The 288,358-nt window shown below is 32.1% G+C and overlaps 2 protein-coding genes and 2 long non-coding RNA genes across 9 annotated transcripts; 3 read left to right on the forward strand and 1 right to left on the reverse strand.

Moving 5' to 3' along the window:
* Positions 1-49,228: 49,228 nt before the first annotated feature.
* On the reverse strand, positions 49,229-66,454 carry LOC146998564 (uncharacterized). Its single transcript, XM_085811089.1, has 2 exons — positions 51,595-66,454; positions 49,229-49,680 (listed from the first exon to the last, which is right to left on the reverse strand). Exons 1-2 carry the CDS (start codon positions 51,693-51,695, stop codon positions 49,281-49,283), a joined length of 501 nt encoding a protein of 166 aa, XP_085667215.1. The 5' UTR covers positions 51,696-66,454; the 3' UTR covers positions 49,229-49,280.
* Positions 66,455-88,380: 21,926 nt separating this feature from the next.
* On the forward strand, positions 88,381-93,463 carry LOC146998565 (uncharacterized). 3 transcript variants are annotated; one of them, XM_085811090.1, is made up of 7 exons: positions 88,381-89,380; positions 90,161-90,337; positions 91,046-91,108; positions 91,385-91,450; positions 91,949-92,017; positions 92,143-92,211; positions 93,326-93,463. In XM_085811090.1, the coding sequence occupies exons 5-7, from the start codon at positions 91,991-91,993 to the stop codon at positions 93,431-93,433; spliced, it is 204 nt and encodes a 67-aa protein (XP_085667216.1). In that variant the 5' UTR covers positions 88,381-89,380; positions 90,161-90,337; positions 91,046-91,108; positions 91,385-91,450; positions 91,949-91,990; the 3' UTR covers positions 93,434-93,463. The 3 variants fall into 3 exon arrangements, 2 of the variants coding, with proteins under 2 accessions (XP_085667216.1, XP_085667217.1); XR_015039543.1 differs by lacking the exons at positions 91,949-92,017; positions 92,143-92,211; positions 93,326-93,463 and having other exon boundaries at positions 91,385-91,864; XM_085811091.1 differs by lacking the exons at positions 88,381-89,380; positions 90,161-90,337; positions 91,046-91,108 and having other exon boundaries at positions 91,149-91,450.
* A 19,807-nt stretch (positions 93,464-113,270) lies between these two features.
* Positions 113,271-185,860, forward strand: LOC118202436 (uncharacterized). Of its 3 annotated transcripts, none has more exons than XR_015039544.1 (5): positions 113,271-113,382; positions 135,797-137,093; positions 159,864-159,943; positions 171,830-176,155; positions 184,360-185,860. It is a non-coding gene; the product is annotated as an uncharacterized LOC118202436 (long non-coding RNA). The 3 variants fall into 3 exon arrangements; XR_015039545.1 differs by having other exon boundaries at positions 113,368-113,426; XR_015039546.1 differs by lacking the exon at positions 159,864-159,943.
* A 10,002-nt stretch (positions 185,861-195,862) lies between these two features.
* LOC118202438 (uncharacterized) lies at positions 195,863-239,524 on the forward strand. Of its 2 annotated transcripts, XR_015039548.1 has the most exons (7): positions 195,863-196,119; positions 202,716-204,290; positions 210,320-210,402; positions 216,113-220,495; positions 222,897-226,505; positions 226,595-226,847; positions 237,629-239,514. It is a non-coding gene; the product is annotated as an uncharacterized LOC118202438 (long non-coding RNA). The 2 variants fall into 2 exon arrangements; XR_015039547.1 differs by lacking the exons at positions 195,863-196,119; positions 202,716-204,290 and having other exon boundaries at positions 209,082-220,495; positions 238,261-239,524.
* Positions 239,525-288,358: the final 48,834 nt, after the last annotated feature.

Below are 288,358 nucleotides of genomic sequence, written 5' to 3' on the forward strand. Positions count from 1 at the left end.
CTTTTCCGCACTTTGTAATTAACCTACAACTGTGTGTTTGCATCTTATGACCTCATTCACCAAGCTTTATTGTTTTACTTTGTATAGCTTTTAACAGCATTCTTTTATGAGCAGAAATGAAACAGCAACATCATGATATTTACATAATGCTGTTTATCCTGAATTTACTGGCACTTTAATGTATGGCAGTATGATTTAGCAGATTAAATTTAAATTAGAAGTATTGAGAATAAACTACTATTAAATTGTAATTGCAACTTTTTAATGATTTCCAAAAATATAATTCTCTTTATCCCTTTCCATAGAAAAATGCTTCTTGCAGCTCGAAATGGATTTTCTTCTTTATGCAACAAATTCTGGAAATATTCATCTGCATTGGACTTAAAACCCATTCTGGCAGATATTAATGTAGTTCAAGTGAGAACTAACATAAGAAAGCCTTTCTTCCGCCCAAGTGAAAGATTGCGTATTTCAAAGCATGGTTATGAGAAAAGATTGAAGACTCCTGGAGGTCGAGCAATATTAATGCGAAGAATTCTTAAAGGAAGATTTGTATTGAGTCATTAGATCTAATGCATCTACTTATTTTAAGTTTGTTTTTTATTTTCAGATTATATCTTGTAAAATATTCTATTCATGAATTTTACCAATAAAGTACTCCTTCAAGTTCTGAAATTATGCTTGCAAATCCATGTATGAGTGATTGAACTATTTTGTTTTTTTAGAAACTTTCATTGCTATTTGCTTATTGTTCATGTAACATAATTGGTACCTATTTAATTTTTTAATACCTGATATTTCTATTTTTATTATATAAGAAAAATATCAAGATAATTAATTTTAATAATAATGGATTTTAATTGGCAGTAGTTCCCTTTTATTATTCTTTTTAATTTGGGTATTTCCCCATTATGTCCTAAAAATAGTAACTATGCATAATATTTCAGTCTAAACTGTCTCACTTCAAATTAATCCATATTGTAGGGTCTTACATATTGCTGCAATGTAGGTAGTTTTATCCAATCAGTGAATAATATTTCAACTGAAATCAAAACCTTTTTGGGGGGAACGAAAACCTTGACACCCTGCCAGGCTTCCTTCTGTATGCGTTTCACTTTCCCATTTGCTTGCTTCCAGGCTCACTTTTCTATGTCATCCATTCCATAGTTTTGGAAGTTAAAATGTAAACTTGCAAAAATGTGAGGTTTATATAGCACTTATGATGATATGTGAATCAGAATATGCATCTCAAGGATTATTTTGTCCAGAAATAAATTATGTCCTGTTTGCAACTATGCTTATCTCCATGTAAGATAAAAATATCTAAAGCAAACACCTGATTTTAATTGGCAATAGCCTCTTTTATTCTTCATTTTAATTTGAATATTTTCTCTTTCTGTTCTAAAAATAGTGACTATTTATAATGTATCAAATTATTTTAAGATAATCTTAATGCTCTTCAAAATTCTAGGGCAATATTATGATGCCATCAAAATAATTAAAAGCAAACTGAATTTGATATGTATGCAAAATTTTTTTAAGGGCTTTTTTTTTTTTTTTTTTTTTTTTTTTTAATAGCTGGGGAATTTTCCCAACCAAAAGTAATCTGTTAAATTCATAAAGACCAAAATTGGTTGTAAATGTTAATTTTTCTGTATTATCTTCATTTAGCTTTATATGCCAGTAACCAGATGCGAGTTCTAATGTAGAACACTTTTGAGTTTAATTAAGAAGTCAAACAACAATCAGCGTTACATTTACAAATTTTCACAGGACTAGTTTCAATCATTTTACAGGAACATCATCCTCAGCTGCCAAACTGCAAATGAACGAGGTTTGCATTTGTTAATAGGTATGGGTTCAAAATCTGTTTTAGTATCTTAAGTTTCCTGTAGTCAATACATAATCTAGTTTTAGCATTTTCATCTCTTTTATAGGCTGAAGTTACGGGGTTAGCATAGGGGCTAAATGATTAGTTTTATGATACCTGCATGTAATAATTCTTCTGCTTCTGTCTTAATTTCATTATTATCCTTAGGGGATGATTTATATGATGTATAAACTATAAGAAGTTCTGAAGTTAATATTATTTTTGGAGATTCAATATTAATACAATGCATATCATAATTGCTTTTTGTAAATATATGGCTATTATTATTTAATAATTTTTTTCACGTGGTCATTTATGCAAGAATTTTCACATTCATTCATTTCTTCAACGTTATTAAAACAGTTCTTTTTTTGTTTTCAGTATTTTCACTTAAATGTAAGAATTTGCTCGTAAAAGAATTACTTATATGCACAGATTTACTTATAATTGTCTTAAATTTATATTCCTCATAATTAGTAAATTCAAATGCAATTTAAGCTAAAAAACACAAACTGAAGACAAAAATAAATAATTTAAATGAAAATGTCTAATATAAAACATTACATCTTTACTTAATCTTCCGATTTGTAAACAGGAAGACTACCAGATACAGGCAATAATTTTAGTGAAGTTTCATTTTCGAGAAATTCAAAATTATCATTCCAATTTAAATTATCTTCAGAAATTACATTACCTAAATATAATATTTTCTATTTAATTTAAATAATGTCATGTTTTAGGTGAAGTTTGATTTTGACAGGCTGGGGGGGGAATTAAAATTTAGTGCTGGATATTCCTCCCGTGTCGTGAACACCAGGGTGCCTGCGCGCTGCCCCTTCTAAAACTAATTTTAACTTTAATAATTAAATTATTGGACTAACTTAAAAAGAGCTGCTATTTTTTCATAACTAATTAAAAAGTACTAATTCAGAAGTCAAACAACAAAAATCAGCGTTAGTCGAAACTAGTCCTGTGAAAATTTTGTAAATATAACGCTGATTTTTGTTGTTTGACTTCTGAATTAGTATATATTCGGCGTGTCATTGTGTCTTAATTATTAATTAAAAAGTATTAATTAATATTTTAAGATAAAGAATAGTGTGAAGTCAAGCAAAAATTAATCAAAAAGCCGTCCAAGCGAGTGACATAATAGTGCAAGTTACATAGATCTGAAGCTGGTGACAGAGGTATAATACATATAAAAATTCACAGTGTAATTAATATAGAATATAACAGTTACAATGGCTATTTTTCACAAATAATTCTCTTCCTAAGGATAGACAGGTCGATTTTTATTTGTAGCATTATTATAGTCATAATTATAATTGTAAATATTAATGGCAGGATTCAAGATACTGCGTTGTTTAGTATGAAAATTCTTAGAGGGGTGATAAAAATAAGTTCTTACTTCACAAATTTATAATACATCATGAATTTTACTATTTCGCACCTACCACGATGCATTCATGATTTGACGTAAGGTACAATTCTGTGCAGTTTTTTCCTGCTGGTCTTAAATGAATAAACCCAGACCGGGTAAGCATAAGAGAGCATGGAACGCATATTGTAAATTTGGATATCTCATTGATGGTGGTTGAACATTTTTTCAACCCAAAGTTAGAGGTAAATAAAATCTAGCGTAGTATGATCTAGGAGTATTTTATCTTAGATAATTATAATATGGACCAGGATTCTACCGAGAAACGGTAAATCTGGGTACATTACTAGTACTTCTTGTTGTTGAGGTGAGCTTGCTGAAATAACTTAAGTGCTAGGGAAATCCAGTTTTTGAAGCAAACTTATATTTTGAACAGACAATAGTATACGAAATATTGTATAGCAATCTTTTTATTAAAGACTCAATAAGAATTTTATCATTTAAATGTAATGTAGAAAATAGTTTTAATTTTTGATGGAAATATGTGTCAATATCTTTGATGATCATGTATGTAACCCAGGGATGGGCAAACTACGTCCCCCCGGAAGGTTCTATTCGGCCCTAGGATAGAATTTTAATTTGCCAGTGCGAGGCAAATTAAAAGAAATATGTATTATATATCCATCTGCTTTTCTAAATTAATATTAAATATTTTTTAATATTATTAAAATAAATATTCTTTTCAAAGGACTGATAATCTTTTTACTTTCTCTATTTTTGTTCTAAAAAACTTAAATCGACAGAAATAGCAAGCACAAACAGCTCTCAATCCGTTAAATGTTAAAAGCCGAAATTCTTTTTTAGTTATAGCTGGAGATTGGCTTCAACAAGCGTTATCTCTTTCTCGGGGAGTAAACGTATAGGAACCCAATATATTAGGTTGTCCAGAAAGTAATGCAGGTTTTAAACCTATATCTTTAAAGTATCATAACTCAAAAACAATTTATTAATCAAAATAAGCACCAGCCGAATAAATGCATTTTTGCCAACGAGATATAAGTTTATTTATGCCGGTAGAATCAAATTCTGGAGTTCTGACGGGATAAAGTTGTCAAAGGCGTTTTTGACCTCGTATTGGTTTCTGAAGCATTTCTTCTGCAGAATGTTATTCAGATGTTTGAAAAGGGTAATCGGTCGGCGAGAGGTCAAGCGAATACGGGGGAAGAGGGTGTCTCGTATCCCAATTCGTCCAATTTCTGTAGGGTCAGTTGCACGATGTGCGGCTGAGCATCGTCATGGAGAAGAACTGGCTGCTTTCTGTTGAAAAATGCCGAGCACATGAGTTGCAATTTTTGGTGCATTTTGTTGATTTGCTGACAGTACTTATCTGCCGTAATCGTTTCGTCTAGATTTAGGAAGCTGTAGTGGATGAGACCGGTCTCACACCAAACAGTCACCATAATTTTCCTTTGATGCAAATTTGGCTTTGGAAAGTGTTGTGGTGTCTGACCGCGGTCCAACCACTGAGTTGAATGTCGCCAGTTGTAGGAGAGAATCCACTTTTCATCGCACGTAACAATTCGATCAAGAAAAAAGTCGTTTTTGTTGTGGAGAAAAAAAGCAGACTGCACTTCAAAAAGACTTTTTTTTTTAATTATTTTTTATTTATTTATTATTTTTTTAATTTTTCTCTCAATTCGTGAGGCACCCACTTATCGAGCTTCTTTGACTTTCCTATACGATGCAAGTGATCAGAAATCGATGTTTTGCCTTACGCCAAGCTCTGGAACAGTTATGCATGGGTTTGTTTCAACTAAAGTCTTCAAATCATCGTCATCAACAGCTGAAGAGCGTTCATGATTCTCTTGATCATCCAGGTCAAATTCTCCACGACGAAACTTTTAGTATCACCGTTGAACTGTAGATTCATTAACATTTTTTTCACCCCATACTTCATTGACATTTCGAGCCGTTTGTGATGCTCTGCGGCCTAGCTTGTACCCATAAAAGTAAATTTGCAGAAAATCCCGTTTTGACATCTAAACAAAAACACCTAGTAAATATTTTTGAAAATAGCTTTGGGACAAAATGATTATCGTAGAAATATAGAGCGAAAATAGAGGTTCAAAATGATATATAAACCAATGTAATTCAAAATAGTTTTGTTGCTAAAAATGTACAGGAAAGATATACAATTGCAAAAACTTGCATTATTTTCCGGACAATCTGATAGGTGAGTTAGACCTCACATGTGGCAGACTGTGCATTTTAAGCTCCAGCCAACGCCTTTTTCTTTTGGTGCGAGTTCTAATGTTATTGATTGCGTATGGAAAGATTACGGACATATAGCATCATTGTGAATAGTGGAGAAATTATTAAAAGTATAGCGTAGCTAGTGCTTGTTTGTGTTATTCGTAAAATATTTCAACTCCAAAATGGCTACTAAAAAACGTAATGTGATTCAGAGTGCCGTGCTTTTAATGATGAATTGGACCTGGAAATAATTTTTTACAGTTGTAAAAGATAAACCAGTGTGTCTCGTCTTCAATGAAGCTACAGCAGTCTTCAAAGAATATAACATTTCTTGTCATTTCCCATCTAAGCAGAAGAATTCCAATTCCGAATATGAAAGAAAACAAAATGCAGAAAGTCTTTGTGAAAAAATAGCAGGCCGACAAAATTTGTTCAAGAAAGTAAACAGTATCCAAGAAGCAGCTACACATGCAAGTTACATTGTAGCATACAATGTTACTAAAAATAATAAAGCTCTCAGTGATGGGGAGTTCGTTTAACAATGCAGGCTTCAAGTTTGTGATGTTTTATGAACAGACAAGAAAAAGTAATTTTGAAACTGTAAGCTTATCTCAAAAAACGTTGACTTCTAGAATCGAAGACATCGATAAAAATTTGACATCACAATTAGAGTCAAAGATTGGTCAGTTCAAATTTTGCTCCATAGCCCTATGGATAAAAGCACTGATGTAAATGATACTGCTTATTTAGTATTATTTATGAGGGATATTGATGAGAACTTTGAAATTACCGAGGAACTCGCGTGCATGCGTGTTTTAAAGGGAAGTACAACGGGATGTGATATTTTTCGTGAATTGATGTGATATTTTTCGTGGAAGAGCTTTTTTGAAAGTGCCTGTAACAAATATATGTAATATTACGACCGATGAAGCACCAAATATGACAGGGGAAAAAATCTGGATTTCTTGGACTCTTTAATTAAAACTATTGCGGGAACAATGTTGTTTTTCTACATTGTGTGCACATCAAGATGCTCTGTATAAATCTGTATCGAATATGAAACCCATGCTTGATACAGTTGTGAGGCTTGTAAATATTATTTGATCTCGTGGGCTTATTTTGAGATTTTCTTCAGTCCGTGAAATCTGAATACTCTTATGTACTAATAGACAAAAGTACGTTAGCTTAGTTCAGGATGTGTTTCCGAGCGAGTTTGGCAGCTGAAAGACGATATCGTGTCATTCTTCCATGAGAAACAGTGTTTTGCGGAGTGCGAAATGTTAGAAGGTACGGAATGGCTTTCGGACTTAGCATTTTTCACAGATCTTCTTTGTCATACGAGCAACTTGAATGTCAAGATGCAAGGGAAAAATCAATTTATCGACTCTATCTGGGCCCATCTTAAAACTTTTATGCTAAAACTTAATCTGTTTGCTGGGCAGCTAGCTAGAACGACTTGTCTCATTTCCCGAGGTTAAATTCAATATCCTCAGTAAATGAAGAGAAGGTAAAGAATTATGAAGATGGCTTGAAAAAACTGAATTTTGAGCTCGAACGCAGATTTCGAGATTTGCAGTGCCGTTCAAACAGAATTGGATACTTTTAACATACCTTTCAACATAAATTGAGAAGCAGTGAGATCATATTTGCAGCTTGAATTAATTGAGTTGCAATCTAACAATCATCTCAAGCAGTTATTTTTAAATATGCCAAAGTTAGAGTTTCACAAATCATTATCGAAAGTAAGTTTCCCAAATTTAATATCTCACGCCCAGAAAATCAGTGCTATGTTTGCTTCATCTTATATATATGAACAAGTGTTTTCAACTATGAACCTTAGAAAGAATTATTTCAGGTGTACACTGATAGATGAGCATTTAGCCTCGTTCCTTAAAATCAGTACATCTCACTTCGAACCTCAATATAAGGAACTTTTAAAAATGAAATCGCAAGTTCATTCAACTCATTAACATATTTAAATTAAAATACTTGTATATTGTTTTCAGAATTTTAGAAAAATTTATTTTGGCCTACCAAAGGTTTCTTTTTTTCGATTTTTGGCCTGCGAACGAAAACGTTTGCTCATCCCTGATGATGTAACCGAAGAAAAATTTCCAAATGAAATATTTTCTGAACAAGAAGTTTTTCTTTTAAAAATTCCAATTCTCAATTTCGATACATTTGCGGATAGAAAATGACAAGTCCTCGCCGTGTAAAAACCTGGGAATTTACTTAATTTATCTTTTCCAGAAATATTTTTTGCAATGCGCAGTAAAAAAAAAAAAAAAAAAAAAAAAAAACATAAGCCTTTTATCAATAAGTGCAGAGTGTCTATAAGTCTATGATTAAAGCACCCTATTTCAAAACTGCCTACAAGTGAAACCACTGATTAGAAAACTGTGAAATTTTGTGGTGGACTTAATGAATAGATGAGAATGTCTTTCAGCGAAAAAAGAATTAGTTGCAAATAGCGTCATCGCAAGGCATTATATTAATAAATTATACATTTAGTCATACCTTTACAATAGTTTTACAAATTTTTTGACAAAAAAAAAAAAAAAAAAAAATACGTTTCACATGATGGTAATCATTTTCAGCTACCATCTGAAGTTGTAAGGTGGCATGTTCCTCAGTTGACCGAAGTGTGTACTGGGAAATGTTCGGCACGTGACGTGAAAAGCTGTTTTTAAGATCAGGTAAAGTCTTGGATTGTCACTATCTACCAAATGTTTCAAATGTCCTCAAAACCAAAATCGCATGGATTGAGCTCTGGGGATTAGCAGCCCACACATTACGAAAGTGCCGGCTGTTTTGGAAAAACAGTTTACCAACAAAGCGCGACCTCGTAAATTTATCGTCATCGTGAACAACAAGCACATTGAAAACAAAGTCTCCGCGAATGTGTCTAGGTTTTATAACAACTGATGCATGACGTCGACAGTGATTTACATTTTTATTACAGGTTTTCAAAGTAAAACGCCCTCTGGTGATGATATTTGTATTTGAACTAATTTTTTTTTTTTTCCCTCAAAAACGCATTCTCATTCCTTCATCAAGTACGCCACAAAATTTCACAGTTTACTGACCACTGGTTTCACTTATAGGCAGCTTTGAAATAGGGTTCTTTAATTATGGACATCCTGTATATGCTTAGTATATAGTAGGATCAAAAACAAGACATGTAAATTTTTCCTTATCTAAGGAAAAAATGTTGGACTTTTTTTTAGGCTTTAGACCTTCTAAGCATTTATATATTTAATAAAAATTTAATTAATTTCCTTCATGATGAAAACAAAAATGATTTAATTAAATATATATTACTTAAGGTAAAAACAACGTTAAATATATTTTAAAAAATGCTAATTCAAAGTTACTTTAATTATTTTTGGTTTTTGAACAATAAACTGTTTCTTCAATTTAGCAAAATTAGGAAATAACTTTAGCATATATATATTATTCTCTATTATATATGTGGGATGAGGTTAGGATTAAAATAGAGGAAGTCAGTGGCATTTTAAGGGTATTTAATAATGAAAGAATAAACATGATTATGGTATGTACAGAGTGAGAGGAAGTAAGATAAAAAGTTCTATTCATCATGAAACGGAATTACATCATCAAGCAATGTTTTCGACCGGCATAGTTCAGCTCCATCCATCGCCACGTCATAACGTCATCGGAATGGAAGTCTGTCCATTTCCTCACGCAGCTTGAAGAAGTAGCTGTTGCCAGCTGAAGTCCGTTACAATTATGCGACTACAAACGCTGACGGTTTACGGAAGTTAGCGGGTCTCACGTGACTGGTGGCAACAATACGTCACAAACTATTTGTCTGGGTTACTATAATTGGCTGTTTTCCACTTTTTTATGTGAATTTCGAGAAGTTTAGTTTATAGAAAATCCTTAATATCATGATGTAAACAAACACCGATGGCAAAAAATTATTTGGTAACTACATCCATTACGTATTGATAAATGTTTCGACATGATTACATATAACTGCATTAATAACCAAATAAAACAAACTTAGATTACAAATGCGTTATGTAATGGAGCATGTAACTAAAACTTCAGAATTGTAGAATCCGGAAGATTTTTTTTTTCCGAGTTAGAAGTATAACAAAATACGAGCAGTGTTCTAATAATTTTTAAATCTTCATATTCTTTAATATTACTGCTGTTTTTGATAACATGATCATAACATAACTGATGATCATAACATCATTTAAAATGAAAGCACGAGAATATTTTAATGGGATTATTAAAGTATCTGTAATAAAGAAAAAAAAAAAAAAAAAGTAGGTTAGGAATAAACAGTAAGTAGAAGGAAGATTACTAATAATATATATTAACTATTGTATATATGTGTAATTTTGTGAATTGTGAAATAATGATATTTGTTCATTTTATAATTTAATAAATAAAAATTGTGAAAAAATTATATTTGTTCATTTTGTAATTTAATAAATATTATGAAAAAGCTACGTACTTTTTAAAAAATCATTTGCACTTGTTTTTCATTATTGTATTTAAGTTTTATTCATTATTTGAATCAATATATATAAGAATATAAGAGAATCGTATACATTTTACGAGTAAAATATTATACGCAGTATGAATGGAGATATGTTACTGTAAGATCCTAAAGTCTGGTAAAACCTAGCTTTTACCAAAGTAGCTTGTTAAAAGCTCGAAGTATGCTTTAATATGATTCCACTTCAGCCTTTGAGGTAAAACCGAGGAGTTACCAATGCCTTCTGGTAAAATCCTGAAACGAGGGATTTAAATCAACCTTGAATAAGCCTCCGCACACAAATTCCGTCATGACACTTTTCTGTTCCTGCCTCTCCTTATTTGCACCATTCGCAGTCTAACTTGGACATAATTTAAACAAGTGTAAGCAGCTACGATCTAAAAAAGAAGAAGTTTGGGCGCAAGTGCAGAATCGCCCACTTATCGATGTTCACATGGACAAAGTCAAGGGAGTGCGTAGTGCCGAGTTTGTGTAATTCTCTGATGTTATTTTAAGCAAAAATAGGTCGTTGTGTACATGGACACTGAGTTTGTGCAATTCTTAGACTTGTTATTTTCAAGTTGGCGATTTTGAGAAATGCACTAAACAGGGGTGATTCTGCACTTTCCCTGAAGTTTGTTTCCATTTTTACATACTTTGCTTTTTTTATTTTGCTGATGGGAAATGAGTGATGTTATGCGGAAAAAGATTATGACATTTTGTCTGAATTTGTAAAAAATAAGCCTGATAACTGCTTTTATTTAACAAGTGAGAAATATGTGATGGAGAAACAAACAGTTCATTACAGAAGGTTGAAACGTTGTCGTATTCTAATTGGAGGAAAGGACAAACTTATAATATCACTATTTGCAAAAATCCTATATTATGTTACAACTGATGAAGTATTCAACACAGCACTCATATTGCAATTGGCCATGGTGAAAGAACTTGCATGATTAAAGAACTGAATCGTAAGTACAAGAATGTAACAGTAGAACCTATTTTCACATATTTAAGACTATGCGAACCATGTCAGAAGAAACAAAAAACTGTGAAAGATGGGATTGTAATTAAATCAGTTGTGCATAGTGAAATGAATTCTCGATGCCAAGTCAACCTAATAGATATGCAGTCCAATACTGATCATGATATGAAATTCATTTGAGTGCATCAAGATCATCTTGCACAATTTGTCCTACTCCGATGTTTACACAGTAAAAGAATTGTTGAAGTAGCATATCACTTTCTGGATATTTTCATAGCTTTTGGAGCCCTGAGCATTCTTCACTCTGATAATAGGAGGGAATTTTGCAACCAAATCAAATCATAAACAGTTTATGTGAAATGTGGAGTGATATAAAAATAGCTCACTGAAAACCGAGACACAGTCAGTCACAAAGTTCTGTCGAACGGGTGAACCAAGATGTTGAGAACATGTTGGAAACAAATAAGATAGGAAATTGGTCAGAAGGATTAAAATTTGTTCAAAAATAAAAAACAAAGCATATCAGGAAGGATTCAAATGTTCATCTTAATGAAGCTATCCTGTGATGTCCTGCAAAGTTGTCTTATGAAGCTAGGACTTGCTAACTCAGTTTTGCCACATAATTTGATTAGTAACATGACCACTGAACAGGATTTAGAAAAAAGTTATAAGTATGTATTACTAATGAATGTGTGATTAATACAGAAAATGGGAAAACTAATCTCGAATCAACAGTTGATTTAGAATTGCAAGATAATAATAATGCATATGAAAAATAATCAGACATAACAATGGAAGCAGATACTAAAGTTTGAATTGAAATGAAAGAACCAGATATATGCTCTGACACAACGGGTGCAATTATCAAGAAAACTCAAAATGTGAAAGTGTTTCGAGAGACAGTTAAGGAAGGACTTCAGAAGCAGGCAAAGAAGATGAAGACTGTGTCTACTAAAAACTTTCCGAAACCTACATTTGGACAAATACTTTTGGAAAAATGTTAAAATAAAAGTACCTGATATTGATAGATCAAAAATGGATCCAAAATCAATAATAGCCGTTATTAGAGATATTTAAGATGATGAGTTTTTATGTTTTTGATAGTAAGTTCGGTAAATTAAAATCGTTGTAAACAGGAAAGCAGTTTATTTTTTGTAAAGAAAAATTTTTTGAACATTGAAGAAGTTGGTATAGAAGAAGTAAGTGTATGTGAAATAGTAAAAAAAAAAAAAATTCTTTAGTTGGGGTACAAGGACTTAGAAAATGCAGCTGTTAAAAAAAGTGTACTACGAACATCTGTTTGTGCAAATCAGCTGATCTACTTTGTAAATCCAAATGCCATAACAATCAAACTTGTTGTAACAGGTAATAAAATGTATTAAAGTAGTAGTACTAAAGAAAAACATGCTACAGTTTTCTTATTTTTTTAGTTACGTGCTTATTTAACTCTCCCTTATATGTTGTGGTATTTCAATTCCTAGGTTTTTAATCTTTTTTTTTTTTTTTTCCCTCGTTTTCAATCTTAGAACTTTGTATTTATCAAGTAATAAAACAGAAGCTGCTTACAGTATCATCTGTATTCAGGCTTACAGTACTGGATATTAAGATCCTTCAAGATTCAGTGTTATTCAAGTTTGACATGTTTGATAGTGAATACAAGTAAAATATGTTACGAATAAGAAATATTTGAATTTCAGTTATTATACTTGATACTCAAGTCATAAAAATGTTATTTATTCCTTGTTAGTTGAAATCATATTTTAGGATATTATGAGTTAAATTTCGTAAACTATATACTTGAAAAGGAAAACCTTTGAAAATTTGTCCTTAGGTGATAAAACAATATTAAAATATAGCATATAAGCATAAAATTAGAATTCAATAGCCAAGCCAGAATTTAAATTACTAAAGTTTAAAATGCTAAATTTAAATTACTAAAGTTTAAAATAGTGTGAAAAAAGTCTCATGTTATTTCGAGCTTCCCAATTACGTTTAAGTAGAGAATTCTTTATTAGAGCAGGACAAAGAAGGAAGTGATCACTATCCATAAAGCCAGAATGCAGAGATAATCAAGACTATTAAAAATTCCAGTCTTACTCATGTGGACAGCCCAGCAATGATATTCCACTGCTAATCAAAACACAACTATTGTATCTTCACAAGGGCACCAGTCTAGTAAATCATCAAAATCCTTGAGTTTTTCCCTCAATGTAAATTAAACAAAACCCTGCTGAATTTCAAGCTTTGTGGCTCAAAGTTTATCCGAGACATCTATGAAAGTCTAAGAATGTTGTTGAAACTTGAGTTGGAAATTTGTATCTCATGAGACATGCACAGTTGTCCAGTTAAGTATAAAAGTAACTCTTAGGGTTGTTTTTTTCAATGCCAGTCAAGGTGAAGAATCTGATTTTGCATTTGTTCCAATTTGTTCTTCAAATCCTCAAAGGCAGTTATTAATTGAGTGCTGGAATATTTCATAACAGGTAAGTAGGTTTGTAAGTTGTAAATAAAGTGGAAGTCGCATATCCCCACCTTACTCCTGTTGTTTAATTACATTGAAAAAATTATTTATCTTTAACGTTAGTTCCTCCACCCATTAATTCCAAGACCAATTCCTATTTAAGACAATTACCATGTAGTTAAAAGTTTAGAAACAATTATTTCAATGATAATTCCTCCAATCCATTAATTCCAAGACAAATTTCTATTTAAGACAATTCCCATTTAGTTAAAAGTTTAGTATTGAGGCACATGGATATTATTATATAAAACTCCAAGTCAAAAGGCTTGTGACACAATACAAAAGTTATACAGGCAGGCTTTTCTGTTTCTATGCATGTTATTTAATTGGCACCAAGTACTCAAGTCTTCATGACATCATTTAATTAACTATTTCTGTGTACCTTTTTTTAGGATGGAAGACCATGTCACCAAATTTTCAGCATACATCAATACATTTACATCCCTATCTTCTAACATAAATATAAGGTTGTTGACATGTATATTACAAAGAAACATCTGAACATAGTATCCTAGAGAAGACGGGACTGAAGTTGCTTGTGATAAGATATGAGTAAAGTGTAATGCAATATGTTGTGTTATTCATAACACAGTGCATTTATTATAAGACAGATCATTTAAAAAAATCATTATTTGAGTTTTGCATTTCTATTTTTTATTTTATTTTCTATTACTTGATTCTCCCTTTAAAACAACTGTAATAATAGAGATACAAGACTGAAATAATGATTTTGTTTCTTATCTGCTTTAAAATGAACACACTGTATGTCAGTGTTAGACTAATATCAAATTATATGGAACTAGAAGCATATCTTCTGTCCTTCATTTCTTTCCAAATTCATTACCAAGCATCATTTCATCATGTGGTGGAATATGCAAATTAAACTGTTGGTAATACAGGTATAATTCCACTACGTTAATGCTGCAGCCATCCAAATTTTGATAGAGAACACCCCTGGGGATACATCTTCTTCTTGTTGGAAAGAAGGAACGGAAGGGTCTTCCGTTCCTTCTTTCCAACAAGCTACTCTAATAATTTTGTGGTTCAAATGTTCGTTAAGTTCGTAAAAACGTTATTGATGCTTCTTCTAGCTTTTCCACCAAAATTTGCATTAGTGTTATCTTCACAATAGGCAATGATTTTATAGTTTAAATTATTATTTTTTTAAATAGTACTTATTGAATCAAAAATTATTTCTGAAGTTTCACCCGGCAGTGAAATAAAATCTAATATTCTAATTTTAATTTCTGTTTCTAGATCAAAAAGTTTAACAATTGTGGAAAATAATTTAAAATTTTTGTGGTTGGAAGCATCATAATATATGGATATAAATGTGCATTTAAAATCTAATTGTTTCTGCAATTGTGAAAACGAATATTGTGAAAAAAACATTACAAATAATTGCTTCAGTTTTTGTCGTTGCTTCTGCAAATTTTTTGTCGTACAATGTTTTGATCATTTACGATGTACAATCAATTGATCTGAAACTTTGATTTGGTTTATAGTGTAGAAAGCAAATAGCCCTTGAGCTAATGCTAGCTGTTCCTCCATTAACAATAGATATTCCTTGACGAGACGTAACGACAATGATCGAACACCACCGAGTAAATCTAACTCATTACATCGCCTATTTTAGTGTACTCTGCATACATTTTATGTGTTTTTTTTTATTTATGTATTTTTATTTCTTTATATTTACTATAATAATTAATAAATAATAGGTAATATATTTTAACAGTACATTTAAAATAAGAAATGCAGATGTTTTCTAAAAAAGCGGGACATTTTTAAAAATCTGTGGGGCACGGGATAGTCCTCCAAAAAGCAGGACTGTCCCACCAAAATCAGGACGTGTTATCCTAGTAATTTTGACATTAGTAATAATGAGAGCAATAATTGCATTGCTTTAGCATTTTTCTCTTCATAAAAGAAATTGAGTAATGTACTTCAACATTGATGTGATAAGATAGAATCCTTCTGTAAGTGATGCCAAAGAACTGAAAGATCTGCTAGAGAAAGGGGATAATTATTTTATTTTAGAAAATATTCACCAAATCATTGCATCAGGGACTTGAACAATGGAGATCATAATTAATTAATCATAGTGAAGAAAAAGACCATGCACTTTGCTTCTGTTTTAGCTGTTTTTCAGTAATAAAAAATCACTCTCTTATGATGCATATAAGGACTTGGAGCATTTACATCTGCCTCTGAAAGGAAATAAAAGATGTCTATAAACCACCTGAAACCTCATGAGAGCTGGCACTAGAATCTGTGCGGTCACACCAGATGACATTATTTAGAAATAGGGGCCCACCAGCGGCCGAGCGGTAAAGTCTCTGAACACTGGTAGTTCGGTCCAAGGTTCGAATCCCGCAAATGGGTTGGCTGCATGGCCGTTTTCGTGGTTTTACCCATGTGTAACGTGTATACGAGCCAGTTTCCCTTAGAAAGTCCTCCACAAAGGCATCCGTCCCCTTAGGCAGATAGCCCTCAAGGCTTTGCCATAGTTAAATAACCTAACCTAACATTTAGAAATAGTTGAGATTACAACAAGTGGAAAAAAAAATCTAGTGTTGAAAAGGCCTAATCGTGAATCCCATAAGAAATGATTCACTTGTAATCTAAAATAAGAGACAGTAGATTCGATGCAATAAAATTATTAAATGTAGGCTTTAGTGTACAAAAGCATAGCAAAACATGTAATGGCCACTTCCCAAAGTTCAGCTGAACTTTTATATCCAAATTGTTACTGAAAATATCTAAAAGACTACTTTAAATTATTTCAGAAAAAAACATTAAAGTAAGTTGGTTTATTTTATTTCTGGGACTAAATAAAAGAAAATAATTTATGCAGAAAAGCATTAAAATATAATTATTTATTTTGTTTCTGAGAAGATAAAACAGAAGAAAAGTTATGCAGTCAGGAATGCTAAGTAATGCGACATATTTTTAGATAATAGTCATTAAATGATATAAGCAAAATACATTATAAGGTTTCTTAATGTGGATGAAGGTATGTTCCATGTATAAAAATTTCTGAAAATTTCACATATGAAAATATATTCTGAAAATTCAATTTAAACTGAATATTTATATTAACAAACATTTATCAGATGCAAATATTCTTGTCCCAAACATGTGTGCTCAAAGTCATGACAATAGATACCACATGAAAAGAATACATTTAGGAGTTCCATAAATAATGCATTAGGGATATGAAGCACAGAGCTGATTTTTATATTATCTCTTTACGTTCTCTGAATCATAAGAACTGATTGAATTGGAAATAATGCCTCAACGTTTTCTGGTGAAAGGTCTAGAAATTATGTGTTTTTATAATTATAAATATCAATACATATTTTTGAGGTTACACTGAGGAATTTTTAAAACATATATTGCAATGCTGACTCTAACTAAGTAGAGCATTACATAGATATTTTTTTGCCTTAAGCAGAGGCATACCCCTATGTTTATTGAAATTAATGATATTTATACGCTTTCATATTCATTGAAGATAAATATTTCAAATCACAACATTCTATTACTTATAATATGTTCAATCATAGCTTTATATATTCACAAAAATTATGTTACAATTAATGATCTATATTTATAAACTGAGAAATGTTTAAAAAATAGCAAATATCAAAGAAACAGAATAGATAGCAATGTAAAAAATGCTGTACTAATTATGTAATTTTATATACAGTCAAAAGTCGTTAATTCGGACACCCATAATCCGGAATGATATATAATCCGGACCTCAAATCTACAAAATTTCTGCGCATGCGTCAAAGCGACGCATGCGCATAAGATCTTTACAGCTGCGAATATGCGTGTGCGCATGCGCATAATACGTTTACGCAAGCGGGTTTAATGTATAACGGACGGTATAAGCTAAGCTGAAATTATCTAATTCAGGTAATGTTGCAGATTGCGTTGTTCCTTAATCTTCGAATTGGATCCGGCTTATTATTTTTTGCAGACTGTTACAGCAATTTTATAAAAGTAAGCTTGAACTTTCGATTATGTCAAAAAGAATTTCCGATATATATTTACTAATATGTAAAGGATCTACAAAGCGAAAGTATGTTTCGAAGTCCATTAAACCAAAAGTGGAATTGCTGCAAAAAATGGATAAAGGCATATCCTTTGATTATCTAATCATTCCGAAATATGTTTATCAATTTCACGCTGCTCTGCGGGGGAAGGGAACGACACGGCGCGCAATGAATTGGAAGTTGATCTGTCAGCACTATCCTTATCTTCAGGGCAGATGTTTTTATTTTATTTGTCTTATAATTCCTTACTAAATGCAGTATTTTATCTCCATGTACTCCGTCTTTGATATGATTTAAATCAAATTCCTCCTCATTATAATTCGCTTCCGATAGTGAAGAAAGTGACACAGAGGTTATTGAAAACGGAAAAATTTCGATTGACAAATTAGTCGGTATTCTCGACACAGCAATTATAGGACTTGACCAGCAGAACTTTGTAACTGAAGAAGAAATTATGTCTGTTTATAGAATTAAAGAGAAAGTATTATCACATAAAACAAAGCAACTTAAACAACTTACATTGAAAGAAATGTTTAATAAAAAAAACATATAAATATTAAGCTTTTTTTTTTTTTTTTTTTTTTTTTGTCAATTTTGATATCCTTTAGATCATAATTGTTCTTTATTTCATAAATTACGGTTTCATATTTTTAATTTTATAACTTCTGCGTGCCATCTTACCAGATTTAAACTGATGATCTATAATCTGGAAAAATCGATAATTCGGAATCGCTGAAGTCCCGACGAGTCCGGATTAAAGACTTTTGACTGTATATAATTTAATTCTCCTTACCTTTATAGAACAAAATCATCAATATTTTTTCCAGAAGAAATTTGATAGCTTAATTCATATTCTATACAGAGAATAGATGAAGATGTTTCATAATTTTTTCTTATTTTAAGATTATAGAAGCTTCTCTTACCATCAGCAACAGTAACTGGGAATATTAGCCTTGTTTCAGCTTCAAATTTCATTATGATTGAACTAGGCTGTATTTAGAGAATTATCTTCAAAATATTTAAAGCAGTCTTACTGTTCAAATAACTGGTTTTTAAAGCTAGAAAGTTGTGATGAAATTTTTATTTGTATATCATTTAGGTATTTAAATGCTAAATTATAAGCTTCTTCATTTGGATAGCTTAAATTTTATTAATGTTAATTTTTCACTTATTAGAAAATGAAAGTCAAAAGATAACTCGTTAAATTTACATATCTCAGTTTTTTTTTTTTTGTTGTTTGTTTGTTTGTTTGTTGTTGTAAGATTAAAACGTATATTACTTCTTTCATTTCTACTACGAGAATTCCCCCCCCCTACAAAATTAGTTCTTTTATCAATTTATTACATTTTCACCTTCTCTTCAGATTAGGTTACTTATTTAAAGCTAATTATCAAATTTCTAAAAAATGTTTTCAGAAATAATTTTATGTCTTCATTCTAATCAATGACAATCCCTCTTTTTTATATTTATATAAATAATTCAATTCAGTTGTAGATTGTCAGGATTTCTTTGATATGGGAGATGTGAAAAATTAGCAATGCCTTCGCCGGGACTCGAACCTAGACCTCTCGAATACGCACCGAGTGTACTACCATTACACCTCGAAAGCATGCAGAAAGGAGGGGGGAAAATACCTTAGGCTGCTATCACACGTCGGTTTGTTTCGAAAGAACAACTGTTTGGAACAATTTTTCTGCTTTGTCACTACAGCCAATCACCACAGCTCGCTTTGGGGTTAACACAGGGAAAACTGGTTCTCCATTGCAAACAAGATAGCAGCGTTCGGCGCTGATAGCTGATTGGTTGAAAACGAATAACTTGCAACTTTTTTCGAAAGGAAGGAAAAAGTCGCACGTCTTTCTTTCAATAGTAAAACAGGCATAAAAATTGTCCGAAACAGTTGTTCATGTGAAACAAACGCCGTGTGATATGGGCTTTAGGGAACCCAATCGCCAAATCCTGATCGAAGAATCATCATCCACCATCTTTTAGGTCGGGGCCACTGTAGAGTCATTAGGTTATTTTCGAGCAAGAGGATATGGAAAATGAGAAATACCCTCGTCCTTTCGAATACGAAACGAGTGTGCTAACCGTTACATCACGAAGGCATGCTGAAAGGAGGGAGAATAACAAAGCAAAATAAAGGAAATTTTCTCCTGGGAAATTCGAAATGAAATTTAGAATGCAAAAGTGGGCTATTGTGGTAATAATTGGCAATTAAGAAAGCATTTTTAGATTTGAATATAAGCTACCAGATTATAAATAAAGGTACAGCAGTGTAAATAAAAACTGAATAATAGAGTAAAGCAGAAGAATTATTGCTGATTCCATGGACAGATCCCGACTTTTTAAGGGGAATCAATAACATACATCAATATTGGGTTTTAACAAAACTTTCCCGCCACCGCAAATAACGTTTTCGCAAACATAATACGCTGGCGTGTTTAATCATATTTTGTCAAATGATTTTTGGCATTTGAAAGAAAGAGATTTGTTTTAGAACACTCATAGAGATATTAGGTATTTTTTGGAAGCAGAACAAGGGAAAAATTAGCAAACACCTTGGCCGGGAATCGAACCACAGACCTCTAGAATACTCGCCGAGTGTGCTGACCACTACACTACAAAGGCAGGAGAAATTCTTTATATACTCTCCCTTTTAAAGGGCGTCTGGGGTTTTAGGGGACCCAATCGCCAAATCCTGGGTGTGGAGAATCATCATCAACCACCATTTTAGTTCAGGCGCCACTGTAGAGATATTACGTATGTTTTGGGAGCAGGAGAAGTTAAAAATGAGCAACACCTTCCCCGGTAATCGAACCACGGACCTATGGAATACGCGCCCAGCGTGCTGACCACTAAACTGCGAATGCATGCTAATAAGGCTGGAGAACTAGCTTATACACTGTGTTGTGAAATTTGTAAAAAATTATCGTTACTATTAAGTACAAGGTGTCTGAAATAGAACTATCACGCTACCAGATTAGAACCATCATTTACTTCCAATTCTGTTTCAAAAAATCAGCTACAAAATGTCACCAAATCATGTGCTACAGCTTTAGGTACTAATGTCGTAACATATGACACTAAAAAGATTTGGAACCGAAAGTTCAAAAACAAGGACTGGGCTCAAAAGCACAGCGCTCTGGCAGGCCTACTGACGTTGATGAGGCCTGCTTGCGAGAACTTGTAGAAGAAAATCAGTATAGAACTCATCGAGAACTTGCTAAGGAGTTAGACGTTAGTCCCATATCCATTAGTCGCGCTATACGTCGCATAAACTTGACGTATAAGTTCAATCGCTGGGTGCCACATGAACTGTCTAAAAAAGATAAGGATATACGTGTTCGGGCCTGCATTAATCTGCTCGAATATCAACGCAAGGACAAAATTCTGGACCGGATCGTCACTTGTGATGAAAAGTGGATTTACTTCAATAACACAGGCCGAAAAGAGGGTTGTTCTGTGGCCTGTGAGCCCGTTGGCAGCGTCGCAAAGCGCAATTTGACTAACAAAAAGATACCTTCCAGAATACGTTGGCTCATGCGAGCAGTGTGTGGTCGGGCGTTGTACTGCTGATAGAGGGCATTGGCCCTGAAGGTACAGAAGTGTCAGCAACCGCAGCACATGATCCACGTATCATTGGGCCGTCATAGTGCTTTGAATACGAACTAGAGGTGACCTGGAATCGTAAGCAGTTGGCCTCCAAACCATGATGTCGCGCAGTGGAGCGTTCCACAATTGCTGCCGGGATTGAACCTGTCTCCACATCGACGCCACACTCGTACGCGGAGACTATCATTGGAGAAACAGAAGCTTGTGTCATCCTGAGAACACGACCTTTGTGCCATTCCGTCGTCCACATCGCTCGAGCACGGCACCATTGCAGACGTTGGAGTGTATGATGTAGGGTCAATTGCAGTTTCTTAGCGGACGCCACGAATGCAGGCCACTAGCCACCAATCGACGGCAAATAGCTCTGGTCGATATTGGAGCATGCAGGTTGTCTTGAACATGCTGCAGAATGGAGGTAGAAGTGACTTGCGAGTGCACCACCTCCTGTCGTCGAATGCGTCGGTCCATACGTGCTGACGTCATTCTGGCTGCACCGGCACCCGTCGAACTTGGCACATTTCCTTGTTCCAACCATCGTTGCCACAGCTGGTACTGTGGACGCATCAAGGTGTGTGTCAGCTGAGATTTGCCGTATGGACCAACCTGCCTTTCTCAGTCCGATCACCATGCCCCTCTTAAATTCTGCTGTAACTGCCTCCGTTGACGGCCTGGCATTCTCTGCTATTAGACACGTCCTCTAAGATAAGAACAGATTTTGTACGATGATTTCCCTAGCAGAAATAACGGCACTAAAGTTGAACATTCTGCAGGTTCCTTCCCTTATATCTTTTTCAACGTGCGTTGGAGAGCTGCACATCTCACATCATTCGCATAATTCGGTGAGGTGCGTCTACCCTGAAATTTGCGTAATTTTTAGGCCTGTCCTGCTTGGTGCTGCATTTTCCAATGTTGGGTAATGTATTTTCTCTCATATCCATGTTTTAAACAGTGCAGAATTTCGATTTTTGTACCGTTAGATAGGACGAAAAATAATATTCCAAATCAAAAGTTTTTGGAACTTCTAAAGTAATTTACCAAATTTGTACTTTTTAAAAAAAAAATCATTCAGTTTTTTTTTATTATGGCGTTATTCTTGATTGTGACGAATTTATGATTCGAAATATTTGATCCTTCGTTTTTAGCAACGTACAGTTTCAAGTGATGGGCATTTAATTTGCACACACATGTAGATTTCAGCAGGTAAATTAGGTACTAATTATGTTAACAGATGCGGGCTTGGAAGAGTTTGCTGCGTTTTAAAATATTTTGAATTTTTGGAGAGAGATTATGTTGCAATAGGACATTTTGAATCATCAAAGCGTTCCCTCAAAGCTATCGGCAAATAATTTTTACTTCTTAAATTTTATTTGAAATAAAACAGAGCCTGGTGTATAACGCAATTCAAAAAGGAAGAATTTCCATATTAAAAATTAAAGGGCCTGAAATAAAAATAGAATTTTTATCTTATACAAACATACACATATACAAAGTGATTAAAAAATATCAGCCAAAAATGAAAGGCAGATAGAGGGGATGAAATAAAGAGATTTTGTAATGGAATATGTGTGCTTTGAGGGGATACAGGCCGTTGTTGAGCAGTAAGTAAAAGCGTTTAGCTGGCGAAAATCATCGTTACTCTTGGAGATTTGGAGCGGCATGCATCCCTAAAAAAACACGAAATTCAGCGGTAAAGCTCAGAACTAAGGATACTGCCTTGCGGGATACTGGATCTTATAGGTCTTGGAGTTGATTTTTCATTTCCTTGTGCAACGAAGAATGTTCAGTTTTGCAAAAAGGAGAAGATCAGAAGAATAAGTTCTCTAGGAAGTCCTAGTTTGATAAGCTTGAAGATGAGCCTCTCATGGCAGAGGCGGTCAAATGCTTTTGCCACGTCCAGCATAAGGAGCGCAACACTTATTGTGAAATGCAGATCCGGCGAATTCAACAATTCTCACGAGTTGGCAAGTCATGCTAAGATTTTTTCTGAAGCCTTATTGATCGTTAGGTAAAAGATGAAAATATGGCTCGATTCTTGTAAATATAATTCGTTCCTAAATTTTTCCTAGGCTGGATAACAGACTGATAGGTCGATATCCGTCAGGTTTGGGGAGAAGAAAGGTCTTTGCTTGATAACAGAGATCAGGAAAGTAATTTAGTGTGAAACAGGCGTTAGGTATGCTGGCAAATTTACTGATAATATTTCTGGGCAAGTTACGAAGCATTTTGTTGGTATCCTATAATGTCGTGAAAGAAAGGAGTGGCACTTAAAAACAAAGGCCATAAATTATTGATGGGTAATTTCTTTTCATCCCCCAAACTTTTTTTAAAATTTATTAAATGAAAATAAAACAAATGCATATTGAACTATTATTCTGTATAGGAAGCATATCCAAAATAATATAAGGGAAAAAATATCTGAATAGAGAAGAAACGAACAGTGCGTTTCACAAATGGGATGACAACTCTACGCTGGAAAAATAAGCTTGACATTTTCATGTTGATTCATATGCATAATCTAGTGGTTATACACTGACTACCAATAAGTATTTGGACACCTATGCAAATGATGATATCTGCGGTCCTAAGGTACGTCACGGACTCCGCAGGTATATATCGTGTAGGAAACAGCATCGGCTTTAGTCGCGTGCAAGATGCCTCGCAGTTCGGAGCTCTCTGATTTCGAGAAAGGTATAATTATCGGGTATCACAAATGTGGCCGATCCTTAAGGGACATATCTAATGATCTGAAGTACATCGACAGTGGCCTATGTGATTAAGAAGTGCAAGGTGTGCAATGATTGTCGGAATGTGCCCCGAGTCGGCAGACCAACGAAACTGGAAGATAGAGACCGACGAGTGCTGTCCAGAGAAATTCGGAAGAACCACACCCAACCAATGTCCCTCATCCGCGAGGAGTTTCTACAGGCATCCGGGAGTATTGTTTCAATGAATACCATCCGTAAGGAAGCACATTTGCTTGGTTTTAATGGTCGTGATGCTGCCCGTGAGCCTTTGATCACAAAGTCCAACTGCGCTGTTCGGTTAATGTGGTGCAAAGCACATCGAAATTGGACCGTAGATCAGTGGAAACGGGTTCTTTGGAGTGACGAATCAAGGTTCACCCTTTACCGTTCGGATGGCAGGGTCTGGCGTATACCTGGAGAACGTCTCCTGCCAGAATGCATTGTGCCAACAGTCAAGTTCGGCGGAGGTGGAATTATGGTCTGGGGGTGTTTCTCCTGGTATGGGCTGGGACCCTTGGTCCCCATTCATGGTAAGCTCAACTCCGATGCCTACTGCACTATTTTGGATGATAATGTGCTTCCTACGTTGTGGCAGTTTTACGGGTTGGACCCCTGTTACTTTCAGGACGACAATGCCAGTTGTCATGTTTCGACGTTAACCAAGGCTTGGTATAGTGCCAATGGAGTTCATCGAATGGACTGGCCTGCCAAGAGTCCAGACCTGAACCCTATCGAAAACCTCTGGGACGAGTTGCATCGCCGAATTCAGGGGTGCAATACCCGTGCAAAATTGGCGAAGAAACTTCTATGTCTTCTCCAAGCCGAGTGGAAGAATATACCACTAGCTGTCATACAATGACTTGTGAAAAGTATGCCCTGGAGGGTCCACGCTGTAATTACCTCTCGTGGAGGCTCTACCAATTATTGATTTTGAATAAAATTATTTTTTCTTTTCTATCACAGGTGTCCAAATACTTATTGGTAGTCAGTGTAGCTGCTGGGAAGTCAAAACTCGAAATTGCAGCTTGTTGCTTTTCCCTCGTGTCTAACGTGATTTATAAGCCGCTTTCTCTCGAAGTCTTCGACGAACTTAAAAGTTAAATTAATTAATTAAAGAAATTCGAGAACTATCTGTGTGGGAAGAGATGCCATCGTAGAAGACTTCCTAAGGAAAGCAGGCACACATTCACGTTTTATATGAGGAAAGCCATGAAACCTTTCATGTTCGCCTGAATTTTAACCCCGGTTGACCTACCAGTGTTCAGCGATCTTACCACTCTTTCGCTGGTGGGTTCCTCCACAAAAGTATCCATATTTTAGGCAACTAGCAATGAACTTCTGAAAACTAATGAGCAGATTTTAACGAAATTTGCTATGAATATACATTTATAACAGAGAAAGAGATGTACTATTCAAAAATCATATCATATACGCGCGATTGTCAATAAAGTTCACGATGCAAGGATGTCGAAAATCCACGTTGTGATATCGAACTAAAAATAAGTGTAATATGGGCTATGTGTCCCTCTCACAGCCAGACAGGTCGCGCAAGGTGACGCCATACTGGACATGAGGCAGTTAAGGAATCCTTGTGTCAGGCGATCCCACTTCTACAGCAAGGCAGTTTTCAACTTCGCTTTAGTTCTTGGAGGGGGAAATGGCGAGATTAAACTGGACTACCAAAAGCGTCGTCGAAGACATGTTTTATAGGATTAAGGTGAGGACATCTAGCTGGCCAGTCTATGTTGACAAATATACTTACTTTACTTTACAAGTAATGGTTGACTAGCTGAGCCCTTTATAGACGACCGTTATCGTTTATTAACAGGAACCCACCACCAACTGCGCTCCTGGAAAGTCGAAAAGAGAGCTCTAAGGTCTCTCTGTACCTTGTAATAGTCTGGAAGCATTTGTCAAACACATGCAGGGTGTGTGGCTATTCAACATAATGCCTGTTCAAACCATTACACTTCCACAACCATAATGATCTTTTTTCTGATGAAGAGGGGGTGGTATTTTGTTGCATACTCTCTCCAGATAAAGATACGCTAAGAATCAGTGCCCCAGGATGAATCGCGGCTCACCTGTGAAAAAGCACGCTGCTCCGCTGAAATCTGGCTCAAGGCACGTGTCATCTATACTATGCTAAACATGCTCTCTTCCGTGCTGCAGTGAGCAGAACGCAACCAGAGATTTTCCTGGCATACAGCCCTATCTCACGAAGCTTTGAGGCAACTGTAGACCGTAAACCTCGAGTTACATTGACGGCACACATCTCACGTAACAGCTGTAGCGGTCCTGTGTCGCCACCCTGAATGTGCTAAATTATGATTCTTTCATCGTTTTAAATGTTTGTGGACCTTGTCCAGGTCTTCTTGATATAGATCCATTGTGTACTTCTCGGAAGTGCATATAAAATAGGAACGATATAGATCCATTGTACTGAAACTACTTCCGGAAATTGCAAATGACACTGGACTTTACATTGCAGCCATCTGCGCTTTTGACTGTCCTATCTCCAATCTACTGATAATCCCCCCCCTTATTCCATCATCTATACATTTTTGGCTACTAATTTTACCTGATGCGTCATAAAATTTACCCCCACTCTTGCGAGAAACACAGCAAATGTTGTGAAGAAGTACAAGTACACAAATCGCCGAAAACCCTTCGTGCGGCCTAGATACCCTCCGCAGATATGCGTACGCTTTATATTCGACATGTTTCATCATAATTCAGAGCCATAATTAGTATCTTTGGTTCAATACTTTTTGTAAAAATAGACATAATTTGCAAATTTTCTTAATTTTGCACTTCAGTGTAGTTATGCCAAGGCCGTCTTAACGCATGTGTTCTAACGCATGTGTCCGCTGAGGAACACATGCGTAACCTCAAGTGCATACGCCCTATAGCCCCAAGTGCGTACGGGCCCTATGCTTATGCGTTTATATTTCACTTACATTTCATTTTTCTGAGCAGTGGCTAGCTACATATCTCTTCAGATGTCAAACTGATGTTACGAAATTTTAGAATGTTTTTCATTCTGTAAATTTTACTACTTTCATGGGGAGGGCACAAATAACCACTATAATGGTTTGGTTTATTAGATTACGGCAAAGCACTCGAGGGCTATCTGCCTTAAGGGAGGGATGCCTTCATGGAGGACTTTTTATGGGAAACTAGCTCGTATACATGGGGAAAACCACGAAAACGCCCATGCAGCCAGCCCGTTCGCGGGATTAGAACCTCGGACCGAACTACTAGTGTTCAGCGGCGTTAGCGCTCGGCCGCTGGTGGGCCCCTATAATGACTCTTCTCATTAGGGAACAGTAATAAAGGAGGGCAGAAAAGTGATTTAGATCGTGCCTTTCTAAAGGGCTTTACAACCTTTTTTTCGCTGTTCTAAAGGATGTTTTCCACGAAAAAGCGCGAATTAGGGAACTCAACAACATGTTTCAGCTGTTTTTAGAATGATGTCTGTTTGTGTGTGAAAACTTTTTCATCAACAATAACGCTTGCTGGAACTTCCAATAAAGCATATTTTTATTACCCATTTATTAATTTTTAATTAAATCATTAATTGTAATCCATTTAATTAGATTAGCTTAAAATATCTCTCTATATAAAATTGAATAAATAAAAGTCTTATAAATTATATGCATATTTTATTAGAAATTTTCCTTTTATTAAAGCAGAAATATCAAAATTTACTAAAACATTATTGATGCAAATATTTTAAATCAAAAATAATCATAGAGAAAATTAGAATCCATAAATCATATATATTTAGGTTTCTGAATTCTGATTTCTACAGAAAAATAAAATTAAAAAAAAAATTGAATTTTAGATACAGAAGAATAGTACATATAATGATCATAAAATTACTTATAATTTCTTTACAAATAATGAATATAAATATTTATAGGTAGCATGCTTAGTAAGATTAAGCTCTAAATTATGGAATTTTTTAAATAAAGTTTCTTTTCCCATTATATTTAACCTTTTAACTTTCATGCCCGAGATTCACTGGTGTTCGAAAATGTCATGCCCGAGTATTTCTCAGGGTAATTTTTTTTTTTTTTTTTTGAGTGCATCGTATTGTCATACCCGAATATATATCGGGAGATGTTTATTTCGGATGCATTTGGTTTTTCCAATAAAAAAATTTGACAATTTGTGTACCCAAATCATCAAAATAACTTGACAGTTAAAGGGTTAACTTTTCAATTAGAACTGCTTCAAGAGTTTTATGCCTAAATATGGTTAAAATCCGGTCTTATCTTTTTTTTCTTTTAATGGAAAAAAATTCTTTTGCAAGCTGTATTGGAACTTAGTATAAAAAAAGATATAAATTAAAAAAAAAAGATATGAATGGGTGCATTAAATACAAAGTAATGCTTTTTGCTTTAATAATAAGCAAAAACCACTACTTTGTATTTAATGCACCCATTCATATCTTTTTTAATTTTACAGTTTTTCTCCATACTATATCAAATCTGCATCTTCTTACTTTCCAGTTTTGGCATTTAAGACTTTTATATCAATGGGAACAACTAGATTTTTCTTAATATTAATACACTGGAAGTGATACTTTTAACACTTGGAACAAACTTTTGTAAAAAGACAAGAGAAACTTCTGAAATTTGGTATTTAAAATAGGTACGTGATTGAGAACAACATATTATATTTATAAGCATTAAATGTATTTTGGAATTGTGCTAAAAGCTATGAGAATAAATTTATTATGAAGCAATTAAATGTATTAGCCTTAGTCCATAATTTCATATTTATTTCATTTTTCCAATAAAAATGCTTCCACCAAATGTTACTGTTATGTGTTATTTTTAAGGATACAATTTAGCAACTACACAAAGAAATGGACTGACATAGTTGACACTATATTGAGAATTCTAAAGATTTAAAAAAATATATGATTATGAAATATATGATTGATTTGTGAATCCGAAACCATATATGACCACAGGATGACTTCATGTATCATTATTATTATTATTTTTTTTTTATATTTGATGGGAGGAATGAATACTAAAAAATAACTAGTGTTTATAATTAAGACTGAGCCATAAAGTTAACAAATTAATTAGATTTCATTTATAAATGATCAACTAGATACTGATAGTTCACTTAAAGCTCGTTATTATTCTGTCACTTCCACGTCTCAAAATGGTTAGAGATGTGCTGGCCACATTTCTTAAATCTGAGGAATATTTATAGTTGCAATATTTGAAAATAACAGAAATCTGGAATAAAAACAAGTGAAACATATCATCCATCTTCTGTGAAATATACCATCTGCTTTTTTAACAATAAACAAGAATTCAAATGTTACCAGATGTTCTTTAAATTCTATATGGGGAACATATTTTTATATGTCCTAAAAGCAATTATTTTCTGAAAGCTTTACAAACATATTGCACAGTCAATCACAAAAACAATTGCCATTGGGACTTAATCTCTTCTTATACTGGCATGGCATCCATCCATATAAGAGATCATTCAGCTACCAAGCAACTAGAAAAAAAATTATTTCAACAAAAAAGTGTTTTAAAGCATAAAAAAATATGTTACATAAAGACAATAAAACTTAAATTTATAATTTCACTTTTAATGTTACACAAAATTTAAATCCTTAATAACAGCACAATCAAGATTAAATATCCTGTTACATTAAAAATTTCATTAATATCTAATTCATCAATCATCTGTATATTTTGTATGTAATCAGCCTTTATGAAACCAGTCATACAAGAAGAAATTCCCAATAAGTTACCGAAAAATAGAAATCTGGTTTTCATATAAAAAGCAGGAAATTATGCTTAATTCTTTTCAGTCATTTCCTAAAATATATTTGAAAATTCCAGAACAAGTTAAAATAGGTTCCCGGATAAAAGACCACTGGACAAATCCCATTGTGATACTTGCCCGTGCAACAAATACCTATGTGGATAGCAGCCAGTGACACACTTATGAATATAATTTACTTAAATAATTATTAAATACAGCAGTATTATATATCCATAACATTTAAATGTTAAAATACAGTAAAAGCTGGACTATCAACTGGAAAATTTTTAATTTCAGAAAATTTAAGTGACATATAAAGCACGGACAGGCCTCCAGAAACCCTGCTGATAACTTCTAAATTGTGAACAGATTTACATTTACACACCTTTCTTACATTCCCTCTTCCCCACTGTTATATCCATCATACTGTTCTAAGAATTCCTCCAGAGAATAGGCCTCACCCAAGGCTAACAGTAACTATAATAGTCCTTATTGTTAGCTCTGATTCTTCTCACCAGTTGTGGGAAGTTACATAGTTCAGTTCCCATTAGAAGTCCTTTGTTACTACAGTCAAAAGTCGTTAATTCGGACACCCATAATCCGGACCTCAAAGCTAAAAACTTTCTGCGCACGCGCCGCGTTGGCACATGTGCACAGGCATTTCACGCGTGCGCGTAAGACCTTGACTACTGCGCATATGCTCGTGCGCTAGTGCAGAATATGTTTTCGCCTGCGCGTTTAATGTATAACGGATGGTGTAAGCTAAAATTATCTAATTATCTATTTCAGTTAATGTTAATGATTGTGTTGTTCCTTAATCTTCGAATTGGATCCCGCTTATTATTTTTTGCAGACTGTAAGATCAATTTTATAAAAGTAAACTTGAACTTTCAATTATGTCAAATAGAATTTCCGATGCTGGAACTTCCAAAGGATCTACAAAACGAAAGTATGTTTTGATGTCCAACAGACAAAAAGTGGAATTGCTGCAAAAAATGGATAAAGACATGAAGAACGTGACAGAGAGGTTAGTGAAAACGAAAAAATTTCGATTGACAAGTTAGTCGGTATTCTCGGCACAGCAATTAACAGGACTTGAACAGCGGAACTTTGTAACTGAACAAGAAATTATGTCTGTTTATAGAATTAAAGGGAAAGTATTATCACATAAAACGAAGCAACTTAAACAACTTACATTGAAAGAAATGTTTAATAAAGTAAACAAATAAATATTAAGCTTTTTTTTTTTTTTTTTTTGTAAATTTTGATATCCTTTAGATCATAATTGTTCTTTATTTCATAAATTATGATTTCATATTTTTAATTTTAGAATTTCTTCATGCCATCTTACGAGATTTAAACTGATGATCTATAATCCGGAATCGCCGAAGTCCCGACGAGTCCGGATTAACGACTTTTGACTGTACTAGAGGGGAACATAGATTTCTTGTGGTGAGCAAAAAGGACCAAGGTCACTGCATAGAGTGGAATTTGGAAGTGCACTTGAACACAGGTGTTCTATCAGAAATTGTTTTCACCTGTTTTACTAACAGATTTTTCATTAAATTGGTCCTCAAGTTGAATAGGCTATAGGTAACAATTTTAAACATCTTTTAGTGTGACAGGAATAATATTGTATCTATTTTGATTAATTATCCATCTACTGACTGAAAATCTGCCAGAACTTGACTACAAAAATGGAAGATTCTTCAACATATAAAAAACAAAATAATTAAGTTTTGAAAAAGGTGAAAACAAGCAAAATTTAATGAAAGACTTTAGCATCGGATTAATTATAATTTATGACATTAAACTGGGAAAAAATGAATGAACAATGGTGATATAAAGTGCAAAATTATCATACAAAATTTAAGTTTTTGATATGCTATATCCTTAACTTGAATCATGATATTAAATAAAAATTGGCCATTTTCTTTAAGCTCCCACTGGAATGAATGGTGCAAATTTGGCAACATCTCCTTTAATTTTCACGATGACATTTAATAAGAAGATATTTTAATTTCATATGCCAAAAGCATAGCAAATACATACAAATTTATGTGTGAAGTTTTTTTTAAATGTTACATAATTAATTGTAGGCTTTTGATTAGAAGCTGATAACAAATAAGAAGACAGTTTTTATAGTATTAGACCTGAAATTTCTTTCTCCATTAACAGGACTTTTTGCCAATTGCATTTTATATATTATTATCTGGAAATTTTATTTATCAAGAATTTGCATATCCCAAGCATTTCATAGTCCATCTCTTACTGTGTAATATATACGAGAGTCAAAATATGTATTATTATAGTAGTAAATGTGCTAATGAAATAGCAATAAAATCATAAACTTAATTACTGCAGTTAAACCGATTTTTACCATTTCATTGAAATTTTATCATCATTTTCACATATTCCTTTAGTTAGGGATAGATAAAAGAGAAATCTTAAAAATTGCATCCCTGACGCTTACTGAATATACAAATTTTTAGTAAATGTGCAAATAAAATAGCAATAAAATCATACAAACTTAATTACTGCAGTTAAACCAAATTTTACCATTTCATTGAAATTTAATTATTTTCACATATTTCTTTAGTTAGGGATAGATTTTTTTTTGTTGCCTATATAAAAGAGAAAGCTTAAAAATTACATCCCTGATGCTTACTGAATATACAAATTTTATTTCATTCATGTACTGAATTTTTTTATATTTCAATCTTCACTTAAGTTACATGCTCAGATTTATTTTGAAAGGAAGAATGCCTGGAAGTAAATAATTTTACATTTTATTCAAGTTGGCTCAATCTTGAAGGAAATAATTCTTAATATTTCTTCTTTATTACCTATTGCTATGTAACACTTCAAGAAGCGTTTGTGATTCTTATTTTAAAGTTATTTGGGAAAATGCTTTCAGTTTACTTACACAGAGCATATTTCTTCATACCCTATGTATACATGAACTGATTTATTAGCTTAAAAACTGATCCAATATACATTCGTCCACTTATGGAATTTTTCAAAATAAGATGAAGACTGACTCCAAGACATTGAGGATTTTGATTAAAAAAATAACTTTTTCTATAGCTCCCAGAGAGGAAAATCTCCAATCAGCAAAATATGCACTGATCTGTTAAAAAAAATTCTATCTATGTTCGAACTTTGCAAAAGTTAATGTTTAACTGATTAACAGAACAGGGCATTGTAACGGCTTAAGCTATTGTATCGACCACCACAACATTCTGAGAAAAAGAATGGCGGCTTTGAAAGTTCCCATGGACAAAGCATTTCTTAACGAATTCTCAGAAAGAAAGTGACCAGCAGCCACAAAACAAACTCAAGTTTTTGTTCCTCTTATAGTTGTCCGAAGGGAGACATTGTTCTGTTCCCTTTCATCAGTTTATAGGTGCGTTGTCTCAGACCACCTGGTTTGAGTCCCCAGGCTGTCTTCATTATATCCGGTTTTTAATCAAGGTTCTCTTGCCAGTCAAGAGGCACTTTTAAAATTACGAACAAATGAGGATCCTCAATATTTTTTCAACATGCCCAGGACAAATGGAACAAAATCACGGAATACAGTTTTAGAGAAGGAGTGAGAGTGAGTTACAATAAGTGAAGAGAGAAACATTATCTTGGTTTTTCCAGCTTGGCCATGCGCAAATTTTATTTCGCTCTGCGTAGAGTGACATTAGTATCTCTGCCAAGAGTTTACAGTGAGGTAGCCGGGCTCACGTTACCTTACCAGACAGCATCCAACTCAGTCCGGGAACCACTGACTTGGAGAGACGATTAATTCTAAACAGCCTCGTCTTGAATTATTTTGAAACAGGAGCTTTTATCTACAATCAGTGCTAAATGGAAACTTTATTCACAATACTGGTTGTTATAGTTCTCCCCCCCCTCACCCTACAGTGAGTTTATTTATTTTTGCATATAGCCTAGAAAGAACCCCAATAAATTTATTTACACTACCTCTTGCCTTCTGAATTCGTCACAGCATGGAGGACTTCATAAAGACTGGCTCATATTTACATACACAGTATGAGCAAAGCTATAAAAGCAGTGTGAAACTAGCCTCTTTGCCAGCATTCAAACCTTTGTTAAGTGATAAAAGTTTAGAGCTGTTTTATTCACTTAGCCACAGGTAAAACTGATAGGGTCAACTACCCTCAGGATGTTTGTGACAGCAGTCGTATGCTTTTTTTTAATCAATTAACTGAATATTAAGAAGTTTTTATTGTGAAAATAGTACTTATTACAAACTAAGAGTCATCCTTTTTGAAAGTCGAATTCCTTGAACTAAAATTTTTGGTAAGCTGGCCCTTTCTTGAATTGCTTTATAACTGTTTTCTTACCTTCCTTTCTTGCTAAGTCAAAATCAGACAATATCCTTTTGCATTAGAGGTCATATAATGTCCTTTGTGAAATTTTGAAATACGAAATAGTTTATCTTGTGATCTTTTAAGAGAAGCTGCATGCCTTCTTGTGGCAATTAAAAAATGTATTAAAAGGTAGTTTTATAAATACAATCTACATTTCCTCCATTTGGAACACCATGAAAATTAACTATTTTAAATCTGCATTTTTATCCTAAGCTCTAAAACATTAATGCCCTAATTGCCAAATTTTTTATCTTGATGATAATCCCCAACTCTATGCAAATACGAATACCTTATTGTATTTTATTAAAATTAAAACATTTAAAAGTTGTGTTTTAGCTTCACACTGCTGGCAGTTACTGTTTCACTCTACAGATAGCTACTGATAAACATATATTCGATTACCTGTTGAGTTTAAATGGTTCATTAAAAAAAAAAAAAAAAAAAAAAAAAAAAAAAAAAATTGAAACTAGTATATGCACTTCTGATATATAGCTATAAATAATAGATTTGATTAACAACTTGTCTTAATTTAAAAATGTCAACGAAATAACATCTGCTAATGAGTAAAGAAAGTATATCTGACAAGTGAAAAATTAAGACTACTCAGTCAGTTTAGGACCACCGCTGACTCTCCCAATATTAGTAATAATAAAAATTAAATTGAGATATTACGAATTTTCTCAGGGGGATTATTGAATACATTTTCTTCTTTGAAAAATAAAAATAGAATTCTATTAAAAGGAATGAATTTACTCATTAACATATTTAAAATGGAATTAAAAGTGAAGTGCAATCAACAAACCAAGTAATTATTGTCCTGACCAGAAATTAGTTGACTTTTATAATTAATAGATGCGAAAGAGTTTCGTCTTTTTCTCCAGTAAAAATCAAGATTTAAAAAGCTGTTTAGTAAAATTATTCAAATTGCTCATAAAAAAACAGAAACTGGTCATTCTATCAAACTTGAAATGCAATCTTCAAATCGGAATATATAATTCTTATAAGAGCAAGTTTTATTTTCTTACCTGAAAAAATTGCTTTATGACACTTCTGCCTTTGATTATTTAAAAACAATGCAAACTTTGTAAAAACAAGTGTACAAAAACATATTCTCATAAGACAAAAATGAAAATTTAACATTAAGAATGTATGAAAAAGAATTTTTACATGTACATTAAATATATTTATATAAATAAAATTAAAAAAGTAAATTCTTCTAGCTATTGCCTATGAGCTAAAGTGATACTTTGGTTCCTTTGCTAAGTAGTATAAACACAAAGTAAAGATTCAATTGTAATTCAAAAAGTAAAAACATAAAATATATGAAATAATAGTTAAGAAAATTAGAAAGCTTAACTTGATTTAAACTTAAAAGTTAATATGTAGAATAAAGTTTAAGCTATCTCAAAACACATTAGAAAAAATACTACCCTCCCAAAAAAACTACAGCTAAGCAGCGTCGCCTTGCATTTTCCCATTTACCGCTGCTTAGTAGTAGTTTTTGTTTTTTAACATTTTTTGTAGTATTTTTTCTAATATGTTTTGAGATAGCTTAAACTTTATTCTACATACATATAAACTTTTAACTTTGAATCAAGTTAAGCTTTCACCATTTTCTAATTTTCTTAATTAGTATTTCATATATTTTGAGTTTTTACTTTTTGAATTACAATTGGATTTTACTTTGTATTTATACTACTTTGCAAAGGAACCGAAGTATCACTTTAGATCATAGGCAACAGCTAGAAGAATTTACTTTTGCGCATAGGCAATAACCACAGTGGGTTAATTTTTGGTGCTTTTATCCTCCTGTCACTGTTAAAAGGTTATAGTACTAGAAAAGCATAAAAACAGTATTTTAACACATAACACTTTGTGAAAATCTAACTTAAGCATTAACTATAAAGAATACTTAAATTTTTTTTTTTTTTTTTCAAATCCATTGAGACAATATAAAAATACACAGGTTTTCATGCCACCCAAGAGGTACTGTGCAAGCTCGTTACCATGCTGGTTCCCCTAAACTAACATTTTTACATAGCTGCTCTTTTGGTAACGTCAATTCTGAACATTCAAAAAAATTATATCAGCTAGTTGAAAGAAAAATGATAATTTAAGGCCTATATAAAAACTATGTTACAAGGCTTTAAACAGCCAATTTTGAAGCTAAGTACCATCAAGTGTTACTAAAAATAACAAGACAAGACCAATTTAATATGGGAAATACATTTCGGAATTAAATTTTACAAACACTCAATTCAAGGTTTAAAGCAAGAAAAAAGAAAATTCATACTAAATGCAGTCTTTGAATTTACAAGTTACGACAGTAAAATATATAAAAAAGCTTAGGGCACAGGAAACACAAGATAAAATACTATCTACGTGAGTTTAATGCTATATCAATAGGTCAGAAAACAAAAATTAAATAATATTTAAAACAAATGAATTATATATTTAACATCTATATTTTCACAATCTCTCCACCTAATTGTGTAAAAATAAACTTCCTAAATTTATATGAATTGAAAGCCTGTTTAACATCTAAATTTCTGCTAATCTGATAGGCATAATAACAAATGAATACTCCACAACTCATGCCATCATTCTGAATAGCGTGATTGGGAAACAAACAATACCAATTATCACATATATCTAAAACATTATTAAGGATACTTTGCCACAAATGAATTAATGAATACACAGAATTTTGAACAGCATTAAAACCAAGTGGATCATAAAACTGAAACATTCTATCTCTAATCTTTGCAACAAGTAAAACCCAATGATTATTATTGATAAGAGCTGGAATAAAAAAGAAATCAACAGATGCAAAATCAGCTTTTTTCCATACATTTTGAGTTTTATTACCTGACTGAAAAAATGGTGTATGGTAACATTTGGCAGCTATGGAAGAAGTATTATGAAGAATAGTAAAAAAAAAAAAAAAAAAAAAAAAAAAAAAAGCATCAATAATATTGTCACTAAGCCAGCCAAGCTAAAAATTATTATTTACAGTCTTCAGGGCTAAAATTTCTTCATTTGAAATATAAGGATCAAGAGATTTTATATCGAGAAATGTTAGAAGTGTTTCCACAGCTCACAGAACACATTTTGAAATATCAGATACAAGCTCAGAGGTAACAGAATTATATTTAAGTAAATTGCTACCCTTAACCTTAATTGTGGTATCCTGTGATAATTTATGATCATTCAAATTAATATTATTTGATAACCCTAACAAACCTTCCTTGACATTTTTTTTTTATTATAAGTATCGGGATAATATAGAATTTTACGTTTTATACCTTTTGACGTGATAATTTTAAATTTGGAGCAACCTGAGTAAATGGCATTTTATCAAAAAAATCTTTCAAATGGTTTGATTTTATTGTACCTCTACAATTAGAAACTATATCTTTTAAATTCTTTGTTATACTAGGTATTAATATCTTTTGGATTGTCGGATGCAGCAACATAACTAATAATTCAGACATTAAAGTCTTACAAGTGTTAATTTTAGGTTCAGTGTTACACACAACAGTATCTGAAATAGCATTAGATTTTTTAATCAATTCTAGAGGGGAGGAGTTTTCTTCTTTAAAGATATCTGTTGCAATTACAGAAGGACTTGGTTGCCTGCATGTAATTGAGTGTATTTTATGTACGTGTTTACATAGTGTGCTGAAGTCTGGACAATTACAATTATATAAATGATGACACAGATTTAGACAGGAGAGGTTAATACACTTTGAATAACAATGATCTGTTTCTGAACATAGTTCATGCAACCGCTTAACTGTATATTGAATATTTTTACGTGTCTGTAATTTTATAGACCACAAACAAGGATGTGTTTCTGTTACATCACTATCAGGTATTTTCATTCCAGATTCATGTCATTTATTATAAGTTGGCGGGTAGATGCTCTCTTTACAGTTAATTTCAACTTTATACTTATAAGTCATGTAAATATCTTCTTCAATTTTTAAAAGCACATTAATTAAATTATCGAGGCGTCTGTTAAATTTACGTTTTAAGTATAGTTTTCAATTTATTGTGAAATGACTCGCAATACATGTTAGTATCTATGAATGCATGAGGGAAGTTTCTGCATGCCATTGACCACAGATAATAATACTCCTCAAAATAATTTACGAACAATGGTGCAACAGCTCGAAACTTTTGAAGGAAATTATCCATCATAGAAATAAATAAAGAATTAGTTTCTTCAAGCAATATAACTAAATTAAAATAAATTTCATCCCTAAGTTTTTGACTTGAAACCATTCGAAATAAACTACGTTGCCATGCACGATGTACATGCCATTTACATAGTATATGTTTAATACCTGGACCAAATGGTTTTTCAAATGCAGGATGTGTAGTTTTATCATCATCTGTCATTAACAATTAATATTAAGCTCAGGTATTACACATTTGATACAAAGAAATAAATTGTACATCGTATCCTGATCCAACTGATTTGAAATAAAATGTGCTACGGGGTAACCACTACCAAATTCATCTGGGACAATTAAATTCAGCAAATAAAAACCATACTGATTTGTTTTGTGAGTAGAATCTATACATAAAATCCTGCTACAACCTTCAATCATCATTTCTTTTTGCTCCTTTGTCTGCAATCCTAGTGCAAAAGACAGTGTGTGAAGGCCTTTCGGACCATACAATGTTGGTTTTCCTTGAGGTTTGTAAATAAGAATAGGGTCATACGATTCCTAAGTTTCTCAACTATGGCAGCAACAGAAAGTGAATCATCACTAAGAGAAGAAATCATTACACGCTTTACATAGTAATTTATAGTCCTACATGTTACAAAATTATCTTTAATACTTAAGCTCTCTCTATTATCATGTGATCCACTTCCATCTCGGATAAATTCTTGAATTTGATCGGTAGAAACACCTAACTGAGCATAAGTTTTGATTTGATCACAACAATTCTGACTAAGCTGTTGAAATTTGGTATTTTCAAACGACAGCTCATGATTGTGACCTGAATAAAAAATAGCTGTCGCAAGATCTTGTTCCTCAGAAACTAAAATTCTGGATGGACATCTGAAGCCTAATGGTAAAGAAACTAAGATTTTTTCTACTTGAAATTGACACTGGTTTTTTTTTTTTTTTTTTTTTTGTGTTACAGTGAAGTGACAACAATAATAATGGTATGCTTTATTAACTTTATGTTTACTTCCAGAACACTTCTTAAAAGAACTGAATGTTTCCTTAGAATGACATTCTAACCACAGCTGAAACTCCACCATTGATGAAAATGTAAGCTCCTTCACATCCATCTCAGAATTGTGAAATTCAGCCAAATGTTTATTATGATCACTAATAAACTGGAAGGATGCCTTGCAATCAGGAAAAACACACGGTTTACGAATATTTAAATTATTTTTAGAACAGCAAAATTTCTTATGATGAAAAAGGTTACTGTGGGTTATACAGTCTATTTCACAGTTGTCACAAATATATGATTTTGAATCAATTTCAGAAGACACAGATTTACACCTTTTTTTTATGATTAAAAAATGACTGTCTTGAAGCATATGACTTCATGCATACCTCGCACGTTCTTGGATATTTATTTTCTATTTCATCATTCTTTATGGTAGTACATAAATTATCCTTATTTAAAATTTTACAGTTACGTTTGTGTCTTGATAAAGTTTCTTTACAAATCTTTCTTATAACATGGACAAATTACAGTCTTTATATTTGGGTTAACAGAAGTAATAACTTTGCAGTTTTCTTCAACATACCCATTTTCAGATTTCTGTACATTACTTTCACCCTGATTAGAATCATTTGCATCCCCAAACTTAATGTTAGAACATTCTGAATAATTTTTAAGAATAGAAAACTTGTTAAAATGAAAATATGGATGGTAAGAATTAAAATTTGCACAAGAACCAACAACTGATGGGCAAGTATTGGAATTGGTGACAAGCTGAGTAGATGAAACAGAGCCTCAAAAGCCAGTAGGCTGAGAAGTGACTAACGACATAAAAGAAAATTTAGATACAGATATAGTAGCCTTCTGCAAATCTGAATCAGAGCAAACAAATGAACCCTTAAAAACTGGAAAATTCGCCATGGAAGTACAAGAATTGAAACTGATACCAAGATGAGATGATGATGAATTGGAATCCGAAGAGCCTGCAGGTTGAGAATTAGACACTGAATTTCCAGGAAGTTCAGAAATAGCTGCAGTATCAGGACGTTGAGATCCAGTAGAATTTAAAACACCTGATGTAGTGTGGACAGTACATTCGAGAGTTGGAAAATCCAATACATCCAAAACACTGGAACTGCTATCCAAAATCATACTAGAAAATCCATGTTTTAAAACATCTGAGTAAAGTGGCTTAGGAGGTGGATCCAAAAAATTTACACTAGTGCCAAGTGAATATTCAAGAAGTGGAAAATCTGATAAACTCGGAATACTGGGATTAGTATTCAAAACAGAGTTAGTAAAACAATCATGCTTTAAAACATCTGAATAAAGCGGTTTAGAAGAAGAAACAGGGGACAAAAAATTTCTAGAATTACAAACCCGAACACTGGAAACTAAAGAACGTTTCACAACATCTGAAAAGAGTGGTTTGGAAACAGAAGCACCAACATTACTACCCAAATGAGTACTCAGAACAGAAGGAATACTGGTTAATGCTGGGAAACTGCTAAGGGATGTAGAACAAAATGGTGCGCTTACCTCTGCAACAGTCAAACTTATCCTGATATCTTTTACAAAAATTTTCCCCAGCTGCTGATTACCTCTCCGATTTAGGTGTAAACCGTCTCTGGATAAACAAGTACTCCAAGAATAGTCAAAAGAGCTGCAAAAGAAAAACCCATCTTTACCTTCGTATGTTGCGAGAAATCTTGAATTTATGTTTAGTATCTTCCTATTAAGTTCTTGTAGGTGATACGTGTTACAATCTCGATATAAATCCGGGCATCGTGGGAGAACACCTGAAAACAGAATGACCTTCGGGTTTAATCGTTCAATTCCCTTATATAGACAACCATATTTACGATGAATTTCATCTAAATCGTCATTTGAATTATTGGTACCAACGTGGACAAAAACTAAATGAAAATGGTTGTTCATAAAGGCAATCTCACGTGTCAACCTTTCAATCCTAGCTCCTGAAAAGCAACGAAAATCAACTTCGTAATCAGGTAAATTCGCAGACAAATATTCTTGTAAATGTTTAATCATAGAATCCCCGATTATGAGTATTTTCATCTTTTCAGATTGCTTAGACAAACACATAACTAAAATAAGATAATTAAAACACAAAATATCAGCGCTAATACTACGTACCTTGCTTCCCCCACAACAGCACGTGCAAGCAAAATGGCGAAAACGTGTATTGCTTACTTCGAAAAATTACATTTGGCTTCATTTTTCAATTTTGGCGCAAATTACGGTAACCTCTTAGTGTTGCCATCGGTCACGTGAGACCCGCTAACTTCCGTAAACTCTCAGCGTTTGTCGTCGCATATATCTGCAAACCTCAGTTTAAAACGATTACTTAACTTATCCCTTACTTACGATACTGAGAATTTTTTTTTGCTTTTACTGTATGTTTTAAGCGTTTTTAAGTATTTCTAGATTTATAAAAATAGTTTATGTATTTATAAAAGAGTAGGTTTCTTGATTGATTTTATGATAGATATTTCTTTTAGTTTTAAAGCATGTGATTTTATGATAGATATTTCTTTTAGTTTTAAAGCATGAAACTATTTTGTAAAGCTGATTTCTGCAAATCGTATATTTGAAAACATTAAGTAGTTGTATTTAATGTAATTTAAGCAATTTCGTTTATTATTTCTTAAACTTTTGCCCAGCAAAAAAATATTATATATTTTTTTTATAATCGCATATTTGAAAATATTAAGCAGTTGTATTTAATGTAATTTAAGCAATTTCGTTTATTATTTCTTAAACTTTTGCCCAGCAAAAAAATATTATATATATATACTTTATAATTTGCAGTTCTGCTAAGCAGTTGTATTTGATGTAATTTAAACAATTTCATTTAATATTTCTTAAACTTGTGCTCAGCAAAAAAATATATTTTGTTTTTCTTATTATTTGCAGGTATCCTGATAGATATCTGAAGGAACAGCGATGAGTACCCTTCAGGATGGCATCATAAATTCGGTAAGTTCGTTTTTTCTTGTTTTTTCCATGTTTGGTAGGTCAGAGTTGTTTTCCCTTTCCGATTTCCCTCGGACAGGGAAAACAATTTTGGCCGCCATCTTGGATTTCAAAAACGCGCCTCTATCACTTATTATTTATTTCCTCTTTGGAAACATATTCATATTTGGCAAATAATTATCTCCGCTGAAAATTTTTTGATCGTTTAAAAACTATACTTGTCAATAATGTAATAAAAACTCACTAATGTAGTGCTTCATAGATCAATATGACAACGAATTCAATATGTTTTAAAAACCATTCTGTAATCTTTATTTTGTAGTAGATGCAACTAATGTCACGGAGAAAAAATATTTCAATAAAAAAGTTTTCCATTTTAATTCAATAGCAAAATTATTTCTATTTCAGTGAGAAATCCACTTTCGATGCTTAAATAACAGATAAATGTAAAATAAGCATTTTAGAAGTTTTAAATATAAGCTAAAGGTTTACTGTACAATTTTATGTAAGAAACGTAATAATTTACTTTCATTCCTTTTAAATCGGCATATTAATTTCCAATCAACTAAAATTTTTGGCAATTTAGAGACTTAACACACAGTATTGCGTCACTTAAAATATCAATGAGATACATTCCGCAAGAGAAGAAGAGGAAAAAAGTGGTCCCGTGATCTAGTGACAACAATCTCCGCACGTGCGCTGTTTACGATGGAGTCTATAGCAGATGTACCACTAAAATTAATTGATTTTTCTAATTTAGAAATTTACAGCTATTGTGAAAAATTAAAAAGTACTCTTGGAAGTGATTTCTCTTTTCTTAATGTCAATAAAAAGGGCCTTCTCTTTTTCAAGGAAAAGCATGTGAATAACATTTGTTTTCAAGTAATGTCCGATAGTAGGGTATTTATAGTAAGCTGTGTTCAGGCAGAAATGAAGAAAACAGTTAATTATAAAACGTCTGTGCAAATTTCTGCAGAAAATGAGGTAAGATTCATAAATTTTCTTTTATGCATAATACCTACCAATATTCATGTTTTACTTTCCTAGGAATATTAAGTGTATATCAATAGTTGAAAAATATTCTCGAGACCTTGAATAATGTTTTCCAAACTTTAAAATGCAAACATAATCATGTAAATATTTGTTAATAGTTTATGCATAGTTGTTCTAAATTATTGAAATAGTTGAATTCACGCAAGATCTGCTTATTTGCAAAAACATAAACACCAAGCTAATTTTCTCTTATTAATTGAGTGCCATAGAGAACATATTATACCACTGAATTTTTATTAATTTCGTTACGTTGTGTTTTAATAATGTGGCTGTTAGAATCTAGTTTTAATCAATACGCATAAATGTAGTATTTTTTATCGCTTTCTACTATAAAATAAAGAAATATCTATGATAAAAAAATTATTAATTTCACAGCTAGAATTACAGCGAACTCAGTTGTGCAAATCAATACAATTTTCTTTTTGACATTTTTACTGTAATATAAAAAATAAATGTTAATCTGAAGTTCATGCTATCTATAGATTTAGAATCAGTTATGAACAATTAAATTTCAAGGGGTACAGAATTAAGTATTAATTTTGAACTGTGTATCATATTAGTATCACTACCGTGACGTAATTTCAGGGCAACTGTATTTATAATGTTCCAGACATTTTAGTCTAACATTTTTGAAAACCATCTTGTGCTTGTCAGGCTGATAAAATTGTGACTTAAAATTATAATAGTAATTACATTATTATTGTAGAACAACATACATGAGCATTATTTTATGTATTTCCTCTTGCAGTATACAGAATTATTATTGCAAATGATTCATAAGATTTCAAAAAAGTACTGAAAATAATTTTAAAAATTATAATTATTAAAAAAAACTATTAATTTAATTAATACTATTTGAAATCAAGTAGAAATATTTCATATTTTACTGATAAAACTATAAATGTTCGATGTGTGTTGTTCTGGTTTTATGATGTACATAGAAATGAGTATCCCAATCTTTCCAACATGTATTGTAACTTTTCGATACTGTTTCTTTATAAATGCTTGGCCATCTAAAATTGTTGCCTTTACATAGGCAAGTATTATTCTTAAATACCATCTAATATTCTGGTGGCTTTTTGGAATATACAGTTGCATTGTGGTGCTTTGAAATAATTTTGCATAGTAACAAAAATATAAATGTTGTATATTTCCAAAACACAAAATACTTCAACATTTTCATAAATGGTCACTTATTGGCTGCATGAGATGAACACAAGAATGCCTCTATATGTAAACTTAAATATTTAACATATTTAAGTTTACATATATGAATGTGTGTGATTTATAACTTAAAAATTATTGGACTTTGAAACCCACTGAATAAATTGTAACAACCTTGCATAGTTGGTCCCAGAATTTCATTAATGTTCATATTTTTTATTATAGATTCAGACTGCTATTTGTGAGTGCCCTGGTGGATCTAATCCTGCAAGTTGCAAGCATGTTTTTGCATTGCTTTATGCATTGGTTGATTATAGTCAAAAAAATTATATGAAGCCCCAACTGAACAGCTACAAAAATGGCATCAACCAAGGCCAAAACTCTTATCACCAAAAAAGAGTTCAGATATATTTAAGCCACATACTTCCAATTATTCAACCACGAATTCTGTTAACTTTTCAGCACTTTTTGGAGAAAACTGTAATTTCCCAATATTCTCTGTACTGGAATGTACAGACCATCTATTTCAAGTCGGAACAATTCCCCTACCTGCATTGGTATGTACCAGGATAAATATTGAAATGCCCAACTTCTTAAATATAGAAGAGGTGCTTTACTTTCATCAAAACATAAAATGTAGCCTAGAAGAAGCATGGGAGATAGAGCTTAAAACTACAGAACAGAGTGAGAGCAATTTGTGGAAGAACCACCGTCAGATAAGACTAACAGCTTCTGCCTTTCATAGTATTGCTCACAGGATGGCGGACTTTGATACACTGGCAGCAAATATATACAGAAATCATGAAAAAGACCTCAGCAAATTGCCAGCAGTCTCATTTGGTTCCAGACATGAAAGTGTTATTAGAAATTTTATCAGGAGCCAAAATGAATCTTATATTTTGAGAAAAGTTGGGGTTGTTACCAACCCACGTATTCCATTTTTGTGTGCATCACCTGATGGCTTACTTTTCAACAAAGAAAATGTTCGGCTTGTCGAAATAAAATGCTGTTACAATCCTGAAAATGTTGAGCTGAATCAGCTTGCCAAAAGACCAAATTTTTGTTTATACAATGTAGATGGAATTTGGAAGCTTAAAACAATTCATGCATACTTTTATCAGATTCAAGGGCAATTAGCGATAAGTAATTTAACAGAATGCCAGTTTACTTTTTATTACAAATATCCAAATTATATTCATACACAGATTATACATTTTGATCCTGTATTTTGGAATAATTTGAAACAACAACTTAAAAATTTTTATTTTAATCATTACATTAAATTCTGTTTAAGATGTTAAATTTTATCTTGGCAGTATATCTGAAATCTCATATATACATTGTGAGCAATATACTATTATTGACATGTTCTAGCTGTAAAAAGAATTATATAAATATGTAACTTGCCTTTATGTATAAAAGCAGGCAACAATGAGCTGTTGGTAACAGTGATACCCCCACAGTATAGTGGATAATAGAGAATTTGTTCTCGGGGACCTGCATACCATTTTACGTTAAGGCTGTAATTGCTTTAAATAATCATCGATAATTGATCATTCTTTCATCAAGCCTTTGGTGGACTTAACTCATTTAAGGTATAATTATGTATTGGGATCAGTATGAAATCAATATTTCCTTAGCATGTTTGATGTGACTGAAAACTAGCTAAATTTCTTACAACTTTAGCTCTTTGATTTAAATCATTGGAAAAAGGAATTCGACCATTTCTTAAAATCTGATGTGATACTTAACAAATCTTACTAATAAAATAATTCAGTTAAAATGGATCTATAAGGTGCACAGACTGATATTGTTTTCTATATGAAAGAGTTTAAAATAAATCAAATTACAAGCTGTAACACAATGGCCAATACAGTACAAAGTCCGAAATCTGGACTCGTCGGGACCTTGGCGATTCTGGATTTGGGATTTTTCCGGATATCAGATCATCAATTTAAATCTGGCGAGATGGCATGCAGAAATTATACAATTAAAAATATGAATTCGTAATTTATGAAATAAAGAACAATTATACGAGGGCCATCCAGGAAGTAGATTACGTTTCCGTCTGTGTCCGCTAGGGGCGGGGCTAGCGCGGCCATCTTGGGGTCAGAGCGTTGCGCAGCTCAGTCTGCATCTAGCCGTGCTAGTGAGAGGTTCGTGCTGTGCTCCGTTCAGATACTGTGACGGTTTGAAATGTCTGCGTTAATTGAAAATCCCGCGAGCTGCGAGGTGCGCTCAGTAATAAGGTTTCTGACTGCAAAAAACTGTAAACCGATAGAAATCTATCGGCAGCTTCGTGAAGTGTATGGGGACAACATTATCACTGAAGGTGGAGTGCGTCAGTGGGTCATAAGATTTCAAAATGGCCGAAACAATGTTCACGACGAAGATCGAAGTGGGAGACCCAGCATAGTGACCGCCGAACTTCTCGAAAAAGTCGATGCTAAAGTCCGTGAAAATCGAAATTTCACAATAACGGAACTTTCTTTGAGTTTTCCACAAATTTCGCGAAGTTTGTTGCACGAAATCATCAGCGAAAAGCTTGGTTACCACAAGTTTTGTGCAAGATGGATTCCAAAACTCTTGACAGAGGACCACAAAAATCAGCGAATGGCTGCAGCATTGAACTTTTTGGACGCTTACCATAAGGATGGTGACTCTTTACTCGATCGCATCGTTACTGGTGACGAAACATGTGAATTGTGAAACGAAATTGCAATCAATGCAGTGGGGGCACACAAGTTCTCCCTAAAAACCCAAGAAATGCATGCAAACAATGTCGGCAAGGAAGATGATGGCGACTGTTTTTTGGGACAGAAAAGGTGTAATTTTGGTGGACTTCCTGGAAAGAGGCACTACAATAAACTCTCAAAGGTATTGCCAAACTCTCCAAAAACTCAGAAGAGCAATTCAAAACAAGCGCAGAGGAATGTTGAGCTCTAAGATCTTGTTGATTCACGACAACGCCCGGCCCCACACGGCAAATGTCACTCGTAAAGTTCTTGAATCTTTTAAGTGGGAGTTGTTTCCTCATCCGCCGTACAGTCCCGACCTGGCACCGAGCGACTTCCACCTATTCCCAGCAATGAAGAAGTGGCTGGCTATGCAGCGTTTTGATGACGACGCACAGCTGCAAGAAGAGGTAACGAAGTGGTTGAAGGCGCAGGCGGCCGAATTTTTCGACGAAGGAATTTCCAAGCTCGTACATCGCTACGATAAATGCCTTAATTTGTATGGTGACTATGTAGAAAAGTAGTATTTGAGTGTGGCTTTCATCTGTATATAATAAAATTTGTTTCCTATACTTTGTTTATTTTTTTATTCCAAAACGTAATCTACTTTCTGGATAGCCCTCGTAGTTAAACAAAAGGGTATCAAAATTTACAAAAAAAAAAAAAAAGATTAATATTTATTTGTTTACTCTATTAAGGCTTTATCTAGGGGCGGCGCTAGATACCGCCTGGTGCAGTCTGCTCCGTCTTTGATATGATTTAAAACAAGTTCCTCGTCATTATAATTCGCTTCCGATAGCGAAGAAAAGTGACAGAGATTATTGAAAATGAAAAAATTTCGATTGACAAATTAGTCGGTGTTCTGGACACAGCAATTATAGGACTTGAACAGCGGAACTTTGTAACTGAACAAGAAATTATGTCTGTTTAATAGAATTAAAGAGAAAGTATTATCACATGAAACGAAGCAAAACTTAAACAACTTACATTGAAAGAAATGTTTAATAAAGTAAACAAATAAATATTAAGCTTTTTCTTTTTGCAAATTTTAATACCCTTTAGATCATAATTGTTCTTTATTTCATAAATTACGGTTTCATATTTTTAATTTTAGAATTTCTGCATGCCATCTAACGAGATTTAAACTGATGATCTATAATCCGGAAAAATCGATAATCCGGAATCGCCGAAGTCCCGACGAGTCCAGATTAACGACTTTTGACTGTATAACAAAAGAATATGAAACTACTTTTTAAAATTAATCATTTTATATAAGATTTTAAAAAGTACACAGATTTATAAAAAAAAAAAAAATTTCCATTAACAAATGGTATGAAGTAAAATATATGTACACATATTTGGGAATACATTAACCATCTAACTATTTTTTTTTTCAGAATTTAATGGTAAAACATTTATCAGAGGTTTATTAAAATTCGTTAAAAATGCAACAATAAAAAACACCTCATTTAAATTATGTAGGCTATTATATGGAATAGCTCCCTCAAAATAGCGGAATATTTTTATTCTTCCTATTGCCCGTTCAATATGCACTCTTTTATTGGAAATAGCTTTATTTTCACTTCTTTGTTCAAGAGTGAACTGAATGTTTCCTTTCAAAAAGTGCGGTATTTTTAAATGACACCCTTTCTTAGATAATTCTGAATTAATTGTAAATCCTTTATCAGCTAATACTAAATCTCCTTCCTCGAGCAAATCAAGTAACTGACTTTTTAAAAAGAGAGCTTTATCTGATATTGCACCACACCACAAATCTGAAATAAAGGTGACTGCTCCAGAAGGAGAGATGCCAACTAGTGCTTTCAGCGTATTGGCATTTTTGTAGTAGCTGAAAGTTAGTTGCTGTTCTGTAGGATTGCATGGCCTCTGTATTTCGAGCTCTGTGCAATCAATGATTACTCGGCAATTTGGATATTGATGTAAGAATTGCAGAGGCATGGAACTCTTTAACTTGGGCCTTTTTTGGTATATATTCACACATTTAAGCTTAGTTAGAAACAATTCTCATTACACAATTGAAAATCTTTGAAACTGTAGAAGAAGCTATCTTAAAAATTATTCCTAGGAATTCATTTGTGGTTCCAGTTCGAATTTTCACTAGAAACATGAAAAATTGATCAATAGGTGGCATTCTGTCTTTCTTTAACAAATCTTCCGATAAATTAAAAAAGTTGAATATTGTCATAAACGTCTCATGAGAGAAACCTGTTACGCATTTCATGTTTACTTTTATCCTCTCATTAGCTGAAGAAAACACATTCAATAAAACATCATTTTGTGCAGCATCCAATTGGTCTCTCATTTGACAAAATTCGTTTAAAATTAACAAAAAAGACTCGTCAGTTTGTGATGATACTGTCTTCCTTATGCAAACAGGAATATTTGCTCTGAAAAGAAAAGAAAATATGTACTGTAATAAATAGTTTGACAGTATAAATAAAACAAAAGTTCTAATATTAAAATAAATACTTTTCTTCAATAGTAATGTCCAAAATTTAAAGCATGAATTGCAGCTCCTACACCACAGAATAGTTATGGTTGATTTCCACCATAACTATTCTGTGGTTATGGAATTGGTGAATAGGAATTTTCCTAATCAGCAATTAGTCAAGCAATATGCTTTTTTTTTTTTTTTTTTTTCATTTTCTTTTTTTAATGTTGTGATAGACAGGCAAACAACATCCATAGTCATATTATTGCTATTTTTTTAATATATTTACAATTTCTAGATATTATACATGAAAATTTCAAGACGGTATATATGTAACTAAGGATGGGTTATATTCAATATTATAAAAAAATATATTGTAGACGACAAGCTCCAAGACCAAAATAAATGCATAAGTGTCCTTTTAATAATTTGAAAAATAAAGATAATAATGAAAAAAAGAAATAATAAAAGCAAACAGTGCTTTTAATAATTTGGGAATAAATATATGTATAAAATACAGGTACTCAACTGGGTATAAAGTATATATGTTATGAATAACAATCCCCTTCCCCCATTTTGGTGACACTACACCATGCTACACGTTGCAAACATCTAATTTATCACTTGCATCTAGCTAAAGTACCAAAATAACTGATAAATTTAAAATATCTGACTACAAGTATAAATAACATTTTATTATGAAAAGACATATCTAAAATATCTATTCTGATTACAGTACAACAACTTAATAAAAAAAATGCATTCTCTTAGCTAGAAAGGTATCAATGTAACTGATTTAGGTACTTTTCCATTATGCACTTGCCATGCATTTTGATGTGTATGTGTGAATAACAGAAAAATGAGGTATGTGTGTACACATATACCATTTCGCACACACACATACCAAAATTTGCATGGCAGATATATAAAGGAAAAGTTCTCTCATTTATTTGGCATTCTTTTGTTGAACTATTTAAATACTTTTGTAATATATAGAATTCTTTATTAAAGCGGTTCCCAAGACTGAATCACTAATCAACTGAAACATCTCATTGAAATCTTTCCACATATTTCTCCTACCTCATTACATGTTACATCTTGGTTGATTAGTAATTAAATTTGGGGGACATTTTACTAAATTTTCAATTTTTTTGTGAAACTTTTACATGCAAATAAACATAAGGCATACAAAATAGAGGACGAACTAACAATAAAAATTATTTTTAAATCAGCAATACTGAAGCATTTAGAAGCTTAAAATTTCTATGTAGTAAGCTATTTGGAAGGATAAACTTAAGGCTAGCGTCTAATATAATACCTTACAATGTGATGCTAGTAATCAGAATCTGGTGAAGTAAATAATAACAACCCAGAAATCAAATTCAATGAATTTATTAATAAGTATTATCAGCAGTGGTAAAAAATGAAGTAAGAAACACCAAAGAAACAAGCATAGAAAGTGTCATATTATAGAAATAAGTATTAAAATTAGGTGGAAACCTCACTAACTGCTTCATCAGTGAAGTGTCTACCAAAGTTGTAAGAATTGAAGTAAGAAACATGATAAAAGAATAAAACAACAAGTCCTTAACATATAAGCAATAAAAACCCTGTCGAATACAAAATAATATGTATCATGCCATAGACAGCAATTAAGTTGCGATCAAGGCAATTTTCATTTCGAAAACTATCAGCTGCAAAAAACATTGAAACAGGAAGAAAGTAATTAAATTTCATAGCACACCAATTATGATTTTATCTTTTTCTAAAACCAAAAGTGTAGAAAATTAAAAAAAAAAAAAAAAATACAATCTTTAGTTTTTATATACAAATGCTCTATGTATTTCTGATAAAACTAGTAGATAAATACCTCTTTTCTCTTGAACTTTCCTGTGATGGTTCACCAAATACATAACTAGTTCGCTTACGAGTAATTCCTTTAGTCGAAATAAAAATAAATTTCGTTGGCATAGCATCTGCCTTTAATGACCTCCTGTTCGTGAATGGCTGGTATGTGAAACATTCTTCTTCAAAATGTTCAGAGCAAATTCTGGTAGGGGGGGTTGGATTGAAGTTTTCCCTTTTTATTCTTACTATCCACTCTTTACGCAGATTTTTATCCTTAGGAAACAGATGGAAGGAAATCTTATTTTCTTTACATCTGTCTCATATTGTTATTTGAACAACCGTATGCACAACATGTAGTAGGCATTGTCAACCCTCAAAAACTGGAAATGTAAACAGGAATTTAGAAATCAAACAAAAGATTAAAACTATAATGGGAAAATGATAAATGAATTATCATATCAAGGAAAGAATTCATAAATAAATATTAACAATCAGAACATGGTAAAGCAGCGAACAAGAGAGTATCATGAAGATAACAATAACATATAAGAGTGGCAAAAATTATACTAACCAAATGAATGAACAGTTAATTAACGTTTGAAATAATACTTAAAACTAAAATGCAAATTTCATAACTAATTAAAAATAAACAAAGTTTCCGATTTTTCAACACAGATACAACAGCACAAGCTTGTTTGTTTACATTAGCAGTCCTTACATCACGTGACCTCCGACGTCACCGGAATGTATCTCATTAATTGTTCTTTTTCATTTAGAGATACATTGGAATTGAAAATACCAAAGGCAAAATGGGTCACAGATCCAACCTAATTCCTTATTTGGAAATTTTTCAAAAAACTTTCTGTCAATTTTATCATATGTTGTTTTAAACAAGAAATCTGTATTATTTTCTTTAGTAAATTGTAAAAAGCATGTTTCTGTTTTTTTTTGGGTTTAATTCTCCTTGCCAAAGAATTGGCTTAGTTTTAAAAGCTTACATTAATACAAACTGCGACACAGTGTGTCTAGGTAACATTGTTTCAAAATGTCTGTTAATAATTTCAAATATTTTCTCTCCAGTTGATTTTCCTTCCCAAATATTACAACATAAAATATATTCTACTGTATCGTTTTCAAAAACATATCTCACCTAAACGATAAATTGAAACATTTTAGTAATGTCGGTAGTTTCAAGTTTTATAGTAAAGACTGGATTTTGTATTCTATAGTGTCTGATATGACAAAAATTTGGTGAGAAATGGTATCTTTTTTAATGCTATTGTTTTTAAATCGTTACTATATTTTTCTGCATGCATAAATGATGTCATTTTAATTGCTGAAGGAAGAATGAGCGATTCTCCAATTGTATGAGGTGTTAAATTTTTTTGCAATTAAATACGAAACTTAAATACTGCAATTAAATAATAAGTGATAAAAAGAAAATTCAGTCAGAACATTCACATCTCTAACAAAGTAATTTGCTTTGATTTAATCTTTAATATATTTTAAAATGATAAGGCAAAATCCAATGTGAAAGGTTATGCGAAGATTGTAAATCCTTCTCAGGAACTGTTGTATATTTTTTCAAAAACACATTTTAATTTTTCATGCTCTCAGCTCATTCCTTAAAAAAATTCTTCAGATTTATTTATTTAATCTTTATGTTTAGTTTCTGAGGTACTTTTCAGTTTCATTGGCGCAAATCTCGCCAAGCAGACTTTGTTGACAACAACATACAATATACACATAAAAAATTTTAATAACTGTTAGTTCTAAGAATTTTTTATTTTGAAGGCACAAACATTTTAATATCTTTTAAAATTTTGTAAAAAGCCAATAAATAAAGATAATAAATTTGTAAAAAGACATTAAGAATTTACTATGTTTCCATGGTTCAACATCCTGATTTCCCGGTTCGAATCATGTAACACCACGTGATCTCATCTCACGTAAACTACGCTACAAAAATCTAATTCTCTCAGTAATTAACTACATTAATTTCAAGTTAAATCTTAATTTGGAATACAAGTTTAAATGCAAGAAATATTTCAATTCGTACAAATAACTTCAGTAGCCTTCAGGATGGCACCATAAATTCGGTAAGTTCGTTTTTTCTTGTTTTTTCCATGTTTGGTAGGTCAAAGTTGTTTTCCCTTTCCGATTTCCCTCGGACAGGGAAAACAATTTTGGCCGCCATCTTGGATTTCAAAAACACGCCTCTATCACTTATTATTTATTTCCTCTTTGGAAACATATTCATATTTGGCAAATAATTATCTCCGCTGAAAATTTTTTGATCGTTTAAAAACTATACTTCAGAAATTATGTAAAACCGCAGTGCTTTACTTCACTACTGCATTCTCATTAGAATTGATGAATTTAACCCTTCATTTTGCCTTCGGGTGAGTGGTGTGATTGCAGTCTAATTGTCTTAATTACCGTGAATGTTCTTGGGGCATAAATTTTAATTATCTTGTAAAAATTCTATGTAGTTGTATGCCAGTATTGAAAGAAACAATCTGATAAGAAATGGCTGCGACTTGTTTCGAAAATGAGGCGGAAAACGTTGGCAGTGAAGATATTCCGTTTGGCATCAGTAGTACCGTTGTTGGCGACTTTATTTTTTGCGGCGGCAAAATGGGAAAAGTACCGTTTCTAAATGTATTTTTAATTTCGCAGGTTTCATGCTTTCCATTTGCCAAGTTTTCACTGCATTTAACACACAATGATATTCTTTTTCCATTGATAATGCAACATGTAAAACAGTAAAAAATAAACTCTTGATGTTTACTCAATTTTTTTTTAGAAGTAGAAAGAGAGCCAATGGTTAAATTTTTGTTTGCATTTTCATTAATAGTTTTTCTCGAAGTTAATTTGATGTTGGTGCATCCATCCCATTTCTCTTACAAGAGATTTTGGGCCATTTAACCATCATGAACAAAATTGCAATGAAAACAAAATTGTGTTTATTATCCTTTGAGACACTACTGAATTTTCCAATGCTTAGGAAACGTTATGTGCTTACTTGACAACAAATTTGATTAGAAATAAGAAACATAGTTTATAAATGATGCGTATTACAATTACAAATTGCATGCAAGACACTACTAAGATAGCCGAAAAAACTAAATCTTAGCTGCGCATATGCAGTTGCTTTGAAATTTGATTCGAGTTGTTTGGAAATCATCAAACATAACACATAAATCAAGTGAAAGCAATAAAATCAGAATTAAAATATGGAAATGTTTAATTTAAAATTCCTGGCAAATGTTAAAAAATATCCAAAATTCTCTTCAAATTCCGTATATCTTTTATTGTCAAATAAATTTCTTTGAATTTGGTGACACCCCACAAATTTGTTCATGACTCCCAGGTTAAAATTTTGTAAAAAAACAAGTTATCAATTGCATTTTGAAAAAAAAAAAAAAAAAAAAAAATTATTTCAGGCTTGTCTTCAACAGAACAGCATACAATAGAGTATTTTCAAATTTACAGGAAAGTACGACTTATGTGAAAATTTATAAACATTGGCTGTCTAATATGAAAAGTGAATTACGGTTAAATACGTTATGTTCATAGTTTGTGTATTTTGATTATCTAACTAAATACAGAATGATCCGTTCTTGCAAACTTCTGCTGGAATAATTGCTAGAATATATATCCCATTTCAGATGAACAGAAAGCAAGTGTTGTATTCTTATTCAACAATTACAATACTCTTGCATAATACTTACAAGGAATAAAATTGGTTATTTAACTAAAGTGCAGTCAATTTTATTTCTTATTTACATGAAGGATGTATCACACAATGCTGTGTAGGCTGGTGACCTAGCGATGATCACTCAAAATGCATCTTTGCATTCAGGCATACACTCCTTATAAGAATATAACCATGCACTGGAGTCCTAGCTTCAGCAGGTACATTTTGTTATGCTATTCAATCTCTGTGGGTCCTAAATTCTAAAAACTTTTCCACTCCTAAATTCCAAAAATTTTGCTACTTGATATTTCTGTAAATTCCAAAATTTGCACACCTGCCATAACTGCACTGGCTCTAGCCTCAGTTATCCAATGTTCCAACAAAATCAAATATTGTAACGTTATTTTAGACCAGACTTTCTTAAACTGTAGATCGCAACCCCCATCTACAGCAGGGGGGTCGCAAAAAATTTTAGTAGTTTTGGTATTTCTTAAATTTAATATAATAATTTTACAATTACCCAATACTTTTACACAATGTATCTGAAAATAGATAAAGATAAGACAATACAGACAAAGAGAAAAACAAAAATCTTTCAACGCATTCTGTTTATAATATAAATGTTCATTTTATTTGCTTTGCACGTGACGCTGTCATTTTGTCTGTTACTTGATTAAAATTTTCACATTGTTCTATGTCTTAAAATGAGAAATTAAAGATAATGACCTAAAACTGCAATACTATCTCACAATACAAGTGGGAAAATTGACAGTTTCACTCGCGCGTGTCAGATTTTTGCAATGCTTATGGGGTCTCACAAAATTTTCAGAAATATTTTGGGGTCGTGGAAAAAATCTATGATAAAAAAGGGTCACGACTGAAAAGAAGGCCCATTTTAGACCAATCAGTTTCCTGACGCCAACCCATTTTTTTGCCTGTTTTGTTTCTCAGCCGAATAATGTTTCTGTGGGAATTTTTCTATATTTTTACTGTTTCAGCTGAATGGAAAAGCATGCTAAAATGTTTCAAATGACTATTAGGGGAAGAGAATCAAATATCCCACATTATTATTATCTCTATTTATCTCCTGTTTTGTTTCTGAGTTATGTTTTTTGATAGAATTTTTCCATATTACATATTTCAGATCAACAAAAAATCAACTTTAAAATATTGAGGAAAAGCATGTACTAAAATGTTTCAAAATGAAAATTTGGGATAAATAAATATATAAATTAGTTTTTTCTAGGAGAGTAGTTCTTATATATAGTATATAAAGAAATTTAGAAACAACTTTTCACAAAGACTAAAAAATTAAAGTTCAAATGATCTTCATAAAATCCTATAAATTTAGAACAAGAATACTTTAAAATGTAAAAATTAACACGTTGACTGCCGCGTGCATTTTACGTGATTCGCATGACGCCAACTTGAAATTTTTATTATGCGATATATATTATGTCGAAATATTATCTACAGAAAATAATGTTATACAATTGTGCTTCATGCTGGGGGTCACCAGGGACCTCCAAACATCTGTAAACCATTTTTGTGATTTATAATTTAAATTTTTACGATTTAGTATTCTTCAAACCATTATAGTAACAATGGTACTATTTAAAAATTTATCAGTATCAATATTTATTTTAATTATGTATTTTACTATTGGTCGCGTTGCCAGTGGCACCCACGGTGCTGTAGCCGAGTGCAGGTTACTGGTGACCTCCACGGCAGTCAACATGTTAAAATAAACCATCACAAGAAAAACCAAAAAGTAGTATAAAAGAACAAGAAAGGTGAGGAATCCAACCAACTTTAACATAATATCGTCAAGAGGAGGTATGTCGAATTTAATTACATTTCCCCTTCTAAAACAAAATCCTTGCTTTTCTGTATCCAGAATCAGCTGATGAACCATCTCAATATATTTTTTATCTTAATAGTTCACCAAAAAATTCTAGTCCTCCTCAAAGCGAAGGAAAATCATTGAAAATATCTTCCGATTTAAAAATATTTTTCTAGTCTAAAAAGAATCGAAAAAGAAAGAAAGAAAGAAAACATGCCCTTAAAAATGTAGAAAAAAATTTAAAATCCTGCAGTGGAAAATCTTTGAAAGTTCAAAATAATTTTAACACAAAACTTCACTAGAACCTCTTATCAAACAGCAGTAGGAAAGGAAAATGGGGGGGGGGAGTAAAATCATTAAAAATATCTTCCAATTTAAAAAGATTTTACTAGTCTAAACAGGATTTTATCAAGTTAATTTGAATTTTAATTTTTATTCCTGAAAAATTGGTTCTAAATTTCTTTCTTTATATATTTACTGATCAATTTTTAGCAGCATAATGCAAAAAAATTGTTGGAAGGATTATAAATTTTCCTTTTAAAAAATTATTTGTATATGCATAGTCCAATGTATATACATAGTCCAAACACATCTGTATACAGTGGAATACGCTTAAGGCGAAATATCGGTTAACACGAAATAATGCAACGGTCCCAACAAACTATTATGTATTTTCATGCAATTTCTTTCTCTTAACACGAAACAAAAATCGCTTAACATGAAAAGATATTCTTTCTGGAAATGAACAAAATACAGAAAACACTGGCATCACTGGCGAGATTTAAGCGGCGTGTGAAATGAAAGAGAGGTGGTTTCACATGTTTCGTAGAAAAGAGGCTAATTTGGTTTTGAAATACCCTCGGAATAGCCTGTGACACGAGCCAGTTTTGTTTATCTACGGTACTTTCGCCTTCCACGTCTACAAACGCCACACAAACATCTCATCTCTCATCAGTTAGCTTTGGAATTCAGTGATGAATACATGGCAGTGTGAGTAAAAATTAGTGAGTTTGGCTCATATGTTGCACTGCATAGAATTCAGCGACCCTAAGGATGAATGAAAATTATTTTCATTACACACAATTCTCAAAAGTATCAGATTCTTCGGTGCCGAAAGAAATGGAAAAGTAGGATATTGAAACTGAGCTGACACTTAATGAAATGTTTGAGAAAGTTTATTAATGAACTGTCTACTGTACTATCGGAAGAATTCGTTGCAGTAATTTATGATAATGTGTGTACAGCCTCAATTATGGCAGACAAAGTTATTTTGGAGTTTGTTCAAAGCTAAAAAATTATCATTGATGCAGATTTTGATGACGAAAATAAAATGAATAATGCAGTTCCTGTTCCCACCTCATCCGAAATGAGGAACATCATAAAAAGTATGGACAGTTATTCAGACGCACATTCCAATGGTGAAATGAATAACAAAATGTTTGACATTGAACAATTTGATGCTAAAAAAGACAATGCAAAGAAAAATATCACATTATTTTCCCAAAACTCAATAAATGTTTTGTTTTTCAAAAACTTGAAAATTTTGTATTAAATTCCATTAAGTTCTTGTGGATGTTTTAGTTTCATTGGTTTTTATTAAATACACGCATATATACATATCTATGTAAATAAAATGTACTCTAATAAGCTTAATTTTGTTGAAAATATGCTTTTTTTTTTTTTTTTTTTTCCCCTTTCTTTTCAATATTCTTTAACACGAAAAAATATTTCAGTCCCCTCAGTTTTATGCTAAATGATTTTCACTGTATATCTGTTGCACATAAATCCCTTTCTTACATAAAATATAAATGTATGTATAGAATAACTAAATAAATTGTAAAGGAAGTTTAATTAGCAACTATGAAATCTTAAAAAAGTACATAGTATGAAATTTATAATGGCAAACATTAAAAACAGATGACAGTAAATAAAATTTAAATTATAAAATGTACTTTATAAAATTAATAAAAGTGGTTAAAAATATATTTTTTAATTACTTAAAACATGGAAGTTATTTGGCAGAGATTGTTGGATATAAAATTACTACTTCAAATTTTCAGATTACTATTGTTCATATTTAAAGTCTCAACTTGCAGTCTTAATCCACATAACAACCATTGTAAAAATCACCCGTTATCATATTCCAAAGATCAGCAGCATACATTTTTTTCAAAATCGTGCATAATATTAAATACTGGCTTTTGATAATCAAGTTGATACAAATAAGATGAACTGTTTTTATGATTTTAGACTAGTAGTTTATTCTTCCATTCACTTATTACAATATTTCACTTTTTATATGCTCAGCTATCCAAAATTTCAAGAGCTTTCTGGATATTTTTTTGTTGAGTTTTTACTATACATACATTTCAGCATTTACATCGTCAAAATTACACAGACACATACTTGAAGTGAATTTACTTTTACAGCTAAACACAGGAACTGGAAAACAAAAAAGTACTTATTCGGAGATTGTATTTCTTTTTCGTTCATGAAAATCAAAGTTCATTACACAAACATGCATTCACACTGCACAAGCATGTATGGAAATTCTTAATACATTTAATAATCCTGATGATTGATTACACATTTAGTAAATAAATGAGAAAATATTTTAATGTATAACAAATGAATAAAGTAGTTAAACTTTTATAAAACAGAGCATAATACCACAGTTACGAAGATATTTAATGTTATAAAGTTAGGTAATTTAGTAAATTTCAATTGTTCACCAAAGCAATGAATTATGAAGTTCCTTGTATATCTTTATAAATGAACTTTATTGCTGTATTAAGCAATTAAACAACTGTTCAAGTTATTTTAATAATTTTGAAATATATACACTAAAAGAAATAATAAAATGTATTAATCTATTTGTCAACCTTGATTTTGGCACGAAAGTCTGCAGTATGCTTCGCAGTTTTTAAGCACATAGAGTCACTGCAATTCTTATTCCTTGATCTGTTTTCTGCATTTTTTTTTTTTTTTTTTAATTTAAATTGCTGTATTGGCACACATACAATTTTTGTATAGTGGCTTCAGATGTGGATAAGTTTTTCGAAAACTTTCGTTTGTTTTACTGGCGTCGCTGAATTTTGCCATGAAATGCAGCACATTTATTGCCGAGTATCACCTTCCAAATTTTTCATACTGTTAACGTATACATCAGCAGTGAATTATTCTCCTCTTTCCTCAAATACACTACGGCGATAAACAATAACTATTCACTAAAGATTTTGCGTAAATTCCCACTCATAATAATTTAAATTGCGAAAATCTCACAATTAGCACCTAAACACACTATTCAGCAGCACAATTCTTTCGAAAGCGCGCCGTAGTAGTCAAAAGTGGGGTAGGCATCTTGCCAGGTGAAACTAGTCGATATTTCCGTGACGTCAAAAATTCGAAAAGTGGGGTAGGGTTTGGAAATACGCGACAACGCCAGTATACAGATTCTAGTTCAGATAATTTTAAGAAGTTTTTCGATGCTGTTAAGGAATTTTATTTGACTGAAGACATGGAAATTTCTAAATAAGGTAAGTGGATATTTCTTTTGTTTAGTGCTAAGATGAATATCCTTTTTTATGTTATTTCATTATATGATTTAAAATGTAGTTTATTGAGATTTTATATTTTTTGTTGACTCCGCCTTTGACTTTTTAAGGGAAAATAAATCGATGTGTACATGGACAAAGCCAAGGGAGTGTGCAATTCTCTGATGTTTTTTTAAGTGAAACTAAATCGATGTGTACATAAATACCAAATTTGTGCAATTCTTTGACAAAAAGCCGCACAAACTCGGTATCCACGTAAAGCGAAAAATCACCAAGGAGCAGCCGTAAATATATTTTTACTTTTATTTTAAAATAGAAATGTGATAATATTAAAATTTCCTATCACTTACACATTTCTTATCAATAATTTTTTTTAATTAAATTGAATTTTTTGGTTAATCTTTGGATTATGGTAACTTGGCGATTTTTTGGTGAAAATTTGCAACCAACCCTGCTAGTTTTTGTTTGAACACCATTTTATTTTCACAAAGTAAAGGCATGTTTTTTTTTTTTTTTTTTTTTTACTCAACAATTTTTTCCAACAATCTGCTAGCCGAATTACGCTCATGCTAGAACTTTTATGGGGTTTTCTTCCGCAAAGGATCCGTTGGCGCTTCCGCAGCGGATCTGTTGCCGCCGATGCGTATTTATCCGCCAAGCTCACGAACGGCTAATCGGCCATGATTTTAACGGTGTATAGTCAAAGAATATGTATTGTTACACATTCTTTGGTATAGTTAAGTTGCAAGATATTTATCATACGGAAGACATGATTTTAGCGGTGTACAAGTCAAGTTATAAGATATTTAGCATGTAGAAGTAAAATAAATAGGTTGATAATGACATTTAGCAGTGTATAGTTAACCCGGGAGGAAGCACGATGTTTTATTTAACACGAGAACACGCGTCGTAATTAAATGACGTACAAATGAAACATATTATTACAATTCGGTAAAATAATGCATTCTGTATTAATTGCAACATTTATTATATAAAACAACTTAAAAATAATGTTAATTTTAAAATTAATAACAAATAAAAGTACTTACATTTTCTTCAGATGACTAGGAATCATTGATTTCTAAGAGAAATTTGTGTTTTTTTTTAATTTTTGAATGCAAGCATAATGCAAATTATGCAGAATTATTACATGGATAATTAGTTATATAATTAATTTTCAAATCAATTAGGCTCAAAAAGAATTAGATATTTTGTAGTTTATACATGAAGCTTCTATTTCATAGTGTTCGTGACATATTTTTTTTTACACTTCACACACAGTTTTTGATTTCCTGTCTTTTTTTCTTGTACACATGTAACATCTCCTGTTAACATAATTTTCTTTTCTTTCTTTGTGAATCTTAGAATCTTCCGTTGTATTCCTACTGTTTCTGTTATGATTTCAAATGAGGATCTAAAAGTGCAAAGGCCAAATCAGAAGTGCCTTCTATTCCTGAACTTCTCAGGTGGAGTTTTAGTAGATAAAAGCAACATCCTTGATTTCATGCCGGCAATATTTAATAGCGAAAATAATATGCCCATCAGTTTGATATTCTGGCCACAGAATAAGTGCCACCCATTTCGTCGACTATATCAACTGCTCCTTTTGTCATGTTATAAAACGTAATTACTTCCTCAAATCTCCCATGATTTCATCAATATGGTCATCATTGTGCATAGTTGACAAAAGGTTAACACATTTGTTCTTTTCAGCCATATAAGAAAGTAGCATTATATCCTTTTGAAACCCCAACAGAGTTGAATGCTGTTCTCTATTCTTATTCGACACAAATTCAGGTGGGATAATCTTATCCTTGCATATTTTTCCCATGTTCAAAGTATAGAAGGTTCTAAAATCAACCACAGTAAATATCTTTATACCATATCTTGCAGGTTTCTTAGACATATACTGCCGAAAGAGCATCATCCTCGAAAAGGTTCTAGCTTTTCATCCCAAGTCATGTATTCCCCTACATGATATAATTTCTGACAATTCTCGACAAAAAACAAATCTCTTATTGGAGCTAATTTATCACTCTTCTGTCATCCCATGTTCCAACATTATCGAATCATAAGGCACGAAGAATGAAAAGAAAATATACATTTGTTTTATAAAAAATATCCAATCTTGTTCCATCAGTCGCCCATAATTCTCTAACATTTACAAGGGAGGATTCGTGCAATCCACCTATGTATGAGTCCTAAAAAAGCAAGAAACTCTTCTTTCTTCATAGGGTTTGTGTCTCTTTTAAAATTTCCCGAAATACTATTTTTTACATAAATATTAGAGCATCTCACAATCATTTCAATCATTGTATCATCAATATTAGCTTCCATGCATCAATGGGTGAAGCCACATCTTTAGATATATGTGTATTGCCAGGCAATTTTGTTATGATATTATGGGAATCTTTGAATTCGAAAGTGTTCTTTCTTCCATTTTGTTGTTTTATCTTTTCCTACAAAATAGTCAGTCTGATCACAAGAAATGTCTTCTGTAAAGTCGCACTCTTTTTGTGATTCAGACTGATGATTACTAAATATATTGTAAAGTATTTTGCAGTAATTGACAAAATAACAGATGATCTTCTTAATAAAACATAAATTTTAGTTTTAGTTTAGGGAGATAGATAATTTGAATAAAATTCTTTAGTGGCAAAATTTTCATACAACTACTAGCTGGTAAAACTTCAGAATTCTCATTTTAAACAATTTCTTATGTTGCTGATCAATGGTTACATCATACAACTATGGCATTGCCACTTCAATAATAAATATATATTTATTTGTTAAATAACAAAATATTACAATATCTTCATTATCTGAATCTTGTAAGAAAGTCCTCTGAAAAGATGTTTGGAAACTTATAAGAAATGATGTTCCGCAAATTTACTTAAAATGGACCTAATTCAATGCTATATACATTAGAGCAATTTAGATTATCCAAAGTGAGAATGGAAAAAGCAATATTCTCATTACAATTTATGAAATAACCAATGCTGTTGACAAATTAATACGTACCCTAGGATAATTCCAGTTCCAAGATATCATTGAAATTATTTCTCCTTCTAACAGATGTGGGAAAAACCCTGATAAAATTAAACATGACAATATCATTTTCTTCTGAATGATGCAGCCATATGTATGAAAAAGGCAGATGAAACACTTCTCAAAATGTTGTATCTGAAATGAGTCGTAAATGCTTTGTGTGAAAAATTCATGAATTGTTGCCAGACGTTGACAAACCTATTTTTATTCTAAGAAAGATATTTTTAAATCTCTGTTATAGTGCGAGTCTTTGGAGAGACTGCAGCTGATATATTAGTTTTGACAAAGTGGGTAGCATGGTCAAGTGACACTGTTATTATGCCAAGCAGTAATAACTTTAGGAGGCATGACAGTGTGATGGCCCAAGATACTGAATACTGAAGACTCAAACGTGGATCAAACTACCAGTATTCAGCAATTGTATTGCTCAACTGCTTGTGAACTTGAACAAAAGTATGAATATCTTGTTAGTGAAACCCATGACGTAAGAAAATTTATAAAGTTTTCAAGATTAAAACATGGTCGATTTTGTTGTGAATTCCATGATTCTGACATGTTTTAAATACACTCCTGCTACACGGATAGAGGCGGAAAGATCAATGTCCTGCTTACAACAGATATATCATGTCAATGTAGAATCTAAAGGAAAGTTCAGTTTATTCGAATATGGCAAAGAATACCGGCTATGGACTTGAAGAAAGATGCCGTTTTAAACAACTTTCTAAGGGAAACTGGCTTGTATTTGCATTACATATGAGTAAAACTAGAAAAATCAACCATGCAACCAGCCCTTTAACCATGATATGAAACCAAATCAAACTACCAGTATTCAATATCAATTTTAGGAAAAATCTGAAGAAAATGCTTGCAATATCATGTAATCAGAAATTAACTATGTGTTGCATAGCAGGATTACTTTTGCAAGTTTCAAGGTAGAGAATACTACTTTTTTTTTTTTTTTTTTGTTTTGTTTGTTTGTTTCTTTTTCTTTATATAGGTATTTGGCCATGGTATTCATTATATATATTCTCTGTCATTCATACAGAATACTAATATTTTTAGTAAAAAGGGTTTTTTTCATTAAGTGCTTTGCTTGTCGATATTCTCAAAATTATGTTTAATAATTAGTGCTACTGTACATTTAATAGATTAATGGATTCATTACTAAATAATGCATTTAAAACATTCACTTTACACAAGCAATTTTTCAAAGTTGTTTTTTGAATTTACTTGCTGATAGCTTAAAATATTTTATTTTGAAACAACTGTCTTTTTCATTATAAATTTGACAATGCCAAGTATCTTCAATAATATTCAAATCCTTTAAAGTTGCATTGTAAATAAAACTAGAATAAACATTATGCATCTTGTTATCTTTCAAGATCCATTCAAACTTTGATTAATTACTCAAAGCAGTGGTTTACCAACTTTGATGACCCTGGGAATACATAAAAGTATTTTGTCATCTCAGAGAACCAATAATTTTTTTTTTTTCATTCTAATCATCTATTGTATATAAACGCCTAGCATCCTCTGAAAAGTAATTTTTAAAAATGCATTAAAAATATATCAAATTTTTAAGCATGAAAACTGATTTAATTCTTATTATTTTAAGTAAAAATAACAGTAATAAAAATAAAAACTTAATTATTTAAAACATACATTATTGCGGCCCACGTTAATCATAATATTTTAGGAGCTCTGTGGTTCTGCGTGTTTAAAGACTTAAAAATTACGTAAGAACACAGGCATACTATTCTAAAAAGCCGTGTTATATTCAAACCACCCGCCGATTTTCACCACCTCAACCAGTAGTGACGCACCACTGCTAGCCAGCGGCAAAACGGAGCCCCGAACAGACGAGAAATATTCTCTAAGAGCAAAACAGGTTGCTACATCCGACAAACCATTCACCAGGTTACCAGCTTTGAACTTTTATCGCCATTTTTGGCGATGTTTACATTTAACGGATCCTTTGCGGAAGTGCTTCCCTTTTATGGAACAAAAGTGCTTAATCAAGACTAAGATTAGGTGCAAAATTGGGAGAAAGTGCAGAATCGCAAACTGCTTGCCGCGTTTTTAAGAACTGCACATACACGGTATCCATGTACACGTCAACCTATTTTCACTTAAAAAAACAGGTTGATCTTTAGATTATGGTAACTTGGCGATTTTTTGGTGAAAATTTGGCGACCAACTCTGCTACAGCAACCCTCTATTTTTTTTTCCCTGCCGCCATTTTGTCTTCACGAAGTAAAGACATGTTTCTTTTCTTTTTATTTACTGAACACTTTTTCCAACAATCTACTAGCCGAATTACACTTATGCTAGAAATTTTATGGAACAAAACTGCTTAATCATGACAAATATTAACTGCAAAATTGGGAAAAAGTGCAGAATAGCAAACTCCTTGCGCGTTTTTAAGAATAACACATACACATAAACCATGTACACGTCGACTTATTTTTACTTAAAAAAACATCCCAGAATTGCACAAAAATGGCATTGCGCACACTCTTCACTATATCCATGTACACTGCTTTTTTTCTCATAAATTAGAAAAATTTCACGAAAATACAATTTTTTAAATCTTTAAACCCGGTAAAAAGAACATATATGAAATTACCTGATCCCGAAAAAGTATATACCCTTTCCAAATATTCCACGTATAAAATAAATAAAATATCCCAAAACTTTTACCTCTAAATTATCTATTATATTATAACGTCGAAAACGAATTCATACCGCAAACATTTCAAATACTTAGTGTCAAATATTTAAATTATTTCCATCCATGTTTACTTCAACTAAAACGTATACCAAATTCCTACAAACATAAAATTTACAAAATAACTATCATTTAATTAAAATATCACTAAACCATGTACACGTTGACTTATTTTTAATTAAAAAAACATCCCAGAATTGCACAAAATGGCATTGTGCACACTATATGTACACTATATGCACTATATGTACACTGCTTTTTTCTCATAAATTAGAAAAATTTCACGAAAATGCATGACAATTTTCTGAATCTTTAAACCCGGTAAAAAGAACATATATGAAATTACCTGATTGCGAAAACGTATATACCCTTTCCAAATATGAACATTTCCACCTATAAAATAAATAAAATATCCAAAAACTTTTACCTCTAAATTATCTATTATATTATAAACGTCACCAACGAATTCATACCGCAAACATTACAAATACTTAGTGTCAAATATTTAAATTATTTCCATGCACGTTTACTTCAACTTAAACGTATACCAAATTCCTACAAACACAAAATAACTATTATTTAATTAAAATATCACTAAACCATGTACACGTCGACTTATTTTTACTTAAAAAAACATCCCAGAATTGCACAAAAATGGCATTGCACACACGCTTCACTATATCCATGTACACTGCTTTTTTCTCATAAATTAGAAAAATTTCCCGAAAATGCATAACAATTTTCTGAATCTTTAAACCCGGTAAAAAGAACATATATGAAATTACCTGATCGCGAAAAAGTATATACCCTTTCCAAATATGAACATTTCCCCGTATAAAATAAATAAAATATCCAAAAACTTTTACCTCTACATTATCTATTATATTACAAACGTCACCAACTAATTCATACCGCAAACATTACAAATGGTCACAAATACTTAGTGTCAAATATTTAAATTATTTCCATCACGTTTACTTTCACTCTAACATATACAAAATTACTAAAAACATACAATTCACAAAAATAACTATCATTTAATTAAAATATAATTAAATTCAAAAAGTCTACTTAAAATATAAAAATCATTGCTAATAACAATTTTCCAATAATACCATAGTATTTTATTTACTTCTTACATTTAGAACAATGCATAAAAATAATATCCTCAAATAATTAAAAATACTAACTTACCTAATCTTCTTCAGAATCTTGATTACGTGTCCGATAAACTTTCTTATTTCCTCTGCTAAATAAAAAGCGTATGTGTGCCTGTTTCAGGATCTTTAAAATCATACTTATTGTTCACAGCAAGGTACCAGGTAAAATAAATAACTTAATAAAACATCTTTACTTCTATCTCGCACAACCTTAAAAAAACACTTATTACTACCCCTTTCAATCCCACTAAATACCCATTTCGAATTCACTTTAGTTAGGGCCATGGGATCCAAAAATTAATGAACACTGTTTCACACAACACAGAATAAAGCTAAATACAAAATTTCCAGATTTTTTCCCGATTTCCCCCCTTTTCCGATTAAAGAACCGTAATTCGTCCATTAATATCACATGACATACTAATTCAGAAGTCAAACAACAAAAATCAGCGTTATATTTACAAAATTTTCACAGGACTAGTTTCGCTGGTTTTACCGAACCACCATCTTCAGCTGCAAAACTGCAAATGAACCAGATAGGAAATAATGATTAGATAAGAAAGCCTGGACAAGAATAAGCAAGTGGCGCCATCTGTTGGTGAAACCAGAACTAAAACATAATTTCTTTAAAGGCCGAAGGCAAATTTGGATTGAAATTAGGATCATTAACTAGAACAGAAAGATTTTTATGAATGTGAAATGCCTCTAGAAAATCCAGTTCTCCAATGGAAGATGTTTTTTGAATAATTTTGGCAGCAGAAAAACTGAAAGTGTGGTTTTCGGACCAACAATGTTGAGCAACAGAAGACTTCTGTGTTTCCTTTTTTCTAACATATGCCTCATGTTCCTTGACGCAAAATTTTAAGGCTCTCTTAGTTTGGCCAATGTAAATTAAACCACACTGGCAAGGAATCCTATAAATACCCCAGGAATTCATATCCGGAATGGGGTCCTTGAGTATGGAACTCGGAATTTTATTGATGGGAGAATAAACAACCGGAAATTTAAATTTCTGCAAAATATGTGCAACTTTATAGCTAATTGATGGAAAGAAGGGAATGACAACAGAATTTTTATAATCTCCTAAAACAAGAGTTTGCCTTTTAGTGTGTTGATATGAGAATTTTTTAACTGCTTGATTAATAATGTTGGGTGGAAAGCCCCTGTCAATAGCTATTGCTTTTAAATAATTTAGTTCTTCATCAAGGGCTAGTTTGGAGGAGAAAACTTGAAGAGCACGGAAAACATAGGAATAAAATGAAGCTAACTTTTGTTTAGTCGGATGACATGATTTAAAGTGTGGTGGAAGGCAAACCGATGAAGGTTTACGGTAAACCGTAGTACTGAAGTTGGATGTGTTACGTGTGACCAGAATGTCGAGAAACGGAAGAGAATTGCAAGTCTCAAGTTCAAAACTGAACTGAATAGCAGGATCAATAGAATTCATTGTTGAAAGAACTTTATTTAAATCATCTTTATTACCTTCAAACAGAGTAAAAGTATCGTCTACGTAGCGGAACCATGCCGGGAAGTTTAAAGTTTCAAACAATTTTGATTCATAATAATGCATGTAGATATCAGCCAGGATGGGACTGAGGGGGCTTCCCATGGCTAATCCCTCAGTTTGCTTGTAATATTTATTTTGGAAAACAAAATGGGTTTGTTTCAAACAGAGTTGAGTGAGAGAAATTAGCTCATCAATTTCGATGCAAGAGAAATGAAATTCGCGAAGTCTGGTTTCTAGACATCTTAATGCACCCTCCACTGGGACATTGGGGAATAATGATTTTACATCAAAAGAAACCATGAGTAAATTACTAGGAGAAATGTTTTTAACTTTTTTTACAAACTCTATTGAATTTTTTATGGTGTAAATGTTATTGTCTAATAGAGTTGAAAATCTAGAAACTAAATATTTAGCTAATGGATACTTTACTGAACTTGAGTTTCAGATTCACAAAAAGAAACGATTAGGCATCTTATCGCTCATAATGTGAAATTCAATAATAAACCTTTGAAACCAAATCTAACTGCGAGAGAAAGAGCTACATTGCGTGAAATTCATTCTAACCCGGATATTATTATTTCATAGGCTGACAAAGGTGGCCAGATAGTCGTCATGGATAGGAACACTTACATCGATGGTGTCACTAAACTCTTAAATGAAGGACCATATAATCTGATCCCTAAAGATCCTTCACCTTGGGACTTGTCAAAAATAAAAACTGCGATCAAATCTTCGCAAATCATTTCAGGCAACTTAAAACATTCACTTATCCCATCTGTTGTGAATTGTGCCAGATTATATGCTCTTCCCAAAATTCATAAAAGTGGTATTCCTTTCCATCCTATTGTATCAAATTTAGGTACTGCCTCGTATCCATTAGCTAAATATTTAGTTTCTAGATTTTCAACTCTATTAGACAATAACATTTACACCATAAAAAATTCAATAGAGTTTGTAAAAAAAGTTAAAAACATTTCTCCTAGTAATTTACTCATGGTTTCTTTTGATGTAAAATCATTATTCCCCAATGTCCCAGTGGAGGGTGCATTAAGATGTCTAGAAACCAGACTTCGCGAATTTCATTTCTCTTGCATCGAAATTGATGAGCTAATTTCTCTCACTCAACTCTGTTTGAAACAAACCCATTTTGTTTTCCAAAATAAATATTACAAGCAAACTGAGGGATTAGCCATGGGAAGCCCCCTCAGTCCCATCCTGGCTGATATCTACATGCATTATTATGAATCAAAATTGTTTGAAACTTTAAACTTCCCGGCATGGTTCCGCTACGTAGACGATACTTTTACTCTGTTTGAAGGTAATAAAGATGATTTAAATAAAGTTCTTTCAACAATGAATTCTATTGATCCTGCTATTCAGTTCAGTTTTGAACTTGAGACTTGCAATTCTCTTCCGTTTCTCGACATTCTGGTCACACGTAACACATCCAACTTCAGTACTACGGTTTAGCGTAAACCTTCATCGGTTTGCCTTCCACCACACTTTAAATCATGTCATCCGACTAAACAAAAGTTAGCTTCATTTTATTCCTATGTTTTCCGTGCTCTTCAAGTTTTCTCCTCCAAACTAGCCCTTGATGAAGAACTAAATTATTTAAAAGCAATAGCTATTGACAGGGGCTTTCCACCAACATTATTAATCAAGCAGTTAAAAAATTCTCATCTCAACACACTAAAAGGCACACTCTTGTTTTAGGAGATTATAAAATTTCTGTTGTCATTCCCTTCTTTCCATCAATTAGCTATAAAGTTGCACATATTTTGCAGAAATTTAACTTTCGGGTTGTTTATTCTCCCATCAATAAAATTCCGAGTTCCATACTCAAGGACCCCATTCCGGATATGAATTCCTGGGGTATCTATAGGATTCCTTGCCAGTGTGGTATAATTTACATTGGCCAAACTAAGAGAGCCTTAAAATTTCGCGTCATGGAACATGAGGCATATGTTAGAAAAAAGGAAACACAGAAGTCTTCTGTTGCTCAACATTGTTGGTCCGAAAACCACACTTTCAGTTTTTCTTCTGCCAAAATTATTCAAAAAACATCTTCCATTGGAGAACTGGATTTTCTAGAGGCATTTCACATTCATAAAAATCTTTCTGTTCTAGTTAATGATCCTAATTCCAATCCAAATTTGCCTTCGGCCTTTAAAGAAATTATGTTTTAGTTCTGGTTTCACCAACAGATGGCGCCACTTGCTTATTCTTGTCCAGGCTTTCTTATCTTATCTAATCATTATTTCCTATCTGGTTCATTTGCGGTTTTGCAGCTGAAGATGGTGGTTCGGTAAAACCAGCGAAACTAGTCCTGTAAAAATTTTGTAAATATAACGCTGATTTTTGTTGTTTGACTTCTGAATTAGTATTTATTCGGCATGTTATTGTGTCTTAATTATCACATGGACATATCCCATGATCTCTCATTTCCCTCACACAAAATAATGCGTAATCGGAACTGAGTACTGCTCACATTATTACCAAAGTCCCAGGTAGTAACCTTTATCGCCTCCAAAATGTCGCCAAACTACCAGTTACCATATTCTAAATATCAGCCAAAAACATCCCAGATTGCACAAAAATGGCATTGCACACACTCTTGAATTTATCCATGTACACTGCTAAAGTCCTAGCTAGTAACCTTTATCACCTTACCAAAATGTCACCAAACTACCTGCTACCATACTCCAAAGATTAGCCGAATTTTTTTATTAAAAACAATTTATTTCCATTAAATTCATTCTTCATTCAGTGTTAATTTTTCATTCACTAAGCCATTCATTTACAACTCTTCCTTAGCAAACATCAGAAATTAAAGTAAAAAAAAAATATCTGATAACTGAATAATAAAATTAAATTTTGGTTCTTTTCCATTGCATTTTAGCAGTAATATTGCAATAATATGTGTGTGCATTTAATTATTCTTGTTTACATATATACACATATTCACACAGTTTCCAAATGAGGATGCACTTCCGCACAGAACCGTGGCCTTCGAGATAACATGGCCTGGTTAGCTACGAGTGACGTCACGAAAAGCGTCTGATCCTTCCGTGACTTTCTTTGCTTCAGATTTGAATACGAGCGTTTCGTTCGATGTTTAGAGTGTTTGTTTTTAATAATGCATAATAATTAAATTTCCAGAGACTTGACTGGAAAACGTATATAAAAGGTCGTATATTCATTTGCAGTTAAGATTAATAACTTAATAAATATTATTTTTTAAGAAATATTAACGAAATTTTCTATGCCATGTTTTAGGTTATCTTGTGCATTTTTTTTACACTGTATTGTAATAATTTGTTAGGATACACTCAAAAAAGAAAGTTTTGAAATAAGTAAATAAAAAGGCTGTTATTTATGAACATAAAAATGTCTTTACAGTTTGAGAAGGAGAGGAATGAAAGGAATGAAAAGATTTAGAAATATAAATAATTCACTAACAAAAGTAAATATAATTTAGCAAATTAAAAGACATAAAAAATTATTTTTCCTTAAAACTATAAATATTTCAGAGCTTCCAAACATTATGCAGATGCATTTTTAATTCATTTAAATTACTATCTAGTAAAATGAATAGCAGTTCAAAAGCCACAGAAAAAATTTAAATCCCCAATTTTTAAATTAAATAAATTACAATTTTGCTGCACCATTACAGAAAACGAATAATTTTCATATATTTATATGTTATCTATAGCAATAATTATAATAATATTTACATTATTACTTATATGTAGATGCATAATAAATAATATATTTACAAATAAAAGCCATCCATATAATGTTTCACGAAAGCGTAAAATCAATAAATTTGCCAACGAAAACCGCAAAACAACTATACATAGAACAAACCATCATTTCTGTCTAATTAGCAAATACTGTGCAAGCTGTACTAGTATACTGAAGCAATAATTAATCGCAATTGATAATTTATTTTGAAAAATTATAAAGTATTATCAAATAATAAGGAAACAGCAAAAGGATTAATAAATTTAAATGTAAAAGATACATTATTGAAAATATATTTGAACTGCATCATACACTATTTTTAAAAAATAAAACAATGTCATTTACATACTCATATCGTTTCACCACATATTCTTGACTTTTTTAAGTTTCCTTTCATCGATTTTTGTATGCATATTATTTTGAAGAACTTTAGTATAATTGTTTAAACAAATATTTGAAATGGTGCTCATTATTTTTTTTAATCTGCTAGAAAAGGGAATTCCACACATTAAACAAGTTTCATGAACATCAAACATGTTAATGTTTTGTACATATATCTCGGTAAGTTTGACCAGTAAAGAATGCTGTTCAACTTCTTTACTGGTTCTTCTTTACTTTTAACTGGAACAACTTCATCTCCTAGATAAACTGCTATATCCATATGAAGTGATACAAAGATACTTTTCTCAATGGAACAGCTTTAGTATAGCCCACCTTCAAAGTTTGGCGAATTTGGTTTGGCGCCAAAGCACATGAAATACGTTGTTTTGAAAAATGGTTGCCATCCAGATTTTTGACGAAACTTCGTGTTTAAAAAAATGGTGGCCATCTTGATTTCACCAGAAATCGTGGATAATAGAAATAAGTTTATGACTATTATACACGGTTGTAAGAGAAAGAAATATTAAGAAATGATTAATAAAAATGATTAAGGTTAAAAGGATGTAATTTTAAAAACAATACCCGAAACCTTTAGCTATTTCACCTTTAATAAATAATTTGGTGTGACGTCACAATGTATTCTCCATGCTACGCGTAATTTGTATTTTCACTTTAAAAAAAAATAATGAATTGTTTATTATTGTAAATTAACATCAAATTCTTTAAATTTACATTTCTGAGCTTAGGCGTAACTGAAAATAAGTATAATAAATTGTTTATATTTAAAATTATCATGATACAGTAAGCGAATTCTACCAGTTATTACAACGATAAAGAACGTCGCAGTCTCTCATACTTGTATTTCATACAGCTTCCATATTTTCAAAGATTTTTAAGCTTTAGCATTTATACAAATAAAAAAAGTTTTTTTTAATTAATACTCTGGAACATATCAATTTTATCATATTTACAAATTAACGTTTTGCTACGTAACAACATAATCCCTTATATACCAGTAAGTAGACAATTTTTATTATTTTCTAAAAATTTTAAACTTCACATTAATGAAAAACAGGTTCTTAAATTTCTAAATCACATTATATTCTTTGTAGGCAGGCATACTAGAATTCTACACATAAATAAATTAAAAATTTAATTTCTCGCAATGAAAGAAAATATTATAAGAAAATAAATACTACAAATTAGGAACACTAAGCAGTGCTTCACATACACACACACATACAGTATCTCACAAAAGTGATGGGACACTTGTGCTTTACAAAAGCCAATGCAGTGCGCAATGCCGAGGTCAATTTAATAAAAATACAATTGTTTAGAAATATCAATTTAATAAAAATACAATTGTTTAGAACAGAGCAAAAAATGGCTCACATAAGTGATGGGACACTTACTTTTCCATCAAATATTTATCCAAAAATTTTACTTTATAAAAGGTTTTAATATTTTGTTGGATTTCCTTTTACTTTTAAAACATGATTTAATCTTCTTGGGATGGATTCGACTAATTTTTTTGCGATTTCTGGAGTGATTTTACCCCATTCTTCTTGAAGCACCGATTTTAATTGTTGTTTTGAAGAAATGGTGTGTTTGCGAAATTCTTTCCTGGGTTTTCTCCACACCAAGATTTTACCGTCAGAATCAAATATATTAAATTTACTCTCATCAGCAAATATAACTTCATTCCAGTAATCAGAATTCTTATTTATGTTGGATTTTGCGAAAGCCAGGGTAAGGTTTCTATTCTTTTCACTCATGAAGAATTTTTTCCTGGCTGCTCTACCGTGATATCCAGCAAATCGAATTACTCTTCCAATAGTCTCAGGATTAACAATTACTCCATATAATGCTTGTAAATCAGCAGCAACTTTGGGAGCACTCATTCTTGGATTTTTTTTAATATTTCGAACGATAATTCGCTTTAGTCCATTGGATAGCTTTGATGGTCGGGCCAGGTCTTGTTTATCCTGAATCATTTGATTCTTTTTATATCGTTTAATGATATTGAAAACTGTTGAATGACTCAGGTTAACGGTTTTAGCAGTTTCTCTAATAGAATTTCCACGTTCAATATGAAACTTAATAACTAATTTTCGAATTTCAGGCAAAGCTTCTTTTCGTTTAGCATTCATGGCTGCACAGAGATAAAAAACACAAAAATTCCAAAACAAACTGGAGAGAAATACTGCAGACGATTGCGATAAATTATTGCCAATTGCTTTGAGTAAAAATAAAAAACCCCAAAAATATTTTTATTGCTTACTTCAGACGATTTTTGTTGCATAGTACGTAGTAGTATCTAATGGTGTCTTATGTGAACCATTTTTTGCTCCGTTCTAAACAATTGTATTTTTATTAAATTAATATTTTGAGAAAATGTATGTGATGTAATAATTGTTACTAAATTTAAGTATGAAACACACCCACAAAAAATTTTTACATGTTTTTTAAATTTATTTTTTTACAGTTTCCTTTTGTAAAGCACAAGTGTCCCATCACTTTTGTGAGACACTGTATTATCAAAGAACTCATATTATCAAGTACGATTACGTTTGCAAACACTACGTATTATAATAATGAGGTAAAAGTTACTTATAGGGTCAAAGTTTACAGTTTTGCTACTGTAGAGTAGATCGTCGGGCTATCGATATATATCGTAAGTCGGAAAGCATTATAAACATATCAAAACCAAAACATTAAAATACAATTTAAGTGAAAAATGATGTCTTAAATATAATTCACAATTAGAACAACAATACAAATTTAAAATACACAAACGATATGTTAAACATTGCATATAAAATACATTACATTACAGCTCGTCATCACACATTATCTCGTTTTCCTTTGTACACAACGAAATTCGCCTGAAAAACATCAAAGCTCGGTGTCCATGTACACATCCATCTATTTCCACCTTAAAAATATCAGAGAATTGCACAACCTCGGCATTGCGCACTACATTGGCTCTGCCCATGTACACATCGATCTATTTTCACTTAAAAAAAACATCCTATTATTGCACAAACTAGGCGCCGCGCACTACCTCGGCATAGCGCACTACATTGGCTTTGCCCATGTACACATCGATCTATTTTCACTTAAAAAAACATCCTAGAATTGCACAAACTAGGCACCGCGCACTACATTGGCTTTCCCCATTTACACATCGATCTATTTTCACTTAAAAAAAACATCCTAGAATTGCACAAACTAGGCACCGCGCACAACCTCGGCATTGCGCACTACATTGGCTTTGCCCATGTACACATCGATCTATTTTCACTTAAAAAAACATCCCAGAATTGCACAAACTACGCACCGCGCACAACCTCGGCATTGCGCACTACATTGGCTTTGCCCATGTACACATCGATTTATTTTCACTTAAAAACATCCTAGAATTGGGCAAACTAGGCACCGCGCACAACATCGGCATTGCGCACTACATTTGCTCTGCCCATGTACACATCGATCTATTTTCACTTAAAAAACATCCTAGAACTGCACAAACTAGGCACTGCGCACAACCTCGGCATTGCGCACTACATTGGCTCTGCCCATGTACACATCGATATATTTCCACTTAAAAAAACATCCTAGAATTGCACAAACTAGGTACCGCGCACAACCTCGGCATTGCGCACTGCATTGGCTTTGCCTATGTATATAGCGATCTCTTTTTACTTAAAAATCAGAAATTGAATAGACTCTGCATTGCTCATATACTAAGAAATCTGCTTTCACTTAAAACAAATCGGAGAATTGCAGAAATTCGCGCATAAGCAACTCCATTGATTCGCGCTGGGGAAAAAAAAAAAAAAAAAGTTTCTAGAAAAATTGAGCTTACTACAGGCGAATCAAGATCCTTACCTAATTGATTTCTCAGCCGTTCATATCTTGCAAATACTACCATTCGATGACTTTTTCTGACTAACTAACCAGCATGGTATCTTACATTTTACACAGAAAACGTTATCCTTCAATAATCGATAATCCATCAAAAATCCTCTAAAACGTTCATACCCTATTGTTAATTCATACATAAATTATCTGTTTCCAAAATTTTACGCTTGTTTGAAAACTCCCACCTTAAATTTTCCTTTATAATCTTCCGATATTTAATTACAGCATCACTATCAGCAGTTTTAGAGCAAGCAATAACTAAACGCAAAAATATCACCTCAAGTAACCAAAAATATATATACAAAATAGTATTCACGGTATCTGAGCGTTAAACAATCGCCAATAACAGTGTTACGAATTGCGTATTTAGATATTAATTTTAGTAGAATTCTAATTTAAAATGTTGTATTTCCTCCTGCAACGCAGCGTGAGACAAATTTTAAGAGAAATCTATACCGGAAAAGAATACAAGGCACGTGCATTAAACTTTGAGTAAACGGATATGTCCGTAATTTGTATTGAAATTGAATAAATGTAACTGACTACTAAATTAGCTGTAACCGTAATTCCATCCTCTTGTTTACATTGCGTTTGGCGAATAGTATGGGTTACCAGATCATATCATTTATCGCCGCTCTTGGTGATATTTTTTTTGTTTAAAATTCCAGGTGGGCTATACTAAAGCTGTGCCTTCTCAATTTTAGGATGTGGATGAAAACTGAGCAATAAAATATAAATACCAGCAGCAGATTTGTGTAAAATAATATTTGAAGTATCTGAAATATTTAACTTATTCGGTAACATAGAAGAAAAGTCCTCAAATGATGCTATTTTGTCCTTTCTCAAAAATTCATTAAAAATATGCTTCTCCACCTTAGTTCTTTTGTCCCCCCTGCTCATCCTTTGAGGGGTTGGACTTTCAGATAAGTATTTTGGACAACCAGAAAAACTGCATGGGTAAGCATCGTTATTTAATTTAGGATGCCCTCTGCAGATCTGAATAAAAGTACCTTCGTTTGTTGGTAAATAATCATAGCGAATAATATCATCTTTTCGAAAATGTTTTTCACACACAACGCTGCGATCACTTGGAATAAAAATTTTCCTTGGAATTTTTTTGATCCATAAATCCCGTTTTACCGTATCTTTTTGAAATTTGAATACTTATTCCTTGGTGAAATCGTAATTGGATTTGCATGCTGGAACGCAACATCGTGCAGGTATGATGAAGACAGCTCTACATAGACGTCGATCGTTATTCTTGTTAACAAATAAGTTAACTAGTAATCTCAATTTAAAAACGAAAATATCCTTAACAACATTACTTAAATTTAGCAATAAAAAAGACACGAATAATAAAAAAATACAGCACGCAATCAACGTAATAAGAAGTCTTCGCTTGCAGTGTCCACACAATGCAGTGCGAAGGGTGAAAGTTCAGACGCCTTGCGTGACGTCAAATCACGTGATTCTGCAGCTGACCAGGCCATCTAATCTCGAAGGCCACGACAGAACCCGGTAAATGTAAACATTGCCAACTGGCGATAATAGCTCAAACCTGGTAACACATCGGATTTATCCTATTCGCTTGTTCGAAGTTTGCAACCATTCCTCTTGCGTTTATTTTGTTGAATTATAACTGTCGTTTTTCGCATTTGCAGATTTATATTCTTCTTCTCTTATTTATTATTATTTTTTCTGAATTTTGTACCAACGAATAGATAGAAATATTTTCGTAGATAGATGCCGGTTCTCGGTTCGAGATGAACACATGGCTGTTCACGTTCTGTTCTTAATTATTAACAGCTCTAAGAACCATGAGGTTTCCAACGTCTAAAATAATTTGTTTTCATAGACCGCACAAATGTGCATGTGCATTTTAAATAATTAAGTAATGCTTTTATTTTTATTATTGGTTATTGTCATCTAAAATTATGAGAATAAATTAATTTTTATGGTGTAAAATTTTAACAAGATAATATGTTGTTAATGCTTTTCTAACAATAATATTTCAGAGGATGGCAGGTGTGACATAAATAGATGATTAAATTGAAATAAAAAATAATTTTGATTATCTAAGACGACACAATAGTTTGATGCATCACCATGGTCATCAAAATTAGCAAACCACTGCTGGTGTAAGAAATATATTGTTTTCTGTGTTAACTGGAATTTAAGAGAAATTTTTTTCGTATATCACGTTTAACCGGCAAATTTCAGTATATTAATACTAATTTATATTTTTTAAATGAATTTTTATTTCCGTTATAAATGCTTATATATTGTCTTATCCTTAATAATATATTCTTTACTGTGCTAACTTGAATTTAATACAAATTTATTTTCGTATATCACATTTAACCGGTTAGTTTTACATCTACATGCTTATTATCTGTGAGTTTTTACTATCATGTGCTTAATATATTGTTTTATCTGCTAACTTGAATTTACATGCATTAAAAATCACATTTACGGCTCGACTGCGACCTTGGCAAGTAAAAATGCAACGGCGCCAAGGTGTTCTCGGCGAATGAAAACCCCCAAATAATATTATTGTTAGGTCTCGGCATATGTTTGGCTTTTCTTTAACGAAGGACAAACGCATAGAAGTACCAGAAAAGTACCAAAATTTTAAACAATTAAAAGAGTAAAAAATTTTATCCAGCAGGTTCATCAAAATGCAAGAGCTGATGATACTTAAGTGAACTTTTATATTTGAATGATTTTAAACAAATGGAACACACATGAGGCCGCACACCAGTATGCGTGAGTATTTGCCGTCTCAAATTAGTAGTATACCTAGTTGAATAATTAGAACTGATACATTTGTGCAACTTTGAAGTCTTTTGTGAAAACTGATAAGTGCTTTCTTTAGCTGAATGTATTTTGATCCACTCTTGAACAAACTAAGAGATTTTAATGCCTGCAAAATAAAAATCAGAGTTTAGACAGAATTTACATGAAATTCCACAACATGTATTGAATGGTATAAATCAGGATATCAATGAATTTAATCACATAATTGGTTTGATAAATGGATCTTTTTTTTTTTTTTTAAAAAAAAAGATCCATTTATCAAACCAATTATGTGATTTTTTAAAAAAAAAAAAGGTTGATGAAATTAATCCTAGTACACGGTACACATGCGATTTGGCAACATTATGATGAGCAGTAAACACCAAGAAGGACTGCCTTAATAATCGGATCATTTTGGTGTTAGCGACGATTTTCAAAATCACGTCAAGTCTCTACTAATAGTACACAAGGGATTTGACGACATTATAATGAGCAGTAAACGTGTCACTTAGGTGTTCGCAAGAATTTTCAAAATCGCACCAAGGCCGTACCATACACTAAGATTTTACTAGGGTTTTCATCCACAGAGAACCCGTTGGCGACGTTGCATTTTTACTCGCCAAGCTCGCGGTTCATCGACGATAATCCGTGCCGTAAACGTGATTTTTAGTGCATGTAAATTTAAGTTAGCAGATAAAACAATATATTAAGCATATTGTAGTAAAAATTCACAGATAATAAGCATGTAGATGTAAAACTAACCGGTTGAACGTGATATACGAAAATTGTATTAAATTCAAGTTAGCACAGAAAAGAATATATTAAGCATAAGAGCATTTATAACGGAAATAAAAATTCATTTAAAAATATAAATTAGTATTAATATACTGAAATTAACCAGTTAAACGTGACATACAAAAAAAATTTGTCTTAAATTCCAGTTAACACAGAAAACAATATATTCCTTACTCCAGCAGTGGTTTGCTAATTTTGATGACCATGGTGATGCATCAAACTATTCTGTCATCCTAGATAATCAATAATATTTTTTTATTTCAATTTAATCATCTATTTATGTCACACCTGCCATCCTCTGAAAGGTTATTGTTAGAAAAGCATTAACAATATATTATCTTGTTTAAATTTTACGCCATAAAAATTGATTTATTCTCAGAATTTTAGATGACAATAACCAATAATAAAAATAAAAGCATTACTTAATTATTTAAAATGCATATTTTTGCGGTCTACGAAAACAAATTACTTTAGACTTTGGAAACCTCATGGTCCTTAGAGCTGTTCATAATTAAGAACACAACGTGAACAGCCGTGTTACAAATTAGCATTCACCCCTCCTTTCATCCCGAACCGAGAACCGGCATCTATCTATAAAAATATTTCTATTTATTCATTGTTAAAAAATTCAGAAAAAATAATAATAAATAAGAGAAGAATAATATAAATCTGCAAATGCGAACAAAGACAGTGATAATTCAACAAAATAAACGCAAAAGGAGTGGTTGCATACTTCGAACAAGGGAATAGGTTATATCCGATAGGTTACCAGGTTTGAACTATTATCGCCAAAGTTGGCGATGTTTACATTTACCGGGTTCTCTGCGGAAGTGGTTCCTTCTACTATATGCTTTTTAAATAGATTTGATTACTGAATAAAAAAAAAAAAAAAGAGAAGGGGGAAAGTGCAGAATCACCCACTACTTGGTTCATTTTTAAGAATTGCACAAACTCTGTATCCATGTACACATCGACCTATTTTCACTTAAAAAAACATCACAGAATTGCACAAATTCGGCATTGCACTTTCCTTGACTTTGTCCATGTATGCATCGATGTATTTTCACTTAAAAGTCCAAGGAAATTGACAAACATCCAATTCCTCTTACTCTTGTAAAAAGCGCCAAATAAGTGGGCGATTCTGCACTTCACCCAAAAGAAGTTTTTAAAGAAATAAAATATTAAATGAGCCGTTATTAAAATGCAAGGAAGTATGTCACTTCTATGTCCGTTTAGTCTCATGCGTCACGTAAATCTGATGAATCTAATTCAAAACACATGGTACATGATGTAAATAAATATGTTGTAAAAACACCATCTTTTCCAAAATCTATAATAACAAGCTGATAAATTTCTTTCGCTAAAAATGCATATAATCCTCATTATAGAGTTGTTGCATGCTGGATATCAAGCTGTGACTTTAATGGTGAATTATTAAATGATATACAGTAATGTTTTCCGTAATTAAACAGATGAATGATGCCAGGTAAGCGATCAATCAATAATCTGTGAATATATTTGTACAATAAATAGAACGGTCTATTTAGTGGAAATCAGATACACTGCATTTACAGCACAAGCAAGTGAAAATTAAAGTTCCAGTTCGCGTTCATTTCTTGAGAACAAATTTCATCTCAGTGTTACACCAAAGAATATCTAACAATTTTTTTTTTTTTTTTTTTGGTTAAACACTAAACAGAAACTCCTGCCTCAAGTAGCGTAAACGACCCTGGCAGCGGCTTTTATCCACGTGCATTTTCATACGTGTGGGTATTTCGTGCATGGGCAATTATCACAGATTTTTTTCTGGTGAGTGAGCTTTTGTCTGGTTACTAATTCCGTAAAATGAACTTTGTTTTATCGTTATTTTGTTTAATAATTTTATTCGCTTTTAGGGGCGAATTCAACTGCAACGCTCTGATAAATTGCAAATGTTAGCTCGCAAGAGGCGTTCCTGCTATCGTCTGCTAAAGTCGAATTCAAGTGCAACGCTTTACCGCTCTGGTAATTGATGACGTCAAAATTGCAATGGGGAGCTGGTTTGCTCTCGTGCCAGGAGAGCTTGTCCGATAAACTACATCAATATCCAATGAGACTGCGTGTCGATGTAAACAAAAAACATCAGTTCTCATGATTTCTCTGAGCTTATGGTCAAGTGTTTACTGCGTTGTAGTGTGGTGTAACGAAGTGTTCCAGCCCTGAAAACGAAAGAAATATACAGACATGTATATTTCTTTTAATGTGTACAACTTTATTTACTTTATCCTATAGAAAATTCCCTCCAAAGTAAGAGCAATAGGTGCGTGTAAAATATATTTTACTTTTCAGACAAAAATCCTTGCTTTTTCAAATATAAACCACATTTTTTCCCATTTTCAAATTACAGCATTTGGTTTTAATTCTTCTAATAGTAAGTTTAATTTAAAATTCAAATTTGTGTTTTTAAAATTCAAATTTGTGTTATATTTTTATTGTTCAATGCAGATGCATGATTCTTCAGTGACAGTAGGCATGTTTACCATGTGAAAATTAACTAGTTCTTGAATTATATAGTAATTAATAAGCCCATCTATGTACAAGCAGATAAGCCTGCTGAACACCGGTATCCCAGTCTCTCTTTAAATCCAGGTGTAAAAGCTAGCTGCGTGAGTGTTTTCTTCATTTTTTTCAGTGTATAACATGAATACTAAGTTTTCCTTAGTCTTCCATGCAGGCATTCCTTCCCTTAGACATTTATTATGTGATGAAACAGTTAAGAGAAATTTTTAGATTTATATTATACATCGTTGGGAAAATATAAAAATGAAATTAAAAGTATTTCAATGTAATACAATAAATAAAAAATTATATGAAACCCTGAATTGTAGTAAGTGCTAATTCTAATGTGATATTAATGTAATATATACATCCAGAGTAAAGGTTCATTTATAAATTATGCTTTGTGTTCTGCTCATTATATTGTGCATTTACAGTACACTTTCTGCTTCTTAAGTGAAAGTTTGGACCCATTCTCGTTTGATATCAGTTATGTTCAGATTTATTTATTTCATAAAATTTCAAAAAACAATTTTTGGCTACTAAAAGCTACAAGTGCAGAAAAAGCTTAATTTCTTTACTGTAACTGTGTCATGCTTCTTTGCTGATAATGAAAGTCGTCTTTTAATAAGATTTCTTTCATTGCATATATTAATTATATCTTTTACCATACTAGTTGCCATCTTTCATTGTGCATTCTTGAATATTTTTTGGTACTTACGTATTAACACAAACACTTGGATCAGTTTGGTGGTCTTTATAAATGAAAAGAGAAAAATACTTATCAGGAGAAGTACGTTGTTTTTGCAGCTTGCTTTTAGCATAACCAAACTATCAATATTTATCTAAAATGGCAAAATGTTATCAACATATCAAAGGAAAAACATTTAACAAATTTTAAAATACTAATTTGAATTATTAAATAAAAATTATATAATAGTTTAAACAAAATACATTTTCCACAAATTTTTTGTCTAATTTTTTAGCACTTGTGCCAAGTGATCTGTTTTCACTTGAAAAAAAAAATCAGAGAATTACATAAACTTGATACTGCATGCCTTGTCTATGTACCAAATTCATCTCAAGTTGTTTCCATTAGAAATTTTTGTACTAAAATATTCTATTCCTGCAGAACTTTTAACACAGCTTCATCTTTTGATGGTAAGCTCCACAAGCAGTATTTTAAATCTGAAATTAATCTAAAACAACTATTCGTATCTAAAATCCATTGGAACTTGAAATACAACATAAGGAACACATATGAAAATAGTGACATTGCTTGAATGAAAAATTGTCATGAGCATGTTACCTGAAAAATTTTGATACATAATCGTTGCCAGAGTTTGGCACATTTTTGAAAATTTGGTAACTTTTATTAAGGTGGTTTCAATAATATGCAAATATCTTTTATTCTTATGATTGCTTCATTGTATACTTTTTCCCTTTCCCTAGAGTGCAGCACAATACCACAAGTTTTCCAGCCAAATGCGGTATATATTTCAAGTTTCTATACATTTATATAAATTTTAAGAGAGTAAAATATTGACAAAAACTGCATTAAGTTTTCAACTCTTGTTTTGTTTTTCATTAAAAATTTGCTACCATTATGTATAATTCATTTTTTAATGTAAATGTTTTTAAGTATTTGTAGGATAAAGGCAAATTACACTTATTCATTCTTTCTTTGATATAATACATGTAGCTCTTTACCTGAAATCAATGTTTGTCAAATTATTGTGCATAAATTAGAAGTATGCATGTTTCTCTTAAGTCAGTTATGTTTCAGGAACTATCTTTAATGAATTGTATAGAAAATTGTGGACGAGGTGTTAGGTGTACAGGAACGTGGTATATTATAAACATGTATAGTATCTCATAGTATATAAACTCATAACTTTTATTATGCAGTATGCTTTGTATATTATTTCTGAAAGCATGTATATTTCAATCAAGATTGTTGAGTAAACTTTTCTTACTTTATGCTATCTCTGAAAGCATGTATATTTCAGTCAAGATTGTTGAGTAAATTGTGCTTATTTTATGCTTTTTTCTTTTTTACATTAGAAAATTCCACACCTTTATCACGAGGAAATCTGCAATGGCATTTAGGAATGACAAGTTTGTATCTATTACATAAAATCTAATGTTTTCTGGATTCTTCTTTTCCTTTTCCTCCCAACAGAAAAACTTTAATGGTATAAATCAGCAGTTTTCAACCTTTTGACTATACCATCTAAGCAAAAACTGAAAAACATTAATACTACCACTAATTTTACAATGATTATTTTTCAATTGCTCAATAGAAATATTAAAAACATATATATATTGCCATTTGCACACTCTTTGTATTAAATATGTACACATAAAAAACTATTAGATTAAAAACTGATGATTACTTAATTATCAAAATTAAATTAAATTAATTATTAACTTGATTATCAAAATTTCAGTTATAATACTTTAATATTTAATTTCTTTATGTCTGCTCTTATTTCATTTAATGGGAAATTAGGATCCACTTTTTATTTTGGTGAGTATTTATATTTCAAATTTAACATGGAAAAAATCATTTTTCACACAAACAGGTTGTGCGAAAAGACAATACAAATTTGATAGCTTTATTTGAAATGCCTTTAAATTCTTTTTTTTGGTTCAGCCAAAAGTTAACAAGTGTGTCATTTTCCAAACCTTCGAGTCAATTTTGATCAAAGGAAATTTCTATTAACTATTCTTTTCTTTATGTGATTTTTGAATTTAATAGTTCAAAATACTTTTTTTCTTTGCGTACCATTGGCTGAGAACCGCTGGTATAAATTAATTATAACAGATGTAAATTAATATTTCTCATACAAAAGAGTTATTTCAATTCGTACAGCTCCATAATAATGGCAGATAAAATTGGCATTTTAATTTCGAAGTTCTAAAAATACAGAGGTGACAACTATTAAAGTATGGCTAATGTCTGGTTTACAATAACAATGTTGAGTCGCCTACTACAAAATTAAGTGAATCAAACTGTATTTATTTTCCCCCTTCTCTTTTTTTGGCTGAAAAACAATTTATTATACACTCATGATTTTACTTAAATGTATTTCTTTTAATGGCAAACCCACTGAGGTAAGTATGCAGTATGTTATTATAGTTAATGCGTAATGATGATATAAATTTAAATTCAGCAAACAATCTTTCCCTTACTTTAATGTTCTAAAATCTAGAATTAAAGGAAAAATGTATGTTCTTTAAATAATACAAGAGGATATGGAGGCATAAATCATAGGCTGTTTATTCTTTAGATATTATGCTAATCAGGAATTGGAGCAAAACCCTGCTTAATCGAAGAATACGCTCACAGGAATGGTGGAGGAAAATTGAACTGTCCAATATTTGTTTTGCCCACCCCCAAGAAGACATAAACAGTATAGAGTGAAATAATTGTTTTTAGGAAATACATTTAAATATCTTTGACAGAATATGTCAGTTTTAATTTGTACTATAATAAATAAGCATGAAGTTCTTATGATATTAAATGTGTATTGTCACATGGAAATTTTCTATCTTGTCCCACGGAAGGGGACGAAAGGGAAACATTTGACGTTTTGGAAGAAACTGAATTTCAGTGCAGTAAATCTTATAAGTTTAAGATAAATTAAGTGCAATGCTAATTTATAGTGACTTACTATTGTAAATCATGACTGGCATACCAACACTAAAATATATATATATCTAGCCTATTAAGTTATTTCTGGTAGTCAAGAGTTTTTAAACATAAATGATGGAAACAAGAAATTCAGAGGAAAGAACAATAATGATTAAGATTGTCAGTATGCATTCGAAACCAGGACAAATAAAATTATTTAGGATTATTATTATCAATTAAAATCATTTAGAGTTGTGAATTTAGTTACAGGTTTAAATATAAACCATGGCTTGTGGGTCTCCAAGAATATATTATGAAAGTAATTTTTTTCATAATATATTCTTTATTATCCATGAAGGGGGTTTCACCTTTGCCAGAGGTTCATTGTTGCCCACTTTGGGTTTTTATTATCGAGTTTCAAAATTTAAAGATAATTCATTGTGCAATTCAATTTCAACATGCACTGACTGAAAACTTTCTGAAGGTACCAATTCATCATCTTCAAACACATCAATCTCAGGATTTTCAACACAATACCTTAAGCATATATTATGTAAAATGGCCACCAGATATGACCATTTTACATATTTTGCTTTGTGAATACAATAGTGTTCCACTAGTATCGTACAGTACCCTAGATCTTGATTTGATCTCTATAGCTGCACGAACTTTTCTGTGCTCCTCATTATAGAGATATTCCCGTGATAAAATGGGAATATAATCCACTATCTCCCAAAGATATGCATGATGCGACAAAATACTATCTAGATTTTGTTTGAGTCCACTCAAACTCCATATAAATGCATCATGAGTATTGCCTGGCCATTGTCCTACAGCATAGAGAACCCTCAGACCAGCATCTCATACCTAGAAAAACATAAATCCTAAGTCAAAAGAAAGTTTCATCTGAAATTTTAATACACAGATTTTTAACATTGAATATAGTTTATATATTAATAAATCAGTCTTTTTAAGGAGTTTACTTTCCATTTTTAACAAAAATATGTCACTGTTTTTTCATTATTAAAAATATGCAATAAAACGTTAAAACAAAACAAAACAAAACAAAAAAAAAAACTTTATAGCTACCCTTTTTCATTAAATTGTAGTAAATAGGTGATTCTAAAAGCTTTTGTATTATTTAATATCAATACTTCACTATAATTATAGTATAGATAGTTTTGTTATTATTATTTGAATAATAATAATAAAACATTCTTGCAGTAATTTGAAATGACTATAATATTATACTTATTATCATATATTTCTTACCTTTTCACCATTAATGGAAAATTTATTTTTCCGGTTAATGAAGACAAAACAAAAATTAATATCACACCACACTCCCACACTCGCAACATCTGCGGTTTCATTTGAATGTAACCCAAAATAATTCTTAGTAAGCTAGGTAGAATCACATTTGTGATTGCTCTCCAGTTCTTTTACAGCTGGTCAAGAGAATTAACATCTACTGTATGTGGAAATAGAGAACAAAACAGTAAGAAATTGGAACAATTACCTGTAGACAACTTGTATTCATAGCATTCTAAAATGAGCTTTTGGTAAAATTTGACCGCAAATTAAACAGTAGTAATGAACGAATGTTTTTACGAAGTGGGTCCAATACTTTCACAGCAGGGCTATTTCATGTATTCTGCAGAGAGACTGATGTATGGTTTGTTGTAACTGCTGTATACAAATGTCTGGCTACTGCATTCCAAAATTCGCAGTAATTAACGATTTCGATCATTACTACGAAAAAAAAAAAAAACGGGATGAAAAAGAAAGAATCCTGATACAATAACATTAAAAATTTGTGTGTTTACATATAAAAATCTATAATATTCTCAAATAGGTCATTTAAGCATAATCTTTGATTCGGAAACATTTCCAGAAGTATTTCAGTTTTCATAATCTAAAGTAAAAACAAACCTGCTTTTGCAGAGAATATCCATTGGCAGTTGCCTTCAGAAAAGGTTTCAATTCATTGAAGCAAACCGATTTAATCTGAATCAACTGATGAATTCACGCTCCGACATTTCAAAAGCATTACGACTGTCTCTTAAATGCCAAGGAATTTGATCAGCATTTCTCCGATATCTTAAACGTCTGCGCAAAATCACTTCAGCCATCTTGTTTACAGTCGCTGTTAAGAGTTTGCGTCAGGTCAGGAGTAAGGCTACTATAAAGGGGAGCTGAATCATCATCCATTTTGAAGCTAACTTGTTGGTATTCGCTATTGGATTAGCACTGATTTCTTGACATATTTGTGGATCGATTCCGACCTAATTTTCAGAAAAATGGGTGGTTGTGCTGCACCAAATTGTTCGAATCAGTCTAAAAATAACTTTAGGATGTTTCGTTTCCCTAGAAATGAAGAAAGACGAAGAAAATGGATAGTTAATTCTCATCGAGATCAATGGATCCCGGGCCTAGGAGCGTATCTTTGTGAGGTAAGTTCAGCTTCGTATTTTTCCATAGAATGTTAGAAAAATTACTCTTCTTGGTACTTTAAAATATTTATTTTCATTTAACTGTCACTTATTGACGATCAACTGATTTTATAAGTACAAAATCAACTGCGGAATGTGTATGTGTTTGTGCAGTAAAATATCGTTGTTTCATGTTGTTTCTTTTGTTATCGTGAAAAGTTTATACCGTTTGTAAAATTTATATCATACATTTCATGTAAACTTTGTGCTCAGTTAGAAATGTGATGTGCCTTTTTCTTTCTTTAATTTTACTGTACGATTGGTGATTTAAAGTAGCATTCTATGTTTTGATTCTGATATATTGTCGCCAAATCGGATAGTTGGCGCCAATGTTAAAAACTGGATGGTATGATCCAAATAATAAATGATTTTGTTTTTTCTTTATAGTAAGATAAACATATTCTGTATTTTTAGACATTTTTAAGAAGTTAAATATTAATTTAAATATTCGATGAATCGTTTTGATCCCATTATTATCCTTTATTGTAGTAGCAAATCTTAATGTTGTATTTTTAACTATAGGTACTTTAAATTTATTTTTAGTGTGTGAGCAGGAAATATATTTTAAGTAGTTTTACAAACATGATTACTTTTTAAAAATTTTGTTCTATTTTCATAAAAAAATTTTAATTTATCAGAAAATTACATTCTTAAATTATTATAATATATGTAACTGTAATTTAATACTAGTGCTTTTGATTTTAATGTTAAATTTCATGCATGCTTTTGTTAAATATGCAGGTACATTTTGAAGAAAATCAATTTGAATGCTCTAGGCAAGATGGGCATAAAAAACTCAAGCCCAATGCTGTGCCAACTCTTTTCAATGTGCCTAATCCCCCACAACTGTTGACCCCACAGCGTCTAAAAGGCATTGGTTTACCAAAGCACCGTTAAGTTACATCCAATTTTTGTAATGTATGTGTTTTTTTTTATTTTTATGGTTTTTCATAAAAAAAAATATGTTTTTATTACAAATGGACTAAATTGCTTTATAAAAGAATCAAAATATTGAAATTAAGGCATTATGTGATAAAGCTGTAATTACAGTCCCTAAGATTAGATTAAAAAATTAAAATTTTGCTGTTGTTATATATATAATTAAGTATGTACTTTGTTATTATAATCATATATTGAAAATTAAGCATAAAACCTCAATTTGATGTAGTTTTTGGATAAAGTTTTTGTAGTTTTTCGAGGACGGTCATACATGGGTCTGGTTTCTTCAAATTTGCTCCTAAAAGAAAGAAACCGGTATCTGATTGCCTTCAAAGTCAAAAGAGTTTAAATCAAAATTTGTATTAAAATAAAGTTGCTTTTTTGCTTAATTTTAAATTCCAGATAAATAGAGAGAAATATGTATGGAGTAAGTAGAAGAAATAATATTGAAATTAATAATTTTAATCTTGAGTAATACAATAATATAGTTATAATACATTGATTTAAATGTATATTTTAATGTCTTATATGTCTTGTCTGAATGTTGTTATTTTTTGTTTAAAGATTTACAAAACTTATTAGGATTATTTATATTATTTATTATTAAAATTACATTAAGTATATTTTATTTATCAGCATTTTCAGGTATCCTTACTTATATGTGTTTCATAATTTTTGCATCTTCAGGGTGGCTTGCTGCACGGTTTACCTTTATCAACTGAAGCGATTTCTGTTGCTGAACCATCTGTTGTAAGTCTTCATTTGAACAGTTATTAAATAAATATTTAGTATTATAAACTTTTTCTAAAAAGTATTAACACTGTTTCTAAAATTAAAAAATATATTAACGTAATATTTACTTATGTTTAAGAAGTATGAATGCTATGAACAGTCCAATGTATTTATGCTTTTTTATAAGTTGAGTTACTTTGAAAATGGTAATGATTATTTGTATTTATTTTTATCCGATCAGAGTTTATAATTTCTTTCACTTCCACATATTTCATATATTATAATTTCTTTTAGGTTCATTTGCCACAACCTTCAGCTTCATATTTTGGAGAAATAAATTTTGCTGCCGAAGTATCTGATGTAAATTGCCATTTTGCACTTCTAAAAAATTTTAATAGTTTTTTAACATCTATTCGTAAACTGTACTATGTTTTTTTAAATGTTTCCATCTTCATAATCATGCACTTTATTTCATTTCACCAGTGGTTGCAAATGTGTACATTACAGTACATCTCAGGTGTGTTTGCAACAACATTTAGCATTACCTTCTGATTAAATAACAGCTGCTAGTAAAGAATCTATTCTATGTTTTCATTTGAGCAGCTATTAAATGTCATATGTTTTACATATATTAATGAATTTTTATACGATTTCTGAAATATGAAATTGTTTGTCTTATGGTTGCTAAACAGCTGTACTATATCTGGCTGTTGTGCTATGGAATTATTTTTGAATTTTGAGTGTTAACAATTTATTATCTATTTATGAATTATAAAATGTTATGTAAAATAATTATTTCTTAAAATGAATGTAGTTTATTTTATCTGTATTTCTAAATTTCTTATATATATATTTCAGGTTTGTTTGCAAGAACAAGCTTCAACTTCATCTTGTGATAAAATGCCATCTATTTGTGAAGGATCTCATGTAAGATAATTAGTGTATTATTAAATTGCTTGCTTATACAAAACGTTTCTATTAACTTTTTTGGGGGGGTAAAAGGAATGTAATTAATTTCATCAGCATTTACAAATTCTTTGTGTACATTTCAGGTTTGTTTGCAAGAACAGCCTTTAGCCTCATTTTGCAATGAAATACCATCTATTTGTGAAGGCTCTGATGTAAGTTGATAACTAATGTATAATTAAATTACTTCCTTATATGCATTTAAAATGTTCTATAAAGTAATTTTTTGGTAAAAGGAATGTAATTAATTTCATCAATAGTTGCAAATTCTCTATGTAAATTTCAGTTTTGTTTGCAAAAACAACCTTTAGATTCATCTTGCAACCAAATTGTAATTAATTTTAATTAATTTCATCAGCATTTGTGAAGGCTGTGATATAAGTTGATAATTTGTGTTATTAAATTGCTCATGATTATGGAGATAATCGATCCCTTGAAAAGCTGGAAATAAATTTTAAAAATCTATTTTTAAGTGAAATAAATTTTAAATATTAGAAAATAAAACAAAAATAATCTAGAAAATGCTGAAAACAATAGAGTCAAATTTAAAAACCCACCACAGTATAGGAAAAGAGACCTGGAACTTGCATTTTTATTTTGTGGATTTATTATCTGTTTAAGTTTGACATTTAATCCAAAGGGGCTTTGTCCCTGAAGGACTATTGTTTTCGTTTTGTATTGAAACACTATAAACGGCTGCATCACTTTTCAAATTGTTGCCACCAAATATTATCACCCTGTACTATATTTAAAGAAATTATATAGTGAAGACTCATAAATGCATGTATGTTTTTTGCATTCTGATAAAACAACGGTACCTAGAGCCATCAAATTTTGAATGACTTAATTCTACTGTGAATGTGGACATCTGGAAGACCGAATTTGAAATTCAGAATTTGTTTTAATATATATTTTATATGTTGTAAAACTTTAACGAATTTTTGATTAACAAACTTGAGGATTTCAAAGCGAGCAATGGCAATGTTGTACAGAAAAGACACTTTTATCTCCAGTGTGTGAGACAATGAATCGGGAATTCTGAAGATATGTTCATTTTAAAATTATCTTGCAATATTGCTGTTGAACTGAATTTTATAGTTTAAGTGTGAAAAACTTGATATTTAATAAATAAAGGTAAAACACAAAATGTTAAAAAAAGGCCCCTTTGGGTGTAATTTAAAATCTGAAACCTTTCAGATCTTTTTTGTTTGTTTGTTGTGTTCCCCCCTTCTTTGATAATTATTCATATAGATTTTTTCTTTATTCCAGGATGTTCTTTTAAGGAATTTTATAAAACAGCAGACTGAATTGATCTCGCTTCTGCAATGCGAGAACAAAATATTACTGAAAGAACTTACAGCAACCAAAAAAAAATGAAATTAATGTTTTAAAAAAATAGCATAGCACTGAAATTCAACTTCATGACCTTCAAGTACAGCATGAGGAATTGCTGAAAGGAGTGAAAACATTTCTTTCAGATGAACAAATAGCAATGTTGAAAATTCCTCGTAGAAGCATTGCAAAATGGTCTAACAAGGGAATAATAAAAGGCCTCAAAGTTAGATTTGCCTTGGGCAAGCATGGTTATAATTACTTGCACAGAATAGGTTTTCCGTGCCTTCATACAGCACTTTAAATAAAAGACTTCAAGGTCTTGAAATGAATTTTGGAGTCATCAGTGAGATGATTGAACCTTTGAAAATTAAAGGAGAAAAAATGAATGCTAGTGATAAAGACTGTATTTTATCATTGGATGAAATGGAGATTTCTGGCAATCCTGATTTTGATATTTCAAAACGTAAATTTATTGGTAAATGTACATTAGGAAATCAAAAGGGTACAGGAAATCACTATTTAGTTATTTTACTAAGAGGTTTGAAGCTGAAATGGAAGCAAGTGGTTGCCCATGAGATAACTGGACAGGTAACAGGATGCCAGCTCAAACAACTTGTTGTCAATGTTATCGAAGCTGTCAATTCTGTTGGATTTAATGTTGCTGGTATTGTTAGCGATATGGCAGCAGTAAATAGAAGCCTGTGGAATTCTTTGGGAATATCTGTTTCTCAAAACCAAAGAAATAATTTCACTACTGAAATTAAGGGCAAAATTATTTATGTATTTGCAGATGTGCCACATCTTTTAAAAAATCTCTGGTCTGCAACTCTTAATCATAGTATAAAACTGCCCAGTTATGTTTGCAATAAAGAAAATTTGGTTACTTTGCATGTATCTGCAGGATTTATAAAAGATATCTGGATTACTGAAACAAACCAAAATTGTGGTTTGAGAACTATGCATCATCTCAGCAAAGAAGACCTCTTCCCCTCACATTTTGATAAAATGAATGTTGCTTCTGCTGTGAGATTTTTTCCAATTAAAACAGCTGTGGGATTGGAGAAGGCAGTAGCTTTAAAAGAGATAAGCCCTAATGCTCTTTCAACAGCATGGTGGATAAGATTTATATGTCAGTGGTTTCAAATGCTATCCTCTAGATGTAGAAAGAACTCAATTTCTGTGAGAAATAAAAGCAAAAAAATTGAGTTACTTTTTGAATTTATTAATGTTATACAGCTTATAGAAATTGGTAAAGGGTGGAAACCATTACATACTGGTTTCATTCTTTCTACTTTATCAGCCATACAGTTAGCAGAGGCATGTTTTCTGAATGATTTTCAGTTTATTTTGACGAGCAGATTGACACAAGATGCTCTAGAAAATGTATTTTCTCAGATACGCAGAAAAGCTGGTTTGAGGCCAAGTGCTTTGCAAGCTGTGAAAGCATTAAAGCTTATCTGTTTATCTCAGTTTATATCTGACATTAAGAACTCCAGTTATGCTACTGATTCAGATATTTACTTATTAAACTATGCGAAAGATGAATTTGAATTTCTGAAGGAGAAAAAGCTTTAGAGCCTGTTACCATACCAGAAGTTTCTGATGTATCTCTACAGAATCTCACCCTTAGTGAGGAAAATAACGTCTGTTATATTGCAGGAGCTGCAATAAATTCTGTTTTGAAAAATGCTTGTAATTCATGCTCACAGTTTCTCTTAGTTTGTGAGCAAAATACTCCTTCCATTGATGAAAATAAGCAGTACATAATTAATTTTGCAAATTTAGGTGGGCTTAAATGTCCTTCTCCAGAAATTTTTAAATTGTGCCTTCTGTGTGAAAAAATAATTCAAAATTTTTTAGACGAAATAATACATGGAAATGTAACTATGGATGTGGAATTTGTTAATATGATTTGTAAGAAAGCAGGCGAGGTAAATATTCCCTCCTGTTGCAATATCAAAGCAAAGATAATAAAATATTATTTGACTGCCCGTGGAATTGGTCTCAAGAAGCTTCTTCAAAATAAAAGGCAGCAGCGGCAAAGTTTTGCATTTCCTGCTTTTAAAAGGAAGAAAGTAAACTAGAATCTAGTCAAGAGTTTAAGAAGTTTTTGCTGTTCAGTTCTGTCTGTAAAAAAGTAGAGTAGTTGTCACTGAAAAATTGCTGTTTGTCTCTTCGAATAATAATTAGGCCCACCAACAGCTGAATGGTTAAAGTTACTGAATGCTGGGAGTTCCATCTTCTGTTCTATTTCCGAACAGGCTGCCTGCATGGTTGGTTTTTTTTGTGGTTTTTCCCCATGTGTAATGTGAATACAAGACAGTTCTCCTTAGAAAGTCCTCTACAATAGAAGATCTCATAGTCAGCTAAATCGGATTTACTTTTGTGTGACCTTAAATGAGGCATCAATTGTGAATCTGTTTTGGCATGTTATTAGGAATTTTAAATGAAACATTTATTGCTGTTGTGAAAGAATGATCAACTGATGTTTACCTTACTAATTAATGTCTTATAGTATTGTAATGGCTTGCAGGATTTTTCATAATGGGATGTTGCATATGTTTTACTCTTCTTTTTTACCAAATAAATAGAGTATGTTCCTAATCAGACATTTCTTCTTTTGTACCAGGGTTATATAGTATGATGTGATAATTTGGATTTGTTTATAGAATACATAACAGTATTTTTTGACATTATAATAGAACCAGTGTATTTTATTTATTTACTTATTGCTTTAAAACAGATTTTGAATCAAGGCTTACTTCCCACCCCCTTTGGGTATGCACATAAAACATGTTTAAGCTATATTTATAATATATCAATGAGATACAGTGGATGGACAAAAATATGGAAACACCTTGTGAAATGCATGTTTGAAAAGAAAGATTGATTTTAATGAAATGTAGGTGGCGCTGGCGTTTTTGACTATTGACGCCACCTATACAACTTCGTAAATGTGCTAAACAGTTCAGTTGTTGTCGGAGTACTGTTATGTGAGGTTGTCATTGCATTATGTCAGAGTTAACAGACTTCGAACGTGGGCAAATTGTTGGAGCACGTATGGTAGATGCTTCCGTAAGCAAGGTAGCAGAGGTGTTTAGTGTTTCAAGAGGTACTGTATCGAAGATTTATTCCGTATATTTGAAAAGCGGAAAAACATCATCTGCTAAATCACAGGGTGGACGAAGGTGTGTCCTGAGTGATCGTGACAGATGATCATTAAGAGCAATTGTGACGAAAAATAAGAAGACCACAGCTGCAAAAGTTACTGCTGAAATGAATGTTGTGTTACCGAACCCTGTGAGTACCAAAACAATTAGAAGGGAGCTTCATAAACAGGGAATTGCTGGCCATGCTGCAATTGAGAAGCCACTCATCAGTGACGCTAATGCCCGTTACAGGAAAAGGTGGTGTTTAAATCATAAAGCCTGGACTATAGAGCAGTGGAAGCGAGTAATATGGTCTGACGAGTCTTCTTTCACATTGTTTCCCACTTCTAGCCGAGTTTACGTCTGGAGAACGCCATCTCAAGCCTATAATACAGACTGTTTGTTGCCAAGAGTGAAACATGGCGGGGGTTCTGTTCTGGTTTGGGCAGCCATATCGTGGTTCTCTGCTAGCCCCAAATGAACTGTGTCAGGGACATGGTTTTTTGCATTTATTCAAACATCTCCGCATATAAATGAGAATTAATTATATTATATTAGTTTTAAAAGTAAAACTAATATAATATCATTCTATATAAAGCTGTTTGATGTATAATGGAAAAAATTCAATTACTGCAGTATGTTTTAATAAAATTTGAATATAATAGACTGAATTGCACTACATTAGACAAAAAAGCAAAACATTTTTATTTATTTATCTTTATTTTCACTATATGTGTTTGTCATATGTTTGTTACTAGAGGACTTATTTTATAGATTTGAAGCTAAATAATATTTTTATGTTTTTACTTATGCAAATTAATTAATAAAAGAACTGTGATTTAAGTATTGTCTTTGCTGTGATATAGATTGAATCTTATTATGTTATGGAATTATCATTTAAATATTCAGATACGTGTAATATTAAGAGCATATGTATGTAAGTATAATTTTTCCAAGTATAATAAAAAGTAACCATCAACAACAAATAAACTTATAAGTAAATAGTATCTGTAAATTCTGTATGTAAAGGTATTATTTTTATTTTTATTTATTTGTGTGTGTATTATTTTAATATTGTTTATAGCTAAATAAAGAAAAAAAAAATTAATGGAATTTTTTACTCTATTAAATCTATGAATCCCACAGTCATCTGAGCATTGAAGTAATTTTTATAGCATTCTGCACTTCATTCTAAAAGCGTTATAATTTAAAGGTGTATATCTTGAATCAGTATTTAAAATCATAAAGTGTTTAGCAGCTTTTTCTGGAAACACACACAAAATAACATTTTTAACAAATTTGCTACAGTAATAGACGCTTGATTCCATGTGAGCAAAATTCAAATAACATATTAAAAATAAAAAACAAAAATTAAAGATTAAACCTTATCCTAAATTAATGGAGGTTGAGGGATTTCCCTCAACCATATTAAGAATGTGGTTGAGGGAAAGCTCTTGTCAAAAAATACATTTTGAGATAAATAACATTATGCGTGTATTTAAAAGAAAAAATTGAAAATTCAATAAAGGAATTCAAAAAGAAAGCATAAAAATACAAATTTGGCAAATTGTATTAATACTAAAAATACAAATTTGAAATATGATATGTGAAAATGTTTTAGAAACTTTTAAAATAACTTGAATCATACGAGAAATTTGGCAATTTAAAAAAAAAATACGAGAAAGAATCTGTACTGCAGACAAAAGAAGGGGAAAAAGCCACACATCTTTATAGGAGTGCAGAAAAAAGCTGAAATTCGGATTCTCTAGAATGTTAAATTTTAGCGGACAGCGCTAAAGAGCCAAAGTTGCCGCTCCACACCTAAATTGCAACCCTAAAGCTTAGATTCAAAATGGCTGACGAGTCAGCCTGTATCTCTAGTAGCTCTAGTCAGGAGTAGCCGCAAAATTCCTCTATGGTAGTGACGTATTTTCAGACAAGCGTCTAGCCCCTCAGACGCTAGTTTCCTCCTGGTTCCTCCCTGAACATCTGCGCAGATTATTGCGCATGTCGTCATTTCCCTGAAGGCGCCTCGTATTTACTATTATTTACTTTTCTCTTTGCCCTGCTGTGGTAGCAAAGATTATGTATTCTAGCGTGTGATTGCAGATACAGTTCTCTTTTTTATTTTACTTCGATTATTATATTTTCTGCACAAAATCAAGAAAAACTGTCCCTTTCAGGGCCAAGTACTTCTGTTTCCTCAGAAGGTATTTTTGATTCTAAATCGAATCAAAATTAGGAAGGAGTAATCGTGAGCGATAATTCAGTATGATAATTCTGGTTGTGTTGTGAGTGATATGGTTCGTTGTGCAAATGATTTTAGTATAGCTCAGAGTGATTTTGTTTGCCGTGATTGTTTAAAACTTTCAACTATAGATACAATTTGAAACGCGATGCATATAAATTTCATTACAATAATACTGCATTAATTGAGTCTCTGAAAACTAAGAGTTCTAATAGTATGGTTGATTGTGCAAATAAATTTAGTGTGGCTGAGAGTAATTTTGTGTGCTCTGATTGCTTAAAAACGTACCAAAATAAATGCAGTTTGAAACGGCATACCAACACATTACACTGTAATAATACTACATTAATGATTCTCACCAAGCTACAAATGTGAGGACTGCCATCTGAAATTTAATGACATAAAAAATTGTAAATATCATCAAAATAAAATTCATACTTCTAACAGGTAATTATGTGTGTCCTGTATGTTATGCTAATTTTGAAAAGCGAGAAATAATATTTCATTTCAATAATGTTCCTGATGTTGACTTGAATCATACTGAGCTAGAATTTAATTCATTTAATGATTTTTTGGCATGGAAGGCAGAAATTGAAAATAATATGAAGACAAAATTTCTTATGGAGTAGGCATATTTAATATACATGGTGTAATGCCACTGTTTAAGAAATTTTATATCAGAAAGTAAAGGTTTGCGTCACTTAAAAATCCTTAATAGCAATAAAATAAATGCATATTGCCCAGCTGCATTAAAAGTAACAGAACATACAGATGGCAAATGTGTAGTGTCATATCAGAAAATACATATTGGCTATTAGAATGATTTAGGTCACTTATTTTTAACAACAGATGAAATAAAAAATATTGCATCAAAGATAGCAGCAAAAATTTCTCTGGATAATATTTTAGATGAAATTAGAAATTCTCTATAAGATGCTGGGCTTGAGAGGGTTCATTTACTTGCAAAACAAGATTTACATAACAGTAAAAATCTTTCAATTTGTCTTCTAATTCTGTTAAACATGAAAATGATTAGGTTTGTGTAGATACGTGGGTACCTCAAATGCAAAATCCTGAACATCCATGTATTTCATTTTATAAAACCCAGGGATCAAGAAAGCATGAGTGAATATTGTACACAATATTCATTTCTAAAAGGAAATTATTTTGTTTTGATAATGATGACAGAAGCACAAAGAGAGATACTGAAAAAATTTTGTTCTGACTTGTATATGTATTGATGGTACACATGGGGTGAATGCATACAGATTTCATAACTTTACTTACAATAGATGATTTACACCAAAGATTCCTTTGTGCATTTTTAATTTCTAATCGATGTGATCAGCCAGTTTTTTTTTCATGTATTAAAGAAAACGTTGGGCAGATACAACCACAAATATTTATGTGTGATATGGCTAAATCTTTTTTTAATGCTTGGGAGTCTGAAATGGGTTTACTACAGAAACTTCTTTTTTGTGCATGGCATATTGATAGAGCCTGGAGAAACAATTTTTAAAAAAATTAATGGCGTTGAAAAACAGGCAAAAACATATAAAATTATTAGATCTCTCTTAGAAGAACAAGACATTCATACTTTTCATATACTGATAGAAGCAGCAATAAAATTACTTAAGATCCTGACACTATTGCATTTGCAAATTACTTTGAAACATATTATTTACAAAATACATCTAGCTGGGCATACTGTTATAGACTTCACAGTGGTGTTAACACAAACATGCACATCGAACGAATGCACCGAACATTAAAATATATTTGCAAAAAAATTTAAGAGATTGGATAACACTATATATGGTATTATGAAATTTGTAAGAGATAAAATGATTAATCGCTTAATTACAGCAAATAAAGGTAAATTAACAAGTAAGATTTGGGATTTAAGAATCAGACAGAAAACAAATGAAACACTATGTTTATAAGTAATACAGAATGAGAATGGGTGGTCTGTTTCATAAACACATAATACAGAAATATACAGTATACATGAAAGTAACAAAACTTGTACATGTCACATACAGTGCACCGAGTGTAATATATGCATTCATTGATATGTATGCAGCTGTTCTAGATTAATTCATCAGTTTGTAGATATATTAGGTATTTTTGTGGAAGCAAGCAAGATGAAAAATATTCAACGCTTTCGCCAGGAATCAAACCGCGGACCTCTGGATACACATCACACCATGAAGGCATGCCAAGAAGGTGGGAGAAATATTTTATCTCCCCCTTTTAAAGGACGACTGGAGTTTTTATGGGACCTAATCACCAAATCCTGGGTGTGGAGGACAATCATCTAACACCCTTTTAGTTCGAGTGCCACTGTACAGACATTAAAATTTTACATTGGAAGCAAGAGAGATTGAAAAATTAGCAATGGCTTCGCTAGGAATTGAACCGCAGACTTTTGGAATATGCGCCCAGTGTGCAGACCACCACACCAAGAAGGTGGGAGAAATACCTTATATGTTAGGTGGAGTATGTGCAAGCACACTAGAAATACTGCTACTTATTAAATACATTACTTACATCAGCACACTAGAAATATTACCACTTATACTACAACTACAATGCATAATAAATTATCCACTTAGTATAGATGATGAAAGTGAATTTTGAATTAAGTAGCCAAAAAAAAAAAAAAAATTGCAGACCCTCTCACTGGAACACAGAAAGAATGAACTAACATATTTAGAATTAGTAGATTCATTAAAATCTGACAAACAATGTGATGTGGAACACAGAAAAAATGAACGGTTAATCTTTGGATTATGGTAACTTGGCGAAAATTTGGCGACCAACTCTGCTACAGCAACCTGCTAGTTTTGTTTTGGACGCCATTTTGTTTTCACGAAGTAAAGGCTTTTTTTTACTCAACATTTTTTCCAACAATCTGCTAGCCGAATTACGCTTATACTAGAACTTTTGTGGAACAAAAATGTTTAATCATGACGAAGATTAGGTGCGAAATTGAGAGAAAGTGCAGAATCGCCCACTGCTTGCCGCGTTTTTAAGAACTGCACATACACGGTATCATCCATGTACACGTCGACCTATTTTCACTTAAAAAAAAATCCCAGAATTGCACAAAAATGGCATTGCGCACACTCTTGACTTTATCCATGTACACTGCTAAAGTCTTAGCTAGTAACTTTTATTGCCTTACCAAAATGTCGCCAAACTACTTGTTACCATATTCCAAAGATTAGCCGAATGAACTATAACAAACGTGTTTAGAATTAGTAGATTCATTAAAATCTGAGAAACAATGTGATGAGTTAAACAAGATTCTAAAATCAGCACCACTACAACTAGAAGCTGCTGATATGTTAAATGCGCAAGAAATACATTTCCCAAACTGCTAATAAAAATATTCCAACTAATAAAAATATAATACCCAAAAGATTCTCAAATACAAAACGAAAAATTAACTGACAAAAACTTCTACAGTAACTTCACAGAATGAAGACTAAAATACAGTTCTAAAAATTATTTTGGATCACAAAAATTTTACACATAATTTCACTGAAGAAACTTAACACATCTAGTGAAAAATATATACAGTGGCTCCCAAAAGTTTTCGTATACTTATGATTTTCATTAAAATAGGGTTCTATCCATTAATTTAAAGTAAACTTTCTGAATGAGATTTTAATAATAAGATCTATAATATATTCGTAACAAAATTACATGAAATATTTTTGAAATATAGTGAAACTTTATTTTTAAGAAATTAATAATCAAAAAATGATAAACATTTTATCTCGCAAAAGTCTTTGTACACTGAAATATTTTTGGATAAAATCAAAATTAGAATAATCAGTTGCTTTTTTTTTAATTTTTACATTCTGGTGGCATTTAAAAAATCGTTTGCTTTAATTGTTTACTGTTTACTTCATAATATTCTATTTATTATTGAAAAATGGGTCGCAGTCATAAAGAAATTACAGCATTCGAAAATTGATCATAAATAAATTTGCAATATCAATATCATAATATTAAATAAATTTGCAATATCAATAAATTAGTTAATTTACCCCATTCTACAGTGCAGTATGTGATAAAACGCTTTAAAGAAGAAAATTGGATTGAAAACAAGGTAAGAAAAAGTCGACAGAGAAAGTTAACTAAACGTGATAAGGGATTTATTCTTAGAAAATTTGTAAAAAACCTGCGTTTGAGTTCTGTAAAAGTTTCTGCAGAATTTAATGCAAAGTTTTCTACTTTGATTTCACCTGAAACTGTTCAACGACTTCTCAGAGAAACTGGATTACATGGGCGTTCTACCCGTAAAAATAATTTTGTTAGTGAGAAAAACAGAAAGCATTCGCAAAAATCAATGATAAATACACCCGAAACGTACTGGAATAATGTCCTATTTGCTGACGAAAGCAAATTTAACATTTTTGGTTCCGATGGTCGAATAACTGTATGGAGAAGAAAAAATGAGGAACTTCATTCTAAGAACTTAGTTGGAACAGTTAAGCATGGGGGTGGAGGTGTTTTTGTGGGGGGGGGCATGACAGCATCAGGACTAGGTAATTTGGTATTTATTGATGGCATAATGAATCATTCTTTTTATTTAAATATTTAAGAGACAATTTAAAATTATTAGCCCAAAATTTGGGTATTGGAAACAACTTTATTTTTAATCATGATAACGATCCTAAGTATACGGCTCTCAACGTTTGCCAGTAGTGTCTCTATAATTGTCCACAGGTTTTGAAAACACCACCTCAGTTGACAGATTTAAACCCATAGAACACATTTGGAAAGAGCTGGAGGTTAGAATACGAAATCACAACATCAAAATGAAAAGCGAACTCAAAACAGCCATGATAGAAAGAATGGGTGAACATTGATACAGAAATTACCCCCCCCAAAAAAAAAAGAACTAGTAAAATCTATTCCCAGATGTTTGAAAGCTGTTGTGGATGCTAAAGGATATCCTACTAATATTAATTTAACGAAAAATGAAAACATTTACTAATATGTCAAGATTTTTTTTGAAGTGTACGAAGACTTTTGTGAGATAAAATGTTTGTCATTTTTTTATTATTAATTTCTTAAAAATGAATTTTTGCTATATTTAAAAAATATTTCATGTAATCTTGTTACAAATAGATTATAAATCTTGAACATTGTAAGTCTCATTCAGAAAGTTTACTTTTGATTAATGGATAGAGTCCTATTTCAATGAAAATCATAAGTGTACTAACACTTTTGGGAGCCACTGTATTTTAACAATAGTCATTAGTACCTATTCACAATTCCTTTTGTCCATTTTTATGATCTAAAATATCATCTTTCAGCTGCCTGTAAGTGAATCAAAATCGTAAAAACAACCTTGTATTTAGCGTAACTATAGTGAAACAATTGATTTCGAGGTCCCTCATCATCAGGAGAAAGAAATACCTAGAAAGAAGAAAATAAAGGAGAAGGAGTCTCAGAAACACGTAGTCCTTATCAGCACTGCACGTGGTTATAACTGTATTTTTAATTAATGTTGCACTGGCCGCCTACTTTTACTGAGCCAGGCTATCTGATCAAGCATAAAGGACAAGAAAAATTAGAGAAGTTAAAATAGGGAGCGAGGGGCAAATGCACCTTCACGCTCAAAATCTGAACATCAAATAATGAATGCCTGTATGTGTTTTATATGTGTCAGATGATATTTTTTTCTTATTTATATGATACTCTCTCTCTCTCATTCTTCAGAACTTCTCTTTAGTAATAAGATAATTCCAACTCTGATCCTTAAAATGATCAGGAACAGATGTAGAAGGTCAGAACAGGGTTTTGAACCTTTATCTCAGGTCCTCGTGATAGGCTGATGTATTCTGTGATTAATCCATTAACGGTTTGGCCCGGATTTTCTCGTTCTTTTATGCAGGTCTCTTAACGGTTCGTTACGGATTATTGTTAGTTTAAATGTATCCTCGGAAACGGACAGTCCCGTGTTTTTGTATTATCGAAAAAACACGCTAAAAAGGACTAGCCCGTATTTTTGTATGTCTTCCAACCCCCAATGCCTAAGGGGACAAGGGTCCATGCCATTCTGACGACAATGGGTAATGGCTGTCATTAGCGTGGGGAGAAATCTTCTTGATGTTTTGGGATAAAGGCCTTACACTGACTCTAAAGAAACAAATTTATTACCAGTTACAAAGTGGATGCATATATAAAGGGATTTAAGAATTTCCGTTTTAGAGCAGTTATTGAATAAAAAATAGAATTTTTTACAAAATGAACGTTTACCTATAAGAGCATTAATGAATTAAAACGAGAAAACTAAAAGTAATAAATGCAAACATAAAAATCTGAAAATGCAAATATTTCAGATTTTACATTAGGTTCAAAGGGCGTTTTTTTAACGGTTTGTGGGTTACCTTTATTTTTAAATATCATGTTCTTCGCACTTAAACCATAAAACTTCAGTTAAACAGCAATACCACAAAATAAATTTTAAATGAGCATATCTTTAGAATTTCCGATACACAGCCTCGCCCGTTGAAGATAATTTTTTATATTATTATTTTCATACAGTGTTGCCTTTGCTCGCTTTAAAATCGTTGAGTTTCTTAATTAAAAATTCATTGAAATTTTACGAAATATGAAACATATAATAAAACAAATTCCAAATCTCGGCTTCGAGATGCCCATATTCGGGTGGAAATGTATTTTGAATTAATAATTACTAGGTACCGTTGTTTTATCACAATGCGAGAAACATACATATATTTATGCAGATTATTCATTATTTAATTTCAAGGCAGATAGCCTCGAGTGCTTTGCCGTAATCTAATAAACCAAAACCATTATTTAATTTCTTTAAATATAATACAGGGCTGTAATATGTGGTAGCAACAGTTTGAAAAGTGAACTGACATAGTTTTCAATGGAAAATGAAAATATGAAGTTAATAGACCTTCTCGGCTAACGCCCTTTGTTTTAAAAATAATGTATCGTGTAATTTAATGGGAATACGAGATTAAATAATTCTCTTTAAGAAATTTATCTACAAATTTATATCACGAATAACAAAAACGTGAGGCTGTCTTGATAAATTTATAAATATTATGCATCTGACAATGCGATTCAATTATTTGATTTCGTAATTTAAGAACCTATGATTCTTCTTATAAAACTGTACAGGAATTTAGCAAAGAAGCTATTAAGTAATCTCTTATTACCATTAATCTATGCGATAAATTATTATTATTATTATTACTATTGGTTCAGTCTTTTACTTCCAAGTATCCTTTTACCTCAAATAATCGAAAAGATATATAAATTTAAAACAAAATTCGCCCCAAAATCAGAAATTAGGTTACGAATTTCATGCAAATTTAATTTCAAAAGCTATTTTACGCTCTGTAAAATGATGCAAACTTAAAAATTTTGAGATTTTTAGTTTATTCTTAAATGGAAATATGCGCAAAAAATTTCTTCGACATTAAATTTTAAAAACTCTAAATCGAATTATTATCATCCGTAAACGGTGTGTGTACAAAATTTGAATTCAATAGCTTATCGATAAGTAGTTCAAAAATCGACGACGAGCTTTTGATTAAACACCGTGAATGAACTGAATACAATTTTTGGAACAGCTCTATTTTTAAGCACTTTGGAAAGATCGGTAAGTTGTTGACATAGCATAACCGTTATTTTTATAACATTCTTGGCATTATGAAACGTGTAAGTGACATTCATAAGCGATTCCCGACAGTTCTGTTCATTTGTCAAAGTGGCTGCTTTTGAAAATATTGTGAAGCTCACTCGATGTGCTCCACTATCTATGATACTCATTAAAGATATTTAATTATGTTTTATTTCTATACAGAAATACTGGTAAAATTAAGAGGTCAAATATTTAATTTTTTGAGTTATATAACTACTTTATAGTTTCAAGAAATTTTGAGTCATTCTGTAAAAATAATCTTTTCTTTAAAATTCCTTTTTCCCCCTACCCCCTATGCTTCATAACTTTATTACTATTCTGATGAATGGAAGGTTTGTAGAGACATTACATTTTTTTTAACAGCAAGAGACATGAAAAATGAGCAATGCCTTACCCGGGACGCGAACCACGGACTTCTCGAATGCGCGCCGAGCGTACTGAGACCACGAAGGCATGCTAAAAGCGCGGGAGAAAATACCGTATATACTCCCCCTTTTAAAGGGCGACTGGGGATTAGGAGACCGAATCGCCAAATCCTTGCGGCGGAGAATCATCCTCCACCACCTTTTTTGGTTTGGGTGCCACTATAGAAACATTAGGTTATTTCGAAGCAGGACATGTGAAATAGAAGCAATGCCTTCACCGGGACTCGAACCACCAACCTCTCGAATACACGCCGTGCGTGCTGACCATTACACCACGAAGGTATGCTAAGGCGGCGGGAGAAAATACCTTATAGGTTATGAAAACCAAAAGTTGAGTAGGTAGTCACAAATCTAACTAATAAATGCTCTACAAATACAACTTTTAATATTTTGGCAGAATTTTTTGGAAACGTATTTATATAGATTGTTGTAGAAATCGACACAGTTTGATGCCAATTTAGAGGAGGTGTTGTTTATTGAGCGTATTAAAAATGCGTTTCCCACTCAAAATGTTAACTACTTTAAAATAATAATTCATAATCGCACTGAATCTGATGTTTACAATTATTTCCCCTGAGATTTCTTTGAAAAGAAAGAATTACAATTGTGTTTAATGCAGAAAATTTAATGGAATTGGCATCTGCGCAAGAGGACGGAAACTATCAGGGAGGACTTTTTAAGGAAAACTAGATTTCCTTCACATTGAAAGTAGAAAACCTTCACCGAACAAGCGTGTTCACCAGGATTTTAACTTATGTAGGATTACCAGTACTCAGCGGTTTTAGCGCTTGGCCACTGGGGCCCGCAGACCGATTAAAAATCTTGTTTAGAAACCTTTTATCTTGATTTAGTGTGATAGGTGCCGTAGTTTGAAGGTTAGGATTACTTGAATACAGCAAAACACACGAGGACTATCTGCTTTTAAGGAAAGAGATGCCTTCGTAGAGGACTTTTTAACGAGAAAAGTCTCATATTCATGTTATACATAGGAAAAAACATGGGAAAATACCATTCAGCCATCGTATTCGTTCGTCAGGGTGTAAATCTAAGTCGAACTACCAGTATTTACCGGCCACTAATATGGCCGTATTTTAATAGGGGAAATAACTGTTGGATTGTAAGGCATCTAAATTAAGAAATAAAAAAAAAATTCACTTCTGAGGTAATCTTAAACCCAAATTAAGTTTTTTATTATAATTATGAAAGAGTTCAACTCATTTGTTAATTTTCAGATCGTTAAAATTAGTGTGGCTGTAATGAATGATTATTTAGACCTGTTACAGGAAACAAATACATCAAAAGTTTCCTTTAAAATATCAGGAATTATTGAAAAATCTTCTGTAATTTATAAACGAGAAAACGTATTTAACCAGATTTTACATGTGTGAAAAAATAATGAATTTTGATCTCCTCTAGTAGAGACATTTGTAATTATATTTCTAGTTCCAAATTCAAAGTGAAAAATATAGGTGCCTGAAGCCAGAGAACACTATCGATTCTTCTTAGCTTCTATTTTCAGCGACGAAATATATCAACTGCATGGAATTTTTATGAATTTTCTCAACATGTAAACTAAATGCTTGTAAGTGTTTCTTAGAAAGCTCGTCGGAAGTAGAATATCTCTATCTTGGTAGATAGATATCGTGTGCTTTAGTAAATTTAGCAAATCTAAACACATAGCCGACAGTACTATATTTGAGGCCTTTCTCTAACATAGTCGACTAGTGTATCGAATAGTCGAACAGTGAAATCACTCTACATCGCCCTCTTTTACTTACTTTTATACTTTTATCTCAATATTATATATTGCATCCACAAAAATTTCTCTAAATTAATGTTATTCGGATTCGAAAACCATTTTATGCTTAAATATATCTTTCCAGATGTTTGTCTTTTACTCACTGAGAGTCAATGCTTCTTGAAGATGTCAATTCATGAATGAAAAATAATTTCCTGCTTTTCCGGTTTCCCCTAACCGTTTCCACAAAAGCCGAACCTTTGGGCAGAAACAGCCCTCCTATGATGTTAATTCCTTAGTAAAAGAGAAAGCACTGAACGGGGTAAAGTAGTAGAAATCTTTACTTTCCTTTTCACTCAAAATTCAAGCATTCCCAAAATCTACTATAAAAGATATACGCCCTAAGGTATAAAATTTTTGTGTAATGAAATTATAAAATGAAATATATATATATATATATATATATGCATTCTAATATATACATATGCTAAAATATGAATGCATATATATATCATTGATTATATATATATATATATCATTGATAACATATATAAATCAATTAAACCATTAGACACACTCACACACATACATATACAGATATAGAATCACATAGTATCAGTAGGTGAAAGAAGAAAATAAATCCTACTGGTGAAAGATTGCTGAAGAAATTCAAAGCATAATGAAAGTTTCTTTTATCTTGGAATCAAAGAACCTTTTTTATCGCTTTAGTTTTTGAGAGACTATTAGATTAAAATGTAATAAATAAATAAGTATATGGAAGAAAAATAAATCTTTAAAGGAAGAAAAAGAACCAAACAATCAAATCATTTTCAGCATTAAAACCAATTTTAAATGCGACAGTATGTTTTTCTGCCGACACGAAAACTTAAGAAAATAGACAGAAATCTGCATTGTTTCACCTATCAATATACGACAAATGGAAAAACGATACAAGAAAAAGTAAATTTGAAAAATTTGCGAAAGCGGAATAATTTCGAATGTTGCACAAACAGAAAGATACCATGCAGAGACATTGGATTTTTTTTCGATGCGAAAATTCAGCAGTGCTCTCATTGTGCTTCTAATAAGGAGGTCTTCCAAATTCTAGTTGGAAGAACCAGGAGGCAGAGGTAGAAAGGATTCTTCCCGATTATTATTACTTTTAGCAAAGACGTTTACAATTATCTATTCAATCCTTGCTAATCAGACGAATTTGAGAAGAAAGGGAAAGTTATAGATAAATTTTGCTTCTTCCAGTGCCAGTTACAAATCGTACAGTTGTTCAATAACATTTGAACTATATCATTAACGTTGCATATTACTAAAATGTACTTGTTCTTTAAAGTCCTTGATCTGTTCTAAAAATAATACCGCAGAAGTTTCAGAAGTGAAGTACAATTTAAAGCTACTTAACATTTGTATGCATATAAAAAAGTAAAACTGTTTAAAATGCATATAGTTTAACGCTTCCTGTTTTATTTGAAATAATATTTCAAAAATAAAACTCGTGTTGGTTACGACCCAAGCAATACTTAACGGGATAAAGAGCCGTACTTTGATAATGCATTCAGTTTTCGTCGTTTTAATAAAATCCATTATGATACTTATGCTGGTAATTATAAACTGCATTTACGGATACAGAAGTATGATTAATACACTAATATCACAGAATATACGCTTTTTATGTTCTGACAAGTTTTGTCAAGATACCAATTTTTAGTTCATATACAAGTCGTAAATTCCCTAGCCAGATTCCTTTTTTATATAAATAGATGCATAGAGGACAAAATGGAACAGTTAATTATATTTTTTATTCTTTTACAAAATTTAATTCTTTTAGATATAATTTTTAACAGTAAACGATATTCTGCTAAGTTATAATACAAAAATTATTACTAATAATAATTTATATCCTAATATTTATATCCTAATTTCATAATATTTATATCCTCATTTATATCACTCAAAGCAGAATTGGAAAACTCATTCAAATCATATTTAATCGAAACATTTTACGAAGTTTTGGGAAAAAGGAATTTTGGGGTTTGTTTGATTTTTAACAGTGAATTCAATCATTAAAACATTTTTACCGTGTTTCATCATTCATATAACATTATCAAAATAATTTACTAAATAATTCTTAGATGTAATAGTGTTCTTGTTTATCTTTTGTTATATGACTAAAAATAAATAAAAAAGCGGCTGGTATTCAATATTTATTTTTATTTAATTACAAATACTTGGCTATTGGTACTTAAGACATAGTCTTTCCATATTATCACTTTTCTATTCGGCCTTGAAATTATGTTAACGACCTAATAGGATTCGGAAAATCCTATGATTGCATAAAACTGCGGGAGGTGCTAATAATGACAAATTTTAAATGAAAATAGAAATTTATTTAAATAAATTTATTTAAATTCTATTTATGCGTGTCTGCTTTATGCATTTAATCTATCAAATGCAGAAAAGTGAGAAAAATTCATCCAACACAGAGAAATAATTCTTCTAGTCTGTGCTAAGATTGTATCAAATTCATTTAAACTTCCGTTTAAATTCGAAATGCGATCTCTCAAATCAACGAAGGAATACATTTTTGGCTTTAAATTCCACATTAGTAGCAACTGTATAATAGCTAAACGTACCCAAAATATTTGTAGAAAACCGCCAAAATTCTAGAAATTGCTATAAGATCCCGAAAAATATTAGGAAGATTATTGCTTGCCATTTCCATGCTGAAAAGATCAAGCGTTTACGAGGATGAGCTCGACTGTTAACGAACAACTTGTGGGAAAAATTCAACGCTAAAATACGTATGCCAAATTTTCCAGAAATTCCTGATAAATATTGTACTCTCATCGTAAATATATATGGACTTATAATGTGATGAAAACAGTCGGTAAAAGAATGGATTAAAATTTAATTTCCAAAAATAAATTGGCCTACTAAAACTAAATAAAATAGATTAGTAAATAGTAAAAAATTGTGTAACAAAATAAATAATGATCTTTCTTAAAATACTGCCCAATGAAACATGTCGAATAATTGAAAATTTACAAGCTTGGAAGCTAAAATTCTAAAAAGATTTAGGAAAATTCGGCCGTCACATGTTAAAAGAAACAAGTCTACAGGCTACTAGTACAAAGAAAGAGGAGGGAGACGAAACGAAACGCAAGCCATTTAATACCGGGGAGGCAATTTTATGGCTTATCCATCACACTAAGGGGAAGCAAACATACTGCCTTAGGCTGGGCCATCTTAGAGAGATTTCAGAAAACGAAAGCGATTTTTTTTGGAGGGATTTGTTGTCTGACAACGCGGCCGTTTTCAAAGCATTTCGTTCCGAGAGGCGGGCTCGTTGATGGGTTAATGAGTAAGTCTATTTTTGTTCATCCTCCTTGCATTACTGTCTTCCTTCCCCCCCCCAAGTTCAACAATATCAAATATTGTCCATATAATCAATCATTCATTGACTTTTATACTATTCAGTCAATAGATTATTACCAAACGTTTCAATGTAGATAAATATATTTTGGAGAAACTGAGTCAATCCCAAATTTGAACAGTAAGCAATATTTTCTACTATTTCATATTTGTCAAGTTTTTTATTTTCTAATTATTCAACCCCATGTTCATTCACATGTTGTGCACTGGCCATTTTATTATGTGTAGAATTGTTTAAAATTAACTGAACATTGTAACAATCTCATCACAGTTTTTTGAATTGCCACATGCTGCTACATTTTTATTTTGGGGTTTTAATTATTAATAACATTAAATAATAGAAACCTTAAGTTTTTTTTATACTAACTAGCTTTATATACCTGGTGTGTACCTTTAATAAGGCTTACTTGTACATTATATAAACTTGTATTTTATGCCAATCAGTCCCCCTCCCCACACATGTTGATGTCAGCATTTATTCGTATTCCTTACATTTTACAGCAATAATTCATAAGTTTGTCTTATGGATATCTGATGTGTGAAGGAATATGTGAAGAACACGTTTCCCCCCTTCGGGACGGAATTTTGAAAACGTTTGAAATTGGTTTTTAGGTATTCATATTCCATACATTTTAAAGCAATAACCTTATGTACATCTGTTTCTTCCTTATATGAAAAAGCATAAAAACACGTTTTGCCCACCGAATCTTAAAAAATCGCTTCTTAAATGACATCTTCGGTACAAAAGGAATAAGCTCCTAAGTTTTGATATCTGTATCTCTAATAGCTTTGGGCTGTAGGTGAATAAATCATGAATTCTTCCTTTATGTAAAGATTTATAATAAAACATCTGAACAAATAAATATGTATACCAATTAAAAAGAAAACTATTTCAGAAAAACTAACCAAAGAAATTAATTTACACTCAGTAAGCGCACCCAGTTCGTAACGTTTTAAACGCACGGCATTTTAAAAAAAATCGGCTTTGACCACGCCGAGCTCCTTGGAGTAAACAAGCTGCGCGTGAATCTGCGCAAATGATCAGGGAGGAATCGGGAGGAAACTATTATCTGAGGTTCTAGACGCTTGTTATTTTCAGTAGGCGTGTCCGAAAAGCATTGCACTTGAATCCGATTTTGCAATGCAAGTGCGATTACCATGACAAGCGTTGCACTTGAATTCGCCCCTTAGGCAGCTATATAGTTGATAAATTACTATTATTGATTTTGGCAACAGTTAGAGAGTTATGTTGGTGTGATTCGAATCATCTGTGATTGTGAGTATAGTAAGTAAAAAACCTGAAATGATTTAGGATTCTTGTCATATTTGGTAATCAAAATATTGTGTATCTTCAGCTATAGTGTAAGAGCAGTATGTGATGACTGCTGTATTAGTTTTACTAAAATATTGGCTAGAGTGCAGAAGGAAAATTCTTTTAGCTATGAAATAGAAAAGATTTCGGTTATATTAGTGAGAAGGGAACTGTCGTAAATAGAATGTCTGTGCTCGCGGATACTGTAAATTTTGGGAAAAAACATAAAATCCTCTATTGGAAACATTTCTGTTATTTTGTTAAGACGTATTCAAGAATTTTATTTTTCAGTGTTGTCTTGAAGACAACGTAACATTTTTGTTGAAGGAAAGTAAAATAATTCGTGCGAACTAGTTCAAAATATTCATAACTGACTGTCATCATATTAAATGTAGTTAATTTATAGTGTAGTAGTAGTTTTTTGTATTTATCCCATGTTTTTTTTAAACTCTAAATTATTAGTAGCTAAACTAGCGACCAATGTCACCAAGTTGCAAAAACTCCCCAAATCTGGCAAAATCACTTTCATGCAGAATTATTTGGCCCCATGTTTTTTTGGCTATTCCTTTTTGACGCCAAGATCGGCGCCAGAAAGTCACAATTTCAAGATGGCTGCTACACAAAATCAAAATAAGAAGTCAAAGAATTGCACAAACTCAGTGTCGATGTACCCATCGATCTAGTTTCGCATAAAACACATAAGAGAATTGCACAAACTCAGTACTGAGCCTTTACTTTTCATGCACATATCGATCTATTTTCATTTTAAAAAAAAAATCATTAAGCTAAAACGAAATTAAAAGTATCATGGTAACCAGAAATGGGATTTCATCAGTAAAACTGAACAAAATTCGTCAACAATCGAAGGTAAACGCATTTCTATGCTAGAGCCAAACTTTTTCTTCCAGATTTAGAGATTCCCTTTATATCATATAATGACTTTTTGAAGTCAATTTATGTTGCTGGAACATGTTTTGTATACAAGTGTGTGTGGAGATGTGCTTGAGACAAAATGACATATTTCGAGGGCTTGGAAGTATGATTGAAATTCCTGAAAGTACCTTTCATGGCTAATCTTTGGAATATGGTAACAGGTAGTTTGGCGACATTTTGGAGGCGATAAAGGTTACTACCTAGGACTTTGGGAATAATGTGAGAAGTACTCAGTTCCGATTACGCATTATTTTGTGTGAGGGAAATGAGAGATCATGAGATATGTCATGTGACATTAATGGACGAATTACAGTTCTTTAATCGGAAAAGGGGAGGAATTTGGAAAAATATCTGCAGTACTATAGTATTTTGTATTAAGCTTCATTGTGTGTTGTGTGAAAGAGTGTTGATTAATTTTTGGATCGCATGGCGCTATCTAAAATGAATTCTATATTTTAATGCGTTTATCTGATAATCCAAAAGAATTGGTTGAATGGTGTACGAGTGTAGGATTAATTGCGGATAAGTATGAATGTCCAACATGTGGGAATGAAATGAGATTGTGTGAAAGGAAGGATATTACAGATAAGTTTGAATGGCGGTGCAAGAAATCTGGTGAAAACGGACATTTTGTGATCCGCCATGCACTCAAGATTCTGTAGAAGATTAGGTAAGTTAGTATTTTTAATCATTTGATGATATTATTTTTATGCATTCTTCTAAATGTATGGAGTAAATAAATTAATATGGTATTATTGGAAAATTGTTATTAGCAATGATTTAGTTTAAAGTAATTAGGATTGTAAGCTAATTTTTATTAATTTAATGTATTTGCTTGTTTATATTTTAAGTAGTGTTTTTTAATTTAATTATATTTTAATTTAATGATCGTTATTTTGTGAGTTATATGTTTGTAGTATTTTGAAATACGTTAGAGTAGAAGTAAATGTGCATGGAAAGAATTTAAATATTTGACACTAAGTATTTGGAACCATTTTTAATGTTTGCGTTATAAATTGCCAGGTGAGGTTTATAATAGATAATTTAGAGGGAAAAGTTTTGGTTATTTTATTTATTTTATACGTGCAAATGTTCATCCTTGGAAAGGGTATATACTTTTTCGCGATCAGGTAATTTCATATATGTCCTTTTTACCAAATTTAAAGATTTACAAAATTTTCATGCGATTTTGTGAAATTTTTCTAATTTATGAGCAAAAAGCAGTGTACATGGATATAGTGAAGAGTGCTCAATGCCATTTTTGTGCAATTCTGGGATTTTTTTTTAAGTAAAAATAAGTCAACGTGTACATGGTTTAATTATATTTTAATTAAATGATAGTTATTTTGTGAATTATATGTTTGTAGCAATTTGGTATACGTTTCAGTGGAAGTAAACATGCATGGAAATAATTTAAATATTTGACACTAAGTATTTGCAACCATTTTTAATGTTTGCGTTATAAATTCGTTGGTGACGTTTATAATAGATAATTTAGAGGTAAAAGTTTTAGGATATTTTATTTATTTTATATGTGGAAATGTTCATCCTTGGAAAGAGTATATATTTTTGGTTGATCTTTACATTATGGTAACTTGGCGATTTTTTGGCGAAAATTTGGCAACCAACTCTCCTACAGCAACCCTCTATTTTTTTTCCCCCGCCGCCATTTTGTCTTCACGAAGTAAAGACGTGTTTCTTTTCTTTTTATCTAATGAACATTTCTTCCAACAATCTACTAGCTGAATTACACTTATGCTAGAAATTTTATCAAACAAAACTGCTTAATCATGATAAATATTCACTGCAAAATTGGGAAAAAGTGCACAATACCATACTCCTTACGCGTTTTTCAAAATAACACGTACACATAAACTATGTACACGCCGACTTATTTTTACTTAAAAAAAGATCCCAGAATTGCACAAAAATGGCATTGCGCACACTCTTCACTATATCCATGTACACTGCTTTTTTCTCATAAATTAGAAAAATTTTACGAAAATACATGACAATTTTCTGAATCTTTAAACCCGGTAAAAAGAACATATATGAAATTACCTGATCGCGAAAAAGTATTTACCCTTTACAAATATGAACATTTCCACATATAAAATAAATAAAATATCCAAAAACTTTTACCTCTAAATCATCTATTACATTATACACGTCACCAACGAATTCATACCGCAAGCATTACAAATACTTAGTATCAAATATTTAAATTATTTCCATGCACGTTTACTTCAACTTAAACGTATACCAAATTCCTACAAACATAAAATTCACAAAATAAGTATCATTTAATTAAAATATCACTAAACTATGTACACGCCGACTTATTTTTACTTAAAAAAAGATCCCAGAATTGCACAAAAATGGCATTGCGCACACTCTTCACTATATCCATGTACACTGCTTTTTTCTCATAAATTAGAAAAATTTCACGAAAATACATGACAATTTTCTCAATCTTTAAACCCGGTAAAAAGAACATATATGAAATTACCTGATCGCGAAAAAGTATTTACCCTTTACAAATGTGAACATTTCCACATATAAAATAAATAAAATATCCAAAAACTTTTACCTCTAAATTATCTATTATATTATAAACGTCACCAACAAATTCATACCACAAACATTACAAATACTTAGTGTCAAATATTTAAATTATTTCCATGCACGTTTACTTCAACTTAAACGTATACCAAATTCCTAAAAACATAAAATTCACAAAAATAACTATCATTTCATTAAAATATAATTAAATTCAAAAACACTACTTAAAATATAAATGAGCACATACATTAAATTAATAAAAATTACCTTACAATCCTAATTACTTTAAACTAAATCATTGCTAATAACAATTTTCCCAATAATACCAAATTCCTTTCCACCTTACATTTAGAACAGTGCATAAAAATAATATCCTCAAATAATTAAAAATACTAACTTACCTAATCTTCTTCAGAATCTTGATTACGTGGCGGATACACTTTTCTAATTCATTCAATAAAATTATTGAAAGATTTTTTCTGCGAATTTTTCCTCCATACTTCCTCTGCTAAATAAAAAGCAAACTTCTCTTTATCACAATGCCTAAATACCCATTTCGAATTCACTTTAGTTAGGGCCATGGGATCCAAAAATTAAACAACACTGTTTCACACAACACAGAATAAAGCTAAATACAAAATTTCCAGATTTTTTCCCGATTTCCCCCCTTTTCCGATTAAAGAACCGTAATTCGTCCGTTAATATCACATGACATATCCCATGATCTCTCATTTCCCTCACGCAAAATAATGCGTAATCGGAACTGAGTACTGCTCACATTATTACCAAAGTCCCAGGTAGTAACCTTTATCGCCTCCAAAATGTCGCCAAACTACCAGTTACCATATAGTAAAGATCAACCATATTTTTTCGCGATCAGGTAATTTCATATATGTGCTTTTTACCGAGTTTAAAGATTCACAAAATGTTCCTGCATTATCTTGCCAGTTTTTGTAATTTATGAGAAAATAGCAGTGTAGATGGATAAAGTCAAGAGTGTGCGCAAGCCCATTTTTGTGCAATTCTGGGATTTTTTTTTAAGCAAAAATAAGTCGACGTGTACATGGTTACTGTGTATGTGCGATTCTGAAAAACGCGGCAGGGAGTTTGCGATTCTGCACTTTTCCCCAATTTTGCAGTTAATATTTGTCATGATTAAGCAGTTTTGTTCCATAAAATTTCTAGCATAAGTGTAATTCGGCTAGCAGATTGTTGGAAAAAGTGTTGAGTAAATAAAAAGAAAAGAAACATGTCTTTACTTCGTGAAGAGAAAATGGCGGCGAAAAAAAAATGGAGGGTTGCTGTAGCAGAGTTGGTCGCCAAGTTACCATAATCCAAAGATTAACCCCTTTGGCAAAAGGAACTATCATGAAAACCATGTGAATGAAAAATGAGTGTTTGGAGATCCTAGAGAAACAGTGAGGGGGATACTCAGATAACCGGCACTTGGCAAACTTCCTGAAATCGCGTTCACCTACTTGAGCGATAGGCGCCAAACAGTGGGAGGACAGTTCAGGTTGCAAGTTTAGACTTTCACTAAGCTTCACTAAGTTATCTGAGTGTTTCCAAAAATGTGCATATTTTCTCAGTCACATGGGCTCAGCTAGATAAGAGACTTTCATCAATTTGCTAATTACCTAGTACTCTGAAAGCCATTTATAAAGGCATTCTACATGCTTCCAATTGAGCTTGTTTGAGCACCTATCTCAGAAACCTTAAAAACAAGACTCTGAATTACATAAAGTGTACAAATCCCTATCACTAAGACAATCATAGGTTCAATCCTAGTATACGGTACACACACAGGATTTGGTTACATTATGACGAGTAGTAAACATGGTATTTATGATGAGTAAGCGAGTCATTTTGGAGTTGGCGACAGATTTCAAAATTGCACCAAGACCATACCGCATACTAGGATTTTACCTCTTGACAACCAACGCACGGAAATAACAACAGATCATAGCAAAATATTCCTTTCTTAATTTTTAACAGGTATTTTCTTTTATTGTTCCTCAACCACACAGAAAAAGCTTTGCTCGCTGCGGGAAGACTCAGATAACCGGCACTTGGCGCAATTTTTTCCACCATCTTGAATCGGCGAAAATCGGCAAATCCTCAGAAGGATTTTTTTGACGCCAAGAGGGAAATGACGTGAAAAGACGCTTTACAAAATTTCCCTCTTGAGCCCGATATAGGGGAGAAATCCATGTTAGGCGAAAATCGCCTAAGGCTAAATACAGTAATGCGCTTGCGTTAAGAAAGGTAAACAATGCACATAGAACTAATTTAGTTATTGATGTGGTTAAGTTAATGTACATACTTTTTTCACCTTAGTATTTTAGTTTATGATATATATAACTCCAACATTATTACCGTTTATACTTCTCTTTTTAATTCTGACCATTAATTTCTACAATTATCCACAATAATAGTTAAATATGTTTAAAAATAGGGTCTTCATATAAATGCAGTAAAGATCAGGCAAATGGAATATTTATCACGCAAGTAACATTAAAAATTTTAAAGATCAAATATACATGAATTTACTATTTAAAAAAAAAAAAATAATACTTTCATTTCACACATTACATTTTATGTTGATGAACTAAACCGATCATTATAGATTTATTTTTGCTCTTTATATTAAAATAACCTTATGTCAGCATTTTATATAGAATAAATAATTTATGTAAAATTATCTATTCACATTATATTACAAATAAAATAAATTAGATAAATCAGTTAAATATTAAATTAAATGTATTATTTTTAAATTAAAAATTATGTTACATTTAAGCTAAAAATATATAAAACTAAAACACTGGTAACGTACAGGAATAAAGGTTTAGTAGTAGACAGAAGAAAATGCAGAAATAAATATTAATAACTTCTTAAATTGAAGAAATTACAAATATTCCTAAGTTACAAAAATAAAAATTTTAATATAAATAAAAAAATAGTAATTCAAATATGCAAATATCAATAGATTGAAATAGATAAAAATTTAAATGAAAAAATGCTTGCTTTTGCAGCTGATTCCTTTTGAAGTGTTACACACAGAGCACCGAACCAAAATAATGTAGGTTCAGAGGTCAAAGTTCATGGGGTTTTGCGCCTACGTCCAGTTAATAATCGATATTTCATAGAAAAATTTGTTTGATCAAAATTACTAACATAAGCACTAAAAATGTATATAAATGTATTATATATTTTTATTTGTTAACATAATTTCGCATTAATAAGTAAAAAGTTTTTGCAAAAATTAAATTTGATAGATGACTGTGCAATAAAAGTGTTCCTTTTTTTAATATGTTTATCTTTAATGTTGTTTATAAATCAACTGAATGAAAAGGTAGGTATTTGAATTTCATATTTAAATCGGCAATAAATTGGATTTCACAAAACAAATAGTACAGTGCAACTTGACCGTAACCGTTCATTGAAGATGGTGTATTGGGAATACGGCAAAGCACACTAGGGCTATCTGCCTAAGGGGAGGGATGCCTTCGTGGAGGACTTTCTAAAGAAAACTGGCTCGTATACATATTACACATGGGAAAAACCACAAAAACGCCCATGCAGCCAGCCCGTTTGCGGGATTCGAACCTCAGTCCGAACTACCAGTGTTCAGCGATTTTACCGCTCGGCTGCTGGTGGGCAACCGTTCATTGAAATAACCTTGACTTAGAAAAACAAAATAAGACATAGCACGGAAGCAGAATTTTTTCCCCTTTGTCTTAAAATACGAAAATAGTTTTCAAGTAGGTAAACAAAGAAATGTAATCCTGAATTGCATAACTGCAGGGAAACAAGATTTCTAACAATATATTTCAGGAATATATTTCAGCTATGTATTTGTTGCAAATATGGTGATGCAAAAATTTCAATATTTATATTCATTGCCATTAAAAACTAACATGAGTAACAACACAGCAAAAAAATCTATGAAGATTATTCAAAGATTTGATGATATAAATTTAATTAACTTTTATTTGTTTATCTGTGAAAGAATTTTGCTCAAGTTTTGTATAATAGTTTAAATTTTTTACTGATACACCGAACTCCCCAAAATCCTCTATGTAAAGAAATCAGTGAAATATACTTGACTTAGAAAAGTAGCAGAATATTGTTTCTTTAATATTTTACATTAACTTATTAGCATTTCAAAGTCTTATAAGCATTTTATTTCAATATAAACTTGATTAGGAGGGATTAAAAAATTGATTGTATGATACGGAGTGTCAGCGAGATAGCAGTAAAACTGTTGCACACTGGTAGTTCGTCTTGGAGTTCGACTATCGGATTTCCGCCATCTTAAGCAAATAACCCGCAAGTGCTTTTCTGATTCTAAATGATTCGTGTTAGGAGTACAATTAATTTATTTTAGAAATTAATTCCTGTTTGTTAAGGCTAGATAAATAACACCCATATACTTAAATATTAAGTAAATAATTTTAAAAATGTGCCCATGCGAACGATAAGTTAGAAAAGACCTTATGTTATCTACTTTGTTGTACTAATTATAAGGGTAATTAATTTATAAGTTCATTAAGTTATTTAGAAAATAATTTACAAGGTAATTAAACGGCAACTAGAAGCGCAGTATTAATATTATTTAAATAATTATGAATTAATTTTGTAATACTTAGTTATTTAATTTTTAAATCATTAATAATTTTAATAGTAATTTTATTTTCTGAAATGTTTTTAGTATAGCGAAAATAGCGTATGGTTTATGGCAACTTGAAGCCCGTCTCCGGTAATTAAATAATTATGATTTTAATAGTATTTAAATGTCTAATAGATTTTAATAGTCTAATAAATAATAATATTTTGTTCTGATAAAATAATTTAATAGCGAATGATCATACGGAACAACAAACAGCATATGAGCGTACGCGCCACATCTGCTGACAAAGTTACGTGATCAGCACGATGATTCATCTGCAAAGTCACATGACAGCCAAAGCAAAGTATTTACATATAGAAAGAAAATATCCTTTCGCTTCTCCCTTTCTCCCTAGCATAGTGAAGATTTAAACCAGCAACCTAAACTGTCCTTCCGCTTTATGGCGCGTGTCGCCCAAGTTGGCGAACGCGATTTCAGGAAGTTCCCGCAGTGAGCAAAGCTTTTTCCGTGTGGTTAAGGAACAATAATAAAAAAAATAAAACCTGTTAAAAATTAAAAAAGAATATTTTGCTATGATATGTTATTATTCCCGTGCGTTGGTTGTCAAGAGGTAAAATCCTAGTATGCGAAATAGTCTTGGTGCAATTTTGAAATCTGTCGCCAACTCCAAAATGACACGCTTACTCATAAATACCATGTTTACTACTCGTCATAATGTAACCAAATCCTGTGTGTGTACCGTATACTAGGATTGAACCTATGATTGTCTTAGTGATAGGGATTTGTACACTTTATGTAATTCAGAGTCTTGTTTTTAAGGTTTCTGAGATAGGTGCTCAAACAAGCTCAATTGGAAGCATGTAGAATGCCTTTATAAATGGCTTTCAGAGTACTAGGTAATTAGCAAATTGATGAAAGTCTCTTATCTAGCTGAGCCCATGTGACTGAGAAAATATGCACATTTTTGGAAACACTCAGATAACTTAGTGAAGCTTAGTGAAAGTCTAAACTTGCAACCTGAACTGTCCTCCCACTGTTTGGCGCCTATCGCTCAAGTAGGTGAACGCGATTTCAGGAAGTTTGCCAAGTGCCGGTTATCTGAGTATCCCCCTCACTGTTTCTCTAGGATCTCCAAACACTCATTTTTCATTCACATGGTTTTCATGATAGTTCCTTTCGCCAAAGGGGTTAATCTTTGGATTATGGTAACTTGGCGACCAACTCTGCTACAGCAACCCTCCATTTTTTTTCGCCGCCATTTTGTCTTCACGAAGTAAAGACATGTTTCTTTTCTTTTTATTTACTCAACACTTTTCCCAACAATCTGCTAGCCGAATTACACTTATGCTAGAAATTTTATGGAACAAAACTGCTTAATCATGACAAATATTAAATGCAAAATTGGGGAAAAGTGCAGAATCGCAAACTCCTTGCCGCGTTTTTCAGAATCGCACATACACAGTAACCATGTACACGTCGACTTATTTTTACTTAAAAAAAAATCCCAGAATTGCAAAAAAATGGGCTTGCGCACACTCTTGACTTTATCCATCTACACTGCTATTTTCTCATAAATTACAAAAACTTGCAAGATAATGCAGGAACATTTTGTGAATCTTTAAACTCGGTAAAAAGCACATATATGAAATTACCTGATCACGAAAAAATATATACTCTTACCAAGGATGAACATTTCCACGTATAAAATAAATAAAATATCCAAAAACTTTTACCTCTGAATTATCTATTATAAACGTCATCAACAAATTTATAACGCAAACATTAAAAATGGTTGCTAATACTTAGTGTCAAATATTTAAATTATTTCCATGCATGTTTACTTCCACTGAAACGTATACCAAACTGCTACAAACATATAATACACAAAATAACTATCATTTAATTAAAATATAATTAAACCATGTACACGTTGACTTATTTTTACTTAAAAAAAATCCCAGAATTGCACAAAAATGGCATTGTGCACACTCTTCACTATATCCATGTACACTGCTTTTTTCTCATAAATTGGAAAAATTTCACGAAAATGCATGAAAATTTTGTGAATCTTTAAATTCTGTAAAAAGGACATATATGAAATTACCTGATCGCGAATATATACCCTTTCCAAGGATGAACATTTGCACGTATAAAATAAATAAAATATCCAAAAACTTTTCCCTCTAAATTATCTATTATTATAAACCTCACCTGCCAATTTATAACGCAAACATTAAAAAAGGTTCCAAATACTTAGTGTCAAATATTTAAATTCTTTCCATGCACATTTACTTCTACTCAAACGTATTTCAAAATACTACAAACATATAACTCACAAAATAACGATCATTAAATTAAAATATAATTAAATTAAAAAACACTACTTAAAATATAAACAAGCAAATACATTAAATTAATAAAAATTAGCTTACAGTCCTAATTACTTTAAACTAAATCATTGCTAATAACAATTTTCCAATAATACCATATTAATTTATTTACTCCATACATTTAGAAGAATGCATAAAAATAATATCATCAAATGATTAAAAATACTAACTTACCTAATCATCTACAGAATCTTGAGTGCATGGCGGATCACAAAATGTCCGTTTTCACCAGATTTCTTGCACCGCCATTCAAACTTATCTGTAATATCCTTCCTTTCACACAATCTCATTTCATTCCCACATGTTGGACATTCATACTTATCCGCAATTAATCCTACACTCGTACACCATTCAACCAATTCTTTTGGATTATCAGATAAACGCATTAAAATATAGAATTCATTTTAGATAGCGCCATGCGATCCAAAAATTAATCAACACTCTTTCACACAACACACAATGAAGCTTAATACAAAATACTATAGTACTGCAGATATTTTTCCAAATTCCTCCCCTTTTCCGATTAAAGAACTGTAATTCGTCCATTAATGTCACATGACATATCTCATGATCTCTCATTTCCCTCACACAAAATAATGCGTAATCGGAACTGAGTACTTCTCACATTATTCCCAAAGTCCTAGGTAGTAACCTTTATCGCCTCCAAAATGTCGCCAAACTACCTGTTACCATATTCCAAAGATTAGCCACGAAAGGTACTTTCAGGAATTTCAATCATACTTCCAAGCCCTCGAAATATGTCATTTTGTCTCAAGCACATCTCCACACACACTTGTATACAAAACATGTTCCAGCAACATAAATTGACTTCAAAAAGTCATTATATGATATAAAGGGAATCTCTAAATCTGGAAGAAAAAGTTTGGCTCTAGCATAGAAATGCGTTTACCATCGATTGTTGACGAATTTTGTTCAGTTTTACTGATGAAATCCCATTTCTGGTTACCATGATACTTTTAACTTCGTTTTAGCTTAATGGTTTTTTTTTTTAAAATGAAAATAGATCGATATGTGCATGAAAAGTAAAGGCTCAGTACTGAGTTTGTGCAATTCTCTTATGTGTTTTATGCGAAACTAGATCGATGGGTACATCGACACTGAGTTTGTGCAATTCTTTGACTTCTTATTTTGATTTTGTGTAGCAGCCATCTTGAAATTGTGACTTTCTGGCGCCGATCTTGGCGTCAAAAAGGAATAGCCAAAAAAACATGGGGCCAAATAATTCTGCATGAAAGTGATTTTGCCAGATTTGGGGAGTTTTTGCAACTTGGTGACATTGGTCGCTAGTTTAGCTACTAATACTTTAGAGTTTAAAAAAACAAGGGATAAATAAAAAAAAAAAACTACTACTGTATTTAGCCTCAGGCGATTTTCGCCTAGCATGTGTTTCTCCCCTATATTGGGCTCAAGAGGGAAATTTTGTAAAGCGTCTTTTCACGTCATTTCCCTCTTGGCGTCAAAAAAATCCTTCCGAGGATTTGGCGATTTTCGCCGATTCAAGATGGCGGAAAAAATTGCAACATGTGCCGGTTATCTTGAGTCTTCCCTGTTTTTGGAATTAATTAATGCAGATTTTAATTTAAATAGAAATCACAATCAAAAACATTACTTGAGCCAGGAGTACTTGAGCATTGCTAAACAATATTCTGTTATGTATTGTTTAGCACATGGTTAAAATGCACACCATTTTGATCTTTACATTCAAAGAGCAAAGATTTTTATAAGCTTTAGTATAGATGTGAATGAATATGTTTTTCTCCTCTTCATTACAAATTTTTGTTAACAAAATGAATCACATAGTCAAAAGTGTTTCTAGATAGTTTTTTAAAATTATTATTATGGAGTTATACATAAGGCTTAGATGTATGCCATTTTTAATTTCATTTTCCCTTTTCCTTTTTGTTTTGTTAAAGAGCTAGTTTAGATATGAATAAATACATTTTCTACACTGCCTTCTGAAAGTTCAGTATGCAGTAGTGAAATCAACAAAAACAGAAAAGCTTTGATTAGCACCAAAATGCACATGGAGGTAACAAAGTGTGTATGCATGAAAGAAAACAAGCATTATTTACAAAGACGAAGACAATATTTAACTTTTATGAATTATATGATGACATCACATTTAGGTAATTAGCAAATTGATGTTTAAAGTTAAAACAAATTAAACTTGCACTAATAAAGTATGTGAGTATCCTTTACCTTCATACAAACTTTACAGCGATTGCCCATGCTTTCACTGAGGTGATTATCCATTGTAGATACTAGCAATTTCTTTCTTTCTTTCTTTTTTTTTTTTTTTTTGTAAGGCAGTTTCCTACTGTTTGAATCTGGTTGGAGAATTTAAACATATACAAATGGCACACCTGAGGTCATCGTAAAGATTTTTAGTGAGAACGACATTATCATCCATAAGGAGGAAATTGAGACCAACTGCTTCAGTACAGAGTCTCACAGTGTGACTTCATCCCAATACTGCCAACGGCATGTGTCATAATCACCAAGTTGTATCTGAAGATGTGCATCTGGGTGCAATGTGCCATAGAAATTCTAGCCCACACAACAATGGTGCAACATCTGAATGTCTGATGTTCTGTGCCTGATTCAATGTGTCTTATTCTTTCCAGACCCCAACAATGCTTACAGGGCCAGTGGGACTACGTTGGGTTGCAAAAATTTTAGAATTAAGAGAAGTATCAAGCAGCAAAATTTAGGGATGTCAAAATTTTTAGAATTTAGGACATGTATTGTCCAGCAGAATTTAGGAGTGACAGAATTTTTAGAATTTATGGAAGAACAGCTGAATTTAGGACCTGCAAAGATTGGAACATGTGGCAAAGTGCCTAGTGCTGGTCCTGTGTTTTTATCATCTGATTCCAGAGCAAATCTGGACTTGCCCATCAACAGAACATTTGGCTAATCTTTGGAATATGGTAACAGGTAGTTTGGCGACACTTTGGTAAGGTGATAAAGGTTACTAGCTAGGACTTTAGTAGTGTACATGGATAAAGTGCGCGATGCCATTTTTGTGCAATTCTGGGATGTTTCTTTAAGTGAAAATAGGTCGACGTGTACATGGATGATACCGTGTATGTGCAATTCTTAAAAACGCGGGAAGCAGTTTGCGATTCTGCACTTTCTCCCAATTTCGCACCTAATCTCCGTGATGATTAAGCATTTTTGTTCCATAAAAGTTTTAGTATAAGCGTAATTTGGCTAGCAGATTGTTGGAAAAAATGTTTAGTTAAAAAAAAAAAAAAAAAAAAAAAAAAAAAAAAGCCTTTACTTCGTGAAAACTAGCAGGTTGCTATAGCAGAGTTGGTCGCCAAATTTTCGCCAAAAAATCGCCAAGTTACCATAATCCGAAGATTAACCAAGCATTTTTGTTCCATAACAGTTCTAGTATAAGCGTAATTCGGCTAGCAGATCGTTGGAAAAAATGTTGAGTAAAAACAAAAAACATGCCTTTACTTCGTGAAAACAAAATGTCGTCCAAAACAAAACTAGCAGGTTGCTGTAGCATTGTCCGCCGATAACATCGCGGCAAAAACGTCGCGGAGAAAACAACGCAAGGTGAAAACGTCGAGCTACAAAACATCGTGGGAGAAAACATCGCAAAGAGAAAACATCGCAGTTCTAAAACATCGCGGTACAAAATATCGTCGTCGAAAATAAAGCAGTTCAAAAACTCCGCAGTTTAAAAACATCGTCGTCGAAAATATCGTGGTAAAAAATAAAGTATCTACAAATCATCGCATGATGATAACATCGCAGATATGCCTTTTTTCAGATTTTAATAATTGTAAATGGATATTCCCATAATGATTTGTTAGCGCAAGATGTAAAGAAGGATAATTTTTACTTTCACATTTTTTTATTAACTAATAAATTTTTGCTGAAAAAATAAGAAGGAAACTTAAGCATAGAAAACTAAATGCAACTTATAGATTATACTTTTCATGAAAAATTGCCAACGAAAACTTTACAAAAAATGATTTATTAATGGCCTTTGTTAGTTAACTATGTCGGTTTAAACTTCTATTAAGTGCTATAAGTTGCAATCATTTTCTATGCTTAAGTTTCTTTTTTATTTTCTCAGCAAAAATTTATTGATTAATAAAAAATATGAAAGTAAAAATTATCCTTCTTTCCATCTTGTGCTCACAAATCATTACGGGAATATCCATGTATAGTTATTAAATGATATTTTCGACGACGATGTTTTTAAACTGCGAAGTTTTAGAACTGCTTTATTTTCGACGACGATATTTTGTACCGCGATGTTTTAGAACTGCGATGTTTTCTCCCACGATGTTTTGTAGCACGGCGTTTTCGCCTTGCATTGTTTTCTCAGCGACGTTTTCGTCTGCGATGTTTTTGCCGCGATGTTTTCGGCTGTAACCGCTGTAGCAGGGTTGGTCGCCAAAAAATCGCCAAGTTACCATAATCCAAAGATTAACTGAACATTTAACAGAACTACTGTTATGTACAGACGGGGTTGGCGAGAAATTTCTTGCCAAACATCTTCGACAAGAAAATCCACAATTTTACTTATCTAAATTTTTTGTTTACATTTCAAACTTAAAGCCTAAAATGTCTGAAAAAACGCGGTTTTCACATGTGCAAAATCCTTGTTTTTGCACATGATTTATGCTAAAAGTCTGAAATAAAAAAATTTCATTAAATGTGAAGAGTTTCACCAAAAATGTTTGGGGAAAGTGCAGAATCACCACTGCTTGGCGCGTTTTTAAGAATTGCACATACTCGGTATCTATGTACACATCAGCCTATTTTCACTTAAAAAAAATCCCAGAATTGCACAAAAATGGCATTGTGCACTCCCTCGACTTTATGCATGTACACATTGACCTGTTAAAAAGTCAAAGAAAATTGACAAAAATCCAATTCTTCTTACTCTTGTAAAAAGCGCCAAACAAATGAGTGAGCGATTCTGCACTTTACCCCAGAGCTCAAAGATGTCCGGCAGCAAGCGTTTCGCGAGTGATAAACCTATATTTCCGACACTGATAGTAGTTCTGACTCTGATTTCAAGTATATTGAAGATAGTTATAACGAAACTGATGAGAATTTCTTCGATTCCTTAGCAGATAGTGATGAATCTGAAAATTCAGTTTCTATTGAAAACGTTTGACAGTGGTGCAAAATTGATATATATGTTTTGATTGATTGAAAAATATGATATATATAATATATAGTACTGTACAAAAGTCCGTAACTTCTTCAAGGATTATATTTTGAATGGTATCCACGCAGAACTGGAGCTAAGAAACTTATAATTAAAAATATTTTCTTGATCTCAAAGTTTGCATTTTGTATAAAAAAAGTCTTTGTTTCTACTCTTTCTTAAGTGATAATTTTGAGATTTTTTTTTTAGTTCAAACATTATGATATTAACTTTTAAACTCAAATGTTTAAAGTTGCTAAAACATTTAGGGGTTATTTAAGGGTTAATTTTGCACTTCACCTTTTTTAACATACATTCAAAATATTCAGAAAGAGAATTTTAACCTGAAACTGCTTTTATTTATGAATTTTATGCTGATCATGAATTTATTGATTAAGTTTAAAAATTCTTGCTGTCTTCTCCTTGAAACACTACTAAATTTTATCTGAAATTGGTTTAAAAACATTACTGTATAACAGAAAATTAAAAAGGAAAGATGAGACGTAATTAATGGAAAACAAAGTAGTGCAGTCAAAAGTCTTTAATCCGGACTCGTCGGGACTTCGATGATTCTGGATTATAGATTATCAGTTTAAATCTGGTAATGTGACATATGGCATGCAGAAATTATAAAATTAAAAGTATGAAACCGTAATTTATGAAATAAAGAGCAATTATGATCTAAAGGGTATCAGAATTTACCAAAAAAAAAAAAAAAAAAAAAAAGCTTAATATTTGTTTGTTTATTTTATTAAACATTTCTTTCAACGCGCGCATGCGTAACGCTTTCTTTACACATAGTCGAAATTAGAAAATTGCATTCAGAAAACTATTTGATGTGTATACGTGATATTTATAATGACGAGGAATTTGATTTAAATCATATCAAAGACATCTGCCCCGAATATAAGGATAGTGCTGACAGATCAACTTCCAGTTCATTACACGACGCGTTCCCCCCTCCGGCAGAGTAGCGTGAAATTGATAAACAGATTTTGGAATAGTTAGAGAATCAAAGGATATGCCTTTATCCATTTTTTGCAGCAATTCCACTTTTTGTTTGATGGACATCAAAACATGCTTTCGCTTTGTAGATCCTTTGGTAGCTCCGGAATCGGAAATTCTTTTTGACATAATCAAATAATCAAGCTTACTTTTATAAAATTGCTCTAACAGTCTGTAACAAATAATAAACCGGATCCAGTTAGAAGATTAAGGAACAACGCAATCTGCAACATGAACTGAAATAGATAATTAGATAATTTTAGCTTAGCTTATACCATCCGTTATACATTAAACGCGCATGCGTAGATGCATATGCGCATGCGCAGAAAGTTTGTAGCTTTGAGGTCCGGATTATAGACGTCCGGATTAAAGACTTTTGACTGTATTACTTTGCATTTTTCAAATGCAAAGTTACTCAGTTTGTGAAACTCAGTCAGTCGTGGAAATTCTGCTGCCGCAAGGATGTTTGGTGTCGATAGAGGAGTGGAAATAAAATAATTAATAGGCAAAAGAAATATGCTTTGCATAAAGTTGTAATGAACTGACCTATCCTAGAAGAAAATCCCCAGAATGTAACAAAAATCAATCTATGTTTATTTGCCTTAAAATACATAAAAAATAATGCAAATGAAAGGGAAAACTTTAACACAATTGTGAGATAGTGTAGTAGATTTATGTCTTGGAATAATTTAGTTTTACTAGGAAAAACAAAAGATTTGCAAAGGCTTCGAAAGATTTGGACAGCAAGTTGATAAGTTTCCAGAAGTATGTTATTGACCTATGAAGGTGAGAAATTTTTTGCTGTCACATATTAGAAAGATAATGAAACTTCAGTAATGTATAATATGATAGGAAATAAAACAATTGATGTGAAAGGAACAAAAACAGTTCACATAATGACAAGTCACAAAAAATCTCGCCTCATCATAATGCTTACCTACTTAGCGGATGGTACATAATTAAAACTCATGGCTATTTTTTAAAAAAAGGTGATGCCAAAATGGGATTTCTTGAATGGTGTTTTTTATTCATATTCACGAGAAAGTATGGATTGACGAAAATGTTGTGAAATTGTGGATGAGAAATGTTTGGCGAAAGCATCCTGTTGCTTTAAAGAAACCATAAAGTCATTTAGTTTTGTACATATTTCTATCCCATCTAATGGAAAACATAAAGAAATTGTTGAAAGAATGAAATACAGGCATGGTAGTTATTCCAGGCGTATTAACACCATATGTTCAGCCTTTAGATGTGTGTATCAATAAACCATTCAAAGAAAATTTAAAATAGAGGAATACATGGATGTTAAAGGGTGAGAAAACATTTACAAAAGTAAGCTAACTATGTCATGCCAGTCTAGAAATAGTGTACGAGTGTAAAAGCATGGGATGAAAGTAATCCCGACAGAAGAATTCAGAAGTCATTTAATAAATGTATTATATTTAACAATCTAGGTGGAACAGAAGATGATTATTTATTTATGGATCAGTGATAGTGACAATGAAACAAAATTTGGTGATGTTCCTGAAGATTTAATGGAAGAGGAATGTGATGAACTTTTCATGTTATTTGACAGTGAATTTTAAATTAATAAAATATATCATTTCTCTTAAGTAACACAGCCTTTAGGTACATGTAGAAATTTAATTTTTGTATTCTCATCTTTTCCTTATTTTTAAATCTCTAATTTTTATATCCAGTGTATAATGTGCACCTTTAAATTTTGATGATTATTTTTTGCATTAACCCTTTGCGGCATGGTGGGTCAATATATGTCCCACCTAATTAATATTTATTTTCTCAGTTAGCAATTTCCGTTAGAAATTTTCTAATCTTTTAAAAATAATCTATTTTAGTTATTATTTTTCTCAGTAGATGTTACTACTATACCAGGGCTTAAGTTTATAAGCAAAAAATATTCAAAACAGGATCACAAGAGTGATATCCATGCATCTCGCATTTTTCAATACTTTAAAAATTTTGGTATACAATTTATGATATGTATGATTCTTTTTAATATTCAAAGGTATTTTATTTTCAAAAATCTTAATTGGATTCAATATTTTATAACATTAATTTTGCACTTGAAATAAGTGGGTTAAAAATTGCCCCACCACACACTTGAGTTTCCGCTCAATAGATGGCAGTACTCACGATTATTTTTCTTTTCTTTTTTGCATCTACTTTTTTTCGTGATTGCGCGCGCTTTTACATCCATTGTATGCTCTGATGTGCTAAAATGTCTAGAAAAAAATTAATAACTCAGGAAGCTTTGGATCTTTTTGCTGAATTGCCATCCGATTGCGACTCAAATGCTTCAGATATCAGTTCTGATTGAGGTGAAATTGAAATCCAGGAGAGAATAACTGAGGTTGAAGTTATTGCTGAAGAAGAAAGGGAATTATATAATTTGTTTCACTTTTTAAAGACACAGACCCATCTATGCATGTGGCTGCCATCTATGCCTGTGGCATTGTAAATATGAATTGAAAGTATCTATCCAAAAATTTAAAAGACAAATTTATGTCAAGAGAATATATAGACTTTTCAGTTAGCGATGATTCAATTTATTGCATAAAATGGAAGGATAAAAGATCCGTTTCTATCCTGTCTTGCTTGGAAAAGGCAATTGAAATGAAAGAAATTAATAGAAAAGAACGAGATGGAAAGACAAAAAAGTACTGTGCCCAAACAGCATTATTTCATACAATAAGAATATGGGATATGTCGACTGATTGATCAACTGAAAGGACTATATGGAATAAACCGCAAAAGCAAGAAATGGTGGCACATGATTTTTTTTTTTTACTTTTTAGATGCGAGTATAATAAACGCATTTATTCTATTTAAGTTTGTTCGCGAACCAGATCATGATGTAAAAACAATGAAAGATTTTCTTCTCTCAGTTATAGAAGGTCTAATGGCACTTGCAGGCAAGAAAGAGCTGAAAAGAAAACTTAAATAGAAATACCCAGTTCAAATAAAAACTAAAAACCCGTTCGTACAACCAGAAAAGAGACTAAAAAATGCAAGTCACACGCCAAAGAGAACGAGCAGGAGAAGATGTGCATATTGCAGCACATCGAAAGAAGAACGACGAACATTTTGGATGTGTGAAACATGTGAAGTGCCTCTATGCTTACAAAAGAATGAAACAACATGTTTTTCAAAGTTTCATGAAAAATGACTTTTTTCAATTTTAATCATATATAAATGTTTTTGAATCAAGGGCCAATTTTCATATTTTATGTAGTATCATATGTACGAGTATCAAATTTTAATCTTAAAATAATATTCAAGAAAATATTTTCTTTTGTTCCTAAAATTTAAAAATATTAAATATATATATGCAAAATGTGCATATGCAGAATTTTACAAGTCATGCATATATGCAATAAGTACAAAATGCATTTTAGTGTGTTTATAATGAATATTTTAGAATGCATGCTTTATTTTGTTTATTTATTCCACATATGATTTTTTTTCCCTGCTATACACCAATATGCTATAAGACATGCGCTAGTTGCATGGTGGGACAAACGGTATCCCACCTTCTCCCATAAAAAATTAAAGCGCAGAAATTTTTTCAAGCTTTAAAGGCACTTAAGTAAATCCATCTGACTTATTCTAAGGCATTTTTTTAAAGATTAAAATATATTTTAAATATGCGTGTCGCAAAGGGTTAAAAGTGCATGTTATACGGTGGAATATATGGTAAGCTATATAACTGTTCAATATATTTTTGTAAAGAAAGGGTATTATTGCACATTTTGTAAAAAATAAACATTGTATTCAATAATTATAACAATTATTAATTATTTAATAATTTATAATAAGAACATAAAATATTTTTGTGGGATATATTTTTCCCATAGGGATCCCAGCATTCATTTTTTGAAGCATTAGGTTCTAAATAAACATCTTGTTTGAACACAGCATTAATTATTCAGACCAAATCCCTAAAGAAAGAGGCAAGGGAGTATTATTAAACAAAAATTTTTATAAAATAAATATTTTTATTGTTTTAATATTACTAATAATATGCAAACAATAATTTTAAGTTCACTCAAGTTGAGTGAATAAGATTGCTGAATGTTGTTAGTTTGTCCTGCATTTGTTACTGGCAACTAAATAGGAAAGCTGATTGTTCTCTTTATGATTTTCCCCATGCTTAACATGAATTTAAGCTACTGAAAAAAATTCTCCATGAAGGCATTGTGTTACAACAGATAGCCTATGACTATTTTATAAAAATAATCATTGGATGATTTTTCTTATACGATAACATGAGCAAAAGTATTTTCTCTGGTAAAATGTATGTATCAGCACTGCTTATTGGCTGCCATTAAATTGAACGTGTCAGTCTTATTTTTTAGACTACTCTTCATTTTTCTAAGAAAGTTTTGCGAGTAAAAAGTTCTATTTATAATCTGTCATTTTATTTTGTTCCTTTTTAATGTAAATAAACAGTTTAAGATACAGTACAAAGTCTTTAATCCGGACTTGTCTCGCCGATTCTGGATTAGGGGCTTTTCCGAATTATAGATCATCAATTTAAATCTGGTAAGATGTCATACAGAAATTATACGATTAAAGATATGAAACTGTAATTTATGAAATAAATAGCAATTATGATCTAAAGGGTATCAAAATTTAATAAAAAAAAGCTTAATATTTATTTACTTTATTAAACATTTCTTTCAACACGTGCATGCGTAAAGCCTACACTAGGCATATTTGAAATTAGAAAATTGCAACCAGAAAACTATTTGATGTGTATTCGTGATATTTATAATGATGAGGAAATTAATTTAAATCATATTGGAGTAGTACATCGCGATGAAACACTACATTTAGTAAGGAATTATAAGCTGAATAAAATAAAAACATCTGCCCTGAAGATGAGGATAGTGCTGGCAGATCAACTTCCAGTTCATTGCGAGCCACGACGAGGATAGTCCCCATGTGCTTTACCATAATCCAAAATCTTAAGCTTAGAAAACTCTTATCGTAGCCGGATTGAGTTGATGATAATATATTTTCTGGTTAGTGTATCAAGTTAGCATACTTGTGTATCTCTTTCTTTCAAAAACTGTTTGGCTCATGTTACTCTGTAATGAAAAAAGATTCAGATTATTTTTTAGGTTTTATATAGTATTTTCAATATTAAAATTATCATCAGTTACATTAACAGTATTACTTTACTTACAAATCGTATACCATATTTATGAATATATGCCTCAATGTTAATTGCAGGCATGCATTCATAAATATGGTATACGCAAAAGCTCCCACTAATGATTATGATTAATTTTTGTATGAAATTTTATATCCAAAATTTAGATTAGGATTTTTATGGCAAAATATGCGAGGACTAGATGCCTAAAAGGAGTTAAGTCTTGTAAATGATGTTTGGCGGGAGACAACTTGTAATACGTTACACATGAAGGAAAATCACAAAATGTCGCCTGCAATTAACCAATATGTCAGGATTTTAACTTGTTCAAATTATCAGTCTTCAGCAATCTTACCAATCAGTGCTGATGGGTCACATGTATTTGAAAAAGTGCTTGTGTATTATAAGATAAGAGAGAAAAATTTAGAAATTGAAAACGTAATACATCATAAAACAGTCCAGTAATACTTTATGCTCTTTTGTAGATATACAGAAGACAGAAGCAAGTTTTCATCAGTATTCGTTCATCAAAGGAAAAGTTTCCATATGAAGCTGTTTTTTGAAAGGTGTCACTATATTGATTAGTAATACAAAAGCAGCACAGGAATTGTTTTCCCTCACATCCAACCAAAGAGCTGTGAGGATGATTAACACACAGTGGGTAGCTAGGATTATTTGACATTACATGCAGTTTTCTTGTATATGTAAAACAAAATAAACTTTTACATATTGAATTTGAAAAACTTGCAGAAAGAGAGAGAGAGTAGAAATATTTACTATACATTTTATTGGTGTCTGACTGATAGCTTTTGGAACAGTAAGTCTTCCTGTCATTTAAGCTTTAACACATTTAAATACGGATGCTTCTTGAAAGCCATTAGGGCAAACCATAGCCAAAGATAAAAGTGGCATCCGCTGTGTTAGAGAAAAAGTCTTATGATGGTGAAATTGGTCAGTGTCCACCTCAACAGGTCTGTCAAACAGAGGCAAAGCAGTTCAGTGATCTCTTTTACCTGCTGAATCTAGTTTCTTAAAAAAATTTCACAGAAACTTGGGGTTTTCATCTGCAAAGAACCCGTTGGCGCTTCGGCAAAGAGCCTGTTGGCGCCATTGTAGTTTTACTCGACAAGCTCCCCAACGGTTGATCGTCGCCGAGGATGATCAGCGTACACATGGATATTAAACACATAGTTCACAGATGCAGCATTAAAAACTATGTCAAATATTAGTCACTAAGGATGTATGGCTTAGGTTTTTCATGCCATCTGTTTTGTTGTATTTCATGCTTATGACTCCATAAGAAGACTTAAGGTGAAACAAATGTTATGTCACAAGCAGTGACACTGAGATGCTATTTCACATATAACTGAGAAGTACAGCACTAATTAGCACTGTAATTGTTAAAGAAAGTATCTTAGCTTTTAAAAAGCTTTGTTGCAGGTAATGTGAACTTAATTACTTTATCATTTTAAGAATAAGAAGGGTTTGTGTGTTTATTTAATTCAATATGCAAAGCATGTGAGGGCTAGCTGAAAAAAGCATGCTTTTGTGAATATTTTCTAGAGTAAATAGGTTCATATTTACAGCACTTAAGGAAAATGCATGCGGAAAAAAATAACCTGCACGACCTGCTTGTTTATCAGGATTTGAGCCGAGATTGAATTACCAGTATTCAGCCATCTTAACTACTCATAGGACAAATCTAAAGAAAATACTCGTAATATCATGTAATCAAAAGTTATCTATGTGTTGTATGGCAGGATTGCTTTTTCAAGTACCAAGGTAGGGAATACATAATTTATTTTCAAGTCTTTGGTAATGGTATTAATCATTACACATATTTTTCGTAATTCATGTAGAATACTAATATTTCTATTACAAGTGTCTTTTTTTCATTTTTGAGTGTTTTGCTTTTTGATATTCTCAGAATTGTATCTGATAATTAGTATAATAGGTATAAATACAATAGACGTATATGATAGATTGGGGGTGTACATCAGTGAGAGACACAACTACATATTTACATGATTCTAAAAGTGGTGAAATAGGTATCAGTCAGCAAGAAATGTCCAGTTCCAAGCAATCATTCAATGACAGTCTTAATTCAATAAGATGCATGCCCCTGTAATAAATTAATGAATGCATGACCTTTAACCCCATAACTGCCGCGGGCGTATATATACGCCTTGCTCAGCCGATGCGTTAACTGCCCCAGATGCGCAGCCGATGCGTTAACTTTGCGAATAATTTTAGGTGTAGCAGCGCAAAGCAAATGATAGCAGTTTGGAAGGACGTATATATACGCCTGGGGCAGTTAACGCATCGGCTGAGCAAGGCGTATATATACGCCCGCGGCAGTTAAGGGGTTAATACATCCATTTTACATAAACAGATTTTCAGTGTTATTTTTTTCAATTTACCTGCAAACAGCTTAAAGCATTTTATGTTGAAACAAGTGCCTGTCTTTTTCATAATATATTTGACAATACCAAAATCTTCAAGAGTACTGAAATTCTCTTCAGTAGCGTTGTTAATAAAACTAGAAAATTATACCTTTTATTATTTTTGAAGAGTCATTTGCTTTTGGATTCATTACACAAGTAGTGGTTTGCTAATTTTTATGACTTGGGGGATCTATAAAACTATTCTGTCATTTTAGAGAATCGATAATATTTTTTATTTCAATTTAATCATCTAATTGTGTGTCACACCTGAAATCTTCTTAAAACGATATATTATCTAGTAAAGTTTTAAGCCATAAATATTGTTTTTTTCATTATTTCAGATGACAATAACCGATATTAAAAAATTCCTTAATTAAGTTCCAAGAAGTCAAAATATTTTAGCCCAAGAAGGCAAAATATTATTCGGCCCAAGAAGTCAAAATATTTTAAGGGTTGGAAACCTCATGGTTCTGCATGCTACGTTAACAGACGTCTTACCAATTATTGACCCCCATCCCGCCATATTTTCTTTTGCGAACTAGCATCTGTTACCAAAAACTTCCTTAATTATATGGAAATATTTCTATTTATTTATTGTTAAAAGTTCATAAAAATAATGCGAAAATACGAAAAAATAATAATAAATAAGTGAAGAATAATCTAAATCAGCAAATGCGAACAACAATGGTGATAATTCAACAAAATGAACGTTAGAGGAATGGTTACAACCTTCAAACAAGCGAATAGTTTGAATCTGCCAGGTTACCAGGTTTTGAACTATTATCGCCAAAGTTGGCAATGTTTACATTTACCGGTTGGATGTTTACATTGCTTCCAAAACTTGTATGAAAAAACAGTTTTTATACTTCTCAGTACAGTCTGACAGCAAAATTTTGTTATTTTTCATATATACAAGTAAAAAAGTTGTTTTTAATATAGAATTAAAAATTAATGAGCTTATTTAAATTGTTTTACACAGCACTGAGTAAGGGATAAAATTTAATTTTTTTTTGTATACATTTTTCTCAGAGATTAAGAGTAATGTGATGTGACAAGAATCATGCGTAAGTGCATGCGTTTTCAAATCAGATTTAATATACGTATATGAATATACTAAACAAGCACACGTTCGCAGATATAAAATATATGTTAATACATAAAATGAAAGCAAATTTGAAAATAATGTAATTTAGAAAGTACCATATTAAAAATTGTTATTTTTTTTTTTTGTTTGTTTGTTATATGCATTTATTTGGTTTTTATTTTGTTATATGCGTTTATTAGTCTTTTTAGCAAATTTTGTTAGATTATTTGAATATAGCAAAGCAAACGAGACTGTGGATTTGATGAATAAGCGAAATCAAAACTGATCAGCCAGAGCATTTCATAAGTGAAATAAATGCTTATATTGCTTTTAAAAGAAACAGCATATTTATTTTTACAGTTTCCGTTCTTGTTTGCAACATGTTACTTATTTTTACATGGAAATATAGCAAACTTTTAAGAAATGAAGCTTACGCAACGCTTATCAAGGAACACTCCAAGTAACGACATTTTCAGCTCAACCTATTGTTGCCACACCAAATCGTAATAACTATTCAAAACATTACATCATGTTGCCACTTAGGAAATCTTAATAATTATATAGAAACATTAAATTACGTTCCGCTACATTACTCCTCCAATAACTGGGTTACGATTTAACAGATTCTGGTAGTGGAGTAATGCAGCCTAAGCTAACATTAGAATGAAAAATACTAAATACAATAAATAAATAGAATTACAATTAAACATATTCAATAACAGAGGTTAGGAAAAATATTCAACATTGTTACTAAAACGTAAAGGACGTTTTATTAGTCGTCCAGTTCGTGAGACTCGAGACCGTTCATCATTGGTCTCAGATTTTAACAAAGTCTGAGTTTTGGGCTGGGTGTCAGAAGTTTCTGGTTCCAGCCGTTGCTCACCTGCTATTAAACAATAGGCTGGCTTCAGCCTGTCAATCGAAATGTTTTCTTCCTTACCTTTGATTTGTAACAAGAAGTATTTTTCCATTCTTTTAAGTACTTTGAAATGTCCTTCATAACTAGGTTCTAATGGTTTCTTGACTCTCAGTTCTTAGGAAAACACGAGTACACACATTTAGATCTTTATAGACAAAAACTTTAGGAACCATTTTTCGATGTACCGCAGAGGGCTTGAACAATTCCATTTGTTTTTGCAATTTATGCAAAAATGTTTGAGAAACTGTCAGTGTTGTAGAAACTGTCAGTTTATCAAAAAATTCTCCAGGAAGTTTGATTGTTTTCCTGTAAACCATTTGTGCAACGGAATATCCACAGTCTTCTTTTAAGGCTGCCCTAAGACCTAGAAGAATTGTTGGAATGGATTCGGACCACTTGGAATTATGACATTTGATAGCAGCTTTCAAAGTTCGATGAAATCTCTCAATTTTGCCGTTACACTGTGGATGATAGGAAGTTGTGCGTTGAATTTTGACTCCACATATAATTGCCAATTTTCGAAATAGTTCAGAAGTAAACTGTGCTCCATGATCCGTAATAACTTGGTAAGGAACTCCAAAACGTTTGATCCAATTGTCATAAAACGCTCCGGCAATGGTTTCTGCTGTTATGTCATGCAAAGGAATGGCTTCCATCCAACCAGTATAACGATCAATGCAAGTCAAGCAATACACAAAATTATCAGATGGTGAATAAGGACCTATTAAGTCAGTGTGAACTATAGTAAAACATTCATCAGGCTGCTGATAAGTTCCTAATGCAGATTTTGTATGATGTGAAACCTTATTCTTTTGACAACCAATACAGGCACGACTCCATGTTTGTATAACCTTTTTGATATTTGGCCAAATAAATTTGGATTTTCTTTAACGTTCTTTAACGTCATTTCTTTAACGGTCGACTTGATTCCTGGATGAGCGAGGCCATGGATTTGTTGAAATATATCCATTTTAAACTGCTTGGGTATAAATGGTCTAATGTTAGAAGAAGACCTATCACACCACAGATTTTTACCAGATGGAAGTAAATAACTTTTGAAATTTAATGTTTTATTTTGAGCTTGTAAATCTTGTAATTCTTTATCATTAACTTGTTTGTCAGCAATTTTATCATAATCAATGAGTGAAATAGAGAAATCGGCTATTTTGGATAACTGATCTGCAACAATGTTTTCACTTCCACTAATATGGTATATGTTAGTAGAAAATTGAGATATATATTGCAATTGGCGCATTTGTCTTGGTGAAACCTTTTCGCTCTTTTGTCTGAAAACATGAACTAGTCGTTTATGATCCGTAAAAATTTTGAAATCGCGACTTTCTAACATATGTTTAAAATGTTTAAATGCAAGATATATTCCCAGTAACTCGGGGTTATAAGTACTGTAATTTTTCTGAGTGTTATTTAATTTTTTTGAATAAAACGCTAAAGGTTTCCATGCTCCATTTTCAAACTGTTGGAGAACTGCACCAAAAGCCCAATCAGTTGCATCCGTGCATAGTGACAAGGGCAAATCTGAGTTGGGATAACTTAAAAGAGCTACGTTTGCCAAATCCTGTTTACATTTTTCAAAGTTAAATATAGCTTCATCTGACCATTTAATTTTTCTTCTATCTTTTTTCTTAGCACCCTTTAGGTATTCATGAAGTATTGCTTGTGTCTTAGCAGCATCTTTCAGAAATGGTCGATAAAAATTAAGCATCCATAAGAAAGTTCGCAAATCATGGATAGTCTCTGGTAATTTATAATTCAATATTGCTTCAACTTTTTCAGGTAGAGGACGAGATCCTTCCGGTATTATAAGATATCCTAAAAATTCTAAGTTATTAACGCCCATGATTGACTTAGAAATGTTGATTCTCAAACCGTATTTATCTAATCTATCGTAAACAAGTTTCAAGTGATTTCTGTGTTCTTCTGAGGCAGAAGCAATTAATATGTCATCGAGATATGGAAAAGTAAAGTTCAAACCTTGAAATACTTCATGTATGAATTTTTGAAAAGTAGCTGGTGCATTTCGCAAACCGAAACTCATTACATTAAATTCATAGAGGCCAAATGCCGTAATTATGGCGGTTTTCTGTTTGCCCTCTTCAGCTATAGGAATTTGGAAATAGGCTTTGAAAAGATCAATTTTGGAAAATAATTTTTTGCCTTTTAAAATGTGGTTAAAATCACTAATCCTACGGATAGGGTATCTGTAATGAATAGTTATAGCAATAAGTCTTCGATAGTCTCCACAGGGACGAAATATTCCATCTCTTTTAGAGACTAAGTGCAGAGGACTAGCCCATGGAGATTTAGACTGTCTGATAATATTGTTTTCCAACATATACTGAAATTCTTGTTTGGCAATCTGTAACTTTTTACTATCTAGCTGTCTTGGCTTGGAATACACCGGTTGACCTTCAGTTAAAGTGTGATGCTTAACATTGTGCTTAACATTTGTTATCAAAAGTTTAGGTTTTGTAATATTCGGATACTTGGATAACAGATCATGATATTTTAACTTAGCATGTACTAAACTTACATCATTCATTTTGGAGATGGATGTAATGTCACATTGAGTATTAAGGTTAGTTACACCATCGATTAATCTTTTGTTGTTTAAATCAATTAATAACTTGAAATGGTCCAAAAAGTCTGCTCCGATTATTCCTTTATTAATTTTGGCAATAATGAATGGCCATCGAAAAGCTCGACGAAGGGCAAGATCAAGCGTTAAAAATTTTACCCCATAAGTGGGAATTTCAGTGCCATTGGCGGCATGTAATTTGAAATCACTTTGAAGTTTATCTTTTTTTGTAGCCGGTAATAAACAAGCATCTGCGCCGGAATCAATTAGAAAATGCAAACCCGTGTGTTTGTCAGTCACAAATATTCGGTGTTTGCGGCCGTCCCGAACATAACCTGCAGTAAAATCAGCCACTAATTCCGTTGCTGGTTTAAGTTTTCCAACTTCTTTTGACCCCAAGAGCAGTTAGGTTCACACTTTTCAGGAATGCATTTTGAGCCAAACGTGTAATGGTAATTACAATACTTTCCATTTGGATTAAATCTTTTACGTTTATTACTTCTACTTTGCTCTCTGTATTTATCACTACTACGATTCCGAGACCGAGATTGGCGAGAAACACTTAAAGTTTCTATTTGTTTTTCTAGAGACGAAATTTTTAGCAGTAACTCATCAACCGAATTTAAATTTTTGCCAGAGAAATAAATTTCAGGCTATGAATTCATTTCCATTATTTTGTCGGCCATTAAAGCTATTTTGTCTAACCCTTCATCGGAAACCAGTAAAATATTTTTTATTGAGTCAGGAGGCATTTTTTCTGAACACAGTGTTTTGAGTACTTGATCTGAAACATCATCAGTAGCGAGCAATCTCATTTTTAGAAGTAACTGACTGGGTTTCATACCTTTAACTAAAGCATATTTATTATCAGATGTTTTATCCGTAATGATATCCTAAATAATGTCAACATATTTTGGCTGTAGTTGAGATAGTACATAATTAAATTTGGTACTATCAACAGTTATGGCATTAATTTCGAATTGAGCTTCTATTTGAAAAAAAAAAAAAAAACAAATTTCAGGCTTTTTTGGCCAAAAAGGTGGAATTTTGACACTCACCTTGCAAGTCTCCAGCATTGATGTTCCTTCTATAATCCAATGTTACGGTCACCAATCTTTTAATGTGGATTTGATGAAGCAAAATCAAAACTGATCAGCCAGAGCATTTCATAAGTAAAATAAATGCTTATTTTGCTCTTAAAAGAAACAGCATATTTATTTTTACAGTTTTCATTCTTGTTTGCAACATGTTACTTATTTTTACATGAAAATATAACAAACTTTTAAGAAATAAAGCTTACGCAACGCTTATCAAGGAACACTCCAAGTAACGACGTTTTCAGCTCAACTCGCTGTTGCCACACAGCGAATCGTAATAACTATTCAAAACATTACATCATGTTGCCACTTAGGAAATCTTAATAATTATATTGTTGTATCTCTCAATAGATTCTAAAAGGTAAAAAGAAATCTCTTACCTTTTCTTTCACCCGGGAGCCGAGCTTGTTCCATTCTAATTCTTATTCGATGAAATATCTAACCAATTTCAAGCTTTTTCATAAAGACTGACACTTCTGTATAAATAAAGATATTATATTTAGATACATTTATACATTTTATATACAATTATTAGGTTACATGAAAATTACGCGTTCTCCTACTAACAGACATTCGAGTTCGGGTTATGAGTTCTAACTACGTTCTCACGTAGGATTATTCTTGAGTTTTGATGTAATGGTGCTGATAGTTCAGAGTTTAGATGTGGTGGCACTGATAGTCTGGAGTTTAGGTGTAACATCACCTCCCATTGAGATCTGATGATGCGGAGGAACTCAATACACACAGGTCCAGTTGATGAGGAGGCCAAACAACTCATCCAGCTCTGGTCATCACTCGAGGACTTGAGGCAGGTTCTGGAATACTAGCAGCCTGATCAGCCTGGCCAGTTGCATGGTCGTTTCTATCTCGAGAGGCTCTGTCGGGGAACGTAGGGCCAACGAATTCGGAAGTAGAGATCTCCAACGGGAAAACCCGGGGCACTGGACGAAGCAGAGTTCCATTTCTTGTCTTGACCCTCGCTAGTCTAACTATCACGTCTTTGCTGGGGAAAAGCTCGACTATCTTGGCTAGAGGCCAATGTATGCGTCGTCTCTGGCTGTCTTCCAATAGAATGACTTCGCCTACTTGCAACTATTGAAATTTTCCCTTCTTTATTGCCTGTTGTCTCAACTGACCAAGATATTCATTACGAAATCTGTTTCGTAGATCATGTCTTATTCTCTGTCGGTATTTGGCTCATTGGTTTAGTTCTTTAAAATCTACGTAGTCCATATCAGGAACTCCTGATGATGGCAATTCTTGCAGGAACATCATAGGAGTCAGTGTTGATGGATCTTGATTATCCTCTGATACGTATGTGATAGGTCGCGAATTAATCACTTGTTCACAGTCATATAATATAGTATATAATTCTTCATAATTTAAGGACGTTCGACCTAACACTCTTCTTAAATTTTCTTTCGCCATTCACACAAGCTTCCGCCGTATCCTTTGGATAGAGCAGCTGAACATATGGTGTTCCAGTTAACTTTCTTAAGAACACTGTTAGTGACTAAAAAATTAGTTCCGTTGTCGGAATATATCGCATAAGGTCTACCTCTTCTGGCAATGAATCTACGTAAAGATTGGATGAAAGTTTCTGTAGATAGAGAAGTAACTAGTTCGAGGTGAATGGCTCTATAAATGGCACACGTATACAAGACTATCCACGCTTTAGACCCCTCACGGAGATAGAGGGGACTTGCTTGATCTACACTGACGACTTCAACAGTCGATCCTTTTCTGAGTCGGTCTTCGGGTGGAAATCCTGGCTCGACTTCCACTCTTTGTGCAACAAATCTTTTACATCTTACACATTTTCTGATAATATTTCGAATACTTTTCCTGGATTTTAATATCCAAAAGTTTTCTCTAAGATTTGTTATTAAAGTGCTGACACCAGCATGCTGGAGTTCTAGATGTTTCTTGTAAATTAGTCTCTCAACAAGAATATGTTTTGAAGGTAAAATGATAGGATATCGGAGCGATCATTCTCACGGTTTTTCTGTATGAAGAGAAGTATTTGTAGTACTGGTCCAAATTGTCTCCATGATCTAGAAGAGTCAGAATCGTTTTCCTTTTTTCTTTGTTTATGAGTTCCTCATCAGGCTTTTTTTCTACATGGGGCCACTCGTCTTCTGGTAAGTAAAGCCACGATGGGCCCTCCCACCATGCCGATTCCTGTAATTGCTCAATAGTACATCCACTCGATGGGAGATCCGCTGGCTTTAAACTTTCAGGTACATGCCTCCAGTCAGATATTCTGGTAAGCGATCTTATTTCTTGTACTCGATTATGAACAAACGTACCGCATGCTTGATCCCTTCTTATCCACCCCAAAGCTGTAGAAGAATCACTCCAGAACACTGTTCTACAATTCTTAAGTTTCAAATCTGATAGAATTGTTTTGGCAAGCCTAGCACCTAACAGACAGGAAAGAAGTTCAAGCCATGGAATCGTAAGTTCCTTAATAGGGGCTATTCGACTTCTCGCGCTTATTAACTGAACCTTTACACCTTCGATGGTTTCAGCTCTTAAAAATGCACATGTGGCATAGGCTCTTTTACTAGCATCCGAAAAGACGTGGAACACTACGGTATCTTCGTTTTCGTAATCAATATTTAACCAACGAGGAATTTCAATCTGAGATAGCAGAGGCAATTGGTTCAACCAAATCCCAAAATTCTGACTTAGGGGAAGAGGAAGATCTTCATCCCACTTAATCTTCTGGTTCCAGGTTTCTTGCAAAATTAGTTTAGGAATTACAGTTATCGGTGCAGTAAAGCCAATGGGATCAAAAATTTTCTGGGTAATTGACAAAACTTTTCTTTTGGTAATAGGTTCCCTCAAGTTAAATGTTTCTTCGATCTTGCAACTCGAACAATATTTTTCTAAATCCCATACTAAGCCTAATACTGGGACAACTTTCGTCTTATTCTCTATCTCATCGATCATGTCAATGCGAAAATTTGATCGCCAACATCTCAAATTGAAATGCCCTGAAGCCAAAATCAATCTTGCTTCTTGAACGAAATTTTCGGCTTCATCTACGTGATTTAAGCTAATTAACGAATTATCGAGGTAAAATGAATCCTTCAAAATATTAGAAATTTCTACAAACTTTTCTGGGACTGTAGTCAAAAGGTGACTAAGTGTAGCGGCTAGCAAAAACGAACTTGATGTGAGTCCAAAAACAACTCGGTTATGTCTGTAAATTTTAAACTTATGTTGATTATCAAACTATAGAAACCTTAAAAAAACTCTATCCTTTTCTGCTATTTTGATTTGACAAAAGGCCTTTTCGATGTCAGATGACACTCCTATGCGATATTTTCGAAAACGATTCAATATACGTGGAATAATGTTTATTAAATTTGGTCCTTTACTCAAGCAATCATTGAGAGAGGGTGAATTCTTAGAACGTGCAGATGCATTGAAATATCTTTGTAGTTTCACTAGACTCCTTTATTACAGGTCTGTGTGACAAGTAGTGCATTCCTTCCTCCCTTTCCTCAGTTACTACCTCGATAATGTCCTTCGCTTCCCACTCATCAAATATTTCTTCGTATTCTTTTCTTCTGCATGTGTTAATTAGTTTACTTTCGGTTTTGACGAGGTGTCTTTCTGCCATAGTACGGTTACTGGATAAGATGGATTTATCTAAAATAAAAGGTAAGGTTACTTCATATCTCCCTGAGCTATCTCGTTTTACAATTTTTAAGAAATGTTTTCGGGTTTCTTCTTCCAAGACACTTTTCGTTTTGTTTTCCTCGCTTGAAATCCCCAAGGTGTCTAAATGCTAAAGATTGGACAAATTTGCATCGGAAACATGTAAGGATAAAGAAAGAACGGACGGGGAACTCGACGTATTCGCATTCTCTTTAATATTGCCCATTAATGTCCAGCCTAACTTAGTCTCAAAGGCTACGTAATCCCCCACAAAATGTTCAATTCTTTCAGTGAACAACTGTGCTGCGGTGTCCGCTCCTAACAGCATATGAATCTCTTCCGGATGTTCTTGAAACAGACAGAGATTTCCATTCGCATGATTGCCATCGATAAGGATTCCCCTTTTTTCCATTACTTTAATGAACTTTTCGTCTTTGATCTTAGGTAGTGATGAACAAATTTTCCTCTGGTCTAGTGCTTCGATTTTACACCTGTACTTTCCATCTAAACTAGTTAAATCTATTTGATAACGATTATGATCTTCCGAAACTTCTACACCCCCAAATAACCCATGTTTAATTCTTTCAGTTCCTATCTTTTCTAATTTCAACATTTTAGCAGCATATTGACTTATGTACGTGTTCTGACTTCCGGTGTCTATTAGCAATCTTAGATAACCCTTTAAGGTTTTCCCAGCTACCCCTACGACCAAAGTTTGTAAATAAACTTCAGAACCGTTACTTTGATTCGAAAGTACTTTATTTTCAACTTCCTGGACAGTTTTGATCGTTCCCTTTTTACTTTCGGAATTAATTCTACTACACATAATCGTAGAATGCTTAGAGTGACGATGGGAGCAAAAAATGTTAGAATCACAAAATTTGCTGATGTGACCCTTATTTTGTAAACACCTAAAACAAGTGCCATTTTTGCGTAGTATTTCAACCTTTTCGTCATTCGTTAGTTTCTGGGCAATAGGACATTTATGGCTTGAATGGGAAAAATCTCCGTAAAAAATGCATGCCTTAATCAATTTTTCTTTATTACCCGTGGACACTAAATCAGAAGCAGAAGAAGCTTTTGTTTCTAATTTATTGCTCTTTCCATCACTGAAATGAGGAGTGTTTATTTTCTGGACTGCATACGCAGACTGACGGCGCCCACTATTCGCTGTAGAATGCTCTGAATTCTTATTTATGACTTCCGCCCTTTCGCGTGAATCTAAACATTGAGCTATAATCAAGCACTGGCTTTTAATATTACAATACGCACTTCCATTACTCATTCTGTTAATCTCAAGCAAAATATATTGGGGAAGTGATTTCAGAATTATTGGACATAACACACTTGATAAATTCTCGAGAGACTGACCCAAATTTTCTAAACATCTTAATTCGATAGAAATATTATCATAAAATTTTCTAAAGGCGCGAACATCATTCGAGATTTCCAACAGTTTAGTGTTCAAAATGTTATTCATGTGAGTGTAAATGAGCACATCTGTTTTCGCAAATCTTTCTTTTAGAAGATCAATTGCGGAATCGTAATTAGCAGCAGTAATCGGTAATCCTTCGACTGTATTTAAAGCAGAACCACCTAAATGAGCTTTCAAATAATTAAATTTGTCTATTTTATCTAATGAATCATTTTTATGAATGGCAGACTCGAAACTGTTCCAAAAGGTTAGCCAGTTGTTTATATCTCCGTAGAATTTTGTTAAAGTTAACTTAGGTAATTTAATTCGAACAGACTCGTTATGTTTTGGTTCGCTTTGACTGTTAGTACTGAACTGGTTATTTACTACCGTTTCAGTAGATTTGCATTTTAATGCGTCGATTCTTTTGGAGGTACGGAAACTGCATTTAACGACCTTTTGACGATATTCTTCAGATTTTTGGAATTCAGCATCAAATTCTTCGACTTTAAAAAGAGGTTCTAATTCTGTATCGACACTTTTAAGCAATCTGAAATTATTCTTTAATATTTCTAAATTTTCTTCCAAATCATGAATTTTCGGATCAATGTCCAAAAGCTGCGATTCCAAATCTTTCAGCGATTTCATTACTGATGTTCGGAGAGCTGTGCGCTTCTTTTTAAACTTATTTAAGATCTCTTCAGCCATGTTCTTAACAGTTCAAAAATTCAAAAAGTAATCAATAATTGTATTCTTAATCTTTATTGTCTAATTTAAATTCTTATTCTTTGGCAAAAAATTGTTGTATCTCTCAATAGAATTCTAAAAGGTAAAAAGAAATCTCTTACCTTTTCTTTCATCCGGGAGCCGAGCTTGTTCCATTCTAATTCTTATTCGATGAAATATCTAAATAATTCCAAGCTTATTCATAAAGACTGACACTTCTGTATAAATAAAGATATTATATTTAGATACATTTATACATTTTATATACAATTATTAGGTTACATGAAAATTACGCTCTCTCCTACTAACAGACATTCGAGTTCGGGTTATGAGTTCTAACTACGTTCTCACGTAGGATTATTCTCGAGTTTTGATGTAATGGTGCTGATAGTTCGGAGTTTAGATGTGGTGGCGCTGATAGTCCGGAGTTTAGATGTAACAATATAGAAGCATTAAATTATGTTCCACTATAAAACCTCTCTGCCTAAGGAAAGGCATGTCCCTATTTAAGAGTTTCTAAGTACATAAAACTGACTCTTATTCTCAATACTCATAGAGAAACCACAAAATCCTACTATGCAGCCATTTCATTCACTTGGGTTTGAATGTGAGTTGAGTTAACAGCAATCACTTTTAGCCAGGAGGCCATTGGTGAGATTTGACAGATTTGAAAAATTGAGAAAAATTATTTAATAAATATAATATTAATGAATAAACCAGACATAAAAACAGGATAATTGCTTATATATGACACAACTAAATATCAATACAACACATAAAATCACTGATAAACTGAAACATAATAACACTGATAAATTCAAATACTAAACGGAACATACATTAATTCTGTGTAGAGAAAATATTTCAACCTATTTTGTTGGGAACATCTGGCGGCAAAATCCTTATTTTGTATATCCTTATTTTAAATTCACATATTTATGTTTTGGCTCTTACTTCAAAATGCAAATAATCCACAAATTTCGATAAAATTAATAACTATTTCCCTATTGAAAATTCTCTGGATCTTTTCAGTTATAAGACAGCATATGTCAAACAATTTTCTGTAAACAAATATATGCACCAACATGAAGCTTCCAGCAAGAAAATCCACTTTCGATAGCAGCTCATTTTGACTAGGGTAAAATTTTTCTAAATACAGTCAAAAGTCGTTAATCCGGACTCGTCGGGACTTCGGCGATTCCGGATTATCGATTTTTCCGGATTATAGATCATCAGTTTAAATCTGGTAAGATGGCATGCAGAAATTATAAAATTAAAAATATGAAACCGTAATTTAGGAAATAAAGAACAATTATGATCTAAAGGGTATCAAAATTTACATAAAAAAAGCTTAATATTTATTTGTTTACTTTATTAAAAATTTTTTCAACGCGCGCATGCGTAAAGCATACATTACATAGTCCATTTGAACTTCCAATTCATTGCGCGCTGCCGCGTTTCCCCCCCGTAAGCGGCAGAGCACCGTGACATTGATAAACAGATTTCGGAATGGTTAGAGAAACGAAGGATATACCTTTATCCATTTTTTGCAGCAATTCCGCTTTTTGTTTAATGAACTTCGAAATATACTTTCGCTTTGTAAATCATTTACATATTAGTAAATGTATATCAGAAATTCTATTTGACATAATCGAAAGTTCAAGTTTATTTTTATAAAATTGCTCTAACAGTTTGCAAAAAATAATAAGACGGATCCAATTCGAAGATTAAGGAACAACGCAATCTGCAACATTAACTGAAATAGATAATTAGATAATTTTAGCTTACCTTATACCGTCGTAAACGTATTTTGCGCACGCGCACAAGCTTATTCGCAGCCGTAAAGGTCTTACGCGCATGCGCCAACGCGACGCATGCGCAGAAAGTTTGTAGCTTTGAGGTCCGGATTATAGATCATTCCGGATTATGGGTGTCCGAATTAACGACTTTTGACTGTATAAGAAATTTGTTGCTTAAATTAGTTTTTCATAAACAAACAAAATAGAATGGCACATTATTACAAGAAAAACATGAAAGCAAGAACATTGTTATAAAAGACAAAGGGGGGGGGAAGAAACATCATATTTCATTTAATTGGAGCCAAATTTGCTACATACATTTTTCAACATAAAAATATTTGAAGCATGTTATGTGATAAAGATTTGGTTTTTTTTTTTTTATTATGGCAAAGCATTTGAGGCTTATTCACCTAAAAGGAAGGATACCTTTGTAGAGGACTTCCGAAGGGAAACTGGCTTGTATGCGTGTAACACATGAAGAAAAATATGAAATGTCGTATATCCATTGTGAGCTGCTGTGGTGTAGTGGCCGAAACCGTTATGCAAACCCTGGGTTGTGACATCAGGTTGAAAGCAAAACACAGCATAATAAAATTTATTGAATGCTAAAAAAATGGCTACATACAATTCTGCAGAGAAAAAACTAAATCTTTTCCTTAAAATCAAATTCTATACATTTTACGTGCGAGAGCATTTCGTGTCTCTTGAGCCAACGGTTGCCAACAATTTAATTATTTTAATAAAGACTATTTTAACAACTATTGAAAACGTATTTGTAAGTTAAAAAATAATAATTTTCAGCTTATGCTCACGAGACATCCTTGTCCATATGTCAGTCTCTTCTTCTTTTATGTAACCTTATCACAACTCCTTCCCTCATAAAGAAATTTTTCTTGGCTAAGGAAGGAAAAATTCTAAATACAATTCACTGCTTTCAAAACACAAGTGGTAACCATTTAAGTGATAATAGAAAAGCCAGTTACATTACCCTGCACTTATTTCTAGATAACATAACCGCATAAATACAACAAAAATAATTTAAACTACTCCTCATGTGCGCCTTATACAAAGCATATTCCTCAAATTTTACACAATGCTAATACTTAAGATAAAACATTTAATTCTAACAATTTTTTTGAAAATGAAACACACAATGCAATTCTCAGATATTCTCTCTCTATACCATTAATTACTGCTTTCTTGAAATACGGCTCAAAACATTTTCCTAAACTCTCCGTTCCTAGATTATTCACCAGATTAGCCTTATTCTTTTCCAGCGATGGACAGTTAGGTCGGATATGTCCGTCCTTTCCACATTGGTAACACCTTATTTTCCGCTGTTTCTCGATACCTGCTTCATTGAAAACTTGCTTTTTTTTAGGAGCCTCCACTTTTCTATGCTCCTCTGATTTAATTCTTTGATGACCACTACTTTTCTGATTATAACTACAGTTAGAATTTATATACCGCTCTCTATCTTTCTCAAATGGTTTCTTTAACCCCGTTCTCTGTTCTAACTTCCTCGTATCTCTTCGCAAAGCCTCATACTTGTCGCATTTCTGTGCTAAAATGGAAGCTGTTTTAAATTCTTCCCAATTGTCTAAGTAGTGCTCTCTTATTTCTAGAGGGACTCGCCGCTGAATTTGCTCAGTGAGCATAAGTTCCTTAAGACTTTCAAAATCTTGAACTTCTACTGAATCCAACCAATTCTCTAAATACACTCTCAATTCATACACTAAATCCGCCCATAACATTCCTTTTTTTCTAGAATGTTCCTCAAATTTTGTTTTTAGTGCCCAAGAACTAAGCTTGAATCTCTGCAGGAGTAATTTCTTAACATGCTGATAATCATCCCCTTTATCGGCTGGTTCTTTCACTATTAACTGGGCTACATCGTGAGGTAATAAAGGAATTAATTGTGAGACCCAATCAATCTCATTAACGTTTTCTTTTTGAGCTTGTTTCTCAAATAGCATAAAGAATAATGAAATATCTATATTACTCGGTTCAAAATGCGGTACTACATCTTTCAAATTAACCTTTTTTTCTCTAGATTGTTCAACTTTCGAAACTGTGGAAGCTAGGCTATTAGTCTGAACCACATTCATCAGTTTTAACTTTTCCAATTCAAAAACTCGCTCCCGTTCCCATTCCGCTCTCTCTTGTTCATGTTCCCGTTCTGCTCTCTCTTGTTCACGTTCCCGTTCTGCTCTCTCTTGCTCGGCTATTTCTTCTGCTTTTCTCTGCTCAGCCGCAGCCCAAATTCTTGCCGCGTATTCTTTCGCAACTTCTTCTTCATAGTCCTCGGCATTTAGAATAGCCTGCCTAATTTCTCTTACTCTATTTGCCTGAGACACATTTGTTTCAAACTCCTCCGCTAACTCCAATAGCAGAGCTTTAGTAAATTTCCTCATAAGCTCACCCATTATGGAAAATTAAAGAAAAATAACCTACCCCGAAATACAATAACACAAAAACAACAACAAGTCTATCTCTCCAAAACTGAATAATTCCCTAACAATTCTGAACACAAATTGCCTTATAACACTTAAGGATAATACCTATGCCTACAAACAAAGCGTATATAAAAAATGCTAATTAAGAGGCAACCTTTTCCTGCTCTATATCCAAAATAAGCCTAGTCTCGAATAACTGGCATAACCTCTCCAAAATCACAAAAATGGTACTCACCAATTTTGAAGACGCCTTCGATTGACTCTCCTGGCACTACTTCGATATTCTTCCGGGAAATTTCACTATTATGCGGCACTAGATCACGCTTCCTCCGGCGTTCCCTTCTGACACACTGTCACTTGTCACTGAAGAGGCTTCACCACGCAAACTGTCCTTGCACGCAAAATTAGATCGTTCTTGAAGAGAAGAAAGTCTTGACTGTTCACAGGCGAAAAAGTCCGTTCCTAAATTTACTCTCAAGAACCAATCCCTAAAAGCTGCCACCAACTTTTAATACTTACTGCTGTGGTGTAGTGGCCGAAACCGCTATGCAAACCTTGGGTTGTGACATCAGGTTGAAAGCAAAACACAGGATAATAAAATTTATTGAATGCTAAAAAAATGGCTACATATAATTCTGCAGAGAAAAAACTAAATCTTTTCCTTAAAATCAAATTCTATACATTTTACGTGCTAGAGCAATTCGTGGCTCTTGAGCTTAACATTGCCAACAATTTAATTATTTTAATAAAGACTATTTTAACAACTATTGAAAACGTATTTGTAAGTTAAAAAATAATAATTTTCAGTTTATGCTCACGAGACATCCTTGTCCATATAAATCTTCAGTCTCTTCTTCTTTTATGTGACCTTATCACAGTGGGTTCTAGATATATTTTAGATGAATTGACATGAACTTGGTATGAGCATTTTCATATAGCATACAAATTAATAGGATGAACACTTTATTTTAACGTGAACAAAACAATTATAGTTTACGTAAAGTTAGTAATATAATGATTCTCTGGCATATAGTATGTTACATTCATTATTGTGACATTCTCTTCTATGCTATAACCTCGATTCTGTGTCATGTGAGAGAGAGGCAAAAAAGTGTGCCGTTTGCAAAAGTGCACATGTGCGGTGCTCATCAAAATCATCACACCAAAACAATTCTGAATCCAAAATGCAATGATCTTGTCTCATGCTACTTTTCTTTTTTTGACTCGTGCTACTTTTCTGGTATTTGTATTTTCATATACCAGAGTACAACATTCTATTATTTTCTTACCAGTTTCATTACATTTTCCATTAACAAGGTTTTTTCTCTATCATGGTTAAATATTTCGTTAAAATTTTCACTTTCGTAAAAAAGGCATTTCAACCAAGCTGTCATTAGTAATGTTTACATTTTTACATTCAGAATTAAACTTTCATTTATCATCTCTATTTAACTCATTAAAAGCACTTAACAACAAAAGTAAATCATTATATAACGTATTAACCATTGGCATGTTATAAGAATAGGTGACTTATATTTACCATCTACAGAACACTTTGATAAAGGTAAGTAAATGAGAGAAACCTTTAAAAATTGTTCGAGAGCTGACATGAAAATAACACTTCCATGTGGTGTACGGTATCTTTCTGGTAGAATATCAGCCTTAACGGCAGTTAATTACATTTCTGTATCTGCTACTGTATTATTTAATTTACAGTCACAAATAAGTTTAACAGTCAGCAAGTCATCGATTAATTCTCTAGCTTTTTGATTTACACTTAAATATTTAGAAGAAATTTCTGTGCATATGACATCAGAATTACTCTGAATTTCTTCTTTATTAAACGTTTTCTTGCACAAAAAAATGTTATGATATTTAGAATTACATTTTGATTGAAAAGGGCAAATTTTTGTTCTACAGTTCCTTTCAAAATGAAGAAACCACCAATTAGAATCTTTTAAACTCTATTATCTTTCTTCCAGCATTATAACACTTTTTTCTGAAACTTGATCTTTGTTTCCACAAAATAAACAAGGAAAAAAACTGAGTAGCTGCAACTTTGTTAACATTATGGGAATGACTAATCTTGTTGGCATTAAAAGAACTACAAGTGTGGAAATTGTTTTGTTTTTCATTAGATGGAATAAAATGCTTTTGGGGAAAATTTGCATAACTCTTAGAGTAAGATAAATTTAATGAAGTTTGTTCACGACTTTCGATTTCCTATTTTAGAAATTTCATGAGGTCTTCGAGATTAAAATTTTCTTAATCTGTTTTGAAATGCAAAATCAAGTGTTATATCCTTAGGAATACATTTCATTATTAAAGGATAGAGTAAAATCCCTTATCATTAACTTTTGATTCCTGGTGAATTTAGCGACCTTACTTGTATGTTATAGGTTTTGTATAATTCTCTCAAAGCATGGATATCATTCGAACTTCCGACAGGTTGTAAATTAAAAATGTGTGTACGAAAATTAATTAGGAGATCTTTCCTACCAAATCTTTCTTTAAGAATTTTAAGTGCTTCATCATAATTCTGTGGATATAATTAAAATTTTAAAGTGTGTATGCATGGTGTTCATTAAATCATCGCAGTGTCCATGCAACCAGCCCATTGCCGGGACTCGAACCTGGATCAAACTACCAGTTTTCGGCGACTTCCCCCACTTAGCCTCTGGTGGGCTGTCCGATAACAAAAAAGATCAAAATCTCATACCAGATGAAAAATGGTAACCTGGAATAATAAGTTATTACCATTTCAGTAGCATAAAGTGGCTTTCGTGATATTGTTTATTTTATTTAGCGTACCGTAAAGTAAGTGAGGACTATCTCTTAATACACTGGTAATTTGAGCTGGATTCAGACTGCAGTGAACAGGCTCATCACATGAGCATTTCCATGGTTTTAACTATGTGTAACAGGTTCAAAGCAGATTCCCTCGGGTGGTCTTTCACGAAAGCACCGCCCCTTCCCTTGGGCAGATCGCCTTCATGTGCTTTGCCGTAATCTAATAAACCAAGCCAAATTTAATTCCAGATGAGGACTCATAGTCAATGTTAAGTCTTCGTGAAGGACCTTTTTAAATGAAATTGCCTCATATTCATGTTAAATGTGGACAGGAAAAATCCATTTGTTGGGATGTAAAGCTGCTTTAAATTATTAGTGTTCAACGATTTTACTACTATCTAGCTGCCTTTTGTAGTATCTATATAAAAAAATCTTTGCAAAATAATCGTGAAGGCACAATTTATTACATACCAATAGCTTAATTAAGTTCAGAACTTGAAGAATAACTTCAAGTTACTGCTATCAGCATTGACATTTGGAGGGACATAATTTTATTTTCTAATGGCAAATTGCTCTTTTGAGTGTAATTTTTTGCATTCAGCATAACTAACCCTTCCATACACTAACTGTTTTTCTTAAGCTGGGATTAAGTTTGGCTCCATTAATTTTAAGAGATTTTATACCAGTAGATTCCTTCTTCAAAAAAGTTTCAAGAAATGCTTGTTTTTCCCCTAGATTTTAAAATTATATTGTATTTTAAATTTTAACAATGAAAGTTTAAAAACAAGGATTTCTATAAATTCTTTTGACATATTGGTTTGTTTGATATAACTGAAGTTTTTGAGTATAACGCCTAATTTTTGACATTCAAGGAATTTGTGTATGTAAATTCATATTTATAGTGAATATTCAACGATATTCAGTCACACATATGAGTACAAAACTCAGGCGTGCTGAAAGCACAGTTTTAACATTTCAAAGTGCAATAAAGAAGGATATACTGTTAAAAACACATGCACTTGAAATATGAGGCGAAACAATAAAGCTAGTTGCAACATTTTATAAATCAGAAATTGTAATCAGCTTTTAATAGAAAAATAAAATATTTTATTGTGTAGTACATATATGATTTATTAAAAAGTACATTGTCGTTACAATTCTGATTTTCCCCTGTTTCTACTAAAATTCGGTAATATACTTTAACAACGAGTAGTTCTCTCTCTCTCTCTTTTTTTTAATTAATGTGATACGTTGCATAGTGATGAGATTATGAAATCCACAGTTTTTTCCAAATAGGATTTAATATATCTCATTAAAGCTCTTTTTACTGCATTTCGTGCATTTTTTTCACTCGTAATTCTTGTACAAACATCTTTACTTTGGTAAAAACGGTAAGCACAAAATTTATGAACTTAATTTTTTGTAAAAATAAATTAAAATTAAATTAATTAAATAAGATTGATAGTACGTGATACTTTGAAATAAATAAGGTAAAATTAAACAAGATCTGACATTTTTTTTTTTTTTTAAATTAATGAACATTTTCAGGCAGTGATTTTCCAAACTATAATAATATTCAAAACGATCATATTTATTTGATTATATGAGCATTAAATTATTATCATTAAAGTGGATTAGTTATTTTAATAATTCATAAAATTCGGAGCATAAAATTTTCTGAGCGTAATAAAGGGGGAAAAAAAGATAAAATAAAATCTAGAAGCACTCAAATTTTATATTACGCCCAAAGGGAACCTTTTTTTATAGTTTTGTGTGTTACCTATATATTTATTGAGTATCATGCTCTTCGACCATACATACATTTGAAATCACATACATTTGAAAACAGCATATCTTTAGAATTTCCGCGCTGGAGATAAAATTGTTATTTTCCGTACAGTGTTTGCTCTGAACTCGTTGAGTTTGTTAATCAAGAATTCGTTAAAGTCTTACAAAATATGAAATAGACTGAAACAAATTCGAAATTCAGGCGTCCAGATGCCCATGTTCGGGTGGAGGATTACATTATTCAAAATTTGATGGCTCTAGATACTGTTGTTTTTGTCACAGTGCGAGAAACATACATGTATTCATGCAGATCCTTCATTATTTAATTTCTTTACATATAATACAGGGCGATAATATTTGGTAACAACAATTTGCAAGGAGACACGGACATTTATAGTAAAACAGCACAAAATGTCGCTTCGAAACTAACAGCCTTTCTAGGCTACCACCGCTTTGGGCTAATAAATTAAATTAACAGTAAATAAAAAAAATCTTATGCAGAACTAAAAATAAATTAAAAAAAAGTAATTACTATAAAATACAAGCAAAATTAATTATTACGGTTAAATACAATTTTAATATTAGAATTAAATGTATAAAAATTTTTAAGGAGTCAAAGGTGTTTATCACTATGATGTATTATGAAATATAATTGAAATAAAATTCCTGTTGTTACAAATTTCCTTACGGCATAGGAAAAGCTAAAAAAATATCCAGCCCTGAAAGCATGCAATAGCTTCATAATTATTTGGAACATTAATTATGCTTGACAAATATGCTAAATTTTTAAAAATCAATCTCAATTTCAAAAATAAAAATATGTAGAAATTCTTATTTGTGAAATGAGGCGCTACAACCAGATTTTTCTTGACAATTATACACGCTGCAATAGGCAACCAATGTTAAATTTCTGCAAGTCGTCCCTACTCCTCCGGATGTGATCAAGGTGACAGCCAGCAACGCCTCAGAAGAAGGAGAAAAGCCGTTTGGGTTAGTCTATTTCTTACAAAGTCCATATATACAACAAACATAATCCATGTAAATGCATTTCACATGTGCTAACTCATAAATAATTTTCCAGACACTTTAGCATAGAAAATGATCACTCAGCAGTGCATGTTGTAGTTTGTAATGTTATTTAGATTTCCAGAAATTTTAAAAATTTGTTTTAAATTTCTTTATTGCAGGCCTCTAAATTTTCTATTGCAGATAAACTGTTTTGCTCTTGATGCAATTTTTTTGTGAAAGTTAGTTTGCTGCAGAGAGATCTATGAATTTTGACTATAAAATCCTACTTGGCAACATGAAATTTGCTGATGTGATTTTTATTCTTAAGAATTGTTCCAATTGTTGAACAATTCATATTATTCAAATGTATAACATTCACCATTTCCTCACCATTTTCAAGTCTTTTTATTATAACATCTTTTGTTTCTAACTTGTAACGTTTTTTGCACTGTCGTAATCAGCATTCGATTTCCTCTTTCCACCAACCATTTTTAATATATATTTTTTTTTCGACTCCAAACAAGTTTCACTGTTTGAGAACAGGCTTGTTCATACCTGCAAAAGTTCATGAAGGGGGGAGTGTTGGTATATATTACACAAATTTGTAAATAATATTGTGTAATTTTTTTTTTTTCAGAGACAAACATGTTTAATAAAATTAAAATTTAACTGTATGTTTTCAGTTTCATTGATTGAAATTTATTTTACATGTACATGTGTGTAATATGAATGGTTTTTTTAATATTTTTTTGTACCTTCTAGGGTTTAAAAATAACCTGTGCTGCCATTCTGTCCAAGTTAAAATTTAGTCAAGTCGTATTTTCCACTGTAGGAGAAGTCATGTATAACAATGGAATTAAAATTATTATTTTTCTTAATATGTTGTGATTATTATGTGTTTAGTTTATAGAACATTTTGACTTTCTAATGATTACTTGTTAGTTTATGGACATTATTTGCTGTATTAAGTTTTAATTAGCTATATATGATGTTCATTTATGTTCTGTCCATAATCTTTTGAGGGTGTTTTGATAATAAAAATATTCAAGACTAAATTTTCTGAATGATAATGGTAATGCTTTAATTCAGAAGTTTTGTACGAGATTTGTTTTGAAATACCACTGTGTGCTAGATATATGTGTTGAAACATGATTATTAATTCTGCATTTTCTCTTGTGTAAGAATATTATAAATGAATTGAAGTGTATACCAAATAGCTAGAGGGGATTTAACTTATCTGAATACCTGTTCTCAGAATTATTTTAATTTTTAAATTTTGTTTGTTTTAAATTTCTTTATTGTAGGCCTCTAAAGTTTCTATTGCAGATAAACTGTTTTGAAATTTTCTGAATGATAATGGTAATGCTTTAATTCAGAAGTGTTTTACCAGATTTGCTTTGAAATACCACTGTGTGCTAGATATATGTGTTGAGTCATAATTATTAATTCTGCATTTTCTCTTGTGTAAGAATATTATAAATGAATTGAAGTGTATACCAAATAGCTAGAGGGGATTTAACTTATCTGAATACCTGTTCTCAGAACTATTTTAATTTTTAAATTTTGTTTGTTTTAAATTTCTTTATTGCAGGCCTCTAAAGTTTCTATTGCAGATAAACTGTTTTGCTCTTGATGCAATTTTTTACCAATGTGTGTGTGTGTGTGGGGGGGGAAGAAATTCATTAATTTCTGGCAAAAGATGTTCTTTTGTTATACTTGTGTTTTAAGCCTATTAATTTGCATTAAAAATTATTTTAAATGCTGATGCAATAGCTAACCATTGAAATTTAAATCTCTGATTTAATGAGGAAATCTTTATGTGGTCTTTATCCCTTGAAGAGTTGTATTTATAAGTGATAAATAGCAGTTCTTTCTTGAAATAACAGTTTATGAAATCTAATGCTTGCTTTGTAATTTAATGGTCAACCATAAGTAGTCTTGCACTTAAAATGACTTGTATTTATGGTGGTCAAAAACTAAGATTAAAAATACTCTTACTTTACTGGCAGTATGTACATGCATGCATTATATTTGTACATGCAACATAGCTAAACTATTAAAATGTCATTGCACCTACAAAATGTGCTGTATGAGCTTTGATGATTTTATTTTTTATTATTTGCTTGTTGTAGTAAGTTACAGAATATTCTGGAGACGAAAAATACCTGTGAAAAGGCGTGATGCAGTTATATTATACCTCGAGCTTCTACTACTTATCACAGCAAGCAAACAACAAAAAAATAGACATTAACAAATATCAGAGTATTTTGCAGGAGTATCAAGAATAAGTACAGTACAAAGTCCGTTATACAGACATTGAGCATCCGGAATGATCTAAAATCTGGACCTCAAAGCCACCAACAACCTTTTTTTTGGTATGCTTTATGCATGTGCATTTTATTCCCCCCTGCTCATAATAAAACATGTGGTGAGTCCTGATTCTTAATTTCACTTCGGCATTAAATAAAATACCTCGTTATTGAAGAAACAATTATTTTAGAATAAATTTATATGATCGATAATTTGGCTCCATTACTGCGTGTCTGCTTGACATACACCTCAAACTGAAACATTCTACATAGATAACATCGTTGATTTTATATGTAGTAATATTTTATATCCCTGATGCCAATCTGGCGAATCATTATTTATTATATTTTGCTTTCATCACCACATGTTTATCAATGCGTGACAACTTGAGTAATGAGTCGTATAGCAATGGCTAAACAATTTTTTTATGTTAGTAATTGAATAATAAAGAGAATGGTGACTGGTTATGTTAACATTACGCTTGGCGATGATTACAGATTTAAGATAAATGCGCTAAGAAATGATGACAAGGAAAAATTTAACAAAATTTTCTTTCCATGCACTAAAAATATATTTTCTTAATGATACTCATAGGCCAAAAGATTACATTTAGTGCTATTTGAATTAAGAATAACTGATTTGTTATTCACATAAACCCAGAACCAGCGCCAGGCCTCGTATGGCCGCACAGGCGGCAGAATAATAGGACCCACAGAGACTGCACCAGGCAATAAGATATCTAGCGCCTGCCCACAATAAGCTTTAACTATATGTGGGAATTTATTTATTCAGGATTCAGACTTAAGCATGTACAGGAAATAGACATAAGTATAATAAATAACTAATACAGTTCAAGCTTAATATTCTCAGTGGGCAATAGAAGCAAGATAAAATTTAGCGGAACAATTTGTTTTTAGTCACTTATCTCATGATACATAGCCAAATAAGTATAGTGAACAAGATAGCTAAATTTTATGATGATAGTTGCAAATTTTAAAGAATTTCGCATATCACAAACCAAAGGTGAAATTTTCCAATTAATGGATTTTGTAAAGAAATGTGGAAAAGCAGTAATAAATGAAGCTGATATAAAAGAAGGTTTTCATTGTGATGACAATGCTCCCTCAATCATCATCAAGTAATGGATGGCAAAATCTGTAGTATGGTTCTAGATACCGAATATACCGCTACCGATAGTGAAGAAAGTGACAGAGGTTACTGAAAATGAAAAAAATTTTGATTGACAAGTTAGTTGGAATTATCCACACAGCAAGTACAGGACTTTAACAATGTAACTGAACACGAAATTATGTCTGTCTACAGAATTAAAGAGAAAGTACTGAAAATGAAACAATTTAAGCAACTTAATTGAAAGAAATATTTAACAAAGTAGACAAATAAATATTAAGCTTTTTTTTTTTTTTTTTTTTTGTAAATTTTGATATCCTTTAGATCATAAATGTTCATTATTTCATAAATTATGATTTCATATTTTCTATTTTATAATTTCTACATGAAATTTGACTAGATAAACTGATGATCTAATATCCGGGAAAATCCGGAATCAGTGAAGTCCCAACGAGTCTGGATCTCGAACTTTGTACTGTAATTAAGGGCTGCTAAGACCACTTATAATGTTCATCTATGGTATTTTCTCATCTTTGTCTTTTGCACATTAATGTGCATATGTTGGGGAAATAGCTGATAGAAATATATTGTCACAGTCAACCATTTCAATGATAGTAAAATAAATTAAACAGTTAAAAATGCAATAAATGTAAAATGCAGAACTCTGACCACAAAAAGACCTCCTATCCCCCAAGAAAATGTAATTGTGTTGATAGATAATCATATTAATAAGAATATTCCTCTGAATTTGTTAACTGTACAAATGAAAGTATACAGACTATTTTATACTCATCAAGAAAAAAATAAATTCTAGGATCAAATATGCAACACTAAGTTTAATTTTATCAGTTTGTAGAGACATTAAATTATTTTGAGGCCAGAGAGATGAAAAATTAGCAACGCCTTCGCCTGGAATCGAACCACGGACCTCTGAAATACTGGCTCAGTGTGAGAAATACTCCTCCTTGTAAAGGGCAACTGGGCTTTTTAGGGGACCCAATCGCCAAATCCTGTGTGTGGAGAGACATCATCCACAACCCTTTTAGTTCGGGTGCCACTGTAGAGACATTAGGATTTTTTGGAAGCAAGAGAGATAAAAAATTAGCAACCGCCTTTGCCGGGAATCGAACCATGCACCTCTGAAATACCGGCTTAGTGTGCTGAACCACTACACCACAAAGGCAGGCTAGGAAGGCGGGAAAAATACCTTATAAGTTTAAAGGTGATATATTTACAAAATGTAGGCATTACAGAAGAACGTTCTGTTCCAGTTCTGAAGTTATTAGTTATGATTTTGAAGCTGCTGAAAATTTCAAGGAAACTACAAAGAAATGGTTGATTGAAGGTTGTTTGCCAAAATAGATATATAAGATAGATGAAACCAGAATATTTTGGAAGAGAATGCCAGAATGAATTTTAGATTTGTAATTAAATTGCTTACATATGTTTTCACTTATTCTTGATATACATCTACAAAGAAGCTGCATTGGTCCTTGGTTTTAAACCATTTAAAGGTAGGATTTTACTTTTCTTGCAGAAATTGTACTGGTTTTAAATGAAAATAGTTTTTTTATTTAATATTTGACAGAACTCCAAAACTTGAAAAATATTATCACAAGGTATTACTGGTTTATTACGCTTGGGGATTGGATCTAAAACTCCTTTATTACAGATGCCTTATTATCTTAAAAAAATATGCTTTTCAAAATTCTTTTGTTGTTTGATGATACTGCAAGAATTCAGTTCCTATCAGTGATTTAAAAGAAATATAAATTGATTTATCTGAAGCATTCTCTAAATTAAACCAAGTAATTCAGCTCGAAAATATGGATGAAAACTTTGATTGTTTTGCCAAAATTAAAAGGCAAATTTGATAAGTAAGCAGAAGGTTCTGCAGAATATATAAAAGAAAAAAATATCAACATTAATGAATTTTCTAATTAAAGAAACTACTGCTGATTGCAAATAATTATGCAAATGCATAACAGTTACCCATCTTTTATTTTTAATTAAAGGCACTCTTTATATGTTTTTATTCGTATTAATTAATTTAAAGGCAGAGTATATGTCTTTTGTAAAATATTGAGTCATCTGGGATGTTTGTGTTTTTTAAAATTGAAGTATGTTTTCTTCTAATTATTTTGTTACTGCTGATAAGGAGTGCCCGTGCTTGAAGCGATGTTTAAATACAGTCTTTTCTGCTATGTTGCACAATTCCAGCAGTGTGTTGTAGCATATATATATATATATATATATATGCTGAAGATATATATATATATATATATATGCTGAAGAGATGAAAGCATACATATACAGTCAAAAGTCTTTAATCCGAACTCGTCGGGACTTCGGCGATTCCGGATTATCGGTTTTTCCGAGAATCGTGTTTTTCTCAAAAAAAAAAAAAAAAAAAAAAATTTTTTTTGTCGTAACAATTTGTATTTAAAAGACTAGCAGCGGTCGATGAGATATATCACATTTATTTTCGTTACGATTCCGCTTAGATGATCTTTTGAGAGGCTCCTTTTCATTATCAAATGAACTTCTAGCAATCGCAAGTCTTTGTTCCCCATCCACTTCTGATTTTAATATAGATCATCAGTTTAAATCTGGTAAGATGGCATGCAGAAATTATAAAATTAAAAATATGAAACTGTAATTTATGAAATAAAGAACAATTATGATCTAAAGGGTATCAAAATTTACAAAAAAAAAAAAAAAAAAAAAAAAAAAAGAGCTTAATATTTATTTGTCTACTTTATTCAACATTTCTTTCAACGCGCGCATGCGTAAAGCGTACATTACGCATAGTCAAAATTAGAAAATAGCAACCAGAAAACTATTTGATGTCTATTCGTGATATTTATTTAATTTGATTTAAATCATATCAAAGACAGAGTACATCAAGATGAAATACTACATTTAGTAAAGAATTATAAGCCGAATAAAATAAAAACATCTGCCCTGAAGATAAGGATAGTGCTGACAGATCAACTTCCAGTTCATTGTGCGCCGCGACGTTCCCATCCCCCACAGAGTAGCGTGAAATTGAGAAACAGATTTCGGAATGGTTAGAGAAATAAAATATATGCCTTTATCCATATTTTGCAGCAATTTCATATTTTGTTTGATGGACATCGAAACATGCTTTCGCTTTGTAGATCCTTTGGCAGCTCCAGCATCGGAAATTCTATTTCACATAATCGAAAGTTCAAGCTTACTTTTATAAAATTGCTCTAACATTCTGAAAAAAAAAAAAAAAAAAAAAAAAAAAAGCCAAATCCAATGTGAAGGTTAAGGAACAACACAATCTGCAGCATTAACTGAAATAGATAATTAGGTAATTTTAGCTTAGCTTATACCGTCCGTTATACGTATTATGTGCATGCATAAAGGTACAGTACACTCCTGATTATCAGCGGAATTGGGTGGCACGGCTGCCGAGGATAACAAAAATCGCGGATAATCCGAAAAAAGCTAAAAACAGGTATTGCAAAAGAGAAAACAGTCATTCCAACTTTGAAAAATCATTTTATGTAAAATAAAACGTAAAATAAACAGCAGGAAATGTTTAACTAACGCTTAATATTTTAGCATATCGCTCAAAACTAACCCAAAATGCATTTTGCTAATGAAAACGGAAAAGTGCTTTGTAATTACACGAGAGGCGTCAAGGATACACAGAAAAATTAATACATATGTACTGTTTTAATACTGTAATGTATTATGTAATTACAAAAGCATAACTGTAAAACTTCACCTTTTTGGAGAAATCAGTCATTTGTGTTTGCTTCTTGCTTTGGAAGCATTTTCTCTTGATCCAAGTTTGCATTTTTCGTAACATAAGTTTCTCGGCCAACTCCGCGTCGTCTTGTTCTCCCAAATAGCTCAGCGGTCTGTCGACTTGTTGCAGAGCCACTTCATGAGTCTTCCGCATCTGCACAATGGGCTCTTCTTCGCTTTCACTTCGCTCTCCTTCATTCTCGATCTCTCCCCTTGCTTTCTGCACAATTTCGTTATCTGTCAAGCGTTCGAAGCCAGGTTCGTTGACGTCACACTCCAACCACTCGTTAATGTTTTCAGCATCGACGTTCTCACCACCCGGAACTGTTTTCACCTTATCGGCAAGAGTTGTCGTGGGCATGTCTACATCTTCATTCTCTTCTTCACAACTCAAAGGGGTTAGGTTGTTGTTGGCTTCAACATTAGGCGTGAGTTTTCTCCATGATTGTATGAGGGTTGACGGTTTCCCTGAGTCCCATGCAGATGCAGTCCAAGATTGTGTAGTGTTTCCAAAACTCTTTCAGATCATAACCTTCTTCAATTTTGGTCATTAGCAGCTTGGTTCCATATGTTCTCTTCATTGTTGCAATGACTCCTTGGTCCATGGGTTGGATTAGCGCAGTAACGTTTGGGAGGAGAAACTTTGCAAAAATTTGTCCATTAGAAGACTTTAGCACGTTTGTTGCTGGGTTAGAAGGTGCATTGTCGATCAGTAGCACAGCTTTTTCGATTTAAGATGTTTATGCACTTGAAGAACAAAGATTTTTTGGAACCATTCTTGAAAAATGTTTCAGTTCATCCATACTTTTTTTTTTGTTTAAAGTAATCAACGGGCAAATTTTCTATCTTTCAACGGGCCTTTGTAAAATCTCGTTTTTTTTTACTTTTCAATAACAACAAGTCTAAGTTTATATTCACCGGTAGTGTTACTGCAAGACATGATAGTGATCCTTTCCTTACTGCTTTTATGACCCGCCGCTTTACTTTCACTTTCAAATGCTAAAATGCGAGTGAGAAGACATTTCCACAAAAGTCCCGATTCGTCGGAATTGTAAATTTGTTCAAAAGATATCTCTTCATTTAAAACAAATTCTTCAAATTCATGGTGGAAATTGTCGGTTTCTTGTTGGTTACCACTGAGTTTCTCCCCATGAAGTCCAATTTCTCGAATTCCAAGATTAAGATGAGAGAGGGCAGTGGAGCGGACACTGCAAGGGTGAGTAAGAAATCAGTTACTATCAGAGGGGAAGGTTCTGAGAAGGCATGGAATATTTTTGCTATAAATGAGCACGATGTTAGCAAATTTAACATTTTGCTCAGTTTTGTGAATTTGTGAACATTTTTATTTTCTTTGCTTTATGCTTGGGGGAGGAAAAAAAAACCACTTTGTGTGGTAGGCGCGGATAATCAGCCCGCAAATAATCGGGAGTCTACTGTATTACGCGCATGTGTAAAATCATATTCGCATGCGTGAATGCATTATGCGTTGGCGCATGCGCAGAAAGTTTTTAGCTTTGAGGTCCAGATTATAGATCATTCCGGATTATGGGCGTCTGAATTAACGACATTTGACTGATATATATATATATATATATATTCAGAAGAATGGTAATAATTGAAAATTTATTATCTCCAGTAATACATTTTTGTGATATGTTCTTTTACTTTAAAAAAGTAAAGAATAATAATCAGATTGCTCATGAAATTTGTGTTGTATATGTACAAAGGACTGTTTCTGATGATAGAATTTGAAGGTAGTTTGAGAATTTTAAAGTATGACAGTTTCAGCTTTGAAGATAATACCCACCTGGCTGACCATCCTTTGTAAACAAGTACTATTAAAAAAAGCTATTGCTGAAAATTCATGTTGTTCTTAGAGCTATCAAACAGTCTAAATATTCCAATCAGTACAGTGCATGATCAGTTGAAGAAATTTGGGTGTGCAGGCTTCTACGATGTATGGGTACCCCATAACATTAACAGAGCAGGAAATGTTTGCTTGAGTTCCGGCATAGGAGAGAGTTTGCTAGAGTTCTGGTGTAGGAGAGAGTTTGCTAGAGTTTCGGTATTATTTGCTGGGGAGGGGGGGGGAAGCTCCTTTTTTGAAATGGCTCATTACTGGAGATAATAAGTGATTACTATACATGGCCATGGGATAAACCAAAAAACCTTCTTTAGTAACATCAAAATGACTATAGTACCTGCCATTTATTAAAATTGCTTCTGTTTCAAATGAATTTGAGTTTATTAAGTGGCTGAATTTAATAGATGGTGATCTGTATACTGCAAAGTTTTTAGTTTGCTACCCCGTTTCAAAAGAAAATCAGTAGAAATGCTACTTATCATTCATAAGTTCTTGTTACTATGTATGTCACAAGTAAATTCTTGATTCTTTTCAAGCTTTCAGGTGTTCTGCCTTTGTTAATAACCAGTTATGTCTTTTTAATTGTTAAGTGTAGACTGCACATTATTTATGAATTTCGTGTGGCTTGTATTCTTTTAGCAGCTCAAGTAACACGTCTTTTATCCAATTATTAGCTGCTTGATGATCTGCCTTTTTTCTTCCTACCATTACAGCCTGGTATTCTTGTTTTCCATTGTAGATCAAAGGAAAATCAATTATTTTCATTTCTAGATCAGTAGAATTTTTATTTAACACATTTGCAACTGTTGCAATATTTTGAAAATATTAGCATCAACAAATATATTGGAAATGAACAAAGCAATGGGCTAAATTCATAAAAATCAGAAAATCTTAATTTCAAAATTATTTTTAAGGCTAGTTATACTTCTTAGTAACTCAGTAATAGTTTCTCTGTACTCTGAAGCTCATTATTTAGTTTATTCGTTTTGGTTGTTATGTTTCTAAGAAAGTCTAAATTAGGTTTTTCTGAAAGAAGCAGTAAAAATCATTGTAGAACATTTCCCTTGTTAAGCCATTTAATTTCAGAATATAATATTAAACTTCTATACTCGACATAAAGTTCAGCAATCACTACTTTAAACAATCTATTCTGAAATGGTGTGGCAGAAATAGAATTTACAATTTTCAGAACAATTTGCACATATTCTTAGCATAAAACTTTTGTACATAATGCCTGCTGATGTGTGATGCAATAGTAGTGAATATATTTGGAAAAATCAGCATTGTTCTTAAATAAAGTGATAAAAGCAACAGCAGAACCAATCATGGTAGGTGTATTTTATATGGTTTTTAATAGCTTGGTATGTGTCCACTCTGCATGAATTGCCATTAGAGGCTCTTCCCTCATTGAGCAATCGTTGAAGTAGCAATTATAGCAACCTACATTTTGTTTGCGATATTGGTAAACATTGATTGTTGGGTAATGAATGTGCTTTTAAATTCTTTCCCTATACATTTCTTAGGTTGTCCTTAGAAAGCTATTCAGTATCATATATTTTACGAACTGTTGTAAAATGTTGGTTTTCATTGGTAAATGTTCTATGTTGGTTTTTTTCCCTCTAAAGAAACTGCTTAACCACAAATCAAGTAAATATATTTGTTCTTAAAAATTAATGAATAAATATTTCTCTTCCATTCATCATTAAAATTATAATTGTAAGCACATTTTTTTCTTTTCTTTTCTTTTTTTTTTTTTTTTTTTTTGTGTGTGTGGCTCACATGATGACACAATTAGGATAACTACAAAAGAATTCATATTTATTAAGACTAATGATTACCAGAGATGAAGTGAATATTGTTTATACCTGTAAGAAACCACCAAATCAGCTACTTCTCGCACAGTCTCGAAAATTTTGTTCTGTGTTTGCTGGTATGTTTTTCATGTAGATTACAGGAAGCGTCTAATGCTGGTGCTGTAAAATAACTAGACTTTGCATGGCAGAGGTACTCGTATGGATGAGAAAATAAAAATGCAGCATTCAGTTCATTCTGAGGCAAACCACCATGATGTCAATGATGATGTGTGGAATATTGAGAGCAATGTTGCTATGCAATGTCTAGTGTAAAATAACATGACGGTTGTGCCTTTGACTTTGTGGTGTAGTTGGCATTTAACTTGTCCCTCTAGGCATTTGACTTTGCAAAACTGAGAAGGGACCAGATGTGCAATGCAAGCTGCAGGTTAGGCATGTGTTCTCTGGGGGCTTGTTTTTGCAAAGCTTAAGGTAGGACAATTCTGCTCCTCTGAAGTCCTAAACAGTGTTTCAAATATAGGAACCAGAGGATAGGAAAATTTTGGTTAATTTAAGCACCATACCTGAACAATAAAGCTGTTTATCCACAATGTATCAAATGGATGAACTACAAAAGCCTTTGATAGGCATAAGTAGGATGTTTTGGCACTAAAGAATCAGTCTTTGGCAATCTGAGTTTAATAATTGGCAAAGATGAGTGTATTAAAAGGCTGTTTTTCTGTTGATTAGTATTTATTTATTTCGGTTCCGGGAAATTTGAACTTAATAAGCAGCTGAGTTCAATAATCAGCAGCTATTTTACTATGAATTGTTCTCACCAAATCAGATAATTAATCTGGAAAAATACTGTTCCCAAATGGTAGTTTTAAAAGCAAAAATTGAAGCAAAGTGCCGAGAACTGACCAGTCATCAAGGTGTTATCCGTCATGCCGATGTTCTATTCCACATTTCAGTGAATGTTGGACAAACATTTATTGAGTTGATGGGATGTTGATATCGCCTCCATTTTCACCAGAGCTTGCCCCTTCAGAGTTTTATTTCTTCGAGTCACTTCAAAATTCTCTGAATAACCTGGAGTTCACCTATTTGGAGACTGCCCAACAGTATCTTAATAACTTTATGAATAAACTTAATGATGACTTTAAATGAACTAAATTATGAATAAGCGGATAATAAATTTTTTAAATTGAGTATGTCTTTTTAAAAAAAGAATTTCCCAGTTGCAGGAGAAATGGCAAAAAGTCTTTTAATAAAATGGTGCTTATATGATTCAGTGGAAGTATATGGTTTCATTTCTGTTTATCATAAAAAACTACTACTGAACTTTCTGGTTGACCCAATATATATGTATTTCGTATTTATGCTTTTGTATACAATTTTTTATTTATTTAATTTTTTGGGGGTCAAGTAAGTTTACAATTCCTATTACAATGTGAATTTAAATTTTCTACATTTGAATATTGAAATAGTTAACAAAACATCTATTAAATAAAGTTACTATTTGGAGTTCTGTATTTTTATATTGCAGCAATATCCAGTTAAAAATACTCAAGAGTACTAAAATTAAGTAATTTTTCATACTATATAATTATTTAAAATAATGTAGTGTAACTTATACAATCATATAAGTTATTGCATTGAATTAAATGTTAATTTTCCATTACAGAGAGTTCATTTTAATCCGTGTGTGAAAGCTTCATTATTGTTGATGAAATATTTATTTTATATTTTGTAAATTGTATGATAAATTATATATATAAAATGAAATACAGATGAGTCAAAGTTTCTAATATTTTAAATGTTAATTTTTTTAAATCTTTTTATTACAGGAATGAATTACAGTCTAAGGACTTCTTTATGAGACTTGGTATACTTCAGCAACATGCAAAAAATTTTATTTTAATCAGTTAATATTTGGAAGTTGCAGAAAATTTTCTTGCAGTTTCAACAAGCATTTCTTCCTGCTGTATTCACATATTAAGCATTTTTTATGTTTGGATCAACAAGTTTATCAAGAATTAACTGACCAAAAAGATGTTGAATGTCAGCTTCTCTGTTCGATGACTTTTGGAAGAATTTTGGAGATTGAGGTGCACACTTTTTTATGTACATTCAAATTGTGCTAGAATTAATCCCAAGATTTACAAAAAGCCCATTTTTGATGGATTTCAAAATCTTCATGAAGATAAACATGCTGGGGGAAATGAATCCTGTCTACTGAAATGTATTTTAGTCTTAATGATACTAATAATAAGCAAAATATGAAGTATGAAACAGAAAATCCTAAACAAATTCATTATTGACCTCTGTATACACCAAGCAGATGTATGATATAACTGCCATAATGTCATACCATACTTTAAGGCAGTGTATAAAATGACATGACCTACTGAATGTAATAAACAGATTTTGGAATGACCGTCTTGTATTCAGTACTTACTTTTATGTCTGAGTATAAACCTTGCTTTTTCAAAGAGTTAAAAAGAAAGGAGGATTACAGAGGACCGCTTTTTGAGATCCCATTTGGCCCAATGTGGAATAATAGGCTTTCAGTAAGACAGAACCATAATACAAAATCCCTAGTTTTGCGATTTAAATTAAAGTCTTCAATATACTTAAATCTGTCTACAATCAATTTTTTTAGAGCTACATTAAAAGAGAAGTCTACATTAATCAACCAGATATTAAAAACATTTAAAAGGGATTATCAAAGAAAGGATGAACAACTCATCTGTAGTTTTGGACAGATCAAGTGGTAGTGCTCTGTCCAGAAAGAAAAGATGGAAGCATCCAATTATGTAAACATTAAGAGGCAAGATTTTCCACAAAGAAAGGGAAGAAACTGAGCAAATTTTTTTTTGGGGGTGTAAAATTCTGAGATGCATTCGGTTTTCAATTTTTTTATGTAATGTAGAATTCAATCTTTAAATTTGAATCATAAACATAATTTTACTGCTGTAGTAGTACAGAAAAGTCAGCTGCTACTTACTAACATAATAAAAATGTATATGCAGATTTTGATATTTTCCTTTTAGAAATTGATTGTTTCGGAAAATTTTATTTCTCTCCATTACTACGTTGTTTAACTAAGTATTAAAAATAAAGAAGGCAAGCATTGTAGCATGTATAAAAAGGCTCTTCATGTTTATTTTTTCTGAAAGGGTTCTGCAAATCATTATTCAGGCAGATTAGTAAAGATAAGAACTATTTTTAAACAGCTAAAATATCAGTTGAAAAATAAAAAAATTATAACAAGAAACTTGCTGTTATAAATTGGTACTTCCATTTTATGGTGGCCTAAGTGCATTTAACACATCTTTGCTTTGGAGAGAAATGAAAGGTTACTAATTTGCATGTTTATCTAAGGTTTATGTCTCTTCAGCCAATGAAAATTTTTCTTAAAATCTAACAGCTCGCTATTATTAAGTATTTATGATGAAGAATTGTTACTATATACTGTTTACTATTTTCAATCTGTCATCAATAGAAAAGGAAAATTATGGAAAATTATGCTTATGGGGATCAATGAAAAAGTGAAACAAAAAACAAAGGTTTATGTCTTTCTATCAGCTAGAGTCATACTAAGTAGAATTCATGTTCAGGCATTGCATTATCTGTGATAATGTGTTTTACACATTATTATCAGAAAGTGTGTATAAAAAATAACATTTTGGTTATATTTATAGATGTTAAGTAAATTGTTTGGAAAATTGCATTAAATAAAAGAAAAAATATAAGTTTATGTTAAATTACTTCTGTATGTATTTGTTTCCAGCAATGTATGAAATGTCGGCATTCTATTGAATAGCTATGCATTTTATAGAATGCCTAGCAATTTAAAGCACAGTGTGAAATATGAGAATCATTATATACTTTCCCTAGGCTTTATGTATAATACCTATATAGTCTTGAGGATGACAAATGTTATTTAAACAAAATGTGTTAAAAGCTCTTCCCCCCTGCTGCCTAGGCATACAAATGTAGATGTACAGTTTAATAGCATGACGTGTAAAGTTTTTCTATTTGATTGAAAGTTTTTTCAACATTCTATTATGTCCTTCTTATCCAGCAGTCAGATGAGCTTCATGAAGTATGTGAAATAACTTAGAGTCTGTGACATAATAATACTGTTGCCTTCTTTAACAGGATAAATAAGCTTATTTTATCCTCTCACAAACATAACATCATAGTGATTCAGCAACCAATAGTCCCAGCATTTCTTCTTAGTAGTCATTTTGGGTATTTTTAAATCATTCATTGACTTCTGATAAGTAGTTTCGGTTAAGAATAAACTGCCATTTTTAGCATGATCTCAAAATTGGACAGTTCATCATCGAATTGTTGTTGCATGTCTGTTGACCATGACTTCTCCAACATAGTATCTTGCTATTCCATTTTCATGCAGAACAGCATAAAATTAATTTTTTGTTGAGCAGATTTAAGTAAAATTCTGTATTTTGGCACTTTCGAAAACAGCGCAAAGTGTAAATGGTAAATTCATCACCTGGTAAATGGTAAATTCATCACCATGTTAAAAGTCACATGGTGTTCAAAGCGAATCAGACATGTATTTAATGATTTACCAGTTTTCATTTGGTATCTAGATTGCTAAGGAAATGTGTGAAGTGTTAGTCATTTCATGCATTGCCAACCAGTTTTTGCATTTTATAGAATACTGGCCTTCATGCATTGTCAACAACATTTGTATTAAATAAATTGTGCTGCATGGGCAGTAAATGAATTACCAAATTTACATTGGTCATCGTTTAGTGAATTTCATTTTTGTGGCTGTTTTATAACATTTGCCAACAAATTAAAATTTTTTAAAACCAAATTGTGCCAGCACCATTTTCTGTCAGCAAACTATGAGAAGGAAATATCAGTAAATATATTTCGATAAAAACGGGCCATCGTAAAATGTAAAATTACACCTCCTCAAGAAGATCTTTGCCATCTGCCATCATAACAAGTTTGGTATGAAATCAGTACCAATTTAATTAATTAAATTTTTATTTTATTTATTTTCCCCTAATTTTACAGTGACAATAAGTATTTTTTATGTAGTTTTGTCTTATTAATTCACTCTTCATTAAGTGCTGTGAAAAGTTTTAAGTATATTAAATATGCTGAGTGTAATGTTTCACTGGTAATAATTAATAAATTGTGTATATATCGTATCACTGTAAATGGTGTGGCAAAAAATTTAGACAGAAAGAACATTTGAAAGGTCATGTTTTCATGGTACATATGAAAAATTAGTTCCAGCTCTTTTGTGCATTTTTATTTAAAATTGTATAAGATTTGTGATGTATTCTACTGTTATTTAGCTCAAAATCACAAACACTATTGCTTATTCTTACACTGTAATGTGCGCATAGAAGTGAGTAGTAGATTGTTATTTTAAACTGAAATAATTTTAAGAGAATAGTTGCTATTGTGATGCTTTCAGTGTTAAAATCTTCTTTACTTTGATACAAGAAAATTACAGTAAAAGCTAAAAGTTACACAGCTACTGATTTTGAAATATGATCTTAATTGAAGGTAACAAGAACTTCTGCTTGCTCTCAAAGATATGTGAAAAGAAACGGAATGATCTATCTTTACGGTATAGCTAATTCCTTTTTAGCATCTCTAGTATGAACTACTTTTGAAAAGGAACAGGAATTTGTATTGTAAATTTGAAGCAATGTTCACATAGTGGTATTACTAATGTTTATAATGGCAACACTGACCTTGTAGCAGTATGATAAATGCTTAATAAATTATTCTGAATATAGTCTCAAACTATAGTCTATTAAAATAGGTAGAAGATGTCAATTTTAAAACCCCTTTTTAGTGTTTAATATTGTAAGAGGGTAATTCTTGTTAAAATCTTTTGAGATGTTTTTTATGTATACATATATATAATTATTATTCATTTCCATGTCTAAAATGTGCACATAACAATATTTGTGAATGAATTTTTTGCTTATGTCAAACTGCATTGGAATTTCATATGATTGATTTGTTATTTTTTATAATGATATTTCTACCTTTTCTCAGGTAGAGATTATGGCAATGTGGATGTATGTCAAGCTTTGTTTATCTCTGACAAGTCATTACCAGGAACTATTCAAAGACATCATTGTTTAATATGCAAATATTCCTCAGAGAAGGTAACTAATTTACGACGACATGTATTAATTCATACAGGTGAAAAGCCGTATCACTGTAAATGGTGTGGCAAAAAATTTAGACAGAAAGAACATTTGAAAGGTCATGTTTTCATGGTACATTCCATGAAATTTAAAATTTAAAAGAATTCTTAGAAAATGAAGCATCTTTTTCTCCCTATTTATGTTATTATCGCCTATATGTGTATTTTAGTTTTTTATGTAATGCATATAAAATTATATTTTATTCATGTTCATATAATAAAATATGTTTCATATTTCAATTTTGTCATCTTTCCAGATCTTGCAGGCACTGTCATAATAGCATGTAAAATTATCTTTTCCTCTATAATATAATTTGTAATAATTTTTCAAATTTTTAGTATAATATGTTTAATTTATCAACACACACATTGAATAAATAATATATAAACATATGGGGATAGCAATGGAAATATGATTTTCTTTAAAGATTTCATTTTCTTTATTTATGAAAATGGATCCTTGCAATGAAATCTTACTAATGCAGTGGCATTTCGACATTCTGTTTTAGCTGATGTATGCAAAAACTTAATTCATGTTTATTATCACTTCTTTAATAAAATATATCTTTTTTGTTGTGTAATTTTTATGCAATATATAGTATATCTTTATTTCTCAATGAAATAATTTAATTGTTACTGGCATAAAAAGAATAAAATTGCATATTTATCTGAATGTGTAGAAATTATTTTTGCCTTTTATTTTACCAAGTTTTGTAGTAAAATGCTTTTGTTCAGCTTATCTATTTTTTAATAATTAATCTTTGTTAATTTTTTTTATTTGACTATCTTTCAATCTAGCCTATCCTGCTTAATTCATTTATTTATTGGTATTTTGTTTCTATTACGTTTACTTTTAAGAGGCCAATGAATTGTTTCATTTTTGTGATTCATGAAAAGTTACTGGAACAAATCTGTTCTCCCCTCCAAAAAAGGTTTATTAGGGGGACAAAAATCTGAAACCTTTCAGATTTTATATTACATCCAAAGGGCATTTTTTTCTTTGGAGGATTCAAAACAGGATTTGAAAAGTGATGCAGACATTCAAAGTCGTTTGACGCAAAATATTATTAGACATTGTATCATCTTTGTGTTGCTAAATTACCAACATAATATCAGTAAGAAATGTAAAGAAGCCTCATGCATAAAATATCCATGCTTGAAGATGCATGCAATGTTAATGTTAATGGAATGTTTTGAAATCATTAAGTTTGTTAATATAAAATTTGTGAAAGTTTTACAAAATATGAAATAGGTGATAAAAAATTCCAAATTTGGGTTTCCAGATGCCATATTTAAGTAGAGGACTACGTTATTCAAAATTCGATGTCTTTAGGTACCATTGTTTTTTTCACAGTGCGAGAAACATACATACATTCATGCAGATTCTTCAATATTAATTTATATCAATAATATTTTGACTTGATGTTGCCTGTTATTTACTGTTTTGCTCATTTTAGCTTTTTGAGTTTGTTGTCAAAATTGGATAAAAAATTCATTTTGTAGGCTTAAGATTTAAACCACTTTAAGCCAAGATACAGTTTATAAATGGTACGATATTCATTTTCCTTTTTACTTGGTATATAATGAAGGAGTCTTTTCTAAGACATGGTAAGTAAAAATTTAGCTGTTATGTATTTTCCTACTGTAAATTGGTCTGCGTGTAAAGTAACTGAAGTATTTTGTTAGTTGAGTTGCTGTTAAAGTATTTTGTTAAAGTTTTATATTATGTTAAAGGTAGTTAGCAGAATGAGACGTTTGGTAAATTAATAATAAATTTCACTGTAGTTCTTAAACATCATATCACTGTAGTGCGGCCATGGAGATTATTGACATAAATCATACATAAATTGATTTTAATTAAATATAATCAGTCTGATAATTTATTTACTACATAAGATGTGCTATAAAATGTAGATAATGTAGAAATATAGATTAAGTGTTAAAATATGTGGTTATAAATTATTTCATTTACATGAATTTTGCAAAATGCATATCAGTTGTTATTCTCTGAAATTGGAGTTTTTATTTTATAAATATAATTTTATTCATAGTTATTTTGTTGTAGCGTCTAATTTTTCCTATTTATAAATTGTTTCACCTTTTATAAAATTTTTCTGCTGAATTGCCTGAATGTATTGAAGTTTCAGTGCTGTATTTTAGTTTACCTAATAATACTCACTATACGTCATACACGTTTCAAGTCTGTGTAAACTTGTACTTCATCTCCATATGTGGCCTTTAAATAGAAAATAAAATAAAATAAATAAATAAAAAATTGGCCTTTCAATAACTATTTAACCGTCTGAGTAGCATGATTTTTTGGATTTTCTTATAAAGAATTGTATTTAAATATTTTCAGAGTTCTTTTTAAATTTTGATTTGTTTTTGCTGAATGTACTTTGACCCTATACTGCACATAATGAGATTTTATTATTTTTATGTGTGTGTGTCTTGTGTACATACATGCATATGTGCGAGAACAGATCAGATTAGATGGAGGGAAGGAAACAGATTTCAGTTTTCCAGGACAATTGTGTTTGAAATGTGAAAACATTTTTGCTCAGTTCCCTTCAAATTAATATACATTATATATAACTTGTGCTTCTGATGTTTCTGGAAGCATAATATTCCTTTTCTGTCTTTTTGACCCCCTTTTGGGGGGTGTAAAGGGATATCTGTTATATTATTTTGGATAGTTTGAGTGGTCTGAAAGTACTGACTCTGAAGAACTCTCATGGTAAGAGACATCATCAAGGTCAGAAGGTGTAAAATCTGACAAATTGATTGTAGCATGGAAAAAAAATATTTTTCTGAATGATAAAAAAAAAACTAAAGCTTCTTTGCTGAAAATGTGATACTTCTAAAGTGAAACCATGAATCTATAACAGTTGCTCAAAAGATGTATCATGTAGATTTTAAAGTTGAATGCAATTTTCAAGACAAACAAAAATTAACTCCAAAGTAAAATTTTAGTATTCCTTCCTATTCATATTAATGAAAGGTTGAAATAAGTAAAAAGCTTTTCTTTTGTATGGTTAATTATTAGTCACACAGCTTATTCAGTCTCTGTTCACCTTCAAATTTCAGTAGATGCTAACATGCTGATAGATATGCAGCCATATTAGCAGGTCAGCTGTTACAAACTATTTTTGCCTACATTATTTCGTATTCTACTTGGTTTTTCTCTGTCCTTGTTAAAAGAATTGTCGTTATTAATCAAGATATTTTATACAGATAACTAGTTGACCTTTTCTCTCTGACTAAAATAATTGGAAGGCTAGAGCAATGCTGAAAATTTTGATCTTCAGGCTTTGAAAATTATCTGACCTGGGAGAGGTAAGTGACAATGACCTTGAGGTTCTCCAAGAATTGCAGTATGTCGGAGAACCAACAACATACAGTGGTGGCCAAAATTGTGGACACTTTTGAACATTTTTATGTTTTTGAACTTTGTATGCTTATAACGTTACGTTTCACAAAATGCAAACTTGTATATATCATTTTAAAGAGAATTTATTACTGAATTCAATATAAAACACAAAATTCAATTATTTTCAATAAAAAAAAGTTAAACGATAATAGTTATAGATATACATTAGATAGTGATGATTGCAGTGAGTTATCAGTACTTAGTAGGGTACCCTTTATTTTTGATTACAGCTTCACATCGACGTTTCATTGAGCTGACAAGAGTTTTAAGCTCTTCTTTCATTATTACATGATGCCAGGAAACAATTATAGCCTCAATTAGTTCCCTTTTATTTGATGGGCGCCTCATTCGGACAAGAGTTTTCAAATGGTGGCACAAGTTTTCGATAGGATTGAGGTCAGGACTGTTTCCTGGCCATGACAACAATTTAATGTTCTTTGTACGAAACCACTCTTTCGATATTTTGGCTTTCGAATCCTGCTAAAAAATAAACGAAGCATTGTTGGGAAAGAGATCTCTGATAGAAGGTAGAAGTTTTGGTTCTAGAATAGTGTCACTGTATTTTCTGGCATTCAGTGTTCCATCGATGACATGAAGGCGACCAATACTATCTGCTGATATGCATGACCAAATCATAACACTAACTGGGTTATTCACAGTTGCTTGAATGCAGTCAGGATGTAGCTTTTCCCCTATTCTATTATTAGCAATAATAATAATAAATAATGATTCGCGAGGTTAATGTCAGGATCAACGATGTATCTATGTGGAATGTTTTGGTTTGAGATGTGTGCCAAAAAACAGATACGCAGCAACGGAGCCAAATTACTGATCTTACAAATGTATGCTAAAATGTTTTTTTTTTTTCTTTAATAACAAGGTTATTTAGTGTCAAAGTGAAATAAAGAATTAGGACTCTCCAGATGTTTTTTTTATGCGTGAAGGGGGAAAATGAAATGCGCATGCATAAAGCCTAGGAGAAAACGTTGTTGGTGGTTTTGAGGTTCAAATTTTAGTTTATTCTGGATAATGGACATCCAGAGTTCGGACTTTTTACTGTATCAACACTGCCTTAAACATGCATGTCAAAGGCTGTTTTTTGTTTTTCAAGCTTCTGAATTTGCTTTTTGGTTTATGCAGTTGTGTAATCATATTAAAACCAGGATACATTTTTTATTAAAATCTATATCTATATTATATATATATATATATATATTGTCTACACTATTGTGTATGTGTATGCCATGAGTAAAAGTGGTTATTCGTATTGTGTATATGCACATTTATTTAAAAAGTGCTATCGTATTAGTAATTTAAATTTTATAACAAAAAATTTTTCTTTTTTCATGAGTATAAATAAGGTAACAGAATTCATAGTCAACTTTAAGGGTTATATAACATGACCGAAATAACAATTTTCATAGTACAATGTGTGGTGTAATGTGCAATGTAAATATGGAAACACAGTAAGTATTATACATACATTAGCCTGCCTTGCCTAAGATATATGCATGGATTAGTGGGACAATTTGACACTAATAAGAGACAACCTACTGCCTTCCCTAACTGGTATCAGTAGTTACTGGCATTGCCAACAAATATCTGTATTAATAATTAATGTGTGCAACTTTACAGGAAAAACAGAAGATACAGTTTGCTTTTAGCAATAATAATATAAAATATCTGTGAACTTTACAGAGCATATACAATAAAATTACACAAAGTGAACAACTTATTCATCATTCAGTTAGCTGCTTAATAAAAATGACATTAAATAAAGAAACTAAGCTCTACAGAAATAAACCTATAATAATTAAGTCATTTACATGTGCATGCAAGATAAATTGCACATTAGATAATTTGAATAATGTTGCAGTCATGAGTCTGCGTACAGGATAATAACATCAAGATACATAATATTTATTTTCATATTTTGTTATACTTTTATAATTTTAATAAGTCCTAGTTTTGTTGTTGGAAAGTAATCTGTTAAGACCTTTTTTTCTTCTCAACATAGGTAAATGAATTAACCAGTTATTTTTCAGACTGGAACAAGTGCCAGCATGGTCCGCATCTTCAGTCATTCCACAGTGGCTTATGCGATTTTTACTTCTAAAGTGGCTTTAATAGTTGGGAAAGTATTTTCACCCAACTTTATAAACCATGCAGTTAAAAAATTCTCATCGGCATCAAAAGGTACAATTCTGTTTTAGGTGATTATAAGAATTCTGTTGTCATTCCTTTCTTTCCATCAATGTGCTGTAAAATTGCACGTATTTTGCAGAAATTTAACTTTCGGGTTTTTTTCTCTCTCCTATCAATAAAATTTTAAGGATTCCATTCTGGATATGAATTCCTGGGGTGTTTACAGGATTCCTTGCCAGTGTGGTTTAATTTACATTGGTCAAACAAAAAGAGCCTTAAAATTTTGTGTTAAAGAATATGAGGCATATGTTAGGAAAAAGGAAACCCAGCAATCTGCTGTTGCTCAGCATTGTTGGAATGAAAATCACACTTTTCCATTTTTCTACAGCCGAAATTATTCAGAAAATATCCTCCATTGTTGAATTAAATTTTTTAGAAGCATTTCACATCTCCACCCCCCAAAAATTTTTCCACAATTGTTAATGACTACAATTGCAATCCATCTTACTTCTGTCCAACTTTTCTTATCTTATCTCTATCCTTATTTTATCTTTCTTCCCCCTTTAATTGGTTCATTTGCAGCTGAAGAAGGTAGTTCAAAAACAATCAAAACTAGCACTGCAAAAAAAAAAAAAAAAAAATTTAAAATTTACGTTGATTCTTAATGTTGGACTTTGTTTTTGATTGTTATTTAGCATGATATTTAAACTAAATTAACAATATTACTTGGAAACTTAGGTATTTAAAAATTATTCCTTCCGAAATTATATACACTGGTAAAATAAATTAAGATAATTTACATATTTTATCGAATTGCATGAAAAGAACTGAACTGAAGTGTAAAACCACTCTCTAGATAAAAATTCAAATCTTGTATGGCAAATACGTAAGCGAACACGTGTGTAGGCAAAGCCAGTAGAAAAACAGACTTTATAAGCACATGGAGGGTAAGACAAATTGCGATAGCTAGCACACCTCGGCAAATTTCTTGGTGTTATCTTGCAGCAATCAGTTAAATTCACATTGTAACAATAAAAATAAATAACCACCAACGTTTAGATGATGGAATGAGGTGGCGAATTATGGGGAGGCTAGAGGCAGGCCTATGGCAAATCCAGATATGCAGAGAGTTTAATTTAACTCCCAGCGTCGTGTGTAACCCATGGAAACAGTTCCAGGATACTGGATCCATCAAGAGAAAGCTTTTGCAAAGTCATCCAAGAGTATCGACGGCCAGAGAAAATTGCTATTTGTCCATTTTAGCGAGGGCTACAGCTTCTCACGGGACCTGTATGCGGCAACAGGAACCTGTGTAACAAGGGTGACTGTTTCCAAAAGATTGAATAAGAGAGGGTTGTTTGCCAGAAGAGTTAGCGTCCCGCTCACGTCTACGGACAGGAGACTTGTTGTTTGACTTCTGAATTAGTAAGAGAGGGTTGTTTGCCAGAAGAGTTAGCGTCCTGCTCACGTCTACGGACAGGAGAGTCCGATTAGCATGGTGCAGGCGGCATAGTGATTGGAGTACGGAGCAATGGGCGATTGTTCTGTTCGACGACGATTACCGTTTTAGCTTAAACACTTATTCTTGCTGTACTTTCATATGGAGAGAGCCAGGGACCTGCCACCTACCCTCAAATGTCCGCGAAATCAACAATTATGGTGGTGCGGTGTAATAGTCTGGGTAGGCATCATGTTGTATGGCCGCACACCTCTCCATGCTTTTGACAGAAGCTCTGTGACTGGTGTGAAGTATAGATATGAGGTCTTGGAGCCCTATGTTTGCCTTTTCCAGGATGCAGTGGGTCCCGAGTTCATCTTACAGGATGATAACGCAAGGCCACGTAGAGCTCCTCTGGTCAACGAATTTCTCGAGAGTGAAGATATTTGCAGGATGGATTGGTCAACCAGATCTCTAGACCTGAACCTTATAGAGCATGTCTGGGACGCTCTGGGGAGGGCTCTGAGAGCCGTTCAGGAACTGAAAACAGCATTGCTGAATGAGTGGGACCAATTGCCACGGCACTGATAAACTGCCATATTTGCAGTATGACATCATGCTGCGAGGCCTGTATGGCTGTAAGAGAGGACCATACCCCCTATTAACTCATTTCTTTTGTGTCTTCTGCAACCGCTGTTTCAGACTCCCTCGAGTGTTACACACGAACGTGTGTGTCTATTATAACTGTTGAATTTTATTTTGTTTGTATTATATAAACCTATGTTCATACCAAATTTTATTAAAATCTGTCTAGTAGTTATGAAGATCGTAGATCAAATATGAAAATTCTCTTAATTTCTTACACCAGTATAGTTAAATGTTTAAGCTATAAATACTTTATTGCTTGCCTCGTTTAGTCATTTATATTAGTATACATTATGATTAAATGAAACAAGCAGTAAATTATTTATAACTTATTTAACTTGCTAACTTATTATTTACTATGTATATATAGTAAAGAATAATTGAATTAATATTCTCCCTGCAACTATAAGTGATGCACTGAGCAGTTGTATAATTTTAACTGCATGAACTCTTCCCCCCCTTGGTATTTTGTATGTATTCTGAAATTATATTTTTCTTCACTTAGGGATCAGAAAAAAAAGTGTTATTGGAAGACAAGCTTCATATACAGCTAAAAAATCTGTGGATGGATATAACATGTACCATTGCTGTTTTTGTGGATATTTTTCCAAATATAAAACAAATATTCGTCATCATGTTTTCATTCATACTGGAGAAAGACCATATCAGTGCAGAATATGTGGTCAGAAGTTCAGACGAAATGAACATTTAAAATGTCATAGTTTTAGTAAACACAGAGGAATAGCTGAAACTCAAAATCTGTATTATTTTTAATAAATAACTTAATATGAATATTTCTTTTGTATCTTGCCAAAGGTTGTTTATATTTTGCTAACTTTATTTATTAGTTAATGCTACTATGTAATAAGATAGAACAATAGACTATATGTGTATGAAGTGTTTTTGTTGTGTGTGTATTATAAGTGTATGTGATGAGTGAAAAGGGTTATTCATATTATATCACATGTATATTTGTTTGTACATGTTTTTATATTTTTAACTCTCAGAAAAATTATTACCATTTCTTTTTTCGAGTAAATGTAACATGTACGTTAGCTGAAATACACATTTTTGTATCTTGAAATCTGATAGAAACATTCGTAACATTTTGTGTATACATGCATGTATGTATACACATAAAATGTTAAGAATATGTATTATGTATATATATATATATGTGAATGTATATATATAATGAAGAAAGAAAAATATGCACAAAAGTTCCGGACATGTGCAGCAATCATTTCTTGATGCTAACTGAGTTTGTGTATAATTTTCAATTCTTTAAAAATTTTTAGTTAATAGCTGTCTTTTTTACACTCAGAGCTTGTCAGTGTTGGGCAAATAATGTGTAATTCAATTTAAAATTTTCTAGGTTTTCAATTTCCCTAACTAAATTTGTTCATTGGTTAGCTGAAAAACAGACTATCATCATGAGAAATGTAAATTACTTCTTTATGATTTTTATGGTACTTTGATTCTTTGAATTTTTGTAAAAGATTTCTAATTTTATATATTCTTCTCAGTTTCATGCAATAGTTTTGTTGACTGTTTTGTTCTACTTTGTTGTTTTGCTGAATATAAATTAAAATGTAGTATTTTCCATATTTTATATATAAAATTATATATATATTGTATATATATGCATGCACAGAAATGGTTCATATAATGACCTGTTTTGTCCTAAAAAAAAAGAGATAGTGTAAGGAGTAATCACCATAATGAGAATGAATTCAGTTTACTTTCATTATTTGGATATGTTTTGCATTACTTTTGGTAGTGGCAGGTTTCTGTAGCAAGCATGGGCAACATGTGTAAATGTATATATATATATACATTGGCAAAAAGTAAGAAATTTAGAACCCAATTACACAAAGACAAAAAAAGTGAAATTTAATACCAATAAATTTCATAGAAACAAATGTGATTCCAATGGGAAGTTCATATTCAACTTATCTATGTAACCTATATTTGTTTTCAAAGAATTAAATTTTTTAGAAAACCTTTCTGATATTGATTTCAATAATTTTGAACATGCTTTCAGATATATTGATAACATTATCACATTCAACAATAATAATATTATTAAAAATGGCAGCATCTACTCCAACTGTCTAAAACATAATAAAAACAATAAAAATCAATTAGAAACAGACTATTTTTATCTTAGCATTCATAATCTTAAAGAAATAAAACTTTTTGATAAAAGAGAATTTTAACTTTTCTACAATAAAACTTATGAATTTGTACTCTAACATCTCTAAAAAAGTTATAGCAAATACAGTTATTAATCATATTAACAGGATTATAAAAGTTTGCACTGAAATAGAACAACAATAACGAAATTGTAATTCTCATCAAAATGTTTAAAAAAAGGAAATACCAATTAGCCTCACTAACATTCTTTTAAAAAATCTGAAGTCTACAGCCTATAAAATTTTTTAAAAGTATGAATTTTTTTTCAGCAGCTCAAATAGAGAAGGATGTTTGAGAATGTTTTATAGTTTTTATTTTTATTTAGTTTTTTTAATTTTTTTCTTGTTGAGCTGTTAATAACATAGGGCCTACTATATTCCAGTCTTCAAGATAAACAAAAGCTCATGATGTGAAGACTTAAAATTTGTATCTTTTCTTATTTTTCTCTATACTTCCTTTTATATAAAAATTTTAAAAATATTTTACAGCATTAAATTTACCTTTAAGGAGATTTCTAACTTAACTTCAATAATTTGTTTCGCCATAGAAGCCAAACTGGTAACCCCTGGTGTCAGTTTTGAATTGGTGAACAGTCGTCTGTTCGTTATTTCAAAATTTATAGTTTGATTACGGTGTTCTTCCTTCATTTCTAGTGGATTCTATTTCTACATTTACTTTATTCAATTTAATCTTACGTAGCACAAAAAATTGCTTAACTTTTTACTTTATTCCAATTAAAGATTTTCTTCAGTTGGATGTGTTTACTATTTTTTCACTACTGGATTACTACTTCGTCCTCTGAGTAAGTGTTAATTATATGTTCTCGGTTTATTTTTGTTATTTTTTATTTCAATTTTAAATTCAGTGAAAAAGTCTAATTTTATTTTTTTACTTGACATTGAATTTTTCCTTCTGTCTAGGAGGACTTCAAAACTTTCGGATGAACTGTTATAGTTAGAAAACTTTAAAATAATTCATCAGCTGATTCTGAATACAGAAATACAAGGCTTTTTAAGTGGAAGGGGAATTATAATTGAGTCTTATGTATCCTCCTCCTGATAATGTTAAATCAGATTTAGTTTAATTCTATTAATGGTACAGTTAGATTGTAATTTAAGTAAAAATAATGTGAAAAGCAGAAATTAGTGAAAGCAAAAAACTCATCAATCTATGTTCTATAAATATTATCGTTTTGCAGGGCAAATCACAAACTTATGTTGAAGTGGAAATAAATAGTTTTCTTGCTGCATGATCTTAGACATTGCTGCTTCCATAACTATTTTGAAGATAGAATTAGTTCAACTATGGACAGATACTTCCTGTATTCGGTTATGTGTTTTATTCTGCAAACTGTGAATGGAGAGAAGATGTAAGTGCATGGGAAAATAAATGTACACCTGGGTATATTATTGGAATAACAGATCTGTGCATCCTCAGACTTGGCTTTCTAAGATTTTGTTTAGATGTCAAAAATAACACAGTACATTTCTCCACTGATTTCAGTGCTTTGAGTGGATGACAATGGTGTGTGCTTCTATAGGATAATTGCTTATGGCAGTATGACTATTTCCCCAAAACATAATGCATTGTTAGCTGTACATTGTAAGCTCTCAAGAAGCTGTACAGAAGAATTACTGATTTTCCTAGATAATGTGTGTGAGTGTGATTATGGCAAAGCCTTGAGGGCTATATGCCAAAGGGGAGGGATGCCTTCGTGGAGGACTTTCTAAGGGAAACTGGCTCGTATGCACGATTTTCCTAGATAAAATGTACATTCTAATAGACTTAATTGCGGCTGTTATACTGCACTTAACAAAAGAAAATATGTGGATGAGAGTTACGTAAGTGACAGGCCTCGTACATTTACAAAAAGATAATTGCTTCATGTTTCCCTACAGCAAGGATTGTGTGAAGTGCCATCAGTCAGAAGCAGACTGCAGTACTGTTGCATTGTAATGTGTTAAGTATTAACGTCACTTTTGTTGCTTTCTTAAAAATAATTTTTTTTTAATGTTCTGTTTACATTGGTATATTCTCAGATATTTTATCTTTTTCAGTTTTCTTCTTATTTCTTATAGTTTCTCTAATGAGGCATATTTACAGCAGATCTGGTTGAAGTGTTACTCAGTTTTAGGAACTATATTGTTTCTTACATGTTATTATTTTTTTTCATTTGTTGCATGAGAGTTATGAAGTAAAATTATCTTGAAGGATATTTAATTATCTTGGTGTAATAGATATAGGCTCTATATTAATCAGTTCTTTTGGAGGCAGAAATATATTTATAATTCTTTTACATTAATATATCATAATAAAAGAGTCAACAGATAATTTACAAAGAAGCATGTATTTTAATAGTACAGAACAGCAGTTGCTGAATTACTTCAGTATTTGATATAGTTTTTAAATATCAGATTCTTCATTCTAAAAAAATTATTATGAAGTTTACAGATAACTCGTTTGCTGTGTGCTTGGATACATTGTTCTAAAGGCTTTTTATGACTCAAAGTGTGCATTTACTGTCAACATAATTAGACTGCTATTTTCTGAAACACATAGTTTAAAAAAGAGCTGCATTTATTTCATTTATATTAGTGACTATATTCTCTCACCCAGTATATGACAAACTAATGTCTGTTAATTAAAAAAAATATCTGCATGATCATTAGGCATTAAATTTTGGATTCCTGAAATGATGTGTCTATTGAACTTTGCCGCCATATTGAATGAATTGTTTGATCACTGCAAGTGAATAAGTTAAATATAGAGCCTATATACTTAATATTGCAGTTATTCATTCTCCCAAGTTTGGTATGGGTAAGAGCTTTTCTGAAAATTATGTCCTGAAATTTTTTCTTAATCTAAATTTGGTATTTTGAATGTAAATGACTTTAAAATTCATTAAATCAAAACTTTTAAGTGATAAGTAAATTTCCCTTATTTATGTTGAGTTAATAAGCTCTGCATACTGTAATTTTATGTAAGACTGTTGATTAGAAATATTTATACTTACATAAAATAATAGAATTTTTTTTTATTAATTGAATGATACATATGAATTCATGCATATTTTAAACCGTTCATTTATGTAAGTAGAAAATTGAAGTTTTTATTTTCTTTTAAATTTAAATATTCTATACAGTTATATGCATTATTTTAATGATTTTTTAAAGATTTATAGATATGTGTAATTAAACTGATCTAAAGAAAATGTATTTTATATTCTGTGATGTGTATTTCCCCTTTCTTTTCTAGGCATAATTAATGGCATGGCTACATCCCAAGTAATCTTTAGAAGTGAAAAGCCTACATTGGGATTTAACTTGCATCACTGCCCAGTTTGTAAATACACTTCAAGTTATATAGCCAATATGCGTCGCCATATGTTAATTCACACTGGAGAGAGACCATATGAATGTCGAATATGTAGTAAAAAATTTAGGCAGAAAGAGCATTTGAAAAGTCATATTGTGATAAAACACAATTTGAATTATATACCGGGATCGGAGAAACTCATGTTTCTAAATTATTTTTTATATAACATATGGATATTGTTTTGCATTAATGATCATATTGTTAAAATGTTGAAGTTTTGTTATTATGAAATCTAAAAGAAAATAGTGTAAGGAATAATGTTAATATTAATTTTGATAAAATCATTTGCATAAAGTTTTTCTTTTACTACTCTGAATGACTATAGAGTAGTAAAAGAAAAACATTAGTATTTTATCGTTCTTTTTGATTTAAATTTTGTAATAAATATAGTCATAGTTTATTGCCCATTTAAAAAACTTTGGAACTGGCAAATTCTGAATATTTTAAACTGACAAACTCTCATTACCATTGCTGTGTAATACTAAATCAAACAAAAAATGCTATCATAGCCTAAAACAAGATGCTATAGCACAAAATTTAGGTAGTGTTAAATGCAAGGTGTGGCTATTAATTCCCAGGACTGCTCTAATAACACCAGAATAAATGACGTGAGAAACATAACCTTTTAATATGTTTCAAAGTAATCCCCATCTGCCGTAATACACTTCTGTGCTCGGCTGTAAAAGCTGTGGAAACAACTTTTAAAGTCCTCTTTCAGAAGGCTCTTCAATGTCGACGTCACATTCTTCTTGATGTCTTCAACATCCTCAAATTGCCAGTGAAGAGGTTTTTGGCCAAGCATGAGATCTTTGAGCTGCACCCTCCGCCATACTCTCCTGACTCGGCCCCCGCAGACTTTTTGTTTCCCAAACTCAAAACTGTGATCAAAAGAACACGCTTTGTGGGTGTTGAAGACATCAAGAAGAATGTGATGTTGACATTGAAGAGCCTTCCGGAAGAAGACTTTAAAAGTTGTTTCCACAACTTAAACAGCCTAACACAGTGTATTACGCAGATGTAGATTACTTCAAAACATATTAAAAGGTTACGTTTTTCACATCACCTGTTCTGGTGTTATTAGAGCAATCCTGGAAATTAATAGCCACACCTTGTATATTGCTTTGACTTGTATATAACCAGAATTCTTATTTGCTAATAATATCAGATAAATTACTTGCACTTCATGGGAAACCAAAATGCAAGGAAAGTTGCAAGCAGTGTACATCCACTGAGTATATATTCTGTAAGTTTTTTTAATAAGAAATCTCAGTCAGTATAAATAATTTATTTTTCAGTGTAAATTTGACTCCTGATTATTAAAAATTTTTGATACTGATAAAATATGCTGTCATCTGTCCATAATTTTCCTTTGTAATTCCCTCAAAGTTGAAGCAAAATGTAAAAATTAAGATATTTTACGGCTAGACTGCATACATATGCCTTCTAATCGCTTATATCTGGAAAAAGTAGATAAGTAATTATAAAGCAATATTTCAAAAAAGATTGGAAGTTTTACACTGAGAGAAACAAAATAGCAATATTCAAATGTGGTGTATCTGTTTCTAAACAATTCTCACTAGAAAGAACTACATGAAAAAAATAAAGAAATTTGGTGATTGGGAACTTTCCTAATGTTCTCAGTTTAGTGTGCTCCAGCTGTAATGTTATACATTAATCTGCACCTGCATGTTAAGCTTTAGTGTATTATTACAGCCTCCCTTTGAACAATGAAGTGTTTAAAATATATTGAAATCTTAAGTGTCATCTTTACTTCAGGAAATGTATTACATGAATATTTTATCAGCTGGTGGGCTTATATAATTTTCTATGAAAACATCTGTGTTATGCAGATAACCCTCAGGTTCTTAACTTTAGATAGCCGTTATTTAGAACTTCTTTACATAGCATTAACTTTAATTCATTTTTCAACTCTTAAATTGATTTACCTCCCTTTTTTCCCCTGGCCGTGATATTTTTTGGTTGATTAAACAAGCAGCTCACCTCCTTCCTTCTGTGATATCAAAAAAGTCTAGGTTATAAGCTAGAATTCAATATTATGCGTGGTAAAGACAATTTATTAAGTATTAGAAATAAAAGTCATACTTATATTGCAAGGAAAGCATCAGCTGGCAGTTATCAACAGTCTTGCTAGGCATGTTTAATTCTATGAGTTTGTGAATTTGTGTTTGCAGTTGTATGGCTTGTGTTTCTTGAAATTTTTGCATAATCTCATGAAAAAAAGAATGTCATGAATCCAAAATAAATGTAGAATATGACCATATCTTTTCAGAAAATGAATGTAGGGTATTCTTATGAAATGAGATATAACTATATAAGTTTGCTATGATTTATTAAAAAAACTGGTATCATACTGCGGGATAAAACTGTTTAAAATGGTCTGTCAATTAGAACAAGCAGTTTATATGGTATGATAAATAATTAATTTGCCAACCACTGGTGAGAAACAGAAAAAAAGTACCGAAGCTGTAGAAATATAAAATAAAAAAATCTTTGATTTTGTGTAAATGAAATGTATCTATCAAAAGGGAAAAAATTGCAAAAGTGACTTAGTGACATTTTATCAAATAATATTCCACAAATGGCAGATAATGCCATAAAAATGATATGCTATATTTTGCATTAAAAACTGCTTGGGGGGATTTAGGAAAGAACCTAGGATTTAATGTTTGTGCACATTCATGCTACAATATTTATGACACTATAAGACATTTTTTGAAACATGAAAAATGTATAAATGTGTATAGTATATGTATTATGTGTGTGTATATATATATATATATATATATATAAGATAAAAAGTATATAATATGAAATCTTTATTTTGCTTTATATGTAAGATAGTGAATATGTGGAATAAAATTCTAAATTTCAGCAGTCCCTGGGTCTAGTTTTTAATTTGGTTATGTCCTCTTTTTATAAACAATAGTAACACACTTATAATAAATCTGTCTGAACTGTGTCATTTGAAAACTAATTTCTGCCATGTGATTCTCATATAACACTCTTGTACTTGCATTATAAAAAAAAAAATGTTTAAACCAATAATAATATTAAAATTTAGAAAGCAAAGCCTTGATTAACCAGTAGGAATAAAATAAAACCATAATTGTATTCTACTTCATTTCTTTTCTGCTTCTGACTTGCTAGCATGTTGCTTCTCTTTCTCATTTCAAGTGTATTACAAAAATGCAAATGTAATTATTTTAAGATGTATAAATAATTAATATGTATAAAATAATTGAATAAAATATTTTGGTTCATCCTGCTCCCCCTCACACCCCCACCCAAAAATCATTAAGCACTTTTAAATAAAAAGTAGTTACTTTTCCCCACCCTGTATATACATGTGCATGTATTGAAAATGGAAACAAACAAACCAAACCATATTAAATCTTGTAGCTTTGCATATATTTATGTATAAAACACACATATATATAATAAATAAATGTCTTATGCTAGTTTACTTGCGTACCTAAATGTTGAACTGGCTGGTGATTCCATCTATATTTTCATCCATCAACTATGGCATGTTGTGCGTCATCTCCTTAAAAAATTCTGTCATATTTATATATTAGTGTACTTATTAAAACCTGAATTCAGATGTTATTATTTTTATTTTTTGAATTTCATATCCTGGCAAAATAGAGTTTCTTGAGCAGGATATGTTTGCTTCAGACCTTATGTGCAAAAAAACCAGTTAAAATAATGCACAGACGTGTCATGAAAAATTATATCTTTTCTTTGTTAAATGAGGACTCGCGTCTCCATGTGTCAGTAATTTATGAGAGAATAATACCATAGCAAATTTTTTAACCATCTGACATTACTAGTTTGAACAGCTCATTTTAAATACATGATTTTTACTCTTTTATATCTTGAACTTTAATGATTTAGTAAGCATATCATAAATGTTTAACTTATGTTAAACTAAAATCTGAATTTTAAGATCAATTTGCATTGTTTTAAATATTTTATTTTCATTATTCAAAAGAAGGATGTTTTGTGATTTGTTAAATTATAAAGTAAATGTTTGGTTTTTGTTCATATTTATGAAAAATAATTGCAGTGACCTTGCTCTTTACTGAGAAACTTGAAAATCAAAGATTTACTATGTTTATTTGCATTGACAGAGAATCCAAGAAATTGTAGTTCGGCATGGAGAAAAAACATCACACTTATAAAATCATAAATAAATATATTTATATATATGTATGCTAGAATAATGTTTTCTAAGTGTATAAACATTTTGAAGTATAATAATATAAATGCGAGTTCTAAAGGTGATTGAATCTGACTCATTTTTCTCCTTATTTAGCTTATATATTAGAAAAATTTTTTAAAATGTACATCATCCAAGGGAAAAAGTTAGAATTAGTAATTTCAAATAGGAAATGATGTCTTTTGCATCTATTCTGTATATGCATGTATATGTGTTAAAAATGGAAGCCAGTGAAACAAACCATATCAGATATTTTTATTATTAAATCTTATAATCTATTTATATATAAAATTATTATATGTGATGAATAAATAAAAATCAGAATGACATTATATTTTTTATTGCATAAAAGTATTATATACACATTCATGCTCATACAGTTTTAGAGATTATTGTTTATTAAAGATGAAAATGTTATTTTCTTATAAATGTAATCAAATTATATTAAAAAGTCGTAACAAAAAAATTAGTTTTGTATTCTTCTCTTCAAAATTTGTCCTCAGTATTAACCTTTAATCAGTCTAATGAGCTCTTGATGCACAAAGAATGACTGCTGTTTTTAAAGTCTCTAAAATAATAATAATAATAAAAAGGGAATAGCAATAAAATTTTCTGGTCATAAAACCTAAGTGTTTATTCTTCATTAGTGATTCATCTATAGATGTGGAAAGATTTATAAATGGAAAAAATGCACGTGACTAGTTAACTAGTCACGTGCATTAAACATTAGTAACAGTATCTAATTACAAGAGAAATTTAAAGTTTATAATTAAGCAAAAAAATGCAGTTTTAGATTGGCGTAAATCTGAAATAAAACTGTACCAGTTTCAAGGGTGATCTAATGCAAGTCCCTTTTCTTCAGGAATTAAATTTTTTGCTTCCAGAAAAGAGACCTAAAGGAGAGGGACATGACATTCTAGTTTTTTCTTTCCCCCAAACTTCAAATCCCGTGCCTGTGTACTAAAATGAAAGTCTTGAAAAGAAGTATTCAGTTTTTTTTTTAGCAATTTGCATTCTTATTATTAGGATATTAATTTTAAGTATTATGCAGCTGTGCTGTAATTTATTGTGCTATCAAGTTTTTTATTGCATGATTTTATATTTACAGACCTCATTATTTTTATTATGATTTTTGTAATCTTTTAGATAGTTGACATGAATATTTTAATATCATATTTACTCACGTATTTGATCACTTTTTCCTTCCAATTTTAATTGCAAAGGGGGGAAATATGCAATGTATACTATTTCTAAACAGGTGGGTTAAATGATAAATACATCACATTAAAAAGCACACATAAAACAACATTAATATTATGTTTGCAAATGACTTTTCAGTTTCAATAATGTTCTTTTTACTCATACAAAATAATTTATTATTTGTGCATACATTTTGCACTGTTACCTTAAAACAAAAGTTTCTAAATCTAATGTTGAAAAAACTAGGGGTAAAAATGTATGTGGGTAAATAAGATATTTTAAAGAGTAAATATATTTTTCATTTCTTCAAATAGTACTGCTTTTCCTTTTACATGATCTTAAACGTAAATTTTGAATTTATACTCAATTCTTTTAGTATCAACATTTTATGTTACATTACTTCAAAATCTTTGTCTTTATCATCTGTTATAACTGTGGTTATGCTACAGTTATAACAGATGTTAATATAAATTAATATAAAAAGGAAGGATATTACATTGAGAAAAATTTGTTTTCATCAATGTAATATCCTTCCTTTTTATATTAACTGTCTTTGGTTGGATTAACATAATGGCCCAAAAATTAAATTGCAGACTATATTTTGCTTTATTTCACTTTTTATGGCTATGTATATATTTTCCCCTCAATACAAATAAAATAAATATACTGGCGTATTTGAAAAGGCATTAATTTTTTAAATGATTTACATTTTCTGAAATTGATTTAATTTATAGCATTTTGAAAAGAGAATTTTTTTTGCCGTCTTTTATAAAGGTTAAATTTTATAATCTTTCCTTTATAGCACTTACCCCATCACTCATATTTTAAATATAAAATCTCCTTGTATTGTTCTGTAAAACTTTGTTACAATTTAACTAAACAGCCTGTCATATTTTATTATTTTTTGTGAATATTAATGTCAAATTTCTTAAACATATTTTCATTTTTCTCACCTTTGCGTAATTCTACTTACTTTTAATTTTTTTTTAATAGGAATCAGTTATTACATAAAAAATTGTCAAGAATTCTTTGAAACAGAAATGTATGTGAAAAGTTTCAATCAAGTGCACTGCTGTACGGTGTGTAATTATAATTCTCGAAATGTACATAATGTTCGCCGTCATATATTAACACATACAGGAAAGAGGCCATATCAGTGTCAAATATGTAGGCAGAAATTTCGACAGAAAATTCATTTGAAGGTTCATGTAATAATGAAACATCGTAAAAATATATGAAAATGGATATTAACAGGTGATGTGATAATTATTTTTTAGCATTTCGTTTGATTTAGAGATTTTTTTATCTTTTTCAAATTGAATTAAAATCTTTTGTCTAATGGTCGATTTTTGAATAACTTATTATAATTGTGTGCACATATGATGCTTTAACTCTATGAATGCATGTGTTAGATTCACCAGTGAAGTATTGTATCTACCTAGCATAGGACCTAGGTATCTACATAACATTCCTATCATGATTTACTTTGCTGTTTGTTTTGATAACAATCAAATTATGAAAAAAAGAAATAACTAAAAAAATATCTTAGAGAATGAATGACTAGATTAAAATGACCATACCATCAGTGGGTTAAGAAATGTGTCTAGTTTTTTTTTATTTATTTTATTTTTTAAAATTTATTTTAGAATGCTATTTCTAATCCTTTAAATTAAAAAAAAAAAGAGTTAGTTTAGATTGACAGAGATTTTTCAATGAAATTAGTGAGAGTGATCTGACATAGGTTGCTCTTCTTTAAGCAAAAAATTGTCCAGTTAAATATTTTAATATGTTTTTTCCTGAATGAAGTTATGATTAAGTAAATTTAAACAAATATATATATATATATATATATATATTTTTTTTTCAGATTGTTAAAAGGTTGCATTTTTAAAATTTAGTATTTTGCTTTGTGTGTGTGTAAATCGAATACATTTCTGTATGATTATTTCATTTGAAATTCACACCTTGTTCAAAAAATTCAGTGCTCTTATTTTTTTTAATTGTAACATATATTGCCTTTTTTATGTAAAATGTATGAAATTTCTGTGTGATAGCTGCATTTGAAACTCACATTTTGTTTTAGATAATTTGTCTTTGTCAGATAAGAATTTGGTGTTCTGAAATATGCAGGAAAATATTCCAAATAGCTTAGATTTTGTATACTGTGACAAACAAGACGCATTAGAAATCTAATTTCTTGGCTAATTTGTAATCAGTATTTGAAATTTTAAAATGAATTAATTATTTTGAAATTTCTTTCTTACGGCTAATGTTTCTTATTTGTTTGTAGTTTGCTAAATTTTGTTGTGAGGATGTACAATCAAAATATTGTTCTTTAGCGTGTAAAGGCAACATCTATAGCCAACATACCATTTGTACCATATCATACATCAACATACCATATGTAGTAACATACCGTACTTACATGTGTAAGTGTATATTCTATTTATGATGAAGAATAGAGGAGCTATCTATCTGAGATTCCTTTTGGATTATTTAATTGTCTCAGTTTTTAATTATTCTATGATGATATGAAAAATCTGCTTTTCAAAATAGCTATTGTCCATGTTAATTCTAACTGAATCTACCATTTGTAATTTCTGAATGTATCAAAATTTTTGCAGCACCATGTGTCAGTTAGACATATGGTGCTTCAAAGAAGATGGTATTTGAATATGGTATATTCAACATTCATTCAGAAACATATGGTATTTGAATGCAAAGTATCTGCCCGTTCAGTTCAAAATCATACTTCCAGCAAATTTAATTATTAAATTTTTTGCATCAGTTGCTTTCTCTAATTATAATAATATACATGCATGAAATCATTCCAGTTGAAAGTAGCAAATAATGCTGTAAATGTACAAACTTGTATTAAAATGTGCATTTACTCGTATCATTAAGGCTTCTTCAGTTTCGTTTCTTTAATTAAGCTACAATAACACGCCCAACAAATATTAATTTAGAAGTCAAACAACAAAAATCAGCGTTATATTTTCAAATTTTCACAGGACTAGTTTCGATGGTTTTACTGAATCATTATCCTCAGCTGCAAAAGCGCAAATGAACGAGATAAGATTAATGATTAGATAAGATAAGAAAGTCTGGTCAGGAGGTAAGCTACTGGTGCCATCTGTTGATGAAACCAGAAGTAAAAAATAATTTCTTTAAAGGCTGAAAGCAAAGATGGATTGGAGTTAGGGTCGTTAACTAGAACAGAAATATTTTTTGAATGTGAAATGCCTCTAGAAAACCCAGTTTACCAAAGGAAGATATTTATTGAATAATTTTGGCATCAGAAAAATTGAAAGTGTGATTTTCGGACCAACAATGTTGAACAACAGAATACTTCTGTGTTTCGTTTTTTCTAACATATGCCTCATGTTCCTTAACGTGAAATGTTAAGGCTTTCTTAGTTTGGCTAATGTAAATTAAACCACACTGGCAAGGAATCCTGTAAATACCCCAGGAATTCATATCTGGAATGGGGTCCTTGAGTATGGAACGTGGAATTTTTTCCGAAATTTCGGAATATTAGGTACTACACCGAAAGGGAGGGCGCTTCATGGAAGATGTTTTAAGGGAAACTCGCTTCTATGCATGTTGCATAAGAAGAAAACATTGAATACGCTTATGCAACCAGCCCTTTCGCCAGGACTCGAATCCTGGAGTAAACTGCCAGTGTTCTGTGCCTTTTATCGCTCGGCCACTGATGGGCCTTTGTTAAGGACTTTTTACATGAAACCGGCCCATATATACCTTGTACCTGTGTACGTGAAGGAAATAACAGAAGCTTTTTTAGCTGAAACAAAGAATAAAACCTTCGAGAACCACCAGTATATATCAATATCACTGATATGCCATTACGTCATATTCAGTTGATCGAAGGTATGACCTCACTGTTATCAGTATGGAAATACGGGTACAATTTTCATATAAGAAAGAAGTTAAAACAAAAGGATACATATGTATCTATATTTTAATTAATATTCATTTTGATTATCTAAGAAATGAAGAGTAAATGCTAATTTAATGAGAGATTTTTTTTAAAAGTTAAATCTTAATAAATTCTGTAAAACTGTAATTTAATACATTTTGCTTTGTTGCCACGTTTTGGATTTACAAATATTTATAATAAAAGAAATATAGAAAGCAAATATATAAGAGTAAATACTGCTGATCTCACAGAAAGTCCTAATTTTATAAGGGGAATTAGTCTCTTTCCATAAAATAACCAGTAATTGGAATATTATCATGTTTCATCTCCTTCGTATTTTTGAATAAAACTTCTATGCTGAATGCGAAAGAAAAATATAAAATAATATAATATTTGAATTTAAATCTGTGACTTTCAAGTATATGCAGGCTTACCCTCATTTACATATGTATATACCATACGCAAAGGCATATTAGTGTTAGGTTACGTGAACAGGGCAAAGCACACAGGAGGGAATGCCTTCGTGGATCACATTCTAAGGGAAACTGGTTCATAGGTTACAGGGAAGGAAAACAGGCATGCAGCCATCCCGTTTGTTGAGGTTCAAGTCAAATTGCCAGTGTTCAGTGATATTAACCACTCGACCACTGATAGACTATATATCTATATGCATGTTTGTCATATCCACATGCGTGTAATATGTACGTTATACACGTATGTGTGTCTGTATATATATATTATATACATATATACATATATGCTTGTATATGTCTATATGTATGTAATGTATGTGTGCAAGTGTATAGGTTGATTAAATATACATAAATCTTTTTTTCAAATTTCTGCCTAAAGGTAGGCCTTTTTTCTCCCCCCTTTTTTGGTTGTTATTTTCAAATTTGTATATTTGATATGATAAGTCACAGGTGTAATGGCTGCGCTCGAATTAAATTTTATATCTATCTCAAGTCTGCTAGTGTGATAAATTTCAAAACAATTTACATAGTCCAACATCACATTTCTTGCATGAAATTGAAGTTCCTTTCCTAATTCTGTTTTTAGTGCAAACTACGCAACGTCTCTGAACTTTCATTTGAAATGGCTAGTGTTGGTCGTGGTTGTTCGTTGAAAGTTTCCTTTTAACCGATTGTGGCGTTCTAGGCGAGGACATTACCTTTAGTTCTTGAGCAAAATTTTTCTGAACCATTTGATAAATGAAATTCTCTTTAAAATTCTTATGTTTTACCCCAGGATTTTTTATCTTGAACAAAATGAAAGCATTCAAAATAGACAGGTCTAGTAAGTGAGAAAATTTTTTTTTTTTTTTTCTGGTCACTTCAGAGTTTTCTGGCCCAAATGTGTAGCTATTAGCCATTCGGTTGATGAGATCTACATAACCCTTATTGGCATTGCAACTAGTTACTACGTCTGGCTTTTCAGATCCAGATTTTAATTCTCGGGATAGATTATGCATGTTGCTCAGCATAAAAACTTCTCGCTTATCCTTCCAGCACGTACCTACCATACCCTGTGAAAATAATTCTCTGCATTCACCTTTTTTCATTCATGGAGAAGCCAGATTCTTCGGATAATATTTTCGATTTGACCTAAGGATACCACAGCTGTTTATTTCAGACTTACGGTGAAGTTCAAGAAACAATTGTGGGAACTGTCACTGGATTCAACAAATCCAGTGACAGTTCGATGTGCAGAACATTTTTCTCCATCACCTAAAACTTTATCCTTTCCCATATACACATGCATGATGAATGTATAACCATTTTTATCTGCAAGTTTGTAGACTTTAATACTGAAACGTTTTCACTTTTTCGGGATGTACTGGCGTAAGATTACTCGAACTTTAAAAGCAACGATAACTTCATCAACCACAAGTTCTGTAGGGTCCTATACGTCTTTGAAGCCAGAATTTAATATTTCAAAGACATTCAGAATCTTCCACATGTGGTCATACTAAAAATCTTTATTCGGTGCTAATTTATTATTAGGAAAGTGAAGAAATCGAAGAATGTTTAGATATCGATCTCTTGCCATGGCTTTACCAAAAAACAGGGTTTCGATCAACTCATCAATCGACCAGTAGTCTTTTAAATTATCTTTATCTTTATGCCCCATAAGCAAATATATTTTCTATTTATATATTTTATGCCCCATAAGCAAAATCAGAGTTAAGAATTTCCTTAGCTCCGATGCACTCACATTTTTCCCATTTCGCGAATCAGCTGTTTTAGAAACGCTTTCAGTTAATTTGAAAAACTCCTCGGCATATTTATTTGTTTCGAATGTTATGAAATCGAGTATATGCATTTCAAATACGCATTCAAAAAAATCAATTTCATTATCGCATTCTGTAGCATTTTCTTTTAATGCGTTTAATTCCTTTAAAAGAATAGATACCTATTTTCATCGAAATATCACGATCAACGCAATTTATGTCTTAAGTCTTCCAAATGAAATTCATTAATATTTTTTCCTTTGTCTGCGACATCTTCCGAAACAGACTGAAATTCCATAAAGGAAGACACTTCTTTTCCTTCATCATTATCAGTTTCACATTCAGAATCACTGTCACCAAAAGCTTCATTATCAAGATCTTGAAGCAATTTCTCGATTTCTTCTTGAGTTAAGTCTTTTTTTTTCTTATATACATAGCAAAAGTAAAACACATCCAAGTATTAAGCAGAATTTTAAAGAGCAAGTCAATCATGCAAAAGGCAACCAAAGAACATATTGGAAAACCAGATATCCTTTGACCCAGCTGAAAAATTTTGCCGTGAGATAAGATTTAACTGCTGAGGGAAACAAAAGGGAATTTACAAAAACAAAAAGTTGGGAGGCGCGAAGATCATTGCATAAGGGAGGTTATTCGGACAATGACTATCATTGCACCCTGAAGGATGGGGGGGGGGGAAGAATTTCTCTGGCCGATATTTCAGCCACAGCCGTCTTTTTGAGACACTGCGGCTCTGGTGAATTCTTAGGACACCCGTCTTTTAAGCGTTAAACAGTTACCAAAATCTTTCCAATTAATATATTGCAGTAGCCCATTGTTCTGAGCATTAAATGGTAAGAAAAATCCTTCCAGTTAATATATGGCCGTAGCCTATTCTTTAAAAAAATGTTACAAAGGTGTTTTCTTTGCAATAGTCATTATTGTATTTCAAAATGGTAATATTGTATTTGAATGCAGTATAGGTAATTGTGTATTAAAATATTGCCGTTTTATTTTTTGTTTTATTTTTTAAAATCAATATAAGATATAGAATATAATTATATGAATATATAATTATCAATATAAGATTGAATATATATTGATGCTTTAAGTCTTTATTCTTTTGTGGATGTACTGTATCTCACTAAAGAATTATTCTGTGGAAATTTTATTTGCAGTCTTTTAATTAACAGTTTATATATAAACATTATTTATATGATTATTTTGTGTTGCAAATTGGTGTCTTTCTTTCCCCTCCCTTTTTAAGATACTGTCATAAAAATTAGCATTTATTTTAATGCACTTGTTTGCATCTCCTTTTTTATATAATCATTCATAATAATGATGCTCTAAGTTTCGGATGGCAGTTAGATAAAATTGAAAAAATAGTATTATGTATTTTTCTTAAAAATTGAAGCAAATTTATTATAGTGTTGTAATGTAATTATTCCTAATTCATGGTCATCATTCAAGAAAAATGTAATGTTTTACCTCATTAAACGTCAAGTTTTAACATCATTTATCAGCGTGAATGTTATTCATTTTCACTCCTTCAGTGTGTTTTTATGTATTAATTTGCCATTTTCTTTTAGTTTCTTAGTTTCTGTTTGAATAATTGAATCTTAAACTTAGTAAAGAGGAAAATAAATTTTTTCAGCTTCTTAACGCTTGGTTTTTCTTTTATAGGTATGAGAAATATCAGAGCAGATGAACAGTTTATTTTTTATGGAACTGAAAAAACAGCAATGGGAATCACCATATATACTTGCATGTTTTGTAAATACACTACTAGATATCTAACTCATGTCCGTCGTCATATGTTGATTCATACTGGACAAAGGCCATTTAAATGCATAGTATGTAATAAATCTTTTAGGCAAAAGGAGCATTTGAAAAGTCATATTGTAATGAAACATAATCTAAATTTTGTGCCTTGAAGAGAAATTTTAAATTTGCTGTCTCTTTCAAATTAACAGCAAGAAAATTCTTGACCTGATTTGCTGTTTATGAAATGCTATTATAAATTTCTTCATACAACATTTACTAACAGTGTAAATTTAACATATTTATTGAAATTCATATCATGGTTTTTAAGAGCAATTGAATATTCAAACAATTGTATCTTAAAATAAGGTCTTTCAATATTTCTATTAGTAATTAAATAATTTTATTTTCCCATTAAAAGAAACTGTAATTTAGGCCTCAATTTCTAAAATTAAAAATTCCAGCAAGACTAAGAGGAATTGTGAAAAATTAAATAAATTAACAAATACTGAATATTTTAAATAAAAATATTTCGTGATCTGTTTTATATTATTCAAATGTTAAATTGTTACAAATATGCCATGTGTATTCAAAATCGTTCTGAGATAAATTTTTAAGGAATATAAATATAGGTGAATATTTATTTTAGTTCTGAGAAAGAGAATCTTTGTCCCCTTTCGTCTTCCTTCAGAAGCTTCTTGAAATAGCAGCACCGTTAGCTGTGACCTGAGGATCAGGTTAATTACTTTGTTCCAATTTGACTTTAGGCATATCACTGACCAGTATAATAGATGCAGGACTAAATTGAATTTACTCAGCTAGACATGGCTATTATAACAATAGTTGTGCAGTATTTATACAGTTAAAGCTCAGCTATCTACTGTTCAAGTAACTGGAATATTTTAAGAATCTCTGAACCCCCTGAAAATTTAAGCAAACTTATAAAGCCATTATAAATCATGTATAGGACACTGATGCTGAATAGTATTATTTAATGCCAATATTAAATAAGTATGATGTCATAGGACAATCGTAAGATCTTCACTTTTTGTTTTATGTAAAGCTTATTAATTCTCAATTCAGTTTTGTTTTTAAGTTAACTGCTATTTATCTGTTTTGCACTCAAATTTTGAAAAAAAAAAAAAAAAAAAAAAAAAAAAGTTAGAATTTTAGTGGAGCAGATGTAGTGGAGTGCTTTCAAAGTTGCTGAATCCTAGTATGGAAAAAATTGTTTTTATTAGGTGGTTTGTGGGTACAACAGGCAACTGTGTTTAAAAATAGAAAAAAAAAAAAAAAAAAAAAAAAAAAAAAAAAAATGGCGGAAAAACTTATGATAAGCAATTTAAGTTTTTTTATGTGATGTATATCTAACTTGTATCTGTTGATTATTTAATTGAATAAAGAATGATCTTTTCTGTTCTACCTTTGCTGGAGTGACTGGTGCAAGTTTTGCAACATATTTGACAATTTTCATGGTTGATGGCATTTCATTATCTGGTAAGATGTTTTACTTTCATCTGATTGAGCCCTACACAATATTAATGTGTAAAATTCATTTTTTAAATCATGTTATTTTAAAGTTAGGCTTTTAATATCCAAGTTGATAAGAAATATGTTGATAGCTTCAATAATTGTAGACTATTAATTCCATTCATTTGGCTTTTCTACCATGAATCGTATTTTTTGTATGCTCTACTATAGAATTTTCTTGTCCTGTATTTTCCAAGCTTTTAATGTATATATATATATATAATTTAAGAAAGGAGAACAAACAAAAAAAGACCTTTGTGGTCAAGGATTTTTGCACATTGAGCTGCAAAAATTAGAAAACAAGGTAAAAAGAATATTCTACATGCTTTTGCTGAAAAGTCGGTGTGATATTGTGGTTCCGGTGAATAATTTTAACACAAGTTAAAATAAAGTTCAATGAAAAGTGTAAAAACAAGATAAATGAAATTGTCATGAGAGTACTAAAAAATAAAAAGTGAATTTAAAACTTAAATCAAATTGGAAGTAATATGTTGATTAAAGTTAAAACTATCTTAAAACATTTGAATAGAAATACAAAAGTTATATAAGACATAAGCAAAATTACAAAAAGCGGTAAATGGTAAATTAGCCTAATTTTAATCTCATCGTGGACTCTTCAGGGGAAATGCATAATGATTTTCGATTCCAGCGAATTCCATATTATGTGTCATCAAATCAGAAGAATCAAGACTGTACATGAAACTTTTTGATTATTTAACTGATAAAATAACCTAGATAAAAACTTTAGTCTCAATTTTTCTGTTTCATTTCCCGACGCATCCGCTTGTTAAAAGTAAATGGTAAACACATTAATGGTGTAAGGAAAAATTATACAAACTGGCCTGGTTAGGCAAATGTACAAAATAAAATAAATAGCGAATTGCTATTAGTCAAAAATACAAGATTTTTAGAGAGGACCTACTAGCTTAAAGAGTTTAAACTTAGTAAACTAAGTAAAAACTTAAAAATTAAAACTAAAAGTGAATTAATTTGGGTCTTGCTATGACCAAAAATTAAAACAAGGGAAAGAAAAAATTTTGAAAACAGACCTTGCTCAACGACAACAACTGTGAAGAGCGATGCTTTAAAAATGGACATATGCCTCCAGAAAAGATAAAAAAGAAGCTCACCAACAAGGTGTAATGACGTAAAAGGGGAAATAAAGGTCATGAAGCAACAGCCAATTAAAAGTGACAGACTGTTGGCACAACCTGACTCAGAATGAGGGGGTGGTTAACAGTTGAAGAAGGAAGAAATTTGTTCAAGATGGCATCTTGCTTGATGCAAATTCCATAAAGTTGGGATGAGGTGAAATTCAAAATGGCTAATTCCAATAAATGGTAAAAATTGGCCAAGAAATTGGAAAAATACAGTAAATTGTTAATTAAAATTGTAATTCTTCAAGCTAGAGGGCTTTTAAGCTACTAAAAATAAAAAAGGCCCATAAAATCAGTAAAAGGAAAGGTATGGCCAGCAAAAGCTTAAACATCTATTCAAGAATAGAATTTAAAGTACTGAGCCAAACGTGGAGAGTAAAATTGAAGTTGCGAGAGGAATTAACTTTACATTGTTACATTAGATCATTTGAATTAGCCATCCATTAACTACCTTCCCAATGGGATTAAGTAAAAAATTTCATTATCTAACTCAAAAAGTCTAAAAGAATAGGTAAATGCCAGCTTTTTTTAATGACTGTATTTGGAATAAGGTTGCATTGTAAGATATTAACAAAGTAGAGAACTTCTTCTTGGAGGTGTTTTGTAGTATTACAAATTTTTTTAATTCTAAGAAGTTGTGCATTAATTGTATTGACAATGACCCTTTTAGAAATATTAGAATTCCAGTTAGTTAATTTTAGTGTAGGAAAGTTGAAATCTCTGCGTTTATCGTATATTTTTAAAAGATTGTAATTCAGAATATGTAAATCAAGGTAAACTACATATTTTGAACTGTATTAGTGGTATTTAGCTTGAGGCAAGATGGGTAAATATTTGCTTTTTCAATTTTGTTGAAATTGTTCAAGGCAATTACATCGTCTGTATAACGAAATATCTGTTGGTAATATTTTTTATCTTCAATTTTAAGTGGACGTACAAAAATAAATTCTTGTGTGAATAGGAATAATTCACAGATTGCATTTGAAAAGTTGCCGCCCATAGATATACCTTGTATTTGTTTAAAGATGTTATTAAATTGAATATAATTGTTAAAAAGTACACTTGTAAGCAAAAGTTGCCAATCTTCAGTTGGTAATATTGTAGTGATCTTTGGAAATAAATTAGGGAGAGTAAACAAGCTACTATCAATTTCTTCAAGTGGTAAAGTAGTATAAAGGTTCTCAAAATTGTAGCATTGGGTATGTTCTATTTTAAGTGAATTTAAAGTCTTAAAAATTTGTTCGTTGCATGAAATCATCCAGTTGCAATGTTGACCTTTAAAATCAGAATTATTGATAACATCTCGAATGAGTGGAAGTTTAATCTATTTCCTGTAAATAACTTCTGGTACTGTTAGCTATGTATCTGAATTTAACTGGTTTTTTATGAAACTTTGGAAGTGCATAGAAATTTGCAATTCTGTTATTAAATTTGTTGGGATGGATTTTAAGCCTTTTATGAAGCACTTTATTGAAAAGTATTTTAGTGCTGCTAGAGACTTGTTGATAGGTGCAAGTGCTATGTAACTCCTTATGCATAAAGTCGTAATAAAATTTTTTTCATATGGCACTGAAATTGTTACTAGCTTAGTCGATTTTGGTGATGATAAACTCTCTTGTAGCATATTAATTTGAGATTCTGGATGCCTCTTATTGTGGATAATGCAGAGAGAAAAGACATGAATGCTTTTTAATCACAGCAGATGGTTATAGATGGTATTGGCATAATTATGTAATAGAAGGATGAAACTTGCAGACAAATGTAGCCATAGGGACCACATAATTAATTTCTGGATAAAACAGTTCTTGGAACTGATATTCTGATTCAATAGCATCATGGGTGCTGTAGGCATCTCACATTTTGGAAACTTAACCCAATTTCAAACAGTGGATGATACAAAGAAGTGACCCATGGGTGTTAGCTGACACCCATGAGAAAGGGGAGGCTTCTATTGAGTTTTTATGGAGGAACCCCAAGAAAGCATAAGAGGTCTTCCACCCCATTTTTCCTGTCTCCAAGTCTCTTGAGGGAGCTTTTGACTCACAATTACTTTTACTCACCAGTACCTTTTAAGTGCCCTTATGTTTTACAGTCTACTCACACACCAACATCCAAGCCTTCTTTTGGCTTTGACTATAGGCCTGGTGATATGGCAGCCAGCTTCATAAACCACTCGATTGATTAGGACAGCCTTTGTGTAAAAATTGTTAATTATTTTAATCATTTTTTGACTAGGCAAGGTAACAACATTTAATAAAAGGCAAAGGAAGAAGAGGGGCATTGTTTTGAAGATTTGTTTCAGAATTTTTTGTTTTCTTTTGTCCTTGCTCCCATACATAGAAATATCTCATTATTTAAGACACAATAACACACCGAACAAATACTAATTCAGAAGTCCAACAACAAAAATCAGTGTTTTCAAATTTTCACAGGACTAGGTTCGATGGTTTTACCAAACCACCATACTCAGCTGCAAAAGCACAAATGAACGAGATAGTACAAAATGATTAGATAAAATAAGAAAGCCTGGACAAGAGATAAGCTAGTGGCGCCATCTGTTGATAAAACCAGAACTAAAACATAATTTCTGTAAAGGCCGAAGGCAAAGATGTATTGGAATCAGGATCATTAACTAGAACAGAAAGATTTTTTTGAAAAATCTGGAGGACTTGATTTTCTGGAGGTATTTCATATTTAAAAAAATCTTTCTCTTCTAGTTAACGATCCTAATGTGAACGAGTGTGAAATGCCTCCAGAAAATCAAGTTCTCGAATGGACATGTCCATTGGAGAACTTAATTTTTCAAAAAAATCTTTCTGTTTTAGTTAACGATCCTGATTCCATTCCATCTTTGCCTTCGGCCTTTAAAGAAATTTTGTTTTATTTCTGGTTTCATCAACAGATGGCGCCACTAGTTTATCTCTTGTCCAATCTTTCTTATCTTATCTAATCATTTTGTCCTATCTCGTTCATTTGGGCTTTTGCAGCTGAGGATGGTGGTTGGAAAACCATCGAAACTAGTCCTGTAAAAATTTGAAAACGCTGATTTTTGTTGTTTGACTTCTGAATTAGTATCTCATTATTTGTTTATATCTGTTGTATTATTGTATTGAAATATAAACGCATAAAATGTTTTGATATATTATGTTTGATTCTGTGCTTTTATTTGGTAAAGTAGATATGTTTTAACACTCCTTTCTCCTTTGAATTATATAGAAAATTTTTGTATGTTTTCCACATTTACCATTTAATATTTTGTTGTATATAATGGATATTTTTCACTAAAAATTATTAATTAACTTTTTGGAACTATATAATTTGGTAAATAAATACTTTTTTAAAAAACATTAAAACTATCTAACTGCATGAGTGATTCGTTAATGTATATGTGTACAAATAGTTTAAATTTTTGTGTAAGAATTTAAGTGGTTTCTTCTTCTTTTCTTTCTCTTTTTTTATAGGTGTATAGAATTTTTGTGACTTTTCCTTCATTGATTACATAATTTATTTTACTATTTTCATTATTGTGACTTTCTTTCACTGTGTTATGAATAAAAAAGATCTAATCATTTTCCTCCCCTTATTATTATTGATGAATTAAAGCAGGTTGATATTTTATTAGTATATACATATGTACTAATTTGGTTATTACTATTTTGGCATGTGGTTATTTCTGCCAGTGTTTTATTTAAATTAATTTAGAATTGACTAATTAATTTTTTTACTTTAAATGTTTAATTCCCATAAGTTTTTGCAAGCCTTATTATAATGTAATTTAAATTTATTAGTATATTTCTGTGCATAGAATATTTGAAAGAATTTGGCAAATATTTTTTGCTGCTGTTTCTTAGAGAAGTAAGTGTATAATGCTTTTATCTTATGAAGATGCTACTTCTCACCTCTCTTTTTTCAGTTATAATTATTATACCAAAATTCACATGAAATAATAGTGTGTAAAAAATAACAAAAAAAATGTAATAGCTATTGAAATAAACACTGGGAAAGCATTTTGGCTTTCAAAACTATTTTTGAATGATATGTAATATTTTTAGATTATTATGTTAATAAATACAGCTTGGGTAAGTTAATGTTTTTGAAAATTTTAATGGTTAGATATAAAAGCCTATTTGAGCTATATGGCAATGTTTTCTTTTTAGTTCTTTGATTGTTTACATTTCACAAAGTAATATTTGTTTATTGTTGCTTTATGGATGTTGGAAAAAAGATAGACACACTGAGTTATCAATGTTTTTTGTTGTTACTGTCTCAGTCTAAGTGAAATGCCATGATAAAGGCTGTAATATTTCTATGTAAATTTTTTAAGAAAATTTAATGTATTTTGGAAATTTTAATCATATAAAACCTCTGAGCATTAGAACCGGGTTTATCCGGTCATCAGAAGTTTTGCTACTTGGTATATATTAGCTTATAATTTAAGATATTTTGCTTTCTTACTTTCTTTAATAATGTAAATATCATCTTAATGAATGTAAGTTTATGAAAATGCAGACTAAAATAAGTAATTATACAAACTAAATTAATAAATGCTGTTTAAATACTGGTCTTCATGACAAATCTACAATCCTGTGCCACTCAGAGGCTTAATAAAAATGCATTACAACTGTAGGACAAATAACTCCTTACTAATAGTTTAACACAGTTCACATGAGATAATGTGAAGGGAAAAGTCTTTAATACTTTAATATAAATTTGCTGAAAAAAGAATTTTGGAAATTATCTTAAATTACAGTTTTTGTCTTATACAGGTAATTATGATTTCACCTTAGCTACTTATATTATGGCCAAAGGTCTAATTCAGTTAGTACTTTCTCTTTTCAGGTACAGTGTCAAAGTATGTTCCTGTTTTTTTCTTATTGCCTAAATAATATGTATGCTTGAAGATGTATGACTTATATTTGTATGTAAGTTATCTCCTTTTCGATAATTCAGTTTTTTAATGTCTGTGAAGATTATTACTTTTTGTTATGCTTAAGTTAAGCAAAATTCTCTTATTTTATTAAATAAAGATTTCGTAGTTAATTTTTTGACTTATGATTCTTTAATGAAAACTGCGCCTGAAGAAACTTACTCATTACGCCTTCAGTGCTAATGCACAAACCAACATTTTTTTAGAATTTTGAACAGCCAGCCTATCTATAATTAGATAAATTCTTGCAGGCATTACTGGTTACGTATTTTTAAGCTTAAAAATTCTTTAATCTTAATAAATCTTAATTAAAATAGTGCTTAATCTTCTGGAAGTCTTCCTCTCCTCTCTATGTGTGTGATTCTGAGTTGGATTGGGAATTAATTTAAAGTATATGATATTTTAAAAAGACAAATCCATAATATTTTTAACCATGTATTGTTTTTAAAGTAAAAATTTTATATCCTTTTTAAAAAATTAAGCATATGTGATAATTATAAGCAAAAATATATATGAATATACGTTGTTCAGTTTGTTGTCAAATTAAATGTTCAGAATCATTTCTGTGTTGAAATAAACTGTGTGTTCTTCTTATATTACCTTTTAACTTTCATTTATATAACTTGTTTTCAGTACCTATTATAAAGATAAGCCTCTTTAGCTTATGTTCACTCTAAATTCCGTTTTATCATATTTTATCTGGCAGGCCAGTGAAATATGGTCTTTTGAGACTTTGTGCTAAAGATAATATAAGCTGTTTGCATTTAATGTTATCAAACAAGCTAAAAAAATTAGCAGTTTATCTGATCGTACAAAGTTGTAATTGGTGAAATGTATTTGCTCAGCTCTAATTTGATCTTATTTGGATACTTTGTTATTTTTTATTTAATTGTTCAAATTTATATTCACTTTGGCTGTAGAAAATTTATAGAATTGTTTTAAGAAGTTGTAGATGTGTGTTATGTGTGTGTGTGTATATATATAGAGAGAGAGAGAATTAAAAACTATTTTTAACAATTTTTTTAAAAAAAGATTATCGTATCTTAGGAAAAAATTACATAGGGCATTAAAATTTTTGCTAGGCAAAATGAAAATGCATTTTATTTTATATTATTATTGTTATAAAAGCGGGAAGAATTTTTGGCACATTTGATTTGAAAATGGAAATGGAATAAAATTATTTTACAGTGTCAAGTAATACAATAGGAAAAACAAATAAAGATTATTAACTATTCTCTGCTTAATGCTTCAAATGGAACTTTTCAAGGGATAATTATTTAAAACATTAAACCTGCATAATTAATGAGTGCAGAACACACATTTCGTTCTTCGTGCCACTTTAAGATCCAAACCGCTTGTAACAAATTATTCAAAAATGTTAAATAGTGTTTCTTTATATCTCAAGGTATTATGAAACTACCCTGACATATCCTTGGCTTTGACAAGTAAATTGCAAATATTTCTATGGGTTCGTGAATTTGGAGTGATTAATGGCAACATTTGATGAAGAATGAAAACACAATTTACTAGCAGTATTTCACAGGAGAGTTCCAAAGACACATTTACAGTTGTTGAAAAACTACGACAAACACGCTGAAACAATCAGCATCACAGCCTCCAGGCTATAACGGGGAAGAGAGCTTCATGGCAAAGCACTAGAGTACATACAGCTCCTGACTTGGTTTGGTCATTCTCGGAACTCAACATAACTTTCGAGTCTCTCATGCTACAACTCGACGATGCACCAATTCGCGATACACTGATGAGACACCTCGACGCTAGATTCGCGATTGACTGCTACTCTGCATACAGACAGGGTTTGTATAGCTTTTTGGCTGCTTTCAAGAACATTCTGGGCCAAAACAATAAGAATTCGTTCTAGAAGGTTCTCCATCCGTATATGGCAGCAGTTCTCAACCTTTTAATTAATGCGTACCATCTAAACAAAAATTGAAAAACCTTAGTATCACCATTACATTTTACAGTGATTATTTTTCAGTTTCTCAATAAAAATATTAAAAAAAAATATTTTCCCATTTGCACAGCCTATTGGCTATTTGTATTAAGTAAGCACATGTAAAGAATACTAGATTGAAAATTGTACCATTTCAGTTACCAAAATTTAAGCTATAATACTTTAATTCTAAAATTTTAACCTATGTGTTATTCGTATTAAGTGTGCACACATAAAAAATGTTAAATTGAAAATTGGTTACAATTTCAGTTACCAAAATTTAAGTTATAATACTTTATCTAAAATTTAGCTTCATTCTAACCATAAATTAGAATCCAGTTTTAATTTTATTCTGTAATTATTTTTCAAATATAACACGGAAGAAAATTGTTGTTCACACAATTAGGTTGTGCAAAAATGCAGCAAAAATTTAATAGCTCTATTTGAGATGCCTTTAAATTCTTTTTCTTGATTCAGCCAAAAGTTAACAAGTGTGTTATTTTTGAAATCTTCAGTTAGAGTTTGATCACAGGAAATTTTTATCGACTGTTATTTTTTTTCCCATGAGATTTTTGAATTTAATAGTTAAAAATACTCTGTTTCTTTGCATACCACTGGTTGAGAATCGCTGGCATGTTGCCAAATGGGCGATTTCATGCCAAATCTGGAAACCCTGCCTTCCTTATTTTCCATTTCTGGCAACCCCAAACCTGCTTGGAAGCTATCTTATGGCAGCTGGATATTTTGTAACAATATTTAAAAAGTAATATAAAAACATTCTTAATTGAAAAGCAAAATGGATAGATCCATAGCATAGCAAATCGAATGAAAAAGCAAAATGGGTCTGTTTTAAAAAATGGAAATACAGATTACTTGTATTGTTTTTCTAAGGTTATTTTAAATTTTAAACTTTGCTGGTTCAGAAACAGACTGTTTTGTTAATTTACTTCTTTTGTTGCATCAACCCTCTGGTGAGAATGCAGCAAAAGATGTCAATTTCTTATTTTATTTTTGGTTTTGGTATATTTTACCTTCTAGTTCTTGCCATTGTGTTTCTGGTTAATTTGGTTTTTGCATCTGATTTATTTCGCATTGAATATGCTATGAATGTTTAATGTATTTTTCTAATTTATTTTGCATTTTTTACATATACACACACATATATTTTTTAAAAACGCTGCGTAATTCAAGTCATGATTACTATAATAATGTCATTTGCTGAATTCTTTGATTTAAAGTGCTAAGTTTTAAAATTCATTTTATAACTTTGTTTGGAAGCAGGAATTCTCACATGTTATGTTTTTTTTTTTTTTTTTTTTTTTTAAGGCATAAAATGTCAGAAGGTGGATGCAGGTCAAGGTCTATATAAAACCAAATAAAAAAAAAAAAAAAAAAAAAAAAAAAAAGGGACATACTTTCTACAACTGTCAGTTTTGTAAATATTCTTCTATCCACCGAACCGTCATCATGTATTTCTTCACACAGGGGAACGACCTTATCAGTGTAAAATATGTAGTGATAAATTTAGACGCAAAGTGCATTTGCAGTTTCATGTTTATAATAAGCACAACAGTCATATTGCAGCAAAAGATCTGTAATATATTTTATGTAGCTTCATTTAAAAAAGTATATATACAATTAATATACATATAACTGCAGTCTGAAAAATACTTCCCCCTTCCCAAGTTTGTTTTCCCTCTTCTCCGGTTTATTTATTTTGCATTTCAAAAAGATATTTTTATTTTTAGTAAAACAGTTCATATTATTTTGATGCTCAGTTGTAATTAATGTGTTATGTTTTTGTACGGAATTATGAATCAGCTAAAATAGTTACATTTGATGATGCCTAACTGTATAATTGCTGTTTCTGTCTTGCATGCTGCCATAGGATAGACAGTAATTAGTGGATAGTACTTTTCCTTATTCATTAAAAATAATTTATTTTCTAATGCTTATACCATTATACTTAAGAACATTTCTTTAAATACCAAGAACATTTTATTTAGCAAACCTGGCATGTAAGCCCAACTTAGAGAATACTTATGATGTTAATATCATATGCAGATGATTGAAATAGGTTGCTTTACTCCATATTACAAAAGAGTTATCATTGTTGAAGCTTTTTTATAGACTACATGTGCATAAATGCATTCCAAAAGAATTTGAGAATATTTCAGATATATCTGCATATTCACAACTGTTTATATACATTTATATTTTTCTCCTAGTTTTTCCTTATTAATCAAAAGTTAAATAAAATAGATTAGGTAATACAGTCTTTTAACAGATTAAACAATTTTTATTTCTTAAAAATTATGTCTATGTTTTTTTAACCTTTATTGGAAGTGTCCCCCCCAGATATATCATAAAAACATCAGTATATTGTTTATTTGTTAATGCATATTTATTATCTAATTACAAATAAATTATTAAAATTATAAATTCATGTAATCAAAGCTACATATCTATTTCATTGTAATAAACAGGTTGCTTATATTATATGTTTTATATATATTATATGCATTTAACCTGGAACATTGGCCTCCATGTTTATGATATATGTCATTATTGTTCCTTGCTTAGGAACTTCTTTTGCTTAATGTATCTTAATTTTTGCAGTAAAAATTACATGTATAAGCAATCAAGCATGATTATTATAAGCACAAGTAGACCTACTTCGTCATTATAGTCAGCAATTGTATAAATCTGCCATTTTTTTAAACTCTGATTGTCCATGGGAAATCATGGATTCAAAAGAAAAATAAACAGTAGAGGTAAAAAGAATAATAATGTGACCTAGTATACTTATAATTAATATGATGCTAAATATAATTTTACTGTAATTTTTAAAACCAGGAACTTAATCATACATTTTCTACATTTCTTGTTTGTTAAAGCATAGCTTATTAATGATAAATAAGATTTCACATTCTCTTTTCCTTTAAGGAATCATAAAATATGTATTTGTTTAAAATTTTCACTCTAATATTTCTCAGGGATAGTAATTGATATATCCTTATGAAATTACTGCCTCCGTTACTTTCAAAAGATTTAGAAACATCGTCATTATATCTTAAGCTAGTAACTTTTTATCAGAAATTAACAAGTTATTGTGAAATCATTGAAATTTATTGGTATCATTTACATAGCTGTAGTTATTGGTAAATTATTCTTCTGTGTTAGCTCAGTTTGTAATTACAATTTTGTTTACATTAAATCTTAATCTTGTAAAGTGATCTGGTATATTCATCAAATTTATCACTTGCGCGTTGATCGTATTATCAAAATATCTATGGTGTATATTTGTTGTCAATCCTATTACATATAAAAATGTTTATTATGAAAATGTGCCTAAATTCATATCCATGGCATTTGGCTTGCTAAAGATGTATATTGTACTTGTTACATTGTATCTATACTTGCTGCGATTAAGTTTGCTATATTTTACTTGAAAATAAAGTATGTGAAACTGTTTTATTCTATTATTTCTAGCATATATTATAATTTTAAAAATTTAACATTATTTAAATGCTTTTGAAAATGTAGTATTTTATTTTTTATTTCAAATGTTAGTTTTCTGTAATATGCGAAATTTTATTTTCAGTGTCCCTCAGTTTGGCAAAAAGCAGATAATTGTTTCTAAAATTCTGTTAATCTCAAACAGTTTTGTATATGTGATTTTTATATAATAATTTTGAAAATTTTTATTTTTCTTTTTGTATATTTTTAATTGCTAAATTATTTTCCCTAGGAATAACTTTCACTAACCAAGCATCATTTCAACTGGAGAATTATGTAAAAAGTTCTAATCAACTGCATCATTGTACAGTTTGTAATTATTTCTCTAAAAATGTTCATCATGTACGGCGACATATGCTAATTCATACAGGAGAAAAGCCATATCAGTGTAATATATGCATGAAAAAGTTTAGACGGAAAGAACATTTGAAAAGCCATGTTATCATGGTACATCAAAATATGTTATGTTATGAGGCATAGAGTTTTTCATTTTGATAATTGCTTGTTTTAAATTCTGTCATTATGATATGCATTTTAAGTGATTTAAAATTTATTTTTTATTACATTGAAAAAGTTGATGTCATACATACATGCACATGTATACATTATTTTCCTCATCTGCTTGGGAATAAAACTGACATGAATTAATTGAGTTTAAATCTTAATTCAGATTTTCACTTAAGTAGACTAGGAAGACGAAATATGATTCAGTTTCCTTAATTGTTGATAATTATTTTGAAAAAGGCTAATACTCTTTGAAAAGTCAGCCTTTTTTCATGGAAAAAGCAATAATTAGCACAATTAATTTTTTAAAAATTATTATATTTTTTAATGTGTTTTAATTGAACAATAACTTAAATGTGTTGAAATAGTTTTCAAATTACAAAAAAATTTTTACTCTACTTTTTCTGAGAAGATACTCTTTCTAATTAATCAATATGTATTTATATAGAATCAAGGGATAATTAAAAATCTTATATCAATACATGTTTATTCTCAATGCTCATATTATTAAAGAAATAAAATAAGCAATTTCTTCTGTGCATTCTAAGAATCTTTAATTAAATATGAAAATTCTGAAATGAAGAAGAAATTCATTGAAAAAGAAATTGATTTTATAAAGGAGAAAATTATTCTTCAAAGGTGCATTGTTAAAAATTAACAAATTTTTTGTGACTAGTGGGAATATTTATTTGTTTATTGCAACAAATAAACTTAGAAAAGATGCTAAAGAGAAGGAAACTCGTGTAAATTAGCTAATGTATCAGGAAAATTTTCAAATTAAAAAGACACATAAATGTTTTGTTATTTATTGTTGCTACAATAATGTTTTGTATTTTTTAATGTATAGTTATACTAATGTACATTATACAGTTATATTATGTTGCTACAAAACATAATTACTTTGTAAAATACATAATTGTTTTTCAGTTTTTAATTTAGTTATGCTAATATTTTAGAATCAAAATCATAAATTATAACTGCTGTAAAATATTCGTAGTGCTTTTTTCATGGATATATTTTAGAAATTAAAAAATATATATATATGTTATTCTAACCATGTAAATCTATTATGAGTAAGGGTATCCAACTGCATAATTTGATTATTTGTAACTAACTGCTCGCCCTTAAATATTATCGCTGCATATTAAGATGAGTTATCTCCTTTCCTTAATCCTTATCGTAAAAGCAAGATACAACACCAAAATATAAAAATTAACATAAAACTTTATTCCTTACAGCTAAGGAGACTTAATACAAAACAACCTATGATCTCTGGTGCTTCAGTGGCTTATCGAAACTTTATATTAAATATTGTCTATTAACTGGGTTATAACTAAAGCAAATAATCTACATGAAACTATAACACTAACTGGGTTAGACAAAGTGCAGCTAACTTTCAACACTTGCAACCACTTGATATGAAATTTGCATATACCTCTGGACTGAGCGACTGTTGCAAAATGAGGCATAAAAGAAAGAATCAGTGTAAAGCTGACTCTTAGTAAGCTTTAAATGATAAGCCATTAATCTTCTTTGAAATGTGTGGGATCTATTATAAATGTAAAATATAAATGTTTCAAGAGATTTTACAGCTTAATGTTAATTAGTTGAAAACTTATATGAAATTAATTTTATTCTAGAATTTGTTGTGTAAGTATTAGTAATCTAATACTAACACAATTATTTAATAATAATCCATTCTATTTACAGATATATTTTATTCTTACAAATTACAAAAGTAAAGTTTAGGTGTAGATAATTGCTTTAGTTTTAGTTCCTATTTGCTTGATAGCTCCTTAATTTTTTTTCATTTGTGGTCCGTAAAGTCCTTAAAAGTACTAACCGTATTTGCCGGCGTATAAGACGCATCATCCTCTAAGACACATTCCCTTTTTAATACGCATTTTTGAAGGATAAAACTTTATTACTAAGCATTATAATTCCTCCAAGTTCTTATGATTTTCTCAGTTGAGGGTGGCTCAATGCCTCTCTGCAACTCTGTTTCCATGTTTTTTAGCATACACAATCACGCATAGCTTGTATGCTATGTTATAGCAATGCCAACATTGTTTTTGAGCCATAATATGTCAACAAATTTAAGAAAACTGAACAGTAGAAATTTCACACACTTAAAAGTCGTTCACAAAAATTGGGAAGTTAAAATGAACCCAGCTGTGATCGTCGATGACAGCACATGTGCATTCACTGAGCTCTACATAACTGTAATATTTCCACACTCTGCAAGGAAACAAGAAAAAAATTTCGTAACTCCAAATAGAGGAAATTTCCAGAAACTAATCTAATCAAAAACTGAGTATCGACGTATAAGACGCACTCGGTTTTTTAGACCTATTTTCAATGAAAAAAGTGTGTCTTATACGCCGGCAAATACTGTAATTTCCATGTGGATATGTGTACTTAATGTCGATGTGTATGAATCTTGTAAACAGTAAAATATTAGAAACAGGAAAAGCAGTTTGGTAAATTAATAATTAGAAAAGTAATTTAGTAAATTATTATGCCTCCAAGAAATGATAAACCTGCTTAATAACTGTTGCAAAGCAAAAGTATTTAAATTTGAAATAAAAATTTCAGGAAATGAAACTAAGTAGATTTAAAAGGTAATTTTCATAATAGTAAAGCAAATAATATCTTGTAATTTTGCCTAAAGTTTCCAAAATTAGGAAGAAGCAAAATCTCTTCCTTCCATTCTTTATTTTGCTGTTTCTTCAATACAGAATTTAGAGTTCCTCAAATTAAGATAAAGAATTTTATGAAAAGTATTCCAGCATTGGGTGGGAGGATTCTTTAAATACAGAGTTTAACTTTGTATGTTCTTCGCATGAAGCAAATTTTCTTATGAATAAAATGTTAACTACTAAATATCTATTGCTTTTAAGTAGAGTATAACGAAATTTAGGGAAAAACTACGAAAAGTTGTTTGTTTGGGCAATTAATTGTTCTGTATTTATTATATTTAATACAAAATACTTTTAACACTTATTTATAACTTTTTAACTATGCTCATAAAACTGAATAACTTGTTCTTCATGAATTTTGCCCATAAAGTTAGGAACATTTTATATTTGAAAAAAAAAAAAAAAAAAAAAAAATATGGAAATTTTATAAAGTGTACTTTTTACTTACATAGAGACTATGTGAAAAGTTATATCTTGCACATATGGAACACTCCACCAGTTATGAATTCATGGATACAATACTTCTTATTAATTTGAAAGAAAATATTGAAATGATAATTATGTATTCTTAATGCTGTTTCTCCAAGTGTTTGTGTAACACAGGAGAAAATCATTTAAATAAATTTGTTAATATTGAACAAAATAACTTTATAAGATGTCAGTATGATATATGTCATGTAAGCTGTTTTAAGTGCCTTGATATTTTTTGTGCTTATACGCAGGCTTTCAAATGAAGTTTTATCCTTATGTCAATTGCTTTTCATCTATGCATATGTGTAAATTTAAACTGCTCATTTGTTGTTCTAAATTTTGTGAAGTTTTTTTACTAATATTTTAATGTTATCTCTGTTAATAAAAAACTAAATATACTTTTTTCATATTTTGTGTTCACTCCTTTCTTTGTAACCTGTAAATTATATTTTTAGATGAAAACAGAATTTAACATTTATTTCTTCAGAGATTATTGAAGATTTCAGATGCTTTACATATCCTAGCAGTTTTCGTATTCTTGTGTATATAGAGATGTGCAAAATATCAGAGTGTTTGAAAAAGGTTCTTAATGCTTTGTTTCCTGAAATATTTGTTTACCAGTAGCTGGATGCTGGTAATGCATCTCAAGTGAAAACAGGTTATCTGCGGGAGTGTTTTGATGGTTCTTCCCATGTGCAAAGCAATATGAGCCAGTTTTCCTTCACAAAGGCGTCCATCCCTTAGGCAGGTAGCCGTCTTATACATTGTCTTATCAATTAACCTAACTTTGTTTCCTGAAATATTTGTTTACCAGTAGCTGGATACTGGTAATGCATCTCAAGTGAAAACAGGTTATCTGCGGGGGTGTTTTGATGGTTCTTCCCATGTGCAAAGCAATATGAGCCAGTTTTCCTTCACAAAGGCGTCCATCCCTTAGGCAGGTAGCCGTCTTATACATTGTCTTATCAATTAACCTAACTTAACCTTAAATATTTGGCAAAATTTCTCCAAAATAAGGTAAAGAAGTTTCTGAGAACAATTTCTGCAATGAATGTGAATAGCTTTCAAAAACGCGAAATTTATTTTTTATTTACCTTTTGTAGAGTAAAATGGCAGTTAGTAAAATTTCACAATATTTTTGTAAATTAAATGTGAAAAGCTGCTTTACGTTTACATGCAAAATTTGCAAAGCTGTTGGGAGGGGGGAAGTTGATCTAGATCACTTTTCAATGCATATTCTTGGTTATAGTTTTCTTTGAACGAAATAACTACTAAACAAATGTAGCGGTGTTAGCTGTTAATAGTTTTGCATTGAGTAAAAGAACACTAGCTTAGTGGTCTGAAGAAAATGCTGATTATCCATATCTCTCTGAATTTCGTGCTTTGAAAACTTTGTACATTTATTTAATTTGGTAGCATTTAATGAATATTTTAATTACATGATTTCTCCACTTATATGAAGATCGTATAAAAATTAAATTTATTTTTTGAACCATTTTATGCCTTCTGTTGAAACTCTTTTTGTAAAATTCTCTACCTTATTTGATAAATTCAAAATTACAAATAGTTATTTAGGATCAATATTTAAGGGAAAAAGCATGTAGCTAATTTTCATTAATAGTCTGTATATATATAATGCACATTGCGAAAAAAGGGGAGACAGTTCTATATCTCTCGTTCTACTGGGCTGATTGACGAAATTAGATTTTCGTTTTTCATGTCTCAAAAGCACGAATAATTCACGTCAAGAATAATTCACTCAGCAAACTTCTTAATTTATAGCAACCTATTTTCCTTTCCTTTTTTTCATTGTAAACAAGTGGGAAAAAAGGTCATAATTTATTATTTAAAATAATTTTAACAGAGTGCGTAAACCACATTTGGCGTTATTATCACTCAAAGCAAATATGCCAAATTTCAGAACGTGACAATATGTATATTCACGTATATCATAGGAAATTTTGAATAAAAAACTGTAATTCTTTGCAGGTATACTTAGAAATACAGCTTCTTTAAGACAATGGCAAAACTTTTACAGGTTATAATTCAAATTTTTTTTTCAGAAAATTATTTAGAAATGCAAATTTTAAAAATAAGTCATAAAAATGGGTAAATTTTATTTAGAATGAACCTAAATTTTGAATTCTGGTGGAAGGAATCAAGTAAGTTTAATAAAAAAAGAGATATTATAAATTCATAACATTGAAGAGCTAATTTTTTAAAAAATACTCATGCTATTTTTAAAAAACTTGCAGTGTGCCATAATTTTATTAACCTTTTATCGGACCTGTGCATTCAGTCTATTACAAACATGTACACATGCAGCATTATAATTAAAATCAATAATGTAAATCAACTGCAAAATGATTTGCAGTTTGCCATAATTTGAATCGTAGAATCGAAGTATGGAAACAAATTGACATGCCATTTTAGAAAAAGTCTGATTTTGTGTCAAAATACCTATATTAGAACAATGTTATGTTCTAATACATATGCTAAGTCGCGTTTTCGAGACATTAAAAATGCCATCTGAATTTCGTCAATCGGCTTAGTAGAACGGGAGATATAGAACTGTCCCCCCCCCCCCCCCCCCGCAGTATACAATTTTCATAACAACATTCCCTTTTTTAGGAGTGAATCATGGAACCATATAATGATTTTTGTAATGATTGATGTATAATTTTTGCTAATTGTATTAATTAATTGAAAGTTTTTCCGCCTTTTTAATACTAATGATTACTAAAATAAGAAAAGCAAATAGACATGGAAGTAAAGGATGCATTATTACAATTTCTATTGCTTAATGTACATTTTTTATGAAAGTATATTTAATCTATCTGTTAGTAATTGACATACTAAACTATTTACAAGCAATAAATGCAGTTATTAAGAATATTCTTTTTTTACTTTTTAATTGGATTGATTTAAATAAAAGTGCATTTAATCCGTGATATAGTTAATTAAATACATTAAATATTTTAAAATTAAATTTTATGTATTTTCACTTTTTAAATATGCAGAAGATATACAGCATCCCAGTGTTAGTCTAAATGAATATTCATCTGCTATCATATGAAATGTTTCACTATTCCAGCTGGGCTATCTCTATCGAAAATCTATACTGATTTGCCATATTAAACTTTAAAAGAGCTCTTTTAGGTGAGCCTCAAAATCATTTATTAATGAGCCATTTCAGATTTTTTATTTATTTATATAGTTCTTGGATTTATTTTTTCAAATTTTGCATGTATTTTTATAAATTTGTGCTTATTTTTAATTGATTTAAATTATTTTAAATGTACTACATTCTGTTTTTGTCTAACTGACATTACTTTTTTATAGGGCTCAGGTATGATAGAAGTATGTATAAGCCATTCTTTCAAGCTGAAAAGTGTATGAAAAGTTCAGATCAAATACATTATTGTGCAATTTGTAATTATTATTCCAAAAATTTGCATCATGTCCGCCGTCATATACTAACTCACACTGGAGAAAGGCCATATCAGTGTAAAGTCTGTGGTCACAAGTTTCGGCAAAAAGTACATTTGAAGGGACATATGATCATGAAACATTCTTCGCACCTTTCACAAGTTTAATTTTTTGAGATTTCTGAAAATAGAATTAATATATATTATGAAATAATTTTTTAATGACTAAACTGATTTCTAATATTTTCTTGTTTTCGATATCCAGTTGATTTGTGAAAAATATGTGCATATTTTTTTTTTTATTTTGGCAGACTAATTATTAAACATTTTTTGCATATTGTAGTTGTGCACCAATATTACCATATTTTATTTTAAAAGTATTGTGTCTGTGAACGTTAACCAAAACTTAAGGATATTCTTTTTGATTATCTTAATTTCAATCATAATTTTGTAATTTTTATTTATAGGTATGATACTTTCTAATGGTTATTCTTGAGTCATGGTACATTTGTGCATGTGGTACTATCTAATGGTGACTTTTATATTTAGATACGTAATTCACACTGCTTTTTATTTTTTAATATTGCCTTATAGATCAACATCAATAAAATGCATTTATTAGGGCTTTTCCTGGTTTTTTATTCTAAATTTGAATCGAGGAATTAAATTCTCGTATTTGTTAATGCTTTGTAAAATTTTATAAAACTGCATTAAATTTTACTGTTATCCTAAACTTTACATTTATGATGATATCCTAATAACTTTTTTGTAATAATTAAATGGAAACAATAGTTTTTTAAATTTAAATAACTATTTTCTTATGGAACCATCTTAAATTCAAAATATACGAGTATATCATTCTTTATGTTCAGATATGTATATATTGTTTAAATTTTGCCGTATGATTTAGTGGAAGTGGAAGTAGTTGCATTTCTTAACTCCTTGGGTACATTTGACATCTGAGACACGTCATTCACTTCCTCCCCCCAGAAGCGGATGATGTGTCTAAGACGTCAAACCAAAAATTAAACTCTTGGGTACATTTGACGTCTGAGAGACGTCATTCACTTGTTTTCCCTAGGAGCGGATGACGTGTCTACGTTATTTGAGGTTAGGCAGAATTCTGTTCATTTCATTGTAGCTTGTATCAGTCATAATAGAAGAGGCAATTGCAGTATTTCAGTGGACATTATTTATGATACACTGCCCCATTATGTCAAAAACAAGGAATATATTTTATGATAGTGATAGCGAAAGTGACTTTGAGAAATCTAAAGAAGAATTGTTTAGTGATCCTGAAATTGACAGTTACAATGAAATACAAAGCGAAGGTGATGAAGACGATATTGAACTAGAAAATGATGACAATTGTAGTATATATCAAGGTTACAAAGGCGCACAAGACGTCTATTGAGCGGTGATAGTGAATCTTCTCGTGAACCGGAAAATGATGATAATTGCAATATAAAACCAAGGTTTCGAAGACACACAAGACGTCTATTGAGCAGTGATAGTGAGTCTTCTTGTGAACCAGAAAACGATGACAATTTTAATATAAAACCAAGGTTTTGAAAACGCACAAGACTTCTATCGAGCAGTGATAGTGAATCTTCTCGTGAACCAGTATCAGAGGAATGGATTTAGGAAGAAGAAGAAAATGTAGCTGATATAAAAAGTTTTTCTGTAATATGTGGAATTAATCCTTTGAGCCTGCGTAGACTAGGTGATAATCCTACGCCTTTAGGTGTTTTGAAAGAAGGCTTGAATGAAGATTTTTGGGACACTATAGTAGAAGAGATGAATAGATATGCCAGACAAGGGATAGAAGAAGGTTGTGTAACAAAAAAAAAAAAAAAAAAAGTGGTTTCCTGCAAGTTCTGATGAAATGAAAGCTTATATTGCATTATGATCTTGATCAACATCAAGATGCATATGATTACATCTTGATGTCACAAATGAAGAAGCCAAAAATGCATATGTATTGGTCAAAAAAGATATGCAATAAGTACTCCAATTTTTGCCAGCACTATGGCACGCGATAGGTTTTTTTGATATTTCAAGCTTTCTGCATTTTACAAATAATGAAAAGGAAAATAAAGATGACAGAATAAGAAAGATTAGAAATATAGTGAATTACCTAAATAATAAATTTTGTTACCTTTATACTCCTGATAGTGAAGTAGCCATTGATGAATCGCAACCAAAAATTATATCCGTTCGACATGCAAATATTTTCTCAAATAAATCCGTACCCAAGGGGTTAAGTAATTTTCCGTGGGCAGCCTAGGATTTAATCCAGATTGTATTTATCAAGAAAGAAATATTTTCGCTTTTATTTTTAGAAGAATATATCTAAAGAATAAATAAACACAGTGCTTATGTGTGTTTAAAAAATTTATTACACTATAAGTAAAAATAATTCTTTAATAATCGCAAGTATAGTAAAAATCCTATCTTAGATTTAAAAATTTATATTTTTGTATATATGTCAGTTTTCTTTTCTTTATTTATTTGACTTTAATTAGTTTAAGGTTGATTAATTTTTTTTCAGTTTTTGTTAAAATTATTACCAGTTATAAAATTCTTTTATTTTTCAATATTATGTTTGGTTTTTTAAATGTAATATTCTTATTTTATCAGTTTTAAAACAGTGCATTTAGCACGTGGATTCATTACTGATTTTAATTATAATGCTGCATGTGTACATGTTTGTAATAGACTGAATGCACAGGTCCGATAAAAGGTTAATAAAATTTATTCTTATCACAAGAAATATAACAAAACTCAGAGATATTCATACAAGTGTTCAAAATATCACGTAGTAATAATAGTAGTTATCCTTCAAACTACTAAAACATTAAATAGAATGCAATTCACAGCGCAGAGAAAGCTAATCGGATCAACAATAACAACAGTAGCTAACTAACAACTGAGATGAGATATTCTCTGTCTGGCTTTTTATAGCTTTAAATCGGTCGCGAGAGACTCTAGTAATTTCTGCTTCTCAAGATTTCTCGAAAAGAGTAGAATCACGGCCACAGCTAACACAGTAGTCAACTACATTTATCAAATTACATATAAATTACCGAGATAAACTTTTATTCATTTTCATATTCATATTCACTCATATTCATTTCGTTATTTTTGCTTTTTTGGTTTATAGTTTTCTCTTAAAACTCATTTCACGCTGCACTGCGTGGGAAAATAAAACAATTCTACTAACATTAGTTATTTAAATACAAAATTCATAACAATAATCTTAACTTGTTTCACTACGAGATACTTGCTGAAGATAGGTTTCTCAGGCCTTATGCTGCTTACCTGATTAAGGAAAATCAAGACTTTCCCACTTAATTAGTGTCTATTAAATAATGATCATGATAGTATCTACTTTCAGTGACACCAAACTCAAGCAGCAAGCGTCTGAACCTCAGCTTGGGTGGGCGACCACCCATGTGACTTACGGGCTCTTCTTCCAGTGCCTTGTGTTTATCTCCTGATGAGCTTGGACTAATACGCATATGTAAATAATTTAGAAGACTGATTTTTGAAATTAATTTCACTATTTCTACTTTTATATATGTTTTGTACTGTATTTAATTGCAATTTTAGCGAGGTATTTCTCAGAAGACTCGTAACCAATGATAAGTCAGCTTGCAGCCCATGTGACAACTGGTCACACCCCTTCGCCATTAGCTCCCGCCCTTCTGGACTCACACTTCGAACTTATTCTCTTTTCAGTGCCCAAAGAGCAAACATCTGATGACAGCCGGAACACATCAAGCAGAATGCTTGATAATCTCGGCATAAGTGTAACTTGGAACTAACTTGATAATCTTAACTGTGTTGAAATCAAAGGCATAGGGTATGGGTTTGCTATTTTTTTCAAGAAAATATTTAATAATTAAATTAATCTAGAAAATGGTTTGAAACCACTCACAAATTACCAAAACCTTTTTTTGAATTTTGATGTGTAGCGAGAAGGAATTGTTGCTGATATCGGCGATTCTCCTGAAAAACTCTGGTCTGTGAACAACTGATTTTCCTAATATCATTTATTATTTAATATTTTCATTTAAATTTAGCCACAGGCTAAACCGTTTTTTAACCTTTGCTTATTTTCCAAGGTGCCAGCTCAACTGTCTTGCCGTGTTTAATTATAACATGGTCCTAGAAAGTAGATTATTCATTTATTTCTAACTTAAATGTGAATCATTTATGCTGCATTTGCAGTCAGTTTAAGAAATTAAACATATTGGTATCTCAGTATACATCCGCTTTGAAATACGTCCTGTTTGGGCACGAAAATTTTTGTCTTGAATATGACTGGTGTTCAGTGAAGCACGACTGCGCGCATTGCATTTATTTGCCTTTTTCCAGACAAAGATATGACTGCCTAGTTCTTCTGTTGCTGCTATTCAGTAAACAACCTGCGTTGTAACTTTGAATTTTCAAATGATTCTGTGTTTTTTTGCTTACATTTTTTATAAATTCATTAAAGAGTTAGGAAAGCTAACGAAAAGAGTCAAGCGACAAGAAAATTATTAGGATCACCATGGAGGTGAAAAAAAGATATTGTTGAAAAGTATAAAGCTGGCATGCGTATCCAATAGCTATTGCATACCGCATGCCGGGTACGATGTCTACGATCGTGAAGAACAAAGATGCTTTTAAATCAACAGAGGTTGCGAAGAGAGTGAAATTGATTACCCCCTTCCCCGAAAAAAGGTCAGAGACGTTAGAACATGTTGAAAAAAATTGCTTTTGATCTGGATAGCAAGAAACATGTATCACGGTATCTTGTGCAGTAATTCCTTTACGTACAGTGTATATTTCACACGTTTGATTTGTGTTTTAGTATTTAAGCAATGTTATAATAATAATAATAATGGTATTTTTTAATGAGAATGGATTAATCATTTTTCCTTTATTTCCTACTGAAAAAGTCATGTAGTAAGCTGGTGTGCAAAACTTAAGGAACAATGTAAAAATTTAGCAGATAGCCATGAAATTGCAGAAAAGGAGGTCTGCAGATCAGTACAATGAACACGTCAGTCAGTAGAAACATTTTATGCATGCAAATATCAGGAACGAAACGTCAGAGGTGACGTGAGCGTACACAAAACGCGTGATGTCGGCACGCGGAGCTCAACAATAGAATAAAAGGAAGGACGGAGACGCAATTCAACATATTCGCTGCAAGTGCCAGTGAGTCAATTCGTGAAATATGGCTAGAAGAAATCACCTAGACGACTTCATACGTGGAAGAATGATCGGAAAGCTGGAGGAGGAGCATACTGTCACTAGTGTAGCTGCAGAGTTTGAAATCAATGAAAGTGTCTTTCGCGTGCTTGGAAAGTGTTCCAAACCACAGGTACAGCTGTTAGAAAGGTTGGTGGTGGCCGCCCAAGGACGACAGCTGCAGGGGATGACCAATATATCGTCCTGCATGCGAAAAGAGGCCGACAGCAGTCAGCAAGCGCCATTGCTCAGCAACTCTGTACAGCAACGGGGCGACAAGTGTCGCGGTTTACTGTGGCCAGACGCCTTCACAAAGGGGGCCTATTCGCCTGCCGTCCTGAACGCTGCCTCCCGTTGAAAGTTGGCCACCGTTTACAGTGGTGCAGAGAGCACAAAAACTGGACAACTGATCAATGGAGTCGTGTCCTCTTTATGGATGAGAGTCAGTTCAGTATCAGAAGCGATTCTCAATGCGTTTTGGTTTGGAGAGAGGTCAGAACCCGGTTTTATTCCAGTAACATGAAGGAAAGACACCGTAACGGTGGTCCTGGAGTTCTTGTCTGGGCAGGCATTATGCTGAACGGGCAAACTGAGCTCCACGTTTTTGACAGAGGGTCTGTAACCGGGGATCGCTATTGTGAGGAGGTACTCCTTCCCCATGTGCGTCTGTTCCGAGGTGCCATTGGCCCAGACTTAATTTTTATGGATGACAATGCACGCCCACATCGGACTCTTGCTATTGAGGAGCTACTGGAAAGTAAAGATATCACTCAAATGGATTGGAATTCCCCAGATTTAAATCCCATCAGACATGTGTGGGATGCTTTGGGGAGACGCACTGAAGCACACGCTTACATCCTCCGAAGAACACCCAACAACTTAAACAGATGCTGATTGAGGAATGGGCACTCCTACCGCAAAAAATGTTGCACCAGCTGGTTCTGAGTATGCGGAGACCATGCGAAGCAACCATTGCAGTGAGGGGAGGGCATATTCCATATTAAGGAAGATCTGCCTTGTTGTTCTTCTTCTTGGATAGACAATCATGAGTCACGATACTATGCGTTCAATAAAGCTTGTTTTTGTTTGATTCCATACCTTATTCATTCCTTTTCAGCTCCGATGCTTTCATCATCCTTTACGTACATAATATTCTCCTTCATTTCTGCATTTCATGTCTCTCAGTTGATTTCTCATGGAGTTATGGCAAAAAACCCTGCTGTTAAGTTTTGCACACTAGTGTATATGTCCAAGTATCTGGAACGGATTAATGAATGGCATATACCTAGGTAACACTCTAATTGAATGTTCACTGTTAGCCCCTTTCCTAATCTAATTTTTATTTAATTATTACCTTTTGATATATATATAGATATAGCCATTAATTAATTATGAAATGGTAAACATGTCACAGAAAAATTATTTTCCTTATTGAAAGGCCAGATTTTAATAGAATTTAGTAACGGTGAATGCTATAGAATCAAATAGGTAAATACTCAATATGTTAAGTAAAGACTGTAAAGATTATAGGTTCTGTGTGAAATGTTAAATCAACAGTTTCTATATTCTATAATAAAATCAAAGGAATAGTTGATAAAGTATATCTGGGATGGATTTTGAATTTATAAAATATAATAAAAAATATATCTGGTATCGATTTTGATTTTATAATATAATATATAAACTAAGAAATGACTTACTAAACTGACTAGTCCAGTAAAGAATAGAGTGCTTTGCAAAAATGAAAGGAAAAAAAAAGTAGTTTGGGAAATGGGACAAATTTTTAATGTATCCTTTTATAGGAAATTAGGGATATGTATATCATATTTAGACTAATGATTCAAGGTGTTTCTTTTTCCCCCTTCTTACAGTAATATAGTCTAGGCCTTTTTATTAGAGGAAAATTATTTTCTCATTGCTGCAGCTTATATTATCTGTTTACTGAAATTTCAAAGTTATACTGCATGTTCCAAAAACCTTGTTGATAAATGCTTCATTTTCTGTTTGATTCCAAGTGTTACCCCATTTTGATATAAAACTCGCCAGTTTCGAGTGTATTGCTTTTTGGTTTGCATATGCCTTGAAGTAGGTTGTGCTTTAATTGAAAATTAGAAATTTAAAAGTCTGTTGTCAGTTTGTTCCAATTAAGTTTATAAGTTTAATTCTTTATATATATATATATAAACCAATAATTTATAAAAGTAAAAAGTTTCATTTACCATCTCCAAGGAACAGAAATTCAGTTAAAACCATCAAAACACTGCCCTCCAAAAGTTAAGGGACAGCACGTTTTTCAAAGCTCACCATTACAATAATATCAGTAACGTTTAATTTCACAGTTCATATGCATGACAGTAACGAAGTTTAAGATAATATACGCAAAAACAATGGCTACTACTTTTATTTTATAGAACTGAATATTTATATAGGAGTTTGAGAAAAAATGCAAAAATCGTAATTTTTGTTCACGATTATTCATCGAGTTTAAAGTTTATTCGCACTAACATACAAAGTTCTAAGAAGAAAAGGAATTAATCTTCAGTTGTTATTACAGTTTCGTGGAAAATATCCAGAAGTCGTTTTCCCGATTCTTTGAGGTGGCGGGCAATTGGATGAATGGAAACGGGAATGTCAGAAGCTGATGCTGCGATAGACGTCTCATTATCTCTCGTAGCGTGCTCCACCGACCATGGAATCAGTTTAAATCCTAGGAGTTTGTATCTAAAAAACATGTTCCAGGCAGACCTAGAATGACTACACCTGCGGGAGACCTTATTTAGGACTAACATTACTGTGCCTCAACTTATGGCAGATCATTTAGTGGCAACAGGGACAAGAATCTCAGGTACTACAGTGCGCCTACACAATAAAGGTCTGTGTGCAAGATGACCAGTTGTTTGTATCCCCTTGACCCGAGGACACAGAGGTGCACGTTCATGTTGGACAAGAGAACACGTCTCCTGGACCAGTCAACAATGGGCGTCTGTTCTCTTCACAAACGAGTCCAGGTTCACATTGGGGAGTGATTAAAGTTGTCAGCTGATCTGGAGGGAACAACGCACCAGATACAACCTATCCCATATTGTAGAAAGACATAATTACTGAAGTGGTGGAATAATGGTTTTGGCTGGTATCTCTCTCGTGGTCACACTGAACTGCGTGTGTTCCAAGGAGGAACTTTGACCGGTGTGAGATATTGAAACGAAATCCTTGATCAATATGTTCGCCCATATTGTCCTGGATTTCTTCTGATTGACGACAATGCGTGACCACACCGAGCTTGGGTTGCTGAAGAATATCTTGAGGGTCACGGTATGAAGCGGATAGAATGGCCAGTGCAGTCCCAGACCTGAATCCGATACAGCATCTTTGGGAGACAGGTTGCTGCTTTAAATCCTCCTCCAATGTTCGTAGATGAGCTTGAATAAGGATTACTCAGTGTCTGGTCCTTGCTTCCCATTTCGCTGAACGACAGTTTAACTGAGAGCATGGAACGTCGCTGCCGCCAATGTATTGCAGCTAGGAGTGGCTGCATTTCTTATTAGAGTCCAATTTTGCAATGTTACCACCCCATTTTTCCTTAAAAATCTGTGGTATACTGTTTCTCAAAAACTGAATTTATTTGCCGAGAGTGCAATTTTTTGTTGTAATTTATGTTTGTATTGAACTTTAGAAACATTCTATGTCGCATTCATTAAAGAACTGTTTAGTGAACATGCATTTTAAATTTCTTGTTTCTATGTTGCTTCATTCTCAAATTAGACGAAAAAAAAAAAAAAAAAAAAAAAAAAAAAAAAAAAAAAAAAAAAAAAACATGCTGTTCCTTAACTTTTGGAGGGCAATGTATATTAATTTGTATGTGATAATAATATCTATAACTGTTTAAATTCTTTTTATTGCAGTGTTTTGATATTATGCATTTATTTATTTAATTATTTTCTCCTTTTAGGGTTTATTTTATATTTATAGCCGCATGTTTTATATATTAAGTGTTTGTTTCATGTATGAAGTTTTTGATCTGTCGGTTCTGAATGTGGCAATGGTGAGATTTTAAAAACAACTCAAGTAAAGCACAAGTTATAAGCAAATAACATTCTTTACGAGCCTTCTCGATTTATTTTTCCTGCAATTTTAGAAGCTTTTGCTACACGAGAACCGTGCTCGTATTACTCTGTATGAATACTACTTCGAGAGTTCGGGGCATAATTACCTTTCAAGAACTTGAGCCTCACAAGTTATTTCTCAGCCGCTTGATAGAAGCGCAACATGCTTCATAGCCTAGCTCAGCAGCTTTCACTTTTCGTCTTATTGGTCACGCTCTTCCGTGATTATCTTATTATTACCAACGCCTTGGGGCATAATTCTCAGAAACGTGTTTAATACTAGGACAGTAACATGCTACTTGCGCTATGTGATCAGTTGGAGGAGATTAATTTTTCACGAACTATACCTCTCTGATGCAACACTCGTAAATTTATGCGATCTGGGCTTTGTTGAAGAGTGGTGGTACTAAAGGTTTTCAATTTTTGTTTAGATGGTGCATGTTACTCAAAAGATTGAGAACTGCTGGTCTAGACTGCAGTTAGACGTTAACTTCTGATAATTAGACTAGTGAGAAGAATCTCTTCTATCCCCACAATTCCTTTTGGACTGCTATATATTCCAGATGTAAATATTGTATGTATAAATATTTTTTTATCAAGAGCTCTTTACTCTTACTTTTAAGAGTAGTTTTGTACTGGTAACTAAATGTATATATAATGTGAATTTTATAACTGATCCATGAAATTCGCTCTTTAGGGTGTCATTATTTTCAGTAACTTGTGTCTCACAAGTTACGTCACAGGCGCATCACAGAAGCTGGACATGCTTTAGAGATCAGCTCGACGGTTTTCGCTTTTCGCCATATTAGCGACGCTGTTGCGTGATTATCTTATTATTGCCAACACCTTAAGCCATAATTTTCAAAAGCGTGTAACATGCCCACTTCACTGTGTAATCAATGATAGGACGAGCTGTGGGTATCTGGGTTATTTGAAATGTGACGGTTTGTATTTTTGTAGCTCTCAGCTGGTGAAGCAGTACGCCTGCCTCGCAATCTGGATTTTATATACAATAACTCAAAGGCCGAATGATGATAAACGTTCGGAACTCTCAGATGATGAAGTAATCGACTCGACAAGGATAATTACTGAAAAATTAAACTGAAATTTTCAAGAAATGAATCAGTTTTCAAAGCTAAGAAAAAGATAGGAAATAAGACTAGCCGAAATGAAACAAAGCAGAAAGAAAATTATTCGTAGTATACTAGCAGCAATAATGGTAGAATACGAAGGAATGAAGTAAATAATAAATGAACTTAGAATGGCAGAATTAAATTAAAATTCATTCCCGAAAACTACCATTATGCGAGACAATCTGTGAGATGCAATCTTAAATATCGGGGACTTGATGAAGAAGATATTAAAATGGAGACAAAAAATTTAGGGCAAAAGACAGAAGACAGTGGTAGCAGAAGAAGAGTCTAAGAAAACTACAAATAATAATGAAAACATATAAACAGTAATGAAAACCTCCCAAAATATCTTGAAAACTCATAGTAGAAGACTTCTATAAACATCCGAAAAATGAAACTGGTTCTAAAACTAAGAAAAGGAAAAGAACTATATCGGCTAAAAAGGAAGAAGCGATGAATCGCAAAATTCCTCTAATGTAATCGAACCTATATATCCAATAAAAAATTATTATTCCGTGGCGCGACAAGTGGCAGAGCTTCCCGAAAATGCAGCGCTAATTGTATATTCAGCACATAGCTAAAATAAGTGAAAGGAACAGAGAGAAATAGTAGCAAAAGCGAACACAGGAGTTGCTGGATTGTTATTATGGAGAAGTATTCCAAACTGAATGAAGCCGAGATGGAAACTCGTAGTGAAGCAAAGGAACATGAAGCAGAAATGGAAAACTGTATCTTTAGGTCACTCAGAGGTCATCCACACTCCAGAAGAAAATACAAAAAGAGCAAGGCAAAATAAATTTTCTCTCCGAAGTGAACAACAGCTTCAATATGAGACTAGCAATGAACAAGAATACAAAATTAGAAAATTTCACAAATAGTCATAATAGAACTGGACATTGACTAGTGCAGCATAGGAAGAGAACTCTTAAAATTTACATGATTACCACAGAGTACAAGACAGTCTAAAAAGAAAATATCCCCTTTCATATCTATTGGAGATGAAATGATAAGACAGAAGATGACGATATTGAAAAGAATTCGCCATGCTGTCCCAGAGGAAGTTATAAAGATCGATTTAGCTGCAAGAAAATTCCCTATCATCCAAGTGAAGCAGTGTACAAAGAAACATGAAAAAGTAATAAAAAAAAAAAAAAAAAAAAAAAAAAAAAAAAAAAAAAAAAAAAACTGCCGATATTCTTTCTTGAACATGAACGAAATGAAGCTGGACTTAACTTATTTAACTGGACTTGAATATTTAACCTTAATAATAACATTATGAGCATCAACGTTTTAATCGAAGAATTCAATCCCGAAAAGAAATGGCTAACTCAATGCTTTATTTGCCAAATATTTGGCCACACGCAGCACATATGGTTTAATGTAATTCATTCCGTTATATGCAAGTACAACCGCAGAATTGCGGAGTGCCAGTTCTAAGAAGAAAATCCTGTATGTCTATTCTGCCGTGAACCTTATGATGGGATGGCCAAAATATGTAAAGAATTTGCAAAAACCTGTGAAGCAGAGAACTAGAAACATCCAGTAGCCAGATAAAAGTTTCCCAACTTGGCCAAGAAATCAGACGAAAATATTTCCACCCAGCAACCGCGAAGAATACTACAGATGAAAATCAGCAACCTGAAATAAACTTTTTCGTCATCATAGGGAAACTTATAGCCTTAATTAAAGGAACCGTTAAAGCCAAATTATTAGCGCATATCCTATATGTAATCCTGAAAGCGGCTGAAAATTTTTGTAAATTTCAGCGAGCAAGAATAATTTTGTGGATTTAATTGAAAAGATTAATATCAGCTTGAATAGTCTATCTGGTTTTCGCTCATACGGCAAGGACTGCTTTGTGATACAGAGCAAAATGGTCGGGCGATCCTGATTGTAGCTGGAATCGTTCTATTTAATTTTGATGATATCTGAGAGAGTTCCTGCCTAATCTCATCCATTATTTTCGCCACATCGGCGGAGCTCTTCGTGCTCAATTTTTTAATTTTTTTTTTTTTTTTTTACCTCCAACACCTCTTAGGGCGCAATTCCTTCTTATTTATGCTGTATGCCCTTCAAATCACCGTAGACTGGTCCGACAAGTCTACGGTCTCTGTCGGACAAGTTGTTTAAGTGTTCTTTAAATTGCGATAGAAAGTTTACTGTCAAAGTGATTTCGATATGGACAATATTTTTCACGCATTAAGCGAGAGTTGCTTAATTTCTTCGTTTTCCTTGAGCTATTCGTAGTTATTTATTATGCTGTGCATAGGTAAATTTTATAACAGATCGTGTATTTCTTAGTGTTTATCTGGAATCATCATTTAGAAAGAGATCAACGAAACCGTAACCCGCAACAATTGTCGAAGTAAGATTTCTTTGAATGCTGATAGTCAGGAAGATGGAAAAACAGTTGAAAGCCGCAAATAGAGAGCACAATAGCAGAGAGTTCTGCTAAAATGAAGACGGATGTGAAGAAGCCCATCGAAGCAAATGTCGCTGAAATGAGGGAGGTGAATATGCTGCAGACATCTACAAGTCGAAAAATGTTCAGCTATTGAAGTCTCAGTTGATGCATTAGATCTATAGTCTGGAGAAGCATTTCTCAAGGATTATCGCCCTACAAGAGAGACCCTTCAAGAATTGGCGGCTGATATTGAAAAATTAACGCATCTAACATTTCCAGATTGCGGGTGGGAAATTAAAGACGCTGATTTTGCAATATTTTATGGATGCTCTTGGAGATCCCGCTATACAACAAAAAATCCGAATAACTGTTGATAAAGATTTTAAAAGCGCTTTACTGCATGGGAGGAAAATAGAGACTGCACAGAATGCCAGTAGAAAATCCCATTGGCCAAGGGGTATCATCCGTACGGAGGACACAATACTGAAAGTGATCACAGAGCTCATGAAAAATTTGAAGGCGGTGAGAGTAACGAAGGTGATATAGAACACCAACAATAATACTAAAATGTTGGAATTGTAATAGAGAAAGGTATTTACGGAAACATTGTCTTTTGCCTCCAGCTCCAGACTCAAAAGTATTTCAAAAGGACAAAGAAAACTAATAAGGGGCCATATCGATGGGCAGAGGTTGCCGTTTGTAGGAAGTGTCTTATTCAACTTTCTTCAAAAATCTTTACTTCATGCGGAGATCAAGCGCTGTGCGTTGAAGGAAAAATCAGAGATTTCTCATCTTACCCGATAATAGACACCGAAACGAGCGTGAACATTCTGCGAGCTCATATAATTAGGCGTTTAAACTGGTACCATGTGGATACGATTCCATCTTTAAATCTACAGACTCTGAACGAGAAGAAAATGCCAGTATACGGAAAAGTGAATGTATACATCAAGTTCGCATTTTGTATATAAGCACGCAGCCTATGTGGCTGATATAACAGATCTGTGCATCCTTGGAATTAACTTTTAAAAAGATACGTATTTTGATGTCAAAAATAATGAATTGCTCTTGTGTAATGAAGAAATACTAAAGTTTGGAGTGGTGAAAATAAAATAAGCTACTTAGATAATTGCTGATGATAATATTACTATCCCTCCTAGAACGAAATGTCTTGTCATCGGTGCAGTGAAAGCTTACGAGAACCTGCACATGGAAATTACTTATTTCCCCCAAAAAGATGCATTCGAAGTGAGTTTTAATTGCAGCTGCATATTTGATTGCCCACAAGAAAAAGTAGGCATCAGTTTGTTTCTCAAGTAAATATAATTAAAACATTAAACATAAATTTTTGTCATAACTGTTTTAAAAAATTTATCATGTAAGAAACATTAAATCATTAATGGCATTCTTTCTGTAAACATAATTTTAAAATGTATTCCAGTATATTTAATTTTATGTAATATTTTGTCAGGTTGATATATAAAATAACTTGGAAATATATGTGTGTGTGTGTGTGTGTGTGTGTGTGTGTACATACATATAAAGTAAATGAATCTTGAAAACATAAAATAATGTAACATTACTATGTATAATTTTATTGAATATTAGTATTTGAAATGATGCATTAATTTAAACCTCTGCACTCTTAAAATTATTTTTTAAGATGCATAGTTATTAGTTCAACATTTTATCTGGCGGTTTTTTTCACTAATGTAAAATTTATTTTTTTAATATCCTAATTTTTAAAAATAATATTCATTATCAGGGCTGACTAGTGTCTGAGAAAAAAAATTCACAGCATGCTTTGTTTCCGAGGCTGCAACCAAATTGTTTCACCTTAACCATGGGGAATTTAAAGGCAAGATTAACATTCTCCTTTCCTTCCTTTTCAAAACCCGAAAAAATACGTATACATTTATTTAAATTTAGATTTTCTTAATGTGTTTTATAAATTAAACAAGGAAAAGTATAGAAAATATTGATAAATATAAAAACTTGAAAAAAAGTAGTTTTTTTTTAATGTTCATGAACTAAAAGCATTTAACAGGTAAATAAAAGCTGGCCAAATTTCCACCTCCGCCTGAAACTATGAAATTCCTTTTTGAGTGGAGAACCCACTGGCTTAAAGACTTGTTATTGTTACAAATTAAGAGATAGTAACAATTGTTCTTCATGTTCTGCCTCAAATTTGTATTTGTATTTCAAAACCACTTTAATTTTGAAATTATAAATCTGTACATTCGTTCACAAATTTCGGTCAGTTTTGTCATTTGTTTCTGTTTTCTAAAACTTGAATATATATCTGTATTTTTGTGTGCTTAGGTAAATTATTTGTTATTTAACTTAATCTAGTATTTTTAACCCTGTGATATAAAACTATTTTCCCCCTCTTTGCAGGTTCAACAATTAAAAATTCACATATGTATCAAGCTTTCTTTAGAACTGAGAAGTTATCTGTGGGAATAAACCTCTACCATTGTTTATTTTGTAAATACACTTCCAGATACCTAACTAATGTGCGCCGCCATATTTTAATTCACACTGGACAGAAACCATATCAGTGTGAAATATGTGGTGTAAAATTTAGACAGAAGGAACATTTAAAAGGCCATGTTTTCATGAAGCATAATGTTAAATTTGGACAATAAGACTGCCAACATTTTAATTTCAAGTTACGGTCATTCCTCAAAATGTGTTAACTGCAGACATCTCTTACTACCGTATTATTCGAACGCACCTTCGAAAAACTGATTAAAATTTGAGTAGCATTTTAGATTTAGAAAAGAGGCGATACGTATTATAAACTGGAATAAGAAGATTCTAAAAGAAATTAATGCAGAATTATATGTCATTCCTAATGGTCTGACATATCAGTTGCAGCCTCTAAACTGAGTGATAAACCATTTAAAGCTTTTATATGGAAAGAGCAGAACGAATGGTTAGCGAAATAAAGATTGACACGGCCGACAAGATGTCTGCTCCGTGGTGGAAAATCGTGGAAAGCTATAAAGAAAAAACTACGAAACCTTTTTAAAAATGTAATAATTAACACATTGGAGTGTACCTAAGGTAATAGATATAGTTTTGGAAAAATTAGTAATAATTCGTTAAGTGACAGTAACAAAATACTTAAAGATGAATTGAATGTTGATGAGACAAGTAATGATAATATTTTTTTTTAAAAATTAAAAGTTTGTAAATATTTAATGGAATAAAATATTTTTTCTTAAGAATGTCTCATAAATTTGAAGTGCATCTTCTAAAAAAATTACATTTACTTCGATATATTTTTATCATGCTATATATGTTAGTACATTACGTGTTATTTAGCATGACATTTACGTGTTGTTGCATTTAATTTTTGCAAAATCTCATATTTATTTTTGTAAAACTATTTTAATATTCTGCGCTCCTAGTATTTAATCAAATGGTATTTTAAATAGCGCGTTTCATGAAATTTTGAAGTTTAATCTGATACTCTCTTTCTGTTTAAGAGATTATTTCATTACTAGCTCGAAAAGCCTGTTAGTCTAGAACAGTGTTTCTTAACCTTTCTAGCGAGTCGCATCCCATTGAATCTGAAAATATATCTTTGCACCCCATGGATAAATGTGTTTTAATTTTTTTTAGTCTAGAAAATTTCATTTTTTGCGAAACTTATTGTTTATTGAAAAACATTGTACATTTTATATGAATACAAAACAATATTTTTATTAATGACTAGTCTGTTGTTGTTCATTATTATACTGGCGAAGCGAGGTTCCTTTCTTGAAAGACATACACGTAAGTCATCACTTGCATTTAAGCGATTTCTCGCTTTAGTTTCTATATGCAAAAGCGATGAAAATCCAATTTTGCACAATAGGTGGTAGAGTAACTGCAGTGCTCCGTTCGCCAACTCTGGATAACGTTGTAACTGTGAACACCAGAATAGTTGCAATTCTAATCGTTCGAATTTCATTTGAACATGTCCACTTGCTCGCATTTCAATAAGTTGATCTTTTTTCAGATAACTATCATCCATCAAATTTAAGTCAAATAGAAATAGATCCAGTATCCATCTCTGAGTTTTGGTAATATTTCCGGTAGAAAAATATCCATTGAATGTCTCAAATGTATTACAATGTCGGGTATAATTGTATTCTTTTCATTTTTCGCAGTAACAGAATCGAGCAAGGGAAAGTTTGCAAAATTCCCTTTTGGTGAAAATGTGCTTTAGCCCACTGCTTGGCGATTTTTTGAAAATCGCCAGTAAAATCTCAGAATGCCATGCATAAACAAAGTTGCGAAGGCGGAGCTATGTGACGTTCATAAATGTGTAGGACTAAGATTGTGACGTCACAATGTATTCTCTACAGATGTAGAAATAAGTATACTAAATTTTTTGTATTTCAAACTATTATAATACGGTAAGTGAATTGTAACAGTTATTAAAACTGTAAACAACGTCACAGTCTCTCATACAGGGTGAATATTTTTAAGCTTTAGTATTTCTACAAATAAAAACAGATTTTTTAAAATTTTAATTTCATATTGCGGAACATTTTAACTTTATCATCTTTACAAAATTACCTTATTGCTACGTAACGACCAGGGATAAATAGAAGGGCTAGGTCATTCCTTTGATCGACTCCTCGCCGAGGCGAGCCTCATGGAGGGGGGAACCGGAAGTAATCTGACGTGTTTCTGTTGCACCTGCTCTGATTTCGCGCCTTTAAAACTGTAGTTTAATTCAGTTGCGAGACGATTTTCTGGAGGTCGCATATCCCAACTTAATTTTAATCATACATATTTGTTTTCTAACAATGCAAATATTTAAAATAATTTGTGTGTATATATATATAGTTTTAGTCTGCTTTCCTTTCAAATTCTATATTTAAAGTATCCTTTATGAATTATGGCTTCTTGTGCTGTAGCAACGTGCCGTAACACTTATAGAAATACGAAAGGAAGAGATATTGTATTTCATGCTTTCCCCAAGGACAATTTGCTTTTGACGAAAGAATGGATACATAAATGTCGGAGACAGGATTCTATTAATGTGAAAAACACAAGAATTTGCAGCGAACATTTTCTGTGCAGTGATTATGAAGATGACACGAGAAATCGCTTGCTTGGATTGCCGCAAAAGAAACTGTTGAAATGCAGTGCTGTGCCGAAAGTAAATTTATCGTGTGCAGTAAACGAAATAACACCAAGAAATCGGAGACATTTGAAAAGAAAACTAATGCAGAGTGCTTTTGAAAGACTACACGAATTAAGCCCAAAGAAAAGTTATTTTGAGGCCGAGAACGAAATTGAAGCTGACAACAATAAATCAAATGTGAATGATTTTGAAATAAAACTCACAAGTGACAATGTCCTATGTGACAATATCCCCGAGTGCCCCAAGTGTAAAGATAAACAAGAATGTATTGATAATTTGAAGAATAAAATAATATACTTAGAAAATTGTAATAAAATATTGAAAAATAGAGAAAAGAAAAATTTTAGAATGTTTGCTCAGCGACAAAGAAGGTGGACAACATCTAGAAAGAAATTTGTATCGGAAATTCAGAAATTAAAATCCCAAACAGCGAAGTTTAGGAAAAAACAGCACAGATCGGAGAATTTGGAAAAACGTCTAAAGTATATTTTTACAAAGACGCAGATTAACGCATTGCTGGAAAAGAAGGAAAAAATCAGGTGGACTAGTGAAGATATTTCACGTTGCATTGTCATAAGAGCTCTGTCATCTAAAAGCTACGATTTTTGGAAAGAAAAAATGGGAATTCCTTTACCTAGCACTAGCACATTAAAGAGATGGTGCGCTAAATTTTCATGTAGTCCAGGAATTCAGAGTGATGTTCTTGCTGTAATGAAGGAAAGATGCGAATATTTGAATTCTGTAGAAAAAATATGCGTTCTCAGTTTCGACGAAATGCACATAGATTCTAAACTCTGCTGTGACTCTAAACTGGACCAAATTCTCGGTCCTTTTCAAAAAGTGCAGTTTGTTTTAAGAGGTCTCAATTCGCAGTGGAAACAACCAATACTTTTTGATTTTAACACTCCAATGAAGAAAGAACTTTTTTTTTTGACTCATAAGACATATTTAATCATCCGGAGTAGAAGTGAAAGCAATAGTGTCTGATTTAGGAGGATCTACTACTTTGTGGAAAGAGTTACAGATTTCGATTAATAGTTCTCAGTTTCCAAATCCAAGTATTGCAAACGAAAAAAATATGGGTTTTTGCAGATTTAGCGCACTGCCTCAAATTACTGAGAAACCACTTTTTAGATAAAGGATTTGTTTTAGAAGATGGAACTGTTTTAAATGTTGATATTATTAAAGAGGTTTTAAATAAAGATTCTGGAGGAATTAAATTGTGTCACAAACTAAAACCAAATTATTTAATGGTCAAGGGAAACGAGAGACAAAAAGTCGCTCCAGCGAAAACATTATTTTCAAGAACTACAGCAAAAGGTATACTCCACCTCACAGGAAATAAAAAAGAATCCGACTTCTTTGAGTTAATCGACAATTTTTTCGATATTATGAATAGTACCAAAACATACCCTCCTTCAGATAAAATACTTAAAGCAGCATTTGGATTAAATGAACATCATGAAAAACAAATTCAAGTTTTGGAATTAATGAAGAAAGTCATTGGTGGATTAAGAGTTCAGGGAAAAGCCAACTTACTGCCTTTCCAAAAAGGAAGAATAATTTCAATAAATTCTCTTTTTTTTTTGCCTACACCAGGATTTGAAATCATCGTATGATGCTAAATATATTTTAACCTCTAGATTAACTCAGGATGCACTTGAAAGTCTCTTTAGTCAAATTCGAGTTCTTGGTAGGTTTAATGACCATCCATCACCTAGTGAAGTTATACGCCGCTTAAAGCAATTAATACTCGTTAATAAGCTGCCAAATTTATCTTCAAAAGTATGCATGACTAAAGAAAGCAGAAATATAGATTCATATTTAACATCCGAAATACTTGAAATGGCTTTGAAAACTGAGGAGGAAGATGCTTTTCCATTAAATACTGTTGCGTGCGTACGGGTTCGTTATGAAATGAATGCACAAGTCCGATGAAAAAGGAACAAAAATTTATTACTATCACAACAAAAATGCTTAAATTTTCTCAAATTATCATGCAGTATTACAATATCTCACAGTAGTTATCTTTTAACTACTCAAATGTCCAATAGAACTTAATTCAAAACAGCTAAAGAACGCTAATCCGCGAATTCGCTATAATCGACAAGAGCAATTTTCTAAACAACAACAAACTAAGCAACTACTTACAAACTGAGATGTTTTCCTCCTTTTATAAGATTTTAAAATCACGCGCTAGAATTTTCCAGTACTTTCTGTAATTTCGCACAAAGTCCTTTCCGTCGAGTCGGATTCCACAACCACACCTTGTCTCCTTCGTGGAATTGATGTTCAGTAGCTCTTGTGTCGTAGCGGGTCTTCATCTTCTCCGTCGCCAAGTTCACTCGCTTTCGTGCGGAACGGTGCATCACTTCAAAACGGGACTGGACATCTTGGATGTGTTCCTCAGGCGATGAAGGCGCATCCGTATGGCGATCAAACAGGCGGTCACAAGGCAGACGAAGGTCTCGACCGAAGAGCATCTGGGCTGGAGAATAGCTGGTAGTCTTGCGTTTCTTTTCGACCCTGGTATGATTTCGGCAGCTTCCCGAGCTGGATCTTTCGGACAAGGCGTCGACATTTCCAGGCGAGGATCCCTTTTGAGGATGGATAGTCATGCCATCAGATGCTGAAAGCAGTTTGTTGTTTTTCAAGTCTAAGGAAAAATTGTATTTCCTTAAAAAGTCCAATCCGAGTATGCATGGATCTGTGAAATCTGCCACATAAGCCGTGTGATGGTAGGCGGCACTTCCAAACGTGATGCTTACGTTTAACTTCCCAGTTATGTCGATCTTATCACCAGACGCAGTCTGAAGGGTAACACAGGATGGCGTCCAAATAAGTTTATCTTTAAACTGTTCAGCTAGATCTTTCCTAATGATGGTAACATTAGCTCCTGTGTCAATGATCATATTGCAAGGAACTCCATCGATATTCCCATTAATGGACAGTCCGTTACTGTTGCCACTCACTGTATAAATTTTAAGCGCTTTAAAACAAGGTTTTTCATTCTGTGGCAACCTCAGTTCCTTGATATGGTCACTAATTTGTTTACTGCGTCTTTGATGGGAAATGGTCTTATTTTCCGTACCTCGGGGTGTTCTGCAGTTTCTTCGTATGTGGCCTTCAACTCCGCAGTTCCAGCCCTTTAGAACTAGTTTCTTTTCACTTCTGTTCCGTCTCAAGCCACTGACTTGTCTGGTAAAATCATCTGCTTTATATTCTGTACCCTGGGGTTTTCTGCAATTCCGTCTTAGATGACCTTCACTACCACATCTCCAACACCTTAGAGCCACTTTGTTCTCGCTCCTACTCCGTATCAAAGCGTCGACTTGTCTGGCTAAATCATCTAAACAAACCATCAGTTGATCCACTGGCTCATGGACTCGCACAGCTCTAACTGGGTAGCGATCTCTACTAGTTGCTTGCTGGGCTGCCTCGAACTTCAGGGCGTACAACAGAGCGCTTTTTATGTCCTTTACATCCGCCATTCGTAGAGCCTTCTTCTGTATTTCGGGATCCCGGATTCCATCGATGAAATATTGCAGGGACAGGATTTCCCTTGTTTCTGTCGGGCACTCCGAAAAGGCGTGATGTGACAGCCTTTCAACATCCGTGGCGAGCTCCTGGAGTGATTCGGTGGGCTTCTGTTGACGGGATTTTAATTGAAGCCTGCTGTAGTCTTTTAAACATTTCTCCCCGAAGCGCAGCTCCAAGGCGCCGGACAGAGCTCCGAAATCTAACCTTTTATTTTCGGGAAGAGTCTGAAGGATATCCGCTGCGTCGGCTCTTAAAGAAGCGGCGAGATGACAGGCCTTAGCTTGGGAATCCCATCCATTCGCATCCGCAACGATAGAAAATTGTGTTTTATACACCTGCCAGGAGGTCTTCCCATCATATGTAGATAACTTCAGAGAGGGACGAGCAGGCATGGGTAGAAATTTAAAGCCATCACTATTGTTCCTATCATCAATTTGTAGTTCGATTTGGCGTTGGACAGCACAAATTCTTCCTTCAATTCGTTCCTCCACAGCAGAAACTCTCCCTTCTATTTGTTCTTTAACGGAGGAGACTCTTTCTTCAATTTCTCCAACCTTACTTTCGACAGAGTCTATTCTACCTTCTATAGCCTCGAATTTGTTTTCTATTACGCAGGTAATTTCTCTTTTCATTTCGTCTTGACCTGCTTTCATCTCGTCTTTAATAGATTTCATCTCGTCTTTAACGGATTCCTGTCTCACTTCAATCTTTTCCTGATTAGATTTTATTTCCTCTTTCATTTCTTCTTGACCTGTTTTCAGTTCCTCTTTAAATGCAGCAAAGGCTGATATCAGCTGTCTTAACTGCTCTTCCATAGCTCTTGTGATTGGCATTTAAATCCCACCGCTGCCACCAAAAATTGTTGCGTGCGTACGGGTTCGTTATGAAATGAATGCACAAGTCCGATGAAAAATGAACAAAAATTTATTATTATCACAACAAAAATGCTTAAATTTTCTCAAATTATCATGCAGTATTACAATATCTCACAGTAGTTATCTTTTAACTACTCAAATGTCCAATAGAACTTAATTCAAAACAGCTAAAGAACGCTAATCCGCGAATTCGCTATAATCGACAAGAGCAGTTTTCTAAACAACAACAAACTAAGCAACTACTTACAAACTGAGATGTTTTCTTCCTTTTATAAGATTTTAAAATCACGCGCTAGAATTTTCCAGTACTTTCTCGAAATCAAAAAGAGATATTTATTTATTTAATGCACGCGCTCTTGTATTTTCAATTTTTCCGGCTTAGCTTTCTTTTAATATTCGTCACGCGCTGCACTTCGCGAGAAATAAAACCATTTAATTTATAATTGAACTAACATTAGCTTTTTAAATACCAAATTCGTAACAATACTATTGATGATTTGGATTTGGATTTCATAGAGGAACCTTCTCCTATGGCTTGGGAATTAGAATTGAATTCCGACAGACAATTTTCGGCAGCCGAAAAAGAAGCATTAACATATGTTGCAGGTTATATTGCCTATCGTGTGCGAGACAAAGACCCATAATTGGGAACAATATCTAAAAATAGTGCTAATGAACCAATATTTAATTCAGAATGGATTATTGTCCTTAGGAGGTTTGGCTACACCTTCTCATTCATGGATGAATACAGTTTATGAGTTCGAAAACATATTTTGTGCAGTTCATGGTACAACTTACTATAAAGGGAAGCATGTAATTGGCTCTTTAATTAATAAACTGGAGAAACATTATTCTGAAGTTAACAGAGAAGCTATTCGTTTATTTTGCAGAGTGAGAACTTTTATTAGAATACGTTTCTTAAATAGAAATGCATATGTCTTTTTCCAAAGAAAAGTAACCCAAAGGGCAAGAAAATGGATTGCTTCGAATGTGGCAGCCAATAAATAATGTTTCAACAACTTGTAGCTGCATTGCGACTGTACAAGTAAGCATATATAATACGTTTTGATTTGAAATATTTCTAGATGGCATTTTAGAAGTTAATAGTGTAAAGCATATTTCAAATGACAACTAATTCTGTTAAGTTATTGTTACAGTTATTTTTATTGTATCCTCTGTTATTATTGATTCGATTTTGTGCTAGCTTAGCATTCTAGATAAATTATGTATAAAGTATAATATTAAAGTAATTAGTATAAGAAGACCTGCCCCCTTAACCCCCACTTTTGAAAAATTAAATAATTATTTTAGGTACTCTGAGTAAAGTTGTTTTGTCTAAATTAAGATAACAATCTTACATTTATTTATTTAAATGAAATATTGATGTAAGCCTAAGTTACAAAATTATTTAAAAAAAATATATGTTATTATATTGAATCGGGAGAAAAATATGCCAATGTAAAATTTACAATTAGGCTGAAACTCAAACTTAGATTAGCAGAAATTTTGCCATATATAACCATACATGTTTAAAACTATGCCAATTTAAGGGGTTTTTTTTTTTTATTAATTTTAAATAGCTGTTATTATAGTTATCTTAGAAGCAGTAATACAGTTCTCTTAGTTAACATGCAGATAAAGAAATGATTAGAAACAAACAGGCATTTAAAGAAAAAAAAAATCCCTGCAAATAAAAAAAGGAACTTTATGCTAAGAGTAACGCATTTTATCTATTATTTTAAAATTGAGTAAGTATTATTAAATTTTGTAATGTTCAGTCTAAAATGCATACTGCAGTAACATTGTCTCTTCCAAATTATAGCTATCTTTCACACACAACTCATTTTAAACGCTGGTTCTTCAAATTTAAAACGCTAATTTCTATGTCGTCAATTGCATCTCCGCGCTCAGTGGCATCATTTCTACGTCATCACTCCCCACTGCCTGTTTCAGGGGGAAACGCTCTATGAGCTAGCCCTTCTCTTTAGTCCTGCGTAACGACACCATCTCTTACATACTAGTAAGTAAACAATCTTCATTATTTTCTAAAAATTTTTAAGCTTTATATAAATAAAAAAAGAAACATACAGTGTCTCAGAAAAGTGATCGGACACTTGTCCTTTACAAAAGGAAACTGTAGTAAAATAAATTAAAAAAACATGTAAAAAATTTTGTGGGTGTGTTTCATACTTAAATTTAGTAACAATTATTACATAACATACATTTTCTCAAAATATTAAAATATTAATTTAATAAAAATACAATTGTTTAGAACGGAGCAAAAAATGGCTCACATAAGTGATGGGACACTTACTTTTTCATCAAATATTTATCCAAAAATTTTACTTTTTAAAAGGTTTTAATATTTTGTTGGATTTCCTTTTACTTTTAAAACATGATTTAATCTTCTTGGTATGGATTCGACTAATTTTTTTTTTTGTGATTTCTGGAGTGATTTTACTCCATTCTTTTTGAAGCACCGATTTTAATTGTTGTTTTGAAGAAATGGTGTGTTTGCGAATTCTTGATTCCAATTCTTGCCAAATATTCTCTATGGGATTTAAGTGTCGAGATTGTTGTGGTGTTTTTATTATTTTAGGACAGTTATACAGCAGCCAGAGTCTAACGTTCAAAGCAGTGTGCTTGTGCTCATTGCCCTGGTAGAATTGAAAATTGTTATGAAGGTTCAATTTTCGTGCTGAAGATTTCAAATTTTGATTTAAAATGTCAATATACTTGTACTGATCCATTATACTGTCAATAAAAACAAGATTACCAACTCCAGCGGACGACATACACCCCCATACCATAACTCCTCCTTCACCATGTTTTACTGTTGGCACCAAGTTCTGTTTGCGAAATTCTTCCCTGGGTTTTCTTCACACCAAGATTCTACCGTCAGAACCAAATATATTAAATTTGCTCTCACCAGCAAATATAACTTCATTCCAGTAATCAGAATTCATATTTATGTTGGATTTTGCGAAAGTCAGTCTGAGTTTTCTCTTCTTTTCACTTACGAAGAATTTTTTCCTGGCTGCTCTACCGTGATATCCAGCAGATCGAATTACTCTTTTAATAGTCTCAGAATTAACAATTACTCCATATAATGCTTGTAAATCAGCAACAACTTTAGGAGCACTCATTCTTGGATTTTGTTTAATATTTCGAATGATAATTCGCTTTATTCCATTGGATAGCTTTGATGGTCGGCCAGGTCTTCTTTTATCCTGAATCATCTGATTCTTTTTATATCGTTTAATCATATTGAAAACTGTTGAATGACTCAAGTTAATTCTTTCAGCAGTTTCTTTAATAGATTTTCTACGTTGAATATGCAAATAAATAACTAATTTTCGAATTTCAGGCAAAGTTTCTTTTCGTTTAGCATTCCTGGCTGCACAGAGCTAAAAAATACAAAAATTCCAAAACAAACTGGAGAGAAATACTACAGACGATTTTATAAATTATTGCCAATTGCTTTTAAGTAAAAATAAAAACCCCAAAAAATATTTTTATTGTAGTACGTAGTAGTATCTAATGGTGTCCCATCACTTATGTGAGCCATTTTTTGCTCCGTTCGAAACAATCGTATTTTTATTAAATTAATATTTTAATATTTTGAGAAAATGTATGTTATGTAATAATTGTTACTAAATTTAAGTATGAAACACACCCACAAAAATTTTTACATGCTTTTTTAATTTATTTTATTACAGTTTCCTTTTGTAAAGCACAAGTGTCTCATCACTTTTGTGAGACACTGTATTTATTATTGAATATCAACATCATACACAGCTTTCATTTCCCTGTTTCTTAAATTCCTAAACCACGTTCTATACTCTCGTATTAGAATTCTACACATTAATAAATTTAAAAAATCTAATTTCTCACAATGAAAGAAAATAAGAAAATATTTAAAATAAGCAATTTTAAAAAGAAAAAATATTTTCACTTACCCTTTTCAGGAAAATAAAAAGTCTTTTTGACAATGACGGAACGTTTCCCTTGCATTTCCAATACAGTAATAAATTTACATGTACATTCACTCACCTCTCTCAGCATCACAGATAAATCCATAGCGACTGTTTATTTAACGAAATATATGCAGAAAAATGACAAAAACACACTAACTGCTCGAATTACGAAGTAAAAATTCCAAAAGAAATCGTCTGCTTGGAAATTCTTTTTAACTGCAAGTATAGTTTTGAAAGCATAAATTATCGTCTGCTACTTGACAATTTGTCTTCGGACATTTGTGCTCTCTCCAAAGAAATTTATTCGTATCTAGTTATTAAAAAACGCTGTGAAAGCCATGGCTTTTCGATATCTAAAGCTACGATAGGTAATATTGTCAACGATAAGAAATTAAAAAAAAAAAAAAAAAAAAAAAAAAAAAAAAAGACAACAAATATAATGAAATTAAAAAACAAAATAAAATCTGAAATTTAAGATTTTACATTACGCCCCAAAGGTGCGATTTTTTAACACTTTGCGTGTTACCTTTATTAATTAAATATCATGTTCTTCGCACTTAAACCGTAAAATTCAGTTCAACAGCAATATCACAAAATAATTTTAAAATAAGCATATCTTTAGATTTTCCGATACACAGTCTCGCGCGCTGGAGATAAAAATGTTTTTATTTGTAGAGCATTGTCATTGCTTGCTTTGAAATTCCTCAGTATGTTACTCAAAAATTCGTTAAAGTTTTACAAAATATGAAAACGATAATAAAACAAATTCCAAATTTCAAATTTGGGCTTCCAGATGCCCATATTCCCAGGAGGATGACGTTATTCAAAATTTGATGTTTCTAGGTACCATTGTTTTATCAAAAATGCGGGAAACATTTATGAAGATTTTTAATCGTTTAATTCCTTTAAATATAATACAGGGCGATAATATTTGTTGGCCACAATTTGAAATATTGGCTACATTGGCTATCCCCATGAACACATCGATTTATTTTCACTTAAAAAAAATCCCAGAATTGCACAAACTCGGCATTGCGTACCACATTGGCTTTGCCCATGTGCACATCGATCTATTTTCACTTACAAAAAATCCCAGATTTCCAAAAACTGGGCATCGCGCACAACCTCGGCATTGCGCATTACATTTGCTTTGCCCATGTGCACATCGATCTATTTTCACTTAAAAAAACATCCCAGAATTGCACAACCTCGGCATTGCGCACCACATTGGCTTTGCCCATGTACACATCGATCTATTTTCACTTAAAAAAAACATCCCAGAATTGCACGAACTCGGCATCGCTCACAACATTGGCATTGCGCACCACATTGGCTTTGCCCATGTGTACATCGATCTATTTTCACTTAAAAAACATCCCAGAATTGCACGACCTCGGCATTGCGCACCACATTGGCTTTGCCCATGTGCAGATCGATCTATTTTCACTTAAAAAATATCCCAGAATTGCACAAACTCGGCATTGCGCACCGCATTTGCTTTGCCCATGTGCATATCGATCTATTTTCATCAAAAGAACATCAGAGAATTGCACAACGTTAGCTTTTCGAATCTTCTAAGATTGAGCCAAAAAGAAATACAAAATATTAAAAATAAGCAACTTTAAAACGAACCATACAAGAAAAATGTTTTCACTTACCCTTTTCAAGAAAAATGTAAAGTCTTTTTGAGGGGTTTTATATATGAATTTATCTCAGGGGGAAACCCTTTTGGATCCCCCCTCATCTTTAAATAAATTTACAAACGTTTTATACGCCGTTTCCCTAATACAGAGTGATTATAATTAAAGTTTAAGTTTCAAAACGCTATAAAAAAAGAACCACTGATGAAAATGATGGGAAATTTGAAAGGAATGTTATTGAAGAAAGCGGAAAGCGTATGGCAGAAGAAAAAAGTTAGTTTCAAAAGTTAGCAATTGATGGCGCTGTAAGCGACAGAATCACGACGAGAAACGAGAAATGATTCGTAAAACAACGGCTAAGGTGGAAGTTACACATTAAAACGCATTGATAAATTAGAATTGTTGAATAATTTTATTTGCATGACTGTACATATCACATCGAAAGGGACAAATCGGTTTCAAGAGTTTTGTGGCGACATACGGCATAAGAACCATTCATCAAAGAAGTTCGGAACTGTCGCGAGACTGGCGCAAAACATGTTCAATATGTGCAACCGGTTGTGTGCAACAAGTTGAAAGCGACAAACAGCATGTTCCATAACGGATCGCAGTGTCTTCGGGGTGATGTTCAGAATGTGTTGCGAAATGCGTGCCTTTAATTCCGCTAAATTTGCAATTGGAGCACGGAACACAACATCCTTCAGATATCCCCACAGCCAGAAATCACACGGAGTAAGATCAGACGATCGGGACGGCCAGGCTGTAGGGAAATGACGGCTGATAATTCGAGCATTTACGAAATGGCGCCTCAGCAGCTGCTTCACGGGATGTGCAATGTGCGGAGGAGCGCCATCTTGCATAAAAATGATTTCATCCACACATCCACGCTGTTGCAGAGCTGGAATCACGTGGTTGCGCAAAAGAGACGCATACCTCTGACCAGTGACGGTTGCGGTAACAGGACCGGAAGCACCCGTCTGCTCGAAAAAATATGGTTGTAGGATGAATGATACCGTGACCTTTTCAGCATGAACTGGTACGGCGTGCGTTGCCAGTGGATTTTCTGTTGCCCATATTCGACAATTCTGGGTATTCACGTATCCTGTCAGATGGAAATGGGCTTCATCTGTCCACAAAATTTTCCACGGCCATTCATAATCCACTTCCATGCGAGCCAGGAATTCTAACGTAAACGTCTCCCTAGCTGTCAGGTCAGACGGAAGCAACTCCTGCACATGGCCAATTTTGTACGGATAGCATTGCAGGATGTTTCGTACAATTTTCAGCACCGTGCTCGTAGGCCTGTCAAATGTTCGAGCAATTCCTCGTGCACTGCACGGTTGCACACCACCGGCCGACCCCTCCTGTAATGCTGTGGCCACTTCTTCAACTACCGTCGAATGCACTCGTTTTCTCCCTCTACCAGATAGCACATCAAACGAACCTGTCGTTTCGAATTTTTGCATCATTTTCTTTAGACCTACGACACTCATTGGACCAACGCCTTCTTTTATACCCTTCAGTGTCCTGAAATTTTGCAGAGCTACTTTTGCACAATCATCATTCTTGTAATACAGCTCTACCAGCAGAGCGCGGTCCTGCAGTGAAACACCCATGGCGAACGTCTGAGACGCGAATTGAGGAACAGCCTGGTACCTGGCGGCTTTATAACACTGAAATTTAACTAGCACTTTAATTTACGTCTTCTTCTGCTTGCAGCGCCATCTGTTGCTAACTTTTGAAACTAAATTTTTCTTCTGCCATACGCTTTCCGCCTTCTTCAATAACATTCCTTTCAATTTTGACGTCATTTTCATGAGTGGTTCTTTTTTTATAGCATTTTGAAACTTAAACTTTAATTATAATCACCCTGTATATGCAGAAAAAAGGCTAAAACCCACAGGGAGAAAAACACTCGATTAAAAAAGAACCACTACATAAGAACATTCAAACCGCAACAGAATTAACAAGTGAAAAAAAAAAAAAAAAAAAAAAAAAGAGAAAGCTTTTAGATTTTACATTACGCCTAAAGAGGCGTTTTTTGAACGTTTTGTGTGTAACCTTTCTTTATCAAATATATTCACTTAACCATAAAATTCAGTTCAACAGCAGTATCGCAAAATAATTTTAAAATGAGCATATCTTTAGAATTTCCGATACACAGTTTTGCGCTCTGCACGTAAAAATGTCTTTTCCCGCTTACTGTGTTGCAGTTGCTCGCTTTGAAATCTTTGAGTTTGCTATCAAAATTTCGTTCAAGTTTTACAAAATATCAATCAGAAAATAAAAAAAATTCCAATTTTGGGCTTCCAGATGCCCATATTAGGTTGGAAACGTATGTTATTCAAAATTTGATGGCTCTAGGTACCGTTGTTTTATCACAATGTGAGAAACATTTATGCAGATTTTTCAATATTTAATTTCTTTAAATATAACACAAGGCGATAACATTTAGTGGCAGGTGACAGGTGACGGAGGACGGGGACGCCTGAAGTTTAACAGAGGTTAACAGGCATATGTCCCGCGTCCTCCCCTGGAGTTTATTTAATAGTTATAAGTGTGGATACATGGCCATACAGGGGCAACTGTGTAACATCTGGCATTTGAAGTACATGTACATTTGAATTAACATACAGGCACGGTAAAAAAAAAAAAAAAAAAAAAAAAACCCCTCTTAATAGGTTATAACAAAAGAAGAAAATTAAACACCTAAAAATGGTGTTCAATTTTCTTCTGCTCCCTATGCAGTCAGAGATTAGATGGTGGCAACAGAATAACAACACAGCTTCAAAACATCGCGTTAGCCATGTTGGCGCGTTTATTGCCCATTGAAAAACAATCGCAAAGCAGTGGGCTAAACCGCATTTTAACCTCCCCTTTTCTACTCGACGTATCCAACTTTCTAATTTTGCGATAAATGAAGATAATTTTTCACTAGATATTATTATATTTATACCAAATCCTTGCATTGATAAATTCAATTCATTTAAATGGCTAAATATGTCTGCTAAGTAGGCCAGCCTCAGCATTGCATCATTACTTTCAAAATCTTTTACTAAATAACAGTTTTGACTAGTCAGTAATTGAATAATTTCCTCACGCAATTAGTACTAAATATGTCTGCTAAGTAGGCCAGCCTCAGCATTGCATCATTACTCTCAAAATATTTTACTAAATAGCAGTTTTGACTAGTCAGTAATTGAGTAATTTCCTCACGCAATTCAAAAACTCTGTTAAGCATGCGACCCTCAGATAACCATCGTATTTCGGTATCCGGTATGATATAGGAGCATGGTATGATCAGCACCGATTTCTTCGCAAAATGCACGAAAAATGCGATGATTAAGCGCTCGCCCTCGGATGTATTTTACTACATTTACTGCTGTAGTTAGATGTTGTTTTAAACTTTCTGGCAATGCTTTCGACGCAAGTGCATAACGATGCAACATGCAATGCGTTATTATAACTTACGGTACTTCTCTTTTCATGTGTGAAAAAAAATCCTGAATTTTTTCTTAACATTGCTGGGACTTTATCAGTGCATATTGAGCCAATCACCTTCATTGGTAATTGATATTTAGTTAAAAAAATCTTTGATGCGATTGAAAACATCAATTCCTCTTGTATTCACCTCCAGTGGCTCACAAAATAGAAATTCTTCTATCACCTTTTTCCTTCACATACCTTACAAACACCAAAAGTTTTCTACAATTATCAACATCAGTTGACTCATCCAGTTGCATGCTTATTTTTAGTGGACTGTTTTTTATGTCTTCAATTGCTTGCATTAAAATATCTTCACTGAGATCTTGTATTCGCGATCGTATAATATCATTCGATAATGGAATCTGTTCGATTTTTTTATGTGCTTCCGAATCTAAAACTGTTTAAGCAATAATTAAAGCAAGAAGGTTCAATCAACTCTTCAGCGATAGTGTGAGTTTCTCTCCCCCCCCCACATAAATATGCCACTTGATATGACGCTTCTAATAAAGGTTTTTGAATTGCTGGTCCGCACAATTTTAGGATAGTTCCACTGGTATCAAACCGAGCCTTCTTTGACTTCAAGCTGTTTATGTTATGCGCTTTTTCGCCACCATGCAGATTGTTGAAATGCTCTAATAACTTTGATGGTTTGAGATTGTTGTTTGAAAATATCTTGGAACACAAGATGCATTGCGGTCATTGCGTGCCATCTTTTTCGGTTGTGCAGGTAAATCCATAACCGGCATACTTATCGTTCCATTGTCGAGTTTTTTTTTTTTTTTTGGACATGGTGGGGTTCGCTATAATCGATTTAATTATTTAGAAATAATTAAATCGATTATAATATAATATATATAATGTTCTTACGTTTGTAATATCACTGAATCCTATTCGGCTTGAACGAGCAATTAAGAATGTATTAGTCTCAAGAGGTTTCTGGAGAAGTCAGAATACACAATACACATGTCGCAGACACAATAGTTGACTCAATACAGGCACAGTAGATGCAGATACAAATCTGTGAATCCGTAGATTCCATTGGAGTAGCACATATTGAACTCAGCGCATGCGCAAGCTGGAATACGTTCTCCGCTTCTATTCCCACAAAGTTTTTTTCTTTTCTCCGTCACCTAGCTGCCTGTTCGCGTTCGTTTGTAGCGTTTCATGCCTTTTCGTAGTATAGTGTATACGCCCATCGGCACCGGTCTTTCCTGTGTCTTTTGCCGATAAGTGAGCTAGGTGCTACCAATTTTTATGAGCTTCAATATTGGGAACACTATTGCAGATTTCAAATATTTTATTATAAGATATTTAATAATTTTTACAGTTAGGTAGGGGCTTCTCCCGCACCCACCGGTTAAGAACCACTGGTCTAGAACTTCAATTTTTTGTTGAATCACCCCTCAAATAAAGAGATGCCACGTCATCCGTTGACCGAAGAGGAGGGGGCGGTAAAATCACTGAATGCTGGTAGTTCGGTCCGGAGTTTGAATCCGGGCAAACGGGCTGGCTACAGGGTCGTTATACCGTATGTGCTCACGTAATGTCCGCACTTTTTTTACTAAAATGTAGATGCGGACATTACACGGGTCGTTCAAATGTCGCACTTTTCTCGTGAGTAATTGTGGGTGTAAATTTCATTTCAAACAGCTAAGTGGAAGAAAATGGCATAAACAATAAAAGCATCAAATTTAAAGTTGTTTAATAGCTAACTAAAATTTACAAACTCACTTTCTCCCATCCGCATACATAAATTACCCCGTTTACGTTATCAACACTCGGCACGTATTAATTCCCACAGAAGCACAGTATAGAGGCACAACTTAACCAACACTTGCAATTTTAATATTTACTTTTATATAAATTAAATAAACGTTGGTTCTTTTAATAGCTTGCATACATTATTTTTTAAAAAATCTGTTCTGACGCAATGTATGAAAATCCATTTCGTTTCATCATTCGCCGCAACCAGCCTTCACTGGCCTTGAATTGCGACGTAGGAATGTGTTGTCGTGCCGCTGTAAGCGCTCTTATTTGGCACATTTCCAATAATCCGAACTGCAAGAACGTCGTAAAATACTGTCAACTCTGAAATTTCCACGATTCTATATTTAATGAACATTTAAACATTTTAAAAATGACTCAGGCAGTTATATTACAACAAAACAGCAATAATTAAATCGGCCTCTATTTCCACTGTCCGTGACTTCACAGTTAGAGCCATCTCCATATCGAAAGTTACCCGTGATCCTTTAGAAGGAGGAACACGTCTCCAGACGGAACATTTCCAGGAAAGTTTCAAAATGTTGCTCATAGCTGGGACATGTCGCGCCTGGCTAGACGAAACATTTCTCGGTAGCTCCCTCTTAAAGCAGTGCTACTAGAATCTCATTTCTCCGAATTGTCCCGCGTCCCTAGAAGTGATAGCCTTTTTACAGCTTCAAAAGAAATTTAGCCCGAAAACAAACACTGGCTACTCGGGATTCCTAGCGCTCTCTCATAAAGTAAGTTGAATCTTCCTTAAATACTACATTTAACTCATTTGCATTCGACGCCATTCTAAAACCTCATTCTGTTAATGAGTTATAAGTGGAAACAAGAATCGATAGGAAAGTACATTGGAATTAACTGTTATAGAATTAAAATATACCTTACAAAACAATAAGTAGAAAAAGACACAAGTGCTCCCTATTATAATAAAACCTTCATTGTCTCCTTCACCATTCTCCTCGCTTCTTTCTATTCCTGTTGTGAGCTAGTGCACGATGATGCTTTACAAGTGTTTATGCTCAGCCAATGCCCTTTTGAACAGCCATAATCTTCTTTTCATTAATCAAATTCTTTCCTTCACTAAGTGCTGTTTGGTTTGACAGGATCATGGGAGTGCTGCAAGGTTTTGAGTATAAAATGCATAATATTTTGGTTGTAGCAAATGCTGTATCCAACAGATGGCAGTACCTGTCAAGCTCCTTTTGTAATTGTCAATGTGCATGCGCAACCTGAGTGTAGAAGAAAGTATGTTTTAGAGAACGAGCTTTCGTTAAGCATGCTGCTGCACGCTTTTGCTCTGTAAATAAAGTATATTTTATTAGCGCGGATGTTCTTTACTCTCTAATGCGAAGCACTACGTTAGTGCACGGATCTCAACTGATTCAAAATCCATTTTCAAAACGTGGATCACACAATAATGGTAATTCTGTAGAATTTTATAGTATTCCTGCCTCCTTCACGATTTCCATAAAATTAACTGACATGTGTCCTAATTATCTTGTTTGGCTTTTTTTTTAAAGGAATTTCATTTGTGTTACCACTTTTAAGCCCTTCATAAACGAAAAATGATGAATATACAGTGTGGTTCAAAACCCTCCAAGGAGAACATGGGAATTTCGGAGTTATGGGGTGGTCCAACGCCTGAGGTTAGACACCTCTATTTTCAAAAAAATATTAAAATACAATAAAAGCAACTCAGTGACAAAATGAAAACAGATTTACATAGAATAGAGAGCTGAAACTGAAAATTTTCAAACCGAAGCCAAATTCTTTCCGGCAATTTAATTTTTTGAGTTCCATGGGTTCGAAAATCTTAAACGTGCTCGTCGAGAGTCTTTTTCTTCATGGCCCGTTGTAAACAATATTTACAATAAAATGTTGCACTGCTGTGCCTCGTGAAGCATGGGAAAAGAGAAGACGTTCTTAATGAGACGATGCTTCTTTTCGTCATCCAAAACGAGCAGCAGGTTGAAACGAAACGACCACCACAAGCTACCTACCGGAATTCCTTTTTCATTTTTGTAGTGAGATACTCTGTTTACGTGAGAGTGGCAGTTGCGACAGGATGAGTGGTCATACAGATACTCCACAAAAACATTTCTAGTCATCATTCTGGATACTGAGAAAAGCCTTCTTGCTGGCTAAGGTTTTTGGTAAAAGCATTTAATAAGTTGCCACAAGGGGATTGTAAATAGCGGTCTTCAATTCAAGGTATGGGACGGGCTCTAAAACCTATCCCGAACCTTTTTTTTAGAAATCTATCCTAGAAATCCACTACCTGTAAAATAAAACATTTCGTGAGGGATATAAATATCTTTACGTTATATATAAAATTCGTATAAAATAAATAACAAAGCAGTAGAGCTTATTAAAAATTATTAACGATTCCTATGAACGTAATTTCTAGTATAGATATTAAACGAGGATATATGACAAAAAAGCTAATATTTTGAAACTGAAACTTTCAAAAATTATCAGTCTCTTTAAAATAGTAAAAATTAAACTAAGATTTACATGAGTAAAAAGTAAACATAAAACTAAACTCAGTGGCTTAACATCCCTAACGGGTCAATGCTGAAACGAAAGTATTCTAAATCAAATGTCGAATCACTCATAATCCAAAAATGAGATGCATGGCCTGGAGGGTTTTCCACAAATTTTAATTAAACTTAATATTTACATATATACAATGCAGGCTAAAATTCCTGAAACGAATATTTAAGGCTCAAAAGGCAAGAACTGAATAATTCCATCTAAGAATCTACGAGTAAATTGAATTCTATTGCGTAGTGCATCGAAATTCTACCTTCAAGAAGAAGCATATTTTTTCAAGTCACGTGTTCAGAAGGGGAAAGGTTAAGTAAGCCAATAGATGGACTCCTAACGCCATCTCTTGGCGAAATCAATGAATATTCCTTAACACACTCGCCACCTGAACTCTGACAAGAATTCATCTAATTCAGTTATACATACAATCAAGTACATAAATCATTATTCTATATAAAAATATGAAAAATACTAATTAGTCAAACACTTCAATTCCAAAACAGGGTATACACAACATGTATCAAATAATAAATGTTATAACTAATAAATGAACTATATTTTAAAATATTTTCCACTTAACTTAACTAACGATATTCAATTTAATCATTAATAGGCAAAAAAGAAAAAATGCATAACTAAATCGTTAAAGTTCAAAATATCTAAAGTTCAAGAGGATATAGATGTTGAACACTACGTTTTAAAGTCCCATTACCAGTTTTTAATTCGAATGATCAGACTTTACCATCACGTCCAGGAATAGCTTTATGGATTCTACCAAGTTTCCATAGTAGTTTATTTTTATTATCTCCTTCAACTAAAACAGCATCTCCTACTTTTAGTTCTGATTAAAGTTTCGGATTCTTCAAGAAATGGGCAGTTCTAAGATCTAATAAATATTGTTGCTTCCATTTACACCACAACTGTTTTAACCCTTTAACTGCTTAAGACGTGTTTAAACGTTTTTGGAATTTCTTTAAAAATGCTTAAGACGTCTTTACACGAATTTTAAATCGCACGAAAAATGCTTAAGACGTGTATACACGAAGCCCGAATTTCGCGAAGATTGCTTAAGACGTGTTTAGACAACGCGATCTGGTCTTCCTTCCCCTACCTTTCTGCAGGCGGCTGTCAGTTGACACAAAGGTCTTAATAGGGTGTGAAGTCTCTTTGAAAAGAGCACTTTATGAAAAAGTCCTTAGAGTGAAGTATCTTTGTCAGACAGCAGGTATGTATTATCTGTGTGCCGACTAAAAGTTTGCGAAAGAAGATAAATCGTTTTACAGCTGTTTGCCTTGTGGTACTTTATACAAATGAAAGTCAAACAGGATCCGACGTTGTTATAGTACCTTGCCGAATTTTAGTAGAAACAAGAAAAAATAAGAATTGTAACGAAGGACGCCTTTATGCCTATATGTTATAGAATCAAATATTTTATTTTTGTATTGAAAAATGATTACAATTTTTGATTCGTCAGGAAAAAATATAAAATATTGCAACCAGCTTTCTTGTTTGCCTTCGTATTTCAAATGCGCGTTATTATAATGGCATATTCTTCTTTTTACATTCTTAAATGTTAAAACTGTGCTTTCAGCATGCCTGAGTTTTGTACTCGTATGTGTGGCTCTATGCTCCGTAGAAATGGTGAACTGACATATAAAAATTATATGAATGTTGAAAGGAAGATATTCTACTCGAAACTTCAACTAAATGGAATAAATGAATACGCCGAAGGAATTTCTAGAAATATTTGTTTTAAAAATTTTATTATTAAGGTTTTAAATCCAAAATGTTTTGAAATCTAAAGAAAAAAATATGTAATCCTTGAAACATTTTTGGAAAGAAATCTATCGATATAAAATCTCTTAAAATTAATGGAGTGTAAATTAATTAAAACAGTTAGTGTACGGAAGGGTTAGATATACTCCGCACAAAAAATTACAGTCAGAAGATCAATTATTTAAAGATATAAATTAATTACATTAAAAGAATTTAAAACAAATTAACATCTGTCCAAATGTCAATGCTAACAGCAATAGCACGAATGAAAGTTATTCTTTAAATTCCGAACTTAATTCATCCGTCTGTACGCAATGATTGTGTCTTTGCGACTTTTCTTATAGATACTACAAAAGGCCGCCAACGAAGTAGCGGTAAAATCGTTGAATACTAACAGTTTGAAGCGGGTTCAAATCCTGACGAATGGATTGCCTGCATACCAGTTTTAGCGAATTTTTGCTGCCCATGTTTAATGTGAATATGAGCCAATTTTAGTTAGCTTTTCATGATGACGTGCCTTGACTACGAGTCCTCGCTCGAGTTGTGTTTGGTCTGGCTTGTTAGATTATTAAGCACGTGAAGGCGATCTGTCTAAGGGAAGGTATGCTTTCGTGACAGATTTTCTAAGGGAAACAATCTCGCACTACAAAAAGTTAAAACCATAAAAACGCCCATGCGATCAGCTTGTTCACGGGGATTTGAATGTAGGTCAAACTACCAGTATGTTAAGAGAAGCGATTTCAAGAATGTTTAATTATTTTATTTTGTCATAAGCTAAATAAAATAATTAAGCATTCTTGAAATCTCTTCACATTACTGAAATGGCAATAACTTCGAATTATACTATGCTACCACTTTTCCTCTAATATGAAATTTTGAACTTTTTCGTTATCGGACAGCCCACCAGCGACTGAGCGGAGTCGAAAGGAACAACTGCTGGTTCTGTCCGGGGTTCGAATCCCGGCAAACGGGCTGGTTGCCAGGATGATATTCTTAGTTTTCCATATGTGTAACATGTATATGCAAGCCAATTTCCGTTAGGCAGTCCTCGAACGAAGGCATCCTTCACCTGTAAGGATCTTAAGTTTTACTAACGTTTATTTTATTTTAAATCTTTACTATCACTTTTTATTTTCTACTTCCGGCCAGAATTATAAGCGTGAAGGTTTTTATGCAAAGTTTGTCTGGCGAACGCCAAGTATTTAAGTGTGGCCTTTTTGCCAAGCGAAAGAGAGGAAGCAGTAACTCAACGCAGTCCGCTTACCTTAGAAGTTACGCAGTTGCTGTTCGCCTTCCAGGCCAGAGGTTTTAATCCTCTTGATAAATTAAACGTATTGTAGTGTTCACAGTCTCTGTGCTACATACGCTTCCTGTTATTATAAGGCCAATCTTCCACGTGTATTATTCTAAAGTTAAATTAGAGTTTAGTTTTATTTTTATACTTTTTTACGTTAGACCCCGAGTGGAGGGTCAGTGTATTCCGAAGTACGGAAGTTATTGTATATAGAGAAAAATAAAGGGTTTTGTATACCCTTCGTCTGTATCCTGTCTACTTACCACAATTAGTGAACATAGCTTTAGTAAGCTCTCTGTTCCGAGTCAGGTCCTTGTATGTTCCCGAAGAAGGTTAGAAGGAACAATTGAACCTGATAGTGGCGCCCAACGAAGAAGAATAACCATGGCCGAGTTTCAAGAAGAACCTGTGCTGCCTGCAGAAACGGCTCAGAATCCAGAAATGCCAGCTGCCGCCCTGGAAGGATTCGGTTACATCGTCCAGACCATGCGCGCTTCGATGAAACCAGAAGCAACGTTTAACGGAAACTCACCGGTAACCAGTTTTTTGGAAAAATTGGATGATCACTTCATGCTCTACCCCGTGCACGAGTTTCAAAAAGTTACCTTAGCTACCAGCGCTTTGAGGGGCCAAGCGCTTAACTGGTTCAAATGTATAGGCAGAAGACTCTTGGGTCAAGCAGGAAGTCCCACCTATACTTACGAAAATTTCAAGACTGCCCTACTAAAAGCCTTCCCTGTTGTAAGGGATCGTGCGAAATTAGAAACGGAACTTTTTAGTATATATCAACAAAGAATCGAAAACCTCTCGAGCTTTATTTTAAGAAAAATTCACGTTTTCAAGCTCTTGTATGGAAACCGTCCGGATCCTGAAATAATTCAAGTGATTTTGCCGAGGTTACTACCCCAAGTGAAAGACTTTATTGAATTAAGAAATCCGACTACACTGGAAAAGTTATTTGAGCTAGCAATCCAGTTTGAAAGTAGAAGAACGGCGGACGTCGAAAGAAGACGCCAATATCAACAGCGAAACCAATTTGGTACGCCAAGACTACAGCAAACTCAAGCATACGGCTACGGAGAAAAAGCGAATCAGTGGGCAAGGAAACCCGAGCATTCAAAAACAGCCGGCGAACGTCGACAGTTCAATAGCAACCCAGGACAAAAGTCTCAAGGCCAGGGGAAAAAGAAGGAAAGCACGGAAAGGAAAAATAATTTAAACTAAAACGGATTTCTGCGGACGAGAGGGTGCGGAAATCCGAAGGCCACGAAAACCCCTCTTCCTACAAGTTAAATACAGTAATGGTGAAAAATTTGACTCTTCCGAAGATTGAAGTCTTGGTGAATAATATCCCGGCCACCGCACTTCTGGATACCGGCGCGCAGTGTTCCTGTGTGGCAGAAGTCTTTTTTAGAAAGTATTTTCGCAAATACCGCATATATAATGCGGATAATACGACAGTATTAGCGGCGCAAGGAGAACAATGTAAGTGCGTAGGTAAAGTACCTTTGTATATCCGTATCAAGGACGAACAAGTAAAGGTGATGTTTTTTATAGTAAAGAATTTGCAAGCACATTTGATCTTAGGAATAGACTTTCTTTCAGGCGCACAAGCTACACTGGATTTTAATGAAGCGTCCCTTAAGCTGACAATGAAACCAGTGCGTGTAGAAAAGGTTGAACCGCCAAGGTTAAATCTTGACCACCTGCCTAATGACGAGCAAGATAGAATCCGACAAGTGGTAAGTGAATTTGCTTCGTTATTTAGTGATGTTCCAGGATTTACTCAGGTTACTAACCATAGTATTGACACCGGAGATGCATTGCCAGTTCGTCAAAAACCATACCGGTATGATAAGAATAAGGAAAAAATTATAGAATGGCATATTACCGATATGCTACGTAAAAAGATCATAACGCCCATCTCAAGTAGTTATGCTAGCCCGGTGGTTTTATGTAAGAAAAATAATGATTATCCTTTGGAGCATCCAAAAAGGTGGAGATTCGCTATTGATTACCGTAAATTAAATTCCATAACGAAATATCCGGTATATCCGTTGCCGATCATAGAAGAAATTTTAAGGAACATAAAATCAACCAAATTTATGACGACTTTAGACTTAACGACTGCTTATTTTCAAATAGGAGTGAGGCCTGAGGACGTGCCTAAGACTGCTTTTATAACCAAGTCTGGCACTTATGCATTTTTGCGTATGCCGTTTTGCCTTTCAGGGGCCCCGGCAACATTTCAGCGATGCATGGACATTGTGTTAAGACCTGTTCTTGGAAAGTCCACATTTATCTATTTAGACGATATCATTATTACTAGTGATAATCTCGACCAACATATACAGGATTTAATACAGGTGTTTCCTTTATTAAATGAGGCCGGTCTAAAAGTTAATGTCGAAAAGTGCAAATTTGCAGCCCCTGAATTAAAATATTTAGGTTACAAAATATCGCAAAAAGGGATCGAGACAGATGAATCAAAAATAATCGCTGTACAAAAGTATCCGACTCCAAACACGGCAAAGAAGCTCTCTTCTTTTCTAGGACTTTGTTCATATTATAGGTCCTTTATAAAAGATTTTGCGGCTATCGCTGAGCCATTGTTAAAATTAAAAAGGAAAAAGGCAAGATTCTCGTGGACGGCCGAAGCCAATAGGGCTTTCGAAAAATTAAAACAAGCATTAACGCAAGCCCCTGTGTTGAAATTTCCTGAAAAGGATGAAAATTTAGAAATTTCAGCAGATGCTTCGGATTATGCGGTAGGAGCGGTACTTTCGCAAAATCAGCAGCCCGTGGCATTTTTTAGCCGAACTTTAAATCAAACACAAAGAAACTATTCCGCGACCGAGAGAGAGAGACTTGCAGTTCCGTTAGCAGTGCAAAAGTTCCGAGTCTATTTTGGAAAGACGCCGATAACAGTATACTCTGATCATGCGGCGGTAACTAGATTGTACTCAGGGAAAAATTTATCCCCAAGGTTAATAAGATGGGCACTCAAGCTGCAAGAATATAATCTGGTAATCAAGCATACCCCCGGAAAGGAAAATATCGTAGCAGATGCCCTATCACGAATTAAATTAGACGAACAGGGTAATACCGTAAAAGTTGCAATGCTTACAGCGTGTACAATAAATTCCCGAGAAACTGTAATAACAGAACTGGGTAAGGATCCTGAGTTTGGAAGTATTTATGAGTATTTGAAGGATCCTGAAAATTTTAGCCACCAAGATATTGTGGCGATAAGAAATAGGACGGCCCATTACGAACTAATAGATGGTCTATTATTCTACACAAAAACTACGAATTCCAACAACGAATTTCGACCTGTTATCCCAGCTAGTCTTAGATTAAATATCCTGCATGAGCTCCATGACAGCCCTTTAGCTTCTCATGCTGGTATTCGAAAAACTATCCAACGCGTACGCGAGGCAGTCTACTTTCCTGAACTGCAAAAGTTAACAAGGGCGTATGTCCAGTCCTGCCCAACATGTCAAGCCGTTAATTATATTAATTTCCGCCCGGCCGGGTTTCTAAATAGTATTAAATCCAAATTTCCAAATGAAATAATTGGCATCGATTTATTGGGCCCTTTCCCAAAAAGTCAGTTAAATAAAAGTCGCTATCTCCTTGTTATGGTTGATCATTTTAGTAAATGGACCGAAATTGTTCCCTTAAAACGAGCCTCCGCGAAATTGGTTACCGATTCTATTTTAAATAAATATATTTTAAAATACGGGGCGCCCCTAAAAGTTATATCGGATAATGGTCCTCAATTTGTAAGTAATATATTTGAAGACATGTGCCAAAAACTGGGCATACGTCATTTAAAAATGGTCCCGTATCGGCCGCAATCAAATATAGCGGAACGGGTCAACAGAAATATAGTGAAAATTATCCGTAGTTATGTTAAAAATTTTCATAAAAGCTGGGATAACTATGTCAATGAATTTGCTTTCGCCCTTAGGACCGCAAAACATGATACAACGGGCAAAACTCCTGCTGAGTTATTTCTAGGCAGAAAGATTATAACACCGTTAGATAAACTATTTTATGTGCAACAAAGAGCCCCAGAATTTAAAATGGGTGATATAGAAAAACTAATAAAAGAAGCAAAAAAGAATACGGATGTAGCACAAAGAAAACAGAAATTATATTATGATTTGAAACGACGGGGAGTAACTTATAAAGTAGGGGATGAAGTTTTAAAAATTAAGCATTCACTTTTTTCAGCACCAGAAGATAAACCCGCGAAATGTTTTCCACGATTTGAAGGACCATATGTCATAGAAAAAATAACTCACGCTGTTGTAGTGTTAAAAGCCAGAAATGGTGAAACCTGTTCCGCAAACATTGATCAAATCAAGCCCTACTTCGATCGTAATAAAATGCAAATCTTTTCAGATCTTTTGCAGGATCCGGCACGGCAGACACCGCAGGTACAAGTTCCAGAGGTGAAAAAACGACAAGTACAAGGGCAAGCCAATGAGAGACAGAAGCAAGTGAAAAGAAAATTGCCCCGCGGAAAAATGGAAGGTAACAAGAAAAAGAAGCCGTTCCACCGTCCAGAAAACAGAGTTCACGAACACCCCCAGAATGAAGAAGGGAGAAGGACGACGTATGTGAAGAGGACCAGGAGAAATGACGGCAACTATAACCCGGCTTTAAAACGGAAGATCTACTCATCCGACAGAACTCTCCGCAGCAAAAGTCGCCGAACTGCGGAAGGGCCATCAGCGGCGGAGGAAAAAGTACAAGAAAAATTTGAACGGCCAACAACGAGGTCCAAGCAGGATCACGACAGAAGTTTCCCGGTTCCGCCAAGACCAGCTGCCATCAAACGGCAAAGACCACAAGCAGAGGAGAAAAGGAAAGTATTCAAGGGTGGCCGTACTGGTGAAAAACGGAAGCTTCCAGAGGAAAGCACTGAAGGGCGAGCCCGTACAAAAAGGAGGATAAATCAAGCTACTATATGCAGTACCTTTAAAGACTGGGCCCAGAAAAGGATGTCCGAATATTACAAAGATAAGTAAAATTTTATGTTACTTTGCAAACTTAAGTTAATCTTTCATTCTTACTACAAGTGGCAGATTTCAAGAAGTTTTACCTCATGCGAGGTCTACCTTTATCGCCAAAAGGGCGAGAAATGAGTTGTGACCGATTTTCTTATTATGTTTTCAATTACTCGCGCGTAAAACTAAAGTTGATGTATAATAGCGTTGTGTAAAGACTTAAATATTGTAAAAAGTTATTGTATAAATTTTATTTAAAACATTCTAGCAAGAGAGAAGTTTTAGGCTGAAAGACTTTTTGAAATATATTATTTCAATGTAGAAAGAATTTGCACTTGCTTTGAAAAGAATAGAAGTTAACAATGTACTACTAATGTATGTTTTCAAATGTGTAAAATTAACGGCATGTTGATATGTTCTGTTATTTTAAATGTTAAGGAATACCGTGATATGGTAAAAGTGAAAGTAATGTTAAAAACTTGTTATTCGTGTGACTGTAAAGATTAAATCATGGCGAATATGTGGTAAAGGTTGAATGATGTAGTTAGGCTCTCTGAAGCTACACTTTAGAGTTAGCCACTTTTAGAATAGTACCTCAGGGTTTAGAGTTGAAAGTAGGGTGTGTTAAGAGGTCTCGTTATGTTGAATTTTAACACGTTAGTGTTTTGATTGTAGGAGGAAGTGTGGCACACGTAGACAGAAACACATTCGTGTTTGGTGTTCTTTTACAACACATGTCAGAGAGCACGGGGAGAGATAATTAAAATAGTCATGAATGAAATAAGAATGTTAAGAGCAGTATAATTCTATATGTTACTTGCCATGTCATTGTGTAACATTTCATTAAACTAGTTTTCCTTCCAGATCTCTGGAAGGAACCAGAATTGAATAAAAGCTCCTGGTTAGATGCAGTACAGATGAAAAAAAGATTGTTGTATATCCTGGGAGCTGCTATTGTAACAAATTTCTTTCTTGTAAATTTTCTAGTTTCTAGCTAAGTTGTGTTTGTAAAAGGTTGGCCTCGCGTTAGATTCTAGAGCTAAAAGTTTTCAACAAGGTCGTTTTAGACCTCAATTTCAAACTAATTAACTCTGGCGGGAAGTATGTAAGGATCTTAAGTTTTACTAACGTTTATTTTATTTTAAATCTTTACTATCACTTCTTATTTTCTACTTCCGGCCAGAATTATAAGCGTGAAGGTTTTTATGCAAAGTTTGTCTGGCGAACGCCAAGTATTTAAGTGTGGCCTTTTTGCCAAGCGAAAGAGAGGAAGCAGTAAGTCAACGCAGGCCGCTTACCTTAGAAGTTACGCAGTTGCTGTTCGCCTTCCAGGCCAGAGGTTTTAATCCTCTTGATAAATTAAACGTATTATAGTGTTCACAGTCTCTGTGCTACATACGCTTCCTCTTATTCTAAGGCCAATCTTCCACGTGTATTATTCTAAAGTTAAATTAGAGTTTAGTTTTATTTTTATACTTTTTTACGTTAGACCCCGAGTGGAGGGTCAGTGTATTCCGAAGTACGGAAGTTATTGTATATAGAGAAAAATAAAGGGTTTTGTATACCCTTCGTCTGTATCCTGTCTACTTACCACAATTAGTGAACATAGCTTTAGTTAAGCTCTCTGTTCCGAGTCAGGTCCTTGTATGTTCCCGAAGAAGGTTAGAAGGAACAATTGAACCTGATACACCTTAGGCAAATAACCATCGAGTACTTTGCCATAATCAAATAAACCTTTATCTATAACATGCTTCAAATATTTTTATGTTGAAAAGTTCATGCGCCAAAGTTGGCCCCGTTGAATGAAATATGTTGTTTATTTTTCTTTGTTTTATATAACAACAATGTTCTTGTTTTCAGAATCTGAATTATCAATAAAATTCTTTTAATAATATGCGATTCTTTTTTTTTTTTTTTTTTTTTTTTGTTTGTTTAATGAAAAATTAATTTAAGCGACAAATCTCTTACATTTAGAAAAATTTTCGATTTTCGAAACGAGTTGCTGTCAAAAGCGCATCTTCTCGTTGCTGCATATATTTATTTAAAGCAAACTGCTTGGCGCGTGTGCTTTATATTTGAAAAGATTCAGAGAATTTTCAACAGGGAAATATAAGTTATTAATTTTACTGAATTTTGTGGATTCTTTGTGTTTTGAGGTAAAAGTCAAACCATCAGATATGTGATAACCTTAAAATAAGGGTATATATAATCAGGATTTTGCGGCCAGACATTCCCAGCGAAATACATTACAAAAAATTATCTATGTAGAATTAATGTATATTCCGTTTAGTATTTTTATTTATCAGTGTTATTACACATCAGTTTATCAGTGTAAGTTATATCGAGTTTTAGTTGTGTTCGATATAAGAATTTTATTTGGTTTATATAAATCCGATTCGTTTTATAATATTATATTTATTAAATACTATTTATTAGGTTTCCAAATCTGTCAAACACAATCAATGGCCTCCTGGCTAAGATATCTGATTATCGCTATTTCGACTCATATTCGAACCCAAACAAACGAACTGGTTGAATTTTGTGATTTACCCTATGTGTACCATGAACAGGAGTACGTTTTACTTAGAAAGTCGTCCAAGGAGACATTCATTGCCTTCGGCTGACAGATCTCGTTTCCTTTGCCATACTCAAAAAATCTAAATTTTTTCAAAAAGACCAACAGATGCATATAAGAAAATAAAATTAAGTAAATGCATATAAAAAAAACTGATGTAAATGTATATAACGGAAAAAAATGAGGTAAAAACAAATTTTCAATAATTTTTCAATACAGTAGTTTTTAAATTGCTTGTTTTCAAATTTTATTTCATTTTTATGTATGTACTAATATACAGTGTATGTGTGCGAAAGTGTGCTTGTTCGGCATATCCATATATATTAATTAAATAAATCTGATTTGAAAATGCATGCACTAACGCGCTATTCTCGTAATTTGAAAAACACTAAAGTATTGTCTGAGAAAAATATTTATAAAGAAAATTAAATTTCGTCTCCTTACTCGGTGCTGTGTAAAAAATTTAAATAAGCTTATTAATTTTTTCTTCTTTATTAAAAACAAATTAGTTTCTTTTCATCTATATATGAAAAATAACAAAAATCTTGCTGTCAGAATGGTAATTCTTAAAAATATAAAACTCGTTTTTTTTTCGAACAAAAATTTCTGAGAAATTTCTCTAGGTCAGCAGGTAGTAACAGGACCACTGACTGCTTTGTTTGAAAAACCCGATGAAGTGGATGATTTTACCCCCAAAAGGTTTTCTTTAACAAAGCAGATGCGGTCCAAATGGCTTTGCTGAGAAGCGTTCGTATTTGAATAGCTTGAAGCTTGAAAGCTTGAGTTGGAAGACTTATTGTTCCCGAAGCAATCAGTCAAACAGCAATAAAATTTGTTATAGATATTTCTCTCTCTCTCTCTCTGTGAGTTCTTGAAATCTTGGAATGGGTGAAAGTTTATTTTGTTTTACATATATAAGGAAACTGCATGTAAAGCAAAATAATTCAAGGCACCCATTGTATGTTAATCATTGTACGTCCCCTCAGCTCTTCGGTTGGGTATTAAGAAAAGAAATTCCTATACTGCTTTTGTATTACTTGTATAGTGAAAGATTTGAAAAAAAAAAATAGCTTCATATGAAAAGTTTTTCTCCGATGAACGAATACAGCTGAAACATGTTTCTGTCTTCAAGTATATCCACAAAACATGAAATAGTATTATACTCTTTTGTATTCTAATTGCATTTTTATATTACTTCGTGGTAAATTTTTTGATTCTTAAATTTCTCTCTCTCTTTTCTTATAATACACAAGTACTTTTTCAAATATGGCTGATCTATGAATCTAAATTTTTATACTATAAAATTTTATATAAAAATTAGTCGTAATCATTAGACACAGCTTTGTGTATATTATATTCTTGAATACATGCCTGCAATTAATACTAAGAATACTATTGATAAAATTCGTGATATAATTAATAATGAAAATACTGTTTAAGCTAAAAACCGATCTGAATCTTTTTTTCATTGTAGGGTAACATGAGCCAAACAATTTTCGTTAGAAATATACAATTATGCTAACTTGACACATCAGATAGAAAATATTTTATCGTCATCATCGGCTACGATAAAAGATTTTTACGCTTAAGATTTTGGATTATGATAAAGCACACAGGACCTATTTGTCTAAGGGAAAAGAAATCTTCAGGGTAGATTTTTTTTTTTTTTTTTTTTGTGGGAAACAAGCTGTTAATTCACAATCAATTGTTCTTATGAAAAACCCCTAAACCTTCCATGCAGCCGCTAGAATTTACCGGTGCTCAGCTATCTTACCGCTTGGAGACTAGTTGGCTTTCTGAACACAATATCTATCTGAATTTGAATATTTGCATAAAAAATGAGCAAAATAAAATGACACATTGTAAATAGTACATTTTACTGAAATCAAACTTTCTTTGAAAAAGGAAAATTAATTGTAAGGAATAAGATGGATGCATTTAATTAAACGGCGAGCAATAACAGCGCTGATCATATGTTTCGTATAGGAAATCATTTTCTTCGTGTTATCGTATAACGGAAAATATCCACAGATTATATTTTACAGTTTTTAAGAAGTCATGGGTTATCTGCTTTAAGAGAACACCTTCGTGGGCAATTTTCTAAATAAAATTGGCTTGAATTCACGTTACGCATCGGGAAAATCATAAAGACCACAAGCAGCTAAACTGTTCGGTTGCCAACAACAAACTACCAACATCCAGCAATCTTATTCGACTATAGTGAACTTAAACTAATGTTTGTATATTATTAGTAGTATTAAAATAACGAAAATATTTATTCTAATAAAAATTTTTGTTTGAATATCCTCCCTAGTAAGGTATTTCCTTTGGTTGGAGATTTGTCAACAATAAATGCTGTTTTCAAACAAGACATTTATTTAGAGCATAATGCTTCAAAAATGTATGCTGGGATCCCTAGAAAAAAAAAATCGCCGCAAAATATATCTCAAAAAAATATTTAATTATTCATATTCTTATGATTAATTATTAAATAATTAATAACTTTTATAATTATTAAATGAAATGCTTATTTATACTTTACCAAATGTACAGCAACACTCTTTCTTTACAAAAATACCATATTGAATAAATTATACTGTAAGCTAATAAGTAACAACATTGCTTTGTTTAATTAAGATACAATAACAAGCCGAACAAACATTAAATTGGAAGTCAAACAACAAATTTTCACAGGTCTAGTTTCGATGGTTTTACCGAACCATCATCTTCAGCTGCAAAAGCGCAAATGAACGAGATAAGATATAATGAAAATTAGATTGTGAAAATTTGAAAATATAACGCTGATTTTTGTTCTTTGACTTCCAAAATAATTGCTTTGTTTGTTATTAATATGTCCCATCTTTCCTATTTCAGATAAAATTTACTAGTGTTTCTTGGACAGGAAAGCAAGAATTTTTAATTTGAATCAATAAATTTATGATACACTGAAAACGGTTTCAAGTTATTGTAAGCATCTTAAGTTTTACTAACGTTTATTTTATTTTAAATCTTTATTATCACTTCTTATTTTCTACTTCCGGCCAGAATTAAAAGTAACTTATTTATGCAAATTTGTCTTGCGAACGCCAAGTACTTAAGTTATGGCTTTTTGCCAAGCAAGAGAGAGGAAGGAGTGATTAGAAGCAGGCCGCTTGCCATAGTAGTTTTACTCGGTTGCTGGTTGCCTTCAAGGCCAGAGGTTTAATCCTCTTGATAATTTTAAACGTATCGTAGTGTTAGCAGTTCTCTGTACTACATACGGCTTTTTGCTAATATACGGCCAATCTTGGAGTAGGCACTTGTTTGATTAATCCAAAGTTAAGTTTAGTTAGAGTTTAGTTAATATTTTTATATTCTTACGTTCAGACCACAAGTGGCTGGTCTCTGTATTCCGAAGTCCGGAAATCATTGTAAAGAGAGAAAAAATAAAGGGTTTCGTATACCCTTCCTGTGTGTATCGTCTACTTCCCAAATTTATTGAACATAGCTTTAGTAAGCTCCCTGTTCCGAGTCAGGACATTTAATGTTCCCAAAGCAAGTAAGGAGGAACACAGAACCTGATATTATAATTCCCTTTCTGAATATCTTGAATGTATATGAAAAAGTAAAACGCAAATTTAATATTAATATTATCACCCTTAAAAACACCCAAATGTTTCGTTTATTACTCTCTTAAAACTACGTAATAATTAAGGAAATAGAAATTATTTAAAATAATTATTAGTTACATGCAGTTGAAGAATATAGGAAAATGCTGAAGGTTTTAAAGATTTTTAATTAATGACAAAAATACAGAAAATCGGAAATAATACGAAATGTTTCAGCAATATCTCAGAAGGAATGAAAGTTGCAACAGATATTTGTCAAAATATTATTTTAGTGATAGCAGTTTAATCAGTCTGCATTGAAATTCCGGTGATAATCAGTGACATACAGATTTAGGTTACTTAGGTTAAAATGCGTAATAATTTAAAATTCAACCGGGTAAATTTTAAAACCAATTTATTTGAAAACTAGCAGCTTCGCTACGAGCCATCGTCTGGCTTTTAAATGTACCGGAAAAATGGCTGAAGGGAACTCCAAACGTTAAATTTAAAAACTGCGTAGGATTTTACTCTGCAGAACAACTTCTATTGCGAAAGGTGGTTCTAATTCTAAATGAAGTGAAATACTTCAACAATCTACAAAAATAATCATTTTATTTACAAAGCAACTTGGATTGCATCGAAGGTTCACTGCTAACTAACTACGTCGCAAACTAAAAACTAACATTCTTTTTCAGAAGCGAAGCGCCCTCTAACGGCGATACATAAATCATTTGGGGGATTTTTCCACACTCCCCACCTGATAATTTTTGCAAAAATTATCACTATTTCATACAAATAATAAAATATAAGAAAGCAACTTACATATCAAATACATTCAACTGATGTAAATATAAACTGCAGAAGGAAATTCTATAAAATAAACAAATATAGTTAACTGCATCAACTCAAATGTTACTCAATACGTAAATATTAATTCAAATTACAAACAGTAAATTATTAGTAATAACTAAACTAATTATCTAAAATTAATGTTAGTGAATATGAAATACAAGAAGTAAAATTAAAAGGTTACAAATTTAGTTCATTTTCAGTCTGATAGCTCAAGGGGGTATATCAATTGCACAGGTCTCTTAAGGTCCCCTTTTTTAGTTTTTACCACACATGATCGTACAAGACCATCACGTCCTTTGAAGACTTGAATTACTCGACCTAAATCCCAGAGGAACTTAGATTTAGTTGTTCCTTCAAGTAAAACTATATCACCAATTTTAAGATTTTTCTTGGCTTCTGGTGTACCGAAGAAGTGAGCATTTCTTAACTCAAGAAGATACTGATTTTTCCATTTTCTCCAGAACTGTTTTATAAGTTTGTTTGATATTCTTTTCGTTTTATTAGACTCTTTCTTGTTGGAGAGTTATTCAGGATCTCAGCAAAGTTGTATGGATATTCATCCTTATGTCCGATCAATAGAAAATCAGCTGGTGCAAGCGGTTCAGGTTCATGTAAATCGTTGTAAACGTAGGTAAAAGGACGTCTATTCACAATATTTTCGACCTCTGTCAACACAGTCATAAATTCTTCAAAATTCAGTTGAGCTCTGCCTAATATCTTTTTCAACGGTTCCTTTATGGTTTTCATAAGGCGTTCATAAAAAGCTCCCCACCATGGAGCAAGCTCGACGATAAATTTTCAAGTCAAGCCTTCATTTGTTAGAAAATTTTGAAAGTCTGTACCTTTAATTATGCTGTAAAAATACTGTAAATCTTTGGCAGCATATTTGAAAGTTTTCGCGTTATCTGAATAAAAAGTGCGACAGTTTCCTCTTCTCGAAATGAAACGTCTGAGAGCCAAAATGAATTTGTTTGCAGACATATTGGAAATGAGTTCTAGATGTAACGCTCGTGTAACAGCGCACGTAAACAATACGATGTAGGATTTCTGAATGTCGTTTCCAGACCTGATGTAAACTGGACCTGTGAAATCCACGCCTGTAACATAGAAAGATGGAGTTTCAACAATTCGATCTTTAGGTAACTGAGCTGTCATTTGTTTCGCTGGTTTTACTGCGTATTTCTGACAAATTAAACAGTTCCCTAAGACTTTCTTTACCAACTGACGGCCTTTAGGAATCCAAAATTTCTGTCTTAGTTTGGTTAAAGTTGCTGCAACTCCCGCATGCAGAACGTTATTATGTTCCCTTTTTACAATTAATTCAGTAAATTTGGAATCTTTAGGAAGAAGAACTGGATGCTTCTCGTCAACTGTATATTCGGTTTCTTCTAATCTTCCCTTAATTCGAAGAATTTTATTTTCATCAAGAAACGGTGCCAAGCTGAATATATCAGAGCTTGGAGAAATTGACTTGTTAGATTGAAGAGCCTTAATTTCAGGTGTGAAGAAATCCATCTGGGATTTACGAACACAAAAAATTTCAGTGTCCTGAATTTCAAAAGCACTTAATGTTCCACTATTAGCAGGCAGTTTTCTTGCCTTAGCAACGAAACGTCTAACCCATGCCATAATTCTGAGATATTTCAGCACATTACTGAATTTTGTTATATCCAATAGTTGATCATCTCTTTTCACAACAACGTCATAAACAGATATCTTACTACGGAGTTCTAGTTGCTTATCGTTTCCCACATCAAACTTCGGTTGAACTGGCCAGTCTATACGTTTGTTTTGCAACCATTCTGGTCCAAACCACCAAAGTGAACAATTTCTTAAATTAGCAACAGTAGTTCCTCGTGATATGAGGTCGGAGGGGTTATCTTTCCCACGGCAATAATGTCAATTATTGCTTTCAGTTACTTTCTGAATTTCATAAACTCTGTTTTTGATGAAAGATTTAAATCTTTCGGGAGATCCCTGAATCCAAAAATACGTTATTTGAGAATCAGTCCAGTGGAAGGGGATTACTTCGTATTTTAAAGATTTTGCTATTTTATCACTCAATCTAGCGGATAAAAGCGCACCTAAGAGCTCCAATCTAGGAAGTGTAAGGGATTTCAGAGGAGCAACTCTACTCTTGGAAGCAACAAAAACTGTTTGAAAAGTTCCATTATTCAAAACTATTCTCAGATATACCACGCATCCATAAGCTTTCAAACTAGCATCAGAAAAGCTATGGAGTTCTATTTGTTTCACATCTGCATCTAATATTCCTTCTAAATAGTAGCGGGGAATTCTGAGGTGGTTCAGTTCTTCAATTTCTTCGTATCAGGCTTTCCATTTATAACTAAGATCAGGTGGCAGTTCATCGTCCCAATCAATTTTGGCAGACCAGATTTCCTGAATCAGACACTTTATTCTTATAGTGAAAGGGCCATAAAATCCGACAGGATCAAAAATACGGCTTGCGGTTTGCAATAGAAAATGTTTTGAGTTGATTGACGAGGAAATGAAATTTGTCAAGTGCTGAGTGTCAAAATAAAAATTATCATTCTCCGTATCCCAGTTAATTCCTAACACTTTGATCGGGACAACTTCAGGAGATTCTTGCGTCGAAAATTCTTTGCGATGCCAAATATCTTTGAGTTCTTTGGAATTAGTATGCCACTTATGTAGTGACATGCTAGCTTCATTAAAAATGTTCACAATTTCTAAACTTGTTTTCAGGGCTTGTTCTAAATTTTGTTGACCACTAATAATGTCATCAACATACAGGCAGTTCTTTAAGAATTCTACTGTTTCAGGATATATTTCTGAATATTTTTTAATGTGATGCTTAACCCTCTGAGCGTTATGACCGGGTTTAGGCGGTCAAGACGGCCTACCTCGAAAGTGTTACGGACGCTTCTAGGCGGTCACTGGAAAAGTGTTCGAAAGCATTACTGACGGTTCTAGGCGGTCAGTGGTGAAGACCTCGAAAGCGTTATGACCGCCTTAAAGCGGCCGCGCAGATGTCTTCTGCCCCCCTTATTTCTGGAACCCTGGAGATCTCTAAATGACAGTTCTCAGTAGGAGGCAAAGAGGGTTGCTCTTTTTCGTTTTAGACCGATATGTTTAATATCCAAGAAAACGCTTGAGCATGTAGTGGTTTATAAAAACAAACAAACGTGGACATTCTTTGCGAAATAAAAAAGTAGCATGTAAGCATGTTTTTTCAATTCTCTCTTTAAACAGATAACATTTTCATAAAATATCCTTTAGTTTTTAAATTGAATGTTCAGAAATATGCGAAATGCTCCTGAATTCAATTAAAAAATAGCATTAGGAAATATTTAAACAAATTTACTTATGGATATATAGATACATAATTAAAACCGATAAGTTATAAATTTTAGTTATTCGAGCGAAACGAAGCGCATTTAATATGAATTATATATAATTACATGTAAAGAATAACATAATTAAGCAATAATTCAAATAAAAATTAACCATCAACAGTAATTTATAATAAGCGTATTTTGAACGGGTTTATGAAGCATAATCTAATTTGATAGTAAAAATAATAATGGCGAATTATTTATTCATTTTGGAACAATATTCGTGGCTTATGCTGGTTTGATGAAGTTCTGTTCAAATTCATTTCAAATATTCCAAATCTTTTTATGTACATGGATTTCAATGCGATTTTTATTAGAAAAAAATTCAATGAGTTTGATTTTCTTACATAATTGTAATTACATTGTTCAACGCAAAATAACTACAAGCAGAAAGGCAAAGATGTGTTAAAATTTCTGTATTTTGCTATATAAATTATTAAAATAACCAACCTACAGCCTAACAACTGAATGTCCGAAATATAACCCGCAACTTTTCTAAAAGTAACAAATTTCAGTTAAAAAAAACCGCAGTAAATAAATAAAACGAAATAGTATTAAGAAAAGAAGCACGAAAATTTATTTTTTTATATTTACTTACTTTATTTTTAGTTCAAAGGGGCAATTTGCCTGAAGGACTTTTAATTTCGCTTTGGCATTTTTCATTGAAAGCTATAAACGGCGAATCACTTTTCAAATTGTTGCCACTAAATATTATCGCTCGGTATTATACTTAAAGAAATTAAATATTGAAGAATCTGCATGAATGTACGCATGTTTCTCGCATTGTGATAAAACAACGGTACCTAGAGCTATCAAAATTTAAATAACGTAATCTTCCATACAATATGGACATGTGGAAGCCCTAATTTGAATTTGAAATTTGTTTTATTATCGATTTCATATTTTATAACACTTCAACGAATTTTTGATTAAAAAACTATACGATTTCAAAGCGACTAATGTCAACACCGTACGAAAAAAATCCTATTTTTATCTCCAGCGCGAGAGACTCTAAGATACGGTCATTTTAAAATAATTTTGAGATATTGCTGTTGAACTGAACTTTATGGTTTGAGTACGTAGAACATGATATTTAATGAGGTAACACACAAAACGTGAAAAACGCTTCTTTGGACGTAGTTTAAAATCTGAAACTTTTCATATTTTTATTTATTAGTCCAAAGGGACGTATTAGTATTTAAAACAATAGTCCGTGAGAGACTATTGTTTTAAATACTAATACAGTTTTCGTTTTTGCGATTTTGCGTTGAATCACTAGAAACGGCGAATCACTTTTCAGAGTGTTGCCACCAAATGTTATTAGTCCCGCATTACATTTGAAGTAATTAAATAATGAAAATCTGCGTAAATGTATGTATATTTCTCGCATTGTGATAAAGAAAAGGTTTGAAAAAAGGCCATCCAAGTTTGAATGACGTAAATCCTCCTACGAATATGGGCATGTGGAAGACGAAATTTGAAATTTGGAATTTGTTTTATTATCTATTTCATATTTCGTGAAACTTTAACGAATTTTTGAGTAACAATCTCAAAGATTTCAAACCAAGCAATAGCAACACTCTACGGGGGTGGAAACCTTTTTATCTCTAGCGCGCGGAATTGTGTACCGGAAATTCTAAATATATGCTCATTTTAAAATTATCGACATTGCTATTGAACTGAATTTTATGGTGTAAGTGCAAAGAACATTGTATTTAATAAATAAAGGTAGCACACAAAACGTTAAAGAAATGTCCTTTTGGACGTTTTTTTTTTAAATTTTTTAATTTTTATTGTTTTTTGAATATATGTTGTTGGCGAATGACGCAGTAGTCGTGTATAATCTGAATATATAATAATTATTTGTGCTATTTTTTATTTGAAATGCATAGAATTCTCTAAAATAGTAGCATTCTTAGATTGAATATTGTCTAAGCAGGTGCAATGATATTTTAACTTCATTACCATATCAAATACAGTTTCTTTTTAATTTAAAAACTTCGGTCGGAAGCACGGAAGCACCTTTTTGAATCATAGTATGAGTTTTAATAAAATTTGTAGTAGTCCGAATTTTTAAAAGTATTTAGAATTACTGAAATAAAAAAAAGCTAACCTTTTTAGAATTTCTTTATCAAAGTATTACATCTTAGGCCAGCAAGACTTGATTAGTAAAATCTGGGAAAGGATCTATGATTGTTTAGTAAGAAGTAAAAAAAAAGTACTCTAGGTCTAAGCAGTAAAAAAAAGCTTGTCCCTCTATAGAAATTTGTCACGTATGTTAGAAAAGATTTTGCAAGACATTAATATTTTAGCTTAAACATGATTTTTTTTATATTTAGTCTCTTGTTTTGGAGATGGTGTTCAAGCATTTTACCATAATTTTATTTTCACATGTGCAGAATTTTTATATTTTTTATTGATTGCTGTATTTTTAACTTCCATAGCATAAATTAAAGAAATACACATAGCAACTTCAGCCATAAACAGATGACTTAAGAGAAATTTGTTTTGACGTATTATGTGAAAGACTAAATAAATATTAAATGCTTTTGCATTTATGTTACATGACAGTAATTAGAAAACAATAACTGTAGATGCGCAAAAAATCTGTACTTATAACCTTCTGCATTTTTAAAGAAAGTACAAAATAGTTCAGAATAGCAGATGGCTTTCAGATCATTCAGTAATGTCATCGTAAGTATATTCTCTTCACGTTTCGGAAGAACTGCAGTAGTTCAGATTTGTCGTAAAAGACTAATTACACCCCTGGGGATTGGCGTACTTAGGGAACGGAAAAACAAGCTTTGAAACATACTCATACAAAAGTCCTACCTTTTCTTCGACAGATAAATGACAGATGTGATATTTGAACACATGCTTTCAATCAGTTGTTTCCTTCTAACAAAGCGTTTTGCGCGGCTAGCAGGATCCTAGCAAAGTCTTGTAATTGTCTCTTGTTTTAAATATGCTGTGTTCGAACTCAGACTCAAAGACAGGCATTTAAAATTTTATTAATGCTTTCTTTTACATTCGGCGACTCAATATTTATTAAAATAAACACATAAATAAACTTCCATAGCAGATCAAAATTATGTTGCTGTGGAAATGTTTCATCAACAGTTATTAGTAGTTATAACAGCATAACTAAATAAGCTCATTTCGAAATATGGATGATATTGCATTCATTATTTTTAATATGAAACAATATCATGTTGTTATTACTAGATAAAATGGCTTAAAATAAGCTGACACATTATAAGAAAAATTTTTTAAATGAAAATTGGATTCACTTTCTTTCACATAATTTATGACCAGTTCTTCCAAAATATTTTAAATCTTACTTTACTACATAATAGAAATGTCTCCACGTTCGTTGTTTTTAGTTAGTAAGCAATTTCAATTGGGGCTGTTATATAAGAAGGCTATTTATCGTTGTTGTTGTGTTACAGTATTTATTTTATTGTATAATGCAAATTTTGATCAATTGGTTAATTTTATAATGTATAGAGGAACTTCAAAAAGAAAAAAAGTAATTTCCACCGTTATAATATGTCCTTAAATGGTTCCCCCAGTAAAAACATAGTTAACTAAGTAGTATACTACATTATATTAATTAATTTACTAACCAAATAGCAAAAACATTTCAAATTCGAAATCCATCTTTTTACTAAGTACTTTTTGCAAATTAACAAAAATACTAATCCCTTTGCTGTTTAAATTAAAGATAAACAAAAAATTTTGTTTTTTTTTCCCCATGAAATGCTAATTTTATGTTATTTGATAAAAACTGGGAAGTGCAAAATCAAAATCCTGACAAAATACATATATTTATGAATGAACACAGCACACAAACATTTCTTCACCCTAAGCACGAACACAAATAATATTTTAAACAGCTTAAAATGAATCCAATTTCAAGGTATTTAATTTGTGATAGATAATGACAGCTGAAAACATTTTCCAATATTACAAGATAAAATGAGGTTATTTCTCACATAGTTTCACAAATAAACTCACAAAATAAAGAACGCTTTTTTAAATTTTTAATTTGCAGCATGTTAGATGCTTTATTGAAGAATTTGCAATAATATCGTTCTGATTTTCATTTTATCCAAGATTGCCATTATTTTTTCCTGATGAGCAACTTGCTAATTATTAGTCCAATGTAGAGTCCTCCTTCTGTTTTCTCATAAAATCGCCTTTGTAAATTTAGAGTTTAATTTAGCAAAACGTTTTCCACCTAAGTGGTAAAATGTGTTCGTAAAGGATTCCCTAAAGAAATCTGCCTTGTATTTATGTTGCATTTAGGGATATTTTCAAAAACACACGCTGCTGATTGTTATTTTTAATAGGTAAACAAAAGAAATATATTTTTAAGAAAGAATATAACTTAATTGCAGCGCTATATCTTATTCCTAGATAGCGAAGCTTGATTACAAACTCAATTTTTAAAATACATTTAATTATCTTTATGCTTTAAAAAATGCCTTGTCTGGTAATTGTAAATGCATAAATCACTTGTTTTTTAAAACTAAGTGATCCACTCTAAGTTGAATAATTACAAATAGCATAATATGAACGATTAATGAAGCTAGAACCGCCAGTTTATTCTTATGTAATTAATCAAAATTTCATTGTTTCAGCATCCTAGTATCTTTCTTCTTCCATACTAAAGCTCACATAGAAAATAATCATATTTCTTTCAATTACCATTCCTCAGTCGAAACTGATGAATAAGAGTTTTCACGCATAACAAAGGTGTTTACTGGGTATTCGGATAGAAAAAAAAGTTCTCGAAAAATCTGAGTTGTTAATATATTTTTGGATAACATCCTGAGTGGAATTCATTAATAATAGTAAAGCGATGAAAGAGGTAAACTCAAAACGTCCTTGGAAGGATCAAAATCATGATCGATTCAGTTATTTAAATAACGCAAAGCTGCGAGGCTACCTGTCTATGAGGAAGGATGCCTTCGTGGAGGACATTCTGGGAGAAACTAGCATATTATACAGGGGGAAAACCACAAGAACCAAACATGCCGCCGGTCAGTTCGCTTGTGATCGAACCCAAAACAGGTCGAACTGCCAGTATTCAGAGGTGTATCTTAACCACTGATGAGGCTTGGATCACAATCATGAATCTTCAAACTTATTCATCTAGACGTGCTGTCAATTTACCTTTCAAGGACACCCCCCCCAAAAAAAGATCATTCCTTATATTCTCCTCCCTTAAGGACCGGGATTCGAACCACAGATCTTCCAATTTTACTAGCTGGATCTGCTACTACATGCACCACCACAGGACGCAAGGTAAACCAGTAAGTCTTTATAAATGTACTAGCACGACAGCATTAATTATATGAATTGTTGGGCATTTTAACTTCGAAAATTAGATAGAATAGTATTTGAAAATGAATATTATGTTTAATTATTTTTAAGTTTGTTTGTAAACTGATCGTTGCCTTTCCAATTCAAAAAAATTTCGAATCATATCTAGATGCTAGATATATCATTAAAACATTTACTTGATTTGGCCACCCACTTAACTTACACGTTGACCATTTAAATAAAGCACTACCAATTGGCACATTCGCATCTCTTTTCTGTTTCGCATCTCTTTCTCGGAAACAAATATACTTCTGTAGTAGATTAATGTATAGGTAGCAGACATTCTATCACTGTCAGCCGAGCGGTAAAGTCGCTGAATAGTCGCAGAATACCGAGTTCTGACTTAAGTTCGATTCTAGGAGAACGGGCTGGCTGCATGGGCGTTTTCATAGTTTTCCGCATATATAACATATATACGAGCAGTTTTTTTAAAAAGTCCTGGGGCCCACCAGCGGCCGAGCGGTAAAGTCGCTGAACAACACTGGTAGTTCGGTTCGAGGTTCGTTCGAATCCCGCGAACGGGCTGGCTGCATGGCTGTTTTCGTGGTTTTCACCATGTGTAACTTGTATACGAGCCAGTTTCCCTTAGAAAGTCCTCCACGAAGCCATCCTTCCCCTTAGGCAGATAGCCCTCGAGGCTTTGCCGTAGTTAAATAACCTAACCTTTAAAAAGTCCTCCACGAAGAGACCCTCCTCTTAGGCAGACAGCTCTAGCATGCTTTGATGTAGTCAAATAAGCCAAAACATTCTGTTGGCGAAAAAGCAAGATTGTATTTATCGTGAATAATTTCTAATGCAAAAGTTATACTTGTTACTAAGGAAAGAATTTATTTTTGTGTAAAATTCAGATTGCCTGAATTTTAACAATTCTCAGAAACGAAACACAAATAACAAGAAACTAAAAAAATATTTATAATTAATTAGGATATATAAACGATGTAATCATTAAGCATATTTTTAGTAAGAAAGAATATTTTGTAATAAATAAATGAAAAATATATTTAATATTAAAGAATCCTCTATCTCTACAAAGTATAAAAATTACAAATATTTTTCAAGGTGCATGTGTATATGTACCTGATAAAAAGATTTACATTGTTTATTATTCTAGCGATATTTTTAACCAGATGCATATTTTCCGTGAGGCATTTTCCGGAGATTTTTTTCACCGATATACATTTTCAGGATATTTTCTTGGCATTCGTTTTACTCAAATGGTTAGATTAAAGTGTTATTTTGTATGCTGTGAAACCTAACTAGAATTTATTTTCATTCCATAGTTGCTTCACATAAATTTTCGATTTCATGTAATATTCAGTTTCATAATGGCATTTTGAGATTTACTATACTTTTCAGTTTTTTTTTTTTTTTTTTTTATTAAATTTCGTCTACAACTACTTTCAATAAAATACTGATATATAATAGGGAAATATAACATACACGCGCACTCTTGCTCACAAACATACATCACCATATGTATACACAGTGTTTTGTTCTGTGTGTTTACATATATATATATATATAGTTTACATACAAAACCGTTTTAATAATTCCTACGAAAAATGTGATAAATTTTCACGAAATAAACTGCTTGCGCTTTCTATAGTTTAACATAGATGAAGATTTTAAAGTCTGAATTTAAATAATGATATTGTGTTTATATGTACTGTAATTACTGATGAAAGGATGTTTCTGAATTTAAAGCCAGGGTAGCTTAAATTACTAACAGACGGAAAATACACAACTTGAAATCAGAGTGTTTGGAAGAAGCAATAAATTTAGAATTTACGGCAGCTCCATTTCTCGTCATAGTTAACAAAAAGAACAAACTGAGAAAGATCAGAATTATAGATTGTCCTTGCACAAAGGTAATGGTCTCCCATACAAAGTAGAAAATGTACAAAGGTGGTAAGCTTTTAGTTCAGTACCCCCTGGAGGTATATTTACGTTGAAGTCAACTTGAAGATTCCGCTATTAGGTGTTTTCTTTGAAAAGGGTAATATCTTTTTCAGCACATAACCAGATAAGATAATAAGAGTTTATGTTTTCATTACTTAATCTTCAAAGCTGTATAATTTGGAGCATCTGCTCGGAAAACTGTTAACTTATTTTTCATCATTTATGAAAAGAATACACACCTGCGTAAATGTCTTGGAGAAATAATATCGTTAACAATTTTGCTACAAAGAATTTTTTTTTTTTTTGGTTTCTATTAACATCTCGATAATGCACGTAGTATATAAATACTTGCATTGTAACTCCTATATAGTTAATTACAAGGAAATTGCATTGTAACTCAAACTATAAAATTCAGTTCAACAGCAATATCTCAAATTACATATCTTTAGAATTTCCGATACAGAGCCTCGCGCTGGAGATAATTTTTTTCCCCCGTACAGTGTTGCTATTGCTCGCTTTAAAATCGTTTCGTTTTTTTAATCAAAAATTCGTTGAAGGGTTACAAAATCTGAAATCTATAATAAAATAAATTTCAAATTCAAATTAGGGCTTCCACGTGCTCATATCCTATGGAAAATTATGTTATTCAAATTTGGGTGGCTCTAGGTACCGTTGTTTTATCACAATGCGAGAAACATACGTACATTTATTGAGATTCTTCATTATTTAATTTCTTTAAATATAAGACAGGGCGATAATACATGGTGGCAACGATTTCAAAAGTGATTCAGCCTCTTAGCAAGATGCCAAAACGAAATTAATAGTCCTTCAGAGCCAACCTGTACTTTTGGACTTAAAAAAAAAAAACGACCGAATGGATGTAAAATGCACAATTTAAGGGAAATTTCCTTGCGTGACAAGGTATTCCGATTACCTCAACTTAAAGGTAATAATTTTATCAGATTTTAAATAATGAGAAAAGGGAATTTAGACTCCCAGGTATATGATATACCGATGAGACAAATAATATGTCCGATCTGTAACAGAACTGCTATAGGCAAATATTAAGTTGCATTATACATAAAGTTTTGCTTAATTTAATAACATATATAGTGAGACATCAGATAAATAAACAGCTAATGAGCAATATATCGAACAACTAAGCAGTGAAGAAAATCACGTCATATCATATGCTCCTTTTTTAGACGGTGGCTGAAAAACCGGCAAAAATGTTTTGTAATTATGTTATTACATTAAAATTGCATAATTGAAACGGCGATAATCGAAGAATCGAATTATCGCAGTTAATTTTATATACAGTTTTAATTTAGCTGTATTAAAATTTTTAATACTTATAAATTTCATTAAATTATAAGGTATTTCTCCCGCCGTCGTGGTGTGGTGGTCTGCGCGCTCAGCGCGTAATTGAGAGGTCCGGGGTTCGATTCAAGGCAAAGGCGTTGCATATTTTTCATCACTCCTGCTTTCCAAAAATTACCTAATTTCTCTACAGTGGCGCCCGAACTAAAAGGGTGTTGGATGATGATTCTCCTTCCCCTGGATTAGGCGACCTAAAAACCCAGTTGCCAAATCCCACCTTCTTGGTATGCCTTCGTGGTGTGGTAGTCTGCACGCTCAGCGCATAATTGAAAGGTCCATGGTTCGCTTCCCGGCATTGCTTATTTTTCATTTTTTCTGCTTCCAAAATACCTAATGTCTCTAGAACGTAAAAAATAACAAAAATTGTGTTTATGATTTCTCATTCATGAATAAGTTTTTTGATAAAATTATTCAAGCTAATTTGTTTTAAGTGCATTCTGCACTCTGATTTATCCCAGTTTGGAAAGTGTGTCTAGAAGCAAAATATTGTTTGCATTTTATTCTCCTTCGAAAAAAGTTTCAACACTTCAAATGTATTTACTGCCTTTTTTTATGTCATACTTTCTCTGTGTATGTATATCGTACTTCATCAGAACGATATATGTATATAGAGGACTGTCGTACTTCGTCGGTCCTACTTTTACATCGCACTTTATCGGAAGCTCATTTGATTTAACTGTAAGCGATGAAAAATACTAAGGTTATCTGCCTAAAGAGCGTAATGCTTTCGTGAAGGATTCTGTAAGGAAACCTACCTCACATTTGTACTCCCTATGGAGAAATCCACAAATGCAGCCAGGCATTTGCCATGATTCTGGCCCAGGTCGAAAACTCAAATTCTTTGGGCTTATCCAATCGGCCACCAGAAGGCCCAGTTTTATAGAAAATTACTTGAATCAAGTCATTGAGAATTTAGTAATTTGTTGTTACTTAGTATCTGCTAAATAACTTAAAGATGACATAGATTTAAAATTCTAACATAGTACAGCGGTAATATCTCTGAACACTATAGTACTTCGAGCCAGTGTCTAGTTCTGGCGAACAGGCTGACTCCATGGAGGCTTTCATGGTTTTCCTTATGTGTTAACATCAGTGCCAACCAGTTTTCCTTAAGCAGTTCTCCACGAAAGCATGCCTTCATTAGGCAGATAAAACTTACGAATACTTGTTTTGCCGCAATCAAATAAATAAAACTAAACCACCTTTTAAAGGACGTTTTACACACAACATCCTCCTGTAACAGCAATGATATAATTTTACTTGATCGCATATTTCATATTGATATATTTTACCCGTTCCAATATTCAAAAGGATAATTATAACACTATTTTGGCTGATTATAGAGTTAGAAATAGATTATAGAACAGATGGACATAGATGATAGAAATCGATCTGTTCGATGTTATGCAAATTGTATTTCTTTCTTTGTACCGAGGAGCGGCGCAGACGCAAATTTGTTAGGTTTTTAAAGCTCGCGTTTAGAGCTTTGAGGTTGCGGTGAATTACTGGAGTTTCAACTAGGCAGAGGTTCTTCTGAGTTTGTGTTGGTAAGCCGCTACTGAGTTCGGAGCTGGCAGTGTGGTCTTCGCCGTTCCTCAACTAACTTATTCTTTGAAAGTCAATAAAGAAGTTTCGGTCAACGTTATGAGTCTGAGTTTTTTTTGGGTTCTATACTGAAGTAATATCAAGTCAATTTACAGTCCACTATATTTAAACAACGGAACGTACATGTTTTATGGTCCGTCGGCTACGGAGTCGCAGTAAATTTGGTGAGTCAGTGTGTTTTTTTATCTTTCTTATTAGATAATGGAATTTACAACGCTTAAGACTATAAAGCGTGTAGCTAAAGCTAAGTTAAGTAAACTGAAAGAGAAAATTGCAGTGACTTACGATTCTGCTGATGTTGATCAGTTGGAACTTTTTAAATCTAGATTAAATGACTTAATGACCGAACTTTCGGATATTTTTAGTAACATATTTGTAGTGTGTGAAGAAAAAGATATTGATTTATTTATAGAAGAACAACAGGTCATACAAGATACTGTTGATGAGTTAATTTTAATGCTAACCAGAGTTAAGAATGTTAAAGACATTAGTGTTGAAACTAAAGCTCGTGAAATAGCGAGTATACGCTTACCTAAGCTAACTCTTCCTGTATTTAGTGGCAGTACTGAAGAATGGTTATCATTTTTTGATTTATTTAAAACGGCGATAGTGGATAATGACCGTTTATCAGGTGCACAAAAGCTACAATATTTAAAGGGTTCTTTAAAAGGAGATGCTTTGCGGATTGTTCAAGCTTTAACTATTTGTGACAGGAATTTCGAAATAGCGTGGCATTTATTGTGTCAAAGATTTTCACATAAGA

This window comes from Stegodyphus dumicola, chromosome 2 (assembly GCF_044657685.1).
Source record: "Stegodyphus dumicola isolate Sdum_Otavi_A_Nest chromosome 2, ASM4465768v1".
Lineage (NCBI taxonomy): Eukaryota > Metazoa > Arthropoda > Arachnida > Araneae > Eresidae > Stegodyphus > Stegodyphus dumicola.

Bases quoted from the DNA above. Each gene is read 5' to 3' on its own strand.
- LOC146998564 (XM_085811089.1), bottom strand. From the start codon at position 51,695: ATGCCAACGAAATTTATTTTTATTTCGACTAAAGGAATTACTCGTAAG. The intron at 49,681-51,594 runs GTATTTATCTAC...TTTTCTTTTCAG, and splicing joins GAAAGTTCAAGAGAAAAGAG to AGCAAATATTCCTGTTTGCA.
- LOC146998565 (XM_085811090.1), top strand. From the start codon at position 91,991: ATGCCATCTATTTGTGAAGGATCTCAT. The intron at 92,018-92,142 runs GTAAGATAATTA...TGTACATTTCAG, and splicing joins CTATTTGTGAAGGATCTCAT to GTTTGTTTGCAAGAACAGCC. The intron at 92,212-93,325 runs GTAAGTTGATAA...TCTTTATTCCAG, and splicing joins CTATTTGTGAAGGCTCTGAT to GATGTTCTTTTAAGGAATTT.